The sequence below is a fragment of the Lepidochelys kempii genome, chromosome 7 (genome assembly GCF_965140285.1).
Source record: "Lepidochelys kempii isolate rLepKem1 chromosome 7, rLepKem1.hap1, whole genome shotgun sequence".
NCBI classification, from domain to species: Eukaryota; Metazoa; Chordata; order Testudines; family Cheloniidae; genus Lepidochelys; species Lepidochelys kempii.
Window position 1 is genome coordinate 63034957 of NC_136386.1, and position 288358 is coordinate 63323314.

Sequence of the window (288358 nt, forward strand, 5' to 3'; positions counted from 1 at the left end):
GGAAGTATGGGCTGGATGAATGCACTACAAGGTGGGTAGAAAGCTGGCTAGATTGTCGGGCTCAACGGGTAGTGATCAATGGCTCCATATCTAGTTGGCAGCTGGTATCAAGTGGAGTACCCCAGGGGTCGGTCCTGGGGCCGGTTTTGTTCAATATCTTCATAAATGATCTGGAGGATGGTGTGGATTGCACTCTCAGCAAATTTGCGGATGATACTAAACTGGGAGGAGTGGTAGATACGCTGGAGGGGAGGGATAGGATACAGAAAGACCTAGACAAATTGGAGGATTGGGCCAAAAGAAATCTGATGAGGTTCAATAAGGATAAGTGCAGGGTCCTGCACTTAGGACGGAAGAACCCAATGCACAGCTACAGACTAGGGACCGAATGGCTAGGCAGCAGTTCTGCGGAAAAGGATCTAGGGGTGACAGTGGACGAGAAGCTGGATATGAGTCAGCAGTGTGCCCTTGTTGCCAAGAAGGCCAATGGCATTTTGGGATGTATAAGTAGGGGCATAGCGAGCAGATCGAGGGACGTGATCGTCCCCCTCTATTCAACATTGGTGAGGCCTCATCTGGAGTACTGTGTCCAGTTTTGGGCCCCACACTTCAAGAAGGATGTGGATAAATTGGAGAGAGTCCAGCGAAGGGCAACAAAAATGATTAGGGGACTGGAACACATGAGTTATGAGGAGAGGCTGAGGGAGCTGGGATTGTTTAGCCTGCAGAAGAGAAGAATGAGGGGGGATTTGATAGCTGCTTTCAACTACCTGAAAGGGGGTTCCAAAGAGGATGGCTCTAGACTGTTCTCAATGGTAGCAGATGACAGAACGAGGAGTAATGGTCTCAAGTTGCAGTGGGGGAGGTTTAGATTGGATATTAGGAAAAACTTTTTCACTAGGAGGGTGGTGAAACACTGGAATGCGTTACCTAGGGAGGTGGTAGAATCTCCTTCCTTAGAGGTTTTTAAGGTCAGGCTTGACAAAGCCCTGGCTGGGATGATTTAACTGGGAATTGGTCCTGCTTTGAGCAGGGGGTTGGACTAGATGACCTTCTGGGGTCCCTTCCAACCCTGATATTCTATGATTCTATGATTCTAAGTACTGCCTATGCTGGCTTTGTGGAGCTGCTTTCCATCGGTGGCTCCTGATTTGGCAGTGTTTGGCAGCCACTTAGCACAGCTGTACATGATTACACAAAGGGCAAGGCAGTGGAGAAGCAGGCCAGAAGTGACTTGTTGATTAGTTATGTATGATTTTTTGTGTGTATTCTTGTTCTTAACATGTTAAATACAAATGCACTCGGAAAAATAAAAAAGAGAAATAAAAATTTGTAAATTGTCCTTAACCTATTTGTTCTGAGTTCCCTCCAGAATAGCCAGAGGAAAAGGAGAGAATGAGACTGTAGTGAAGAAATAATGCCACAGCTGTATCTACTATACTTCCTGATGTGGTTAAGAGACAGAGCAGCAAGTACATTATTAGTTTCCACTGTTTCACTGAATGAACAACAAAGACAGTTTTGCAGAGTGGCCCAAAGGGGCGCACACAATTTATATTCCCCTCTCAACCTGCCCATGGTTTCTGCAGAAGTGATCTGTATCACCGTTTCACAGCAACTGCACCTGCGCTTCCCTTCTGTGGTCACTTTCAGGCTTCTACCTCCCAGCCATCACCTCTCTTGAGCAGGGACCCCTGCCTCACTCCTTCCTGACTGGGGAATCTTTAAGGCTGCAGAGTTCTCTGCCTACATCTCCAGCAAGCCAGACTGTCTAAACAGCCCAAGACTGCTTTTTGCTTTCTCTCTGAAGCCTATGAACAGCGCAATTGCCAGCAGTTACAAATTACCACACTGCTCTTTCTAAGCAACTTCATTTATTCTTAAGGTGAAAGCAATACACAGTAAGCATATTACAAACAATAAGATAACCTACATGCATGCTAACAACTTTACTAGTGGCCACCCCAACTCCATCCTTGGGTAGGTGTCAGTCCTTCAAATCCACAGCTGGGTTTTCCCTCTGGTTAGAAGTTCATACCAGGACCTAGTCTGGGCACTTTAGCTGTTTCTTCATATAGCTTGGACTTTCGATCTTCAGGCACAGGAACAGGTAACCAGCAGACAGTCACTTTCTCCTCAGGGCATAGCTTCAACTGGCTAGGTTTTTGCATAACTAGAGGTGGGGACTTTGACTTAACCTCTCGCTAGAGATTCCCCAGGAAATTCATTTAAGATTTATTGTCCCCAAAGTCCATTCTTGCCTGGCACATTTTCAGTATAGTCCTGTTAACTCCCAGGCCTCACATCTGTCATATCTCCCTCTAGATAGGTTATATACAATCTTGGCTTACAATAATACATACATTTTTAATTTAATACAGCTGACTCCAAAGAAACAAACTTATTTCAATAAGGTTTTTCAAAGGATATGACAGGAACTTGCTATAGCTGTCACACTCGGAACTATAGATTGTCAATAGAGAGGCAGAAGGGAGCAGTTTTTAAAGGTATTTAGGCACCTAAAGATATAGATAGGTGCTGAGTGGTATTTCGAAAGTACTTATGTACCTATGGGCATTAGTTGCCTAGGCACTTTTAAAATTTCCAATAGGCACCTGTCTGCATCTTTAGGTACCTAATTGCCTTGAAAAATCAGGTTCTAGATCCTTACAGGAAGCCTTCAATATTACTATTCCATCCAATCCATTTTTAGCGATGCCACCCATCCCACAGGGGTAGCCCAGATTTTTGTGGGTCGGTTTCTGTAAGGACTAATTTGCCATGCCTTCATGAGAGAATTCCAAATGTATTTCTGGTAGGATCTTATTAAATGCAAACTAACGACAGTGTTCTCCAAGGACTAGCTCCAAACTCTATTGATGACTAACACCACTACAGTGGCATAGGCTTTTACTCTAAAATACAGTGGGATTTTTCATTATGACTTTCAAAACCATCTTGAAATTGCCCCAAATTACTGAATTGGCTGGGAGCTCCCACTTCTGCTGGTGAAGGAGGTAGGGGAGGGAATTTGAATCCCTGACAACTGTCCATCGTCTCTGCTACCACAGTGGGAGAACAAACCATTCCACCGTGGACTTGCAGTGCTTCTTTCTCAGAGCAGTCCTGGGGATGGTTTCTGTGTGCGTAAAGCAGTTCTCTAAAACATTTTTTGCTAACAAGTAGCTAGCCCGGGGATGCTGGGACCCCTGTTGTTGGCGGTGGTGGGGTGGCTAGTGGCTGATTTTTGGCAGTGGGAGAGAGTGGCTGTGTTTTGGGGTGGGGGGAGAGTAGCTGGGTTCTTCTGCATTTTGAAGGTGGCAACCCAAAGGGAGCCCGCATCTCCCTCAGCTCAGCCCAAACTCGGGGGGAGGGGCAGCGCTACCACCCCCGTCTCCACCTGCCGGTAAGGGTTTTGTCAGGGCGAGCCCGCCAGCAGGTCGCGGGCAGCCCCTGTGAACAGAGCCGGGCTTTGCATTGCAGCGCCGGTCCGCAAGTGCAGCAGGCAGCTGCATGAGCAGAGCGGAGCCATGCTTCCGCTCGGGATCAGCTGACGAGTGAGGAAGTAGCAGCTGCAGCTGCTGAGCCCTTAATAGAGGCAGAGAAAGAAGAGCTGAGTGCCTGACCCCCACTCCCCCAAAAGCACAGCCCCACTGACTGAACCCAAGCCCTGCAGCTAGCTACAGTTCCCCCTGTCCCAAGAGGGTTGTAGCTGAGGGGGCATAGCCCAGGCCGTGTGTAGTGTGCAGAGATGGCAGGGGTCGTGGGAAATGGAGCTCAAGTAAGTGTCTGTGTCCAGCTGTTTGCAAACCCAGCAGTAGCACTTTTGGCGGGTCTTTCCTTTCTCTTCTGCAGCGTGCGTGTGTCTGGGTCCGTCTCTTCAGGGCATGTTTTATTTATAGCTGGAGATAGCCCCGTGTCTGGGGATGTCTTTACTTGTCTCCCCCCGCGCAAAGAGCTCGATTTATTTATTCATTTCTGCTGCCTCTTATTGGGCAGAGAATTGCCCCTCTTCCACACCTTGTCTTTCCTTTAACGTGGAGAGTCTGTCTGTCTGGTGGGGGTACCAGGCCTGCCTGGCTATTTTTCAGTAACTTTAAAAAACAAAACAAAAAACACCCTATCCCTCCTTAGTTGCAATTAATGGTGCAAAGGGCATGTGGGGGCTGGGAGGCGCTATTCTAGAGAGGTTAAAGGTGAATCAAACCTTTGGAGTCTAGTTTTTACTTGTTCAGTGTCCAGGCAGGTTAAGTTACTGGAGGGGAGGAAAATTGCTTTAGCTACTTGCTTTTTCTGGGGTTAGACTCATGAAGTTTACCTTCACTTTATACTCTAATAAAACTTATCATTTACTTTAAATAAACTCTTATGAACCTAATTGCCTGCCCAGGTGTAAATACAAAATGGTTTTACTCCTGAGAGGTTGTTAGTATGCTTCTCTTACATGAAAGACCCATAATTTACAAATGCTACAAACTCCAAATTTTCCCCGTGCCCCTCCATTCGATAGTGCATTGTTTCTTTAATTGTTGTATTTACAACAGATAAGTTTTTAAATGTGTTTCCATGGGGAGCACTTAGCATGTGTTTCAGATCGGATGTTGTTCATGCAATGGCAGGTGAAAACTGTGTTTGTTAAAATAAATAAATCACATCACATGCAGCTGTTGTAAAATTAAGACACTGGATTATTGCTTCTAAAGATAGTTTACTGGCCACACCTATACAGTTCTTAAGTATAATTATTAACCACTTCAGTGCAGCTGTATGTTTTTCTGAGGCTTTCCCACAGTCTGTCAGTACATAGATATACAACATGTATCCATAGTGCATACAACATTTGAAAAGGAAATGGTACTAAGGTAACAAAAGGGAAATAACTTTTATTGTGTTTTGTGTCTCTGTAAAACCACTGTTACTTGTCATTTTACCTGAAAAGGAAGCTTCCCTTTCTGCAGCTTGTGTCAGGCTTGGGAATGGTATATTGTCCCGAGAGCTTGGGAATGAGTTTATGGAGTTTTTCAGATAATAGAAAAGCCTGTAAATAAATAGGTCATGGGTTCAGTTTCACCCAGGCTGGTAGTGTTTGAATGTCCTTAGCTTGTGAGGGCATCTTTTGACATCTTCAGTTGGTGTAAATTGTCATCTTCTCCATTAGCTTCAGTGACTATTTACATCTGTTGGGAGAAACCACTACCACTTTTGTCTTCAGTGGGACCCAGACTGTCAGCCAGGTTTGAATGGGTCACGGAGAGTGAATAGTCCTTTGACCTTTTGGAGGATGAGGTGTACAAAGAACATAAATCCTACCGCAGGGGCTGTGTGCATGGAGAGAGAAAGCTTATATTATTATTTATTGATATGTATAATTTTTTATGGATGATTAGAGGGCTCTCCTGTTCCAAAATCACTAATCTCTTTAAAGAATAAATGAAAATTGGGGGTGGGGGGAGGGAGGGAGGGGAATGACTAAAATGTGGTCACTATGCTTACTTTTAGCAGAGAAACACATGTTCTTCATATGTATAATGTCACTTGCTTATGGGGAGACTTTCAAAGGGGAGTAAGGAACCCAACTTCCATTGCTTTTCTGTGGGAGTTGGGCACCAAACTCACCCCTTTGGCTTTAAATCTCCCACTTAAGAATTAGTGTCTTTTTTTTTTTTTTTGTCTATGACCTTTTAAAAAAACAAAACCAAACACCTTTTATATGAAAGTACTGCATCATTGTACCAAGAGTGCTTCACGGCTAAACGTTTCTTTAATAGGATCATTCCTTTACAGATATTTTAGTTAAGCGAATTCCATGTATTGCTTCTAGAAATGGTGATTATGCAGGCAATTGGTTAACTTTGCAGCCGTTGTAAGAAACGGCTTCTGTGGTCATTGTGGTGTGCTGTGGCATGGAATGGATGATTCCTCCTGCCCTAGAGGCTGACAATATCCCTTCTAAACTAAATATTTTCTTACTTTGAATGTGTTCCGAGTGGTATGAAGTTTGTTTCAAAACATGACTCTCTTTCAGACATTGCATATTAACTACAATGTATTTTTAGTATCTGATTCTCTCTTCAGGATACTCAATTAACAGGAGAACATATGGGCTTCTAGCAGTATTCAGGATAATGCTCAACTGACTAGTATCACTCTCCAGATGTATATTTCTATGGCAGTGAGAATGCATCAGTCTTAGTATGTATCATCTTTAAATTTTATGAAAAATCCTATTTGGAAACATTCTTCCTGGAATGAATGACATTGTATTGAGTGTAACCACACTGCTCACAATGCAAAGTCATTGTAAAATGGTCACATTAAAGGTAACTTGCGTCATACTCTTCAGTACAGAAACTATGTGAGGAAAGAGGGGCAAGTGAAGCTAGTGACGGCGACAATGTCAATTTAAAATGTGTGTTTAAAAACCCCAAATTCTTCCTTAATTTATCAATAACTATAATGGTGTGAAACATTCACAATAAAACCTGAACTCACACACAACCCACCTTATTTGGGGTTTTGTTATAAACTTTCTAAACTTGGTCCAGGTTGGTTACCCCATATAGGGCACCAAACAGCTGTCAGATAGTAACAACTTTTGGTTATAACCAACCCTGGTTTTGGTTTGAACTAGAAAACTAGGTATGGAAGGCTCTGGACCCCATTACTGATCCTCGGCATCTTCCAGTCCCGTCAACCTTGTTGGTCTATAGGATATCTGGAGAGCAGTTTTTATCAATGGTAAAAAGCCGTCTTATATCCAAAAGAGCCAAGGAATGAGACTTGGTCACTATGGTGCTCCACTCTATCTAGGTATTGCAGTGGGCTGGACAGCCACTATATATTTCAGTATCTATGAGCAATGGGAATGTTGAGGGACCAGTACTTGAAGGCTGATCCTTACGATGAAGGAAGTGGGGACGGGAGATTTGGCAGGGACAATAGCTTGTATTGCTTCCTGGTAAATTGCTTTGAGCTGGAAGTAAAAACAATTCTGGAGAAATATTATTAATACATTACTGGCATTACCATAGCACTTGGTAGTTCTAGTGATGGATGAGGATCCTATTGTCTAGGTGTTGCCCTTCTCCATAAGCAGTTTAATCTATATGTTAATCTGGATTTTTATAGTGAATGAAAATACCGCCATTCGAGTGGTTTAAAGTCTTTTCGGGAAGCTTTCTTCCCCTGATGTTGAGTCCTGCTGCAATGTGGGGCACTCAGGTTGGGCAAACTCTGATAGGCAACTAAAATTAAGTTGAGGGAGGGGGAAGGGAAATTCCTCACTGAAAAAGTGAGTTGTAATTTAAAAAATAATTTTTTTTAATGCAAGAAGCTGCTTCCACTGTGAATATGGTGAATGGTCCAGAATTCACTTTTATGTCTCGGGTATGGAATTTAACCCTTGCCCTGAGAAGCTAGTGGAAGTGTAAGAAATTTCACCTGCAAGCAATCAGATTTGTGAATAACTTTTTAGAAAGCAACAATTGAAATTTTTTTGTACAGGTCTGTGAACCAAAGTTTCCTGGGGATAATACTTTATAAAGGTGCTTGGAGGCTTGAATTAATGTTCTTAAATTCTTGGTAAGACACTGTGTTAATAATATAATACTTTGCACTAGCATAATGTGAGCAGAATGTGTTGTCTTTACCCAAGATAGATTTGACTAGGATACCGAAGTTTAAGATCCCTTCTGTTTTAGAAAGAATGCCGGATGATCCTGAAGGTAGTACAAATACTCAGGAGTTCACCATTCTTGAGGTATCTTGCTCCCACCCTGCAAAAAATGACTGGGAGAGGAAGGACAGAGTCTAAATGACACTTATTCCCATTAATTTTAGGAACCCATCTGGTTACCAATACGTAGGCTCCACCAATACAGAGGCTAAAGAATCACACTTTGGGAGCATGCACTCGGCCTAGTCAGAGAGAGGTCAAGAGTCAAATCTTCAGATGGGTTGAGCAAATTAGACCTTCAGTGATTTGCCTGAGGTCACACAGTGAATTGATGCCAGAGCTGGGATTAAAATAGAGATTTTCTGACTCTGAGTCTTTTACCGTGTCCACTAGGCTTGACACCACCAAATTCCTCTTTTATTTCTACTACTGAAATTATCCTTCACTTGCTGTCCTGATCTCTTCTGTGACCTTGGTGGCAAAATTATAGTATACATTTCACCTCAGAGGTGGCTGCGTTTCAGTGGTGGATTGACTCGATCATCTATTTATTAAAATGTCTGTGCATACGCATGTATCTTGTAAAGAGCTTTATGGCCCTTTGGGATGAAAGGCATTATACAAGTAAGACATATGCATATAAGAGATTTTATTTATTTATCTGTTTGTTTGTTTGTTTTGATGAGGGCTTCCAATATTTCCAAGTCATTAGGATGTCAGCTATCCAAAGAAATCACTTTTCTTCCTCCTCCTTGTAGTTGTGAAAGGCAAGTCTTTGTCTTGGTACTAGACTTTATTGCAAAAGCCATGATGAAAGATGTCCTATGAAGAAGAGGGAAGAAATTGCTAGGCTGAACTTTGAGGTCTCTATTTTTCAGCTCATGTATTAAAGTAAAAATTACTTCACTGTAGTCAGCTATCTTCCTCAGCTGTAGTTACTGAATAAGAATGAATTAAAGGGGATGCAATATTGTATTATCAGATTGAAGTTGTTTTAAGGGATTTGTAAAGGCGAAGAATACATTGGCAAGTTGTCCTTTAGGGTCGATTATATTTCAGAGAACATATTATCAAAACAGAACATGAATTACTTTTGTTAATAATTTGTTCCTTATCTGGAATTTGAAAGGTTTGGCATTTTGTAGACCAACTGTAAAGGGGACTCTAACTTAGCATTTATATCACTTACAATTAAATATTGTGATGCCCAACTAAGCAGCAAGTTGTCATAAAAGGTAGGATTCCAGCAGTGCAAATCTTACAAATGTCAGCTTTTATTTTTTTTTTCATAATTCTATTGATTTTTTTAGTAGCTAGTCACGGTTACCATTTCCCTGGTGTAAGTGACTTACTGGAGAGATGATCCAGCATAGATCTAGAATTCATTACAGCTAATGTATGGCATTCCTGTTTTATTTTAGTGGGGATTCTTGGAAGAAATAAGACCTAAGACTTGAACCACAATTTTTGGAGTGTAGCAGGATATATAAACATTGCCATCCGACCGTGTGGGAGTATTGTGGCGGTATCGTCGGCCAGTTCATCCTGGCTCAGAGACAAATCCTAGTAGCCTACACGCTTTGCTACCAACAGTTTCTCTAAAAAATAAATGATAAACAAGGGCGTGGTGTTGTCCTAACACAGGACTGTGAACCAGGAACTTCTGAGGGTTTAGCTTCGTTTTGTAGCTGATTTGCTATGATGTTAGCTTCCTTACTGGTCATTGGCAACTTACTTGGCTTTTCTGATGTTTCCAAGTTATACAGATAGGGATAATATCTGCCTCATAGAGGAGATGTGAAGACTGACTGACTGTACGGTGCTTTGGAGATTCTGGCCTAAATTCTCAGAAGTAACTAATGATTTTAGGTCAGGCACCCAAAAGGTGATGAACTGAGATGTATCAAAGGACTTAGAAAGCGTTGAGCCTTCTGAAAATCAGCTCTCTCTTAGATGCCTCAAATTGGGCACCCAAAAATCCTTATTCACTTTTGACCAGGTAGGTCAAATAATTAATGGGAGTGCAAAATATGATAAATTACTAACATGTCAAGGTAGGAAATCCCAACCCAATTTACATTCGGCTATGAATTAATAACTGTTAAGCTGATCATAGCAGGAGAAAAGCAAGACTCTGGGTGGAATCCATAGCACTGAAACTGATGTAGCTTGTAAGGTGACAGTGACTGTTGTTTTATTTGCCATGTCATTAGATCTATGAGAAACTATAAATTGTTCATTTATTAAATATTTCCTCTTCTTAATTTGTAGGTGTCCTACATTAGTCAAGATTGCAAAGAAATTCCAGAATTTCTAGGAAGAAAATATGGAGGTATTGCAAAAAGGCTAGACCTCAGTTTCAATTTGTTAAGGTATGTGACAATGTTTTGGTTTCTCAAGTGCAGTATGAGCAGAATTAGGCTGTGCCTCCAAAAGTGAAATATTTTCCATTTTTTCATATTTTTAGTTGCTATGTGTATGTTCTTTCTATTTGGATAAGGATAAAAAAATACATCAAATTGTCTTAATTGTTATCAAAATACATATTGCTATTTTAAAATAGTGGTACTGTTTTTATAGACCTTAATCTTCTATTTAGCATGTTTAATGCATGTGGAGGAATAATGAACTGGTCAGTCTATCAAAAGCTCCTAGCATCAATCCAAATATTACATAATGCAAAGCGTGTATTGTTTTTATTTGCTCTTTTCTGGAGAACAAGCAAAACAACATTTTTTCTGTGGAAAAAATGGAGAAGGAGTCCAACAGTGCTTCACCAGTAGCCAAGTTACAAGTAAGTGTGCTCTCCTTTACCCCATCTTCCTTGCATATTTACAGTTGTGACCTTCAAGTTCTGGGATATTGTTTTCCCAGATAGTGTGCTAAAATGAATTCATACAATCTAGGCATATATCTATATCTATATATTTATTTTTTAACTCTTAAAACAAAACTATCCTCATGGAGAAGGCCTCTAAAATTTAATTCAACATAGAGAATTCCATAGGATTGTGCAAAAAACCTATTGAAAGGAGACATTTTTCTTTAACTTGCATTGAATTTTACAGCAGTTTTGAATAAAACCCTACGGACTCTATCCTTAAGTTTTACTGGCTGTTGTGTAAAGGTTACGCTTTCCAAATCTGGAATTCCACAGTTTACTTTGGCATAAGCAGGCTTTTTTCTCCAAGTGTGGTAATGGTCTTATTTCCATGGGCTTCAATTGGAGCAGACCCTAAGCCTACTTTTAAAAATTGTCAGTTGAAAGCAACACTGTAGTATCTTGTTCTTCTAATAGATAAATTAAAAACAGTAGATAACACTTATTATAGATACCCTGTTCCACTGTAAACTCTGAAGGACTGATAATGATTTCAGATACGCAAGAGATAGTGGAGCAAAATAGGCATTGAAGAACAGTCTGTGCATTGTAAATACTAATGACTCTTTTATAATCTAACATGCTACTTCCTTTCACTGACGGGGACGTCCTCTAAACCAAAACAAACTGTGAACATAAAACACAAATTGGCTAATAGGCTTGTACAGAAACTTCTGCTGCTTCTTCTCAAAACACTTCTAGCATTCCTCATGTACGTGTGTTTAATGCTTAAACAACAGGATTACTCTTCTGTTGTTGGATTTACCGAAGTAATGGACCTGGACAAAGAATTTGTTCTTTGTGTGTTGTGCAAGATTTTGAAGAATAATTCCTTTCAAACATTTAGTTTATGCCTGAAATATTTAAGCAGCACTCGTTTGTAATGTAATCTGAAAGAAGATTTTAACAGGAACAAAATGCACTGAAGTTGGCAAAGCATTTGAGGGAGGAAAACCCCCCTCACAATACTCTTGAATAGTATCCTCACTAGGAGGGAAATCCTTTTAGGGAAGAGGGAGAAAATAGATGGTAGACCTCAAATGGACTATGAGGTAAGTATGTTACCCTAAAATCTACCCATTTTATTTCCTCGCTCACCTTTGATCTAGGATAGTGACACTTTGTGATACCATTCAAAAGGCTTAATCTTGCAGTGGATGGAATGAAACAGTAATGGCTAAAACTGTGAGGACAGTTGGCTGCTTGCAATGGTGGAAATTATGGCTTACGTTGAGAAGGAAAATGGTTTCTCCTAGTCACTTCTGGCATTAATTTATTTCAGAATCGTAGAATACATTGGGGTTGGAAGAGCTCTCGGGAGGTCATCTAGTTCAGTCCCCTGCTCAAAGTAGGACCAACACCAATTAAATCATCCCAGCCAAGGTCAGGCCTTAAAAACCTTTAAGGATGGAGATTCCCTAGGTAACCCATTCCAGTGCTTCACTACCCTCCTAGTGAAATAGCGTTTCCTAATATCCAGCCTAGACCTCCCGCACTGAAACTTGAGACCATTGCTGCTTGTTCTGTCATCTGCCACCTCTGAGAACAGCCTAGCTCCATCCTCTTTGGAACCCCCCTTCAGGTAGTTGAAGGCTGCTATCAAATTCCCCCTCACTCTTCTCTCCTGCAGACTAAATAAGCCCAGTTCCCTCAGCCTCTCCTTATAAATCATGTGTCCCAGCCCCCTAATAATTTTCGTTGGCCTCCGCTGGACTCTTTCCAATTTGTCCACATTCCTTCTGTTGGGGGGGAGACCAAAACTGGACGCAGTACTCCAGGTGTGGCCTCACCAGTGCCGAATTTTAACAAGAGAAGAGAGAGAATAAGGTTCCCTTGTTTATTACTCTTTGAGCCAGGATAGAAATGCAAATTCACATACTTGACACATCATATCTCAAGTGCTGATTGTATCATTATAGCATATGTGACAGGGTCGGGACAGATGGCTATAGGAGAGTGATAGAAGGCAGATGTATTAGCCCCAGGTTGAGTAGGTCCCTCTTCCCTGGGTAAGGTAACAGGGAAGGTTCCAGAACACTCAGGAACCTTCTGGAAACAATTAAGACAGACAGGCTGATTAGAGAAGCTGCTAGAGTCAATTAAGGCAGACTAATCAGGGCACCTGGATTTAAAAAGCTCATTCCAGGTTGTGGTGTGCGTGTGAGGAGCAGGGAGCAAGAGGCACTAGGAGCTGAGAGTGAGAACGCGTACTGTTGGAGGACTGAGGAGTACAAGCATTATCAGACATCAGGAAGAAGGTCCTATGGTGAGGATAAAGAAGGTGTTGGGAGGAGGCCATGGGGAAGTAGCCCAGGGAGTTGTAGCTGTCGCACAGCTGTTCCAGGAGGCACTCTAGACAGCTGCATTCCACAGGGCCCTGGGCTGGAACCCGGAGTAAAGGGCGGGCCCGGGTTCCCCCCAAACCTCGCAACTCCGGGTCAGACACAGGAGAAGCTGACCTGGACTGTGGGTTCACGAAAACGGCCAAACTGAGGGCTGCCATGAATCTACGAGGTGAGCAAATCTGCCAATAAGCGCAAGACCCACCAAGGTAGAGGAGGAACTTTGTCACACGTAAGACAGAAAATGTGTTTGTGGAAGTTCATAGCCTTAAGTGATGTACATTTGGTGGGGATGTCATGGGCTTTGGCTGAAGTAGTTTTAAACAGTGAAATCTTTTCATCCTACTTACCAAGCTTCATTTGCTTGAAGAACTGACAATGCTGTAGTATAGTGAGGTATCTTCTGATTTAATAATAGTGATCTTATTAGAAAATGTAAAAAGCCTGATTTGGTCTCCTTAAAAGCCATTTTTTGGGAAATGGGGAAGAAATGATAAGATACAGAAAGTTTCTTTATTGATACAGAGGGATTTAGTTTGATTGGGCGGGGGGGAGAGAAACAGTTGGTCCACGGAAGACTGGAATGGTATTGCATCCAGTCAAGGGATCATAATAAAGATTGGGGGGGTTTGTGTTCTGCTGGCAGTTTAATTTTATTTCTGTCTTGTAATTTATGGCCGAGTGCTTTCACTTGGGATAGTCCTCCTTCTTTTTTCTTTTCTTTTCTTTTTTGTATACAAATCTAAATAACCGTTCTTGAACTTTGCATTTTGACCATTGAGAGGTTATTGTATCAGAAAAGGAAACATCCCATATCTCTTATAGAAATGGTTGATATAACTGGAATGGTGGTTACCATCTGCTAGACAGTTAACTACATGAATGCTTGCTAATTTATAGGATTTTTTTTTATAAAGCATTTGGTGGGCATTAAAAATTATAGGATGGGGAGAAAACAAGAAAGAGATCTGATAGGAGAAAACTGTTAATTCAGTTTATAGTGCGAATGAAACAAATGGTAGTATGTGTTCTTTTAGGGCCCAGTCCTATTTTTACTGATGTCAATGGAAGCAAGGCAAGGCATAGCTTGCTAAGGGATCATCCTCATACAGTAGACAAGATGCCTTAAGTATTACGTGGCCAAAAAGGGTGATAAAAGATGTCTCTCAATCTAGCAATAAAAGTAAGACAACTTCATTGATGCATTACAATAGGAAGCTTTGTTTTTAAAAACTAAATTACTTGCAATCACATCTTATTTAACATCACTATGATAAATCTAGTCAGTGAAAAATAGCATTAAGAGAAAAATATCTGTTAAATATAATGATGCTTGCAGCAATTTTCTGCTTTATCCTCTGAGTGGATTATGCACTGCTGTTTGACCAGGTGACATTAGATTGCCAGAAGCAATGGTAGAGGTTGCAGACTTGTGATTTCTGGCATTGGATTCTCCTCTAGCCTCTTACATTCATCCAGGAAATATAACTAACTTTGTAGGAGGCTAGGTTTCTAATTTACTGCGTAGATATTGCAAAATGGCTTTTAATATGGTGAATGGAATACATTAGACGACTTGTTTCTTAATAGAGAATATTGTGGCTTCTTGAACAGTTTTTTATCCGTGAATTGTGCAGGTACCGACTGGCAATATAAATAACTTCATAGCAGACATGAAGACAGCAGGTAGGTGAGTGCCTCAATTAATTGTTCTTGAGGCCTTTGATGAAGTAACTACAGAGTCTATGCTGTCAGTGAAAAGTTGCTGAAAACCAACTGGTGTTGGTGATTGACAAACATGATACATGTAAAGAAGTAGGGCAGGATCAGCCATGCATGCTGATTTGTGTTAAAGAATGGTAACTCAAAAAGTAGCTGTGAACAGAACTTTACTTGCCACTATCATGACATCTGTTGTGCACATCTCTTGGACATAATAGTTAATGAAATGCACAAAATGCAGTTACTTTCCATTCTTTCCTTTGGTTCTTCTCAGTTCTGATTGGGATGACAGACCTGTTTAGGTCATAATTAAAAAATTAATTCAGATCAGTTCAGCTGACTCTAGAACGTTTTTAAGAATGAGATAACACATTATAAAAGATCCTTCTGATGCTTGGCTGGAAATAAGCTTCTAACTCTAGGTGGTGGTTCTTTTTGTTCTGACATTGGGTTTTTAAATTTCCTATATATTCATCTGGACTTGAAATTCATACACTTAGAGTTGGGGATGACACCACTAGACTGGTATGGGCATCTTCTGTCATATAACCTGAGTGGGAGCCATTTTGAATCTGTGTCGAGGGGTGGTGGGAGTGGTAGAAAGGATTCTTCAGTTTCTAGCCTTAGAAATGAGCTATTTCCCCCCACACACTTATGTTTAAATACTCCATTTTGCAGCAAAACTGGTGTTAGTCATGGCTGCTGAATGAGAGCGCAATAAACCCTGTTTTTTGTAGGACACTTTAGAGTCCACAGTTCTCATAATATGTAGAAAGCGAGTGTACTAGTCTTTATTTGAGACTGAAACAATGTAGGGGGCAACAGCTGAAATGCAAAAGTAATGAGGCATTGTTTGTTGAAGAGATGACAGCTGGCAAGCTTCACTGAAATGGGTTTGAAGGAGGGTAGTTAATTGGGGGAGCTGGAAGCAAGAAGTTGCCCCTCGTGTAGGGGTTTTCCTGAAATAAGCAGAGAGGATATAATAACAAAGAAGATGAGATGTAGGTTGAAGTGCAGGGACCTGTAGATAGTAACCATCCATCGTGTGCATTTTATCAGCTTGAAGAGGGGGGAAAAAAAAAAGATTGGAAGTTTGATTTACTGTTTCAGCTGAGTCTGTCTGCTAGTTTTCTCTCTCCACACTAAAGATTAAATGCATTTTAGTGTTTGGGTGACACACATGATCTCTATGGGTGCCATGTTAAGCTAAATAATATTGCTGGCTGGCTAATTGAGAAGCCAGTCTAATTCTTTGCTCAGTGTTTGAAATTTGTGGATGAGCTGGGTGGGCATGTATGCAAAAAATATATCCCTGAACGCTTTGGGCCTGTGGAGGGTCCTATCCGTGGGCTATGGTGGGGAGCAGGCAATTCTTTGCCTCTGTGTTTCTCGTCTTGTCTGCATTTATGTGAAAGTTCAAGCTAGAATCTGGCCCGCATTTGAGGGCCCATTCTTCTTAGCTCCAAGGAGGATTTTATATTTCTGCCCTTTTTCTATCCTGCCATTGTTGCGGAAATAAGAGACACAGAACAGGGAGATGAACAACATAAGTTTAAAAAAAATAAATCAGGATAAAGCATGACACTTTTTTTTTTAAAGCCTGGAGACTGATCTTTATAGCATTTAGAAATGTTTAAGAAAATGCACTATTGTTAAAACTTTTTGATGGGTTTATTTCTAAGGTAGAGAAATATTTTCACTGTAATTAGGTAACTCTTAACAGTAGCAATTGCATATTTATCAGTGTGAGGGGCTGTTATTAATGTAGCTGTCATGCACAAACACATTTCTTCATTAAATCCATTTAGTATGTGCATTATTTGGTCTAGAATGTCACCAGGACATCAAAGCCCCCTTAGGCATAAGAGCACAGTGCCCTGCTGTGGCTGCAGAAAGGGCTTGATCAATAAATGTAACATGTTAATGCAGAGCAAATAGAATAAAAGATTTCTTTGACAAGACATGAAAAATCACCTTGTGGCAGCTGGCATGGTGATGCCATTTCAGCAGAGACACTAGCAAAGTTGATCTGACAAGTAAAGAGGAGAGATGATGGTTATAAGGTGCTTTTGTTTCAAACTTCTTTCTTGACCTGTCAGGATTTGAAGGAGCCTGAATGGCCCTTTTTTGTCATGTGAAAATTGTAGACTTAGGCAGTTATGAAGCAGTTATCTCTTCTCAGATTGTGAATGCTGCTATTTAATTGATTCACTTAGCATTTGAAACTGTCACGCATTAATAATTGCTAAATCCTGTAGATACTGCTCCAGTGTGTCATGCTTAAATGTGTAGTTATCAGAAAATTAATATCCTTAATGAACCAGTGCTTTCAAACTAGCATTGCATGAAATCTCTTATGCCCTTTCATTTGCTGAAGGTATATCAGCCAGTTTTCAGAAAAACTCCTCCTGACACTTTGCACTTTTTTTTTTGATGCCCAACAAATGCCAGCTTTGCTTTGGGTACATAGTGTGCTCAATGACAGTAAATATAGTAATTATACTGGAGTTAGTAATTAACATAATTATAGTCAATTACGACAAATACAGTGCAGAGCTAAATAAATGAGAGGGGAGAAATTAGTAAGCTAATTGATTTATCTTACATGCTGCTGCTCTTGCAACTGGCAGTTTCAGAGTTTTCTGAAGGAAAAAAGTATTGTTTACAAATACCGGATTCTGTTTTGAGGTTGTCTTGTGTCTCTTTCCCACTCCTTTCCCATGCTTAAGTGAAAAAGATTGAAATTGGAGAAGGGGAAATTGCTGTTTATCTGCATCAGACTGAACATTGAATCTAAAACAAAATGTGTGCCTTAATTTTTGCAGTTGATAATTTATACTTTTCCTTAGTATTAAAGAAAAAAACATGACCTCTCTATCTACACAGAAGAAAATGCAGCTGTACTCATTGGTATGGTACCAAATTGGTGGTGGATTATTTTAGTCCTTTAGGTGTGGCTTGAATTTAGATATACACTTTTGCTCTTGTTTTTGTTACTTTTTGGTTCTCTCTGATCAGTACTGCACAACACAGAGTAGCTAAAGAGAGAGCTTGAATCTTTATTCAAGCAGTCAAAATGTGCTGGTACAATATGCTCTCATTTATCCATTCGTCAAATAAAATGCTGTTCAGACAACCATTTGGACCACAACAGACACACAGTATTTTAATTTATTCACATTATAATTTCCTATTTATAGACTCTTTATACTGTGTTGGCTGAAATAAGAGTATTGGAGATAGGTGGTTAATGTGTTCCACTTTCCTGTTTTTTCTTTCAAGCAGTTTATTATAAGAGAATGAATGTATTTAAGTATGGAAGATTGTGTATCACTATTCTGATTTTTAAAATACTTAACAGTAACATGATATTTTTTTATAAAGCAAGGAGTGCCTTTCTGAGATGAATGGTTTTAAAATACCTTGTTTAGAAGTTTTAAGCTTAAAAGGGTACAGCTCTTTAAAAATTGACTCCTATACACTGACCCCACCAAAGAGATTGTTACACTAGAAAAGTAATATTAACTATGCAAATGACTAAGTAGCATCAGAAACCTATTGTGCAATCTGTCCAACTTAAATGTGTGAGTTTTCATTTAGAAGTGTGGGCAGTTACTTAAACTTTATTCCTGTGCAAATATTGCATGATCTTGTGAAGAATTGTGTTTTTAAAAAGCGTTAAAATGCTGTCAGTGTCTTGGAATCATTAAAATGTACACTAGGAATGTTTAGCATGGTCCTTCTTTACATTCAATTAATTGGGAAATCAATTTGCTAAATGAAATATTTAGTCATAAACTTTTATTTTGTTTACACAGAAGGAGTCATTTACATTTACAATTTACAGACTCAGTGGTCTTTTAGATGAAGTCTCACCTGTGTATTAAACAGTATAGATGCAGAAAGTCTCTCTATTAAGAATAATTATGAACTAGTTTTTATCCTATTCGATGGGACGAAAGACCAATCTGATAATGGTTCACACTTGTATGTTAAGGTGAAAAAAGAGCTGTTTAGGATAAACTTTATCAAGTTTGTGCACATTAAGTATGTGTATCTGTTGGAGTGGAGGGAAAAAACTTCCAGGTTTTCTAATAACTGGTATAATTTTGATCTGCAATATTTATTCCAATATTACTGGTTGATAGAACAGATCATGGGATATGTCCTTTTTATTTCTGTCTTTTTTTTCCCTTCCTCTTTCTGACAAGCCGCATTTCATGAGGGAGTAGATGTGATCTGGATGATGTATGAGGGAAGTCTCATCTTTTAAGTTGGGCTATATTTTTATTTAATTTATTTTTACTATAAAAGATTACTTTGTCTTAATATTCTGTAGCTTTAGAAATAGTAGAGTTAAATACCATGTATGCATTCTAGTATTTGGTAAACTTAAAACTTGACTTTGAAAGTTGTCTTTTTTGGAAATATTTTTTACTTGAATATAATAGACATGTAGCTTACACGCTTGTTTTTTTTTCTCTACTGTGGATTACTTCTAATAATTAGTGTACTGTTGATCCACAGAGCAACTAAACTAATTACACAATACAGTGCAAATTGTATTTTTATATCTAACTTTAATTTCAGCTGACCACTCCAGGCACGTAAATTCTTCCTCCCAGCTCTCAAAATACGCATAATAAATAGGTGAAGAAATAAAACTTACAGTATGAAATATTTAATTTCTATTTGATAAAATGTCACTATATCACATGTATCTTTTGAAATCCCAATAGAAGCTCTTGTCCATTGATCCTTGCTTGCCTTTTTATGGCCACACAGACACAAACTGGCAACAGACTGTGAAAATGCTGTGGTTTATATATCCCCGACCCCCAGTGCTGGCCATTATCCATTGATTTTTTTTTTTAGTGTATGTGTCAGATCAGAAGCAAAGAATTATATTCTGTCCTATATTCTCTCAAGAAGGTTTAACATTGTGGAAAGAGACATCTTGAAGCATATTGCATTCCAGAGTTGGGGTGAAAGCTGGTTTTAGAGGTGGTTTTTTTTTTTTTTTTTTTTTGGGGTCACTGTGGATTTTACAGGTTTTAGTAGAGAATTCTTGGGAGGATTATTAGGGCTTTAGGTTTGCCATAGCAAAAATGTTAACCTCTCTTTCCCCCCTGACATATACACACAGTTATGATGTTTTAAAAACTAAAATAATGAAAGGTCATGGACCTGAACCACTGTCTCCTTAAAGTCAATATTAACATTTCATATATGGAGGACTGGATTGTTTTGGGAATATAGAGCTTTCATCTTTAGGTTGTTGGTTCAAATCTGAAGTAGCAGTAAAATCATGGTCCTCATTGAAGTTGAAAGTAAAACTCACACATGACTTCATGGGGGGCCAGGACTTCACTCTAGAACTGTAATGACAAAAAGCTGTTGAGATGGCTGTTTGATGGAACTATGGGAAATGACTACAGTTCCTAGTGGACAACTGTTCACTCCAAAACTACCACTCCATTTGTCAGTAATCAGCAACTGTATTGGTCGGCATTCTCAGAGGTGGCAAGGATTAAATGGGCCAACAAGGAATGAATGACCTCTTCATCTCAATCTGGTCCCATGAGGTTGTGATCGAAGTATGTTGCCAGAGTGATGTTGGGAAGTTCACAGTGCTTGTACTGGACCTGTTCTTTGGCTAAAAGGAGACCTTCTCTCTCTAGAGCTCTCTCATGTTTGGCACCTGCCATGAGTGCTAAAACTAATAAACATAAAACAAAAAACATCAAAACCTTCAACTTTTTTTTTTAAAGGATAGGGTTTATGAAAGACTTTTTGACTAAGAGTGCTTGAAGAGGAACAGAATCCATGACTCCTTTTAGTGATGTTTACTGTGGAATACTGGTGAATGACTCTGAAGTAGCATCTTGACCACTCTTGCTTGGTTGGCTAGTGGTTGTGAGGCTAAAGAGGTTTTTCAAATATCTGGTACAGATCGCTAGTGTAGACAGGATACAAAATTTGGCCGGTCTAGAATTATATGACCTACGTTCCTAATTTCTTCCCCTTTTGTCCCCCCCCGCCCCCCCAAAAAAAACCAACAAAAAAACATCACTCTTCTGTCACTGCTGTCCTGTAACAGTGGTGAAGAATAGTTGAGGGAGTTGCAATCTAACACTGAACAAGAAACTTCACTAGAAGGAGGAAAACTGTTTATCCCTAAAGCCACCCCCCTCTTTCTCAGCTTCACTGCAGAGCTTCTGCCCATATCCTTCCCCCGCCATGTGCCTGTCTAGGTTCCTGCTGCAGATTTAAAGAAATAGTACACACGTTCTCACCACCAGTAGGAGGAGGAAGGAATTCCTGCCCCGCCCCTCCCAATTGCCCACTGAATGATTTCACTATGAAAACAAGTTGTTGGCATTTGGCATATAAACTCCAGTACGGCTTCTGTCAGTGCGTTGTTTGTGTGCTTTATCCATGTGGTTTTGTCTGGTTGATAATACTGTTTTTGCAATCTTGTATATTACATAAGTCATGTTGGAGAATATTCTTTTATAGGTTAAAAATCCTCACCTAATGGAAAAAGTACAGGAATACCTGTGTCATGGATGTGCGAAAGGCCAGTGCATTTTTCAGACTAAGAAGGAGTCAGCATGTCAGATGGGGTGTGTGTGTGTGTATACCAGTCTCTAGGGTCATAGGTAATATAGTGTTTATAGCTCGGTGCTGAGCTTTCACTGAACAGATGCTGCCAGTCATGTGAAGTTATGTGCTTTTAATTTAGTCCTCTTGTTTCATTCTTTGGTCAGTCGGAGGCTGAGCTGAGACTCTTAAACTCATTTTGTATCTGGGCGGCTCTATTTCAGAAAGGAATGTCTTTGGCAGAGTTGGAAAATGAGCTGTCTACTTATCTAGATATCTCCTTTCCTTATAATAGTTGTTTTTTCTCCATTTTAACTCTCATACCTGCTGGAGGAAGGGTAACTGACATGCTTTATACAACAGAGCCCAGAAAGATGCTGCATTTTCAGATTGACAGTTTGGTAGCTGGCATTTGATTTTTTTGATACCTTGAAAAGAGGTAAAAGCAACTTTAAAAGCATAAAAGTAAATCAAAAGTTAAATAATGCAAACTACTGGATATTTTCTATTGGATATTAGGAAAAACTATTTCACTAGGAGGGGGGTGAAGCACTGGAATGGGTTACTTAGGGAGGTGGTGGAATCTTCATCCTTTAGAGGTTTTTAAGGCCTGGCTTGACAAAAACGTGGCTGGGATGATTTAGTTGGGATTGGCCCTGCTTTGAGCAGGTGTTTGGAATAGATGACCTTCTGACGTCTTTTCCAACCCTAATATTCTATGATTCTATGAACTACACAATGGAGAGGGCCTCATCCAAAGCCCATTGAAATCAAATAGGCTCCTTGTGACTTCAGTGGGCTTTTGAACTGACCCTTAAAGTGCTTAAGTCTCCAACTGCACAAGAAAAGATAGGGTATGTCTACACTGCAGTATAAGCCCATACTTGAGTCCAGGCCCAAACATAACTTCCCTTGCATCTGCACTGCAGTTGTGCTGACCCAGGGTCCCAGGACCCTACAGGGCTTGAGGGTCCAAGCTTGATTAAGCCAGGATTCAGGTCTGAACCTTATTGCTTTGCAGTGCAGACACAGCGCCTCTTGACTCAGGTCCCTGAAGTCCACCAGAAGTATCCCATGCTTCCATGGGACAACTTCCTTAGTTCTCTCTTTCCCAGCAATCTGCAATCCACTGTCTTGAAAAAGGAAGCCAACGCCTCCTGTTTGAGAGCAGCAGCAGCTCAGGTCAGTGTTAACCCATTCTCTTCTATTCTGATCTGGCAAACACATTGTCAGAGAGCCTCGTGGATTTGCAAGAGAGCACTAACTGATCAAGCCTTTTGCTTAGCAATGTAAGAGTGGGCAATAAAGAGTGCAGAGTGGGCAATAAAATTTTCCCACAGTGCTAGGGCTATAGCAACCATATTTTGTGTGTTTGGCGGGGGCACTAGGGACTCTGGGATATGATTATTTGACTTGGGTCTGCATGCTGCAGTGTGGACACCAAAGCCCTAGATTCAAGAGTGGGTTAAAATAGTCTTAATGTTAAAACACAATGTAGATGCTCAGGCCCAGGGTTCCTTTGTATCGGTCAGCACATTCAAGTCCCACTAACCCTGGGCTTACACTGCTGTGTAGACATGCCCATAGTGACTTGGAAGTGTGACCCTCTTCAGTTAAGAGCCTGTACTTATAGAAAGTTTAAGGGACAGGGTGGAGCATTAAACTGGCAATTTGAATAATGGACAACTTTAATTATGCTTGTTCCAAGTAATCTAGCACTGGACCACAGCATGTTTTGACAGAGTACCTGAATGCAGTTTTGACTGCAGTAACCAGTTCATACCACTGTAAAAAGATGGAAAATGGTACCTAGGCCTGACCACCAAAAAGGAAGGCCCCATATGTGTGACAGACAATTAAGAGGTGATGGATTGGACTTGTGAGGATGGTACCAAAAATGTGAGCAAAGACCAAAAGAGGAAAACCGGTAACTCTTGGTTTGGTGTTTCTTTTTAATTAAACAGTTATTTGAAAACTCTCGTTTCCTGTGACTGAGGATGGATGGGTTTTTTAAAGCAAGCAAACAACCACTAAACATAACAATCCATGAGAGGGATTTTTAGAAGTGGTCAGCGTTGGCAGAACTCCCTGCTCCCATTGAAGTCAATCTGCCAACACTGCGTGCTTTTGAAAATCCTACCCATTTCTAAACTGTGACTAGCAGCATACCCCTCTTATGGTCAAATTCTGCCATGATGTAGTTACACTGTATAACTGGAATGGGTTTGTGTAGGATACAAGTGAGTCCTTGTTCTCATCTGTGGCTGTTTCATTGTAGATTAGAACTTTCATGAATGGCTTAGTTTGCATTGAATGGTGTATTGATTTGTAAAATCAAAGATGAGTTCCAACAGCATTTTCTGGTGTTAAGTGTATATACTTAACTCTTCTCACAATTTGTCCACATTACTGTATGCACCCCATTTTGAAAGTTTAATTTGTACCTATACAATAGTTAAATGCCTGTACTATGGGAACAGAGAGAGATGGGATTAATTTAAAGAAATTATGTCAGAAATCATGTTTCTTCAGATGTCTAAAGATTTTCTGCTCCCCCTTCCGCCATTGAGTCCAGTCCCTGCAGATATGTCTTTGCCTCCATTTAGCAGATGGAATAGTTCTGGAGGTGTATGTTGCATGTTAATGTAGACCATAGCAAGACATAATCATCTGTAAGGGTAGACATTAATTTCAGAAATGTGAACTGCCTTTCCCACAGAATGAGTTCCCTGTCGACAAGTCCAATCACAGACTAACAATGTATAAATTTAATAGAAAATCTGACTTATATTATTTGCTTTTAACGCATTTTTAATAATTAAGGTCTATTAATTCAAAGGCTGATTGTACACATTTTTTTCTGAGATCTGTGTGCTTGTGGTGATCATGAGTCAGTGTTTCACAATCGACCAAAGTGTTTATTATTTCACTGTGAGCATGGTTTTATGTGACTTCAAAAACAGATCTTTAAAAAAATCATAAGTGCTTGGGAGCATCCAACCACTCTTTTGGAGTAACAACAATTTTTTTTGCTGATCATACAGTATCTGATGTTGGAAACCTCTTTTATAAGCTTTGTGGTATTTTTTTTTTTTAAAGTAGGTGTGAAGAGTTGAAGGAGTCTCTGCTGTTGGGCCTAAAATTTTTTAAAGCATACAGACTACAAATGGCAGAGTTGTATTCAAACCATTTTAGACATTGTGGGTCCAAGATTGATTGCCCTGTTCCTCTCCAGGGCCAGATTTAACATTAGCATTATAATCTCATGCGTTAGGGCCCTGGATTTTGGAGTCAAGAGATCACATTGGAATATCAACTTTAACCTCCCCCCAAAAAAAAACCAACAACAAAAAACCAAACAACCCAACAGCAAAAAACAACTTTTTAGCCCTCTTGGTTGTGAGAAAAAGCTTGAAAATATGAGTGGAATGTAACGGATGCAGAGAGATCTACCTGCTTCTGTAGATAACTTGGAACAATAGTGCTGAGGTGTAAACTGCACCATGCATCTCAATTGGGTGTTGAATCCAAGACCTTTTGCTCTGAGGCAGAGGTGATGTGCATATGGGGGGGCACGTGGGGTCATGTCCTGTCCCCCTGAGATTTCTGCTAGGGTGGGAGTTGGGCTGAGTACGGCTGAGGTGGACGTGCCTGGGAAAAGCACTGGCACCTAGCACTCCTGCTGAGCCCTGGTTGGAGGTGTCTGGAGCAGGGAAGAGAGACCAGTCTGGCAGCACAGCAGCCCACCAGAAGGGGCACAAGGAAGCCCACTGAGCCCCATCCCTTCCTCACCTGCAACTGTGGTTACCAATGCTCGGCAGTAGGTGTCTGGAGCCCACTCCGGCCTGTGCCATACTTCCCACATCGCCTCTCCGCTGAGGGTAAGTGGGGGAAGGAACCGTGAGGGGCAAGATGACAACGTGGTGCCATCTTAGAGCAGGTGTTGGAGATGCAGTGGGAGTGGGAAAGGCCAGACAAGCAGCATGGGACAGTTGTGTCCCCCCCACTATCAAGAAGTTACGTATCACTTCTGCTCTGAGGGCCCTGGCAGCACCACCCCAGCAGAAGACTGTGCCTGGCTGTAGGAGACTAGTTTGACTCATCCATTCAATCACAAACACTGGCAGCTGCCAGTGTAAGTACTAGGAGCACAGATGCTGCCTCTCTGAAGAGGAGCCCCCTTCTGGAGAAGGTAGGCCGCACCATCTACATGGGACAGGGCAGGGCCATGCCCTGGGAATGGCGCTATGGGAAGGTGAAAGTACGGGAAAGGATATATTATGGTGTACCTGGGGTCCTGATTCAACTATGTTGCATTAAATGATAGGAGAAATGTTGCCTTGTGGCTAGAGTATGGTAGAGCACGGGAGCCAAGATTCCTGTGTTCTATTCCTATCTCTGTATCTGACTGCACAACCCAGGGCAGTGAACTTAACCTTTACCAACCTGCAAGATGGCAACAATGCTTGTCTGCCTCTCAGAATAATTATTTGTAAACATGACGAGGCTGAGTGAAAGGCATTATAGAAGAGCAAATATATGGTTTTAACACTCCTCCTCCCTCCTCTTCTCCCCCCCCGTGATGCAGTTGGAGGGTTAAATTAATTAGACAGTTCAGAATTCCAGAACCAGTTGTTAGTTTTCTGTTACCATAGGATTCCAACACTGTTTCTATACCTACATATTATTTTACATTGTAGACTGTATCTGTCTCAGATTGTATGGAGTTCTGGAATAAGAAAGAAACTACTATGTGTGCACAAGATTAAAGTGGAGTGGATTTCTTTTTTTTTTTTTTTAAATGGAAGGATTGTTAGATAGTTGGCTCCCGGAGAAATGAAAATTAGCTGGTTAGTTGAAAAGCAGCGTGTATATAGATTTGCCCCTTTTATGCTGAGCTCCTTGCAGCTGAGGAAGGCTGCTGCAGATACTGTGATACTTTCATGAGAGGTGTGTGTGTTTGGTAGGCTGCACGTGGCTGTTGCCCAGGAGGATTGGGCACAGCGATTCTCTTCCATCAACATGTTTCAGATTTTTTTGCCTTCTTAAGTACTATTTTGTCACATGTTCAGTGAGAGGGGCTTGAATGACAGCCCTAGAGAATGAAGTCTTCTGTTTACTCTCAGACTAAGTACAGCATGTACTACAATTGTACAAGGTTTCATATGCTGTTCTATTGAAGTGTGTCAACCCTGGTCTGGAAGGACCAACCTTGGAATAAGAGAGAGTAGTTCGTTTCCTGGCTTATTCACAGACTTCTGTTCTGCAATAAATTTATCAACATGGCTGTCTATTAGTGCCAATTTATAATGATAGCTTTTGTAATGTGGTCACATGTCAAATAGGAGCTTTGATGGTGATTATCAACACACTTTACATAGGCCACCGAATAGCCATCAGATCTTAAATTGTGATGATTGATTGCTAACCTTGGTTGGCTTGGAGGTAGAGGTTCACATGCATTTAGATGACTGAGCAAAAGCATATGAATCCCTAAATTGAAACAGCAAATGAATGCATTACCATCTGGATTTTTTTGCTCATGGCTTGGTTCACTTTACTTTTATAGCCTTGTTACTGTTTTGTTTTATGTTTGCATTCCATTGACATGTTTTTCCCCTGTGATATGTCGTTTTGTGTGTGGATCAAATGGAGAGAAAGGAAGTGCAAAAGCTGGAATGGGTGTGAACAGAGAAATATTTCCTTATATGCTCTACTCCAGGAAATGAAGGGCCTTATTGTGTAGACCAAGTCCTTTAAGTCAAATGATATAAACTGTGTTTTTAAAACTGAGCTTTCTTTGTTGTTGTTTGCCGTATTCTGCACTAATAGATCATAATTCTGGGGATGGGGAAATAACTAATGCTCCCTTCCATCCAGGGACAGAAGTACAGTGGGAGCAAATATGTGGGGGGGTGGGTGAGGTATATATGGTATATAGCTATTGATGTGAGAGAACTAAGTTAGGGTCACTGTCACTCTGTCTGGAATGACCATGTGATACTTCCCCTCCTTCCCACTGCTAATTGATGCATCTTATTAGTGGGCAAAGACAAACAGGGACTGATCATTTGTTCTTCCTATGTGGCCCAACAAGGTATACAAAAATTTCTGAACCTTCGAGTTAATAACAAATTTCCACCCTCCCAATTACACAAGTCCCAGTAACTTCAAAAGGAGTAGAGCCAGGGCTTCAGAGGACGAGTGGACCAACAAGTTGGGGCCACATCCTGATCTCTTTTGAAGTGAGGGCCCAGGATTTAGCTGCCTATGAAATGCACAAGGGTACTCCATTTGAACCACAGAAAAGAGGTTGGGGGTGGCGGGGGGGATGAGAACACGTCCATGGACTTTAAACACAAAATAGTAACATGTCCATGAAACGAATCTAGGCTGGGACATGGTTTGTACTTTCTCAAACCAAGGAGCCTCTGAATCTTTCATGCACTGTCAAACGTCATAGGAACAAGCCTTTGCTTTAGCAAATCTTATTTATTTAAAAAAACCCACCTCTTTTGGATGTTTTGAAAATAATTGTCCGTGTAAAGACGGAAGGGGAAAGACGTTACAGGTACTTGGTGTTTGTAGCCGGTGCGCCTCTCTTTTTTTTTCCCTCCTTCTTTCATGTGTGGTTACCCCTCCCCCCTAAATAAAGTTGAGATGTTAATGTTTGAACTCCGGCTATTGTGAATAGAAATAACTTCATAATGTGGTGTGCATTCACAACTGTGCTCATATGCAGAGACTAGGTGTTGGACATATATGTACATCTATGTTAGTAAGAGCTATTGTAATGTGCTCTGTCAAATATCTACTTATAGTCTCTTGCTACCAACGGCTTATTTTAGTGACTACTTGAGGGGCTTCATGTCTCTTAAAACTGCCATTAAATAGAAAATTAAATAGAAAATGAAAGTCCAATACAAAAGTCAATGAAGGTTCTGGCTTAAATCAACTGTAACCAAGCATAGGTGATGGAACTACGGGTGCGGAGAGTGCTGCATCATCCCCTGGCTTGAAGTGGTTTCCATCGTATACAGGGCTTACGGTCTGGTTCAATGTGTCTCAGCACCCCCACTACAAAAATTGTTCCAGCATCTCTGCAACCAAGGTGTGGGGTTTGTGTGTTTTTTTTGTTGTTGGGGGTGGTGTGTGTGTGTGTGTGTTAAATGTTCTTGCTTTGTCCTGCCGATTGGTGCCTAGTTGATTGTAGCGCATGTGGGTATAGAGCTTCAAACCACAGACTTTTTTTTTTTCTGATCTGAGTGCAATTCTGTACCAAGGCAAATAGATAAACTCGACTGAATTTTCTTGGTGTAGACATTGTAACTCAAAACCTTAATGTTATTACACTTTCGTACATTTAATTTAGTATAAAACTGCAGGCATTGCTACACTTCTATCAGAGCATAGTAATACTTTCCTTGAAAAGCTTTGTGGCTAGTGAAAGAGTTAAGCGAAGCAGCCGGAAACCATTTTCAGCTTTTACTTTGCAGATACAACCTTTTAAGCATACCTACATTTACCTGCAATGGCAATCGTTTTGCATTTTAATGACAAATCAAGTACGCTAACTTGCATTTGAAACGAAAGTGCCTTAAATGTATCTGGCTGTCAGAATGAGATGTTAGGAGCTTGATGAAAAGAGAACAAAGAAGACAAAGTATGAAGCCTAGATACAGTGCAAAATGAAATAAAACCTTGTATGGCCTGTCAGGGGTGTCAGTTGATATTCCTATCTAAAGCACATTATAGTATTACTTTGCAGCTCATAGCTTACTCATCTGTCTTTTTTAATTCATCACATTCTAGCCCACATCTTTTAAGTCCCATGTGTCAACAATGGAAGAAATCTGTTAATTGACAAATGAGTGTCACAAATGTGAATTGGTGCCTTTACATCAGAGGCAGGTAGTCTCTGTTGTTTTTTGTCGGCTCTATTATTGGCATAAGCCAGTGTAAGACATCTGTCTTTGCCAGAATGAGAGATGACAGCCAGAGAAGGGCTGTCATTGTTTTAGTGCGTGTTCATTCTGCTGAGATACTGGATAAAGATAAAGTGTCAGTTAAAAGAATATGAAAAACTATGTGGAGGACGTCCTTAAATTACTCGGGAAGGGGATTCGGGAATTGGTGCCAGAATTGAAATCTGAACTTTCCAGTTTGCATCTATCACATCTGAGTAAAAATAATATTTTCTGAGTAACTAGATCAGTTGATAAGGCATTTAGGAAAATGTTATGTTGTGTTGGCATAATTTGCTTTATAAAACAGAAGAAAAATATACTTTCTAAGGCTATAGTTTGCTTATTACATGTTTATTATTCAGACAAGTATAGAATTATCTCAGTAAAAATATGTTGTGTAGCATCCTTGGTATTGATTTGCATCTGTATTGAAATTGCTCCTCTCCAATTTTTTTTTCTGTTTGATGAGTAATGTGAAATAAAATATATAGCCAACTGTGGGTTATTCCATAAATGGAAAATGTATTAATAAATATGAGTACCTGGAGGATTGTATAATACACTAAAGTTACCCAAATCAGTAAACCTCTTTGTTGTAATAAATGGCTTTGAGAACGCCAAAGAGGATGTAATCTAATTTATAATTATGGGTTATCCTTGACTGTTTGTTTGATCTCCCAAAGTTAGATACAGATGACACTGATGTTTCCCTCTGTTATCTGGACCAGTGATCTGCTAGGTCACTCCAATCCTTGATGCTGGGAGCCAGCCTTACCCTGCTTTGCTGTGAGAACCCCCACTCCTGGGCTGTTCACGCACAGCCTCTGGCATGTAAGCTGCTTCCAGCTACTTGCAACTGAATGACACTAGCCAATATCTCCGGTCCCAGACACAACCCTAGGAACCTTGTTCTTGCAGTGTCCAGTTGTTTTGCCCACTGGACGCTGCAAGCTTATGAGTTCGTCAATTTAACAAAGCAATTGATATGTACCAGGCTTGTTATCCCAAAAGGAGTCTCTGACACACTTCAGACCAAATGCACTGATTCAGGTAGAATAAACACCTTTATTAACTATAAAGATAGATTTTTGTTTTAAGTGATTATGAGTCCAAGCACAACAAGTCAGATTTGGTCAAATGAAATAAAAGCAAAAAGTACTCTAAGCTGATCTTAACACTTTCAATGTCCTTACAAACTTTGGTGCGTCTCACCACAGGCTGGCTGGTTGCTCTTTAGTCAGGCTCTCCCCTTTGATCAGCGCTTCAGTCGCTTGGTGTGGTGTCTAAATGTAGGTGGGAGGGAGGGAGAGAGAGAGAGAGCATGGCAAATGTCTCTCCTTTTTATAATGTTTTCTTCCTTCTTGGCTTTGTCCCCACCCCTTCAGAGTCAGGTGAGCGTTACCTCATCAGAGTTCCAAACTGACCAAAGGATAGGGGGTGACTCGAGAGTCTAACATTCATTTGTTGCTGCCTGTACCAGTACCCTTTGTTCCTGTGAGGCTGGGCTGGGTTTGTCCCATCCATGCCCTGATAAGGTGTGAATTGCCTCTCTGCTTCTGGAGAGACTTTGTCTGGGCTTGCTTTAAGCCATGAGGATAACTTTTCAGCCTCATAACTATATACATGAAATTATAACCTAGAACATCACTATAGCAACAATGCTCAGTACATCATGAGCCTTCTGAAGACACCCAACATGACAAACTTTGGACTGGATACCACACAGGTATTTTACAAGGATGAACATGGGGGGTATAGGGTGTTCCTCTGAGGTGCAGAGGGTCACAATGACCATGTTATAACTGATAAGCATTCATCCTCCAGATCAGAATGATGACCCTGAGATGAACAACTGGGACAATACACTGCTTTCTGTAATTAATACCTTTATTAGACGGCCAAACAACACTACGCTGTCTGAAATCTAGCACAGAAGAGAGAAATAATATGAAATGGCCAGCACTTGCATTACTCATGCCATCTTAGTAAAGATACTTGAGAGTCAATGGGCAGTAATTATCCTGGCATCTCACATGGTACTTATGCCAGATAATGTATTTTATATTGTATTTTGCGAACAACCACTTTCTCATGCGTATTCATAATGGTTTCCTTATCTGAACGTTCACACTCCACTTCTGCAAGAGTTTCCACTTCTTATAAGTTAATTATCCATTTTCCTCACAATCATTTACATAAATTAGTTGCTATGATGTTACTGCAGTCAATGCTTGAGAGTTTTGATTACAATATTCCTTTCAATTATTCTAAAATATCTGTCACCTGTTTGTTTTATTGCTTCATACTGGTGAGCTGACTTGCTATATTTGTTTACTACTACACTTTCTCTTGCCTGTGATTTACTACTACACATTACAAGTGACCTTTTGTTAAACTCCAACCTAGACCTTGATTAGTTATGCTAAGCAAATTACCCTACAGGTCCTAGGCCTGTGGGGCCTCTATTTTCAGTAGAGTGTCAATCAATACTTTTATGTGTGTATCTATATGGCTACAAAGGAAAAGAAGAGGGAGAAAATGAGTTCCGAGCCATTGGGATGGGGCGGGGGGGAGTAAAGGAGCAACATGTGGAATAAGTGTGACACTGACAAGAGACCCTTTGTGCTTCGGTCCACATCCTTATTACTAACCATACAGGTATGGTGTTGACACACTAGGTTAATTAATTGAAATGCAGCGATTACTATTACTTGCATACTATGCGTGATGCTTCAGTGGGACTTTTCACGGGATCTGGTAGTGCTGTTGCCAATGCCTAAGGAAGGACTGGGAGGGGGGATAGCTCAGTGGTTTGAGCATTGGCCTGCTAACCCGAGGGTTGTGAGTTCAATCCATTGATTGGCCATTTAGGGATCTGGGGCAAAAATTGGGGATTGGTCTTGCTTTGAGCAGGGGGCTGGACTAGATGACCAGCCTTCCAACTGAGGTCCCTTCCAACCCTGATATTCTATGACTGGGGCTTTGACTGTAATCAGATTGGCAATGTTGCTGGCATTATGCTGAGCTGTAAGACTTGCACTGTATATGGTAATTCAGAAATATCTTGTATAGTTGAGCCCATGGAAACATATGTTTAGTCAACTTCCATTTAACTTTTAATCTTTTTATTGTCTTTAAATCTAAGTTTTGAAATAAAACTATTAATATGATCCTTGAATATAGGTCTTTTATTTGGTAGTATGAACTGAATTATGGTTCATTTCTTTTGGCTGCGTGGCTTTTTTACACTGGCTTCCTGCAAAATAACTAAGCAATAGAATAAAAATCTTATTGACACATTAAAATTTGTTTTTCCTTTTTCTTTTGTTAACTTTGAGCACAATAGTTATGTTTGTCTTTGATAAATATGTTTTGCTTCTGTGGTGTCAACCATAGATTGCAGTACATCAGCTAGTAAAAACTGATGGCAATATTGGTTTTAATTCTTGAGACTGGTGGCAAAGTTAACCAATGCGAGTGAGTACTAGCAAATACCCATAAAGTTAGTGTCCTAGGATCAAAAAAATCAAAGAATGAATAGCCTCTAGCTTAACTTTTTTTTTTTTTTTTTTACTTTTTAGCTAAAACTGTGGCAGCTTGTAAATACTTTTTCCCCCTTCTGCTAAATAGCATTTAGTAAAGTAGTAAACTAGACTAAGGAGGAAGCTTTGCTTTTTTCTTAAAAGCAAACACAACCTTTGTGAAGGAGCTACTGTCGTCTTGCCAGGCATCATTTTATAAGACCAGATTTAGTTATAAATAAGGGTGGAGCTAGAGAGGAAGCTACCATGAATTGTATGTGTCTAAATAGAGTAACCGTGTATTCATATTACTGCGCACACACACCCTCTTGATTTTACACTGCCAGCTGTCATATAGAATCCAAAACACCCAAAAATTTATTGGGTAGTATTTAGAAACATGTCGGTGGTAATGACTGGAGCTCTGATTTCAATTATCACCCACTAAATTTAAGGTAATGTAATGCATTTGTAGACCTGTTGAATGAGCTTGACATCATGTTTCAAAAATTTGAAACTGCACTGTTTTTTAATATTATATGCTGACCCCTGTTTTCCTTTTTTCGAAACTTCTGGCACATGGCAGAGAATCTCCCATGTGAACAGTAAAAACTTCAGCTTTCTCTAGGTTTTAGTTTCATTTTAAAAAATGAACATTCAATTCAGGAGAATGATACGGTTTAAAGTTGTAGTATAAACTTTTGCTTAATGAAGTCCTACTTTAAGAGCCATAATTCATTGTTCTCTTCAGCTCATTCTTTTGTAACTAGTGCAAAAGCAGTACTGGAAATCATGGTTAATTTTCAAAAGTTCCAAAGTGCTTTAGAAGCCCAAGTCTGATTGACTTTCATTGTGATTTAGGCTCCCAAGTACTTTGAAACTTCTGAAAATTTGACCCTAAAAGATTATCTATAGTCCATTACCCTTCTGTGGTGGTGGTGGGGGAAATGTCTCTTGTTTTGAATTTTTAGTGATTTTTTTTTTTTTTTACTGACTTGGGCTGAGGGCTTGGAAGGGTGTGTGTGTGTGTCATGATTTGTGGTGATGTTGCACTACTTAGGTTACAAGCCATTATTAAATGCTATTGTTTTTTTGGAATGTGTGGTGTGTTTATTAATAGTCAAAACTTCAATTTCTGGAACTAAGAGATTGAGAGGTAAAAGTTTGAAAATTGACTGCTTCATTTTAGTAGCACATAATAGCACCTGCCAGTCATAGAATTTCTCTCCAGTTTTATTTGCACTCATGTATCATCCAAATTCTGTCTTTTAATTACTGGGCTAATAATGTTGGGAGAAGATAGGATGTGTTCGTAACATTTTGAGTAGTAATGAACAATTTTGATCTGTTTATATCTTACAGGTATGCAAATCACCATTTCTTCTTTTAAACTTAAAACAAGTTACTCTATTTGTATTTTACTAAGTGTCCTAATATTTTTTTTATAAAAATACCTTCTTCGAGTGATGGTCCGTATGTGTATTCCACACGTGGGTGCGAATGAGTGCCATGTGCCTGAATCCAGAAGTGTTTCCAAGTGGTGTCCATTGACTCTCATGTGCATGGTGTATCCCCCTCATGCTCCCGGCTGAGGCTATAAGGGGCAGTGCAGGTCGATGCCACTCCTGTTCCCTCTTACTGCCGCATGGCCTGAGTCGGAACGCCTATTCCTTTTTGCTCTCAGCCTATTAAGAGTGGTGGTCCTTGCTTTGTACTTAGTTTCGTGTAGTTTATAGAGTTAGTTAGTTTTTGTAGACCATAGAATAGTGTATTGTACCAGATTACTTCCCCGGTCACGGGGATTGCAGCCTTCTCCATCCAGGGCTTCAAAAACTCCTTTCCTACCCTCAGTCCTCCTTATCTGTGAATGATGAGCACCAATGGCGTCTCTGCTCCCTGGGTGAGGCGCATATCTCAGCAAGGTGCATTATCTGTAAATCCTTCTCTAGCAGAACCAGAGAGGCCCATGAACTCTACCTCTGCATGTACCTCATGGAAGCAGCAATACAGTTGGGCACACTTGGATCCCAGCCCATGAGACCCTATTGTACAGCGGCCACCAGCCACCCTGAGTGCCCCTCTGAGCACCACTCATGGTGTGAAACTTCTTGCACCCAAGACAAGCCCCATCATGAGAGCAAGAAGCACTGTCATGGGCACAAGAGCAGGTCCCTGCAGAGGATGGCTCATAAGTGCAGAATTCCCTCCCGGAGCTGCTGCTGGTTGGCTGAGATGTCGCATGTGGGTCTCACAGTTCCAGCACTGAAGAATGCCCAGCTGGACGGTAAAGCCAAGCGAAAGCGGAATCCTCCGGTACCGAAGCATTCAGACCACCTGGCTGCAAAGAAGACTCTGACTGCTCCGATGGTACCATCTCACCTACTGGACAGACTAACTCTGCTGACTCCAGCAGGTCCCTCTGGAATTTCGACGGGTGCCCCACGGAGCCCTGACTGCACAGAGATATTCCTCACAGAAGAGGAGGTGATTCTCCCATACCCCCAGTCTCCACGTCTCTCGGGCCCTACCCTCATCTGGGACATCCCCACACCTGAAGATGAAACTCTGTTCCTCCTCCCATAGAAGCTTATCTCTCATGCACCGCTCGACAGCCCTCTGGCACTGATGGTCCCGCCACTAACGGATCCATCCTCGGACTCCAAGGAGTTCTCGGACATGGCACCGCCACTATTTCTGTTGCCATGCAGGAACCTGGACATATGACCCTTATCCTCCTGCTTACGACCAACCCATGGATACCTGGTGCCACTTCATGCCCAGACCGGTGGACCCCTTCTTCTGGCCCTACTGGGGTGTGGGGGGCATGAGAACCCCCCTACCAGAGTTTCCCAGAGCTGTATCAAGGGTCCCATTAGGCTTCCGCCATACACCCTCCTGCACTCTCTGGGGACAAAGAGGAGGAGGTAGAGTTGGTATCACTAGCACAGCAGGTCTGGACTGGAGCCGCCTCATTGCTGGATAAAGCAATCCTCCCTCTCCTGTGGATGATCTCGGGCAGTTTCAAGCTGTAGACTTGCAGATTCTGTTGGAGGAAGTCCAGGACCCACAACACTGTCTTCTGGACATTCTCCAACCCCCCCTAAGGTCTTCCAGAATGGCGCTTGCAATCAACGAGATGATCCTGGACCCAGCATGTGCAGTGTGACGCACACCCACACTACACTAAAGGGGGTGTTTTTTAAAATTTATGCACCTGGCTCCCAACTCCCTGGTCATCCAGATTGCAGTTGCTGCTGAGTCTGTTCAGCAGCTAAAGTCCACCCTGCTCAACAAGGCCTCCAAGAGACTGGACCTTCTGGGCAAGAAGGTCTTTTCTTCAGCAGGATTACAGTTCCATATTGTGAACAATCAGGCTCTACTAGCCAAGTACAACTTTAAGACCTATGACAGGCTAGCAGAGTGCAAGGACGAGAATCTGTTAGAACACCAGGTGCAGTTCCAGATGCTGGTGGATGAAGATGGCAACCGAGGTGGCCCTCCACGCTGCAGTGGACATGGCCAGTATTGCTTCCCATTCACTAGCTACCAGTCTCATGATGCACAGGGACTTGTGGCTACGATCTCCTGGCTTCTCTAGGGAGGTCCAAAATACTATCAAGGACCTCCCTTTCTATGAGACCAATCTCTTCAGTGAGCAGACAGAAGAGTCCCTGCACTCTCAAAGATTCCACGCTATGATCCCTGGGCATATGCACTTCAACCCTCAGACACAGACACTACCTTTTCTACTGTGGCCACACATGACCTATCAGGCACACTATATCAGCACCACAGGAGTCCCCGCAAAAGCACCAGCAGTCCTAGAGACCTTGATTCCCAGCTTCTGTTGCTGACACCTCACAACCTTCTCCCAACCACAGGCCCAGGATTAATTTTGTTATGCAGGTCGAGAACCATGAACCTCCTTGGATGCCAAGTGCTGTGCCACATGTCCTCTTTAGTGGCCATCTTGCCCTATTTGCCCATAATCAGGGCAGGATCACCACCCAATCGCCTCCAGGGGATCCTTCCCAAGAATAGATACTCCACTCCTCAAGGATGCACTAGAACGTGTTCCTTGGTCATCCTGAAAAAGGATGGGTGGCTGGTGCCCCATCCTCAATCATCTTCTACGACTATGTTTATCAAGAAGTCAGCGTTCCGGATGATAAAGCTGGCATCGATCATCCCCTCCCTCCACCAGGGAGCATTCTTCATGGCTCTCGACATGAAAGATACTTACTTGAATGTGGACACTCATCCGTCTCACAAAAAGTTTCTCTATTTCAGGGTGGGACGCTAACCATTTCAAGTTTTTCCCATTCAGCATCGCAGCAGCACAGAAAGTATTCACCACAGTCTTTTGCAGTGGTATTGGCCCAGATGTAATGCCTAGGTCACTCAGTATTCCCCTGTCTGGATGCCTGGCTCCTTGTAGCACAGTTGAAGCAGGAAGTCCTCTCTGTGATCTGCTGTCTTTGAAGCCTCTTGGTGACCCTGGTTATTTGTGTCAATGAAGACCAGTCTGTTTTTGACACCCACACAAACCATAAATTTCATGGGGCCAAGTCTGGCTTTGATTGCTGCACAAGCCTTCCCCCTTCTCCTCTCCTCCCCTCCCCATTGGACCATTTTTTGGAGATGAATGCTCTCATTTCTAGCCTTTGCTACAGGCCCTGCACCACGGTCTGTCAGTGCACCACGGTCTCTCTCCTAGGGCATGTGGCAGCCTGCACTTACATGATGCCTCATGCACATCTCCACCTGTGATGTCTACAGGCTTCTCTTCTCTTCACCTACAAACTGACCAGGGACCATATCAACTCCACAGTCACCATCCCAGCACTTATCTTGGCCTCTTTCACCTGGTGGTCCAATCCATCCAAGATCATGATCAGCATCTCTTTCAACCCTCCTTCGCCACAAGCCACCATCATGACAGATGCCTTCCTTGTGGGGTGAGTGTACACTTAGATTATCACACAGTGCAGGATATGTGGATGTCACGGGAAGCCGGGTTGCACATATATAACTTGGTGCAGTCCATCTTGCCTGCAAAGCAGCCTTTCCACTCCTACAGTCCCTTCACATTCAGCTTCTGTCTGACAACATCACTGCTGTGGTGAATATCAACAAGCCGTGGGATGCCAGGTCCACCTCCCTCTGCTCAGTCTGTTCGGATATGGAACTAGTGCATCAAGAACCAGGTGACAATTCAGACTGCGTACATACTGGGTGCCCTGAATTCCCTAGCTAATTCAGCCATACTTAAACCACAAAAGAGAACTGCACGATGCAGCCCTCAGTGACCTCTTTGCCCTTGGGCACCCTTCACTGGGACCATTTCACCTCTCAAGCAAATCAAAAACTTCTCCCTCTATTGCTCCAGAGGGACTCTAGGTGCAAGGGCTCTTGAAGCGATACTCTTCTCCTCTCTTGGATGGGCAACCTCTGCTATGCCTTTTTCCCCTCCATTCTTCTGTTGCCCCAGATTCTTGGGAAGGTTCGCCAGCACCCTACTCGTCCTAGTAGTTCTGGTTCACAGCTTTCCTGAAGCTCTCCACCTGACCAGCAGTCAGGTGTCAGTCATTCCCAGATCTCCTTATGCAGGATTGGGGCATCCCAACCCAGCTCCTCTTCACTTCCCAGCCTGGTATTTGGGTGGGTGTTTGAGTACAGACCATTCATGCTCTGTCCCAGTTTGGCGAATCCTCACCCAGAGCAGGAAAGAGTCCACCAGAATGTACTACCGTGCTAAGTGGTGGTGTTTCCTAGAGTGGGCCCGCCGCCACCACCACCACTCTGGACATGGTGACCATCCCACTCATCCTGGACTACCTCCTCACCCTCAAAACATTGGGCTTAGCTCTCAGCTCGATCTGGGTACACTTGGTGAAACCTTAGTGCTTTCCTCCCACCAGTGAAGGGCACCTCTGTCTTTACACACCCTACGACTGTGTGCCTTGTAACTGGCCTGCTCAACACCTTTCCACTAGTTGTGGTGCCCATACCTCCATGGGACATTAACCTTGTTCTCTCCCCCTTCACTAGACCACCCTTTGAACCCATGCTTCATGACCCACTTCTCTATGAAAGTGATGTTCCTGGTTGCCGTCACCTTGGCCAGATGGGTTGGTGAGTTCACTGACCCATCTGGCAGACCCTCACTACGTGATATTTCACAAGGACAAAGTCTCCTTTAGATTACCCCCAAATTCCTTCCTAAGGTGGTGTCTGAACTACACCTCAATCAATCCATCCACTTACCTGTGTTCCTTCCAGAGTCACATGCTTCCCCCACTGACAGAACCCTGCGCTCCCTTGGCGTTTGCCGCATCCTGGCATTCTACTTACACAGGAGGTCGGCAAGACTCTTTGGCTGACTCTTCGACTCAGCTCCATGGTGCGCATGTGCACTCGTGTGGAATACAGATAGGAACCCCACATCTTGAAGAACCTTCAGTTACAGATGAGTAACCTGCTCTTCTCAGAAACCTTACCTTCTTCTTACCAGATTTGTCGTCTGCATCTCACTAGGTTCATAGAGAGATACCGGTGGGATTCTCAAAAGTGCCCAAAGAATTTAAAAGCACGCATCCCATTTTGTTTTACTCCTTTGGCTTTTCTGATTTCTCCTTGGCCTGAGCCATCATTTTCATCAGTGCTTTCCTAGTTTGGCTTTTTCTTCCCCCTAAACCACTCTTTTTAAAAACACTTTGTCTCTTTTATCCAGAAAGAGCTCCAAAATGTCTTTACAATCTTTAAAATTATTAACTACATCAAGTGCTTTATCCACCACTGAAATGCTGTCACTTCTGGGCTGGAATAGCAGTAGTTCAACAGTGCCTTGAAAACTTACAACTGTTTAGCCCAGGAACTACATAATATTATTTAAAGTTGCAACTGCAGAGAAAATTAGGAAAGCAGGATACAGTTAGTTATGCAGAATTTGGCAAGAATGGGTAGTCAGCGTTTTTTGGCCTTTTCTTTTTCTTTTCTCTTTTCAGAAGTGAAAGTTAAAAATATATCTTACACAAGTGAAGCCCAGCAGTAATGTTCTCCATTCCTACTTTTGTTAGGGGTGGAGCTCTAGTATGAGTTTCCAAATTAATAACAATTCTCCAAAAAATTAATACTGATAGAATTTGGGTCCTATGTTGGAAAAGATGTGTACCATAGTAGCATATCGATACTATAGTGATGGGAACATTAGAAAATTCCGAATATAAACATTTTGCTTGTTGTCTTGAAAACGAAATCTTGACCTCCAGCTTTAGGTCTACCCACAATGAACTCAACCCATTGGGTCTGATTTTTTTTATAGGTCTAAATCTAGTTATCAATGAATGGCAGCAATGGGTTACTGGGGAAATAGCAATACCAGTGTACAGGTGCAATGGACATAGTGAAGTGCTCTGTTTTCATATAGAAGCTTAATTTTGAATGGAGGGATCCCTTAGGAGGCGTTGTGATTTGTTTGGATTTTTACAAAATTAAAGGAGCCTATCCATTTCTTTAGGAGTTCCTGCCATGAAATAAATTTTGTTTGCAGAACTCTCCTTCCTTTTGTCATGTTTGATTTGAAACAAATTGGGACTTCTTGATAAGTGGTTTCTATTGCATGCTACTAGCCCTACTGGGTTTTGTTGTCCCTACCAATGTTTTGAAATGGCTTTTACTGGGGGTGTCTTACCTGTCCCAGTTTGTGTTCTAATTGTAGCATATTGCCCTATTTGTGTAAACCTTTTTTGCCTCTGTGAAATTCTAATGATGTTCTGCTCCATACTCAGTCCCTCTCAAAGTATTCTTGTGCTGCCTAGCTTCCATCTTCAAGTGACCCGCTCTTGTTTGAGATCTGATGGCTTCCACTCTTTTCCAGCAAACCTATCCTGTTCTGTTCAGTCTCAAAGCAGTTTCTTCTGTTGCTGAAATTCCTCTCCAACTTGGGACTGCTCTTAAATTACATTGCCTGCCAGTCACATGTTTCCAAAACACTGAACTGTGGTTTTAGCTTTTTAAGCTAGTAGAAGTAACTTTTTCTTTTCAATAGGAGTGTGGCACTCCCCTTGACGAACATGGATTAGTTTTATTGCCAGTCTTAGGTAAACTATGTATCTGTTGTCCACTCCTCAAATAAAAGGAATCAAGCTGGAGGGAAAATGTGAATACTTGCAAACCAAAGAAAGTCTTTCAAGATGTAACATTTTTTAGGCCTGTCAACCTTGACAGGTGTCCTTTTAAATGAGAGATTGCATACATCAACTCTTTAAAAACTAGGCTGAAGATGAACACTATATCTACATTGCATAGATGTACAGATAAAGTATGCATAATTGTAGAGATGGCCTCATCTTTCAGTCTTATTGTAATGTCTCTTCATATCTCAGTTGTGACATTTACCATGATCTGCCTGCATCCTAGACAACAAATATTTTTCAGATAGTAAATTTATAATCCTTATAGCCTAACATTAAGGCTCTTGGGTATTTTCCCCACTTCTCCCCCAAACTTTTTCTTTTCGTGGTAGTCCTCTTAAATATTTTTCTTCTCATATATATCACAGCTCTGAAGAGATTTCTTTTCTTTGAGAACTTTATTCAAAATAATAGATGTCTTCAAGTTTTCGTTAAAATATAAAAAACAGTCTTTTTTTTTTCTTGGCTAAGAATTTTCATAAAAGCCAGAATAAAGCGCCAACAAAAACAGAAGAGTAAATCATCATCTGTGTTATTAGTACATGGCTTACTTTCAGTTTATGGGCTCCATCACACAATGCCATCCTTCTGATTAATGGCCCTCTGTGTGTGAGGCATGGATTAGAGTAGACTTTGTTTTCAAAGTGGTACAACTATACATTTACTCCCCCTGGAAGGAAACCAGAATGCAACCAAAAAGAATTCATATTTGGAAGCAGTAGAAAAGAAATTTCTATTCGTTCTGGCTTTGTGGCTTTATGTGCTGTGTGATGCTTTGTCTTCACATAGCTTCTACAGGAGGGCAAGAGGGGAAAAAGTGAAGACAGACATCTTGGGAATGGAAATGCATTTTTCTGCCAAAACTAGGAGATGGTTCTGGCTCTTTGTGCTTTTTTTTTTTTTATAAACTCCAAGAGAACATGATTTATGATAACATCACATGTTGCCCAAGCAAATCTGTTTTTAGGAGAATCATTTTTTATGGTGTGTGTTGCAATAAAGAAACTGAATTATTCTTGAAGTGTTGTCAGTTGAAATACTTCTGTGGTGTGTGTGTGTGTGTGTGTGTGTGTGTTTTTAAATCAGCACCATTGGAGGCCTTTGTGGTTAATGTTTGATGCACAAGAGTGTTGGTAAGAGCCTAATCTTTTAATCCCTAGCCCCAGTCACCTGACGTGGGTCAGCATTATGCAAGATTATATCCCCGTCATATAACAGCAGACAATATCCAGCAGCAACTGTTACAGCCTTTATAGTACTCTGACAGATGAGCCATGTTGATCTTGGCTCTACTTTGTTAAATTTCCCAGCAGTTTCAATTGGACATGGTATGCTTTGTTTCCATCTCTGAAATGCTATGTTATGCCTAAGCCATGTCTACACTAAGAAGTTGCTGCTTGTTGACAATGGATGTAGCTGACTGTGCTAACCACGTGTTTATAAAATGGTGCTGAACCTCAGGTGTCCTGAGCTACACTTAAAATTACACTGTTCATCAGCCCCCACTGTCAGCAACAAATAACTTTGCTAGAGGAAGAGGCTTAAGGACATTCCAACATAGGGTAATAGACAGGGATATTACATATAAGTAAGTGTTAAGGGTGAATGACTAGCACACAGCTTTGTTTCGTGGAATATATTTGGGGGAATTGAGGAATGGGATAAGAAGGAGTCAAGGAATGAAAGGTGGGGTGGTGTGGGAGGACGGAACAAGAGTCAGGCATGTGATTAGAGCAGAATTCCTAGTCCAAAAATCAGTATCAATTTTAGTATGCTTCCTTTTTGTTTAACTGAGGTGATGACTGGTAGAACTTTATGTTACAAGAATGTGATATCTTGCACTACTAGTTTTAACAAACCCCAAAATTCATTGTTGAAAATAACTGTATATACCACACCTTCAAAGAAGCAAAACCAAAAGATGTTCTTTCCTATCACTCAAAGCAACAACTCCTTCCCTTTAGCACTGCAAAATCAAGATTAAGGGCTTGTCTTCATGTACAGTGCTACTGCGGTGCAGGTGCACTGCTGCAGGGTTTTAGTGAAGACATTGCTATTCTGACAAGAGAGCTTCTCCCATCAGCGTAGTTAATCCACCTCCCTGAGAGGCAGCAGCTATGTCAACAGGAGAGCTTTTCCTGCTGACATAGTGCTGTCTACATAGTGGGTAGGTCAGTATAACTGTCACTTGAGGTGTGGATTTTTCACACCTCTGAGTGGCATAGTTATGCCGATATAGGCCTGAGGTGTAGACCTGGCCTCACTTGCAAGCTGTCTCTTCACTAAGGAATCTTATAACAGAATTGCCAATGGTAGCACTCCGTGGAAAATGGATGGCCCATGCTGAGCTAATCTTATTTGTTTGTTCAATCTGTTCCTTTGGTGTCGAACCCACAAGTTTGAAAAGTGTAATTTGTTCTGAAGATATAACAAAATTAGACTTCAATACAAAGGAGCAGAAATTTATTCTAATGCCACAAAAATGAATGTAGATACAGCCTTCTTTATGGTTGACCTTGTATATAAGCCATCTCCACAGTGAATATTGTGACTGTTTGTAATGAAATGACATTTTTGGCAAATGTTGTCTGAACTGGATTTATTAAATCAAATGTTAACCAAAACCAAAGTTTTCTTCACCAGTTTTAATTGTGAGGGTTTAGGTTTGTTTGTATTTTTTTAAATGTCTGACTACTTAGTTCTTCTAACCATTGGGAAAAAAATTACTTCATATAAAAGACATTTTTAAATGATTATTCAGAGGAGTTTGTTTTAAGCAATTGTGATCTAGTTTTAAAAGAAAATTCCATAATGTGTACAACTCATTGGAATAGTATAGGTTTGTTTTTCACTTATACATAGTTTTTATAGTTCAAGAATGGTACACCGGGTTGAAAGAGAGGAAACAATATTTTATAACAGGGTAGGTGGGATTTCTTAAAATCGACCCTCATGACAGGATGTCATGGAACTAGTGTCTGGCAAATTTTATGCAGAATAAAAAAAAGCATATACAATTCTTTCAACAGACGGAGGAAAATTGAAGTGTGGGTTGAAAGCAATTTTTGTTCTTTTCCAAAGTGATTGAAAACCATGCATTTTAAGATCCTTAGGTTCTTTGCCACGTTGCTGACACAGGCATGAACTTAAAATTTAAACATACTTTACCACATCCAGAAGAATATATGATGCCAAATATTGCCACATAGCAAGTGAAAAATCTAAGAATCTCCTCCCCTTTTCCCCCATTCCCCCACAAGCATCCATTTTAGTTGCAAACCGTTCTTGATATTTGACAATATTAGGTAAAACAAGATGAAGAAAGGGAATGAATCTCTCTACTTCTCAAAGACTTCACCAGTGATCGCATTTGAAAACAGTTCAGACTTTGGTCTGATAAAACTGTTGGACAGTGAAGAGTGGCATTTGGCGCAATGAATCCCAGTTCTCGTCTTGTCAGTGGTGGTTGGTAACTGTGTTCTTTTTACATAGGACTGTGGTAAGGCCAGTGCTCCGCTTATGTTTTGTGTAAGCCCTATTTTGTGGATGTAAGTAGTGTCCTCTGGGAAGGGTTGAATTTTGTCCACTTTATAATATTGTAAATGCTTTTTAAATTGGAAAAGTGACTTTTTAGCAGTCTGTGTTAAATCTCCTTTTATGCTAAGGCCATGTCAGCCATCTGGCATTGGCATACCTTGAGGTTGGAAGGGCAGCACTGTAGTTGAAAGTTGGCTATGGTGCTGCTATTCTTGTAAAATGTTCTGTGGAAGGATTAATGGTTTAAAAACAGGCTGAAACTGGGCATGTTGCTCAGCAGTAGGGATAGGACCAAGAATACTTTTTGATGGTTTTGGAGGAAAAGTGCTTCATTTGCTATTTATTCATTTAAAAAACAAACCAAGCCAAGTAATGTTAAAAAGCGTTGTGAAAATGTGCTGCATTAGCTCTTCTCTATCACTCTTTTCTGCATTACCGTATTCGTTTCAATTTAATATGTCTGTAGCATGGATATACTAAATCACATTGGTTTAAATAGGCCTTCATGTACAAAGTTTTACACTGCAACAATTCCTCTGATGTTCCAGTGAAGACCAAATTAATGTTCCCCAGGATGACCGTATTTCCCAAAGGGAAAATGGGACACAATGCGGGGCTGGCCTGAGTCCTCTCCCCTGCCTGTGGGGCTGGCCCAAGCTACCGCACAACCCTCCATCCCCGTGCAGGGGACAGGCAGGGCTCAGGCAAGCAGCGATGCACAGACTAGATAGGGTGACCATATTTCACAAAGGCTGGGACTGGAGTTGCTGCTCGCCAGAGCCCTGCCTCCCACCCCTTGCGGGGCTGGCATTGCTGCTCACCCACCTCTGTATGTTCCTCTGCACCCCACTTTTTTTGACAAAAGTGGGCATTTTTCCAATTTGCTCTTGCCAACCTATCAAGTCAATCAGTTGGCAAGAGCAAAGGGGACAAATGCCCACTTTTGCCAAAAAAAAAAAAAAAAAAAAAATTGGGATGGCTGGAACAGGGCTTAAAAAAGGGACTCTCCAGGCCAAAATGGGACATACGTCACCCTAATGTTACCAGATGTTTATGAAGTGTTTTATGAGCATTAGCCAACTGCACTTCACCTCTCCCCTGTGAGGGAAGTCTCACTTCCAATGTCCTAAAGTAGGAAATGAGCCCCTGATTAGTCTACTTGCTTAAGGCCTCAGGGCTGAGAAAATCCTGTCTGTAAACACTAAATGAGTATACAGATAGAGGAGAGGGGATAGCTCAGTGGTTTGAGCATTGGCCTGCTAAACCCAGGGTTGTGAGTTCAATCCTTGAGGGGGCCATTTAGGGATCTGGGGGAAAAAAAAATTGGGGATTGTGCCTGCTTTGAGCAGGGGGTTGGACTAGATGATCTCCTGAGGTCCCTTCCAACTCTGATATTCTATGATTCTATTCTATGATTTAGATTGTAATACCTGTCCTCACACTGAGTAACGACTTACTTCACAAGTTATTCTATTGATTTCTATGGAATTACTCATGGCGTAAGGTACTGTGGATTACGATCTGGTTCTTAGTTTTATTTTGTGAGTATTCTGCAGGCGTTGAATGGTTCCCAAAGAGATCTGTTAGTGTGAGAGCCATAATGGTTAAAAACCAACACACAGAATTATTGAGTCAGTGGACAGTGCTTTTTATGGTTCATAACTTCAGTTAGAAAGTTGTGACAATTTGACACAGCCACATTAAACCGATAACGGTAAAATGTTGATCCCAAAGAATCTGTCATAATGTCAGTGGAAAGTCCGTAAGAATCTTTTCACCATCAATAGAAAAATCTCTATACAAGTGTAGAGCAACGATAGTATATCTAATCTGTTGTTGCAATGGTTCAGTGTTTCTACTAAAAAGAAATTAGGACATGTAAACATTTTGTTGTTAAATGTGATAGGCAAAAAACACTTAAATATATGCATTGCTGAACTGGGATGGACTTAAACAATGCTTAAGTGCTTTGCTGGGTTAGGGCCTTAAAGGATTCCAGCTGTCCTGTCCTAGTTTTGTGGGTTTTTCACGTAGTTGTGACAAAGTAATTTCTATCCCTTCGCTATCCTTTTAATAGCCTTTGTAGTCCGTCAGGGTGCATTAAGCATTGGCAACTTCTGGAAGCAGGCTACTGGCCTATGTGAACTAATGGTGTGCTCTGATGTGCCAGTTAGTCTGCTGTGCCAAGTTCTCACTCACTGGAAGGGAAACTCATGATTAATTTTAAGGGAATTTTTACACATCATCCTACTGGGACAAAGGATTTCGCTGTGTGCTTCAAAGGGAGATTTTAAATCTCTCTGATTTTAAAAATAAGCATAAACCAAAACAATACAAACAAAAATACCCAACCTTGACTCAGAGCTGGCAGGCAGAGACCCTCTGAATGCTTATGTTTCGAAAGGGCTGACATCTGAAGCTGTTATGATGACTTTTGTTGACGTACCATAAAGATTTTTCATATCCAATCAGGAAAATGCATAGCATTCTTACCAGTGTGTCGTGTGTGTTTTTTTATTAACAATTTCACCTGAGTTAATACAATACTTGATACAGAGATGTGGTTATTTAGACGAACACAGCCCTGAAAACAACATGAAGGAATAACTGACACAACCCATCTCCCTGCCCCCCCCTTTCAATTAAAGATGTCACTTAAACCATTTAAAGTAATAACCTGCAGTTCTGCCCAAAATTTGGCTACACAATATGGATCTTTGAGGCTGGATAACTTTTGAGGCCAGTCAGCAAGAACTTAGGTGAAGAAATGCAGGACGGGGGAATGAAAATGGAAAGCAAGGGGAGAAACCACTCTCAGATCCTTTCAAGGTGAGTGAAATGTATTTTATTTGTATTTATCTTGTCTCTTGTGTTAGGGATGGTTGTCAGGCTGGCAATAGTTGTGGTGGGGTAGATGGTGCGTGCCAAAAACGCCTTGGCTTGGACACCCCTAAACTGAATAGTAGCTGTGTTAGAGGATAAATGATGTGCACCTTCTTCAGGAACTACCTTCCCCTTGGTTGAATTCTACTGGAGCCTTATTAATCATTTTTTCTTTGTAGGGGTGTATAGTACAATGTTCTAAATCCTGGACACACATGCGTGTGCACAGAACAATTAAGCATATAAAAACAAACTCAAATTGGCATTCCATACTGACCTGTTAATCTTAGGTTTGTGCATGTCAGTATGGTTTGCAATAGAAAATGGTCTTGTGTGTAAAGGCAACATGAATTCCTTTCAAATATTCAAACATGCCTTCAGTATTGTTACCACTTTGAAGAGGCAGAACTTTAACACAACATGAATCCTGTGTTCCTAGCAACTCTGATGAAAGCATAATCATACTGAGGACTGTGTACAACATCATTAATGAACAGTATAATTCATGAGGAATACATTGGAATTGCCTAGCTGCTAATTTCTAAGAATTATTGACTTTGACATACCTCTCTGATATTGCAGTCTGCGTTGTCATGTTTGAAGTAATTATTATTCCTTTTTTCTAATTGCTTATCCCACCTATGATGTGTGTGTTCATTATTTGAAACAAACTAGACCAGCCATTCAGTAGGAAGAGACTATCCTCTACCCAGTTGAAAATGGTGCTGTTCCTATTATTGTATCTTATTGCCTTCGTTTCTCTCCCAATCTCTCTGTTGCAATTGGCATTTAAATAGGAGTAGTTGTTAGTTTTGTGTGCATCATATTTTCTTTACAAATATTAAACTGACAATAACTCAAGAAAAATATTTTCCTCTGGATGGGTCAGTAATGTGTGAGACTCTTGATGTGTGCACATCCTGTCAAAAAGACAGGTCAAATTTTTTTTCACTCTGGGCATCCAGTTATCACAAGACTATAAACTGCTCTTGAAACTAGGTTAAAAAAGAGTGAAAGCAACATATTTAAGAGTCTATATGTGCTGATTGGAGTCTTTGAAAATCTAACCCCAGGCAAAAGATCTTCAGATTAGTCTTTGTGACTGACGTGATATGGTCCACGCTTAATAATTTATTTTTGAGACATAATCAAGAGATACTGATGCAGTGAGTATCCTATCTTTGTCTGTCTCCACTCGAAAGCTCCTATTTTGATGTTGGTATTTGTTCCCTCCGGTTTAACTGCTTCCTGTGTGCATGCACAATACCAGGGGTCAGCAACCTATGGCGGGGTCCTGGCAGGCAGCAGTGTGCCATTAAAAATCTGGCCCAGCCCGGCCTGCTCTTCTCTGCTCCCCGCCCCCTCCCGCGGGTGCAAGGGGCAGAAGCTTGGTCCTGCCGGTTCCCCTGCCTCTTCCCGCAATGTGCTGGGTTCCTGCCCCTCCTCCTCCTCCTCCTCCTCCTCCTCCATCCCTTCCTCCCTGCCGGCCCTTGCGAGGGAGGGGGTGCGGGAGGAGCGAAGTCAGCGTGCTTGCTGCTCCCGGCGGAGGCAGAGAAGAAGCAGGGGCAGGGCCTTGGGAAGCGGGGCATATCCCCTCCAGCCCCCTGCTGTGAGCACCCCATGACCCCAGCCCACACACCCAGTCCTCTACCCTGAGCCCTGCAGCCTTGCACACCCACAAAGCCCCTGCCCTGAACCCTGTACCCCCCCACGACCCCAGCCCTGACTCTGGCACCCCCACACATACCTAGGCCCCCCACATCACATGCACCCCCCCCATCCTGACTCTTGCACCCCCACCCTGAGCACCAAACGGGAGCTCCTGCACCTTCCCCCCCCCAATCCTACCTGGACCCCTCCCACCAAATGGGAGCTGCCCAGGTAAGCGCTCCACACCCAAACCTCCTGCCCCAACCCTGAGCTCCCTCCCTCATTCTAGCTCCTGGCCAGACCCTACACCCAACCCCCAGCCTGCTCCTTCACCCCCAGCCCTGTGCTCAGTGCCTCCCATCCTCAGCTCAGTGCAGAGAGAGAGGAAGAGAATGGCCAGAACCAGGGAGAAGGTAGATACCCACTGTATGTTGGTAGGGTCAGGACCCCAGACTGGCAGCAGGCTGAGCAGGTCTGGCAGCTGGGATCCTGGCTGGCAGGAGCTGGCGGATGGAACCCCTGAGCGGCAGCGGGCTGAGCTGCTCAGCCCACTGCTGGTCTGGGGTTCTGGCTGCCGGCCGCTTGCTAGCTAGGGTCCCAGCCGCAGGCCCCGCTCAGCCCGCTGCCGGCCTAGGGGAACAGAACTCCAGGCCAGCAGCAGGCTGAGCGGGCCGGTGGCGTAAGATCAACATTTTAATTTAATTTTAAATAAAGCTTCTTGTTTATTTTACAATACAACAATAGTTTAGTTATATAATATATAGACTTAGAGAGAAAGAGACCTTCTAAAAACATTAAAATGTATTACTGGCACGTGAAACCTTATATTAGAGTGAATAAATGAAAATTCAGCACACCACTTCTGAAAGGTTGCCGACCCTTGCACTATACCCTTATTTATTTTTTGGTGATCAATAGTTTAGTAGTTCCTTATGTTTTTTCAGTATGCTCTATTTGTGTCATAATTAAAAATGTCAAAGGTAGGGGATAAGACTTGATCATCAGCTGTCCTGTATGGACAGTTTCTGAACAGCACTGGATATAACCTGCCAAAATCAGTATGTCCGAAGTCTGCAAAGAGAAGAAATGAAGCACACAATAATAATGTAAAAGAGGAAGAATGGAATAATGTGTAAGCAGGGTCAGGATGAGCTCCAACCTGACATCTGGTGGTGAGGTGTGGCAAGTTGTGGAAAAGAACTTCAGAGGCTGATCTCATTTGCATAGGGACACCCACCCCACCTAGAATGAGGCCATAGCTGCCCAAATGGTCACTTTGGCTGCTGTGGGATCCCCAGTGTCTGTTGTTGGGGCAGGAAGAATAAATTGTTGTTATCCTGATTATGGGAATCAAGGACAGTGGAACTGTCCTTGGCCTTTTGTTATGATGGAGGGACTCGCCATCAACTAAGTAACACTCGCTAGGCAAGGGACATGGGTTCCAAAACTGTGAATTGAGAGAGGCTGGAGACCGGTGTTGGTGTGGGCCCCTTTGGGAGGGCCTGAAACATCAATTTCACCTCTGTCTCTCTGCACTGTGGAACATCAGAGCCAATTTTGGGTCTATTAGGAGTCTAGCTACAGGTGCTGAGCTGAATTCACTATGGTCTTATGGTGCACCAGCACTGAGGTTCCCACTACGACAAGCTAAAATTACTAAGAGCTGAAATAACTGAGCACTGTGTTAAGTAGTGGGGATCCTGAAGATCTATTGCAGAGTGGAGTGGAGCGGAGCAGTTTGTGAGATGGCTGGAGTGGCTCACGGACCTGCTGGCGGAGCAGTTTCTGGGATGGCTGGTGGAGCGGAGCGGAGTGAAGCCCTATGGAGCTGTGGGGCAGTCAGCTTCAGATCATGTAAGGTGCCCCTTACCTCTTCTACCCCCCCCCCCCACACACACACACATTTTCACCCAGACTGGGGAGTAACACTCTGTAGATGAACTTTTGAACTCTGGGGCTGGACTTTTGGGTTGTTGGACTCAAGAACCCAAGGGAAAGGACATGGCCCAATTTGCTGGGGTGGGTCTTTGCTCATGGTTTGGTTGATGAACCCTAGTTGTGGTGTTTTCCCAATTTAATGCTGATGTTTACCTCATGTTGTTAAAGATTCTCTGCTACACCGAGACTCTGTGTTTGCGAAAGGGGAAGTATCGCCTCTTTGAGGCGCCCAGGGGTGTGTGTAAGATTTTCCCAGGTCACTGGGTGGGGGCTTGAGCCAGTTTTGCATTTGCTTTGATGAGAGGGAACCCCTGTGTACTGAACCTGGCCCTTGGTGCTATCAACTCGGCCTGGCAGAAGGTTTACAAATGTGTAGATTAATTTACCTAAATAAACATTTTTGCTATTAGTTAGAGATTTGGTTTATGCCCTCAATGAGTTTAACAGCCTAAAGTGTGGGTGGGAGGGGGAGGTATTTCCTGTGGTAAGTGCTGAAATTGCCATTTTTCAACTTCATTGGGTGCTCCCACTTTTCACATTATGAGAAAAGATGAACAGATGTTCCTGATCTACCTTCTCTCTACCATTACTGATTTTGTATACCTTTTAACATGTCCCCTGAAGGCTTGTGATGGAGGAGACGCCGGGCTAAAATTCTGGCATACAGTGTGTAAAATGGAGGTATTGCTATGCATAGTTTTTGAGCAATTAAAATCCTTGGTAACTTAAAGCAGCAACTTCTGGGCTATATTCTCTGTGTCTCTGTATAACTCACACCAGAGTGTCTTTCTGCTAACTGTTCATTTGGTATGTAGACATGGTAGGACAGTGACGCATTTTTTTTATTGCTGTTTTTTTTTAAATTTTGTGTCCATATCAAAATAACTCGATATTTGTGTTTGAAACACACGGGGTACATACCTTATTACATAAATATAACTACAAAGACTTCTCAGTGTCTTCCAGGACACTTGCTTTAATTATTGCAGGCAGTCCAAATAAGTTTGGCTTCTGGTACAACAAGTAACTTGCTTTAATTTTTTAAAACATTTGTTAGATTATTTTTATTTAAGTCCATCTTCCCCTAGAGCTTGTCCAGGACAGTTCAGAGTTACTTGGCAGGGCTTTTGACATGGTTTACCGAAGCTTAATGAATATTATTAGAAATCTGACTCTTAAAATGTGACTTCCCTATGAGCTTTTTTGCAAAAGGTGAAAAGGATGAAATCTACTATGTCGCATTATGGCATACTTTGAAATGACTAAAAATGTCATGTTAAAATTCCAAATTTCTATTGCACTTTCAAGGAGTGTCTCCCCACAAAAGTACATACATAGAGCAAAGGTAAGTCAATCCTTTCTTCAAGATGCAGTAACGGCCAGAAAAGTGTTTTGTTTTGTTTCTCTCTCTCTTTTTAAAAGTCTTCTGGTGACAACCATGTCAAATTTGCAAGATTCACAAATCTAAGTCTGATCCCCTGTATTGTTTTTGCACTGGTCACCACCTAAAGATGACTTGACTAACTTTTGCAAACTCCATTTGTCATGTTTGTGCCTCTTTTTTTCCTTACCAGTAATAGAGATTCTTCTTTGGAACTTGACTAACAAATTTGTTAATGATACATGAAGCAGAATAGAAGCTAGTATGCTTCATCCACAGCTTTAGTGGCCCTACAGTGCTAACAGGGTCAAAATTTTTTTTCAGTAAAAAGTAAAGTATGTATGACTCAGACACACAAAGAAGTGGTATGTTGCATAAGCAGGTGCCATTTTAGCATTTCCATTTTCCCGGCTACTGTTGTACTTTGGGAAATGCTCTACTCTTTATAAAAGAAATAGTTTTTTAAAGATCAGCCCTCATTCTGCTGCAGTTGGGAGTAGGTGATTTTTTTTGTTTGTTTTTTGTTTAAAATACCCAGTCATTAACTTGCTGCAATATTATTGATTGATTGATTTTATAAATTCCAAGGCCAAAAGGGCCATTGTGATCATCTAGTCTGCCCTCTTGTACAGCACTGGCCATAGAATTTCCCTAAAATAATTCCTTTTCAACTAGAGTGTAGTTCAATGTGACTAAAGTGTAAAAGTCACACACCTATATAATGCAAAGAACAAATTATGGGAATGCCGAGGGGAGAGGAGGAAATAGTCTGCTTAAATGTTGATGGTTAGATTATTGTATTTTGATTTATCAGGCCTACATTTGCCGTTTCCCAGTCTTCTGGAATTTCTCCCATCTTCCATGACTTCTCAAAGATAATTGCTAATGGCTCAGATATCTCCTGAGTCAGCTCCTTGAGTATTCTAGGATGCATTTTATCAGGCCCTGGTGCCTTGAAGACATCTAATTTGTGCAAGTAATTTTTAGCTTTCCATATTTTAGCCTCTTCCGTTCCTAACTTATTTTCACTGGCATTCACTACGTTAGCCGTGGAAACACCTCGAATCTTCTTGGTGAAAACCGAAGCAAAGAAGTCATTAAGCACCTCTGCCACTTACATGTTTTCTGTTGTTGTTGTTTTTTCCCCCTCCCCCCTCGTTGAGTAATGGGCCTACCCAGTCCTTGGTCTTCCTCTTACTTCTAATGTATTTGTAGAATATTTTATTTTTACCCTTTGTCTCTCACTAATTTGTTCTCGTTTTGTACCTTGGCCTTTCTAATTTTGTCCCTATGTACTTGTGTTGTTTATATTCATTCTTTGTAATTTGACCTAGTTTACACTTTTTGTAGGTCTCTTTTTTGATTTTTAGATCATAGAATAGAATATCAGGGTTGGAAGGGACCTCAGGAGGTCATCTAGTCCAACCCCCTGCTCAAAGCAGGACCTATCCCCAACTAAATCATCCCAGCCACGGCTTTGTCAAGCCTGACCTTAAAAACCTCAAAGGAAGGAGATTCCACTACCTCCCTAGGTAACGCATTCCAGTGCTTCACCACCCTACCAGTGAAAAAGCTTTTCCTAGTATCCAACCTAAACCTCCCCCACTGCAACTTGAGACCATTACTCCTTGTTCTGTCATCTGATACCACTGCGAACAGTCTAGATCCATCCTCTTTGGAACCACCTTTCAGGTAGTTGAAAGCAGCTATCAAATCCCCCCTCATTCTTCTCTTCCGCAGACTAAACAATCCCAGTTCCTTCAGCCTCTCCTCCTAAGTCATGTGTTCCAGTCCCCGAATCATTTTTGTTGTCCTCCGCTGGACGCTTTCCAATTTTTCCACATCCTTCTTGTAGTGTGGGGCCCAAAACTGGACACGGTACTCCAGATGAGGCCTCACCAATGTTGAATAGAGGGGAACGATCACGTCCCTCGATCTGCTAGCAATGACCCTTCTTATACAGCTCAAAATGCCATTGAAGATCTCCTGGTTAAGCCAGGGTGGTCTCTTGCCATACTTCCTATCTTTCCTATGCAGTGGGATAGTTTGCTCTTGTGCCCTTAATAATATGTCTTTGAAAAACTGCCAACTGTATTCTATTGTTTGATTGGATGTGATTGACCCGGTCATTTTTTATTTATTTATTTTTTGTATTCGTTTGTACCTTGGATCCATGGTTTTTTTTGTTTTTGTTTTAAATGCTACTGGTGGGGTGGGGTGCTGGAACAATATGTATAATGGGCGTGCGGAGAGCCATTGAACCAAACTGTAAACCCTTTTTCAGAGGGAAATCCTCCCAAGTCATGGGGTGCAGCAACACCCCTAGTTCTTCTTCGAGTGGTTGCTCATGTACATTCCGATAGGGGTGTGCGTGCGTCACATGCAGGATCACCGGAAGCTTTTCCGGCGCGGTACCTGTCAGGTTGGCTGTGGAGGCCCCCTAGAATGGCACCTTCATGGTGGTGTATATATGTCCCTGCTGACCCGCTGCCTGCTCAGTTCCTTCTTCCCGCCCGTGACAGTCATTGGAACAGCTTTGTCTCTTGCTTTTGCAAGTGCCTTACCTAGTGGTTCCCTTGTTTCTGTGTAAATAGTTAGTTAGTTTAATAGTTGTAGATGAGTTAACTTACTTTGGGGGGGGTTTCCCCCTGTTCTACTCTCCCAGGTGCCGGGGTATGTCGCGGTCGTAGGGGTTTAAAGCATGCGAGAGGTGTGCAAAACCGATGCCAACAAGTGATCCGCATGCCTCCTGTCTCAAGTGCCTCAGGGAAGGCCATCAGACAGATAAGTGCCCTTTTTGCAGGAGCTTCAGACCCAGGACTAAGAGGGAGCGGGACTATCACCTGAAGCTCCTCTTGATGGAGCCGGCCCTTCAGCCACAGCCTGAGCCCACACCGGCATCCTGGGTGCGCAGCGCACCACCCTCAGTGCAGGATGTCCCGGCACCGAGGAAGGACTCTATCAGGGAGCACCGGCACTGCTCTCTGGCCCGCAAGGCCAGTGCCTCACGGTGGCACCGTTCAGTCCCCAGTGCCTCATAAGAAAAAGAAACTAGACAGGGGACGTCCCCCCGTCAGGAAGCTATGCCACCACCCTGCATTCCTGCCTAAGGTTGTCTCCCAGTTTCATGTGAACCAGGACATATTTTTAGCTGTGTTCTTTCCTAAACCCCATGCCGCTAACAGGGAGCTCATGTCCCATTCCTTGGACGTTAGACGGGCCGTAGCATTTTACATTGAATGCACAAAGCTGTTTCATAAGTCACCACAGCTCTTTATTGCTATTGCAGAAAGAATGTGAGGGCTCCCGATCTCATCACAGCCCATCTCATCATGGATCATGTCCTGCATCAGGACTTGCTATGACCTGGCTAAAGTTCCAGCCCCGCCAATCACGGCACGCTCTACCAGAGCATGGGCAGTGTCTGCAGCTTTCGTGGCGCAGGTCCCTATCCAACAAGGGGCCAACCTGGTCATCAGTCCACACCTTCACTTCCCACTATGCCATTACCCAGCAGGCGAGGGATGATGCTGGGTTTGGTAGGGCGGTCCTGCACTTGGCAATTAGGTGAACTCCGACCCCTCCCCCGGGGTAATTGCTTGGAAGTTACCTATTGGAGTGCACATGAGCAATCACTTGAAGAAAAAACAGTTACTTACCTCTTGTAACTGTTCTTTGAGATGTGTTGCTTATGTCCATTCCAAATCCCGCCTGCCTCCCCACTATCGGAGTATTCAGGCAAGAAGGAACTGAGCAGGCGGTGGGTCGGCAGGGACATGTATACACCACCATGAAGGCGCCACTCTAGGGGTCTCCACAGCCGACCCGACAAGTACTGCTAGGGAAAAGCTTCTGGCGATCGTGCATGTGGCGTGCGCACACACTTATTGGAATGGACATGAGAAACACATTTTATAGAACAACAGTTATAAGAGGTAACGGGCTTTTTCAGCACCTATGCTATTTGTTGTATAATAAATCATAAGACTTAAACTCACTACAGTGTTTAATAGACCTCTTGGAAATGGAATGAGGTTTTTGGTAACCACTGTAACCCCACATACAGTTTCCTACAGTAGTCACAAAAATATACAGATTTCAGTTTGAGTGGTTTTTTTTTTTTTTAAGTGGCTTTTGTAACAAATAGTTAATGAATATCTGCCATCTTGGTAGCTATGTACATCTATAGATCCTGCAGTTTCTATTAGGAGCATTTCTTGCACAAATAGGAGGAGGAAGGAGGTTTATTCATAACACAGTGTAAAATTCTAGTAAAATACATCAAGTATTTTGTATATTGTGGTGGTTTTTTAAGATGGTAAAAGCCAGGCCCTTTAGTATAAGGGTGAGTCCAGCAGTGTTTTCCTTTCTAATCATTTTGGAGACTGTATTACCTGTACATAGTGTACAGTGATCTCTTATTAAACGTGACAAAATTTGCTCTGTTTCAGAGTTATAAAAAAAGTACACTGGACACCTCCAGTTCTGATTCTTTGTTGTTGTTGTCTCCTGAAACCTGTTTCTCTGCAGCAGCCCTTAAATGCTGCGCTTTTGGGATTTTTTTTTAAAAATTCTATATGTTGTTCAACTTTGTATAAAATGGCAGGTTTAGCTACAAAATTTTAGTAGAGAAGAAAGAAAAGCGCCCAAAATCCTGGACAGCTACCCCAGTTCCCACTACCTCCCACCCCAAGTCTCCACTGCATTGTTGTTCTCTTTTTTGCTCATTTGCACTCCTGTCTTCCTTTCTGAAATGGACATTACTGCCATATGAAACTCTTCAGTTTTTGCTATAAAACTTATAAATGAGATTCTATCAGGAAAAATACTTCCCCACATCAACGTACCAGGCTTTTTAAAGCTGGGTAGCTGTGCTATTTGCTTAGCCCAATGGGCACTTCAGACTTTGATGTATGACATGGACCACTTGTTTGGCACTATGCGAGATGCAAAAGAAGACAATCCGTGCCCCAAGGAGTTTATAATCTAAACAGAAAACACTTGGAGGTGAACATAAGGCCCCAAATAGGCACAGCCATGATTGTTGTTTAAAAAAAACAAATCCCAAAATCTAATTTCGAAAGCTGGTGCCTGCCAATATCTTAACATTACATAGGTTTATATGTTTGGAAGTTGAGAGTATAGGTAAGTGTGTTTCCATTTAGTTAAATCACCTTTTGCTTCTTGGCAACACAGCCTTGAGGATGTATATCCAGATAGATTTTTGGAAGTAAATATCTATCCTTTCCCAGAATTTATTAATACTTCCTGCTTCCATTTGCTCTCGAGCAGCGTATTTCAGCTAGCAGTGACATAAGTATTACTTCATGATAATCTAGCTTGAACTTTTTCTTCCTTGGCTTCCAGTCATGATCATGCAAACCATACTCTTGCTGGAGTCTGCAAAGGTCTCTCTCAGTGCAAACCGTACTCCATTTAAGGAACCTCTCCACTTTCCACTTGAAACACTAATTTTATGTTTGAGCCAAAATGAGGGGCATGAGCCTTTTTAACCATAAGACTGCTCAGGATACTTGATGATTAGGAAAACTTGGACCTTGACTAAATTATCTAGCTTCTCATGCCTTGTAAAATGGATATTGAAATACCAAGCCAGACAGAGCTCTGAGGTTTAATTAGTGTATATTGGTTCAACTACTCAGAGTTGCCAGGGGTGCTATAGAAGTGCTGTATCATGCCACTGTTCGGTAAAGATACAGAATCAAATGAGTATCTTGCTCATGATGCTGAATTTATGGTTTAACATATTGTTTTGGTCTGTGATGCTACAGCAAGCTGCAGTTGGCAACAGTCTAAATTTTGATAGCATTAGTGCAGCATTTGATGATTAATCAAAGAGACATAAACCTTTTTTATTAACTACAAAAGGTGAATTTTAAGTGGTTAAAGAGATAGCAAATGGAACAAAAGAAGCATACTAAGCTTGTTTCATTAAAGAAATTGGTTTATAAATAGTAATTTCTCACCCTAGATATTGTTACAGGCAGATTGAAGAAAGTCTTGAGAGGCAGCTGCACTGGTCTGCAGTTTGAGACCTCCGGTATTATTACTCACAAGCTAGACCCCCTTCCCGCTTGCGCTCAACCCTTCTTCCCCCAGTTCAGTTCTTGTTTCCAGGTCTTTTTCAGTGTCTTTTTGGTTGAGGAGGCAGAGGAGAACCATGATGATGTCATTCCCCTGCCTTATATAGCTCTTGTATAAGGCAGGAACCCTTTGGCTTCCAGTGGCAAAACATTGGCATCCCAAAAGGGGAGGACGGGTGTCCAGTACTGGTTCACTTGGACCCGGGTCTCTGCAGGGCTGTGGCATCCATTATTTGTAGGCTGTCTCGAGCGTCCATAGGAAGACTAAGCTCTTTTACAGACCATTGTCTGTGCTAATGGGCCATTAGCAGTGTCTGGCTTTCTCATTGAGTCAACAGTGTGCCCTTGTTGCCAAGAAGGCTAACAGCATTTTGGGCTATATAAGTAGGAGTATTGTCAGCAGATTGGGGGACGTGATCATTCCCCTCTATTGGGCATCAGTGAGGCCTCATCTGGAGTACTGTGACCAGTTTTGGGCCCCACACTACAAGAAGGATGTGGAAAAATTGAAAAAGAGTCCAGCGAAGGGCAACTAAAATGATTAGGGGGCTGGAGCACATGACTTATGAGGAGAGGCTGAGGAAACTGGGATTGTCTAGTCTTCAGAAGAGAAGAATGAGGGGGGATTTAATAGCTGTTTTCAACTACCTGAAAGGGGTTCCAAAGAGGATGGATCTAGACTGTTCTCAGTGGTATCAGATGACAGAACGAGGAGTAAGGTCCCTTCCAACCCTGATATTCTATGATTTCTAGCAGAAGAATTACAAAGCATGATGTGTACTTGCTACATGGAGTTTTTTCTCCCTCTTTGCCTCCCAAGAAAATTACAAATTAACAACACTGATGATAAATCATATTGTAGGCAGTTGGTAGGAAGTGAAAGTATTTAAATAATTAAGTAGTTCTTTCCAGAGCCCTCTTTTATATTATTTTCTAGACTTAAAATCAGTATGTCTCATACAGGCTACCTATAATGTATAGTTGTTTTAAATCAGCTTTACTTACTGAGCTTTTTCTAGTTAATGGAGCTCTGTCAGCAAAAAAGCATATGCACTGGCAAATGATGAACGATGGACTTCTGTCAAATGGAAGCTTGAAAGGTGCATTCTGTTAGATGGATTAGTCTGAACCAGGAGTCCAAAACTCCTCAAGTGTAATCGTTTCAGAGAAAAGGTATGCCTGAGCTTGGGGGGATGGGGAATATTTTTATCACTACAATGTTTGCTACTAATCTAACAGCAAACACTGCAGAGGTTGTTGTGACGGCAGATTGCTTTAATTTTAACTAATATTTTTGTTTATATTTTTGAATATTTTTTTTCTAAATATTTAGTTTCATGTCTGAATCACATACATTTGGAACAATATGCGGAACTGGATCAGTAAGAAAGATTCACTTTTAGTTCTAACCCATTTCAAAATCAGTACTTTTTATTCACGTTAAACTATTTGGTAATTGCTCGTTTAGTCTGAACTAGTGTTCTAATTTAGCTTAAGCTGTAGTACATTTTGTCCATTTGCAGATTGGCTTTAAGAGTGGAATATTTCACTGGGAAGTTGTCATAGAAATTAAAGAATTTTTAATGAGTTGTGTAAGATTTTAATTTCAAACGGAAACAAAATGCATTTTCTAGGCATATACATTTAGCCATACCCTCAGTGTAACTGCTGTATAATTTTTATAGGGAGGGGGAAAAAAATTAAGGCGCTTGCATTGCAAAGTGTAAAAAATTAGGAAGTTTTTATTGTGTATGTTCTTCATATATTGTATAGTCTTAGCTTTGCTGTAAGTGAATGTGCAAAAGGCTATTGAACAAAAGAATAACTATCAACCAGGAGGCTTTCAATGTTTCTCAGTCCTTGCACTGTCATTTTTTTTTATTTCTCTTTTGCCTTTTTGCAGTTGTTAGCCTTCATGTGAACTGAAAGCTACTTCAAAACACTGGAGGAGAACAGTCTGAAAGCTTCGTGCGCATTTACTTCATAGTAAAGAAGCTGAAGACTTTTTCTGCTGACAGGTGTTTGTGTGTCAGAGCAATGAATGCTTTTGGTGACAAACCCTCCTATTTTTCTTCACTGTACCATTCTTTCTAAAACTAATAGTTGGAACAACAACAAGGCTGGATAACAGAAAGTTTGCATTTATTTTTCAGATATAAAAATGAAGCTTGTGGCTATTAACTTGCATGGCATCTGTGTGACACAAATCAGGGGTTGAGGCATCTCTGGAAAAGGTGATGGCACTCATAAATTTTGTTTGTCATTATGTGGTGATGGTTGGAACATCAAGATGTTTTTTGATGTAATATCACATCATGATGCACATTGCAAGTGCAGCATCTCAGAGGCTCTCTTCAGTAGATAGAAACCTGTCTTATTTAGTATGGTGGAGCTGCACAAAAAATGTTTCTTGATTTTTATTCCTCCCCCTCCCCCCCAAATATTTTCATTTTATTCAGACGCTTAATACTGTACATATATTTTAGTATGGCAAATGCTTGTTTCCTATTTCAGCATTCTCAATTATGGCTGTTGGCCAGAATGTAAGATAATTAGTGCAGTAGTAAAACTTGTGACCTATCCACCAAACTATCATATTGTACCTACTTTACATATCTCTGATAAGTACCATATATATGTGGTTGAAAGGTACATAAATAACATGTATATGGATGGATATATTAGTAGTATATTTGGACAGGGGTCATTGGTTGGAATTGTGGCAATTAAAGGAGACTATAAATTTTTAAGACGGGAAAAACACATGCAACACTGATAATAAGAAAATAAGACTATTTTGTTTACTACAGAAACCAAAGAGAGAATGCAAAAACATGTTGTATACTTGCTATAGTTCTAAAGTAATTTTATTTTGATTGTGTTTCAGCAACTTTTCCGTTTACTTTCTGTAAACAGTTTGAGCAATTTGAGTTTTACTGGTAAAACATTAGTGCAGTGTTTCTCAAACTGGAGTCTGTAAGCCCCGCTGATCAACTTCTCCCCTTACCCCAGTGCCTCCTGCATGCTGGGGAAACAGCTGTTCCACAATGTGCAGGAGGTGCTGAGAGGGAGGATGGGAGTGCTCGGGGAGAGGGTGGGAAGAGGAAGAGCAGTGGTGCAGCAGGGCTTTTGGGGGTCTGCGTTAAAATTTTAAAACAAAACGGGGGTCCTCTGGTTCCTAAAGTTTGAGAACCGCTGCATTAGTGGAAACTGAATTTTTAAATTTGAACGTGCAAGAATTCTTGTTGGAAGTGTTTTTGTGAGAGTATCCATGTAGAAAATGCAAAAGTATGGCCTTACCAACCAAAACTAAGCCAGCAACGCATCTTGATTTCAGAATATTCATAATCAAACCACAGAGGAAGAAATTGAAAATTCAAAGCAATTCAAATAACTACCCAATTTTAAGGAAATGGTAATGTGCTTGTGGATATTCTGAGAGGAGAAAACAAGGCCAAAGTTACTGAATAAATTGTTCATTCCAAACTACTTGCTCATTTCAGCCCCCAGACACTCTAGCCTCTGTTCCAAAATACTTGTATGTTCTATTTATTAAAATAGGCAATTTTTATGAATGAGCATTGGAAACAACCCATCACTTTTGAACTGGTTTTTGAACTGGGACTAGTGTCACTCCAATATCTCTGTAATTTATTTGGTTGCTCTTAAGCTGCTCTTTAGTAAAATATCTGAAAGGTTGTTTAGATTGACCCTCTGTCACAGACACAAGGTGGATGAGGTAATATCTTTTATTGGACCAACTTCTGTTGGTGAGAGAGATGAGCTTTCAAGCTTCACAGAGCTCTTCTTCAGGTCAGAGAAACATACTCAGTGTGTCACCACTAAATACTAGGTGGAACATGCATCCGACGAAGTGGGTATTCACCCTCGAAAGCTTATGCTCTAATATGTCTGTTAGTCTATAAGGTGCCACAGGACTCTTTGCCGCTTTTTAAGGTGGAACAGTTTGTTTAGCATAAGTGGTTAACGCATATTTCAAGGTGAAATGGCCCATTAACACCCCTGCAGTTATAGGGAGGAAAGAAAGGAGGAAGGGGATGGGGGAAAGGCAGTGTGGGGGGCCATTAGTGCGTATTAGATTGAATTAATGGCTTATTAGAACAATGTCTCTTTTCACTCCATGATTTTTTTAGTGTCCAGCACAGTTATGAATTTAAGCTCCCAGACCCAGTCTTTTGAAAGTGTTGTGCAGTTTCCTTTGAGGATGAGGACTGATAGGTCAGATACAGAGTGATGCCTTATAAAGACAAACCTACTCATCTGTATCTTTTTCCTGTGTGAGTTCATTTGAGAGCGTAGTGATTGTCTGGTTCACCTGCCTAGTTGCTATGGGGGCATTTAGTGCCCTGGGTGAAGTACACCCCATGTTGTGACAGGCCCATGTAGAACTCATGGGTCCTCTGTCACAGATCAGTTATAGAATCAAAGTAAAATATTTTCTAGAGACCAGATCTTTTCCACATAACTTTCTTTATTTGCCTCATTGATATGTTCACAGAACATATTTTTGAGCTGTGATTTATTGCAAGATTGTGATGGGGTCAGCATACTAGTAGTGAAATTCTGGAAATAAAAGATCAACCTGTGTAAAGCATATGTGCACGAGCCTGAGGAGTGGAAATGCCAACTGTAATTTGAACTAACCAACCAGAACTGCTCTACTAATCTGAGCAGCATAGAGCAATAAAGTTAGTGTGGATCATCGCTGACTTGCTACTGGCCTATCTTACCTTATTCCATGCTACCACAGAGCTATTGAGTCCAGTTTCTTCATAACCTGCTGTGGAAACATGGCATTTTGGTCCTCCCATGGCTGTAGTGAGAAGAGTCTAAAGGGCTTGCACCTCTAAATTACCTTGCAGTTGTCCTTGGAAAAGTTGTCTCAGACCGATTTTGAAGTTAGCGTGAAGCTGGCAGACCAGTTGCCAGCTCATGCCCAGGCCTTACTGAACATGTACAAATGAATACCTAAAATCAGTCTTGCTTACCTTTTGGATTAGCATTATCAACATAAATGTTATATATTCAGCTGATAAGAATGTGTTTGGTGTTTAGACTTTATAAAATGCTTGTTAGGATGCTACATGTATTAATTTCACTTATCTCTGTAGCCTCAGGTATAAAGTTACATTGAGTGTTTGTATTGTAAACCTCTATAATTGTGTGACTCACCACTCAGGACAAGGAGCATTAATTAAGATAAAATGCTTGCTCTGCATATAAGAATGGCCCACTGAAGGCAAATCATAGAATATCAGGGTTGGAAGGGACCTCAGGAGGTCATCTAGTCCAACCCCCTGCTCAAAGCAGGACCAATCCCCAATTTTTGCCCCAGATCGCTAAATGGCCCCCTTAAGGATTGAACTCACAACCCTGAGTTTAGCAGGCCAATGCTCAAACCACTGAGCTATAAATGAGGTACTGTGTAGCATCAAAGAACAGCGGCACTGTTGACTGCATTTCTAACTTTCTCTCCAGGAAGGAGAGACCTTCCCATGAACTCATCCCATCCATTTTTGACATGGAGTCGAGGGGATAAATATCCCTGATGAGGGGGGAAAAAAAATCTATTTTCTGCTATCTGGATTCCGAGGGGCAAAGATTCCTGGACTTAAGCATAGAGATCCCCATGCTGCTGGGCATGGTTTAGTCCTGAAAAGGCATCCAGTGCTGACAGATTACTCTGTCACCTTTTGAAACTATAGTCTGAACTCACTTGTGTGTATATGTGTCTACTTTAACCTATAAATAACTTTTTTCATTTCTTTTTTCCTAGTTAATAAACCTTTAGTTAGTTTATTACAAAATGGGCTACCAGCACTGTTTTTGGTGTGAGATCTATGGTACAAATTGATCTGGGTAAGTGACTGGTCGCTTGGGACTGGAAGCAATCTGAATATTTTGTGATATATTTTTTTTTGGTGCAAGCAACCATTTATCATGTAATCCAGCTTGCTTGGGTGGCAAGATAGACTGGAGTGTATATGGGGTCTGTCTGGGACTCCATGATACTACTATTAGTAGTACTTTGGGAGTTCACATTTGTTACTGGGTTGGTGAAATCTAATTATAGAGCATACCACCAGTTCGGGATGTCTGCCCTGCTTTTTGACCATCTGTCCTGGTTGGCGCACTTGGTTGGGAACCACTCTGACAATGTGACAAATAGTTCAGGTTGTCAAAATTTATCACTTTGACTCTGAAAGTTGTATTTCCCTGAATCCACTGTTATTTCTATGCCTTGGGCACAGTTGGAGAGAGAGAATCCTTCCTGATGTGATATAGAAAATCAGTTCTGGCCCTAGGCATTGGCAAGCTCTTTGAGTGGGGATACTTCTCCCATATCTTCTGGTGGTGGTTATAATTCCACGAGTGGTGCTCAGAAGGTAAGATAACAAAAGGAGGCTACTCAGAGTGATGGGGGGGAAAAAAGTGTACTGTCAAGCAATGAAAACTGCAGAAGTACCAAGAGGAGTAATAAAAGACCTTGGCAGTGGGGTGTTCCATAGCTAAGGTTCATCACAGGGTGTGGGTTTTTTGTTTTTTGTTTTTTTTTTTTTTTGGAGCACCATTTTTGGTGAATAACAATAAACCATGCTCCCTTCGTTTACAATGAAATTATGTCTTGAACTACGCTGGGTCATGTCTCCTTCTAGATTAGAGAGACTGGAATATATATTTTTTCTATTTTATTTTAAAGCTACAAAACAGTGATATGCCTGGCTAGAGCTAGCCATAGATGCTCTGCCAGCATGTGACTGCCATGCTTGAGTTTTATCATTCCTGCTAACTGACCCTTTTACTAAAAGTTTAATAGGGGATAAATTCACATGTGAATTCATAATCCCCTCAGTTGTACCAGAAGGATTTCTTAACAAGCAAGCAACAAAGAAAATCTTACACAGCTAGACTTTTTTTCTTCTTCTTCTCTCCCTTCGCTCCTCATTCTCGTTTTCCAAATTTATTGGGTAGACTACTTCAAGGATGGTGTCTTTAACTGTCGTCACAATTTTATTTGTGCCTTACCTAAACAAACAAAGGCAATATATTCAATGGTTTATAACAATGTGGCTTTCAGGAGCAGCAGCATGCATGGAGCTGAATACATTTTGAGCTTTTAACTACAGTAGATGGCAACATTATTTCTTCCAAATATTTATTATTAGTCTCTTTTCACTATAACTTAAAATTGTGCTTTCTTAGCATATATCTCATAAAATTTAAACTAAATATTTATTACTTTTGCCTGCTTCAGTGTTTGTTTTTTTAAAAAAAATTGTATAGGTTCTTGCTAGTTTTTACTTGGAGTTTATAAACCTAGATACTGCAAATGTTTTTGGTACAATGTGCATTTATTCAACTCCTTTGGTTACTGTTGTTTGGAGTTAGCATGGAGGAAAATTGGTTCTCAATGTTCTATTGAAGTGTCTTAATGATATAATCACTGTAATACATTTAAAAGCTTCAAGGCTTGAGCATTTATTGAGCAATGCTCATTGAAAGAATATTATGGCTGTCTTGAGGCTTTCTGTTATAAAAAGGACAACGTTCATGGCCTCTGCACAATCAAATTTAACTTCGTATTTGATGCTGTATTGTAATTTATATTTCAAAAGCTTTGCTACTAACAGAGCCAGCTTTTATTAATTGTAGATCTATACCTCAGTGCTTACTTAGGCAGACTTACTGTTAATGGACAGCTTAGAAACTTAACAAGCTCTAGGATGATAAAATCATATAGGCACAATTTCCCAATTCATTCAAGGGTGTCCTTAACCCTAGGCCCCAAAGTTACTAAAGAATAGTGAAGTTTTGGTAACAGTGAACTTTGTTCCTGATGCAGTGATCTTGCTGCTTCACTAAAGAGAAGTCTTGTGTGAAACTTATTCTCTTAGGATTTCATGAAATCAAGACAAGGGGCCCAGAACCAGGAAGCTGCCTAATGCTGTCCCCCTCCTTGTTCCAACACTTCAGCTAGAAGCAGAGCAGTTTATAGATGAAAGCTATAAGGCACCAGTGTGATAATTTAAGTCAAAGTGAAGAATTTTAAAGATGCCTCCCAGAGTTATTTATCTTTTTAAATTACACCTGTACAGAGTAGTAGTCTTCTGAAAAGCTCGTTGCTCAGAGAGAGAGAGAGAGAGAGAGAGAAGGTGGGTGCGGTAATATGTTGCTGAAAGAAATGCGCGTTCAAGCTTTCTCGGGTCTGGGAAAGGTACTCAGAATGTCACAGCTAAACATAAGGTCTAACAGATAGTTTAGTATAATTAGTTAGCACATCTTGAGCTATTTATCATGAACAATGCTTAGCAGTTACTTATACAACAAGTCACTTGGAAATTTTCACATTGCATAGGACGGTCAATAGTGTAGAGGCTCAGAAATGAGAAATTTTAGGTAACTATTTTACTGTTCTCCTTGTTTCAGAATATACCCTAATTACTGTGCCCATAATGCTACTGCAAGTAGCCTTTTAGCTGGAGTAGAATGTGCCCATGTCATATATATGTAATCGACAATACCAAATATCTGACAATTTTGCTTCATTTCATTAGTGGCAGATAAACCATATTAGTTGCCACAATAACTCAGTCTTATTAATGTGGTGACTACTCTGTTTTAGTCCACCGGCAAAACTATTCTTTGATGGCATTAGTTCATCAGGCATCAACCTCGTATCTTGGTTTTTATTTCAAAGAGACATTTTAGTTTTGTATAATACATGTTATGGTACATGTCACATATTGGATGTTTAACCGTGTTTGGAGTGAAAGCAATACTGCAATACAGTGTGTTTTTCATGAAGATATTATAAAGTCTACAATATTAATAAAGACTTACAATTAGTTTACCTATTTCAGTGGTTCTCAAACTTTTTTTTTTTCCACGGACTACTTGAAAATTGCTGAGGGTCTCGGCGGACCACTTAATGCTCTTTGCAAATGTTGTTTATACCGTTAGCTAACTATTGTAAAACGCTTTGGATAAAAGCGCTGTATGAAAAATCATAATTAACGTTTTTTGTTCTACAAATAAAAGCGCACAACTCATTTTAATATCAGTAGTCTTACCTTTTAAAAACTACTGATATTAGTCTCTCTCCCCCACTGTGGCACCCCCGAGCTGGGGGTGGGGGGTGTCTCTCCCCGGCAGCCGTAGCCCTGGAGCTGGGGAAAGTCACCTTTCTCTGGCTGCCACAGCCCTGCATATCCCAAATTCCCCCCACACCCTCTTCTCACCCCACTTCCCCCTCCCACCTGCCCCCTATTCCCCCCCCCCGAGGGCACCACCTCACCTTACATGTGCGTCTTCTCCAGAGTCCAGGCACCTAATTAGTGGAGCCACAGTGGCCCTTCATTGTCTCATATGTGGCCACCCAGGCGTGCACTTTAGAGGGAACTGTCCACAGAGGACCTGAATGGAGCCCAGTGGTCCGTGGACCACAGTTTGAGAACCTCTCACCTACTTGTTTTGCCTTTATATGACTCAGAACTCCTCTAAAATGTATTTGTTTTAAAGTGCTTTTATTAGAGAGTGAATAGTTTAGGGTTCTGGTACAGGGTACATGCACCACCTGTTCAGATCTGGTCAGTATCAGCTGAAAGCCGTTGCCATCTGATGTCTGTTAGGTGAATTGTCTGAAATGATCTGATAGTCTTAGCAGAGAAGTCAAGGTCGGAATTAGTGGTTCCTGCAGGTCAGGGCACATAGGTTGGATAGCACTTTTTATGCTGTACCTTTTTTTGTTGATAAGACTTGTTTTCAGCATAGTGGATCTGGCATCTCTCCGCACTAACTTCATCCACTCTACCTTAGAGTACTTTTTTTTTTTTCACAGCAACAGCTGCTGGTGTTAATAGCCAGAATAGTTTTAATGTTCCTGGAAGCATCCGTACTGGAGCTCTAATACGTTTAACGTCAGTGTATGTAACCATTATTGCAAAGACACATGGATCTTCTCTTCAGATCTTGTTCTCTTATTAGTTTGCAGCTGCTTTGGAGAGTAACTTCTTTGTCAAACGTCAAGAACCAGAATTCTACTGCTAACTATAGACCCTATCATAGTCCAAGTGAAATTAATGGAAATTTTGCCATTTATTTTAATGGAAGCAGGATAAGGTTCTTTAAACAGGACGTCTGGCTCCCCTCAGCTATCTTTGAAGGGAAGAAACCAAGGCTGATTTTGTTTAGAGTGTAGAAAAATTCCAGGTTTGTTAGTTAATAATATATTCAATTAATGTTGGCTAGATGGAATAGCAGATCAGGAGTGTTGACCCTAACTACACTAATTATAGGTGGAGCAGGTAGTGGCATATAATTAAGGTTGCCTAACACTTTACATTATAAACCCCTGTCTTCAGTTGCTTGTAACTTTGCCATTTGCCCATGCTCAGAACTTTTTAGAGGTGGCTGCTGCTAAAATCTCTGAATGCTCTGTATTCGCAGAGCATGATCTTCGTCTGCACTGAAGATCTCTGGCCCCACATTATATAGCTTGAGCTCCAGACAGGACACAGTAGCAGCCAACTCCCACTTGAGTATAGGGGAAGGAATACTGGATTGAAAACCATGAAGAGACCAGGAGTTCTAGTCTTAGGCCATCTGCTGACTGGTGGTGTTGATTCAGTACATTTCACTGAGCAAGGCCTACTAATTTAGGCTGCCGGTATAATTCCCCTTAATTTACAGATGAGGTGACTGAGAAATTTCACCAGGTCACTTTTGGCAGAGCTGGGAATAGAAAGCAGATTCTGTGCTGGATGTCTCGGAAAGAACACAGCACAGACATGTGTAACCTGGGGTGAGTGATACATGAAAGGTGGCTTTAAACTGTCTTTGGGAGTCCCAGAATCAGGAGCTGTTGCATCCCAAGCAAAAATTAAAGAAGCCCAGGAGGATGATTTCTCCGCAACCCTGAATTAGGGGAGCACAGAGCATGGCCCCTCTGCATTAGGCAATAATTCAAAATATACATTGTCATTAAAACACACTGAAGAATGGAAAGCAGAGCTTGCATTCTGAATTTTTCATTTTGATCTCTTTATATTCTGGGTTGATATCCCAAAGTACTTTACGAACAATATGCTTGATAAGTAGGTGTCTCAGTATTATTGTTTGGATTTATCTGCCATTAGATTCTTTGCTGAAAGAAGAATGCCCAATAAAATGCTTCGTTTGCACTATAACTTAGTTTCCCAATAAAATGTTAGTTATAAGAGTGAAAAAGTTACACAAAGATCGCGCATGTGTCTGTAAATATAATTATTTATAATAGCTTGCTTAGACGGCTTTAAAACTAAGAACTTCTATTCCCTTGGATTGTAAGAATTTGATGTAAATTGTGGTGTACTATTGTATTTTTCTTCAGTACTTGACCAGTTCTTCACTCTGAGATTGACCTCACATTCCCTCATCTAGAACCTTAAAAATTGTTTAAAGTAATTTTCATTGATTGTACAAAAATTATCTGTACCCTAAATATCCTGCAGACTTACAGTATTATAAGAAGATGAATTATTAACTTACACCATTGTTGCCGGCACCCAGTGCCAAGAGGCTGAACAGCAGCTTGAGTTGGTTCGTTACCCGGTGTGCTACACCCAATAATCACAACGGGGTGGAGAAGCAGAAAAGTTTATTTGAAGCTTCAAAAAGGTACAGGGAGATTTGAATCTCAAATCCTGTACACAGAGCAGGAAGTTACCCAGGCTTTTATACATCCTTTTTCCCAGCATACTTATCCAATACCAAGTATCCATATAGCTAGCCAATCCAGTTCCCAGCTAGTTCCCTGGTTCTCTGTATCATTTGTTAAACTATACATAAAGCTGCTTTATTCAGCATTGTTCTTCCATATCTCCCCTGTTTGGCCTTGCTTAGTTTCAGGCAGTCTGACTCTGCAACATATTGTTGCAGATTCTCAGCATAACTGCTTTTTGTGCCTCCAGGCGGGGGGGCCAAGGACACTTGGGCCTAGTACGCAGAGCTGCTGCGAGTGCCTCCAGGCGGGAGGGGGGCCAAGGACACCTGGGCCTAGTGCGAGGGGGCTTCATCGGCACTCGTGGTCTTCCATCCCCTCGAGTTACCTAGTGGCCATGCCCCAGTGTCCCCAACACCATGAATCAAAGAGGAATATTTTCTGGGAATGTGGGTTGCCTGATGATGATATTTTTCCTTTATACGTGTTTCTGATGTATCACAGTCCTTCACATTCTGTGAGGTAGGGTACAATGGACGATCTGATAATCCAGAAAGTGTCTCTCAGGGTTGCTTTTCCTCACCCTGCAAAGTGGAATGGACCCTATTAGACTGACTAAGAACCAAGCCCAGAGACAGGACTACGAACTGAGATGTTACAGAAGGCACAGAGAGGCCCTGTTGGACTCGTACCCTGGAAGACCTCTGTTTTGTTTGTACACCTACAGACTGTGTGACTCAGCCGGAGAGCCGAGTCACTGAAAACCTGCTTGAGAAGTTGATCAACAGGGGGCACTGCGAGCAGAGCAAAGTTAAGAGTGCACAGGTGCAGATGTATCCAGCTGATAGGAGGCGCTTATGTAAGATGAGGGGGCCCCATCACAGGCATGTTTTCCAATCCGTAAATCATTCTTGGGGTTCTTCTCTGAACCATTTCCAATTTATCAACATCATTCTTTAACAGTGGATGCTAGAACTGGACATCACTCTCCAGTAGCGATCATATCAATTCTAACTCACAGGTAATATAACTTCTCTGCTCCTACCAAGGATTGCATTAGCTCCTTTGGCCATGGCATTGTACTGGGAGCTCATGTTCAGTCAATTTTTGTTTCCCAGGATTGATTTGTTTCCCAGGATTTTCATCCTGTAAGTATGGCCTTTATTCTTTTTTCCTAGATGCGTGACTTCACATTTGACCATATTAAAAGCTAAATTGTTGCTTGGTCCCATTTTATCAAGCAATCCAGATTGCTCTGTTCTGGTGACCTGTTCTCATTATTTACTGCTCCCACAATGTTTGGGTCACCTGCAAACTTTATCAGTAATGTGTGGTGTGTTTTTTTTTTTTTCTTTTAGGTCAGTGATAAAAATGTTAAATAGTGTAAGACCAAGAACCATCTAGAAACAAACCTGTTTGATTATTCCCCATTTATAAATCCATTTTGAGACCTGTCAGCCATTTTTATCCATTTAATGTGTGCCACGTTAACTTTGTATCATTCAAGTTTTTTAATCAAAATGTCATACAGTACCAAGGCAAATCCCTTTCAGAAGTCTAAGTATATACATCAACACTATTACCTTTTGTCAATCAAACTAGTAATCTCACTTAAAAAAAGATTTAATTAATTTGACAGAATCTGTTTTCCATAAACCATGTTGATTGGCATTAATTATATTACCCTCTTTTTATTCTTTATTAATTGGATCCTATATGAACTGTTCCATTATTTTGCTTGGCATCATTGTCAGGCTGACAGACCTATAATTGCCTAGTTCATCCCATTTACACCTTTTAAATATTTTGATACTACATTAGTTTGCATCCAGTCTTCTGGAACTTCCCCAGTTGTTTCAAGACATTTTGAAAATCAACACTGATGGTCCAGCTCTTCTAAATCTCAGATCCAAATTATTTGGACCCAGTGATTTAAAAATATATAGCTTTAGTACCTGCTGTTAACATCCTGCTGGGTTACTGTTGGAATGGAGAGTTTCATCATTATGATATGACTACATCATCTGGGCTTTTTCCACTAATACAAAACAGAAATGTATTGAACACTTCTGCCTTTCTGTATTATTATTGACAATTCTGCCACTTCCATCTGGTAGACCAATACCATTGTTAGGATTCTTTTTGTTCCTAAAATACTTACAGCAAACAAAACCCCTTCTGTATTGTCTTTAACTATTCTGGCTATAGATTTTTCGTTGTTTCCCTCTGGAATTTTCTACAATTCCTGGTTTTTGAATTGTATTAATTAATATCTACTTCTACTTCCTTCCATTTGTTAAGTTTAAAAAAAATTTTTTATAGCTGCTTTTGCTTCTCCTCCAAGTCAGGCTGTTTTTTAACCTGTGTGTCCAGGGGAGGAGTTGCTTTTCACAGGATCCTGGAGGACATGATTTGGTTGGAGATGCCCAGGTAGGAACAGAAGGGGATCTCCTGCTTGGAAAAAAGCCTATTGACTGCATGTTGGAAAAAACAGTAAGGATAAAGATGACTAATTGCTTCATGGAACTGGACTACCTGTAAACTGTTTTTGTTGTTGGTCTGATAACCACCATGGCATTTAGAAATAGCTTTATTTTCTTACTTATCCCATCATTTCTGTAGTGGGAAGGGCAAGCCTGACTCTGTACTGAAGCAAGTAATGTATGTGCAGAATCTTTGGTTACTAGGCTCACTCTTCCTTTTTTTTAGGTGTCTACTAAACTTCACAAGACGTGGCAAAGTTGAGTTACAGCTTATAATTTTCTCTACCAGTAGCTGGTTATGAAGGGGAGAGAAGGGTGAGTGAATGGTCTTGTAGCTGGGGTATGGAACCTGAACTCAAGTGATGAAAGTTCTGTTCCTGCCTCTGCACAGTTTTCATATGGGACCCAGGGAAAGTCACTTAACTTATCTCTTCAGTTACATATCTGTAAAATGAGGAGCTTGTTATCATAACTGTACGTAGGATGCTTAGTGCTACAGCACTATCGACAAAGCATCTAAATAAATAATGAGTAGGAACGATTAATGATGTAGTGAAGAAGAGAGAACCTACCCGCAACTGTTGTCTTCTGAGTTTGGACAATGTGCTGTTTTTGCAAGAAAAGTAACCCCTTAATATTTTAAGTAGAGTATGGTTAATGTTAGTAGTGCCTTTCGTCCCGAAGGATCTCAGTGTTTTTATAACCAGTGGTGGTTCTACCCGTCTTTGAAAAGTAGCCAGCCTATTAAAAATTCCAAATACTAAAACTATAAAGGAAGCCAAATTAACTTGTCTTTATCTTCTCAGAGAGGAGTAAAATGGGCCCACAGATCGCTTTTTCCAAACGTGGTGTTGCAGCAGTCTGTGGTGGTGTTACGCTTTCACTTTAGAGCTGAGACAGGAGCTGTGTTCTGTATCCTATCACATGCACTGTATGATATGTATGCGTCATTGTGCTCCCCCTAATATTCTCCTGCCATAGGCATGCTTACCCATGCATATTGGTGATATATAATAGTTTTGATAAATAAGAACTGAAATGATTCAGCTATTTATGGAACAAACTTTCAGTTGATCCAGCGGGACCCTGGTCTTTCAGTACAAAGATAAGTATGCTTCAGGTAATAATATTCATTATCTCATTGTCTTCCTGTGTACTTTGTAGTAAGAAAATCAGCGGGGATTAGAATTCTTTACTTTTCTGATGTAACTTTAATTTTGTTCTATGTCGGATGTTCCACAAATGTACGTTTGTATTCGGCTGATGTGTTTTATGATTTCAACGTACAAATGTCTGTATTTTTAATAAAATGTTGTGTGTTTTGTTAAGCCCCTTATATTGGGGGATTTCTCTAAGATGGTAACAGTAGGGTGAAAGTAAAATTTCTCTTACTGGTGTGGGGTTGGGGGGGGCAGGGCCTCAGGCAGAAGGGGCAGGGATGACGGGGTCAGCGTCCCCCAGCCAGCCCGCCTGGGGCTACACTGGCGATTTAGAGGGCCACTGCAGCGGCCGGAGCCCCGGGCCCTTTTAAATCGCGGCCCTGGGGTAGCTGCTGCTTGTGCCACCCCACCCCACCCTGTCAGCGGCACGGGGGGGCAGGGGCAAAAGGGGCAGGGATGTTAAATTGCTGCTGCGGCAGCACTTTAAAGTCAGCGGTACAGGCTGGTACAGGCGGCCACTTTTTACTAGTACGCCATACTGGCCCGTACCGCCTTACTTTCACCCCTGAACTCAGTGTGCTTTTGCAGCATGTATTGCAAGGTCTTTATCTTTTTCACAGTGCTTTCCTACTGTAGCCAAATCAGCCAGGGACAGAGGGAGAGGAGAAAAATCCTACCACATGTGTATATTGCAAGCAGAGCTGCTTTCTGCTGGGGAAAGGAGAAGAGTAGGAGATTCATGAAGTCCTCTAGGAATCTTGCCTTGTAGACCTAATTCCTGAAGGACGATCCCTCACTCTCTCAGATCTTGATCTGTTTCAAGTAAACAAAACCATCCAACCGCCACCCTGAAGAGAACTTCCTACCTAAATCGCTCATCCCACAGTGCTGTAAACCTTCCACCCTCGGCAGAGAGCTGCCAAAGCAGAATGCCAAACCACCTCACTCAAACAACAAAATACAACCCCTCCCTGTCCCTATTCCAACCCTTTCCCCAAATCACTAGCCCCACCTCTTCCCTGCTGTTCCCCCCCCACACACACACCGAGCGTGCCACATTCCCGCTCCTCCCCTCCCACCACTCACTAATATTTTCCCCGTGGGTGCTCCAGCCTTGGAGCACCCACAGAGTCTGTGCCCATGGCAGGCCGCAGGAAATAACTCCACGGGTGGCATGACCCTGGAATAGAGGGTACAAGTTCCCTGTATCAAGACACAGGAATTTCTAATGGACTCCATTTCATATCATTAATGCAAAGCTAAATGGTGTATGGTTTAATTTTTTTCTTGTTTCTATTCATCTCTTTTCACAATTGCAATATGATATTCCAGGTGGCCTAATATTTAAGAGATGGTTGCACTTCTTGTTTGCTGGGTCCTCAGACCTGAGCTTTGCAGCATTGCCCAAAGTATGCAATAATCACTCAGAGTTGTGCTGTTTGTCTTGATATTTAATTTTGAGGCCTTTTAGATTCAGCTGTGTAAATGAATCTGAAGAGGGATCTGAATAAGTGAACAATAATGTATCGATGGTATTATGTTGTACCATACAAAGTGTTGTTTTTTTTTTATGGTCCATCTTTAGTACAAACCCAGTGAATTACATTCTCCAGGGAAAATAGGTTATTTGCAGCTAGTTAACAGTTAATTTGTTTTTTTTTCTGTCGCAGCTACCACTAATGTTCTTGCCTTCAGGAAAAAAAGTAAGCAAATGGGAGCTAGGAGGCTAGTTTTACTGGCTCAGCTGTGTAGTAATAGCCCAACAGAGCCTTTGTTAGGGTATGTCTACACTACGAAATTAGGTCGATTTTATAGCAGTCAATTTCTAAAAATCAATTTTATACAGTTGATTGCGTATGTCCCTACTAAGCGCATTAAGTCAGCGGAGTGTGTACTCACTACCGTGGCTAGCATCGACTTACAGAGCGGTGCACTGTGGGTAGCTATCCCACAGTTCCCTCAGTCTCTGCCGCCCATTGGAATTCTGGGTTAAGCTCCCAATGCCTGATGGGGCAAAAACTTTATTGTCGGTCACCCCTCCCTCCCTGAAAGCAGCGGCAGACAATCATTTTGCGCCTTTTTTCTGTACAGATGCCATACCACGGCAGGCATGGAGCCCGGTCAGCTCAGCTCACCATCACCGCTGCTGTTGTGTCCTGGGCGCTGCTGTCAGCGGACGGTTCAGTAGGACTGCTAACCATCGTCATTCACTGCTTCTGCTGGAACTCTGCTCTCCTGGTGCCATGAATCCACCTCCCAGGTCCTCGCGTCGTTCTGTATAAATATTCTCGTGGCATCCGTTGTCCACCATTTCCACTGCAACTCTGCTTTCATGCAGACGCCATGCCATGGCAAGCATGGAGCCCGCTCAGCTCACCGCTGCTGTTGTGAGCATTGTAAACACCTTGCGCATTATCCTGCAGTATGTGCAGAACCTGCAAGCAGGCGAGGAGGTGATGACAGCGCAATCACGATAGTGATGAGGACATGGACAGAAACTTCTCTCAAAGTACGGGCCCTGGCGATTTGGACATCGTGGTGGTAATGGGGCAGGTTCCTGCTGTGGAATGCCGATTCTGGGCCCGGGAAACAAGAACAGACTGGTGGGACTGCATAGTGTTGCAGGTATGGCATGATTCACAGTGGCTGGCTGCGAAACTTTCACATGCGTAAGGGCACTTTCATGGAACTTTGACTTGCTTTCCCCTGCACTGAAGCGCAAGAATACCAAGATGAGAGCAGCCCTCACAGTTGAGAAGCGAATGGCAATAGCCCTGTGGAAGCTTGCAACGCCAGACAGCTACCGGTCAGTCGGGAATCAATTTGGAGTGGGCAAATCTACTGTGGGGGCTGCTGTGATCCAAGTAGCCAACACAATCACTGAGCTGCTGCTATCAAGGGTAGTGACTCGGGGAAATGTGCAGGTCATAGTGGATGGCTTTGGTGCAATGGGATTCCCTAACTGTGGTGGGGTGATAGATGGAAGGCATATCCCTATCTTGGGACCAGATCCTTTTGCAGCCAGTACATAAACCGCAAGGGGTACTTTTTAATGGTGATGCAAGCACTGGTGGATCACAAGGGACGTTTCACCAATATCAACGTGGGATGTCTGGGAAAGGTGCATAACGCTTGCATCTTCAGGAACTGTGGTCTGTTTGAACAGCTGCAGGAAGGAACTTACTTCCTAGACTAGAAAATTACCATTGGGGATGTTGAAATGTCTATAGTTATCCTTGGGAACCCAGCCTACCCCTTAATGCCATGGCTCATGAAGCTGTACACAGGCAGCCTGGACAGTAGTAAGGAACAGTTCAACTGTAGTCTGAGCAAGGGCAAAATGGTGGTAGAATGTGCATTTGCTTGTTTAAAAGCTCGCTGGCAGAGTTTACTGACTAGGTTAGACCTCAGCGAAACTAATATTCCCATTGTTATTGCTGCTTGCTGTGTGCTCCACAATATCTGAGAGTAAGGGGGAGACGTTTATGGCAGGGTGGGAGGTTGAGGCAAATTGCCTGGTGGCCAATTATGGGCAGCCAGACACCAGGGTGATTAGAAGAGCACAGCAGGGCTCCCTGCATATCAGAGAAGCTTTGAAGAGCAGTTTCATGACTGGCCAGGCTACTGTGTGACCGTTTTGTTTTTCTCCTTGATGAAAACCTGCCCCCTTGGTTGACTCTACTTCCCTGTAAGCCAGCCGACCTCCCTCCTTCGATCACTGCTTTCAGAGGCAATAAAGCCATTATTGTTTCAAAATCATGCATTCTTTATTAATTCATCACACAAACAGGGGGAAAACTCACAAGGTAGCCCGGGAGGGGTGGGTGAGGAGGGAAGCACCAGGTGGGGTGGTGGAGGAGGGAAGGACAAGGCCACACTACAGTTCAAAACTAATTGAGTGCCAGCCTTCTGTTGCTTGGGCAATCCTCTGGGGTGGGGTGGCTGGGTGCCCGTAGGTTCCCCGTCCACGTTCTTGGGCATCTGGGTGAGGAGGCTATGGAACTTGGGGAGGAGGGCAGGTGGTTATACAGGGGCTGCAGCAGTGGTCTGTGCTCCTGCTGCCTTTCCTGCAGCTCCACCAGATGCCTAAGCATGCCAGTTGGCTCCTCCATTAGCCTCAGCATTGCACCCTGCCTCCTGTCAGCATGCTCCTCCCTCCTCTCATCGTGTTCTTTTAACGTTTTCCTGGACTCTGCAATGATTCCAGATTACTTGCTACTGGCTTGGCGTGGTAAAATGTCCTACCATGGAGGACGGAATAAGGCTGCCCTCCCCGGAAACCTTCTGCAAAGGCTTTTAGAGTACCTCCAGGAGAGCTTCATGGAGATGTCCCTGGAGGATTTCTGCTCCATCCCCAGACACGTTAACAGACTTTTCCAGTAGCTGTACTGGCTGCGAATGCATCCCAAGTCTTCAGGGCAAATTAATCATTAAAGACGCTTGCTTTTAAACCCTGTATTGTATTTACAAAGGTACACTCATCAGAGGTGCTTTCTCTGGCTTCATGGTCCGGGAGCCTGTCTTGGGAGGGTATTGGCTCCAGGGTGATGAATTGGCTGCTGGGGAGAAGGGATTCTCCGCTTGCCTGCTGTGCACTATCCTTAACCACCTCCTCTTCCTCCATCCACAAAATTCTCATCCCTGTTGCGTGAGACTCCCCTCTTGCAGGTGTCCATGGACAGTGGTGCGGTAGTGGCAGCGGCCCCCCCTAGAATTGCATGCAGCTCATCATGGAAGTGGCATGTATGGGACTCTGACCGGAGCGACCTTATGCCTCCTTTGTTTTTTGATAGGCTTGCCTGAGCTCCTTAATTTTCACGTGGCACTGCTGTGTGTCCCTGTTGTAGCCTCTGTCCATTGTGCCCTTGGAGATTTTGGCGTATATATTGGCATTTTGTCTTTTGGAACAGAGTTCTGCCTGCACGGATTCTTCTCCCCATACAGCGATCAGATCCAGTACTTCCTGTTCGGTCTATGCTGGAGCTCGTCTGTGATTCTGGGGGGACCGCATGGTCACCTGTGCTGATGAACTTGGCATGGTCACTTGTGCTAATCAGCTTGCCATGCTGGTCAAACAGAAAATGAAATTCAAAAGTTCCTGGGGCTTTTCCTGTCTGGCTAGTGCATGTGAATTGAGAGCGCTGTCCAGAGCGGTCACAATGGAGCACTCTGGGATAGCTCCTGGAGGCCAATACTGTCAAATTGTGCCCACACTACCCCAAATTCAACCCAGCAAGGTCGATTTTAGCACTATACCCCTCGTTGGGGAGGAGTACAGAAATACATTTTAAGAGCCCTTTAAATCGACAAAACAGGCTTGGTCGTGTGGACGGGTGCAGGATTAAATCAACCTAACGCTGCTAAATTCAACCTAAACTCGTAGTGTAGACCAATGCTACTTGTTCATTGTGACGTGTTAGTAATACTAGTGGCTATTAACTTGATTTGTGGGTTTTTCTTTTTTTTTCTTTTTTTTTTTTTTTGTTGAAACTAGGACCCATTTGTATTCAGTGTACCGACTGAGCGGCTAGGCCATTTCTGTCAATGCCATATAATTCTTTAACAACTTTTTAATTTCTGTTGTGGTGATCTGTAATGGTATGGATTATTTCTAAGGAAATGGTACTGTTACCAGTCATGTCTATTGGTGTATAGTAGCTGTAATCCTTTGACTTTGTTACCTTAATTTAGGATCAGTTTGTTAGAGCATTTGCCCCCTGCTGGTTTGCATCAAGATGGTTATCTAACGGGTCATTAACTACTGGTGATGCCTGGGACTTCTGCTAAAAACAATGCTGTGGTATTAGAAATTCAGCACACAGAGCAAATAGCATCCACTATATTTTAACTATCATGGTGAAAAGGAAAAAAGAAATACTTTTGTGATTTTAATATCTTAGTTTATCTAAAACATTCCAAGCACAATTGCATTGCCTGATTTTTAGATACCAGATGGGTGAAAAATGTTAATGAAGTAGACACTCCTAAAGCAGTTGTGATTGGCTGTTCATTCTCTACTTAGCATCTTAATGGTGAGTTTATTTTTTGTTAGATCTCTTCCAGTAGCAGATGCATCATCAATGTATTACTTACATCCTGGTGACGAGTTCAGACTCAAAGGACAACTTCGCAGGGGACATGTTAAACTCCAGAATGTAAATTTTTCAAATGGATGTGGGATTGAGTAGTATGTGGAACAGGTCATGAGAGTTCCACAGAACTGTTGCATCCGATGAAGTGGGCTGTAGCTCAGGAAAGCTTATGCTCAAATAAATTGGTTAGCCTCTAAGGTGCCACAAGTACTCCTTTTCTTTTTGCGAATACAGACTAACACGGCTGTTACTCTGAAACCTGACAGAAGTGTTTGCAAATCAACCTGTCAGAATCTGTGCCACGTATGTGCAGGCTCGTAATCCGTAGTTGCTTGTCTGTCTTTCTAATCTATTGCTATTAGCCTCCCACCTTCCATTTATGGGAAAGATTTCTACTGCTGGTTGAGAAAACCCTAAACATGCCTCTGAGTAACCTCTTAGGCTGTAAAGGGGACAGAGAGTCTCTTCAATGGGCTTCCACTTGAGAATATTCTTCATGGTCCCTTAGAATTCTCTCGGGCCATTCATAGATTTGAGAGGCTACGTTGTTTGGTGGCTGTAATCTTGTCCATATCTTTGAAGTTAGCTAAACACTTGAGGTCTTGTTCCTCTCCCGTCCTGTTTACAGGCTGTGATGAACCCCATAGCAGGGTGTTTTGTGTTTCCAGACTTCAGTTTTCCAGTCTTCTTGGGTTTAAAAGTTCAGGATTTGCTCAGCTGTGAGACTTGTTCTTTGGCACTAAATTTGCTAGAATTCTTATATCATCTGATGTACAGTGAATGACTCAGCGAAGGATAAAGTAGTGATTCAATTATTATTCACTGCCAAGACACAGATTTATCGGTTTATAAACTTGGGGCCAGCACATTGCTTGAACCAGGATTTCCATTAATTCTTTTTTAGTTTCAAATACGTTGACGTTATGTTTAAAAACACATTCCTTCAGTCCATCACAATGTGAAGTAGTAGTTATGGTGCTGAATCTCATTGTGATAGGGTCGAAAGAATATTGCTCTGCACGATTCTACAGCAAGTTGTGAAAGCACTTGCTAAACACTAAACCTCCCAACACCTTTCTGTGTGATAGGATCACCTTTTGGAGGTTGTGGGTGGGTGGGTGGGCATGGTTCTGAGAAGGTGGCTATTGTCACTGTTGAATCAATCACACAAAAATTGAGCTGTGTGGGTGTGTGTATAGATTTTGACTGACTTTTAGCATGAAAGCAATGGAATATATTACAAAATGTGATCGCTTGAATTATTTTATTAGTTCTGTGGGTATGAGACATTATTAGGAATTTTTTTGCTATTAGGGAGAACGCAACAAATATTACATATATGGAAAAAAAATCTAAAATGGTTTTAGATGTGTGAATAATTTTCCTTGGGCAGAGGAGGGGCTTTATAGTGAACTGTAACTGTCCTCCCCTTGTATTCTTGAGCATCTGTGAATACATTGCCTAACAAATGATGGGTGCACTGTTCTCAGTTGCACCCTATTGATATATAGTCTTAATTGTGTCAGGATTTAATTGCCAGATTGACACATGCAGTTATATTTTAAAAATTCTGTATTTGTAACTTTCACTGTCTGGTGCTATTGAATTATGAATATCTCTTCTCCCTGTTAGATTCTCTTGAATCTGGACAATTACTTTAACACAAAGGATCAAGTTAATATGTTTGTTCAATAATATGAAATGATTAGCATTCTTGCCTGACTTCAAGGAGTTGACTTGGTCCTTTTGATGCAAGTCCTTGGTTCTGAGAAGAGGCAAATTGTTTTTTTTCCACCCTCCATTAGCAATCATTCTGTTGCACACAGTACGTGATAAATCAACCACAGGAGCTTTACAGTTGCCATAACATGACATTACCTATCAGCTTGTCAAGTCTGTGTTGACTCTGTGCCTTTTAGGCTGTATATTTCTTCAAAGTCTAACGCCAGTTACTTAGTCAGCTCTAACTAATTTCAGAGTGGAAGGGAAACTTTACTGGAGCGCTGTTTGGGATCTGCTTTTTAATCCTGGTCTGTTTAATGTTTGCCTCCTGACATTCTAGGCCAGACATCATTTTAATGGTATGTGTGGTGATAAAGCCAATAAACTGTCAAGATGATTGATAATCTAAGCATTATAGCAATATGACTTTCCTGTTCTCCTCTGTGCTTCAGATGATGGTTTCCAAATTGAATTCTTAGTGTGCTGTATGTGTGAGCTTGTTGGATATTCTTTGAACACAGGATTTGAAGGCACTAACCTTGGCTAATGTAGGCTTTTAATTCTCAATTTTTTTTAAAAAGAAAAGTCTTTTAATTTGGGAAATGTTAACAGTGGCTTTCCTATCTTGTAATAATCTCTATGATTACCCAAAGTTCTCATCTTTTTATTATCTTGGTGTTTTCACCCTCCCCTTCCGCCATAACCTGGCATGAATCTCAGAATTTCATGTGGCTGATTCTGTTATCTATGGTTGAAAGACATTACAGATAACAAAGTGCAATATATTAAGCACATGCCTTCTGTTTTTCACTTAACAAAAAATTCAGCAGCCATTTTTCAACATCTTAATTGGAAGTGATTGATTAAACTTTCCCACCTTTTATTTTGGGGGATGGAGAAATGAGCGGAGCGGGATTATTTTCATACTACTTCCATATTGGTGGCTTTCCTTCGTAGTTTTGTGCTGTCCCTTTGGTGTGAAAATGATGAGGAGCAGGGCAAAACTGATGAGGGGCATGTGTGATTTTTGGAGGTGAGCAGCTTTTCTCTCACTTTAATAAAATAAAATAAGTAAATAATACTGAGTTGAGTGAAATCTGGCCAATACTTCAGTTTAAAATGTTTCCTTAACAAAAACCAGAAGCCGTAACTCTTTCTTTGATGACTGTTGGGGATTTATACAGATAATTCTAATTAATGTGCATTGATTGGAGAATGTAGTTTTGAAGGTTTTCAGTGATCCTGTACAGGGTGAAGACAAAGCAAGTTTGTATAGTACATAGTAACAATCAATTTGTTTAATCTATTAGTGTATATAAATTCTAAATTTTTTCGCTCAAGCTGATGTCTAGCCATAAGAACCTGAGACTTGGATCAAGAATTCTGCGGTTCTGTTCTATTCAGCCACAGACCAACTTTATGGCTTGGGCAAGTTTCTTAACTTTTCTAAGCCTTTCATTTAACCAATGTGTCAAATGGGTATTTTAGCAATACCTACCAGCCAGTGGGTTGTAAAGCTCTTAAATATTGTTGGATGGAAGATGCTATAGAAGGGTACATTATCATTGCTAACACAAATAAGTAAGTAATTACAACTACATGTTTATAATGGCTTTTTGGAGTTACTGGGGTGTTCGTATGTTTTGAATATAATTCAGTGTAAGGGCTGAACTTAAAACAAAAAACGCAGTGTTAACCTGCACAATCTTTAGGTTGAAATAGTCCTCCAGAAATGATTTTGAGATCCTAACGCATCTAGAGAAATGTGAGTGGAACTGTTGTCCATTAACATGGAGGTCTGAGGCGGGTATGAACAAATCCACTAAAAAATATATGTCTGAACGATAGCTGGCACACCTAGGTTGAAATGCCTTTCACTATTTTGTGTCTGTGATTAGTGAGATGTGGTGACCTCGGGTGTACCTTAGAGGAGTAAATTATCAAACAAATAGTCTTTTTTAATAACCCTGCACATTTGATTATGCATGTTAGAGAATACTTTTGTGAAGATAGGCATCTAACTCCATTGACTGGATTGTGGTGATTCAAGAGGTGCATATGTCACACCTGTTGCTATGTCAGGGTCTTTTTAAGCACTTTGATTTACATACAGAACAATCTTGCAATCATTTCTCACAGGGATCTCTTTTGGTTATGTTATCACTGCAGAGTTAGCCTGGGTTATTGGCCCCCAGCTATGAGTTGCCAAACTGTAAAGTCTTATTGGAGTCACTCGCTTGAGCATGTTGTTAAGACTTCTCGGGGGCACGATGCAAGGTTTTTTTTTGGGCTGCAGCAAACTGAGTCACTGTTACTTTTTTCCCAGTGAGCTATGTGAGAACTTGTCTGTCCTTCTGGGCACCAAGGGGAATTGTGAGAAGGCATTGGAGGGCTATCAGCACTTGAGTGATTTAGTCTTTGTCCTCACTATGAAGTGGATTGTGAGCCCAAGTGAAAGCAGAAACTGGGCTCTAATCTGTACTCCATGCAGCTGGGCGAGCTAGCCCAAATTGAATGCACCATCTAACTTGGGTGAGTTTTGTATATGGAGCCCAAATAAGGTAAGAACTCAAGCTGACTCTACAGTGAAGATGCAACCGTTTACACTGGCAATTGTAGGGAAATCTGCTGCTGCTGAGATGGCTCCACTGGTAGTAACAATGGCAAGAATGCTAGTGTAGGCCTGACTGAGGCAGTTTACTGCAGTGTCATCTAACCCTGCTCAGAACACATCTAGACTATATAGTTGTAATAATACCAGAGCCCTTTCTCCTTAGCACTTTCACTGTTGCTTCCACCAGTAGAAGTGCAGTGGTGGTTGATCTCTGATAACTGCTGGCTTAGACCTCACCAGTTGTGAATGGTCCGAAGCTCACCTCTCTGTTGGAGTCCGTTATATATTGCCTCCCTTACAGTTAGGAGAGGACTGACCTGTTGTGATTTTTTACTTATATTTGACATTTTGTTGTTCTCTAAGTTAAAGGGAACAAATATGTAGGCAGGCTGATTATGGTTTTGTGCGTGTGTGAGACAGCGAATAGTAGTGTGTGTATTTGGAGTAATAAGGTGCTGTGGAGCTCAGACAAAACCATTCTTAAACTATGGAGGTTTGTTAGGTACCACAGTAAAATTAGGCTTGGTTCTCACAAGTCTACAGAGCCTAGGTTGTGGGTTTTTTTTTCTTCTTCCCAATAGTCCTCAACTACCCAGCCCTGCAATGACTTAGGAGCTGATTAGCGAGGAGACATCTCTTCTCCTTCCCCATGAGTCATGAAGGGAAGTGTTGGTAGGGAAAGAAGAAATTTGAGACTGCAGTAGAATTGTCAAACCTTGGGTTGGGTCTCAAAATACCATATTTAAAGGTAAATACATTTTGACTTTGCCTCCTGTTCTGAGTCTTTAGGATACCCTTGCTTCACGTTTTCAAGCTTTTCTCCGCAGACATTAGGTCTAGAAACAATTTTTTAAATATTTTTGTGTAATTGTATGAATCCAGTAGCTGCAACTTTGAGAAAAACACCAACTATTGTAGGATCTGTAATTTAAAATTATGTGATGTTGGCAACACTGGAGAAGGAAAAAGAAGTGCCCTTTCCTCTGTGGCTTGTGGTTACCTTGCCTTCTGCTCCAGCATCCAGCTAGAATCTTTCTTGTGCCTGCTGTTGCTTGATTGGGAACTTATGCCCTCCCTCATTGGGAGATTGCTGTCTTGGTCAACAGTTTCATTCTAGAGGTGCTCAAGTCATTGCCACTTCATGCTGTCAGTTGTTTATCTTCTTTTTCTGGCGTTTTCCCTTCCCTGCCCCCAGCCTACCCATCTCTATCCCTGTCTTCCTTCCTTCAGCCCAGCTCTTCCAGCATGTCTTAAATTATAAGAAAAAGATGTCCTAATTTTTGTAAAACTACATAAATAATACAATTGTATCTATAAGAGGGCAACAAATGACATAGGTGGTGAGCCCAGAGCAAATGGACTGGTAGGTGGGCCTCCAACTCTGTTTGGACCAGCCATGAATGAAAAAAAGGAAAATGCAGAATTAAACAAAACATAGGGTACATCTACACAGCAAAAAAGGTATATACTTAAGTGAGACTAGCTAACCTGCATTAAAATAGCAGTGAAGACACAGCAACTTGAATTTTGACTTGGGTTTGAAACTTGAGTTCAACCCTAAGCTCCCACTTGGGCTTTCTAACCAAAGTTGCTGTGTCTTCACTGCTATTTTAACCCCAGTTAGGTAATGCGAGTTAGCTAACCCAGGTTAAGAACATACCTTGTTTTGCAGTGTAGGCATACCCTTAGAGAAACAAAACTGTCAGGCCAAATGCCTTTCATGTTGGTTTAGCTAGGCCCTCAGCAGGAGTTTATCCTGGTCTCTCTCTCTCTCTCTCTCTCTCTCTCGCTCGTTCCAGCCCCTTCATGTATTAAGAGGCTCTCTTCTCAGGAACAGTCTTTCCACTGTCCTTTGTGTCTGGTCAGGCTGATGGTGTTAACTCTCTAGTAGAGGCTTGTAGCCACTGCCACCCTCCTTCTCCACCCATTTTGCAGGCATCACAATTTGTTGGTTTTGAACAGGCTCATTCCTTTTCTCTTTGGGATGGCTGGGCATCTGTTTAGAAAGTGTCTCTTTCAAGAAATCTCACCACTTTCTTTGACGGAGTCATTGAAAACTGAACAAAGCACTTGAATGTAATGTCAGGGAACATGCTTGCGCAAGCAGGGGAGGATGGGCCTGGTGACCCAAAATGTCTTTCCTTCTCAAAAGATTGTTCTAACAGCTTCCTGGTCACTGTAATATGTTTGTTTTAAACCGATATTTACTTTTAGTACCTATAATGGGTTGATTTCAGAGTTAAGTGTCTTAATCATTTCATAAATTGTAGCTCTGACACGCCTATTACCATGACTGGGGTGTATCACACTTGTGGTTTCAGAATCTTAAAATTGTGTTAATTGGACTAAATTTACCTGTGGTGTAATCCATATAAGTGATGAATCTGACCCCATTTCTGATTTTGTGTATGTGGTTTAACAATAACCAAAAAGCAAAGAGGGCTTTTAAATCTCCAAAATGATTTTCTGTACAAGTTCAAGGTCTTTTTTACTTAAAAGGAAAAAAAAATAAGCAAGTGTATTTTCCCCAGCTGTACATCATATTTTCTTTGACTATCTCTATAAAAGAACTTAGTTGGCCACTTATTAAATGGTCACTCTTGGTAGGCGTTCAACTATGTAGGTAATGATGACTGTGCAGAACTGAGCATTGCCTGTGTATTCACAGCTAATCGCTCTCCCCGCCGCCCCCATTGAGTCAATTAGTTCTGAATTTTTTTCCTATAGCTGACAGGGCTATAGCTTGGTGTAGACTATTACTTCAACCATTTTGCCCTAGGAAAAGCATTAGTAATTTATAAATAAAATACACACAAATAGAAGTCAAATATAGGTTTATTGACAACAAGGCACTTTTAACATTAGAGCAGTGGTTTGAAGTTTAATTAGTTTTAGTTACTGATTTATGAACTGTTTATTTTAGAAGTAGGTGAGTCACTTGAATTCTCAATAACTGGTGTAGATGAGCTGTGCTTATTTGGGACTAGATCCCATGAGAAGGAGATGAAGGAGGTATTTGCATCTTTGTCTCTGAGCTTTCATGGTTGCACTTCCAAGCAATATTACACTGCCAATAAATTGAGCATGTGCTTCATGTCAAGCGTAGCTCATTTATAGTATACCTGTGTGGATATAAGAGTTTGCAGAAAACACTTTATTTATTTATTTATTTATTTATTTATGCAGAAAACAAACTTATTATTACCATAGTTGTTAAACCAAAATGGTCAGGTGTTTGCTGTAAGCATAATGAAACCATCACCAAGAAAATCTATTCTATCTGTTATGGTTTGGAAAGGATTTTTGTACAGTTTGGTTTTCCTGCCGTAAAATGAGACTCTTCCTTACAATAAGACTTGGGGATCAAAAATCTTAATTCTCCAATTTTTTTATCTTTAAAAGCTTGGATTCCCCATTTCTAATAGCTTGTTCTAATACTACTCTGATCTGTCAGTATTTCTGATTGCTCTAGTTCAAGTATTTAGTATCTTCTGAAAGTTTTGAAGATCTTGGTCCTGATTTTAGAAAGTAAATGCCTGTAATTTTTCTTAGAATTCTTTCAGGTTTTTGCTTTTATGTATATGTTGGCATGTTTATTTAATTCTTGGACGCATGTTGTGTCTGCAGTTCAAAAATATTGGGAAGCCAGATTCTGGTGTCATGCCTCTGGAATGTTCTCTTAACAGGGTTAAACATTAACACAGAAAGTGACTGTTGTCTTTCCTGTTCTTAAACAATTCACATAATAAAGCTGTCATAACTGGCACACTTGATGTCAATTTTGACAGAGGTGTCAAGGACTGAATGGACCATAGAGATAGAGGACAAAATGGGCATAGGGCGTTGGGACATGAGCGTGAGTGGCAAATCCTGAAGTTATTCTGCGAGAATGATCAGCCAGATACTAAAAAGTTAGAGTAGTGTGGGGAACATGTCTCCTCTTATCTCCCTCTCAATAAAAATTGTAATCAAAGCAGGATCCTACAGCATCTTTGCCTGCAGCGGGCACTTCTGGTGTCATACCTTGTGGCTATCTTGTTTTGGGAGCTCACTTTTGGCTTTTGTCTGCTTCATCTTTGGTGTCTCTGCCCACCTCCTCCCCTATTGTGTTTGTGCCAGCAAAAGAACATATTCAATGGCTCTGTTTGGTGTATGGCCTCAGTAGGCTGAACAGCTAATGAAATACTAGGACACTTGTTACGTGGGGACATGCTAGAAGGGATTTGGAAGATGGAGCAGAAGATGTGTACTTATTCCTCCCTCTTCCCTTTCTCAGTCACTCATGGTACATCTATAAAATCAACTGAATTTTGCAGTGTAGAAGTCTATTTTTAGAAATCGATTTTATACAGTTGATGGCATATGTCCAAACTAAGTGCATTAAGTCAGCAGAGTGCGTCCTCACTTCCGTGGCTAGCATCGACTTACAGAGCAGTGCACTGTGGGTAGCCATCTCACAAGTTCCCGCTATCTCCGGCACCCATTGGAATTCTGAGTTAAGCTCCCAATGCTTGATGGGGCAAAAACATTGTCGCGGGTGGTTTTGGGTACATGTCGTCAGTTGCCCCTCCCTCCATGAAAGCAATGGCAGTCAACATTTCGCGCCTTTTTTCCATGCAGATGCCATACCACGGCAAGCATGAAGCCCGCTCAGCTCACTGTCACCACTGCTGTTGTGTCCTGGGTGCTTCTGTCAGCAGATGGTGCAGTAGGACTGCTAACCGTCATCATACACCGCTTCTGCTGCAACTCTGCTTTTCTGCTCTAGTAAATGAGCTCAGGCTTAATAGCAAATTTCTCCATGATGTTGTCATCCACCGCTTCCGCTGCAGCTCTCCTCTACTGGTGCCATGAATCCACCTCACAGGTCCTCTCGTCGTTCTGTATACATATTCATTCTCGTGGCATCAGTTGTCATCCATCGCTTCTGCTGGAACTCTGCTCTACTGCAGATGCCATACCATGGCAAGCATGGAGCTCGCTCAGCTCACCGCTGCTGTTGTGAGCATTGTAAACACCTCGCGCATTATCCTAGAGTATGTGCAGAACTGGGCTAAGAGATGCCAGCACGAGGACGATTGTGATGAGGACGTGGACACAGATGTTTCTGAAAGCACGGGCTGTGGCAGTTGGGACATCATGGCGGCAGTGCGGCTGGTTGATGCAATGGAACGACAATTCTGGGCCTGGCAAACAAGCACAGGCTGGTGGGACCACATGGTGTTGCAGGTATGGGATGATTCACAGTGCCTGCGAAACTTTTGCATGCATAAGGCCACTTCCCTTGAACTTTGTGTGTTGCTTTCCGCCACCCTGAAGTGCAGGAATACCAAGATGAGAGCTACCCTGAGAGTTCAGAAGTGAGTAACGATAGCCCTGTGGAAGCTTGCAACGCCCGACTGCTACCGGTCAGTCGGGAATGAATTTGGAGTGGGCAAGGCTACTGTGGAGGCTGCTGTGATCCCAGTAGCCAATGCAATCATTGATGTTCTCTTATCAAGGGTAGTGACTCTGGGAAATGTGCAGGTCATAGTGGATGGCTTGGCTGCAGTAGGCTTCCGTAACTGTGTTGGGGAGATAAACTGAACGCATATCCCTATCTTGGCACCGGACCACCTTGCCAACCAGTATATAAACCGCAAGGGGTACTTTTTAATGGTGCTGCAAGCACTGGTGGATCACAAGGGACATTTCATCCGCATCAACATGGGATTTCTGGGAAAGGTGCATGACGCTCGCATCTTTAGGAACTCCGGTCTGTTCGGGTAGCTGCAAGAAGGGACTTACTTTCCAGACCAGAAAATTACCGTTGGGGATGTTGAAATGCCAATAGTTATCCTTGGGGACCCAGCCTACCCCTTGCTCCCATGGCTCATGAAGCCGTACGCAGGCAGCCTGGACAGTAGTAAGGAGCAGTTCAACTATAGGCTGAGCAAGTGCAGAATGGTGGTAGAATGTGCCTTTGGACGTTTAAAAGTTCGCTGATGCTGTTTGCTGACTAGTTCAGACCTCAGCGCAACCAACATTCCCATTGTTATTGCTGCTTGCTGTGTGCTCCATAATATCTGTGAGAGTAAGGGGGAGATGTTTATGGTGGTGTGGGAGGTTGAGGCAAATTGCCTGGTGTCCGATTTTGAGCAGCCAGACATCAGGGCGATTGGAAGAGCATAGCAAGGCACGCTGCACATCAGGGAGGCTTTGAAAAACAGTTTCATGACTGGCCAGGCTTCGGTGTGACAGTTTTGTGTGTGTTTCTTCTTGATGCAAACCCGCCCCCCTTTATTGATTTTGATTCCCTGTAAGCCAACCACCCTCCCCCCTTTAAAATAAAGTAACTATTGTTTTGAAATTGTTTTGCATTCATTCTTTTTCTTTTCTTCTTTTTTTTTTTTTTTTAATTAAGAACTGATAAGGTAGCCCGGGTGTGGTGTGGTGGGGGAGGAGGGAAGGACAAGGCCACATGGCTTATTGTAGCCACACTACAAATCAAAACTGTTTGAATGACAGCCTTCTGTTGCTTGGACCATCCTCTGGAGTGGAGTGGCTGGGTGCCCGGAGCCTCCCTCCACCCCCGCACCATGTTCTTGGACATCTGGGTGAGGAGGACATGGAACTTGGGGAGGAGGGCAGATGGTTGTACAATGGATCTAGTGGGGATCTGTGCTCTTGTTGGCTTTCCTGCAGCTGCACAAGATGCTTCATCATGTCCATTTGCTCCCCCATTAGCGTTAGCATCGCCTCCTGCCTCTGCTCTTCTCGCTCCTGCCTCTGCTCTTCTCGCTCACTTAATGCTTTCCTGCCCTCTGCCACTGAATGCCTCCATGCATTAAGCTGTGCCCTATCAGTGTGGGAGGACTGCATGAGCCTGGAAAACATGTGATCACAAGTGCGTTTTTTTTCGCCTTCCAATCTGCAATAACCTCAGGGACGGAGATGATAGGAAGAGCATAGAAACATTTGCACCTGGGGAGAGAGAAAAAGGAAGAGTAAAATTTAAGATGATCCATTTCTGAGAACAAAAGGGAGACTCTTGCAGTGAATCAAGCAATTCACAGTAGACAGTCCATGTGCTTTCCATACAAGGTCACATTTTGCCTTTTATATTGAGCGTCTGCCGGTTTTGTGACACATCACATGTGGCTGGGCAACAGAATTCTGTTTCCATGCAGCCATGGTAAGGCAAAAGGTACGCGGGGTTGTGAGAATGGTTTTGAACTGCAGTGCCATCCTTTCTCATAGGAAGCAATGGGTTGGGTTTCACATTTAAAAGGAGGGGCTGTGGTTTTCGGGTGGATGTGCAGCACACACCTACCCCCTCACCCCCCACCCCACCGAGTGGCTGTTCTCCGGGATGATCCCTTTTAACCAAGCACAAAGAGCCCTGCATGAATGGGGTCCTTTTTACTGTTCCCTTACAAAAATTCCCCTATTTCAACAAGGTGACCATGAATGATATCGCTCTCCTGAGGCTAACACAGAAGATATAGACTGAATGTTGCTTGAATGCGACCAATACCTGGGACCATTTGCTGCCATGCTTTGTGCTGCAATGATTCCAGAATACTTTCAGAGTACCTCCCAGGAGAGCTTAATGGAGATGTCCCAGGAGGACTCCCACTCCATCCCCAGACATGTTAACAGACTTTCCAGTAGCTGTACTGGCCGCGAATGCATCCCAATTCTTCAGGGCAAGTCAAACATTAAATACTATTGCTTTTAAACCCTGTACTGTAGTTACAAATGTGCACTCACCAGAGCTGCTTTCTCTGGCTTCAGGGTCGGGGGATCCCACCTTGGGAGGGTATTGGCTCCAGGGTGATGAAAAAGTCCTGGCTGCCAAGGAGAACGGACTCACCACTTTCCTGCTGCTCATTCCTCTCCTCTTCCTCATCCACAAAATCTGTCTCTCTGTTGCGTGAGACTCTCCCCTTGCAGATGTCCATGGACATTGGTGGGGTAGTGGTAGGGCGCCCCCCCCCCAGAATGCCATGCAGCTGATCATAGAAGCGGCACATATGGGGCTCTGACCCGGAGTGACCGTTTGCCTCCTTTGTCTTTTGGTAGGCTTGCCTGAGCTCCTTAATTTTCACGTGGCACTGCTGTGTGTCCCTGTTGTAGCCTCTCTCCACCATGCCCTGTGCGATTTTTGGCATATATATGAGCATTTCTTCTTTTTGATCGGAGTTCAGCCTGCACAGATTCTTCTCCCCATACAGCAATCAGATCCAGTGTCTCCCTTTTGGTCCATACTGGATTTTGTGATTCTGGGGGGACTGCATGGTCACCTGTGCTGGTGAGCTCGCCATGCTGACCAAACAGGAAATGAAATTCAAAATTTCCCAAAAAGAAAAGGAGTACTTGTGGCACCTTAGAGACTAACCAATTTATTTGAGCATGAGCTTTCGTGAGCTACAGCTCACTTCATCGGATGCATGCGATGAAGTGAGCTGTAGCTCACGAAAGCTCATGCTCAAATAAATTGGTTAGTCTCTAAGGTGCCACAAGTACTCCTTTTCTTTTTGCGAATACAGACTAACACGGCTGTTACTCTGAAACCTGTCAAAATTTCCCGGGGCTTTTCCTGTGTACCTGGTTAGTGTATCGGAGTTCAAAGTTCTGTCCAGAGTGGTCACAATGGAGCTCTCTGGGATAGTTCCCGGAGGCCAGTAGCATCAAATTGTGTTTGCACTACCCCAAATTTGACCCAACAAGGTTGATTTTAGCGCTTCTTCCCTCGCCAGGGAGGAGTACAGAAGTGGATTTTAAGAGCTCTTTAAGTCGACGGAGCGGGGTTGGTTGTGTAGATGCATTCATTTGAAAATCAACCTGATGTGGCTAAATTGGACCTAACCCCGTAGTGTAGACCAGGCTTCAGTTAATTCTGCTTGTGACTCAGTCTAGTGTTTTGGATTCAGGTCTCCAGAGGTGAAAGGCTAATATACTAGAAACACACTGCATGCAATGAGTAGCATTATCTCAATGTGTTCTTTAATAATATACTAATGCTATATAAAAGAAACGTTTTGAGGGTTTTTATCAAGTGTGCCTAATAACCTAGACACACATTGAATGTGGTATGTTAATGAGGTCTAATAATGGGGATCCTATCCCTGTAAGCACATGCATAATTTTACTCTTGTAAATAGTTCTGATTGATTTCAATGGAACAGCTCACATGAGTTAAGTGTCTGCTGGCTTCATGTGGCTTTAGTTGCTTTCTGATTTTCTGGAGAAGCACTTCAAAGACATTGTAAAAGTGAAATGGAATATAGTCAATGAATCATTCATTCTGCAAAATTGTTCACAAACTGAGACTACTCACTTGAGTAAGGCAAGCAGAATTTAGCCCTTACTGTGCAATAATAAAGAAAAAATGGTTTCCTTTTACTAAAGCCAACTTCGCTAAAGGACATGTCAATTTTAAAAAAAATGCTTTGCCACCATATATTTTAAGGGTTGTTTTTGTGCCAGTCCAAAATAATTTTTCAACAGAGCATGAAAATAGGAGACAGACTCTGAATGGTTCTGCTTTAGAACCATGCTGAATTTTTTTTTTTTGGTTTTTGTTTTATGTAAATAGAGATTGATGGAACATTTTACACAGAGTGCAGGTTTTTGACAAAAAGTGTTGATGATTGCTTTCAGAAAGTGTTACTTGAGATGACAGAACATTGCATTTTAAGATGAATTACACTAGAAACTCCCTCCTTGGGAATGTCATACATTTTATTTCATCTGTTGTTTTGCGAGAGAATGACTAAAGTCATGAATACCTCAAACTGATCTCTCTTTCCTCAACATCTTATAGGTCTTGGTTCAGTTCACTGTGTTTAAATATAAAGTTTATGTGAAAAACAATTATACTGGCAAATGGTCTTGCTAACCTGCTTAAGTTGTCTAAGATGTACACTACAGTTAAAGAATGTTGCTTATACAGTACATTCACTTTAAATGAAATTCTGAGGGGAAAATTCTCCTTTTATTGTTGTATCCAATTACATTTGGACCTACAAAACTACCAACTGCCCAATCGGATATACATTGAAAGAAAATTATACATTTTAGAAGGCCAGATTAACTTGCACTAGATCTTAGTGCAAAGGCAAGTCAGTCAGTTTTCAGGCAATCAAGTGCCATGGTTTTAATTAGCATTCCCACAAGCAGTTAAGTTTCTTATCTACAGCAGTGGTTTTCAAAATATTTTTGCACTGTCACTGTGAACAAAATGTTGCAAAAATCTGTATCTTTTGACAAGAACAGAGAAAATCTTGTGTGCTCATACTCACTGCACTTACTGTTGAAAACTCCAGAAATTAATATAAGTGAGGAGTAGACAGATCAGCGGCAGTGCATGTCTGCATGTGGACAGTAACATTTTTGATGTGTTTATCCTAATGGGTATTTATAAATAGTAATTATAATTGAGGCGATAACTGGGAGGACGTATCTAGTGGGGTCCCTCACATGTCTGTCCTGGCTCTGTACTAGTCAATATTTTCATTAAAGACTTGGCTAATGGAGTGAAGAGTGTGCTTATAAAATTTGTGCATGACATCAAACAGGGAGGGGTTGCAAGCATTTTGGAGGACAGGGTTAGAATTCAAAATTACCTTGATAAGCTGGAGAACTGGTCCGTAATCAACCAGATGAAATTCAGTAAAGATGAGGGCAATGTACTACACTTTGGAAAGAAAAATGAAATGCACAACTATAAAATGGGGAATAATTAGCTAGGCATCAGTAATTCAGAAAAGGCTCTGAGGATTATAGTGCACTGGATCAAAATTTGAATATAAACCAACAATGTGATGCAGTTGTGAAAAAGACTAATATCATTCTGGGCTCTATTAACAGGAGTCTTACTTAAGACCTGGGAGGTAATTGTTCTGCTCTACTCTGAACTGGTGAAATCTCAGCTGGCATATTCTGTCTGGTTTTGGGTGCCCCAGTTGAACAGATGTAGACAAATTGGAGAGAGTTCAGAGGACAGCTCCAAAAATAACTATTTAGAAAACCTGACCTATGAGGAAATGTTAAAAAAAAACAAACAAAAAACACAAACCCAACAACTCGGCATGTTTGGTGTGAGAAAAGAAGTCTGAGCAGGACTGGATAGCAGTCTTCAAATATGCTAAGGGCTGTTATAAAGAGGATGATGATTAATTGTTTTCCATGGTCACTGAAGATAAGACAAGAAGTAATGGGCTTAATTTACAGCAAGACAAAATTAGGTTAATAGGAAAAACTTTCTAAATATAAAGATAGGTTAACAAGAGACATTGTGGAGTCATTGTTCTTAAAATCCTCCATCATTGGAGGCTTTTAAGAACTGGTTTGTCAAACACTTATCAGGGATGCTCTAGGTATACTTGGCCCTACCTTAGTGGGGGATGTGTGGGGTGGGCTAGATGACCTCTTGAGGTCCCTTAACACGTACATTTCTATGATTAGTAAAACGAAGTTCTACTGAAAATACACCGAACTGTGCATGTATAATATAGAATGTCTGTCTAAACTAGAGTCAGCCAAAACCCAGGATTTCTGGTTCACGAGAAATTTCAAAGTTTTTGGTTTTGGGCTGATTCAGATGGAAACCATTCCTTTCCCCTCTCCCCCTCCCCCCCAATTTCTCATTTTCCCCAAAAATGTATTTTGGAAATACAGACCGGTGGTGTTTCTGAAACAAAATTGATTGGCAGCTGGTGTGTGAAATGGACATTCTTAGAGAGACAATGTGGAGGAGGTTATCTTCTTATTGGACCAACTTCTGTTGGTGAAACAGACAACCTTTTGAGCTTTCAGAGGGCTCTTCTTCAGACATGAAGAAATTATCTCCCCCACCTTGTCTTTCTAATATCATGGGACTGACAGGGATACAGCAATGTTGCAAACTGCATTGACGTTCTTGTCAGTTTCACTGCTTCTAATGGTAGTGGGTCTGCCTCGGCTCCCAGTATCTGTGGCTCCAGGGCAGTACCACCATATGGACTGCCCCAGGGCTTCCAGTACCCCAGGTCCACACCAGGAAACCTGAAGTCGTAAGAGCCCCAACACCCACACCATGGTGAGGGTGTCCAGGACCCATGGAAGTTCACATGGTTAAGGCTGCTCCAGAGCTGCACACGCTGTTAGCACAGGGTCCCTGGCAGCCTGCCAGATGAGCAGGCAGGGGACCTGGCAGATTTCCATTAAAACCCTGCCTGAGATTCAGTGAGTTCGTTGAACCCAACTTGCTTTCACAAGACACTTCAGGTCTGGTGACCTGGCATTTTCTGATGACATAGTTGCATCAAACAATTTGACCAGCTCTAATCTAAACCAGTTTATGGTTGGTCAACCCTGAAGTGTAAAAACATATGGTCAGTTCATGTGTATTTGAAGGGTTTTTATAATAATTTTGAAAATGCAGTAGAATCCATCTTAAACCACCACTCGTGGAGCCAAAGCTCTTTGACCCTTTTAAAGGTTCGGATGCATTTTGAATAATGTAAGATGCACATCATTTTAACAATGCATATATGTAAAAGGCAATGGATCCAAAAGAATAACCTATCACCTTACAATGAAAGCTCTGAAAAGAAGTGTGGCATTTTAAAAAGGAGGTGAGGGAAGCCATAACTATGCATTATTGTAGCTTGCGTCTGTTACTACAACAGGACTCTGATGCCAGATCTCAGCATTAGCCCACTGTCTTGCCCTGCATTGGTTGTAACTGAGTAATTTACTGGAAGAAGAAGAGTTAGAACTTGTGATAGATTCGCCTTGCAAACACAGCCAGTTTCAAGAGGTTGAAGTGTTGCTTGTTTTATTTTCAAAACCTGTATTCTAATAGCTAGAAATTAATGCCTGGATGAAAAATCGTGAACAGGTCACTTAGTTCAAATGGTCTTTTTAGTTGTTAAAAAAAAACAAAAAAAACAAACAAACCAAAACATAAAAAACCAACCAGCCAAACAAGAAGAACCCCAAACAACTGAAAAAACCTGTCTAGTAAAGTGTGTTTTACCTAAAATATATCAAAACCATAAATATATGCGCACGCATATACAAAGCAATTTCTTCATATATAGACTTTTCCCCCCTTCCACTGGCCATTCCAGTTCATTGTTCCATTTACTTGTAGCTGCCTGCAATTCGAGAAAATCACTTGAAGCATAGAGGGCTTGATGTAGCGATCTCGATCCATGCTATCAATTGGATGTGTGGTTTTTTGTTTTTTGTTTTTGGGTTTTTTGTGGGTGTCTGGCTGTACCATTCTCCCAAAAATTAAGCTCTGTCACCTGTGTAATGTCATATTATGCCCACTTCATATACAGTACCTCAGTGGTGAAGAATGGGCAGGCAGTGGTCAGATACCGCTGAGTAGACATAACCCTTGCTAATGGGAAATTGGGATTTAAATGCACACAGACATCATTGCTGGAGTTGTTAGTTTCTTTACTAGAATGCAAGGCGTTCGATCTACCAGTGGATGTCTCAGAGCCTGATCCACAGCGTGTACGCATGCATGCGTGCACAAGTTCTTTTGTTTGGCCTCTGGGTCCTGATGAACGACTTTCCTCAGCTGGTTGAGCTTGCATACATAAACCTGCCATAGGAGCTCGTTTTGATCAAGGACTGCAAAATAATGCCGGCTTCTTTAGTCACAGTCAGGGCTGTGTTAAGAATAGCTTCTTCTAGTGGATGGAATAACAGTTCTCTCCCTCCTTAAAGGCACCATCTCTTTGTAGAGGGGAAAGTATAGTGTCAGATTCCAGAAAGCAGACTAGATGATCTCTGAAGGACTGTGGGGATTATAAAAATATTCCGTCATTTAAAAAGCTATTTATGAATAGACTTTTATTTAAGAAGACTAACTTAATCAGAAATTGAATTAATGATCAATTAGCTATTGTACAGAGAAAACTATTCTGCTTGTTCCTTTGTTTCTTTTGTTCTTGTCATACTTAAGAAAAATGAAATTACTTTACACATGAAATTTAAGCTTTTTCTATTCTGGAAATGTCCTAAAAAATAAACTGTTTTGGGGCTGACTGTACAAGATTTAAACAGACACATCAAGGGGACCGTAACCCATGAAATCATTCTATCTTGAAGCCAAAACCCCACCCTCCAACTGCTGAATAAATAGATTCTCATGACAGAATAATTCATCTCCAGTCATGAAAACATCAACTTTAAACGACAGCTTGTAGAGACCCTATGCTTGTTAGGGCCAGATCAGCAGCCCAGATGCCTGGGATGTAAACTCATGAAGGGAAGATTAATTTATCTGTCATCCTGTGCTTTGACAGTTGTTGTAAATCTGGTTTAGCTCTGAGCAAAAAGGAGGGGTACCTTTTTGAATTTGTAAAGGGTGATACTAACAGAACCTGCTTTAGACTTCTTGAGCCTTAAAGGAACAAATTATTCTGGTCAATCAGGTCTTCAGTCATCTGTAGGAATTAAAAATAACAACAAAACAACCACCCAGCAAAAAGCATGGATACATTTGCGTGGTTATGGTCACTTTAACTCTTTCCATCTAATAGAAGCAGTGGAAGCTAAGCTATTTGCTTATTGATTGATGGTAGCAGGTAACTTCATGCAGCCAAATATGTGTGTTTATACATTGGCATTGGCATTGCTTTTAATGACAGGGGGTTTTTTCCTTCTTTTTTGACACTAAGTTTTACAGGGTTGATATTTTTTCTTGGAAATTAATAAAGTTGTCAGACTGATTTATTGTGAAGTGATGCCATAGCTTTTAAACATCTATGGCAAAATGTCAGTAATTCTCAATGAAAACTCTAATCATGGGAGTCAGTGGACATGGACCCTTGTGACAAGGGTATTTGCTTTCAGAATACTGAAACAGGTCATGTGACTGGAGGTGGAAAGCAGTTGGTTTCTTGCCAGCATTTCTGTGAGTCAGAATCCTATAACAGACACTGTCAAGGCTAATAGGCCCAAAAATTGAACCCAACCTAACAAAACACCTCAGATTGACTCTAGGGAGCTTGGATTTGAAAACAGGGTTGCAGTTCTTATTTTGAAGAATTGGACAGATTCTTTGGTATCAGAGTGTAAACCTTCTCAAAACAGCTTTTAGGGCAGGTTCAATTTTGAGGGTGGCTTCCATTACCGTTGCCCATGCTGTGTACACTTGGTGCAAAGAGAGGTTCAGTATCTGATGGTATGTCTACACAATGAAATTAGGTCGATTTTATAGAAGTTGATTGTGTATGTCCCCGCTAAGTGCATTAAGTCTGTGGAGCATGTCAATACCGTGGCTAGCATTGACTTAAGGAGCGGTGCGCTGTGGGTAGCTATCCCGCAGTCTCCGCTGCCCGTTGGAATGCTGGGTTAAGCTCCCAATGCCTTATGGGGAAAAAACATTGTTGTGGGTTGTTTTGGGTGCATGTTGTCAGTCGCCCCTCCCTCCCTCCCTCTGTGAAAGCAATGGCACACAATAGTTTTGCGCCTTTTTTCTTGGGTTACCCGTGCAGATGCCATACCATGGCAAGCATGGAGCTCGCTCAGCTCACCGCTGCTGTTGTGAGCATTGTAAACACCTCGCGCATTATCCTAGAGTATGTGCAGAACTGGGCTAAGAGATGCCAGCACGAGGACGATTGTGATGAGGACATGGACACAGATGTTGCTGAAAGCATGGGCTGTGGCAATTGGGACATCATGGCGGCAGTGCGGCTGGTTGATGCAGTGGAACGACAATTCTGGGCCCGGCAAACAAGCACAGGCTGGTGGGACCACATGGTGTTGCAGGTATGGGACGATTCACAGTGGCTGTGAAACTTTTTTGCATGCGTAAGGCCACTTTCCTTGAACTTTGTGAGTTGCTTTCCGCCACCCTGAAGTGCAGGAATACCAAGATGAGAGCTGTCCTGAGAGTTCAGAAGTGAGTAACGATAGCCCTGTGGAAGCTTGCAACGCCTGACTGCTACCGGTCAGTCGGGAATGAATTTGGAGTGGGCAAGTCTACTGTGGGGACTGCTGTGATCCCAGTAGCCAATGCAATCATTGATGTTCTCTTATCAAGGGTAGTGACTCTGGGAAATGTGCAGGTCATAGTGGATGGCTTGGCTGCAATGGGCTCCCCTAACTGTGGTAGGGCAGTAGACAGAACGCATATCCCTATCTTGGCACCGGACCACCTTGCCAACCAGTACATAAACCGCAAGGGGTACTTTTTAATGGTGCTGCAAGCACTGGTGGATCACAAGGGACATTTCATCAACATCAACATGGGATTTCCGGGAAAGGTGCATGACGCTCGCATCTTTAGGAACTCCGGTCTGTTCAAGCAGCTGCAAGAAGGGACTTACTTTCCAGACCAGAAAATTACCGTTGGGGATGTTAAAATGCCAATAGTTATCCTTGGGGACCCAGCCTATCCCTTGCTCCCATGGCTCATGAAGCCGTACGCAGGCAGCCTGGACAGTAGTAAGGAGCAGTTCAACTATAGCTGAGCAAGTGCAGAATGGTGGTAGAATGTGCCTTTGGACATTTAAAAGCTCGCTGGCACTGTTTGCTGACTAGATCCTTTTCTTTTTGCTGACTAGGTTAGACCTCAGGCAACCAACCTTCCCATTGTTATTGCTGCTTGCTGTGTGCTCCATAATATCTGTGATAGTAGGGGGGAGACGTTTATGGAGGGGTGGGAGGTTGAGGCAAATTGCCTGGCGTCCGATTTTGAGCAGCCAGACATCAGGGTGATTAGAAGAGCACAGCTAGGCGCGCTGCACATCAGCAAGGCTTTGAAAACCAGTTTCATGACTGGCCAGGCTACGGTGTGACAGTTTTGTGTGTGTTTCTCCTTGCTGCAAACCTGCCCCCTTTGTTGATTTTAATTCCCCATAAACCAACCACCCTCCTCCTTCGATCACAGCTGGGGTGTGTGTATATATATAGTTTTGAAACCATGCATTTTTTCTTTATTTATTTTAAAAAAAAAGTGAGTTAACTGACAAGGTAGCCCGGGTGTGGTGGGGTGTGGGAGGAGGGAAAGACAAGACCACATTGCTTATTGTAGCTGCACTACAAATCAAAACTGTTTGAATGACAGCCTTCTGTTGCTTGGGCCATCCTCTGAGTGGAGTGACTGGGTGCCCGGAGCCCCGCCCCCCGCATTATGTTCTTGGACATCTGGGTGAGGCGGATATGTAACTTGGAGGAGGGCAGGCAGTTTATACAATGGATGCAGCGGGGGGTTGTGCTCTTGCTGGCTTTCTTGCAGCTCCAACAGACGCTTCATCATGTCCATTTGCTCCCCCATTAGCCTCGGCATTGCCTCTTGCATCTACTCTTCTCGCTCACTTAATGCTTTCCTGCCGTCTGCCACTGAATGCCTCCATGCATTAAGCTGTGCCCTATCAGTGTGGGAGGACTGCATGAGTTCGGAAAACATGTGATCGCAAGTGCGGGTTTTTTTGTCTTCTAATCTGCAATAACCTCAGGGATGGAGATGATAGGAGGAGCATAGAAACATTTGCACCTGGTGGTAGATAAAAAGAGTAAAATTTAAGATCCATTTCTGAGAACAAAAGGGAGACTCTTTCACAGTGAATCAAGCAATTCACAGCAGACGGCACATGTGCTTTCGGTACAAGGTTGCATATTGAGCGCCTCCTGGTATGGTGACACTTCACAAACGGCTGGGCAACAGAATTTGGTTTCCAGGCAGCGATGGTAAGCCTTTCGGTACGCGGGGTTGGCTTCTTACGCCTTAACATGTAGAAATGATTTCAAACTGCAGCACCATCCTTTCCCATACAAGCAATGCCAGATGGGTTTCACATTTAAAAGGAGGGGCTGCCATTTTTGGGTGGATGTGCAACACACACCTCCCCCCACCCCACCACGTGGCTATTCTCTGGGATGATCCCTTTTAGCTAAGTGCAAACAGCCCAGCATGAATGGGGTCCTTTTTCTGTTCCCTTACAAAAATTCCCCTATTTCAACCAGGTGACCATGAATATCACACTCCTGAGGCTAACACAGAAAGATAAAGACCAAATGTTGCATGAATGTGACCAAAACCCAGGACCATTCGCTGCTATGCTTTGTGCTGCAATGATTCCAGACTACTTGCTACTGGCTTGGCATGGTAAAGTGTCCTTCCATGGAGGACGAAATAAGGCAGCCCTCCACAGAAACCTTCAACAAAGGCTTTCAGAGTACCTCTATGAGAGAGCTTCATGGAGATGTCCCTGAGGATTCCCACTCCATCCCCAGACACGTTAACAGACTTTTTTCCAGTAGCTGTACTAGCCGCGAATGCATCCCAATTCTTCAGGGCAAATCAAACATTAAATACTATTGCTTTTAAACCCTGTACTGTAGTTACAAATGTGCACTCACCAGAGCTGCCATCTCTGGCTTCAGGGTCAGGGATCCCGCCTTGGGAGGGTATTGGCTCCAGGGTGATGAAAAGATCCTGGCTGCTGGGGAGAACGGATTCACCGCTTGCCTGCTGCACATTCTCCTGCTCCTCCTCCTCTTCCTCATTCACAAAATCCTCCTCCCTGTTGCGTGAGACTCCCCCCTTGCAGGTGTCCACAGACAGTGGTGGGGTAGTGGCAGGGTTCCCCCTAGAATGCCATGTAGCTGATCATAGAAGCGGCACATATGGGGCTCTGACCCGGAGTGACCGTTTGCCTCCTTTGTCTTTTGGTAGGCTCTCCTGAGCTCCTTAATTTTCACACGGCACTGCTGTGTGTCCCTGTTGTAGCCTCTCTCCACCATGCCCTGTGCGATTTTTGGCATATATATGAGCATTTCTTCTTTTTGTTCGGAGTTCAGCCTGCACAGATTCTTTTCCCCATACAGCAATCAGATCCAGTGTCTCCCTTTTGGTCCATGCTGGAGCTTGTTTGTGATTCTGGGGGGACTGCATGGTCACCTGTGCTGGTGAGCTCGCCATGCTGACCAAACAGGAAATGAAATTCAAAATTTCCCGGGGCTTTTCCTGTGTACCTGGTTAGTGTATCGGAGTTCAAAGTTCTGTCCAGAGTGGTCACAATGGAGCTCTCTGGGATAGTTCCCGGAGGCCAGTAGCATCAAATTGTGTTTGCACTACCCCAAATTTGACCCAACAAGGTTGATTTTAGCGCTTCTTCCCTCGCCGGGGAGGAGTACAGAAGTGGATTTTAAGATCCCTTTAAGTCGACGGAGCGTGGATGGTTGTGTAAATGCATTCATTTTAAAATCGACTTAATGCGGCTAAATTCGAACTAACCCCGTAGTGTTCTCAGGGCTGAGAAAGTCAATTCGTTACTTTCATTAGTGCTAAATTCTCTCTCTCAACCTGAGGGAGATTTGGCTGTAGTATCTAGGCTTTCAAACCCTCCTTGTTTCGCTGAGTCTCTCCTGGAATCAGGCCCTATTTTTTAGAGGCTACTGTTACCAAACCGGGAGATTTTAGGTGCTAAAAGTCCGGTGGCACAGCGGGGCTAATGCAGGCTCTCTGCCTACCCTGGCCTCATGCTGCTCCTGGAAGTGGCCGGCACGTACCTGCAGCCAATGGGAGCTACAGGGGTGGAGCCTTCAGGCAGAGGCAGCGTGAGTAGACCCTTTGATCTCCCCCCCCACCCCTGGGCCATAGGGATGTGTGCTGACTCTACAGCTCTCATTGGCCAGGAAACTGAGGCCAATGGGAACAGCGGGGGTGGTGCCTGCAAATGGGTCAGCACACGGAGATTCCTGGCCCCACTGCCTAACAGCTGCTGCTAGGGACATGCCAGTTGCCTTTAGGAGGTGTCCAAGGTAAGCGTTGCCGCAGCCCAGAGTCCACACCTCCTTCGTACCCAAACTTGATCCCAGAGCCTGCACCCCAAACCCCTGCCCCAGGCTCAGGCTGGAGCCCCCTTCCACACTCCGAACCCCTCAGCCCCAAGCCTGTACCCCCTCCTGCACTCCAACCCCCTGCCCCAGCCTGGTGAAAGTGAGCGAGTGAGGGTGGGAGAGAGCAAGCAAGGGGGGCTAGAGTGGGGTGGGAGAGGAAGTGAGGCGGGGTGGGGCCTTGGAGAAGGAGCGGGTCGGGGTGTGGCCTTGGGGCAGGGCAATGGTGTTTGGGTTTGTGTGATTAGACAGTTGGCAACCCTAATAGTATCTGAGCACCATGCAAGCTAAAAGATTTGTTATATGCTTATTACCTAACTCTGGATGACTGGGTAGCGACAACTACAAGAAATGTCATCTTCAGTTAGATAGGAGATGATGCCCCTTCTTCCCCAGAGACCCATGCGTTGCTCAACTCCACATTAGATTACTGCAATTAATTGTGTCTGAGGCTGAAGGTGGAAGTAATGAACAATTAGTCTGCCTCTTTAGAAGGATAGAATGCCGTGAGCATATTACCCTTGGTGGTAGTTCTCACCACTGGTTCGCAGTCTGCTTCCCCTGCCAATTGAAGGCTTTGAACCTGATTTTCAAGCGATGAATGGGTCAGGGACCCAGCTTCATCAGCAACCTTCAAGTGAGCCAGCAAGTGTTGGTTGACTGCTCATCCCCGCAAACGAGCGCTGCAAAGCTTGTGTGGGTCATCTCTTCCCCAGCTGCCCCCATCCCTGTACTGTTGTCACAAACCTATTATCTACGTCAGTGGCTCTCAACCTTTCCAGACTACTGTACCACTTTCAAGAGTCTAATTTGTCTTTTGTGCCCCCAAGGTTCATCTCACTTAAAAGCTTACAAAATCAGATATAAAAATACAAAAGTGTCACAGCACAGTATTACTGAAAAAATGCTTACTTTCTCATTTTTACCATATAATTATAAAATAAATCAATTGAAATATAAATATTGTACGTACTTTTCAGTGTATAGTATAAAGAGCAATCTAAACAAATCATTATCTATGAAATTTTAGTTCCTACTGACTTCGCTAGTGGGTTTTTTTTTTTTTTAAAGCCTGTGGTAAAATTAGGCAAATATCTAGATGAGTTGATGTACACCACCAGGTACTCAGGTACATGTATCCTCATTGAGAATCACTGCTCTAAATCTTTGTGGACCCTCTTTCTGGGTAGTGTACAGTGTTCCTTTTTCATGAATAGAAAACTATCACATTGAGAGGGCTTGGCATAGCAAGTAGAATGGGGAGAAAGCTAATTTGGGAAAAATTTATAATAGTGTTCAAGGAGGCAGGTGTCCTGTCCTCCCCATCCCCCTTCTGAATGTGTGGCTGCATTGGCAAGAATAAAATAAAACAGCATTGTGTCAGTGTTCCTTTTAGTTCTTAATTAAATGGAGATTTCACAGTAAATCTAAAATAAAAAAACTGTGGTTTTTAGGTTGTTTTTGCAGGGTGAAACTTAGTTGATTGACAGATGCAACTTCTGTAGCAGACCTGCACTTGCTGTACCTGTGCCTTATAATGGAAAAAGCAGTGAATGCTTCTGCAGCTGGATGGTTGTGTTTTTATCAGAGGGGTAGCTGTGTTAGTTTGTATCCACAAAAACGACGAGGAGTCCGGTGGTACCTTAAAGACTAATGGATTTATTTGAATATAAGCTTTCGTGGGTGGTTAAGCCACTTCTTCAGATGCATGGAGTGAAAATTACAAATGCAGGCATAAATATACTGGCACATGAAGAGAAGGGAGTTACTTTACAAGTGGAGAACCAGTGTTGACAGGGCCAATTCAATCAGGGTGGATGTGGTCCACCTTGATGTGATTGCGGGGGAGGGATAGCTAAGTGGTTTGAGCGTTGGCCTGCTAAACCCAGGGTTGTGAGTTCAATCCTTGAGGGGGCCATTTAGGGATCTGGGACAAAAATGGGAGATTGGTCCTGCTTTGAGCAGGGGGTTGGACTAGATGACCTCCTGAGGTCCCTTCCAACCCTGATGTTCTATGATTCTATGGTCCACTCCCAATAATTGATGAAGAGGTGTCGATGCCAAGAGAGGGAAAATTGCTTTTGTAGTGAGCGAGCCACTCCCAGTACTTATTCAAGCCCAAATTTAATGATGTTAAATTTGCAAATGAATTGTAGCTCTGCAGTTTCTCTTTGAAGTCTGTGTTTGAAATTTTTGTTGTTGAAGAATGGCTACTTTTAAATCTGTTATAGATTGTCCAGAGAGATTGAAGTCTTCTCCTACTGGCTTTTGTATGTTACCATTCCTGACCTCTGATTTGTGTCCATTTATTCTTTACGTAGAGACTGTCCGGTTTGGCCAAATGTACATGGCAGTGGGGCATTGCTGGCACATGATGGCATACATCACATTAGTAGATGTGCAGGTGAATGAGCCCCTGATTGATTGTGTGGCTCATGTGGTTGGGTCCTCTAGCGACACCATCAGAAGACCCAATCATATGAGTTTAAAGGGAAGTGCCTTTTATTTTTCCATAATGCTCATAACCTTACTGTTAGACATGCCCTTTTGTGTGAGCTGTATTCTCATTCCCTTGCCTTAGTTATGATAGCTCAGACATAGGTGAGAGGTTTATTGCAGGAGAGCGTGGGTGAGATTTGGTGGCCTGCATTGTGCAGGAGGTCAGACTAGATGATCATAATGGTCCCTTCTGACCTTAATATCTATGATATTCGCTAGTTTTCTGTGAAAGATGCTGTCATAAATATAAAGGGAAGGGTAAACCCCTTTGAAATCCCTCCTGGCCAGGGGAAAGCTCCTCTCACCTGTAAAGGGTTAAGAAGCTAAAGGTAACCTCGCTGGCACCTGACCAAAATGACCAATGAGGAGACAAGATACTTTCAAAAGCTGGGAGGAGGGAGAGAAACAAAGGGTCTGTGTGTCTGTCTATATGCTGGTTTTCTGCCGGGGATAGACCAGGAATGGAGTCTTAGAACGTTTAGTAAGTAATCTAGCTAGGTATGTGTTAGATTATGATTTCTTTAAATGGCTGAGAAAAGAATTGTGCTGAATAGAATAACTATTTCTGTCTGTGTATCTTTTTTGTAACTTAAGGTTTTGCCTAGAGGGGTTCTCTATGTTTTTGAATCTAATTACCCTGTAAGATATCTACCATCCTGATTTTACAGGGGGGATTTCTTTATTTCTATTTACTTCTATTTTTATTAAAAGTCTTCTTGTAAGAAAACTGAATGCTTTTTCATTGTTCTCAGATCCAAGGGTTTGGGTCTGTGGTCACCTATGCAAATTGGTGAGGCTTTTTATCCAACATTTCCCAGGAAAGGGGGGGTGCAAGTGTTGGGAGGATTGTTCATTGTTCTTAAGATCCAAGGGTCTGGGTCTGTAGTCACCTAGGCAAATTGGTGAGGCTTTTTACCAAACCTTGTCCAGGAAGTGGGGTGCAAGGTTTTGGGAAGTATTTTGAGGGGAAGGACGCATCCAAACAGCTCTTCCCCAGTAACCAGTATTAGTTTGGTGGTGGTAGCGGCCAGTCCAAGGACAACGGGTGGAATATTTTGTACCTTGGGGAAGTTTTGACCTAAGCTGGTAAAGATAAGCTTAGGAGGTTTTTCATGCAGGTCCCCACATCTGTACCCTAGAGTTCAGAGTGGGGGAGGAACCTTGACAGATGAATTTATGCATGTATACCTAATAAACAACATTCCTTATAATAGCTTGCTTTAAGTGGATATGATTACTGACTGATGATACTCCAAGCTTCATTTTTACTGCAGTATAAGCAATTACTTTTAATTCAACTGTGTATACAACTGTGTGCCTGACTTGCATGTGCAGTTGCCAAGACAAAAGGTCAGTTGTATGCACAGTTAAGTGTGCACACTGCATAGGTAATATGAAAATCAGGTCCTGAATAATCCTATTGATTTGCATAAGGCGGCCATTGTGATGGAATACACCCCCTGTGCGCACACTCTATACACTAACCAGCAACGTATGTGTTTCCAATGACACCTTACAAGGCATAATTTGTACAAAAATTATTTCAGTAATGTTGTCCTGGTAAAACACGTGTGGCAACATTGTGTGTGAAGTCATAAGACTTCCCTGCATGGTGGTGGTAACACGTGTTCCAAACCCTGCAGTCTGCCAACTGCAGCCTGGGCAGATCAGGTCTGTCCTAAACAAAGGAATGGGTGCTTGCCTTAATTTGCATTTAAGCAGTAAACAGAGTCATGAAGCAGGAAGGAAAGACCAAGGAAGTTCAAACGGCTGAAAAAACCAGCAGGGAACATCCTTCTACATGGACTCCTTTGGCTCCTGGTTCTCAGCTGGAAATGTTTTTCAAGAAGGGGGCTGAAACTATAAAAAGGCAGGACAAACACCCCAAGGCACCCCCTTCTGCCCCCCGCTCATCACATTCATTGCACCTGAAAGGACAAAGGAAGCAGCTATGGGATTCTGGGGAAGGGGTCCTGACCTAAAGAGTTTGGTCAGTAGGACTGCTGAAAGCATGTGGTGAGAGAACTTTGCTTTGAATTGAATATAGTTTAAGTTAGGCATTTAAACCACTTACTAACTTTATTTTTCTTGTAACCATTTCTGACTTTCATGCCTCCTTCTTTGTACTCACTTAAAATATATTTTTTTGCAGTTAATAAACTTGTTTTGTTTTATCTAATCCAGTGTATAAGTTGAAGTGTCTGGGTAGGGTGACCAAATGTTGTGATTTTATAGGGACAGTCTCGATTTTTGGGGCTTTTTCTTATATAGGCACCTATTCCTCCCCACCCCCATTCCGATTTTTCACACTTGCTATCTGGTCACCCTATGTATGGGTAACTCCATTTGGGGTAACAAGTTGTGAACATATTACTGCCTTAAAAGAATAATGGACTTAACATTATATGTACTGTCCAGGAGAGGGCATGTATTTCTGGGGGAAAATCTGGGACTGAGTTTGTGCTGGGGTCGTTTTTAAGGCTGGTAAGAGCCAAGGTATGGCTGGCTGGCTGGCTGCAGCATACACAGAAACATAGCTGGGAGTGACTTACTTGCTGGAGACTGTTTGTGAGCAGTCCCAATCTGGAGGCTACAACAGCAAGTTATGATAAAGGACACCCCAGGTTACAGGGCAGGGGTGCCACAGCTACTTATTGGTGGGGATTATACCCTGGTATGTCACAACCATACTTTACCATTTGAGGTGAATAAGGCATTTGTATGTGATTATGGTGCAATGAGTCTAAATCTGTGCAGGGACTGGCAGGGATAACACCAGCTGTTACTAAGCGATCATGAATGATTATGCTTATGTGTCAGTATAAAAATGCATTTAATATTTATTTGCATTCTTATCTGAACTTTGCTTAAATTGAGCGTGTAGCTGAGATGAATGTAGAGATTTAATTTTGTTACGTAAATAAGGAAATACACAGGGAGGTAAATGTGCTAGCACATTCACCTTTCACTCCAACACCTAAGTTAACAAGTACGCGTTTCATCTTAGCAAATCACCTTTGAGAGACTTGCCAGAAAGTTGGTGTTCATATTGGAAAGGAAAGCTGGCAAAATAAAACATGTTCCCTCTCTCAGCAGCAGTAGCCTGCTCCTTTTGGTTCACACACAAATGATGATTTATCAGATACTTAGTGCACTAAAGTGATCCTTTATAGATGGTCAGCTGGTCTTTTCTCTGCCATACCTGCTACATGCCAATAAGACTGTGAGTACATCTCATTGTAAATATTTCTTTCCTGTTGTAACTAATAAGGCAAAGGTTAAAAAAGGTAAGTTTTAAAATACCTATTGTTGCAGCCTGTCCAGAGGCAAAATAAGTGGTGTGTTTTTTGGGATGGGTGGCTCAAAAGATATTGAGCACCACTTTTTCAAAAACCCACTGGGCAGGAGTCATGTGAACTGACTAAGTGAAGCAGGGAGTTAGGTTTAGGAATGAGACCCCATGATGTTTTTTTGGCTTTAATCTCCAAAATAACATCGAAGGCCCCTCGTAATTTTACAAGCTTAAGGAGCGATGTAAATGTTTTTTTCCAATTTTCACATAGTTTTGTGCTTCCTGAAATTTAAAGGTGCTTTGGGCAGATCAGACTGACTAGTAGTTCAATATCCTTTGTTTAGCTGTAGTTTTATTACAATAAACGCCCAGTTTTAGTGGTGCATGAAGATGAGAATTAGTCTCTCTCTAAAGCTATTGGCATGGGATGGTTTTTGTTGGGAAAGTGGCTGTGTGTGTGTGTGTGTGTGTGTGTGTGGTACAAAGGGGGATAAAAATATAAATCTTCCAGGTATTTATTTTTCCATGTAGGAAATTTTCCATGGGTCAGTTAAGTTATTTGGAGGAGGCAGAAATTATAATTTTAAGAATGTTGTTGTTTGAAATATTCTGCAAGTAATATTTTTTTTTTAAAAAGGCACAATAGGGAGCCATGGGAAATGTATTTTTTCTTCCCAGGATTGTAGGAGGAATACATTTTGTTTGTTTAAGGTATCAGGTATTGAGAAATGGCAGGGTGAAAAGTTTGACCTGAACTGCCAGATCTGATCTGCAAGGGGGTAATTGAGTTGCCATGTTTTTTCACTCTTCAGTTTAAATAGAGTTTTGCTATAGCCCATTTAAGTGTCAAATTTTCTACCAATTTGACAACTTCAGGGTGCAGGCTTGCTTTTGATCCGAATTTACATGCAAATCATTTTTGCCTTGAACTGACAACTCTTGTTTTTGACACTCTGAAGGGGAGTTGTCCCCTGTATTTCCCCCACGCTGTGGGGATGTTGGTTAATGTTATTAATTGGTATGTGGAAGGGGAAAAAAACCGGATAAATATAGTGGATAAACTGTATTTTCCCTTTTGTCTGTCAGCTGTTGCAGCTGGGCTTTTAATCTCCTTTTACCTAGAAGGAAATCAAACAATAATCCTGAGTCTGATGTCCAAAAGAAACTAGAGAATTGGGGTAGAGGGTCACAAATGTACAGGAGAATGGGTTTAAGCTGCAAAACGCACACAAAGGATGCTGACAGTCCACATTTTCTTGGGCTTTAAACTAAGTCTTTAAAGTTACCAAAGAATCTTCTCCTTGCATGACTAAACCCATTGAGGGTATAGAGAAAAAGCTGCCTTAGAAGGCTTAAGACTGAAACTTCTAATTTTTGTTCAAAATCCTGAAGTTTACCTTTGTAATGGTACCACTAGTGGAGTGAGGGTGTCAAGCACACTCTTTCATTGGGATGGCAGAGAATGTCATATTTGAGGATATACATATGAAGGCATGATTTCTGAAGTCAGAATTTTGAGATTGAATTCATTTTATCTGTTTTGGACTTTACTTTAGCAGGCACAAATAACTGAATATGCTAACGTGTGCTGTGAAATTTTAATTGAATTCTTAATGACACTTAGGAGTAACACAATACATGAACCACATCCAAGAACTTGATAACTCTTACAAAACAGAAGACACTGGGAACTTGACAAGTCCAAGTGTCTGAGGCCAGGGGTATAATTGATAGCAGGCTGCCTGTATCCAAGGTCCTTTAGCAATAATTACAAGCAGAATCTGACTCTCTGATCTCACCAGTGGTATTCACCATGCCAAAATGACCAGGCTTTGACAGATTGCTTTCCTGCAGTAATAACTTAGGCATGTTCCCTTTCTCACATGAGGCCGCACATCTCTTCCACTTGAAATAATGAGTTGAAAATGAGTTGCTTTGTTTTGTTTTTAGCAGGGCACTGTTAACATAACTCTGTAGTGCCAGGAGGCTAAATTGTTATAAACAAGAGATATTATTTTGAAATTCTGCAGTATTGCGTTTCACTTTTTCTATAGGGTTTCAAATAATGGATTTCACTTCTTTCTTCCCCTTCTTCCTGAAAAGAGAGAGACCCAAATTGTTCCCAACTTATTTGTCAACTAGTATTCACTGATTTTTGCCAGTCTGGTTTATACTTGTATTCAAGTTTGTTTTTTGGCTGGATAAGACTCTCCCTGGGGATAGCAGAAGTATTTATTTGCTCCATGTATGCTGAAGTAAGACCTATCCTAATTTTAATTTTTTTCTGCTCTCCCATAGCTTTTGGACTTTCATGTATTTTGGAACTTATATGTGGTATATATTTTTTTTCCTTTTTCTGGAATGTAATTTTGTCTGTAAAATATGATCATAAGCTGAAATGTCACTAATATTTGGTAGTTCTGGATTTATGCTCCTTTTTGTGACAGGATTTTACTAATTGTGATATAAGAACCCCTGTGTGCTACTCTATGGTGGTCTGTGTTCTCTGGCATACTTAAAAGCTAGGCAGCTCCACCCCATGGCTGTCCAAACAATGTTTCACATCAGGCACCAACATCAAAAGAACTACAGTAAGTAAGGCCACTGGAAACGATAATCACAAAATTTGCTTTACAAAACCTAAATATCTACCACTGTGACTGGCAATTCCATTAATGAATGCAAACTATAACAGGATTTTAAGATACGTTTCATGTTATAAGAGTGATAGGTCTATATCATTTGCTTGGAAATAGACAGTGGGGGTCCATCACCTGTGAAAAGAAGTTCTGTGCACGTCGTAAAGCACTGCAGGTGAGCATGCAACATCCCTATTCTTGTCAAAGTAAACTAGTTAATAAGGATTCTTCTGAAGGAGATCAAGATTTTACTAAAGATGTAAGAGTTCTTTGGTATTCAGTGGCATTCTTGTGGGTGTTTTGCTGGTAATGCCAAAATCCATCATGACACTCTAGCCTGGGTCATCTCTGTGTTCACTAAGGCCCTGATTCTGCAGGAGGCTTGGCTTGAAGGATCTACATGAGTGCTTCCTTGTGCATGCCTGAGGTATAAGTTAGTCTTTCTTATAAGAAAAGATGGGTTAAAACCCTTGAATTAGTGTAAAAAGTTTGTGTGGTCTTTTCCCCCCTCCTCCTTGTATCTCCATGTAATGAAATTCTGTGGAATTGCTAGCTTGCTGGTGTTTTCTTTGCAGGGGTAAAGAAAGAGTGATTAAGAAGCTTATTAATGAAAAGCTTTAAGTTGTGAACACTTTGTTAGAGAGACATTTTTTCCAAATATGCCATGCTACATAAATAAAATTCCAAAAGAGCTGAAGCCTCAAAATAAGAGGGGAGGCTTTCATGTATCACTATTCTATCTCCTAGCATATCCTAGAAGGTATAGCTTCTTCCATAAGCTATAGGGGTGGTGTGTAATGTTCCCTCTAATTTTTGACAGGCCGTGTGTGCAAAAAATTTCTTCTGTGCAAATTTTTGTGTGTGCGGTGTTTAGGATCTTTGTGCGTGTGCACAGCTTAGAGGGAACAGTGATCGCGTGAACATGTTAGAGAAAATACCGGCAGTTTGACCAGCTTTGTCATAAGAAGGGAAAAAGTAATGAGCAGAAAGTGAAGTTATGGTAAAAATTCTCTTTAATAAGCTACCTTTTTCAGAGCTGTTAGGTTGAGCCCAATCTCTTAAAATGGAAAAAAAGAGGTTGAGAAGCTTGGCACCGGTGTTGCGATAATAATTTCTTCACACCCTGAGCCCATCCTTTGGACAGAACTTTGTTTGAACTGCTGCTAGCATGGTTTATGTATGACCTGCTGGGAGCTGAAGTTGTAACGAAAAACCAGTTATTCTTTCAAGTTACTCATAAGGAGAAGTGCCTATTTTGTCAAGTTCTCTTCTTAATTTGGCATATAGTAAGACTTCTCATATTTATTTTTCTCCATTAATCATACTGTATCTTTTAAAAAGTATAAACACAGTGATGAAATGCTCTGTTTTCTTAAACATTTTGAGTACAAATGCTTCTCTAGAGGGTGGTTGTCAGGAGTCCTTAACATTAAATTAATGAAGTTATTTTTAGTTTTTGTGCTGCCATATTATGAACTTTCCAAAATACTTCACACAGCAGAATTAAGTTTAATATTTTTGCAAATTAACTATTAGCAATGAAAAGAGAGCAGTATAAACTTTTACTGGGCAGTGAAGAGAGAATTCAACAAATAAAATGAAGAGGTAATTACCAAAGAAAAGGATGGAAAAAATAATTGGAATTGTGAATCTGGCTGTCTTCATTATTTAAACTAGAATTTAAGATGACACTGTAGTTTACCCATGGTGGTTGTGTGGGATTATCCTGTTCTGGTGGTGGTGGTGGTGTTATAACTCTTGCTATTTATTGAATAGGGATTGAATGTTCAGTGCTGAATAACAAAAATAAAGGTGGTTTCTGTTCCAGAGACCGTACAGTGTGAACAATAGGCAAAGATCAAACAAAACCAAACTGGGAAACTCTGAAGATGGTGATAACTTAAACTATTATTTTAAAGCTGGGGATTTGAATAGGGCTGGTCATATATCTTCCACCATGACCAGTGATGAGCAGCCAAAAACTTAACAACGGGTTCCCTCCTCACCCCATGAGGGGGTCTGTCCCCACCCCCGCCTCCCCCGGGACTCCTGCCCCATCCACCCCTGTCCCCTGACTGCCCCCAGAACTGGACAGGAGGGTCTTGTGGGCCACCGTAGTGGGTGCCCACCCCACCCCTACGAGCCAGAGTCACCTGCCGGGGGTGCGAGGTTGGGAGTCCCGGCGGTGCTTACCTAGGGCAGCTCCCAGGAAGCATCCGGCAGCTCCCTCTGGCTCCTAGGGGTGGGGGAGCGGCCGCTCACCCCACTGATCACATCAAAAGTGGCGCCTTAGGTGCCGACTCCCTGGGTGCTCTGGGGCTGGAGCACCCACAGGGAAAATTGGCGGGTGCAGAGCCCCCACCGGCAGCTCCCCGCCCTGCGCCCGGCCCCAGCTCACCTCTGCTCCGCCTCCTCCCCTGAATGCACCGCCCTGCTCTGCTTCTCCGTGCCCCCCCCCCCGGGCTTCCTGCGAATCAGCTGTTCGGCGGGAAGCTGGGGAGGGCTGAGAAGCAGGCCGTGGCTTCCCATTTGGGCCAAGGGTGGCGGAGGTGAGCTGGGCGGGGGGAGTGGTTCCTCTGCGCACCCCCCCCCCCCGGGTTACCTGCTGCGGCACGGGCAGCCCCCCCCGGGTTACCTGCTGCGGCACGGGCAGCCCTCCTTGCGCGCCCCCCACCCCGCCCCAGCTCACCTCCTCTTCCCTGGGCCTGAGCGGGAAGCCGCCACTTGCTTCTCAGCCTGCCCCGGCTTCCCACATGAACAGCTGATTTGCGGGAAGCTGGGAGGGGGCGGAGAAGCAGAGCGGGGCGGTGTGTTCAGGGGCGGAGGTGGAGTGGAGGTGAGTGGGGGCTGGGGGTGGGGCGGGGAGCTGCCGGTGGGTGCTCTGCACCCACCAAATTTTCCCCTTGGGTGCTCCAGGACTGGAGCACCTATGGAGTCGGCGCCTAAGGCGCCACTTTTGGCCCTCGCAGAACAATCGGTTCTAAAAGGGCTTCTAAATTTAACAACCGGTTCTAGCAAACCGGTGCGAACCGGCTCCAGCTCACCACTGACCATAACTCTTTTAAATGGAAACATGGTTATTTTGATTAAAAGTGATTTTTCACAAAACATTTTCTGTGGAAAATTTCAATTTGTTTGTTCAAAAAGTGAATCCTTGAAAATATTTAGATTCTGAAACGCAGCTGATCGTTCATGGTTGATGCAGTTCAGGTGCCTCCTGTTCATTCTCATTTATGGGCTGGGTTCCCCAGTTGGATTTCATCTCCCATGATGCACTACAGCCATGCGACTGCCACAGTGTACTGATGTCAGTCACCAAGAGGGGCCATCACGATAATGCATCATGATAGATTTAATCTGACCAGGTAGCTTGGCCTATCGAGGAGAATGGGAGCCAAAGCCACTGTGGTTGAATTTCTAAAATCAAAATATTTTGGATTTTGGCTGAACTATTTGTCTTCAATTTTCTGTTGAAAACTCCAGATTTTCTGCTGGGAGGGACAATTTTCTAATCAGCTCTAATTCTGAGAGATAATCCACTTGTGAGCCTTGTGGAAAAAATGTATTGCGGTGGGAGGAGGAGAGGAATTGCTGGAGGGAGGCAATCTGGCAAATTAGGATATGGAATTCGTTGTCGGCCTGCTGGTTAGAGGGAGTGGTGTGGTACAGTGTTATATGGCCATTGTTAGGCTGAAAGGCCAGACATCTGGAATGTTACGTTTCCGTGGGAAATGTGTATAAAATGTAAATTATTAAATTGGTTCCTTTTTGTTTTAAGATCACTTAAACTCCTGTCAAAACGTATTAATAAATTATACTTTGCACTTAACTTGTGCATTTCATTTCTAGTTCTCAGAGGGATGCTGAGGGTATTGCTCTCTCCTACAGATACTAATAAGTTTCACTGCTCGCCCCTCGCCACTTGCAGATGAGACAAAAAGGCAGAGCAAGTGTAACCCACACACTTCCTGGGTGTGGTGTTCTGTCCCATCTAGTGGTGCTGAGACCACTTAAAGAGAGAAATAAAATGAGTTTGCTCTACAGCCTTAGCTAACAGCCACTTGGCTTTTAGCTCACGCAGTAGCGGCTCATGCACTAAGCTCCAGAGGCCTCAGGTTCAATCCTGTCCACTGGCAACTGGGATCTGTCGACGTTACGAGGTTAAGACCCATGTTGTCTAACATGCCTTCTAATTTTATTTGCCTCAATTTTCAGGTGACTGAGTTTATGTATGCAGGGGAATTGGTGGATGTACAGTAGGGAGCACAATCTATAAATACTTTTGTGGCACACTTTTTGAGATCCTTGGATGAAATTGCTTTATGTTGTATCTGCAAAGTGGTGGTGGTGGTGGTGTCATGGTAATGGCATCGGCATCAAAATCCTACTTTCCGCAATGGAATGAACAAGTGAGAACTCTGAATTTCCAGTTCCTTTGTAGGAGTCCTCTGCTTAGAGGATGATCTGGCTGTATCGTCCTATAAATTGGTAAACCTACTGTATAAAAATGTGTAATGAGGTTTTTGCAGGCACATGACATCAGTGGACTACGTGTGGGCATAGGGGTGTGTCGGTGTGGAGCTTGGTGCAAGTTTAGATATTCAGCTTTGTTTGCAAGGCAGTTTATAGGAAATAAGAGCTTCATACATGCACTACGTGTTGTAAGTGCCACGTTTCTTTTAGACCCTGATATTATTTCTGTCTTGCAACTTCTATTCTTGGATTTCATTAATGCTCGGTGTACTCCTTCTTTTTAGATCACTAATGAATACATTACATTATTATTATTATTATTAAGTGCTGGCAGCATACCCAGTGCTTCTCCAAGACACATGTGACCATTCTGAATAGTTGCTTATGGTCTAAACAGACAATACAAACCGGATAGGCAATACACTAGGTGATCGTAAGTGCTTAACCAAAGAGTAATGTTGCTATTGTTCATTAACTTCTGCTTTATTTTCAATGTATTGGAGGCACAAACCCTTCAGATTTAATATGGCCATTATTAAACAGAACATTGTCAGGATACACTGTCGTCATTTTATATTTTTGCTTTTTTTCTTTTAAAACCTGTAATGTTTCTTCCAGTTTATGTCATTCCCCCAGTTGTATTTTCTGGGTAAATCTGCATTGGTCTGGCCATTTTTAAACAAACTAGATTTCTGCATCACAAAGCTTTTTTTTATACACTTTTATTGTTATACATTAGCAATTTTTAAAAAACAATGTTATCTTCCCATTCATATCACAGCATATAAATTCCAGGGCCAATATTTGGATGCAATTTTTTGGACTGTGCGCGGGATAGCGTGTTTGACTTATGGAGTATTGTGTGAGTCCCCTGAGATACCCTTGCATTTACAAGGTACATCCACTGAAGTTAGCTATTGCAGTGGAAGATGCACAGAGCATGTTTTGCTGCTTCCAAGTCACCATGTTCCAGGAAGAAAACCATGCCAGAAAAGATCTCATTCTGGACAGACCAGAGGCAAGGTATCCAGAAGAGCAGGGTTGTGAAGCTGCAGTATGCAGACAAGGGCAAATCTGTTCAGGCATGTATCAGTCGTATTCACTTATTTTTATCTAGTTCTATATCCCCTCAGCCTTTTCTTGCTAGAAGCTATTAAAATTGCTTCCCTATCACCAGGAGAGTGAGTGTGTTTTTTCCATCAGAGTTGATTTCATTGCTGGATCACTGATTGGCTGGTAGGAAAGGTTGGAATGTGACATCCTGAATTTACTTCCAGAATATGCCAAGTCACTCTCCTGCTTTGTTTCTGTGACTAAGAATTTGGTGCTAAATCCTAGTCTGGGTTATGCTCCCATCAGCTTGTCTCTGATGCCCATCTATCTTGTTTTGGTTTAACATGTCACCGTTTATTAAGAGAGACATTAAAATATGCATACACCCAAACAGTTCTGTAAACGTTGATCCTTCTACCAACTAAATATTTGCTTATAACATTTAGATCTTGTGCCCTAAAAATATGAGGTATTAATTTATATCTGTCATGATGATTTCTTCATAGGACTGATACACAAAGCATTAAATCAAACATATTCTAGGCCATAATTATGAATTTCTTACTGGCAAAGGGAAGCTTCAGCTACTGTTGACATTATGAAGAGTCTATCCATTTTGGTTCTTTATATAATGCTCATCACTTGTTTCATGCTTTCCTATTGTAAGAATATTAAACCGGGGTAAGACTTTGGATTTTCCTTCAATGTCTTCTGTCTTCTTGGCACTTCTAGTGAGACAAAAGTGTTTTTTTTTAAAGAATAAACAGTTTAAAATACGAAGACAGTGTTCTGAGAGGTGAAAGCAGAATTCTGTATTCTTTCACTCAGACACAGTTTGATTGTTCATGTATTTTTGCATTAATTTATTGAGGGACATTTGCTGAAATTGCTTTCTGTCTCTTGTGGAAGTCTTTGATCTTGGTGACAGTTTGACTGCATTAGTGAGAGTATATTGGTTAATCCTTCGCTTAACTTGTTCTTTTTGGCACAGCCAGGGGCCTTTCCAGAGATAATCTGTCAGCATAGGCTAAATCCTAATCAAATGGGGGCAAGAGAAATGCTGAGAGCTGAGCTGTAGGATGAAGAACTGCATCATGAGACTAACTTTGGTTTGGAGGCAACTTAAAAGGATTATGGGGCACCAATAAAATACTTATCTGATTAGAGAAAAACGAGCCCAGTACATCCCACATTTCCTATACAGTTCGATCTTTGAACCTTAAAATCAAATGTCAGTTGGTGCTTTTTAGGAACAAATAGAAGAATCATTAACTTATTCAGTAGATTTCATATGCTGCACAATATCTTTTCTTGTGTTTTCAGAATGGACTTGTACGTTCTTCATATTAACTTTTTCAATGTACATAAATACAAGAAGAAAAAATCCCTGACCCACTCTGGGTGGGCATGAGGATGCGTGTTAGCTTTGAACTCAGTAGCTGAAGGTCGGCTCATATTAGATATACCATGGATACATTTGCTGGCTATATGAATGCTGTATATTTGTCTTGCACGCAAAGATGAATTTAAGTTTGATTCAGCTCCACTCAGTTGCTCTTTAGATTTTCTGTGCTGACCTATATGTATGTGTGCCTGTTTTTGGTTTAGAATCATAGGACTGGAAGGGACCTCAAGAGGTCATCTAGTCCAGTCCCCTCACTCATGGCAGGACTAAATATTATCTAGACCATTCCGGACAGGTGTTTGTCTAACCTGCTCTTAAAAATCTCCAATGATGGAGATTCCACAACCTGTCTAGGCAATTCATTCCATTTTTAAAAGTCTCATGAAGAAGAGAACGTTTCACATAATAATAACTTGGTCTCTGAAAATCCTACCACTTTTTGGCTTGGGTGACTGTTACCTTGTATTCTACAAATAGCTGAAATACCAAACTACAATCCCCAAAGCCAGAAAAGGTGTAGATGCTCATGTAAATTATTGAGCCTCTATCTCTAACTAATAAAATTTCAGCCTAGTTTTTATACTATGGCAAGTATCAGATTTGATTACTGACCATCTTGTTTTCATGTGTGTAGCTTGATTAAACCCATGTTTCTTCCTCTTTTTTTTTTTTTTTTTTTCCCCTTTAGCTGGTTAGGAAACTTTAGTGGTCTCTCAAAAAAATTGCAAAAACAACGTGAGCTAGAACCCACTTCATCAGATGTAAATACCTGCCTACTGTATTTTCCACTCCATGCATCTGATGAAGTGGGTTTTAGCCCACGAAAGCTTATGCCCAAATACATTTGTTAGTCTTTACAGTACCACAAGGACTCCTTGTTTTTGCTGATACAGACTAACACGGCTACCACTCAGAAACCTGTCACAAAAAATTGGTGTTTTTTTTTTTAAAGACAGAAAAGTAGGTGGTGATATTTTAAAGATAAACAGAATTTCATACGTGAACTTACTTGTGTGGTATCTAACTTTGTTCCCACTTCTGCAGTGAAGGGTCGAAAGTTCAACTCTACCTTGAAAATTATTGGTTTCTTCTTTAATTTAGGAGAGACACTGTGTGTGGGGAGGGAGAGGGGAACAGAGAGAAATGCTAATGAAATACAAAATGCGGCATATACGTCCTATATAAATCTCACAATCATAGAAGATTGTCAGCTTAGATGTTAGGAGCTATTTTATTTATATTGTATAGCACAGGCCTCCCTTCAAATAGAAAAATATGGGTGAAATAATTTTGAATGATCTCTGAAAAGACAAAAAGGAAAGGCGTACTTGTGGCACCTTAGAGACTAACAAATTTATTTGAGCATAAGCTTTCGTGAGCTACAGCTTATGCTCAAATAAATTTGTTAGTCTCTAAGGTGCCACAGGTACTCCTTTTCTTTTTGCAAATACAGACTAACATGGCTGCTACTCTGAAAACTTTGAAAAGACAGTGGTCAATACTTTCAAAAGCCACTACTGATTTTGGATACCAAACTAGAGACCTCTTAAAGGGGACTGATTTTTCAGAAAGTTCTATGCACATATCCTCTGAACATTAGTCCCATTAATATATCTCTGATTGGGCAGCCAATATTTGAAAATCCTGGCTGGTCAGTTTAAAGTACATGAGGAAAAAATTACCTTAAAGGCAAAAGTTTTTGCAACCCCCAAAACCTGGCCTATTGCTAATACAGATTGTCTGAGAACATAGCTTGTAAAATCAGCTGATGTGCATGCATGTACATAATCTGATTTTGCAGAATAAACTGGAATAATATGAGATCAGAAGAGGCCCTTCATTTTTCAAAATACAAGTAAAGCCTGACGTTGTTCATTGTCAGTAGAGATAAAGTCAGAGCTGTTCTTTCAAAATGTGATGTTTCCGTTTCAGTTCAGAGCAATAGTTAAAAAATACTTTTCGTTAATGTGCTAGTGGAGGGAAACCTGGAAATATTTTTTTTTTCCTCCCTGTCAGTTCAGCAATCAACTGTAATAAAAACGGATGTAAACTTTTCATACATTCAAATAGTATAGACATTAAAAAGAAACTTTTTAAAAACATTTTCCATTTTCATTTCACTTAAGTATACTGGATATTATTTACACAGATAAAACCATTTTAAAAGTGATAAAAGTTGTTAAAGGGCCTTCAAATAAATTACACATATTTTTCCCCCAGACATGTTCAGCCTGTGATTAATGTAGTATTTCACTGATACAGTTACTACTAAAGTAACTGACGATAATTCTGTAACTCATATCAACTATATTCTTGTCAACTCAACCAAAACAAGTTGACCTTCACTTTTGTTTTGTGCCACCCAACTGTTCTGCTGTTACAGCTCATGGTGACTAGTTCAAATATGGTTTCCAGTCTAATTGCCAACTCTGCCTCCTTGCGCCTATTGTTTTAGTTTATCATAACTTATAATGCTGAATGACGAACACAGGAGACTTTTATCTGCGTTTTCCACATTTTGGATTATTCAGCAAAATGAGCAAGTGTCTTTTTGCTAAATACTTGGAGAGCAATGGCAAAATAAAGTTCCAACTGTAATGATTACATTCAACAAGCTGACTCCAATGACGCTAATATAGATTCCAGTGCAGTTGATCAGGAAAAGAGAGCAAGGGAGGATGAAGTGTGTGCAGTGGCTCACTGGCAGGTCATTCTTTTAGAAGGTTCCTGGAATCTGGTGTTTACTTCACTTCCTCCCTGATCCAGCACAGCCGAAATATGTTGACATATAGACTTTACAAAATCTGTGTGTTTCACAAGCTGGTCTTTGTTTTTCTGGGTCAGAATGGATTAGATGAGTGTCAGTTTCAGATATTTTTTTTTTAACTTGAAAAATGTGTGTAATTTTGATCACACATGCACCTGGACCTAGTCAGTACATTTCTTGTGAATAAAAGGCACCACGTATCTAAGTTCCTGCACATTACTTAGTCACAGTTTGTAGCAGGAGACGATGTAGCGTTGTATGGACGTGCACAACTGATGTAATTTAAGCGGCATAAGATCGACATAACTTAAGTTGACTTAACTCTGTAGTGGAGACAAGGCCTAAGTGATCTAAACTTGGCTCCCCTTTTCAGATGTCTTAAACTCACCTCCCAAAGAAAAGTGGTCCTCCTCAGAGTCTAAGGATAGTGTATGCCTTGTTGCAGAGTTTGCTGAAGAACTTTGGAATATTCCATTTCATTCTCGATTGTACTAGCGAGATGATAGTGAGTGAAATTGATCTGTGGCTGCTGAAATGACTTACGAACATAGCTATAACCTGCCTTGATTTTAACACTGTTCGTGTTCATATCTGCAAGGAAAGATCATTTTCCAGTGCCAGTAGGTCTATGAAGCTGATGTTGTATCCCTTACGTGCTCCTGCTTGTAAGCCTAACTTTACGCACCCATTTTTGAAGATCATGGTCTTAAGCTTCAAAAATGGGATTTTCAGAACAGTGCAGTGATGGCCTAACTCTGCTTACATTGTTGCCCATAATTTAAAAAAATGAAGTAAATGATTTAAAAACTCCCATTGTCTTTCATGGGAGGTGAGTTAGCACTGAGCACTTCTGAAAATCCCATCCTTAATCCACATTTAGGCCTAAATAAATTGCCTGACTTTCAGAATCAGCAGCATACTCTGCTTTAATGGGAGCCCTTTGAGGGCCCAGCATCCTTGACAATCAGGCCACTTAATTTAGGTGCCTAAAAGTGGATTAGAATGGGATTTTCAGAAGACCTCAATGCAAGTTTAATTCATTTTCTAACTCACTTAAGAGCCTGATTTTAAGCACCCTGTTTTGAAGGTCTTAGACATTTTTTCTTCTACAAGTTAGTCTCTGCTGCATGAAGACTACTTAACAGTTGATTTCCTCCCTTTTATACATCTGATTGTCTATTTAACTTTTTATTCTTCCACAATATCTGTTTACTTTTTATTGCACTATTTTTGAAGTATTTCATACCACAAATAAAATCATATTAACTTGATTTCATGTTCTCATATAAAATTGCTCTGCTGTAATGTTCACTCATATTTGCTAAATATGTTAGCACTTGTGAGACTTTGCATATTCTCAGATATTCCTGTGTCTGAGTTTGAAGTCAGCAAGAGAAGGGAACATTGTCCCAGATATGCTCTGATTTTGGGTTGGAAATATGTATTGTTTAAATTACATCTACAGTTGGAGTAATGGGAATACATGTGCTTTAGCATTTGTTAAGTGGAACTCTAACAATTCTGGTGTTTTTCATCTGATAATTACTTTACAGCATTGGCAGGATCAAATAATAAATTAGGAATTTGAATTTACTTGAAACATTTTGGAATCACTTCATGACTAAACTATTTAAAATAATGCAATCATTTCTGGGAAACTATTAAAAAAAAACTGTTACATAAGTTGGAGCTACCCAATTAAGCATTCTATAGCATTTACTGGCTACCTGCTATTTTAGCAGGCAAAAAACTTCCAATAAACTAAACATTTTTGTTGATATTTTTGGGTACTTCATAGGGTTCTGATTGACTACCACAGCAAGTCATTAATGGCCAACAAGTTCTGACAAGAACTGCGGACAAGGCGATAATGAGATTAGCACCTTTTGGATTCTTTTGTTAACAAGTAGCCAAAGAATCATTAGGGCATTTCAGTAGATGATGATAGGAATTGGGAGAGACTTTGGAACTTTTGGGAAGCAGGTGAGATTTCCAATACTCTGTTTTTTTTATTATTTACATAGAATCATAGAATATCGGGGTTGGAAGGGACCTCAGGAGGTCATCTAGTCCAATCCGCTGCTCAAAGCAGGACCAATCCCCAACTAAATCATCCCAGCCAGGGCTTTGTCAAGCCTGACCGTAAAAACTTCTAGGGAAGGAGATTCCACCACCTCCCTAGGTAACGCATTCCAGTGTTTCACCACCTTCCTAGTGAAAAAGTTTTTCCTAATATCCTAATATTAAACCTCCCCCACTGCAACTTGAGACCATTGCTCCATGTTCTGTCATCTGCTACCACGGAGAACGGTCTAGATCCATCCTCTTTGGAACCCCCTTTCAGGTCGTTGAAAGCAGCTATCAAATCCCCCCTCATTCTTCTCTTTCGCAGACTAAACAATCCCAGTTCCCTCAGCCTCTCCTCATAAGTCATGTGTTCCAGTTCCCTAATCATTTTTGTTGCTCTCCGCTGGACTTTTTCCAATTTTTCCACATCCTTCTTGTAGTGTGGGGCCCAAAACTGGACAGAGTACTCCAGATGAGGCCTCACCAATGTCGAATAGAGGGGAACGATCATGTCCCTCGATCTGCTGGCAATGCCCCTACTTACACATCCCAAAATGGCATTGGCCTTCTTGGCAACAAGGGCACACTGTTGACTCATATCCAGCTTCTCATCCACTGTAACCCCTCAGTCCTTTTCTGCAGAACTGCTGCCGAGCCATTTGGTCCCTAGTCTGTAGCGGTGCATGGGATTCTTCCGTCCTAAGTGCGGGACTCTGCACTTGTCCTTGTTGAACCTCATCAGATTTCTTTTGCCCCAATCCTCTAATTTGTCTAGGTCCCTCTGTATCCTATCCCTACCCTCCAGCGTATCTACCTCTCCTCCCAATTTAGTGTCATCTGCAAACTTGCTGAGGGTGCAATCCACACCATCCTCCAGATCATTTATGAAGATTTTGAACAAAACCGGTCCCAGGACTGACCCTTGGAGCACTCCGCTTGATACTGGCTGCCAACTAGACATGAAGCCATTGATCACTACCCATTGAGCCTGACAATCTAGCCAACTTTCTATCCACCTTATAGTCCATTCATCCAGCCCATACTTCTTTAACTTGCTGGCAAGAATACTGTGGGAGACCGTGTCAAAAGCTTTGCTAAAATCAAGGAACAACACATCCACTGCTTTCCCTTCATCCACAGAGCCAGTTATCTTGTCATAGAAGGCAATTAGATTAGTCAGGCATGACTAGCCCTTGGTGAATCCATGCTGATTGTTCCTGATCACTCTCCTCTCCTCTAAGTGCTTCAGAATTGATTCCTTGAGGATCTGCTCCATGATTTTTCCAGGGACTGAGGTGAGGCTGACTGGCTTGCAGTTCCCAGGATCCTCCTTCTTCCCTTTTTTAAAGATGGGCACTACATTAGACTTCTTCCAGTCATCCAGGACTTCCCCCAATCGCCATGAGTTTTCAAAGATAATGGCCAATGGCTCTGCAATCACATCCGCCAACTCCTTTAGCACTCTTGGATGTAGCACATCCGGCCCCATGGACTTGTGCTTGTCCAGCTTTTCTAAATAGTCCTGAACCACTTCTTTCTCCACAGAGGGCTGGTCACCTCCTCCCCATGCTGTGCTGCCCAGTGCAGCAGTCTGGGAGCTGACCTTGTTCGTGAAGACAGAGGCAAAAAAAGCACTGAGTACATTAGCTTTTTCCACATCCTCTGTTACTAGGTTGCCTCCCTCATTCAGTAAGGGGCCCATACTTTCCTTGACTTTCTTCTTGTTGCTAACATACCTGAAGAAACCCTTCTTGTTGTTCTTAACATCTGTTGCTAGTTGCAACTCCAGGTGTGATTTGGCCCTCCTGATTTCACTCCTGCATTCCTGAGCAAGATTTTTATACTCTTCCCTGGTCATATGTCCAATCTTCCACTTCTTGTAAGCTTCTTTTTTGTGTTTAAGATCAGCAAGGATTTCACTGTTAAGCCAAGCTGGTCGCCTGGCATATTTACTATTTTTTTCTACTCATCGGGATGGTTTGTCCCTGTAACCTCAATAAGGATTCTTTAAAATACAGCCAGCTCTCCTGGACTCCTTTCCCCCTCATGTTATTCTCCCAGAGAATCCTGCCCATCAGTTCCCTGAGGGAGTCAAAGTCTACTTTTCTGAAGTCCAGGGTCCGTATTCTGCTGCTCTCCTTTCTTCCCTGTGTCAGGATCCTGAACTTGACCATCTCATGACCTCCCAGGTTCCTGTCCACTTTTGCTTCCCCTACTAATTTGTCCCGGTTTGTGAGCAAAAGGTCAAGAAGAGCTCTGCTCCTAATTGGTTCCTCCAGCACTTGCACCAGGAAATTGTCCCATACACTTTCCAAAAACTTCCTAGATTGTCTGTGCACCGCTGTATTGCTCTCCCAGGTGATATCAGGGTGATGGAAGTCTCCCATGAGAACCAGGGCCTGCGATCTAGTAACTTCCGTGAGTTGCCTGAAGAAAGCCTCGTCCACCTCATCCCCCTGGTCCGGTGGTCTATAGCAGACTCCCACCACGACATCACCCTTGTTGCTCACACTTCTGAACTTAATGCAGAGACTCTCAGGTTTTTCTGTAGTTTCATACTTGAGCTCTGAGCAGTCATACTGCTCCCTTATATACAATGCAACTCCCCCACCTTTTCTGCCCTGCCTGTCCTTCCTGAACAGTTTATATCCATCCATGACAGTACTCCAGTCATGTGAGTTATCCCACCAAGTCTCTGTTATTTAATCACTTTGATTATGATGTGTGTTAAAGGTAATAAGGATGAACGCATTATTGCATTTGTTTAGGAATGGAATATGTTGAGATGCTGACAGAGTTGTAACAGTTCAAAGTAGATATGGGACAATTATTCTCTTTGAAAATGGCTGTTCTGCAATATTCATTTCTGAGCCGATACTTACAGAAACAGACCTCTTCTTGTCTTGGGGCCCAGCACTAGTTTTCTTACTGAAAACTTGTGCTGAGGCTCCCGTCGCCATCTCCTCTAGGATTTTTAACTCTAAAGGCTTTCTCTTGCCTCTGATGCTTCTCTTGCTATCTGTTGGTGCACACAGTTGTCCCACTTGTTTCCCAGGTGAGGGAGTGGGAGATGAACATGATCTGGGATAGAAGTAGGTAGATGGAGGGAGGTGAAGAGCAAGGGATATGGACAAAAGCAGGAGTGGGAAGGAGGAGACAGGTGGAAAGACGGAATCAGGTGCTATACACTTGGCAGGAAGGATACCAAGACTTCAGGGATTGGGAAAAAAATATGAAAAGGTGGGGGCAAAATAGAATGAGTCTAGCAGGGGGAAGCAGATGGTAGAGCTAACATTTGGAGTGGGGAAAAAGCAAACAGGAAAGCAAAGGGAGCATGTAAGAGAATGGAGAACCCCAGGAGTGGGGGCAGAGACAGGAATAAGGGGGAAGAGAAAGTATTCTGGTGTATAGGTTTGCAGGGGAGGGAAGTGAAAAGGGGGGAAATAAGACAGAGGCATAAGAATGAAAATAATTAAAAGTGAAGAGCAAAGGGAATGTAAAGATGAAAGCAGAGAGGAAAGTTGGTCTTTACTTTGTAGGTTAGTGATTCTTTCCCCTTCCAACCCCCCACCCCCCTTCCCTCTGTAGACTGGTCCTGGCAGAAGTCCTGCAGTTGGGGTTAAATTTCCTCCCATGTTCATAGAGCATTATATAAGTATAAGGTGGTATTTTTCATTAATACATTTAATTGATTATTGCACTGACACACACGTATTTGATGTAGAAGTCTGAAATGCCAAAACATGGGGTATGTCCTTAATCCAAGTAAAATGCTTCAATGCCAGCAAACTCTAAAATGGCTCAAAGTCCTTGTCTGGAGTTTGCATCAATGCATCTACATTGGCTACTGGTTTCTGATTGCATAATTAGTGAAAAATTGGAGTGTAGACAAGGAAAGCTGAGATTTGCATTAGTTGAGCATACTCTGGTTTCAGGCAGGGGTACAATCAACTGTTGCAAACTGTTGTAGCTTTGTTTGTCTAATATTTTGGTTGACACCAGTGGAGCTATGCTAGTTGCTGTCCACCCATTAAATGTAAGTTTAGCAATTGGACTTTGAATAACGTTTTTGAAAACACCTACATGCTGGCGGGACTGGAGTCAAAAGTTTCAGGACCTCAAAGGTTTGAACTTGTGAAATGTTTCACCAGTTGGGTTCTTGAGCGTTGTTAATATTTGAAAATACGTTCAGTATCACAATGGGTTGGATTTCACTTATATATATGCTTGTTAAAATTGAGTGTCAAGTGCCAGAATTAACGCTGCCCTTTCAAATTCCCTTTTTTTGCTTGTTTGAACTGTGTTCAAAGTTCATAATAAAGTCTGCAGATCACTATTTTCTGGATGTTGAAAGTATATGCTTTCCTCTTGAACAGCTGATACCTCAGTGCCACAAGGAAATTGGCAATATCAAGATGCCAAGGAGAAGGCTGTCTACCCACCTTGATATTAATAGATCTCAAATCTATTATGAAAAGAAAATGAAAAGGGAAAAAGAGCATTGTAGAAGCCCTTTTAAAATCAAGAATAAAGGCTTGCCTTAGAGCACTGCTTTCTTGACATGGCAGAGCTTGCTCATTTGGGTTTCAGGCTTTCCTGTTATTCAGCCAAGTAAAATGGTTGTCAATCTGTTTTAAGCCAGGAAAATTGAACTGGGGGTTTAAAGGGTATTGGTTGACTTAGTTATGCCACGCTGTTTCTTTGGATAGTAATAATAGATGCATGCTACAGAAATATCTTGGATACAGTTGACTAGTTTTTAAGTTTTACTTCTTCCCCTCCCTATAAAGCAAGTTACCACCTGCAGTTGGAATGCAAAGATGCCATACAGTTGTTCATCTTTAAAAAAAATATGCATCTTTTAAAAAGAGCACTTCTAAATTCGATGCAGTGATTATATTTCACTGCTACTTTAACTTAGTTCACCAATTTCTCTTTTAAAGCCATAGTGGACTAGTTTGAAATACATTATCAAGGAACAATGTATAACTGGAAAAATGATCAACCTGGGGCATTTGTTCTTATAATTCCGTTTTAGACCATTTATTTTTTTTAACCAGTTTTTGCAAACCAAATGTTAATGCATGTGCTTGATTGCTAACCACCTCTGGGCATCAAACCTGTTTTTTCTTGAGTGCAATAAGTGATTATCCAACTCATGCTGCTCAGAAAAAGAGGTTTTGTTTTAATAAGCAGTTTGCAGTTTGGCACACAATGCTGAGGAAAGCAACATTATCTCCAGCAGTAAACTCTGCAGTCATTGCAAAGCTTGACAAGAAAATGATTGAGTCTGTTTGTTATACCTTTGTGGGGCTGCCACTGCTGCTGATGGAAATGTTGCTGTTTATTCAGCAATGCAATAACACTTTCTGTAATTTATGGATGCACATTCCCCAGATTACTAAAGGTAATATTGTTGACTAAAGGAAAGTATACGAATGGATAGTTTCAGTTGTTCCTGTCCTTATAAAAGTGATTGACTGTTCACTTTGCACGGGGAAGAATTTGCACAGGCTTCTTCCCTCTTAACAATTACAGATTTCTCTTCCTCTGACAGTTACAAATAACATTGACTGTTCTAAGTGGCAAAAATTTACTGACTTCTGCAAGCCCAAAGAGCAAGATCCTAGAACTTGCCTCCTCTATATTATTTTACGCTATCTGGCCAAACTCTTCCATCGGGAGCAGTAAGTTCTGCCTTCTGTATACAAATGAAATATTTTGAAGTGGGTTAGCGATCTGAAATACGCGGCATCTCTGTAAACGAGTAGAAAAACTGAGCCCCTTCAGCGCCCCCAGTAGTATAACAGTGCTCTCATGGGATCTTTGTGTGGTAATTGAAGAGTTCCCCTATTTTTCTATCTTTTTGTATGACCCATATACATATTATAGGATTGAAGTCTATAATCATGAAAACAATTGTGCAGCTACTCAAGGCTTTGGAAAAACGCAACTTGGATAAGAATAAAATTAAAAACCTTGCTGCTGTGATGTAAGGAAGTGGCCTTCCATCCTCCATAGAAAAGTTCATATTTTCCTTAATGCTCTCTGTAGGTGCTACAATTATGGGTGCTATAGAAAAACACTTAGGTAAAGATAGATTCCTTCACACAGTGCAGTTCTTTCCACATAACCAAGTCAAGGGTTCTGAGAGAAGTTGCTTAAAGCAGCTTGTTACTCATGGACCCTCACAGCAGTGTGTAAAAGAAAGTGCCCCCCATCCCTGTTTACAAGTAAACACCCTGTTAAGAGTAAGAGACACAAATTTGAAATACATCTCAGTGACTTGGGAAGTGGCGTGCATCTCTTTAATACAAGACATTTCACCAGCGTGGTTCAGATTCTGTTCTATTTCTAGCTGGACACTGCTGACATTAGTGAAAGTATATGTGGGCTGCTAGTGTGTCTAAAAGTAGGGAGATTAAGTCTAGAGGTCTCAGTCCTCAAGCATATAGTAGTGTTCAGCACAGGTGAAATGGGAGTACTAAGGTGCTTTATGCCACCCTTTTTCTCTTCCCAAGCCTGGGGATGGCTGGGACCAGTTTGGCTCCTCAATGCAAATTAGAGCAGCGTCAGAACTATTCTAATTTACAGTGCCACCTGGGGTCTGTTATACTGGTGGAGATTGCTAGAGGACAGTGTGCTCCAGCCATGTCCCTAAACTGGACGTTTTTACCTTGGGTTGTTGCAAGGACTACCTGGGGCATAAGAATGGCGCAGAGCCTACTGTGGTGGCTCTATGCTTGCTAAGTATTCTTCCCTTCCCCCTCATAGACTGCTTAAGGTAGCTTTCCAGTCCACTAGAACAGCACAAAGAGACAAGAGCGGGGACCACAATCTGTCTGGAAGTATTAAAATATAATATATTGTTGTCTTTGTCTAGAACAATTATTTCTAGCTCAATATTAATTTCATTATAATTCAAAATGTTTTCTGTGGTGATTAGAATTTCCCAAAGCTGCAGTTAAATAGTGTATATATTTTTGTTTCAAAAGTCCTGATTTTTTTTAAAGTTGATCCTAAAGAGAAAAAAAGAAAAGGCATCAGCAGAGGAAAGTCTACTGAATGTTCACAGAAATTTGAAGAAAAATTGCCTTGCATTTCCTTCCTGCCAAGTTCTCCCCTGCTTGGCTTGGAAATGTTCCCCTTGTGTGTGTGTTGGGGGGGGACTGTGTGTGTGTGTGGGGTTAAATTTAAATTAAATTAAATTAAATTTCTGTATGAAATTGGGGTGAATTTAAGAACTATTTAAAACACTTGAAAAATAAAAAATGAGAAATTTTAATACATTTTATTTACAGTGTCATTATTCATACTAGTCTTTCTAGTCCTCCCCCCCGCTGCCCCCGGCAGAGGGGCACAGAGAATAGGAACAGGACCAGCTGTACCCCCAAAAGACCAGGCCAACCCTTCAAATTGGACTTGACCCTGGACCCAACCTGCATCCCTCCCCAGACCTGGGGGGCTGAGGCTGGGGGAGGTCCAGTCTCCCCCAGGGGCTCTGTTGGGGGCATGGGGCGAAGGGACTGCAGTTGCTCCATGGGGCCTGGGAAGAGGGGGCTTACATGGAGCGAGGAGCACCCACTGGTTGGGGTATCCATCCACTGAGTGCTGCTGCCGGTTCCTGCCCTGCATAGTCTGGGACCCCCATGGTGTTTCCTGGCCTCTGCATTTGAATAATGGTGGGGCCGGGGTGGGCACATGAGGCGGGGGAGCCAGGAGCACAGCACCGTCCCATCAGTGTTGTCCCTGGCCTGGCAGGGGCCTGAGAGCCTAGGGAGGAGGCAGGGGTTGCGCTACAGGGGAGCCCAGCTGTCCACTGTGTGTGGCAGCCAGAAATCCCCTGGCCTGCTGCTGAATCTCCCCAATGCTCGCTTCACCAAGTGGTAGGAGCCATTGGGGGGAGGAGGTGGGGCCGGAACGGAGCTGCATCGCTGAGGGCTAGATCACTGGCAGGAGCTCTCAGCTGGCGAGTGGAGCAGCAAGTGGGTGTGGGAAAGGGGGCAGGGAGAAGGCAGCCCTGGGCCCACTGGCTGAGAGGAGCAGGGACTGGGCCGAGTGGAGAGGAACCAGCACCACAGGTGCTTGGCGGCAGTGTGCAAATGGAGCGCCGGGCCAGCGCACAGCACCCTCTTTCGCGGGTAGTCAAAGAGGGTGCTGTGTGCCGGCCCTGTGGCTTTGCAGTGGGGACTTGCATCTTGGTTAAGCTAAACCAGGTGCTCCAACCCAGGTGTCAATCATCCGATTAACTGTGTGGTGTACACATAGCCTCAGTTCTTGTTCTGTTTTCTAGTTAAATGGTTAGACTGAGACTTGGTTTACACTACATCCTTACTTTGGTATAACTACATTGCTGAGGGATGTGAAAAATCCATGCCCATGAGTGACGTAGTTATACCGATTTTACGCTCCGTATAGACCGTGCTACCACCTCTTGCAGAGATGGAGTTAGTAAGCTGACGGGAGAACTCTCTCTCCCATCTGCTTAGAGTGTCTTCACTAGACACAATAAAGCAGCGCTACTGCATTGGTGTGGCTTTGCCGATGTAAATTTGTAGTGTAAACCTGGCCTGAAGCAAAAGGAAGAGCAGCAACTTCTCTGAGGTCTCCTGCGGTTGAGTGAGTGATTCATCCAAGATTTGAACTCAGCCTATTGCTTTAATTAATCGCCTATCATAATACTTCTAGTGGATCTGGCAAAGTGGAAACCATAGTTTTTGGTCTTGTGCCTTATGACTGCAAAACTGCTAAAACATTTTCACTTATCCTTTCAAAAAAAAAGTGTTCTCAAAGATGTAAATCTCTCAACTGTTTGTTTTTGTCTGCCTGCGTGCGTGCCACAAGCATCCTTCTGCCCACCTGAGATTTACAAACTGGTGGTTAGCGTTTATCCTTACATTGCCAGCAAATCCACAGCTGAGATACAAAAATTGAGCTTTTGGGGTTTTAAAAACATTTTTGCTGCTTTATTATAAACTCTCTCTACTTTTTCTCATACTTGTTGGAGTCTCTCTTAGAGATTGTAAACTTCTTTTCCCTCCTCCTTTTTAAGACCATTTCTGAATTATTGTGCTCAATTGCTATTCCATAATAAGGGGTCAGTATTATCAAATGCTGTGCTATTCTGCCGTATATTATTACTTCTGAAAGCAATGTGATATTAGCATTTTAACTAGTGTGCATGTTCTCTTTCGTAAGAACTGGACACCAAAAGTTAAACTGTAAAGGCGCACTCTTTTTTTTTTTTTTAAACTGTTACAATTTTACTTTTAACAAAAATGGGAGGAATAAAAACTCCAAACCCACAAACTGAAACCCTTGAACTTTTAGCAGGGAGAGTGGCATTGCCTAACAGTTCGAGGGTCCTGGATGCATAGCACCATTACAGTCTGGGATATTGTTTAAATACCGTAAAAAGCCCTGCTCTTTTACTCTGTCTGAGCACTGCAGAGAAAAATGGTGTGGTAATCCTGCCATAGCAGGTGGTACTACTTTCATATCAGTATAAAATGAAATTGTGTGGATGGCTTTTTTTTCCCCACCGTTCACTCTTTTTAATCTTTAAATAAGACGATTGGTAGCCTGTTGGCAAGAAAATGGGCCCTGAATTTTTATTCAAAGTTATACAAGGATGATAGTTGGAATTTTGGCAGGAGGCAAGCCATTGCTTTTCAGAAAGTGCTGTCAGGGGAAGCTTTTTCTGAGTTACCTGCTGGGTCCAAGCTCTTTTATGTTGTTGTTTTGACAGGTAGATTTATAAGGCTTGAAATTTGTACAAATCAGTTGTCATTCAGTGCAAGCTGTCAATGTGTCAAGCTGTCATGCCTGTTGTGAGGGGATGCCTGAGGGGGTGTGCAAGGGGGCAACCATGGAGAAAGGAAATGAGTTCAAACAGACCTGAAATGGAGCTCACTTCTCTGGGTTTTCTGCCCCTGTAGAGCTGGCATTGATTTTTCTTGATGTTGAGCAACAGAAAACCCTAAATGACATGTTGTTAGCAATCTAAAGTTGCTGTTTATTGTCTTTTAAATGGCAGCAAATCATGCAGAAGAGAATACAGTGTATATTTCTGAATTGTGCATGTTTAGCAGCATCCTGTTCATGTCACTTTTCTGGCCTGGCTGGTTTCAACTGGGAGACCTGCTGTTGCACAGATGAACACAGCTTTCTGCAGCATTTTTCAGACACAGCAGGAAAGGAAGTTTTGTACTGTCCTTTCTCACGGCTGTAGATCGCTAATGAATACAGTATTAAAAGATCAGGGAAGCAGCAGCACTATGTTGAGCCTAAAATATGCACATTTGGCATTGCTTGCATGTATCAGGATTAAAAAACATTTGGTTAGTTTATGAATCATATACCCTAGTTTCGGGCTCAGTAAGAAGCATTTAATACTGCTTCCTAGGCAGAATCAATTGTTACATTGAAAATCACCCTACTAGAGAACTACTGAGCAATACTAATCTGTTGATATTGTCAACATCATCAAACATTTTGGGAATTAAAGCCTAGCAAATCTGACTGAATTTTTCTTAAACATTGCTATCTGCTCCTGCTGCTACATGAGAAACATTTTAGTACAAATCAATATTTCCCAATTGCCTTACCTATAAACTGTGAAGACCAATTCTTGCATAGCATACTTCACATCACCTATCTGTGTAACTTTATTATCCAGTGATACACAGAGAGTATATGGTAAATACTAAGAAAAGTGTATCATTTACCTTAAGTTAAGGGCTTTGTCTCTTGAATAATGTGGCTTGTAACATGACTAATTTGGCTGCTATCCAGACTGTGTTCTCTTCACATCTGGGCTGACTGTCCTGCCTTTATTAGTCATAGGATTTTTGGCCCACTCAGTTGATCCTTCATCCGTCAGATGATGATGGGAGAGGAAGAAAAATGCTGGCTGGGAATGGAAAGTGGGAAGGTGACACTTGAGCAACAGTCAGCACCAAGAGGTAAAAAAATTAATCAAAGATTTCCATATAGCTGTTACCAGCTGGCATTCATGGCCTCTGAGCCATTGAGCTAAAAAGTCTACAGAGAGGCACATGGCACAGCTGAGTTTGTCTTGTAAAAGCGCAGCTGTCCAAAACATGACAGCTACAGCATTAGCAGGGCCATTAAGAGGTGTAGAACATTTCCAGGGAAATGATTTGAAAAATGACAATGCTGGCTCCTGTGTGATATTAATTATACCCTGTGCTCATGGCAAATAAGCTAAAATAGTTGGCAAGAAAGACAAAATGAGGTGTCTTGTTTCCGATAGTCAATTTGATCAGTCATCCTATAAACTGGTATAGCTTTTTAAAGAAAAAATTGCACTAATGGACAAGAAGCATTTTTAGCTTAGCTGCGTGTGTACTTTTAAAATAAAATAGAAAACACAGAATAATTGGAAAAAGTCAGCACACACCCTAAATACCAATATAGCATTTTTCCCACTGACTCTTTGTTCTTGGAATTGTGCAGGAAGGACCGAACTAAAATATTGTCCATGTGTTGCTGAACATGGCGTAATGGTTGGAATGTGAAATAGTAGAAATAGGAATCTAAATACTGTGTAGAGCAAAAGTCTTGAGGTACCACGGTGTGAAGAACGAAGCAGACTACTTCTATGACCTTATTACCATGGTACCATTGTAAGAGTGCAGAATTAAAATGAAACCTATATTGCATGAATGTGGAATGAGAACTAGAATATAATTTTGATCAAATTTTGGTGGTCATACAAAGCACAATAATTTTAAATTAATATTAATAACACCTTCACTTCTTTAAGAATAAATACTGATTACTCTGGAAGCACTATCTAATAGGAGTTATGTGGTGTGCGGCCTACTGTACCCACAAGTGCAAAGGTAGATTACTCAGTTAAATACAGTTGTTTTTTTTTGTTTTCATGTAGTTCAAATACAGCACACTTTTTTTTGTGATAAAATTTACAAAATAGAGGGAATGCAGTGTTTGATTCCCTTAAATGATTTCCAGATTTATTCAAATTAAGAGCCCAGGCTTTTCTTTTCTGTGGTAGTACTATTCCTGCTCAGCTGTTGGATTGCACATATATACGCGCTCTAGAATGTATCCATAGTGGCAGCACATGGGTTCTTGAGAATCTACTTCCATTTCATGCTTGGAGACCCGAATTTTGACTCAATTGAGGTTTCCTTCTGAGAGCCTCATATACAGCATGCCTTTTAGGGTGCACATGAAATCTATCCTATGTACTCCCTTGCAAGAGTGTTAACTGTTGAGGATAAATTACTGTTTGCACGTGTATTGCCTTCCGTTCTAGGATATCATTCTGCTTTGCAAAATGTTAATAAATCCTATGCATGGATGGTAGGCCTAAAATTCCTCCAGTGCTAATGTGGGAATTTCCTTCCCGCGTCGTGAATTCCATTGAATAACTTTGAAGTAACGTACATAAGTACTCCCTTTTTGCAGCACAATGGGACTTGAAAACGTTAGGCTTGTAACAGGCCAAAGCTCTGACATCCTGGGGAGAGTGAGACGCAATGTCATTCCTCAGTGCTTCTCTTCTGTGCCTATATGTGAAAAGGTGACCCGGTTAGTTGGGTTGCCCCAGGAAAACTATTCAATAGGCTTGTCTTTAGCACTGGTGAGCAATGCTTCTTTCCCTGACCTGTGGATCAAATACATCACACTTCTCCCTGCACTGATCCTGTGGTTAAATTACCCTATATAAACAATGCTTTGTTGTTCCTGCCTGTGAAAAATGTTGTGTGCTCTTGGTAAAGAAGAAAATAGACCTGGAAATGAGAGGTCATGAACAGGTCAAAGTGTTTAGCTGAAAAGCTGGCAGAGTTTCAAGCAGTGAAGTTTTGAGATTGAAGATTGAGATTTAGTTGACATGAGCATTGTTTAATTTTTTTTTAAAAAGTGTTTAGTCACAAGTTGAGGGGAAAAAATAAGGTCAACCTAGACCTTTGAAGAGTTTAAATGTTTCATCTCTTGTTCTCTGTTAATTCTTCCCTAAATGAGAGAGAATACTTAGTGTTAAATCACCCAGTACAGAGAAAATGTCTTAAAATTACAGTGTTTGGCAAATGAGACATTGCTTGTTTTCCCCTCTCCAATACTGAGACAGACTGTTTTTCTCTTACCTTGTTTACCTTGAAAACACACTTTAATGCCTGTGGTGTTTCTGTTAACCCCACTGAACCTTTGTGATTTCATTCATGTGATTTGTTATTGAATGACCTTTTGAGGATTTTACAAAACATGACCTTTTCTTGTCAAACATTCAAAGGTTTGTCAAGTGAAGCTGTCACAAGGACTATGCTTGTTTTGCTAATTATAAGTAATACATTTTCAAACATCCCTGAAAATGCAAATCCATATTTTTACATTGAATGACTGCTCTTTTTCTCCTTTTGGTTTTGGAACAGCAATAGCTATGCAAAAGAATATCTATGTGCAATTCTTGAACAACACATTCAAGTATTTGTAGCGTTGCTGGTCCTTAAATAAATTTGACCACTTGTCGTCAGTTTGGCAGGATGGCAGGGAAATTACTAAGGTGAATTATGGTTCACCTTCTACACAGGGAAGCTTTTAGAACAAACCACTAACGTAGCATGTATTTCAAGTAATTTATGATGGAATATCATACATACCAGTGTGCTTCAGTTATTGTAGAAATGGGTCAAATATGAAAAACCACGTAGTGAAGTTCTTCACTGTTAGTTTTGATACTTGATACTCACTCGTCTCTGATTTGAAATGTGAAACACACATAATGTTTACAGATATCATTAGAAAGCTTGATTATATGCAGTTTTATGCACTCAAAAATCTGGTTTAATACATGTGACTGTAGAGTACTGAATTATATTGAGACACAATAAGATCATATATTTCCTAACAGGAATTATAAGGTAACTGGGACTCTCTTCTCAAATTAGATACAGTATGCTTGCATCTAAAAGAAATAAAGTTGAACAATGCACACAAGTCACTTTGTAAAAGGATAAAATGAAATCCTTATGGGGGAAAAAACTTGCTCTCCATATAAAGTTACCATTGTTAAAGTTTCTTTATTAAGACAGGAAGTGCTTTGATCTGAAGCGACTGAGCAATGGTTGTGCAAAAGATTTCATAAAAAGGATATGATGGCATAAAGGTTAAAAATGTATTTTTGATCATTAGGAGTTTCTTTGAATCCCATTAATTCTGTGATGATGCTGTGCCTTGATTTTAATACACACAGATGGTGTCTTTTGTGAAATGTTATGTTGCATTAATATTAATGCATAGATCTGATATTAGTGACCTAACATATCAGTATCCTAAAATATTGTTTGTAGCAAGATTTTTGAAAATTGTTCAGATGTACACAAAAAAGCTGCAACATAAGTTAATGAAAAAAGAAATAACCATTGTGCTAGTACAGAAAGTAATAGAAAAACTCAGCTTTTGACTGAACATGCTTTTTTTGAAATAACAAATAATTAGCCACAAGTGCCTGGGGTTCACTAGTTTAGATATGGCTTTTGGTGCAACTGAATTGTTATAAATCTAGTTTAAAGTATTTGCATTATAATGGGGAAAACATAATCTCTACACAGTCGCTGAAAATGAAATGCTTCTCATGACTTTTCATGGTCTGATAATTTAGTACCTAACTGCAACTCTTAAATTCTTCTCCTTAGAGGCTCACTAGAAACCACTCTTACATCAAAGAATTTGCTTTCAGGCTCCATGTTCTCTGCAGGTCTCCCTTTCCTCTGCCAGCTGCTGAGTTACTTCTCTTCAGCTGACACTGGGCACGACACTGTTCTGAGTGAACAGTGTGCAATGTGAGCTGTGCTGACCCTCAGCCAGTAAGTCTATTGTGAGTGAAGAGTGTCTGGGTGCTGTGCTGGGGCTTTCAGCCTGGCAAGCACAGGAAGTCATCAGCTTTGTTATTCTGCTGACAGGAAAACATGGGGAGCACCTGGGACCACTGGCATACTCTCACAATGACTTCTATTGAATCATTCTTCTCTTTAAATGGGGCTGCATTCTGCTCAGTTATCTTTGGTGAGACTGGGTCAACGTATATCCTCATACAATTCAGCTGACTTTATTGGAATTGCCATGGGGGTGTAAACCTGCCAATTTTACCTGAAAATCCCCCAAACACTTGAACACCTCCAGAATCTAATGGGATTTCATGCTGTGGAGCATTTGCTCTAGAGGTTCTCCATCCAGCATCTCTTTAGTAGTATATTCTTCCTGCAGCTCAGTTAGTATAATCTCTCAGATCTGACGACCAGCTTGCATTATAGAATATTATTTTTTTCAAAGGTTTATTCCTTTAAATTAGCAGTGTTTTGTCCGGTGAAGAGGTATGAAATATCAAGGGCTGGAAATCTGTTTGTTGCTTTTCTCCATGAAAATATTGTAAAGAACTCGATGACAACATAATTAAGCCAATGATTGTTCTTCAAGGTCTCTCTTGGCCAGATTTTTGAAAGGGTAGTTAGGCATTGCTGCGCTCCATGTTGCAAAGCCTAATCTACCTAGGAACTTGTTTTATTTTCAAAAGGGAGTTAGGCACTTAAGCCCAGACAATGACATTTAGGTTCCTATGTCACTACAGATTTTTTTTTTTTGTAGCTTTATTAGGAGAGAACCTTCAGAGAAGATACTCTGCCTGCTTAGGAGCTGTTGTACAGGGCTCTGGAGCACCATTTAAAGTGTAGGGGGGCCCTCAGTTCCCCCTTCCCTTCCTCAATGCTCCATTCCCTTGCCTCCCCACTGCCTTCCTCTTCCCTCTACTGCCCAGATCCTGTTCCTCATGCTGTTGCCCCAGCTCAGTGAAACAGTGTGTGTGGGGAAGCATTTCTGGGATGGACACACGCGCACACACACACTGGGGCCAGTGGCAGGCACTGTAGGGGTGACTTGAAATGTGGTGACCTACTTGGACCCTTCCCACGACTCACTGATGGGTGGGAACCACCATTTTGGAAACACTGATATAAGCCTTTATAGGACTCCATCCCTTACAGTTCTCTTTGCAGCCCCAACTCTCAGGTCTTAGCTATGTTCTCCTGTTTTCTCTTCCCTTCTGTACCTGCCTTTCTGCCTATCAGGAACATTGAAGAAGAAAGAGGAGCCCCCCCCCCAAAAAAAGGAAGAGCGAAAAGGATGGAAGCAATAAGAAAGCTCAGTTTCATGCTGTGGGGGTTTGTGGGTGGAAGGCTGGGAGGGAAAGTATCAGGGAGAACTAGTTCTCCTTGGTAATTTCACACCCATCTTCTGAAACTGAGGACAAGTGGTCAAATTTATCTCAGAAACATCAGATACATAATTTGAGAGCTGTGAGGGAAGGAGTCTCCGTGCAGGTCAATGTGGATGTTTGCAGCTCTCAGGGGTGCCCAGTCTTCACTTTTCTTCCAAGCCTGGATCTGGATGCTTGACTGGTTGGGAATCCATGAGCATTACAACCTACCCACCTACTTGATTAGTCTCTGCAGTCTGCCTCAGTTTGCAGCTCTGCTCCACAACTTTAATCTGCTCAGAAGCCGCTCCATAAGATCAAGGAGCCCTTAGGCCTAAGGGCCCAGGCCAGACCTTGTTTTGACAAGTTCTGCTGCTTTTGGTATTTCTTCTACCCCTCCATCTTTGGGCTCCTTGGCAGCCTTCTGTGTTGTGCCCCTCCACTCCTCCTCTTTCCATAGAGTCCCCTCTGCTTGCTGCACCTTTAGTGTCTGAGAATTTCAGCTGCTCCAGCCATAACTTCTTGATCCCCTGCAGTCTTGGCTCCCTCTGGTGTTAGTGTCATTCTGGCCCCACATGTAAATGATGGAGTTACAGCCTCTATGGGATTTCATATTGGGCTGCCTGGTTTTCACCTCACCTCTGCTCAGAGTGAGCAAGCTTTCTCTTGCTTGGTTTAAGGCCTACTGGCCTACCTGTTTACTTTCTTTGCTTGGTGTGTTCTTCTGCAGCCGGTCGAGCTCTTCGGCAGCTGCTCAGCATAATAGCTCTGCATAATAGACAAACATACCCATAATGGGTGGTTTGCTTGCTATTGGTCCTAGCAGCTCACTCAACTCTAAGTACTGGCTCCAAGAAGCTGCCTGTGCACCATAGCGCTGTGCTGTGAGACTTTGCCTCAGCTGGCATGCTAAAGCTAGTGAGGGTAGCTAGTGGTGGCAACCACTACTGAAAGGCACATCTGTCCCTTCAAATGTATGCCAAAGAGTTGTGGTCAAACTCTTGGTGAATATCAGACCACAAAAACCAAATGAAGAACGGAAAAAACTTCATTTGGCCCTCATAATGCTCATTTAGTGATTACTGCTATCAACACTACTGTTGTACACAGTGATCTATATCTCCAAAGTATTCTCCAAAAAAGTGACAGTAGAATAATGTAATAGGACAATATATTGCTTATATTACATACTTAAAAGCAACTAAACATAAATTGTACATTCTACTACTGTGCTGCCATGTGCACATATATTAGTTGATTTTTGTAAGATTACATGGTGTTGTATATAGCAGAACTCCAAAGTGGTATATAGGCCCTGTTGGTGTTTAGGCCATTCGGCTTACTGCAACTCAAGATTTAAATCAGAATAATACTGAACTGTATTAGCCAGAGTTCAGAGATACTGATGTATAGTATAGCTTTCTCTCCCCATTTATGCCATTCTCTGCAATCTAATTCAGCCTCAGTTTTGCATAATTGTTGTAGTTATTTTTCAATAACTGTACAGCAGGCAAATCACTAAGCTGCCTGACACCCATTAGCCAATCAGTGCACAAGGAGCTGCTTTACTCTCTGGAGTACTGGGAATATATATATAACCCACTTTCCCCAGTTGACTACTGTGGTTTGGAGTCTAAGATCACGCCAAGTCTTAGCATGAAATATATCGCTATAAAGTGCACAACCAAAATCCAGTTTAGAGTAAAACAAAAGTACTTCAGCCTTTAGGTTTTTAAAAAAAAGTTTAAAGGGGTGAAGAAAAACCAATAGTGACCACATCACGGTCATTAAAAAACATGAAAAAGTGTAGCACCGTTTCACAGCTAATGTAACTCCTCACTGCTTCTTATACTCACATTTTTATGCTGTGTTCCAAAAACAAAGACAGAAACTCTGCTTTATATTCCCTTCAGTAGCAAGAGAAAAACTCCAAAATACACACAGAAATAAACGGTCTGTGTAAACAAAGAGAGAGAGAGAAGAAAATGGAGCTGGGAAGCTACTGGGTAGGAAATGGGATTTTGTTTTTGGGGAGGGTGAGATGTTTTAAAAAAAAATAAGACCACCTCTCTCATTTATTTCCTTGCCTACATGTCAACAGGCCTCTGCTCACAGAATAATGGTCCTATACTGGTGTTTAATCAGGACTATCCCAGCCCCCTCCCAATTGTAATTATTTACACAGAGGCATGCTGTAGATGTGTATCTCTACAGGAAAAAATTAGACATGTCCCTATCCAAATGAGCTTATGTAAAATTCAGACAACAAAGAAGAGAGATGTTATAACAATATAAAAATCACAATATGTTTGTTACATACTTATTTTGTTCGCTCTTTTAGCTTGCTATAGAGGCAGGTGGGCTGAGGCTGACCCATCCAGTAGGCGCCTGGGACCACGCAATTCAAGGCCATGTCAATGCCAAGTTTAAATAATAAACTAACTAATAAATGGTCAGGATTTTTTGGAACCGTGCACTCTGCAGGCAGGAGCTTCATGTATTGGACGTTGCCCATCCATCCTAAGTTGGGGCCCACCCAAATTTCCACTTGAGGTTATTCCACTACATAGGAGTGGCTCCATTACATATATTTTTGGGTGAACAGCAATGTTCCCTCTAATTTTTGACAGGCTGTGTGCGCAAAAAATTTCTTCAAAATTTTGAAGCAGAGCTCAAATTTGTGCTCCATGAGGCAAATGCACCCAAGTGAGTAAAACGCTTATATATTTAAAAAGTTTTAATTTGCAATTTGTGCCAGTTTATATGGGTTTTCAGATAGACATCATAAGTAAAAAAAGAAAAACACAAGTTTGTGTTTTTTAAATGTAAAATTTTCCTAAAAAAAATCAATATATGATTATCAGCCAAGAATAAGATATGTAATTACAAATGCATTTTAATTTCCTTATTGGTCGAAATGTCAGACTGATAAACTAACTTTACTGTTCTGTCCTACGATCTTTTTCATTTGCCCCTTCAATATAAACTGTCCAGATCTATCAGTCCTCTATCCAGCTGGTAACTCTTAATACACATCAGCATGTCCAAATGATCTACTTGTAAACGATTCTGTAGTTTGTTTTTTAGAGTGTTCATTAAGCTAAAGCCACGCTCACAGTCTGCACTTGATGGTAGGAATGTTACCCAAATATCCATCAACTTTGCAAGATCCTGAAACAGTTCGTTCTGGTGAGCAACTGTCACCATATCCGGGAAACTTAAAACCAATTGGCTTTTGATTCTTTCAGCTACTGCAAACTTGAAGTCATTGTACTGACTGACTATAACTATCTCTTCAGCAAGAAAGTCTTTGTACTTTGAACATAGGGATTTGAGCTGATGAATTCCAAAATTGAAGTCTCACTTAACTATTGGTGCACAATCAAAGGCGGACCACTCCTGGACTTCATCCTCTGGAAACCTGTCTGCCAAATGTGCATACAAGATGTTTATGAAAGTTATTATGGAACGGGTATCAATTTCATTATTTTCTTGAGAGCTCATATCTAAGAGAGCCTTAACTTTGTCACTCCATAAGACTGAACCTCCAAGCTACTGTCTTCTGATCTTGTTCAGTTTACCTTGGGCAAGGGGAAATGCTTCAAGAGGTGTAAGGCCCTGTTTCTGGAGCAGCGTGGATAGTGAAGCCAGCTCTGACAAAACATCATTCAAAACTTCTAATGTTGTTTGGTATTCCATGGTATTCAGCTTTTTGTGGCAGTATTTAGAAACTGGATCAGTATCTTTGTCTTGCTCAAAATATTCCAGAAGAGGATTATAGTTGCGAATAATTGCTCAAAGTGCAAAGTGCCTAGATAACCAGTGCACTTCACTGAGTGGCCTGAAAGCCACTGACTTGCATTCAGAAGCGTCCGCTATTTCTTGAAATTTGCATTTTCTCCTGGATGACCAACAGAACACCGTGAAGACAGTTCTCATTAAGGTTTCGATGTCTCTTATCAGCTTGACCTCTTTCCATGCATCGGAAATCCGCAAGTCTTCCCGGTGTGCAGTGCAATGTTGCTGGACTAAGTGTGGAATATCATGTTTCAGCTGAGCTGCAACGCCATTGAGTTTGCCCCACATCATGGAGGCACCATCAGATGTGAACATCACCGTTTTCATTAGATCAAGTTGGTGTGTTTTGTAAAACTTTTTGATTGCAGACACTATTGAAACAGCATCACATTCTTGCAATAATCCACCAAACAAAATTTTATAGCCTGCAGAATTTATGGATCTATATTTAAAGTAGAGTATCAACTATCTGTTAAATGATATATCAGTGCTTTCATCAACAGCTAGAGTATGAAACATTGCCAATGCTATTTCATGCATGAGGTCATTTTGGATAATGCAGTTGATAATTTCAAGAAATTCAAAAGCATAATTTTTATTTCTCCAGCTCTCTGGTATGCACGCATACTTTTCCATATGGTCATTAATATCCTGAACAGAAAGCCCTGAGCTTTTCATTTTAATAGCCAACAACACATTGTCAATAAGTACCTTGATTTCTTCTGGGTTTGAGTGCTTGCGTTCAAGATTAATTTGCCTCCTCTGCTTTTCAGCTGGACTTTCAAGAATCACGCTCAGCAATCCGCTCTGTAAGGAAGGGTTTTTGTTTCTAAGTCTTGTTACACCATCTATATGAGACTTGTTTGACAGATGACGCTTTAAGAAATCCAACTTCTATACGTCATTCTACATTCTTCCTCTTGAAAATTCTCTCGGAGCTCTGGCATTTCGACAATGTACACAAACCACTCTGTTGTCCTCATCATATGTGACTATTTCATGAAGTTTAACAGGCATTACACTATGTGACTTTGGTGTAACCGTCTCTCTAGTCTCATCCAGCCATCCAGATTTAAATGAGGTCGCTGTTCTTTTACGCTTTAGACCTCTAGACAGTGACATTTTGGGATTGATTTTTTTACCAGATTGATTTATTTAAAATTAATACTTCTATTATATGGCTACTATTTCAATGCGTTTAACAGCATGACTCGACAAAAGGGCAAACGGGAGATCATTCAGATCAGGATACCGGAAGTTTGTGCATAGCTCCGATCAGGGTGACCAGATCGCAAGAGTGAAATATCAGGACACATGGGGTGAACGTGGGGGGTGAGTGGGGGGGAAGGAAGAGAAGAGAGCCGCACAGATCCCCTGGCCTGAACCCATTATGCCCAGAGGCGCGCCCCCCCCCCACATTTGACACAAATGCAGAGTACTGTGCACACCACCACCCCTGCCCACTCTCTTCACAGCCCCACCACAGCTGCCCAGAACCTACCACTTGCTAGCTTCCCCATGCACACAGATTTCTCCTCCCTCCCTCCCTCCCTCCCAGTGCCCTTCCCCACAGCCCCACCACCATAACTAAACAATGCCCCACACAGACCCCCAGTGCCACACACAAACCTCCCCCGCTGCCCAGCACCCTCCGCAGCCTCACAGCTCAGAATCCCCCACCCACCTCCCAAACACACACTCCACCATACCCTGTCCCCTTCCCTGGCTGCACTCACCAGCCCTGCTGGGCGGTCTCTAGCTCTTGGGCACAGCACATGGAGAATGGAGACCCCACCCCCTCGCCACTTTGACCCTATCACAAGTGGCTCCCATTGGCCGGGAAAAGTGACAATGGGAGCTGCCTGAGCTGCGGAGCAGGGCTTGCAGGCGCAGGCAACACGCAGAGACCCTAAGAACCAGCAGGTCCCTCTGGCTCTTGGGGTCGGTTCCGATTGGGTCAGGTTGGGGGGGGGTAACCTGCAAGCCCTGCCCCTGCAACTGTGGGCAGGAAGGAGCTGCGTGCACTGCAGGCTCCTGCTGGCAGGTGGGTGCACCACTGGGAGCGGCCCCAGGAAGCGCCGCCACGCTAGCCCCGGGACTTTGGCGGTGATGGTGAGCAGGCATCCCAACCGATGTGCAGTCAGGACCGAGAGAAATGTGCACGCGCAGGGTTTCCCCGTGTGCGCAGGGTTTAGAATCTCTGCGCGTGCACATGCACACAGCTTAGAGGGAACAGTGGTGAACAGGGGTGTCCAGAAAGTTGTTTGTTAATCAAGGCAGAAAATTGGACCTGGGGATAGGGGTGGCAGGTACTAAAGTAGAGACCCCATATCAAATGTCTAGCTATGTGATATTTTTAGAAGGAGATCCAAGGAGGAAAGTGAAGTTGCGTAGGGTATAAAGCCAGGGGTACCTATGCATTAAGAGCAGTATGAGACCAGCCACGGAATCACTGGCAGAAAGGAGTAGCAAGGTGCTTTGAGAAGGCAGGGTGGGGATGGATACGCCTAGGAAAAGGAGTAGACTACAGATGAGCTACAGGAAGAGAATAAATTATGTTGGGCATTGGAGCTCAGTAAGAGGAGTTTGAGTCTGATGTAGAAGGAGACCAAAAGCCAGTGCAGGGAAACAATGAGAGGAGTGATAGGGAAAGAACCGAAAGTGAGGAAGATGATGTGTAGGTTCAGTATTTCGGACAAGCAAGTTGAGTGGAATGTGAGAATCGGGATCCCTGGATCAGAGGTTTCAGGGTCATGGCAACATATGACAAGAGCAAGAAGCAAGATTTGGAAGAGAAGAGGAGCAGAATGGACAGCTTTTGAGATACTCTTCCTCTGTAATAAAGTATCTTCTGTTTAGTTTTGAAGAAAAGAAATGTGGAAAAAAGAGGTGAGGGAGTGAGGAGAAGAAATAGTCGTACAAAACCAAGGAGAGGGGTTTGATTTAATCTTTTAAAGTTTTCCACTTGCCAGATTTTAGTTTAAAAATTTTTTTCCTGTTAATTCAAAATGTAACTATTCAATTTTTTTCAGCACAGTAATAATTTGGGTGTACTCCCTATTAGCTTGGTAATAACTATAGCCTGAAATGAAAACACTACAGATCCAAAGTGTATCTGGTATAAACACTTGGGACTCTGCGTTATTCAGTCCAGGATAAAGTTATCGTCCATGCTTGAGTTATCATACGATAAATTTAAATCAATAGGAATGAGCACCCAATATATAGTATTTCATACTTAAATTATTGAAAAGCTAGTTTAGTTTCAGCTAAAACTTGGGAATTAAATTTTCATTAAATTCTTAACCCACATTCGTTTCACTTTTTTTAAAAATGACTTTTTGATGAACTTACACTCAGCTTGACTTTTATGTGGAGTTGTATGATCTTCAGATATATGAACTTTTGCTACTAAGCCCTATGATATAAGGTTCTATTTTGTATAGAGCTTGGCTGCTATATAACTGAAATCTAACTACTACTTATAAACGCCTTCAATATGTTTGAAATAGCCTTCTGGACAAAGCTGTTCACATGCTGCCATGTGGGTCATTTATGAAGCGGTCAAGGGCTATAGTTGGAGAAATGAAGTATTGAGAGGGATAGGGCTTTATGGAATGAATAACTTTCTCCATTCTCAATATTTTCATGTTCTTTTACAACAAATTGCTTAGCTCTCAAGAACAGCCTCATAAAAAGAGTGAAATACACTTTTCTATCCTGAATCTTCTTAGTCTTTTTTTTTAAAGTTGGAAACACTTTCGTAACAATAAATTTTAAACTCTTGTAGAATTTCAAGGGTAGTAATAGGCTAAATTATTTCAAGCATTTGCGTATTAAGTGGACATTGAAAGCAGAAAAAGAAACAGAAGGTGGTTATTTGAAAGACTGAGATCTTCCCCTCAGAATTATCCTTGTATTTTCAAGGTCCAAATATATAACTACAGGTTTCCAGGTGGACTTATGCTATGCAGGACCAAGAATTTACAGGTTTTTCAGAAGAACCTAAAAGCTCTCTGATGCCACTGGAAACCAACATATAGTTGCTTTGTCGTCATCAGTTCTCTCATAGAAGTTTGAATACATTGAGATAAAAAAAATAGCAGTTGGCCTTGTCCAAACCCCAGTCTCCAAAAATGTAGTGATGCGGTAGCTAAAGATTTATTAGCTAAGAAAAGGAAGTGAGAGGTATTGAGAGGTTAGATGTATGTAGAGGTGAGTCAGTCTATAATTTCAAATGGTCGTAGATGTAGTAATCTTCCAGTTGCTCAGAAAGTCTGAGGGCTACCCAGAATAACTAACTCTGGGGATCTCCATCTTCTCATTCAGCTATTCTGCCCTGTTAGAATCCAAACAGTCCAGAGATGCAGGATCTTTCCTTGAATCCATACTTATAGCCTCTTCTCAGAGAAAACAAGCTGACAGGGTCACTACCCACTTGGGCTTTTCCTTTAATGATGGAGATGAGGAATGCATTTGGAGTCTTTGATCTCTGATCATCACACACAATGACTACTTTCTTTGAAATTAGCACTTTTCTGTTAAAGTTCTTCGTTTGCATTCCACAAGATGACTACTTCGTTTGATGGGTTATTTAGTTGCAGGGGTATACACACTGTAAATGTTTACTACTCCATTATAACAGGATACAGATAAGTGAAAACAATGCATGTAACATCCCATTAATTTTCTTTAAGTTTAAACACCAAATACACTTTTATACCTTTAACAATTACTTTAATCTACACCAATACACAAGTGAATTGACCTGGGGCTTTGGCATGAACTGGCACCTGGTCTGCCAGCATCACAGTTGGCACCTAAGGATGTGGTTTTATTTTCCGAGAGGTTGAGCACCCACATCTAGAAGTATTGGGAGAAGATCGGATATGTTGCCATTATTTGTATTGTGCTAATAGGTCTGGGGCCTGTCGTGCTAGGTGCTACACAAATGCATAACAAGAAGACAGTCCCTGGTTTGAAATGCTTGCATCTTGAGTGTAGGATAAGAGACTTATTGGGTACACCAAGCAAACGGAGGAGCTCAAAGGGCAGATCCTTGGCATCAGCTAGGTAAAGAGTTCCCAAATTTCTCAGGTGATGCTACATAGTTGGTGTAATGTTCAATGTGCAATTGTTCATTGTGGAGGACCCAAGTTAGGTGTGCAGTGACAGCTACATTGTGAGAGTTGGTAATTCACCTGGGAGGAGGAGAATGGCTGCTGGAAACTGGCAAGTATTGCTTCCTGAGCCCTAGGAAGCTGTCTAATAGAGTCTACTCATACGTTAGCTCTAATCTCCTTTCAGTGGGGGAGAAGGCAGGTGTAAAAGCTGTTCAGGCTAAAGTTTTCTTTAAAACTTTATGTTGGTTAGGAATCAAATCTTTCAACTTTGAAGTAACAACCTTGGCTCAATAATAAAAAGAAATGGATTGGCTGTGTGGTTTGGTGTACGTTTAAGAAAACAATAGCAAAACAAAGTTTGTACTTGAAAGCGTGTGATGTTTCTAATGCACTATGCATGTCGTTTGTAACCCATGTATTACAGCCCTTGCATTTATTTGTCTAAATAGTTTGACATGCATTTTCCCCATCAAGGGGAAAATTTGGAGTATTGGCAGTGGAAAGGCAAATAAAAATGATTGTTGATTTAAATTGCTGCAGTCCATTCATTTCTTACCCCATAAAACTGACTTATTAAAAGGCTATGACAGAAGGTTATGTCATTCACAAATAAATCTGCTCCATAAATCAGTTTCTGTAATTCTCAGGAGACCTATGCTGGGTGGAGAAAAGGGGAAGCAGTCGCATTTAAGGAACTACATTTGCAGGACACACAAATGTGTGTATACACAAACTACTTATATCTTCTCAAATGGGCAGCATGTGAATGAGCAGGACTTAGTTGTTCACAGCATGTGTGAGATCTCTCACTGTACAGGTGTGGCTTGTAACTACCATCCAGTCATAATAAAAACAGTATATCCAATTGTGTGCTTTCCAGAACCACCTTAATGGTAGATCTCTGTTCACTATAAAGTTCCTCATTTATACTAATGTGAGGTTCGGGTCAGGCCTTTTTTTCTGTACAATGACAAAACAACCAAGCATAACATGTAATCAGTATTTTATTTTATACTGAGATAAAGGGAGGGCACCCTAATTTTAATATATATGATACTTTGCACTTATACCTTCCATCTGGGTTTTCAAAGTGCTTCACAAACATGCATGGATCTAGTCTCACTACATAGTTGTGGAATAAGAAAATCTGTATAGCAACTGAATATTTTTTGTTTTTGTTGGTTTTTAAAGCTGCTGCAGGCTCTTGCTAGCAAGAGAGAGGGTGTTTTGTAATGCAGAAAATATTGGTTACTTGTTACCTGACATTTTTTGTTTTCAACATTTGACTTGAAGCACACGGGTAATTTTAGGGTTCAGCCTATCCAAATGGGGATGACTCATATTATGCAGTAGGTGGTGCCTTTGACGTAAACAGATAGATGTGAAGGGCCAGCATGAGACCATGAGTCATTTCACTTATAAGGAAAGCCATTCTGAGGCTAAGCTAACAAAAGATTAAAAACTAGTGTAGAAGGCTTTTTAAACAATTTTTTTTTAAACAAAACCAAAACTCCCTACCCCTTTGAACACATTTCTAATGCGTGCCCCAAGAACTAGAATTCTGAGTTCATTTGGAGTTTTGCTAGGCAGCGTATGTCACTTGTAACTAGAACTATTCAGTGGTGCTGCCGTGCTCAGGTTTATGGTTATAATAAAATGGACACACATGTACCAATAACATGTTATGGATTTGAGTTAAAAGGTGGACATTCAGGGCCAGATTTTTCGGGAATTTGCCATCGAGCAATTCCCGTTTAGGCAGAATGAGGTAGCAAGGTTTTCACAAGTGCTCAGCAGCCAGCAGCTCCAATGACCTTTTGAACATTTGGCATTTTAGTCTTTGGTCTTACTGATCTTTCATTGATGGTGGTGGTAGAATTGAAATTAATGCAGACGATAATACTTCTGCAAAGCTTTCTGTTTAACTGGATACTTGATATTGGAAGACCCAAAACTTAAACACCTACATACACATGAATATTTGTACTCTCTTATACTAAAGACTTCGTTATTTAAATTTATTTCCTCCATTTATTTACTGTAGAAGGAAGGAAGGGATGGGTATGGGGGGAAGAAGAAGGAAAAAAATTCCAGCAGTCCTGCTACTCATGATCAGCCCAAAGTAGCAAACCAGTTCACATGCAGGAGGAATAATAAAGGACTTCAGTTTGCCTTCCAAATGGTGGTTATGACAATAGCAACTAAAAAAAGGGTTAAAAAAATTCTGTAAAGTTCCTTTGAATTATGAGCAAAATACATAAGTGAAGTTCAGCATATGAATGGGGAGATCAATTGATACACATTCCTTTTAAACTAAATGTGAAGGCCATAAAAAAATCCATGTACAGAAACCTACATATAAGATATTTTAAGAGTTTTATGGTTGTTGAATTAAGGCCAACGTGTCAGCCCATGAATCTTTCTGAAGCCTTTGATGGAACAGTAAACAGTGCTTTTGCATCAGACCTTTTTTACAAGCTGTCATTTGTTTATGGCTTTTTTTCCAGACTCTCTCTCAAGTGATTTTGACAATCCACTCATCTACTGCTAAATCTCAAACAACTAACATGATTGTCTTAGGGAATTTTTCCTTTAAATATTTGAAAATTAATAAAATTAGGTCTATGTAATGGAATAACTTAACCCTAATTTTCTTTTTTCCTAGGGAACTTTTCACCTTTGCAGAGGTATGAATTGCCACCACTATAACTTAATAAAGTTATTGAATTTTTTAAAAAAAATTGTTTAAATAAGAATTAGTCTTTAGAATTTGTTTGTTCAGAAATAAGCACCAGCCCATGCAGGAGAGATGTTAGTAAGTCACTGACATATGGATGTGATCTCAGTTTCTTTGACCAGATTTGGTTTCTGCAGAGTGCGTGAGAAGGGAAGATAAATTTTGTCCTAGTAATACTATAGCGACTCATAAATAAATGGTTACCCTTTGGTGCTTACAGTTTTCATTAAAGCGGCCTGAGCTTTGTTATTGACACCATAGGTTGCCTATTCAGGGAAATGCAGTAAAATTTATCAGTGTGCTTTCTACACCTAATAAATCATCCAAACAGGGAACCATATGGCAGATAAGACCTTGAAAATGTGGCTTCAGCATGTGAAGAGTCAAGTTGCTGAAATCTTGAATGATTTCAGCCTGCACATTTTCCCCTGGAATATCTTATAGTTATTTTACATGCCATTTTCTTGTTCACCCTATCGCCTCTTTGTCTCTCTCTCTCTCTCTCTCTCTCTCTCTCTTTTTCTCCCTCTCTCTCTCTCCTGGCAGGGCTGCTATTTCACAAAAAAGTCAAAAGCAGATAAGACATTTTTATAATGCCTTGCTGGTAGCAGGAAGAGGGGCAAGGAGGAGCAGAGACTGATGGGAAAGGATGATATATGTGGCGGCTGTGTCCCAACTCTCCTCTAGCCCATTGTCATTAATCATGGCTGTTATTTTTTTTTCCGAGCTGCCTTGTCTGCACGGTGCCTTAGAAAAGCCATTGTTTTTCTATACCACAGTCCAGGGCGGGGGGTGGGGAGGGGGAGAAAAAACCCTCTATAGTACTCTTTCCCCTGACTGCCAGAAGTATTTTTCTACTAAGTGAAGAAGAGCTCAGTTGGTTGTTTGTACCTTTGTGTAAGCACTTATCTGGTGACACAAACACAAGTAAGCTGATTGTAATACATATTCACTGAGTAATAGCTTTGTTTTTCACTGTACATTTTTGTGTTCAATTTTTGAATAATGCTATAGATGACTGGACTTGGACACTTTGTAATCATGGGGCATCAGCAAGATGTGAGGATTTGGTACATTTCCTGCCCCCCCCACCCCCTCGAGAGGCATTTGTAAAACTTGTGTCTCTGTGGTGGTTGGGGAAGAAAATCACTATTGTGGGAAATGGGTGCAGCAGCTACTAAAACATACTCTTTTAAAAAATGTTTTTAAACAAAACCAAAACTCCCTACCCCTTTGAACACATTTCTAATGCATGCCCCAAGAACTAGAATTCTGAGTTCATTTGGAGTTTTGCCAGGCAGTGTCTCTTGAATAGTCACAACTTAGACTAAAACCTTCCTTAAAGAAACAAAAAACCCCAAAATGAAAAACTCTCAGTCTGCCTAGAGAGAGAAAGGAACATGTACAATTTGAAAGCCACATTTCTAATAGATGTAAACATTCATCGCTTTGCAGCCTAATTTTTGAAAGGTTTACACTGTACAAATTCAGACTCTCACCTAAACATATTTTAACGAGAAAAGGATATCTGTAACCAGAGGTACAAGTTATGGTAATGTTTTGTTATAGAAAAAATATATCATGTAAGTATTTTTGCATATGTGGAAACTATCAGATATAACTGTATTCCTGGTAATTACGTTTTTATTTTATTTATTTATTTATTGGTGGAAAAAGGATTCCAATGCCAACCCAAACAAATGGACTTAACCATCCATCCTTCTCCTATTAGTTAATGAAGCAGTAATTGTGTTACGTTAATTTCAGATGTAAACTTAAGTAGTACTAGGTATAGTACTACTTGTGTAAAAGGCTCTGGATTGACAATACTGGGCACTCTGTTTTTCTCTCTAAAGAACAAATGCAATGTGGGCTTTGAGAATACGAGCTTCTGAAGGCCCTGCATATGTAATTCAGCTCTTACTCAGAGGCAGCCTATGGATGTATGTCAGTTAGTCATGCCCATGAAGTCTGAGTTTTCTTGAACTGCCTATTGTAGGAGTGTGTGTGTGTGTGTGTGTACTCCAATGTTGTTCTCTAAGAACTAGAATAAGATACTCTAGTTCTCACAGGAGAAAATCTAGCTAAGCCACCTAGTTCATTTCACATACAGTAGCCTGCCAAGCACAATTCATGTGGTAAGGACTTGAAGTCGCTATCAATTTTGGTCTGAATTTGAACTGGCGATGTACCATAGAGTTGAAGGATTTGATACGCCTTGTTACCAACCTCCTGAGCCATTAAGTCTCCAAGACCTAACAAGCTGAAAACAGTTAATTTAACAATTTACTCACAAGTTTGGATGTCTGCACTACTACAGGGGGACTCCAAACCAAAATAATGGGTAAGAAAAAGCTTTGCCCTGCATTTTCTTAGAGTAGCTCAGAACAGAGGGACTCGAAAATCGGTACTCATCACCAATATATATATAGGCAGGACTATCTAGGAATGGCAGTTTATGGTAGTTGTTTTGTGAAAGGTGGAATCGTCTCATGCAGCCACAATCAGTCTGTAATGCATAACATATATAGTGAGAATTACTAACTACCTACTCACCAGGATATTGCTTTTGTAGGGTAGCCTTTAATTTCAGCAGGAGATTCTTGTTCTTTGACCAAATGCACGTCTTCCAGACGCATTTCTTCAAACACTGGACTATGTTCCCTCCAAAGCTGGATATCCCCTTTTATATGTGCTACGCAAAAGTGATCTGGACTTTTCTTTTCTCAATTTCTCTTGAACTAAATTCGAAAGGCCCTTTTCAATCCAGAACTGTTTTGTTCACATCTGGGCACAGAGGAGGAAGGATAGCTTCTTGAGTAGAGGAAACAGCACTGATCTTCTGTATCTTGACAGGGACACAAGGTATAGTATGTACCTGCAGGTTGCATTGTGTAAGTCCCCTTCTATGATGCACCAACAATATAGTCACTGGGAAGATTGTTCTGAGAGTTGTCATTGTCTCTGTATCTCATCTCAAAATGAAGTGGGGAATTTAGGATAAGATTAAATTCCTTCACCATCTAAAACATCAATGAATGCTTTATAAGATAGTTGTAAGATAAAGATTATGCTCAGTGACATTGTCAGTTGAGCGGTCAAGTGTTTGTGTGAGAGAGAATGAGCAGGACTCTTGTCAAGCACCAGACCATGTGGCGGGGGTCCACTGTAAGTGGTAACTAAAAAGGAGGTACCAAACAAACACGTGCTGGATCAATAACCATCTCACTTTTCTCAAGTGTGGCCTACAGCCATTCTATAGAAATTGTTTGTAACGGTTTGGTTGTCATTTGTTCCTGTCAAAGTGGAAGAAGTTGTTGGCAAATTGTCTCATTTCTACTTGCTATCTTTGTGGTATTTTCCATGTTGGCTTAAAAACATAGCAATAGGGACTGTTGGTAGAGCTTAGAGGCTTTTGCATGCTTGCTTCATAGTTATTATTTGCAGTATTAAGATATATAGTGGTAGACCCGATGCTGTGCTAAATGCTTTCTAGACACAGAAGATGATGCAGTCTCTTTCCCAAAGGGCATACACAATCTAAGAAAATCATTCATTTGACCCTGTTGCCATTTCTATTCCATATTTATTGCATAGTTATTTATAATTATGGGATTCTCTCTCTGGATACTCGTCCACTCTCAACAAGAGATCCATCCAGACGGTGGATAATCTGCCAAGCAGCTCTGTTGATAGACGTTTTTGCTCAACCACATTGGTTTCTGCCCACAATGGGATCTTCAGTATGAAGATGAGGCTTGTCAAAACCATCTACTGGGGATGATTTTTAGGAAAGGCCTCTTTGATTCCAAGGCCAGAAGGGACCATTGTGGTCATCTAGTCTGACATTCTGTATAGCATAGTCCATAGAACTTTCCCGAAATAATTCCTAGGGTAGATCTTTCAGAAAAAAAATCCCATCTGGATTTAAAAACTGTTAGTGATGGACAATCCATCAAGATCCTTGGTAAATTGTTCCACTGGTCAGTTACTTTCACTAAAAAATTATGCTTTATTTCCTATTTGAATTTGTGTGGCTTCAACTTCCAGCCATTAGCTCATGTTCTGTCTTTCTCTGCTAAATTAAAGAGCCCATTATTAAATATTTGTTGCCCATGTCTATACTTATAGACTGTAATCAAGTCACCCTTTAACCCTTTCTTTGTTAAGCCAAATAGATTGAGATCTTAGAGTCTGTCACTATGAAGCGTGTTTTCTAATCTGTTAGTCATTCTTATGGCTCCTCTATGAACCCTCTCCAATTTATCAATATTCTTGAACTGTGGGCACCAGAACTGGACTCAATATTCTAGCAGCGGTGCACCAGTGCCAAGGACAGAGGTTAAATAACCTCTCCTCTCCTGCTCAAGATTCTCTGGTTTATTCACCTCACTCCAGGATCTCATTTAGCTCTTTTGGCCTCAGTGTCACACTGGGAGCTCATGTTCATTTGATTATCCACTGTGATCCCCAAATCTTTTTCAGAGTCACTGTTTTCCAGGATCTTGCCCCTATCCTGTAAATATGACCCACATTGGTTGTTCCCAGATATGTTTGCATTTAGCTATATTAGCACGCATATTATTTGTTGGCTCCCAGTTTACCAAGCGATCCAGATTGCTCTGAATCAGTGACCTGTCTTCATTATTTATCACTCACTTGGTTTTTGTGTCATCTGCAAACTTTACCAGTGACAATTTTATGTTTTCTTCCAGGTCATTGGTTAAAAATGTTAAATAGCATAGGATCATGAACTGATCACTGTGGGACACCACTGGAATCACACCCACCTTGAGTATGTTCTGATCCTTCAGGCAAGTCCTTTTGGTGTTGGAGGTGGAGACAGTTACAAAGCTCAGTCCTTAGCTTCCTTAGCATGCTTAAAAATTCATTTAGGACATGTCCATGGAAAGTAGCCCAGAGAAATTAACTGGGTTAATTTATGGCAGTTAATGTGGAGTTTCGTATTGTCATGTCACGTCACTTAAAGCTTGAGACATAGGCCCATTGACACCAGATCTGCCTTCATTGGAGAGAGCCCTGGAAGCTGGAGCATAGAGACATTCTCTTCTGGGAAGAGTGACTCTCTAGCTTTTGGTATAACTTCTTGTGCTTGGATGCTTATTTCACAGTTAGCTAGGCTGCTATTCCTGATTGAAGCAAAATGTATTATGGACGTACAAACATTCCTTCCCATCTCAGGTCTGCTGCCAGGACAACTGCTTCCTTGATAAAGGGGTTTAGGAGTTGTAGCTAGGCTGAATGCTAAGGCCCAGTACTAGAAATGTCCCTCATATTCCATTCAGCAAGACAGCTGGTGAGTGGCTTGAATACGTGCATACGATTATACTCTCCGGAAATGAAAATATGACTAATTTTTGGAAGTTGATATAGAACGAACCTGCAATTGTTTGTTCTTCAGCATGTTTTGGATGCCCAAAAAATGTTCGGTTCCTTACTTTTTTGCTGGACGCTCGGTAGATGCAGTGTCACAAATCTGGGTTTCCAATCTTTCTTTAAATAGGTACTACACAAATCCTGCAGATGGTAGATACCATTAGATACTGGTTCTGGGAGCTAGTCCTGACATGCCGTCTACCTATCACCCACATATTTATTTGTTTGCTTTGTTATACCCCCTGAACTACATGTCCTACCCTGCTGCCCAGTTTCACCTACTTGCTTAGCATTTGCTTCACCCTTCCCATCTCCTTTTCTGCCTCCATCCTCCTACTGCCTCATTCCTTCTTTTATAACCTCCGCATCTCCTATTTCTATGTCCATCTCCCTCCCCGGTTCTTTTCCCCTGCTTTCACCTCAAAACACTATCTCTTGTGCCACAAGTTCCTCTCCCCATATCTGTGGGCTGAAGGTGTAATTCCATTACGTTCTGAGTGAGAGAGTGCGCTAGAATAAGTGTAGCTGGGGCAGTGCAAGCAGCAGGGTGGGCTAGCTGCCAGAGCATGTGCCTAGTATCTCTGCTGGGTACGTACTCAGGGGGCTAGCTCCTTCCCCCCCCCTCGCTGCTTGTGCCTGAAGTATAGACATACCCTTAGTGTCATAGGTGTTCAGATTGCCCCAGACACCATAGTATCTGGGATCCACTACTTGCACACTCTCCCCACAACTTAACATTTTTTTAAAAAGGCATATATAATTACTACCAAATGTTGTTCTCCTCATTGGACCTGCAGCAAACACCAGCCAGCTGGCATTGCAGATTTCCACTCCTAAATATCTGGTTAGAGACAGATTTACTAGGGTTTTGGAGAGAGGAAGCTGCATTCATATGTCTCCAGCTCTCCATCTTCTTCTAGGCCCTGCTTCTTGTGAGCATTCAGGCACAAAAAGGAAATAGTCCTTCTATTCCTGGGAGACTTGCTTAGACTGTGGAGGATGATCCTGGAATTTACCAACAAGGGGGATGGGGGAGTGGAATTTCACCTTTGTTTCCTCTAGAGGAAGGTTGCCTTATGCCTGGTTGGGAGTCTGTGTGGTGGTGGTGAAGCTCATGCTTAGAGATACAAAGCAAAACAAAACAGATTGTAGACCTACACATTACAATCATTTAGTTTTTTAATATACTCGTAATTTGATGATGATCCCAAGTACTTGACTAAAGGAATGCGTTCCTCAAACTGCTGCCATATACTGAATGAAATGTTTTCTTTGAGAATAATGGAGAAACCCTACTGGAGTAGGAAGGAAAAAACTGACATTTGATTTTGTGTATCAGGACTGGTGGTGGTTTCTGTGTGGTGCCTTTTAACGATTATTTAGTTTGCATAATCTGGTTATTCCCATTTTTTTTAAATCCATGATGAAGAGCAATGGAGAAATGATGTTGTATGATACTAAATCAACAAGGAAAAAATACCAAGCTGTTAAAGGTTTATGGTTTGGCATTCCAGGAAAACTGGAAGCTGGAGACAGCACTGAAAAAAAAATCTTATTCTGATACAACACTGTGTATGTAGCCTTGTCTACAATTTTTATTTTCTGCAAAGTCATATGTTTTTAGCTGTGATTGCAGTCTGTGCCAAATGGTTCACCTTGTCTTGAGTAATGAGAATAAACAACTGGTCACTGCACTGACCAATGAAACTAATAAAGATATATGGCACTGTGCTTGCTTAGGGAGTCACATACACATTCTTAAACTATATGTGACATTTAGACCAAAGTAACATGATTCCAAACTCTCTCTCTCACTGCTTACAAATTCTGAAGAAGAACAAACTATTTGACTGATGACTTGCTAGATTTAATATGCTTAGCAAGTAAAATTATTGCCTACTCTAATGTTGTGTAATTATTAAGATACACTGCTTTTAAAAATACCAAGTGAATAATATTGATTTAGTGAACCGCTATTTAGAAAAATGCCAGCAAAGGAGGAATATTTTATTTTAGCTGCCTTAGAGCTGTAATGGGTCTGTGCTGAGATATGCACGTGGAAATAAATTATGCACAAGGTAAACTATTTTGTTATACAGTACCCATAATATTAATTAAGCTGTAATTTTACCAACAAAGGTTTAATTTAACAAATAAACAGGAATCATCTGTATCGTTCTTTCAAATATACAACTTTGGGACTGTAATAAAACACTTAAGCACCTGCAATTAATTTTAAAGCAAATAGTGTGACTAGCAACTTTAAAGGGTAACTGAATTTATAATTTATTTATTTGACTTGCACTGGATATAATTACAGTTATAATGCATTATTATTTTCATACTGTTATGTTATAAATGTTATAATGTTAGATCTATCTAGCTTACATTGAAAGAGGGCAGACTGGTGGAATAACAGCTTATGTAGTTGCCACCCATAATAACAGCATACAAAATAACATGTCTAGATGGACGATGGTCAAGCCATGGCTGTTCCAAAGACACTCTAGCGTACATTAAAATAGATGTTAGTGTTTTTCCATTTATTAAGACAGTTACAGTGTGTTCAGCAGTTCACTGGATGCCACATACAGTAAGTCTGTAAATTGTTGGCATGACTAGGTGTGATTTGTAACTGGGCATTGTGTGTTGTGGTTCTGTTGGGAACGTTAAAAAATAGGGGTGTGTGCCTTGCCCTGGCTGGCATTTTTTAAAGTGCTGCAGGATTTTCTCTAAAGTCTAGAGAAATAGTACTATGCGAGAAATACCATTGCAGAGAAAAGGAAGCAATTATATGGGGCTGTTTGTTTGTGGCTAACAGAATGCTGAAATGGCAGATTTGCAAATTTGTAAGCGAGAAAAGCTTAGTGTTCATCTTTATCAGCCAAAGTGGTTTCTTGTTAGCTGAGCAGCAAGCTAGAAAGCGACTGATTTTGACAACATAATTTACATCTTTGTATAAAACTATTGCTGGCAGCCGAACTAATTTGCGCTGGATTAGGTTGTTTGTCTCTGCTGCTGACTAACCATGCAATCTATCAGGGGCCATTTTCAAATATCACTTTTCAACTGTGCCCTTGAGAGGAAGAATTGATCGGGAATATACCGAGCAAAATTACTCCAATAACTTTATAGAAAAAACAATTACTGAATCATACAGACGTGAATAATTCTGAAAAGCAGAAATAAATGTAATGAGTTTAGCTCTGTTTCTATCATTTACATACATGCACAATTTATTAATAACATAAAAATACAGTTCCTCTCTTTTTCTCTCTCATTTTTACCTTGAACTTGCTGGAAGGTATTGTTTATAATAGCTTGAAATGTACTCCATGGAGGGTGTTTGCTTTACAAAATATAGCCTGATATGTGTTCATTATGATGTGCATGTTACATTATTAGACTGCCTCCTTTGTCACACACACATTGGAGTTCCCTACAATAAGAAGAATGGGTCATTTTCTCTGTTGCACAAATGCAATGTGACATCAGGTCACATTCCTAACTTTTAAAGTAAAATGTTCCATTTCTTCAAGAAGGATATGGTATATCAATAATAAAAAAAGAAGCACCACCAACCTAGCCAATAACTGTGTGCACATTTTATCATAGTTTTATCCATGTATTATGATGATTTTAATGTGGCAAGGACAGGCAAATTATACAGCCTTTTTCGTTTTTGTTGAATGTTGCAAATTTTTCTTCCTGTCCTCAAAGGAGATTATGGATGATAGAATAATATAAGGGGGGGAAAAACTGGTTTTGCAGCTGATAACCAATCCTGAGTCATTTATAAGATGCTCTAGATTAGCTAGCAAACAAAAAACCATTAAGCACCTATTATTTTAAAGCAGTGGGTACATTTTTCATCACTTTCCTCTGATGAATTTTCACTTGTGCATCCTGCTGGAGGTAATTAATTGCTTTCAGTTCAGAGGAGTAATAATGCAATAAATTATGCTGGTATTTCTTGTCAGAGAAGAATCATATTGCTGCTTTCTTACTAAAGCAGGGCTAATAAAAATCTAGTCAGAGTCATGGACTCCAAAAAAAGAGTGCATAGTGTTAGAAATTGGCTATATAATGAGTAAAAGGACTAAATGTATTCTAAAAACCATTCCTAAACTACACTTAAATCTAATTCTTGGGTGTTTGCACATATCTCCTCCCTAGGGCCCCCTCCTGCCCCCTGAATAAGTTTTCCTTTTCTGGGCTTGAGGAAAGATTGACTTGTGATGAAAGCACAAGAGTGGAAGTCGGTTGCTTTGTGTTCAGTTCCACACCCGCTTGTGACTAGGGTTGCCAACCCCCAGGATTGGCCTGGAGTCGCCAGGAATTAAAGATTAATTTTGTCATGTGGTTAAATCTCCAGGAATAAGTCCAACCAAAACTGGCAACCCTGCTTGTGACCTTGGGCAAATCACTAAATCTCTCGATGCTTGAATTCCCCATCTGCAAAATAGGGATGTGTGACATTATCCGGGGTACAATCTGGACTGATGAACAGCTGTCCCCTCGGTTCTCCAACCTGGGGTGCCTTTTACACTGCTTTGCTGTGAGACTTACCGCTCCTAGTTTCCACACACGCATAGCATCCAGCATGTAAGTCACTCTCAATTATACTGCAAGAGTGCTATGGCCAGCCACCCTTGAATTATGCTGCAGAGCAAAACCCAGCAAATTTCCAGTCCCAGACTTTCCCCCAGAAATAGAAAAGGAGTACTTATGGCACCTTAAAGACTAACCAATGTATTTGAGCATAAGCTTTTGTGAGCTACAGGTCACTTCATCTGATGAAGTGAGCTGTAGCTCATGAAAGCTTATGCTCAAATACATTGGTTAGTCTCTAAGGTGCCACAAGTACTCCTTTTCTTTTTGCGAATACAGGCTAACACGGCTGCTACTCTCCCCTGGAAATGTATGTCTTGTACTGCCCAGTTCTCTCTTGGACAATACAAGCACATATAAAGTCCATCATTTTATTAATAGAAAATGATATGCACAAATCCTGTTATCCGAAATGGAGTGTCCCAAACACTTCCATCAGAAGACACTGTCTAGATAACACAGTAAGACAAGTTTATTAACTACAGAAAGATAGATTTGAAGTGATTATAAGTAATGAAGCATAAAAGTTATAATTGGTTACAAGTAAATAAAAAGTAAAATGCAACTAATACCTAACTTAACAAGCTAGAGTGATTGAAAGCAAAGGTCTTTCACCAAATGTTTCAGTAGTCTTACTGGCTGAATCTTGCAATCAGGATCCCTCCCCCAGTCCAAAGCTGTTTCTTTTGTTCTTCAGGTGTTGTAGATGCCATGGGTAGAGAGAAAGGAGGAATAACTTGGGGTATCTCCTCTCTCCTTTTATAGTCCTTGCTCTTCTTTGAGAATCATCTCTACCTGAGGTTCATGAGACAGAAAGTCTGTGTGCATGGGAACCCTCATCTGGTTCTTTGTCAAGATGTAGATTTTTGCCTACATCCTCTTTCCTGTCACTTAAGCAGATGGACCATTTGATTTTTGTTGTCACCTGGCTGAGGCATCCGCTAACCTTTTTGTCTCTGGGGAACTGGTTTGTGACTCTTTCCAAGATTTAGGATGTCTCATCATCAGTAGAATCCTATAACTTTACATATAATGTTGCCACATGTATTTTACCAGGATAATTGAGTTTTCGAATGATACTTCACAAGGCATACTTTGTACAAAATTTATCATAGTCTTGAAAAAGCGGTGAACATAGGGGTGTACGCTGTCACAGGATGGCAATGCTGACATAAATTGCAGAGCTCTTGAGGCTTCATTCATTAATGTTTTAGGTGCTTTGATATTACAGTGAATAGCACCAGAGATATTCTTATCAATAATCAATAAAATATTCAAGTAGTAAGTGTTATGGTTTCGTGCTTTGAAAATAATGTAATATTTCTTTGGAGTTCAATGTGATGGGAATAGTTTTAGGTAACAGATAATGTCATTTTTCATAGCATCTTTCATAGAAACAATCATTTCAAAAAGCAACAGAGTTAAAATTTTATTAAGATGTTGAAATAAAAAGAAAACAGGACAGAGTTTAGGCATAGAAGTTTCTGGTTATCAGGGAATAAGGTACAGATTATCAAGGGGCACGAAATTCAGTTTTGGAGCTGGTGGCGTAAGGAATACATAATCTGCAATCTCCCCGATTGGGGGTAAAAGTTTAACGGGTCAAAGTGTAGACATTGAGCTATGGGGGTATGTTGTTCATATAATGGCTATGTTCAGGTGTGGAGTATAATGAGCGGATTTAATGTTCAGTGAGTTTATGGTTCCAGTTCATATGGACCAATGGAAAAAGTCTCTCAGTCCCTTTCCCATAGTTGATGCACGATGTCGTACCGGCTCACACCTCCTGGTACTGTCGGTGGCCGGTGATGTGTTCGATGTAGATGTCCCTGGACCATCGGATGGTGTCCCAGACTATGAGGTGCCGCATGAGCCGTGCATAGCGTCGACCGATCCCACAGGTCCGCAGCACACGCTCGTTGCAGGGGTCCCAAGCGCCCAGGGCTCTGACGATCAGGGCATCCATCTACACTTCATAGCCCTTTGCTCTCAGGGTGTCAGCCGGGGGGGCGTATTTTTCCAGCTTACAAGCTCGGGTTTCTCGGAAGGCCGGGGTCTTGTTCTCGAAGGAGATTTCTTTTTTTGCAAGAAAGATGAAGAAATTAAGAAGTCTGTGCCCGGAGACACAGGAAAGCTATTCCATATGGAAGGAGCTAGAGGGAGATACAGGCTCTTGTACTAACTGTGGGGTGACTAAGAAGGGACAGAAAAATAGTCTCTTGCTAGCTGAGCATTGTTCATGGGAAGGGGATGGACCAGAAAGATTGCTGGTGTGCTGGGACACATCTATGAACACTTTTAAGGACAGACGTTTTGAAATGGATTCCATGATGTCTGTGAAACCAAAGAATCTTGAGCCATGCAGCTTCTGTTATCAGTAGGAGGTGAGCAACCAACTTACTAAACACAGCTTAGAAAAGTTAGGGGCTTTTGTTCTAGTGATGGCAACCAAACTCTGTCTGATCAATGTTGTACATATCACACACACACACACACTGTTAGAAGAAAGATATTAAGGTTGGAAAGTCACGGTTCGGAAATGCCAGAACTAGGGATGCCTGTGTAATGTTAATTTGCCCTCCTTGTGCATATGCTTTATGATGGTGTCTAATCACAGGATTTTTTTTCCCACAGAGTCTCTGCCTCACAGACTACCTTAATTCTGGCATTGCCTAACCTTTGCTCACTTTGCAACCATAATATTTTTTTAATACAGTTTTTCTGGGTAATTTCCTAGGATAGTTCAGAAAAGCAAACTGAAAAGACAGATTCCATCACGTGGCATTACATTGATGATATACTCGTCAGCAGGTTTGGAACCTTTAGGTCCACTGCCCAGACCTCTGCCATTTGACCTACTGGAGCAACTGATAGTAATAGTAGGTTGTTAGCCTCTATGTGAACCAGCTCTAGAGCGGGATGCGATGCCTGCCAGGGGCTTATACAGGTATTGCTGACAGCAGGGGAATGGTGAGACTCAGGAATCTTGGGTTCTTTCCAAGCTCTAGATAGCAGTGTGCTCTATTGGGTACTGACTCTTCTACCCATTTACCCCGGGATTTGATTTCTTCAACCCTGTGGCCTCCAACTTGTTCCTGTTCCAGTCCTTGTCTCTTCTCCACCCCTTGCTCCTGTCCCAGACTTCATTCCTTAGGCTTCTCATCCCAGGCCCTGTCTCTTGTCCAACAAATTCCAGTACTCTCTTCTGGCTCCTTGTTTGATCTCTCTGTCCCCTTACTCTGCTACCTTGCAGTCCTCCTTTCTCCTTCCCCTCCCCCTCTCCCAGGATCCTCATGCAATCTGTCTCCCCCACCCTTTCCTGGCTCCTCATCCCAGTCTCTTTGCCTGGACAGTTCCAGTTCTTCCCCTGCACCTTTCTCTTCTCTCCCCTCACTAGTTCCTAGTCCAAGTCTCCTTGTCCAGCCAGTACAAGTCTTCTCCTATTTCCCTGTCTTGTCTGATGTTAGTGCTCCTGCTGTCCTGCACACAGTCTGTCTTCCACTGGCCCACCCCATTTCGTTCACTGAATCCAATCCCGGCATCCCCTTGCCCCACTGGTCCCAGTCTCACAAGACTCCAATCTACTCCTTTCCCTCCCCTGGGTCCAGCTTTTGTGCCCTCTGCATTTTAGTTAGATGGCTTCTTTCTCCATGCTTTCTGGGTACTTGTGGGGGTGGGTACTGAGAATATAGGAGAGAGACTCTCCCAGTTCTGGTGCTCAGTCCCACCTTGGCCCAGAGCAGCCTTACAGGGAAAGTCCTTTTAAGTGCTCATAGCCCTAGGATGAAACATGTGGGGTGGTCAGCATTAGGAGCTGAGAGGCTTGCGTATGCTCAGTAATTTCAGGAATTAATATTACAATGTATGGTTTCAATTTCAGAGGCTAGTTACTAAGAAAAATACTGAAGATTTAAGTAATCTTTCTCATGATAGCATCATATTTAGATTCAGTACTATTAAGCCCCAATCTAAATTTTCTATGATCATCCTTGCCACCACTTCCAATCCTACTTCAGTCATTTTGTTCTTATTTAGTGAATTTAGTGCTCATGAAAGAAAATCTGTCTCAGGACAGGCTGCTCAAATGAGTGCTATGAGAAGCAACTGGTACATCTTATACACAGCTCTGCCAATGCCTTTCAATTTTGGCCAAATACCATTTCTGGGCGTTTCTTGGTTCAGAGCTGTCAGTTATGCTGAATTTTTATCAAAGTGTGTGGTGATTTTTGTAGTTTGCACTGAATGATAGGAGGAGACTGGCTATTTCATTATCCCTTCTCACCCAAGGAGGATTTCCAGAAGGGAGAGGCTATGGCACTAAACCGTTGTACCTTGTGGCTGCATTGGATCTACTGCTCTGCAGAGAAATAATAGCTCATGAGTAATCCTGTTCAATCAGTAATAGAGGCAGAGCTCTATTTTGTCCCTCCTGTTTTGAAAATGAAGGATTGTCAATTCTTCAGGGCAGGGACTGTCTTTGCCTATATTTGTACAGGCCCTAGCTCAGTGAGGCCCTGATCACAATTGGGCTGCTACTGGAGTATTACAAATATTATAATTCTCTTTCTGAATGTGACACCCAGTACACAGGGTGTGGTATGTTTCTCCTTGATGCCCCATCCAGAGGATAAGACTCTTCCTACCCCCATCTGCAGTGCCTGGCTCTTCAGCTCAAGTTGAAGAAACTCAGGCTTTTAGCCCTGGAGGCTTCTGATGTTAGAAGAACATAGGATGGAGGCCATCAGGAATGTGAACCAGCTATGCCCTCCTTAGTGTCTCTGCTTCCGTGGAGGAGACTGAATTTTTTTTCTTCCCTGTGAGAGCGAGCTGGTTTTAAGGAAACTTCCCCTGAGAAAACACACTCTCTCCCACCCCCCCACCCCCTTCCTCCAGAAGTGGGAGAGGAAGGAATTGGCTATAGAAAGACCCCTAGATTGACTTAGGTAATTGGCTTCTCTTTTCACCCTAGCATTGCAGAGAGAGTGCCTCTCCTGAGTGCCTCACTTCTCCTGCTCGTGGACATTCAGTCCTGCCTGGAATATCATGCGAGCTGGAGGCTTCTGCCTCAGGCTGCTCTCCCAGCCAGCAGCACTGCGCAGTTGCACCTACCCCAGCCTACCCCTTGCTCCCATGGCTCATGAAGCCTGAACAGTAATAAGGAGCAGTTCAACTACAGGCTGAGCAAGTGCAGAATGGTGGTAGAATGTGCCTTTGGACATTTAAAAGCTCGCTGGCACTGTTTGACGAGGTCAGACCTCAGCTCAACCAACATTCCCTTTGTTGTTGCTGCTTGCTGTGTGCTCCATAATAACTGTGAGGGTAAGGGGGAGACATTTATGGTGGGGTGGGAGGTTGAGGCAAATTGCCTGGCGTCAGATTTTGAGCAGCCAGACAACAGGGCAATTAAGGAGCACAGCAAGGCACGCTGCACATCAGGAAGGCTTTGAAAACCATTTTCGTGACTGGCCAGGCTTCGGTGTGACAGTTGTGTGTGTTTCTCCTTGCTGCAAACCCGCCCCCTTGTTGATTTTAATTCCCTGTAAGCCAACCACCCTCCCGCCTTCAAAATAAAGTAACTATTGTTTTGAAACCATGCATTCTTTCTTTATTAATTTTTTAAAAAATGAGATAATGGACAAGGTAGCCCGGGTGTGGTGTGGTGGGGAGGACGGAAGGACAAGGCCATATTGCTTATTGTAGCCAAGCTACAAATCAAATTGTTTGACAGCCTTCTGTGGCTTGGGCCATCCTCTGGAGTGGAGTGGCTGGGTGCCCGGATCCTCTCCCCCGCTGCGTTCTTGGGTGTCTGTGTGAGGAGGCTATGGAACTTGGGGAGGAGGGTAGGCGGTTATACAGTGGATGCAGCAGGGGTCTGTTGGCTTTCCTACAGCTCCAACAGACACTTCATCATGTCCATTTGCTCCCCTATTAGCCTTAGCATTGGTCCTGCCTCTGCTCTTCGCACTCAGTTCATGCTCTCCTGGCCTCTGCCACCAAATGCCTCCATGCATTAAGCTGTGCCCTATCCGTGCGGGAGGACTGCATGAGCTCGGAAAACATGTCATCACGAGTGCGGTTTTTTTCACCTTCTAATCTGCGATAACCTCGTGGACGGAGATGATAGGGGGAGTGTAGAAACATTCTATGCTATACAATTCTGGGGGGAGTGCATGGTCACCTGTGCTGCTGAGTTCGCCACGCTGACCGAACAGGAAATTAAATTAAAAAGTTCCCGGGGCTTTTCCTGTGTACCTGGCTAGTGCATCGGAGTTCAAAGTGCTGTCCAGAGTGGTCACAATGGAGCACTCCTGGAATAGCTCCTGGAGGCCAATACTATAAATTTGCGTCCGCACTACCCCAAATTTGACCCAGCAAGGTCGATTTTAGTGCTACTCCCCTCGTCGGGGAGGAGTACAGAAGTCGATTTTAAGAGCCTTTTAGATCGACGGAACGGGGTTGGTTGTGTGGACGCAGTCATTTTTAAATCGACCTAACATGGCTAAATTCAACCTAACCCCATGGTGTAGACCAGGCCTTAGCTGCAGCTTCTCCTGCTTTAGAAGGAAAAATCCCTGTGTTCCCTGAGCTCAGTCCTGACATTGCAAATCAGAGCAACTTATTGTAGCAGAAGGCACTGAGCTACTCTGGTGGCCTATTGTATCCTCCTGTCTCTGGCATCTATTCATAATCCTATGGTGAGCAAAGCAGACTAGCAGCTCAGACCGTGATCATGACAACGACATTCTGTTCATCCTCCTTAAGCTGCTATCTCTCATTAAAGAACCATGAATAATGAAAATTCCACTTATGTGCTAGGACTGATGGAGTTTAAAGTAAGGCAAGGTCCTTAAACCCAAGTCTCTTACTCAGCGATTCTGCTTTCATACATGGCAAAATCTCCTATGTCTTCTAGACAGTCATGGTCCAGTTGAGCAGCCTTTAGCGATCTAACCTCCTAAGGCTTTCAGAAGCCTGAGATAATTATCCCTGTGCAAAACAGTCGTATCAGAAATGAATTTTGAGAACTGTTTCCACTGATCCCTATCCCAGTATTGAGGCAGATCTGGCTAATGTTGCCACCAGGCTTCTCCCAAGGGGTGTTAGTCTTTGGTAGTCTAAAGGCTTAAATCGAAGCGACTTCTCTTTCTTGTGTCTCTCAGTTCCATTCGGAACATAGGGCCTTCATCACTGCCTTCCATCTTTTCAAGTCTCCTGCTGCAGAATTAGTTTCTTCCCATGTCATTTTGGTAGCTTTAATTCTGCTTTTGTTGTGTATATCCATGTTATCCTTGGTTGACCTTGTCACCTCTTGCCCTGGGGTCTGTCAACTCCTGAGGAGTTCTGGTCTTTCCTCCATGTGTGTCCTACCCATCTGCATTTTTGTTCTGTAATTTCCTGACCAGTCAGTTTGTTTTGTCTTCCTCCTGAGTTCTTAGATTGACTTTTTTGTATTGTCCATCTGATATTGAGGATTTGTCTAAAGGTGCTTTTTATGAATACTTGGAGCTGAGATAGTAAGATCTAAGTCTCCAAATTTCTGCACCATATAAAACCAACATCACAATGGTGTGAAATATTCAAAGCTTATTTGGAGGGCAAGATTTCTGTTTCTAGCTTTAGAATTACAAAGGCATGTTTGATTTTTGCTATTCTGGCTTTAATGTCTTTGTCTGTTTCACTTATGTACTTACAATTCTGCCAAGATATGGGAAATATTGGACCTCTTTTATGTCTGTCTCAGAAGGTGGTTTTGGTATTTTTTGTTGTTTCTCATCGGTTTAGTTTTATCTTTGTTGAATTTCAATCTCGCTAATTGTGCATGGACCTGGAGATCATTTGTTTTGGCTTGCATGTCTTCATGGGTATGGGACAGCAAATTGATGTAATCTGCAAAATTAGGTCCTCTAACTTCTATGTGAAAGTCTATTGGTTGTTCTGTGGTCTTATTACCAATCTGCTACCAGTAAAAAGATCATGGGTGACAAAGATATCCTTGTCTGACACCTGTAGTAACCTTGAATGGCTTAGTTACTTTGTTATGATTATTGGCATGTTGTATTTTCATAGAAGCTCTGAATGATTGTCAAAATTTCAGAGAGATTCCATAGTGGTGAAGCAGCTTCCATAGAACTGTTCTATTCACTGTAGCAAAGGCTATTTGGAAATCTGTAAAATTCACAAAAATAACGCGTGTAAATACTTTACTTGGGATAGGCACAGTAGAACCCCCCTCGAGATTTTACACTGACTGAAGTCTCCTTTGTTGGCAGCTTTACTCTGACCATTTTTCCACTTGGGATTTTTAATTCTTTCCATATCTTTTGTAAGAGTCTTATCAAAATGTCTGTCTTCAAGTCTACCGTAAGAACCTCTGTTGGAATGTTCCTAGACCTGCTGCCTTTCCACTTTTTAACCTATTTACTGGTCTCTCTACTTCTCTGATGATAGATCATAGTTCAATGTCCAGATCTTCTTCCTTTTTCTCTATGGGGGATTGGCTGCTGGCTTGCCATTCAATAGTTGACTAAAGTACTGCTTCCATATATTTAATTGTTCTGATGTCTTCATTGTTAAGTTGCCCTTGTTGTCTTCAACTCGTTGGTGAATATTTGTTTTTCTTCCTGATCGCTGTCTACTAATGCTGTACAGTGTTTTCCTGTCACTTTTGTGCTGCAGTGGTCTGTGCATCATTAGCTATTTTGTCTATAAAGTCTTGTTAGTCTTTCCTAGCACTCATTTTGGCTTCTTCTTCATGGCTTATCCCTTCAGGAGTTGCTTTGTCTGTGTTTTTGTTCTTGCTTGATTTAGTTTGTTTAGTTTTCCATATTCTGTTTTCTGCCATGTATCATCAGATAACCCTTCGTTATTGAGATGTTGTGAAATACTGGGATTCAGAACAAAAGTTTTAGTGAAAGTTTCCTCTACCCACTTGCATTCTTTGTCCTCCATCAACTTTGTCTTCATGCACCTGGTATCTATTTGCCTCTTGATCTTCGGCCTGTTTGCCGGGTCAAATGGTGGGACAGGATTCCCAATATTGAAATCCTTAATCATTATCAGATGTCTTGCATTCAAAGCATACTTAAAAAAGCTCAGCTGCACTGGTCTGGCCATCTCATTCATATGGCCGACTCTGGAACATCCAAGGACATACATTATGGTCAGCCAAAGCAAAGGACCTAATCTCTTGGTAGCTAGTACAAATAGTGCAAAACACACTGAAGTCAAACTTGAAAGCATGTTGGGTTGGCCCCAGCAACTTGGGAAGCAACAGCCCATGAGAGAGCAAGAGTGGGGGCAGATTTGTCATGTCACTGTTCATGCACATGGCTTCAAAGTGGTTAACATCTCATGTGACGAGCATAAACCGTGCAAAGCAATGATGCAACTGCATGCAGTGGTTATGGACAACCTTGCGTGTCCCACACATAATGGTGTTGATTCTCAAATTGATCTGAGGTTGCATATACATGTTCACCAATAGTGTTTGCTGAATCCTCATACATGAACATTGATATGAGACTTCTTCGTCTCATTATCCGTTTGCTAGCGCAATTCTAAACTCCCATGTTATCATTTGTTTTAGCTTGGTGATGTTCTAACCTACATTGCTGCTCTCCAACTCAACTCAATTCAAACAGACCTAGAAGAGAGATGTTAACATGAATTGGCAAAACCAAAAGGAAGCAACTCTGCTAATGAATTTGCTCTTTCCTCAATTCCTTACCGAAATTGGTACATGGAATATGCAAACACTGTGTATGAGAATGGTAAAATGGTCTGAATAATAATAAGAAAAAGTGGACAAATATAAACTAGATATACTAGCCTAAATGAGATGGGTAACATCAAGACAAATAACTTTGTCACATGGACACATCCTACTGTATTCTGGGTTACCAAATCCCAGTGACATACACATATATAGAATGGGTCTGATACTATCAAGGAGGGCAGCCGAAAGTCTGATACAATGAGCATCAGTTTATAACAGGATTATAACACTATGATTTATATCAGAGTTCCAGAAAATGTCCATTATTCAGTTATATGCTCCAGAAAATTAAGCTAGTCAAGAGGAAAAAGAAAACTTCTACAAGTCACCACAAAACATAACAGACAAAGTTCCAGTAATTTTAGCTATGAATGCTAAAGTAAGGAGCAGGAACGCTGTCAGGGAAGTAATTATGGGGAAATAAGGTGTTGCTGAACCGAACTAAAGTGGTGAAAAGTTGGCTGATTTTTTTTGAGGAATGAATATCCTGGTCATTGGAGGAACTATCTTTTCACCTAGAAGGGGATTAGTTCACCTGTCTCACCTTTGGCTATCTACAGGCGTCAACTAGGATCTCTTTATCATTTTCCAGTGCCTGTGTATACTGGGGGTGCTTCTTCCCAGAGACTGTAAAAATGGCCAGGAAACTGTCCAAATGCCAAACTTCAGTCATACTACTAGCTTTTCATAGAACACAATTGAACTGTTGTTCCTAGTTGACCATACATGTCAGATGACAAATATAGTGAAGCTGGTATTTTCAATTCTCTAGATAAGGTGGTCTCCAGACCACCATGACATTCCATCCAAATTAGAAAACCAGTTTGTTAAAACAATCTATTTCTTTTCTCTTTTTTGAATCATAGCTTTTTTCACCTACGTTTTTATTCTTGGAAATAACTTGGACAATAGAATCTGTCTAAACCATGCTAGTCTGTTGAAGTCTGATGCCTTTCTAATGCAGCTTAATAGTCTCATGAAAAGGTTACATCAACGTCTAAATTGCCAGGATGAGCAAATGATCTCCTTTCGCAGACAGATAAGTCTGCTTTCTGGGCGCCTCCTTTTGAGATTTTTGGTGCACGTTGTCACAGAAGTATGCAACATATTGTCCCATTATGAAGGGACAAATTGCAAGCATTATAAAATTTGGTACTATTGTGAGGTGACAGATCTTCATCCCTCTTTCATGTTGGTGGAGCTAAGATGAGTGCTTTACAACCTTTATAGTATGCGTAATGTACTCCTCATATTTGGTCAACTTTGAGGGGTGGGGGTGTGGGAGGAAGCTGCCACCAGGCATATAACCAGCAATGCATCAAGGGGTGCAGCAGTTGTGATAGGGTAAATTTGGGGTAAAGCCACTACAACCCTCTTACTAAATATGCCATTGACATTGAATATTCATGTAGATCAGGCAGGATGTCAGCTTTTAAAGGCTTATCTGAAAAACCTCCATGTCTCTCCCTCCTCCCCACTTCCTTACACACATGGAACTCCGGAGCATCTGTATTGCTGGGATTCTACGTATTTGGAGCTTGTCTCCTAAATGAATCTATAGAGTGTCTCTCTCTGGCAATTTGATCATTTTACAAAATGTTCATAAATATGCTTATGCACTGCTAACCCCTGAGTTTATAATCTTCCTTTATCAGCCATTCTCAGCCCATCATAGTGAAGGCCTTTTAGAGATGCTCTTTTCCATAATGCTGAAGGGTTTGGTTGGAACCACACCACATTTGGTCAGTGTGGGTTGCCAACGGCTTGATGTGACTGGCCAAGTCAGTCTAAGCACTGACCTTACCGTAGGCCCTTTGTCTGATAGACTGTCACCTCCAGTGGCATCAGTCAGAAGCCCTTCACCAGGCCAGTTGTTGCTAATCCTCTGACTGTGGCAGTCTCAATCACTGTATATACTCAAAAATGTGATCCTGACAAACAGGGGTTCACTTGTTGTTATTTATGCAGACGAATAGTTAAAATTTCACATCTAAAAGTTTAAATATCAAAATTGTGTAATTAGAAAAAGTATTACGTGATTTACCTAGCATTTTTCTATTTATGCAGATGACAGCTAATGGTTTCTTTTTCTCCCTAGCTTTAACAAAGATTCCTCAACTTTGTAATTTTAAAACATTTTATCCTACATATGTCATTGTTCTTTTTTAATAGGATCTGCCAGAACAACTCTGAGCAAAAGCTCTGCATTTTCACATTATTATCTCATTGTCTATCCCTAGTGTTATAGCCTTACTGTGACTTACTAACTAATCAGCTATTTCAACTTTCATTCCATAAGCTTTATGTCTGAGTGTAATTAAATGAGCATTAAGTCCTTTTTTACTAGCAAAGCCTGAAAGTTCTGATATTACAGTAATAAGTGTGAAGTGAATTTTGAATGGCATTTATATCTGTTCATGGGCTCTAAATGTTTGATTTGCATAACTAGTTAAAATGATATCAGAGCAGCATATTGATTTAATTCCATCTCAGAAAACTGTTAATTAATAATGATAATAAATGTGTCAGTCCTTTATTATCTGCTTTGAATTGGTGATGATGTCTATATTAATACCATTTCAGTAATAGACCTCTGCTGGCTGTTGTTGGCAAAGCTTTGATGGCTTCAATAACCAGCAATCAGAATTTATAAAATTTATTACAGGTCAGATTTTAAAAGAATAGTCACTTTATCACATGTGTAATTTTATTAATGCCTACACATTAACATTTTATTGAAATAAATCACTAAGAACAGAAACTGAGGAGGTTTTTGAATGAAGAACGGATTTTCATTTTTTAAAAACTTTTTAAAATTTTCTTGTCATTGCAAGTAAAGCTTAAAATAGTAAATATTTCTTCTTGCAAAGGAAATGATCAAAAGTAATAGTAGGACTATATAAATATCACCTTTTCCTAAAAGTCCAAAGAAATGCCTTACACAGATTAAATAGTATGTTTAAGCCTTTGACTAAAAAATGCACCTAAAAGTTCGGCAATCGTATTACTATTTTTTCTACTATTGCTATTCCGCTGTCGTCTTCATTAAACTCTTTACTGTGATATAAACTAATTTCTCCTCGCTTACTTACTCACCTTTCCCAACCTTGCCTTCAGAATGAGGTCAGACTTGTTCCCATTTTCTTTTTTTATTAGATTAAGTTTTTTAATTTTAAAAGAAAGTTGGTTTGAGACTTCCTGCCCCCTTGCTTTTGTTGGCAGAAGAGTTCAACTCTTTTATTACGTAGGATCATCCATTCATTTCTAGGTTAGTGTTTATCCTTTCCCAGCAATGTATGTATCTCCAGCCAAAAGCTGAGATGATTACTTTCTTCTTTGATCTATAGCAATGCAATTCCATAAATTAGTGTCTTGTTGGGGCAGTTGACATAGTCGGCCTTCTTTTAAATCAGAACATGTTTTGGAACTGCTACTTTCTGAGCAGGTGGCATGACCAAGTGACCTGAAGAGGTGACAAATTTGGCCTATTTGTGTGCCAAGTAAGTGGGTGTCATGAGGTTGCTACCGATTTTTTTTTTCCTTTTTGTGGTGATGGTTTCCTTCTGTGGCTGACCTTCACTTTTTTCTGGTGCCACAATTTTGGTATGTGTTGGTCTGCTGCAAAAGCTGTCAAATCTGAAAGGTGTGCTTAAAAACTTGAACAAAAACACAGCTGCCAGTGATATTTCAGTGTCGGCAATACACAATTAATATTTTTGTAAAACAAGATTAGTGCTGTATAATCTTGCATATTAATTTAACATTTTTCTTAATCTACTCTTGTTTGTTTTAATAAAGGTAACACAAATGATTTAAAGTATCATTTCTAGACTCAGTGATCACGTACTATGTCTTCAGTATATTAGTGGCTAAGCACCTGATTCTGCAAACTTCTACCAGGACTAGTTCTTACTACCATGAGTAGTCTTACTGACAGGAAAGCTGGAAGTAAGTGGACTACTTGCAGCGTAATAGCACATTTGATTTTTGTAAACACACTACCTCGTAATAAGTGTGTTGTGGGAGTGGACAGTAATTTCTGTTAATCTTAAATCCCATTTAGGCCCTGATTCTATAAAATTTACATACATGCTTATCTTCACACACTTGGAATAGTTCCATTGAAATTAAACATATGGCTAAATCTTTGCCAGATCAAGGCTTTAATTTCTTCTTGAGATTTTGTCTTGAAATAATGGTTCCATGTTCATGTGAACTGGAGTATGAGGAACATGATAGTTGTACGGGAGTCAAAAGTAGGAGTTTTGGATTAAACCATAGCATCAAAATGCTGAGGCTCTTAGTTTAGTTTGCACAACTAATATTATTATTATTGGTAGGAAAACTTTTTGCCCTGCACTGCAGGGGTAACATACACAGGATTCACTTTAAAAAAATCTTTAAATTAGGACTTAAAGTTAAATAAGCAGTGAAAAGTAGGCAAGGAATTTTATGACATAGGAAAAGGTATGCTAATGGGAGCATCCTACCAGGTAAGCCTGAACTTGTGCCATTTCTGGATTGCGGTTGGGCTGCCTTAGAAAAGTGTTATCCTGAGTTTGTGCCATGGTAGGAAAAAGAACGGTTTAAGTAGGTGTGTTAACTGATGTATAAGACATACTGTCATGCAACAGTGGCTCAGATGAAACAAATAATACATAACCCCTTTTTACAAAGGAGAAAGGAAAACTAAGAAACAAATGAGCCCCTCTCACCCCCCCGAAAACAGGACAAACAAACACAAGAAATACTGGGGGAGATTGAGGAGTGGAGAAGAGGGGTGGCCATGTCCCTTTGGGTGGTGGTTTGGTACCTGTTACTCAGTAATGACTAGGGGGCTCCCACTAGTCAACCCTGGTTCCTAGAACAGCTGGAAAAATATTCCTGATCTATTTACTAGGATCATACAACAGATGCTGGGGGGGAAGTCTAATCACCTCTCTCTACGCCCCCTCCCCACCAAAAAGCCCCTGAGGTTGCAAAACCAAGTTACTCATGGTGAGCAGCACCCTCAAATAGAGGGGTTGAAATTACCCCTGACATCTCCTAAGGCTGCTTCCCCTAACCTATTGTTATCACAGCAGCCATGTTTGGATTGATCTTCATCCAGCTGGCTTTCATCCGTATCCCAATATTCACTGGACATTGGTTAAGGCCCCTGATGCATTATCTGAGTCGAACACAATAAAGACAGAGTTGGGTGTCATTTCTCTTCTGTGATACAGAAGTTTCAAGTTTAATCTCAGGCTTTCACCCAGCTCCAATGTCCCCAGAAAGATGGGAATTGAGCCCCCTTTTGGGTAAGTCCTCCCTGCTTTCTGACTGCTCACTGAATTACTACCCAGCATGGGCTTACTCTTTTTAAAGGAGACTTTCCCAGTATGCTTTTGTGGTAGGTGGTCCTTGAAAACTGGAAGATACAACCAGCAGACGCCTCATGATACTTATTTTTGCTGATGGCCGCAGGTGGTTGCAACTGCCTGCCTTTTTTTCCTTTCATTAATGATAATATTTTATATTAATTAAGCTGGATGCAAACTTGCTTTTTGCAGATTTTACTGATTGTACAAAGTTGTGTTTTCTCTGTGTGTTTGAGACAGCATTAAGCAGCTTAGAGGCTGGTGCTGGAGCCCCTAAGAACAAAATGTGGTGAACATTGTCTGCAATTGGAAGCTCATAGGATTATAGAGTAAATGCATAACTACCCAAGTTGGAGTTTGTCCAGGTCACCACTAGAGTTTAAAAAAAAAAAAATCCCTAATGTTACCAAAAAATACCTCTCCTAGACACTTGAACAGCTACAAGTGGCCAGGATTTTGATTTGATATCTCATCTAAAAGACAACACATCTAAACCCTGTACTAGGGCAATGATACAGCTCTGGCTAAGAGAGGCACCAACCAGATATTGTCATTTAGCATTGTGTGAGTTTAAACAAATTCGGTGTTAAGGCTGTAATTTACTTAATGTTTTAAGCATTTTAACTGTTAGTGATGTAGATAAAATTTTCAAAAAAGTACCTGTTATGCACTAATCAATTTGATCAGTGGTTACTGCAACAGTGGTGTTAACTCAAGCACAAACTTGTGTGGCAACCCTTTTCATTATGGAGCAACCCAACTCACATACCCTTTGGATATTCTCTGTAGTTTGTCTTCCCTCTATCCCCATTGCACCCCATGAACATACACAATTTTTTCCTTGAAACAGAATCCTTGGCCTATACACTACAAGATAGACTTTCATGAATGGCAGCTCCAGTCACCTGACCATTAAACTTCCAGCTAGAGCCCTCTTCATAGATGTTAGATATCTATTGACCATAATTGCAGGTGCGTAAACCTCATTTCCAGATGTTGAAACAGGATCTTTGGCTCCTTCCTGGATTGTGGTGGTCCTTACATCAGTCAAAAAGGGGTGTGCAGGCCTCTCTCACAGCACCTGAGGGCCCCGTATAAGTGAAATCAAGTCTAAACTTTTACAATTTGAGTTCTCTGTGAGGTACTGTTAGATACAGTGACCACAGTGATAAGTGCAATGTAGTAACTCCTAGGTTTTTTTCTAAAATAGCTTCACACACCAGTGGAGCTTCTGTGCTGAATAGTTGTGTGTTACAAAATTGTTTGCTGCGTCAGGTCAGTCTGTGCTATTTGCAGATATTAGTTGTTTTTTTTGTCATGTTACAATCCAGTCTTGCTCTGCACTTAAAAATTAGGGTGACCTAGCTAGCTCGGTGAGAGGTGTGAAAAATCTACACTTCTGACTGGCTATGCTGACCTAATCTGCAGTGTACATGCAACTATGTTGACGTAAGAATGCTTTCATCAATGTAGCTGCTGTCCTTTTGGGGAGGTGGTGTTTCTATACCAATTGGAAAAACTTTTCTGTCATTGTAGGCTGCATCCACGGTACCAAGTTATGCTGGCATAGCCATGGTGATTTTGCTATGCTGATATAGTCTCTGTAGTGTAGACAGCCTCCCCCCCGCCCCGAAGTCTTTTTTTGTGGTGGTCTCTGTGTATGTGTAAATGAGTGCTTGACTTGGGAAATTAAAATAGAAAAATGAATGAAGTTTATAAAGGAAGAATATCTTGGAAAACCTGATGTTCTGCTTCTACCAGTATATTACTTTGACAATGCAGCCTGACCCAAAAGAATATAGCAGTTATGAAGCTGGTTCTCAGTTTTGGTACATAGTAACTTTCCAAGAAGTTTTCAAGCTAATCTTAATTTTCTTTACTAAGTGAGACTGTCTGGTCCTATCTTGCTTTCATTTTGCTACCATTCTCTTCCTGGAAAAGCTTTTTTACTTTAGATCAGGCTTTCCCAAACTTTCTGAGCTGTAGAACTTCCTTCCATACTGAGAAGGTTACAGAGCATTTCCTCCCCACCAGACCTCTAACTCTGACTGGGAATAGAGTACCACTTGTAATCATAACCATACCAGAAATCATGATATCGCAGAAAGGACTTTCAGTTTAAAGTGGGGGATAGGCAAAAATACATTTGCAATGCAGTGGGTACACCTGTCTTTCTGAAGAGGGATGTTCTACACCCAGTTGAATTGGGAATTATGTAGTCTCTAATTTCTGATCGTGTGATTGCTATACATAAATATTATTGCTAGTATCAAAGAAGAACCTTTCCAATGGAGATAGGAAGAACAAAAGCATAAGCTTTCCAGCTTTCTGCAACTAAAACTTGGATCATAAGAGAATCAAAATCTGCCAAATTTCTGGCTAGGGTAAGTCTTACGAAAACACACTACAGCTGAGAAGTCTGTTAGTTTGTCTTACAAATAGCACAGTTGGTGGTGTTGAATCAACAGTATCTTTTATGAAGGGTTTGGTGATCACCTGTCTCCTCTGAGCTTTTCAGGAAAAAACAGATTTTGAAGCTTCCCAGATTTTAATGGAGTTTTCACTGGTTCTTTAACAAGCTCCTCGATTCCTTTGATAAATTCTGAATCAAGAGCTAACCACAGTTGCACTAGGGAAGATCAGTGTCCAGACTTATCTGATGAATACTTACTCTATGTTGTGAATGGAAAAAAATTCTTATTCCATCCTTGGAGAGAAGAGTCCATTTCATTTAGGTGCCAAAGGATATCAGAAAGGCAATAAATGGCACCCAAAATCACTTCAGGTGGTGCCAACACTTCACCTATGACAACCACCACATTGCAGTGTGAAGACAGTTGCTGGTGCAGGAGCCTATGTTGTTGTATGGCAGAGTCCAAAGTCGAGAATTTATTGGATGCCTTCAGTGAAGCAGACTTTTTTGTGAATGTGACAGGTTTTGGTCGGTCCTCCGAGCCCCTAGGGGCGATGGAGAGCTATGGTCTCACTGGCAGGCCTCAGCCACACCTTCCGGGCGTTGGGGAATTAGCGGGGAAGGTGTGCCGGCACAAGTGCGTGGCGTGCCCCTCAGGCAGGGGCGCGCTGGGGTAGGGGAACGCAGGCCCACCCAACTCCACTGCGTTCCAGCTCAGGGCCCTGACAGTGGCGGGAGGTGAAAGTCCTGCTGCTGGGTCAGCGGGGCCGTCCGCACACGCTGACCAAACACACCCACCCCACGGTGCAGTTTGGCCCCTGGGGTACTTCCTACCCGGTCTCTCAGGCGGGTCGCTCCGGTCCCTCCATCTCATCCAGGTATTCTGCTGCGGGCCACTCCTGCTCCCCCTCTGTATTGGACTCACGCTGGCCCGGGCTGCAGTCAGGCCCCTCCAGGTCCTTTGGGTATTCAGCGGCTGGCAGTCCCGGTTGCCACAGGCCTTCCTCCCGGTCAGGCTCCTCCTTGCCCGGGGCTTCGCCTGGGTCAGCAGCAGGATCGCAAGGGAGCAGCCTGTGTCTGTCTCCCTCCCTGGTGCTCTCTTTACTGGGCAGAGGGCCCCGCCCTTTGTACTTCCTGTCCCACCCTTCCCCTTCCGGGGATTGGCGGAAGCTTGGTCTGGCCCCGCCCATTCAGGCTGAGAGGGTGGCTCTTTACCCTCTGGTTCGGAGGGGAGCCACCCTGGCCCGCTACAGTGAAGAACTTAGCAGCAAGAGTGTGATGATTCACATAAGTGAAGCCATGAAGCAATAGTTCTTACATTTTGGATCCATGAGACGAGGCTACTAGGCTTTCTTATTAGTGCCCTGGTATCATCTATGCAGGTTATAGTACATCACTCGTAATGAATCTGGAAATCTGAGTGCTTTCTAAAACATCTTGCGTAAGCATTCTCCTTCTGTGCGATTGGGCATAGCTTTACAAAGGAGCAAGTTTTCTTTCTAAAAACTTGACTAGCTCTGGAAGTGGTGTAGCGTTCAGAGTGGTTGACTCATCAAGTTGAACTGCCAATTAGTTGCCTCTCCTGAATTTTTAAAAGCAGTTGCTGGTGGATGTTTTCATCCAAGTCACTAATACAATGTGAAATGGCATGCACTATCTGACATGCTCAGTTCAATTGGGTAGCTGCTTTAGGCCCTATAACTATTGAAACCATATCTCTTGCACAGAGTAGGATCCGATTTTCTGCAAAGATATGCACCTGGCCCAATGTGTGATTTGTAGAGATACTAAATACGATACCAGAAGTGTATTCATGTTGACATTGCTGGTTTGAGCAATAAAGCCATCTTGATTTTGCAAGAATTCCAGTTTTCTTTGAGAAGTTCTCATGCTTATCTTTCATTGATGGAATTTCATCTCTGTGTCCCCCAAAGCTTCAAAGGCATCATACTGCCAATGGCAAAGCACTTCAGAATACGCTACACATTTCACAGTGAACTTTTTGAATTATTTGACCTAAAACTGTCATATACTTGTATTTCCACATTTTGTTTCAGAGAAGTCAATGGAACAACTTGCCACTGTCATTTATGTGAAAAGATCCATCTCTCTAAATCACACTATCCCCAGAACTGAGCTACAATAGAATGAGCAACATGGTACAACAATGCTCTGTGGGCTCTGCAATTTAAAGCTGTCACTTGTGGTGTTCCAATTTAGTGGCATAATTTTCAAAAAGTGCTGAGCATCCATGGCTGCAGTGGGGACTGCAGGTGCACTCAGCACATCAGAAAATCAGGCCCAAGGGCTCTAGCGGCTTGCTGCACACAGTCACATTCTGCTGTAATCCACAATTAACTAGCTGGAGTTCTTGGGTTACAATAATATGGTGGTCTTAAAGGCACTTGCTATGACAGGACTTTTGAGTGACCATGTTTTATCCCTTTTTGAAATTAATTCTTTTTGTAAAATGTTACATTTTTTCGTAATCTCTTGCAATCTCCCCAAACCTACTCTGGGGTTGTAAAACACAGTTTGGGAAATGCCGCTTTGAGATTAACTCCAAAACAAATGCTGAAGGCTGTATGATCTCCCACTCCTGAAGTGTACACTGAGTCCAGTGAATGGCTTCTTTCCACCCTTTATTACCGCTCTTGGTGAAACGCGTATTGTTAGATGCGTATTAAATGCGTATTGTTTTTGCAGCCTTCTCCCTATTTTCACTTCTGCATTTCCCTGTCATCTCTTTTTATAAGCATATGTGCAATGGGGAGTCTTGCATTTGTTAACTAACGTACAGTGACTAGAGCGTCAGCTCAGCTGTGCAACATGCCAACACTAACTGTTCCTAAATAACGTGTATTTGCATAGTGCATTGAGAGCTGCGAACTCGCCTCTCATTAAGTGTGTGAGAACTCCAGCTTAACTAGAAGCATTAAAAATTGAGCTGAGCTCCAGTGGGGTATTTTAATACTGTGAGCCCCTGGCCACAGTGACAGTTTCTAACAGACATAGTATGATCTCATTGCAGGTAAAGAAGACTATAAAGGGATGTGATGTTTTGGCAAAGTTTCTGCTGCCATTTAAGTTATTTCCTATGTTTTAACTCTCACGCTACTTATTTCTTACACATTTTCCTGTGTGAAAATGCAAGAACTCTTTTGGGTGGAACTAACAATAATCAGCAAAGGGTGAGGTAGCCAGGAAATGACTAATCTAGTGAAAAGCCTTTATTGCGAAACTTGCTGCTCATGCACCTCAGTTTTGCGTTTTTTATATACAAAATAAGTGATGTCCAGCAATATTTTACTGCTAGCTGTGTTTTGTAATACTTGAGCAATATATAACTGTGATCAATGTTGTGACCTCAGGGAAATTGCTTATATAATTACAGAAAGTTTACAGTAGTAAGACCAGGAATGGGGAAAATATATCACTGTAAAATATAAATATGTTTAAATTACATTTAGGATTTGGAATAGTTCCTTGCTTGTGTTTTACAGAGTAATCTGTGATTTAAATCAGGTTTAGTTGTGTTTTTTTTTCTAAATTGAGTATTATAAATCAAGAATAGCTGCTGCATATAGCACACAAGAGGATTTCTTATACATTTTAATGTTGCATAAGTAAGAAATACCAGTAGTTCAGCAGTAAAATTGCAAATGTAAGCAAAAGTGAAGATTTTTCTAAATTTAACTAGGTTGCATTTGTTTAGTAAACTCTATCTATAATTTACTGTTTTATTGCATTTGCTTTTGAAAACTTTGCTAGCCTTTATATGTGTGTGTGTGTGTGTGTGTGTGTGTGTGTGTGTATATATATGTATATGTGTATATATGTATATGTATGTATATATATATATATATGTATGTGTGTATATATATATATAAAGAAAGTACTATATTATAATTGCTGTGCAGCCAGGAAAAAAAGAGAAGACTAAACAGTCTGCATATGGTAAGTTAAAGTAACAAAAATAAGTCTTGACAAGATAATATACTGTTGTGAAAGTATGTGATTTGAGACCAAGGAATTTTCAGCAATATAAAGATGTATTTACTATTTGTGGGCTAGTACACGTCCTAATAAAAATTTCACAGCCTATGATGCAGTAGTTATGTCCTCTTAAGCCTTTCCAGGCATGAGGTAGTCCATGATAAAAGATGGTGCAGCTTTCTTTGTTAAAGAAAGCAAATTACCTCAAATCAGGAATTCAGACAAATATCATTCACTTTTAAAATGTGATAGACCCAAAGCTTATCCAGTTGAACAGTGCTCCATAGATAATAATTTGAACGTGCACTATGGTTTTGCGTATGCATGCTTGCTATACAGATAGATTTTTATATGCCTCAGACTGTTAACATAACCCCTAGTTTAGTTTAACTGTGGTTTGAGAGAAGTGAACTCTGGGATTGGGTTGGATGATGTTGATTAATAGGTGTATGAGGGTGAAAGACTCCAGGGCCAAGCAGTAGGTCCATCTTGGTGGCATCTGATGTTGATTGGCTTTGTCCTGCGCGGCTGCGCTGGAAGAGCGGACATTAAGATTAAGTGATGCTGTCGTGTTGAGGAGCGCTGCACTGCATCATTCTGGGAAGAGACAGCTGTGGTGGTTAATCCTTCATCACCAAGGGAGTGCTGCCAGCAGAAAGATATACAGCCAAAGATAACCCTCCATAACTTGTGCTAAAGATCAGAAAACTTTGAATTCACATCCATCTGCTTAGTCTGGGGTGAAGATGAAAGATAGGCAGAATAGGAAATAAAAAACTCCTGAGGGATTAATCTTAGACACAGTATGCAGCACACAGTGAAAAGGCAGGAGTTACATTTTTTACATGTATTTTAAAGGAACTGGACTCATTCAGACTGATTTAATTTTTATTTAATTGCTTTAATGCTCTTAGTCATGAGACTCATTTAAGATGTATGTTGTATCTTTCCAAGCAGTTCAAGAATGCTGTTATATAAAGTTTAAAAGGACACTTACTGTTAATACTGCATTTGTGGCTGAAACACAGGAATGGATGACAGTGAAGGGTTTAGCATAATCTTTGGTAAAGAGCTTTGCTAATTGCTGTGTGATGTTTAGCAGGTTTATTTCAAATTATCACACGCATTAGACAAAAATATGTTCGGTCTTGGGTGGTTATGAACCAAGGCAGCTATATTATACAGATTATTATTATTCATAACAAAGTGAGAAACATTACAAAGACTAGATGGATAAATTAGTCTTTTTGAAAATTGTTATATGAAAGACCAAGACAAGAAGAAAATTCTATGAAACGTATCGCTTGATATTCGGGGTTACTTCTGTTAGCAGTAATCAAACAGCACTTTCAATTCAGAATCAACATTTATAAGAACCAACAAAGTCAATTGATCCAGTACACTAATATAGGATTACATTTTGAACTAACAATGGTTTTAAACTTCATTTTATTCCATGCAGATGTGTTGTTGTTTTTGTGTGGGAAAGGAGAGCTAATATCCTTTTTAGTTATTGCAGTAACCAACAACAACTGACCAAAATGAATAGCTTCATAAAAACAGTTTTTTGGGGGGACCTCTTGCAGACTAAACTTTACTGGAAGGGCACCCCCCCACACACACTTTTCCATTACAGCCTGCCTAATAGATAGTGACGGAACATTATCCATTGGTTAGAGCAGGATTCTGGGGCCCTCGGTTTGTTGCTTCTATTCCTGCTTCTGCTAATGATTCACTGTGACTTCATGTCTGCTCAGTGCCTCAGTTTCTCTACCTGAAAAATGGCTATAATCTACTTCACAATAGTGTTGAGGCTTAATTTTTGGTTATAAAGCACACTGAGTATCTGGATGAAATTTCTTCTATATGTGACAGTAGTACTGCTAATACCCACTATCTAGTGATTAAACTTTGTTTTTATCCAGGAATAGTGAAGTTGAGTGGAATTCTTGTGGCTGCACTCTATTTTAAATTTAGTCTTCACTGTGTTTACATTTAATATTCTACCAGTAGTACTAACACTGGTAATTACAACGTTTGTAATTACTGCTCTCACCCTATCTTGGGGCAGATTCCCTTGGCATCCTGTTGGCACTATAACAGAAGAAACTGGGTGCTATAAGAAGGCTTTATTAGAGTAGTAAATTTTAGAGTAAGATTTTAAGGTTAGGCATCTAACTTTCTATTATGTGGGAGCCTAATGTTAAAAAGTTAGGTGCCTAACTGACATTTGTGCCTTTGAAAAGATCTCACCCTTGATGAAGTATTTGAAGTGTTAAATCCTGGTGTCATGGACAAGGCCGTACTTCAAGGCCAGTAACTGCATTTTACGAACCCAAACCTGCTTTGCAGTTTGTTAGCGCTAAATATTTCTCTGTGTCCTAAACCATTAATAATGTCTTGCACTGTGAAATAGCTGCTTTGTTCCTTCCCAGAAGTAGCTGCATTTCATTGGTGGGTGAAGTGTTTTCAGTGAGTTGTATCTTTTGAAGTTATTTGGGATGGAAGGTGCCATATAAATAAATGTGATGCGTATAGGTGGTCCAAAATCTGAAATTCTCAGGTGGCATAGAAGTGCTCTCAGGTGTGCTGGTGAGAGATACTTCATTAATTTGTGTGCTTATTTGTATTCCTATTGTAATACATATTTTTAATTAAAACATAGAAGAACATTTCATTGTTAGAAGACAATAGTTTTGGTTACATTAAGCAAAATAAACTTGAAGCCTATCATGCTGTTGCATTCAGTTTTGTGAATTATGTGATGCTAATTGATCAGAGATAATAGTTGCATTACTATTGGTGACTGGTGTTGCTTGATTAATCTTACACAGTTAACACTTTAGTTATAATAGGACTTGACAGATGTTTTGTGCTTCAATTGCATTAAACTACAATTTAACCACAGTATAGCATATGTATGTATTATGGGACAGGTATGTTCATAAGGTCCCTAATGTGTGCTCGAGAGAGAAACCTAAATATGTCTAGACATTTGAGGTAGCAAACTCATTCAAAAATATCCATTGATAAATTAAGATTTATAGGTATACCATATGGTGCAGAGAAGTGCATTTTTTACTTTGAATCTGAAACAATTCCTCGAGTTCCATGGTAAAGTTGGGGACTGACTCTAAAAATGCATGGCCTATAAAAACTTTTGGGTTTTTTTGTGTGTGAGAGATCGTGATGGGAGATTTTTTTAAAAAAAACTGAGCATGTTATTGTAACTTCTAGTATTAATAAAAATCTAAATCTTTAACATGATGTTACAGGATGAAGTGAGCAAACTTGGTTAGGATGAATTTTAAAATGCCAGCAATTAGGAGTGGAATCGGTTAAGACCCTGACTAATGTTGTAGGTTTACAAGCACTGGCCCTTCTCTTTGTTCTTTTTTATCATATACCTCATGTTCAACCTGGCAACCCAACCAAATAGGTATTTTAGTTGTAAAAATGAATCCTAGCACAATTTCATGAACTGTATGATATAACCGAGCCTAATAACATTATTCAGCAGATCGTATGAGTTGTAGGATTCTTTTCCAACTTTAAAATAATAATTAAATAAAAATGAGCCATGAGTATTTGCCACTCTTTATATGGAAAAACTAGAGAGCAATCAGGTGTGTTCGATAAAGCTGTAATTTCCTGTCCAAACCAGTAAAGACTAATGTTGAGTGTTTACCTTCTGCTGGTGCATCAAGAACAGGGCATTATTTTAAAATAGCCGAGCCAGTGAGTAGTGGGAGGATTGGGGATACATGTGTGTGGTTGCTTAACATAAAAAGAGTTTCAAGTGGTAACAGTTGAGACAAAAACTTCGATGTTTGTTTAAAAAAATATCCACCACTATATTAAGAATGTTCCTCTACCCTGTCCATGGAGTATAGACAGAAAGAAACATGTTATATGTATTTCTGTTAGTTGTCAGCATATTTTAGACTGCTGGGCTTTGCATGTGTGCAGCTGGTTCTGACGCAGCTGTCAGGCTGTGATTGATGAGTATCATCATTTAAAGTGTAAAAGAAAATGTCTTGGCATAGAGGGATGTGTTGAACTGCTGTCTGCCAGACACCATAGATGTTACATGGTCACCATTTTCTCTCCCCCCCTACCCTCCCCCCCCGCCTTTCTGTGCTGTCCTTGCCAGAATCTACAAAAGTCATCAAGAGCAGCTCAGCCCAGCCTCTAGCTTTCTCATATCACTTTGGTAGTTGTCAGATCATATGAAAAGTCAAAATTCATGTGGCCTCCATGAAGAGATATATTTAGTACAGCTGCTGCATACCTACATAGTACCTCTGACATTGACATATTAGTTATGCTGTCTTTTGCAATCTGATATCTTTAAATTTGCCACCTTGTTAAGTTTTGATTAATGTGATTCCATTTCACTAAAGTAATTGGCTTGGCCTGTTGTAGAAAATAATCAGGCTTTCTATGGAACAAATGCTAGCACATGCTAATGAGGGAGTGAGTTCGTTAAATTGATGGCGTGGAGTGACAGTTATTAATGATTGTTATGATAAACAGACGAGTGCGAATTGGGATGAGTTGGGCAAAAGTGACAGTTTAAAAATAACGTATATTGGAAAGTACTAACGAAGTAATATACTGTTAGGAAAACAATCATGCAAGTTGTCAAGGGAAGAAGTGTAATTATACAGCTGCACGAGCTGTCTGGGAGGACAGGGACCTGGCTGATAATGGACACATTTTTTGTTGGCAAGAGGAAAATATGTTATGGCAGAGAGGAGTACAGATTGATAAATTAATTGGCCTTTCTGATTGTTCCGAGAGCAAATTTGGTCAGCAATAGCCAAGCAGATTAGGTAAATAAATGAAGTGACCAACTCTCCCCTCACCCGACCTACTCCCTACCCTTTCTGTAATCCACCTTCAGACAAACCACAAGCTAACTGCTTAAGGTGGCAGTGCTCATAAAATGGTAGTTTTTTTACTGCAGATGTTTACAGCCTTGTAAAACAAAATGCTTTGTATTGCCAAACCTATGACTAACGATAGTTGAATTAATCATGAAAAGCCATCACCTTTGTTATGTAAGCAAGTGTGAAAACAGCTTGGTGGCTAAGAGTGGCCCTACTGATGAAACGCCCACTAACTGCTTTTAGTTTAAGGCAGAAATGGCTGAAGAGTGAAAGCTCATAGGTTAGAATAGACCAGGGTGATGCTAAATGAGATGTATAGAGTCACGGGGGTCTTTGTGAGATGGGGAAAGGCGATGCTTTGCTTCTTGCTGGGTTGCCTTCATTTACTGTTGCATGAGCCTTCACATTTGACTAAAGTAAGTAATGGCAATCTGGGTTGAGTTTGGTGGGTATGGGAATTAATACTTCTGTCTATTAATTGAGATTGACGCCAATGCCATAGCATAGCTATCAAATCTATGCTTGCTGCTTCTGCAGATAAGACCAGAACAGAGGGTAAATGTGGAGTATTTCATGGTTTTTATTCCACTGTCTATGGTAAGGGATGTTGAGATGGTGCCAAATTATTATGAATTGCTGTGATTGAAATGGATAAATGTGGCAAGCCTGAGTTTGGCATGGCTTGGTATGCCTGAACTTGCTAGAGGATTCTGGGAGCAGGATTCTCTTAGCATTAGATAAATGGAGTGGAAAACTACTGGAGGTGCTGAAATTGCACTGGAATAGTTAACGGCTCGATGGATGTGTATGTTTCAACACTGAACATTAGAATATCAGCCCACAAGGTAAAAAAAACCACACAAAATCATGCAATCGGTGGGCTTGGAACAGGCTGACATGAGTCAGAGACCCCTCTGCATGGTATCATGCTAAGAGCTTAAGTGAATGATTGACGAGAGGGTAAACGTTGATTGAGCTTTGGTCTGGGTCTGTTCTGCAGTGCCTCCTTCCAAAATAGTAATTAGAATATACCAATAATGAACGCCTCTGAGGTATATTTCTGGAACCTGTGACTCCTTTGAGAACAAAAAGGTATATAAATGCTAAGCAAAGTAAATGTCAGAGTAGTTTCCCAATTAACATCCAAAGAGATTCGAGACTGAGAGACCGAGTTGAGTTGTTGGGGTAACTGAGACCCTACCTCGTGGGACTTTACCACCAGAAATAGTCTCCATCTAGAGCTGGTAGATATGCCTGCTTTGTTTGCTAATCAGGATACTGTGTAGACCTCGTTACTGAGGGTTTATGCTTGGGGAGCTAAGGTTTGTAGGAAAGGATGTATACCATGTAACTTTAACTGCTCGTGTGCTGCTTTCAAATAAATGACTGAATTAAGCATATTGGTTTCCAAATTTTCACTGGTACCGGTTGTGACAGATTCGGTCACAGAGACCCCCTTGGGATTGTCACCTGATGTGCTGAGACTACCTCTGAGTCTGTTTTCTCTACCAGTTTGGGCCTCCAGAACTCTGCCTTGTTGATCCAGATACGCTAATCTGCTGTAACACAGACCCAGGATCTGACCCACACCCCCAAAGCTGCAGACTTAACTGAAAACGGCTTAGCAAGTGCTCCTGTCTCCAGCTCCCAATGGGATCCAAACCCCAAATAAATCCATTTTACTCTGTTTAAAGCTTGTATAGGGTAAACACACAAATTGTCTGCCCTCTATAACACTGATAGAGAGATTGCACAGCTGTTTGCTCCCCCAGGTATTAATTGCTTACTCTGGGTTAATTAATAAGCAAAAGTGATTTTATTAAATATAAAAAGTAGGATTTAAGTGGTTCCAAGTAATAACAGACAGAACAAAGTAAGTTACCAAGCAAAATAAAACAAAACATGCAAGTCTAAGCCTAAAACATTTAAGAAACTGCATACAGATAAATCTCACCCTCAGAGATGTTCCAATAAGCTTCTTTCACAGACTAGACTCCTTTCTAGTCTGGGCCCAATCCTTTCCCCTGGTACAGACCTTGTTCCAGCTCAGGTGGTAGTTAGGGGATTTCTCATGACTGCAACCACCTTTGTTCTGTTCCACCCCCTTATATAGCTTTGGCACAAGGCGGGAATCTTTTGTCTCTCTGGGTCCGCATCCCTCCTTCTAAATGGAAAAACACCTTGTTTAAGATAGATTCCAGTGCCAGGTGACATGGTCACTTGTCTTGTGAGACCCCCAAGCCTTCATTCTTCCTGGCCTGACTCACAGGAAGGCTTGCAAGTAAACAGAGCCATTTACAACCAATTGTCCAATCAAGATTCCAATCCACCATTAATGGCCCACATGTTGCATAATTACAATAGGACCTCAGAGTTCTATTTCATATTTCTAGTTTCAGATACAAGAATGATATGTTTATACAAATAGGATGACCACACCCAGTAGATTATAAGCTTTGTAATGATACCTTACAAGAGACCTTATGCATGAAGCATATTCCAGTTACATTATATTCACACTCATTAACATATTTTCATAAAATCATATGGAGAGCAACGTCACACCAGCAACATCTGCCCAGCTGTGGGCCATTAAAAGATCCGTTCCAACAAGGGAGGTGTGAATAATTATTTTAAAGAGTTGAGAATGCCAAAGTGTGTGAGGGACCTGTATCTGCAAAGACTTCAGGTGTCCTGTTCTCGTTAGACACAGATCTCCCAGTTAAAATCCTAAATCTCATAAGAACGGCCATACTGGGTCAGATCGAAGGTCCATCTAGCCCAGTATCCTGTCTTCTGACAGTGGCCAATGCCTGGTGCACCATAGGGAATTAATAGAACAAGTAATCAAGTGATCCATCCCATCTCCCAATCCCAGCTTCCGGCAAACAGAGGGTAAGGACACCATCCCTGCCTATACTGGCTAATAGCCATTGTTGGACCTATCCTCCATAAACATATCTAGTTCTTTGTTGAACCCTGTTATAGTCTGGCCTTCACAACATCCTCTGGCCAAGAGTCCCACAGATTGACTGTGTGTTCTGTGAAGAAATACTTCCTTTTGTTTGTTTTAAATCTACTGCCTATTAATTTCATTGGATGACCCCTAGTTCTTGTGTTATGAGAAGGCATAAATAACACTTCCTTATTTACTTTGTCTATACCAGTCATGATTTTATAGACCTCTATCATATCCCACCTTAATTGTCTCTTTTCCAAGCCTCTATTTCTGGGAGCTGGCTGTTAGCTACAATGAAAGCTAGCTGCAAGTTGTGACAAACTACACATTCCTATAGTTTCTTTTAATGTTAGATTTCTAAATTGTAGTCTTCATTATCCCAATTGTGCCTACACAATACTGTGAGAAAAGAGAAAACCCACAATACTTCAGCCAGTTTGGCCCAACAGGAAAAATTCTTTCCTGATCCCCAAAAAACAGGTGCTCAGTCAGACCCACACCATCCTGGAAACACAGGTGAGTGTGTACAATTACTGGTAGGGATGGTGGAGCAGCTTGAAGAGGAAAGAAGCTCAAGCAGGATGGGGAAATGTTTAAATTGTTTGGTTCGGATGTCTTCCTCCCCCCGCAGTCAGCTACCACCCTCCTCCCTTGGCGGGCCAGTGAGCTGCAGTGAACCTGAGGGGGGCCCATGAATCCAGAATGCGCTCTTCTCCTGTCTCTCCTTGCTCCCTCTGGGAGCAGCGTATCCCCTTTCTTAGCCTAGCCAGCAACAGTCCACTGACCTGATGAGGCTGGGGCAGGCATTTCTGGTCAAGTGCTCTCCTCCCCTACCCACTTCCCTTCCAGGGACAGTACGTTCTCCTTGCAGCCTGACCAAATGTGTTGTCATGTCCCCTGTCTCCCACTATCACCCAAGGATGGGTTTGTGTACTTCCCTGACTTTCCAGTTGCTTGCTCTAATTACTGGCTTATATAGTCATCACACCTATTGGTGTGAACCCATAAATGGGTACGGACCTAGATAGAACCATACAGCTGAAATTAGTAATACTAGTCATCCACTTACTGGGTGGTAGTTATGACCAAGATTTTCAACTTGATGTTAGTTACACATTGTGGATAAAATCTCATCATAGATCTGTGGCCTTTAATATTATGAGTAAGAAGCACGTACATCTTTTTACCATAAAACTTCCAGTTTTCATGCAGTAAGGTTCAGAGGTCAAAACCACTGTGGGTAACTTCTTGGGCCACTGTTCATTAATGCGAATATTTCCAACTGACAGTCCACCAGCTTTTTCAAAGGACACCTTTATTTTGAATGTAGTGAAAGTGTAGGCAGGGGGATAGTCCCGCTATTATGGGGAACTTTCCTGGCTTCTGTACTACCCCGGTGAAGTGGGCTAGCGAAAGGATCTGAGTCCTTGCTCCCACTTCCTTTACCCAGTGGCCTCCCTGCCCTTGAGGACTCCCCTTCCACACTCCTGTCTGGCAGAGTTCTCGTAACCCCAACAAGGCTGGGCCCACGATTCCTGGGGGCTCGATCCCCAACCCTGCTGTGGTCATCTAGGACAGGGGCTAGGGTGTCCCCACTCCGGGGTACTCTCTCTGCACTGGGCACTTCTCTGACCCACTGACCATTACATACAATTTAAAGCAAATACAAGTTATTTAATCAACAATTAATTTTAAAAAGAATAAGGAAAAATGGGAAGGGTTAAAGGAAACCCAGGAACCCGCTCTGTGGCAGGGAACATCACAAACAGTGTCTTTGGAATGTCCGGGCAGTTCACAGTCTGTTTCTTGTAAGTCCCAGGCCTTCTTCTCAGGCCCTGGCTGTGCTGCAGGGATGCTGTGGGTTGGACACTTGCTCTGGTAGTGGCCACAAGCTCTCAGGCTCTAAGTGGTAGGACCTTCTTCCCAGTGTCGCCCCTGCCCTGTCGGGGTTACGATCCAAGCCTGGCCTGCAGAGCTTCTTGGCTGAGGCATCTCCCTGTGCTGGGCCCGCTGCCCAGGGTTCCCCTCATTCCCCACAGCTGCTCACCGCACCCAGCTCCGGACTGCTCCAGCCCCAGCTGCACCACTCTGTCTCTGCACTGCTGCTGCTGCTCTGCCTCCTGCTCCCTGGGCTGCTTCTTTGGCCCCTCTGCCTCTGGTTGCTACAGCTCTGCTCCCAGGACAGGTCTGCTCTGCAGGCTGCTTCTGTGACTCTGCTCCCAGCACCGACCTGCTTCGTGTGCTGCTTTTCTAGCCCCTCTGGCTCTGGTTGCTGCAGCTCTGCTCCCAGGGCAAGTCTGCTCTCTCTGGGCTGTACCTCTGGCTTTGGGGCTGCAGCTCTGCTCCCAGGACAGGATCTGCTCTCTCTAGATCTGGCACATCTCTGCTCCCCAGCTCATCTTGGGCCTCTGCTTTCTCCTTAGCTCAGCCCCACTCTGTCTGACCCAGGCAAATCCAGCTCACACGGAGGACGGGAGCTCCCTGGCCTCCCGACTCCCTGATTAGTCTGCCCGCCCTGTCATTCAGGTTGACCTGGAGCATTGGACTCTCCCCATTGTTCCTGGGGACTGTCAGTCTCAGGGTCCTGATTCCCCATCGACCCTTCCCCCTTTTTTAGTAGTGGGAGCTAGCAACTAAAACACCCCCACTGAATGTTAGTAAAGGGGCAACAGTTCCCTTACAAAAGCATGTTTTTGACTGGAATGTATATCTTTAAAACACAACATACAGGATGCAGACTTTCAAAATTCCCTTGTGATGGAGTGCACAATCCTTGGCCAAATAGACAAGGAAAACTAACTTGAAGCTAGGATGTACATATACTCAACTTGAAATCTGGTTTCATTATCTTTCCTTTACCTTATAGATCTAGCTGAAGGTTTTTGTTGCACCACAAGTTGAGTCCCATATTTCCAGTTAGATTGCTTGCAAGTAGCAAGAGTTGCCTTGAGAACATCTCTTGATTCTATAAGCAGAATTCTATATACAGGCTCTTTCAGCAAATTCCTTCACAATTTCTCTGCTGCCAAAACTCCAATTCATACTCTGTCTTGACTGGACTGTCGAAACAACCTTTTCCTCTGACCTCGACTCTTGCGATCTCTTCAGTGTTTCTAACATTCAGAAATACATCTTCAATTCCCTTCACCAATCCCTGTATCTTTCTGCATAAAGGTCAAATCTCTCTTCACTTCCAAGGTTTTGTACAACACTCTGCCTGCTTACATCTTTCATTGCCCATCCTCTTGTTCCCTATTCTTCTTGGTTTGTTGCTCTGTTTGGTAGCTACTATGACTCTTGCCTTCATACCATTTTTCACGCTTGCGTTTTCATACTGCCTGGAGCAATTTCCTTCTATACACTGAACATCCTTGATCTCATTTACCAATTCTTCCTCAAAATGCCTTGCTTTTCATCATTGATTTGAAACATCATGTTGTTTCCTTTGTTATTTCTCCAGCCTATATTAGTCTCCCGCTGAATGTTAGAATTTACAATAGAACCTCAGAGTTACAAACATCAATGTTATGAACACCAGTCAACCACATACCTCATTTGGAACCAGAAGTACGGAATCAGGCAGCAGCAGAGATCTCCCCTCCCCCCCCCGAACCACCCCTCCCCCCCCAAAAAACCCCAAATACAGTTCAATACTGTGTTCAATATAAACTACTGAAAAAAATTAAGGGAAAGCTAATTTTTTTTAACCAAGTAAGGAAACTATTTCTGTGCTTGTTTAATTTAAATTAAAATGGTTAAAAGCAGCCTTTTTCTTCTGCACAGTAAAATTTCAAAGCTGTATTAAGTCAATGTTCAGTTGTAAACTTTTGAAAGAACCGTAACGTTTTTGTTCAGAGCTACAAACGTTTCAGAGTTACAAACAACCTCCATTCCCAAGGTGTTTGTAACTCTGAGGTTCTATTGTATAATTCATCCCTCATTTTATTCTTGTTTTTAACCCTTGCCTTTCCTTTCCCTATGTCCTTCCTTTGTCTGCAAGTGCTGTGTTTGTCTAATAAAGATTGTAAGGTTTTTAGAGCAGGGACCACTATTATTTTTTCCATGTAAAGAGCTAATGAAAATTATTGTTCTATACAAACATTTGATGCCTTCAGAATAGGAATGTACTGTAGAACTTAATAGACGAAGATCTCTATTACATGTGGAGGCTTCCATTTCTAAATCATCAGTTTGTGTTTGGCCTATATCTGTAGTGACTGAAAGTGTTGCTATGTAGCTTTTGGCTACCCTATGTGTTAATTTGGAGGACCCAATTCACCTTTTTTTTTTTTTTTGGTGGGTCAGGTGTCCACATCCAAAACCAATACCCAAAGTGGCCCTAATTGATACTTTCCTTTGCCATTTCAGTAGAGGCACATTTGAACAGGCAAGATGTAGACTAGCCTCCAGTTCCTAGCAGTGGTGGTTGTATTTCAGGATTGAAGCATATTGGCAGAAGTGTGTGTGTGTGTGGAAGCTTGCGATGCCATTGTTTGTGGTATCCTGGTTATCCAGCTATTTAAATGCATCGTCGTCTAGAGGACAAGTCACTTAACTAGAAGTTAGGCATATTTTATTCCAAGCTGTGCCGTTGACATTCTGTGTGATCTTGAGCAAGGCAGTTTACAATTGATGGGTCAGTTTTCTCATCTGTAAAATGGGAATGTGTGCTTACCTTCCTTTGTAAAACATTTTGACATCTCTGAATTAAAGCAATATGATCAAGCTAAGTAGTGTAGAGATCTCATTTTCCTAGGTTGTCAATTGGGCATTTTTCATAAACTCTAAGTTCATGAAGAGTTGCTCTGCAAGATCAGACAAGACTTGACCAAACTGACATTGTTAGCACTAGCATGATTGAGACAGTTTCAGTTCCGAGACATACTGAACGTTCCCATCTCCCAGCCAAAGACCTTGCCTCTGCTACTGGATCTACTGTCACAAAGTGAAGGGAAACTCCTGCATCCAGAACTGAAGCCCTTTCATCTCATGGCTTGGTTACTGGATGAACGTTGAATGTAGAGCAGTCATCCTCCTCAACTGTTCAGACTCTCTTAGTGAACAGTAGGAAGGATTCTAGGAGGCAGATTTACTTAGTGAAATGGAAAACCGTTTCTTCCTGTTGTACCCAGAGTTCTCTGAATCTGCAAGAAGATCCAGAAATCTTGGAATACCTGCTTGACTTGAAACAGTTGAACCTGCCACTTAGCTCAGTCCGGATTCATCTGGCTGCAAGTTCTGCACAACAGCCTCTAGCACATGAACACACATTTGTTTTTTTCTTACCCAGCTGTAATTGGGTTTTAGAAAAGGTGGTCTTAGTGTTTCCACCTGTTGAAGAACCAGTTTCACCAGAGGAGCATAATTTAGTTCTCTTGGCTCTGGTGAGCTCATCCTTTTTGCCAGTGGTGGTCTGTTCATTGTTATACTTATCAGTGAAAACATGTGATTTTATTGCAAGGAGAGTAGGAGAAATCTAAGCATTAATTGCTGACTCTCCTTTATACTGTTTTTTTATCCAGACAAGGTGTCTCAGTTTGCGTCTCTTTAGTTTGCAAAAGGTCATTAAAGAGTTAAATCTAAACCAGCAAATTCACCCACATATATTTTTTTTATTCTAAGCCTCACCTTTTAAAAACAGAGGCTACGCTGCTTACCACAGATGTCAGATATGCCCTGACATTTTATTTGCAAATAACCAAGCTTTTCAGATCTTCACTCAGATTCATTTTCCTCATGAAGAAGATAAGTCAGACCCATGTAATCTCAGAGACTATTGATGAATACTGGACTGTGAGAATCTGTGAAGAAGTGGCCAAAGCTGATTCTCCTACTACTCTGAGCTCACTACACCAGAACTCATGAACCCTCAGCAACACTGAAGAACCTGTGTATTTTGGACATATGTAAAGCAGCTGCCTAGGTTTCTATTCATACAATTGAGACATAATGCTGTTACTGAAGTGTCGATATCAGATGCTGCATTTAGGAAGGCTATTTGCAATCTTTATTTTCTTAAAAATCAGAACTTCCACCTCTAGTGATCAGTCCGCCGCTTGGGAGTCACCATTAGTGGAATGTACCCATGGACAATCACTCGAAGGAGAAAGAAAAGTTACTTACCTGTACAATAGCTGGAGTTCTTTGAAATGTGTTCTCTATATGCACATTCCACAACCCACCATCCATTTTCTCTGCCTTCTAGTCTTTTGCTTATTAAGATTCTGTGGTGGGGAGGAAACTGAGTCACAGTTGGCACACTCCACATTTTTATTCTCTCAGCCTAGGCCCTGAGCACACTTAGGATGTATCCATACCCATAAAGAACACTGCTGACCAAAAGACTCTCAGTATTGCCTGGGTGCATGCGCATCATTAGTGGGATATGAATACGGACTTGAACTCTCATTACTGCACAGATAAGTAACTTTACTTTTCTTTTTCTTCTCCCAGGACAAATTTTCTGTTCTATCTCAGACGCTAATCCCTATCTTCACAGTTTAAATGTGAGATGTATTTAACTAGACTGAACCCAAGTTCTGTCTAGATCTTAGATGCCAATCCCATTTACTTACCCAGAAACAGACAAAAGAAGTTGAACTATCAAAAATGTTCAGTTAAAAAGTCTTCTAGATGTTCAGACTCACGCATACAAAACCACCGTCCATAATTTAAATGTAGTTATCACATTCCCTTTTTTCTAGGCCAGCAAGATTTTTAATATTACATCTTTTTGATTACGTTTGAGAATTCCTATTTTCTACATGGTGGTCTTTTGATAACATAGAGTTTGACTTGATTTTTTTTGAGTCAATAATGATTTTGCTACTTCCTTGAGATATAATGGTAAGGAGAAAAAAAAATACATCTGACCTAGAGGTCTGCAAGTTCCTGTTGTGAAAGAGGGTCTACTTTTTATGACCTGATGCTAAACTTTTACAAGAATTGCAGAGCCTTGTCTGTGCCTTTAAGCAATGTTTGACAGTGGGGACAGGATTCAGATAAAGAATGGGTGATTGTCTGATGAGATGTGCAGGGCCACATTTGAGGTGCTATGCAGTTCACAGGATGAACCCATGCTGTGTCTGAACAGTAGGTGTAGATAATTTACATTGGCATTACAAATGGTTGACCATCATCAAAGAACAATAGCTGTGCTCAGAGTGCTGCTTTTGGCAGTAGCTTTGCTTTGTGAACGTAGATGTTTACTGTATTAATTTTTTTGAAGTAATTGTATATTGTCTCGCTTTTTGTGGCTATTTTTTCTTCCTGAGGAAATAAACTGCATATTTTTTATGGGGAAGTAAAACTATTCTGATTTGGTGCAATGTCAATTTATTATGCTAATTTCTCATTACTCTTAAATATTTTATGCTATATATTTTATATATGCAAAATTGGGAATAAGAATAAAATATTACATAATATACCATCTAACATACAAGCTTTCATCAGACATAAAATCAAAACATGTTGGATTTATAACTGTACCATAGCCTGACATATCAAATAGTTTATAATATACTGTATATTGTATCAAAATCATATAAATATAAAATCATTCCAATATTTAATAAAATTCAAGATGCCAGCAGATGCCATCTCTTGTAATGTAACATTTTGGCAAAGTAATTTATTCATATTCACATTCCCAGAAATCTGGCATATTTGCAGAAATACTGGGAGCCTTAGTCCTAAATTTTCGGAAGTGATTTGTCAGAAAGTGCTAAGCAGCTAAGGTCTGAAAATCAGGCCTCTGTAGTTTGCCCCAAATTGGGTATCAACACTTGAGACACTTCTAATCACTAGTCACTTCTGAAAAGTTAGGCCTCAATATATAAGCTTCAATGAAGATGTACATTATTTCCTATTGAAATAACTACATGTAAAGATCACACAACAAAAGGACACAATTTTTTACAAGAACTTTCACCTATAGTAGAGACACTTGGTGCCATAGAAAGGAGACAGAACTTGAGTGGTTTCCATCACAGAAGACTTCAGGTCTGGTATGCCCATTATAGATGACTTCCCTAAACCCCACCAAATTTGCTAGCTGTGACCTCAGAACAGTGAGATTTGACCCTGCCAAAAAACAATTCCAACCAATCTTGTCTGTCATAAAAAAATCCCTTTAGTCAAAGAGCACTCATTCTTTTTCCTCCCCTCAACTATAGTTCTTGTCAACTTGCATTATGCATGGATAGCACAGAAACTTAAAGACATACCCTCTAGCTTCCCACTGTAATAGGATTAATCAGATGATAATTACAATAAAAAGTAATAATACTTAAAACATCATATTAAACAATGCTGAACATTCAGTGGCATTAAATTTTAAGGAAGAGACTAAATAAATAAAACTTGACTTGAAATGGGAAAACTCTGAAAATGTCCTCTCTATCCAATTACCCCTGCACTGTCTAGGCATGGTCTGGTTGTTAATTATCTAGAAACACTGAAGTATTCATGAGATAAGGCCGCCTTAGTCTACCCCTAATCTGACACAAGATAGGCACGTTTCAAGGAGGACTATTTGACTTTGTCACAGTTGCCTTTCTGTTTTTTGGACTGCTGACCTGGAGATCTGTTATCTAGCTTTTTAAATTAAATTATTGAATCTTGAATTTTGTTCTGGTTTGACATGCCAAATCTTCAATTTTGAGAGCGTTCATGTGTGATATATTTGGAAAGTTTTATTGAGAGTTAGCACAATTGGCCATTTCAATGTTGCGGTGCATCTCAAAATATGATAGAGAAACTGACATCATAATGACCAGTTGCAAAACATTAATATCACCTTAGGTTTGCAAGTCTCCATGCATTTGGAAAAATGTACTGATAATTTTTAAGAGAAGCTAATTTTGTTTGGGTCGTCAATATGATTTCTCGGCATTTTGCTGTGTATTCTTTATTTCTCGGAGTGTGTTTGGAAGTTGACTTTATGGTCAAGATCATCTGTTGCTTTATGCCTTGTGTACTAATTTACACTGGGGCAAAGTATGAAACGCTACCCAGTCAGAATGGTACCAATGTCGCACTTGCTTTGGGCAATGGAGGGTTTTCATTTTTTTTCTCCTTGAAATCTTAAATGAGGTCCTTTTTCATTTACTGTAACAATTACTATCTCAATCAAACCTTTTACCAATATCCTCCAAATTCTGACTAAGCAAGTCCGACATCCTTTGCTAAGTTAAATCTGTACGCTATGGTGTGAAACTGCAAGCAGACAGGCATATCTGTGGATTGGTGGAAAAGCAGAAGCAAAATACTGAATCTTTAGCAGTACTGGGGGGTTTTTATTGCAGAAATTGTAGAATTTGCAGAAAGATATCTTTATCTTCCCAGTATTGCATATCTTTCTGTATTAAAAAGAGAAATCTGAACAGAAATAAAACAATAGCTTTTCACAACAGGAATGTCTCTGGGTGTGCGCATGAGTGAAGTACCCAGGTAATTAACAAAGAAAAACAAAAGGATTGTTGTAAAAATGACTTGCATTAAGTACAAGCCCCTGTATTTATTTAAAAAACAAAACGAGTGGAATCTATTTACACTACATTGGATTATAATGCAATCTATTTATAGTAAAGTACAGTACAATGAAAGGCCCAAATTGTTTAAGCACTGTGCAATGTGCCAGTTGTAATTTAGAGTCTGTGAACTGCTGCCTATAGTCAAAGCATTACATTACATTAATACCCCAAGTGCTTTCATAGTGTAAAAACACATTTGATGAGAGTTTGTTAAATAGACCAGACCAAGGACATGGGGAAGGGAATAGGCATAATAGTTAAATATTTGAAGGGACAGGCATAGTGGTTGATTGTTAGATGATTAATATATCCATAATCTCTTGCTTTCAATGTATTTTCATGCTCCAACCTGCTTCTTTACTGCCATTTATTCCCGAGGTCAATACAGTTTGAGCGCGCTCTCTCTCTCTGTCTGTCTGTCTCTCTCTCAATTTACAGCTGAGTGTGAGAAGCAAAAAAGGGAAAAATTACCATTTTTAGTTTTGTTTACAAAGGTTGGGACAAACCTCCTGGATGCAATAGGTGCTGGAACATGGGGTGTTGGGGTGCGGCAGCACCCCCTGGTTTGAAGTGGTTTTACTCATATGCAGGGTTTACAGTTGTGTTTAAATGGCTTTCTGCACCTCCACTATAAAAATTGTTCCAGCACCTATGCCTGGGTGTGCAAAGGGGCACTAATGGCTGCTTCCATACATAGAGACTTTAACAGCTCCTGTCACATAAATCAGTGCAGTTTATTTCTGGATTATTTTTTTAAATTAGCTTCACTGCTATACATCTTTACTTGTACATATCTAGTGTGTTTAATGTGGGTAACGTATTCCATGTTTTTAACTCATGAAGAGAGATGCCTATGTTTCCATTGCTGAAGGCACTTAGCCTTTGGCCTCCATGTCTGATGAAAAACCCATGGCATGTACATTTATGGCTACACAGTGAATCGTGTTGTTTACCTACACAGCATGGCAGAGTCCAAGAGTATTGCTATTGCTTCTGACATCCATAGGCAAAACATTTCCCCCTGTAACTTAGCTAATTTTTTTTTTTAAATAGAAGTCATGCTGATATCAGATGATACAAGAGTTGTACAAGGATGGAGCAGCAATAAATGTTGTCATCTCTGACTTTCTACTCTACTCCTTCCAAATTTGGGTAAATTATGTAGCTATGCAATTCAGATCAACAGTTTATGAAACCTGCTTACACTGGTTGTGAGGAGAGTTTCTGCATAGGATAGTCTTAGATCATGGGGCGGAAATAAAGTGAGGAGGGGGGTGCAAGGGATACCCTCAGTTCCAAGAGTAATTCTGAAGGATATTCTCCCGCCATTCAAGACAAATAATTGACTACTGCTTTTGCTCAGCTTATGCAATTCCAGATATTGTAAGATTCCACTCTTCTTTCTAACAGCGGTATAGACTCCTATATGTTTATGATGAGTAGTAGTAAGCAACAGATTGGGACACCAGTGTTGATGTATTTATCCTGTCAACAAAATCAGTTCTTAAGCCCTGTTTTACATGGTAGATTTTAGTTGTTTTGTATTTCTCTTCTCCCATCCTGTTGAATAGGACCTCAAAACCATTGCTTAATCCTTAAGAAGAAAGGAGGCTTTAAAGAGGGGCTTTGCAGCTGTATACCACTGCTAGAGCTGAAACAGTTAGCTTTCTCACTTTGCATGTTAGCATGTTTTGGTCAGCTGTGGCATAGCTGCACTGTACCCCCAAAACATTTATTTGACATAAATCATAGTTGTAGCTATGATGATGTAGTTAGAGAAGTGTAAAAAAACAACCACCCCTAAACAAAGATTAGTCTTTTGTATTGTCCTTTACAATGTTTTAAGGGAATAGAATGATTTCTAGCAACATGTATTTTTTTTTAAATTGTATATTTTGTGTTTATGAAAGGAACCGGTTTGAATGCCCTGAAGACTGAAGTTGTCCACAGAATGAGACAATAGCTTTGGAAGTTTTTCTACCTCACTAATGGGCCTCAGCTATGTTCTGGAGGGGTCATCTCAGGTTCAGTCTCCAGGCCTATTCAATCTTTGCCTTCTCTGCTGAGACTGTCAACAAAGGTGCCTGTTAGGGCAAGTTGTGAAGGAGGTTTTTGTGATTGTGATGGGTGTCTGCATACTGAATTCATTTTGTGCATGGCATCAAGGTACCGTCGGATAGTAACAATTTTTAGTGAGTGGGTTAGGTAGCTTACATAAGAGAAAAGTCTCCTCTGTAATTGTTGCTGATTCTCCAAGCTATGTAATAACATATTTTGGAGACTGAATCTTTGAGACTTCACAAAATCTGGGGGTTTTTAGTAGTCAATCAATGTTAATCTGTCGGATAATTGAAACACTGACTGTAGATTTTGGAGGAAGTGTCAGCTAATTTTTTTGTAAAGGTTGTGTTACTGGTCGCGCTTCCAAACTTTCCCGGAATTAATAGGTCTCTCTCTCTCTAAGCCTAAAACAAGACATGTAAGAATCTATTTTTGGATACTGGGAAACGCAGTTCAATTTTTTTTTACTATTCCAGGTGAAGATAAAAGACTGAGCTCTCTATTGAGCTGACATGAGTTCAGAATTCATTAGATTACAGACTTTCTTTCAAGCTTTAGATGGGATAGTGAAGGGAAAAACCTGCACTGGATTCCTACACCTTATTAGCTATCCTCGCTGTATAATGTATTGCAGAAAGTGCTAATTGTCACTCAAGATGATTTGTGACAGAGAGAAACCTTGAAGAAAATCTGGGGAATAAAATAAACAAAAATTAGTGGGCTAAAAAAGTATGGTGGTACTCCTAAAAGATAAGTCTGTGGTGGTACTCCTAAAAGATAAGTCATTCCATACAGGGTAGAGATAAAAATATTTCCTATTTATGGTCAAGAAACTCCAGTCATTATACTTATACATGTAATTCCTGTGTATAATACACCATATAATTGTCTCAAAATATCCTGTTACAAGCTTTTTAAATAGCTTAAATTGAAGTTGTAGGGTATCTCTGTAGTTTTAGCATGTAACTCAGATTTGAATTAACTGTCACAAATATTGAGCTGATGAACTATTATATTTTTATATTTATTCATAAAAATGTCTCAACTTAATTTAGAATTTAGACACTCAATTTGCAGGTTTCATGTTATGCTTTTGGTTTAAAATGAGCATTATGGAATGTGGGTTTTAAAGTATAAATTTTATTTGTTTACTGTTGTTTGCCTTTACTCTTTCTATTATTATGGCTGCTGAAAGCACTATTTTAGAAATCTATTTCCTGTTGAATTTCATATAAGCAAATTTAACACAGTTAGCAGTTACTTAAAACTTTTTCAGGCATATCCTGGTAAACTGGCTAGAAAAGAGTACAATTGGCTCCAAATTACAATTAAAAAAAGGTTGTAGGGCGACACATAATGGTATATCTAGACTGACAAACTATTTTAAAAGTAAATTGTTAATTGAAATGGCTTTCATGTTTTTTAGTTACCATTTCACCAGTGTGATGATTTACCATATTGGAATATTTCCCCTTTTCTCTTGCAGAGAATTTAGAATGGATGGAGATTTAGTAAGAGAAAATAATAGTATAAAGTTGAACTATAATCTCTTCAATGATTTAAGTTGGTTGTGTGTTTATTATGGTTAGAGTTAACTTAATTGGTGAATTACATAATGTAGACTCTGTGTATAGGCACACAGTGTTCATGTGTATACATACATTATTTGTGATATGATTAGTATTTAATTTTACCATGCATGTTTTTAAAAGTTTGATTTTCCATTTTTTATACTCTTAAAATTCTATGCATGACAGAAGTAAAACGCATAGAAAATTAGTAGCATTTATAGTAAAAATTCTAAATTAAGTAAAAATGACAAAGCTGGAGCTATTGAGAATGCAATGCTTATTAAAGTATGACTTTTCATATGCTTTTCTGAAATACACCTATGAAGGTGAAAGTGTTACATCATAATCCCGTGAAAACATGAGTATTAAGAACTTTTCATGAACAAATTTCGCTTTGAAAATCTAGGTACTTCACAGGTACATGTAACTGATAAAATCTTTTTGTGGTTGTCAAAACAAGCATAGCTAACTTTGTACATTTTCTATTATAACTAAAAGCACTTTGACAGTCTGAAACCCGGTATATCAATAGGGAAAGCAAACAGACTATTCATTTTACCACCACGATTCACGAAGAGTTTTGACAATTTTGAAATCTATCACTTCAAAACAGTGAGACACAGATGATTAAAAGTTGTTACTGCAAAATCTGTGGTGATTAGATTTTTACTGATATTGTATAGTGACTCCTTTGCTTGATGGTATTGTCTTGTTTGAAGATTGAGGTAGTTGACCATATGGAACCTATCTGCATGTCTCATTGTAGTCCATTAAGTAGTTTCTATGCCTCTAAGGTCTCTGGGGAAAAGAAAGAAAAAAAAAAAAAGAGATAATGCTAACCTAGTTGCTGCTTGGTGACTGTCATAGTTTGTAGTCTACCTGTCAGTTCTCAGTTTGGTTGATGTGTGGAACTGCATTGTCCTGATGTCTACAGTCACTCTCAATTAACTTGAACTAGAGAGGCTGCCAGTGCAGGACTAGTTTGGAAAGATAAAGTAGACTGCAATGACCTGATATTTGCTTTCTCAGTCTGGGACAATTACCATGTGTTTGTCAATGGAATGCACTATGCTCAGGCATTCTAGAAAAACATTGCATCAGGCCATTTTGTCCAACCCTGCATACTGGTTTTTGGTTAGTAATTATTTCTCTGTTTAACAAGTCTTTTTAAGCTGCTCAGAAACCACAGATGTGTAAATGTATTGCAAGCCAGCTAACATCAGTACAAATATACACTTTTTTCCTTTTAATAAAGGTTTTACAGATAGCCTCAGAGGATCCTTCAATACCTGCTTACAGTAGCTGAGGCTTGGAAAAATTTGACATGGAATTGTGATCAGCTTTTCAACAGTACCGTTTACTACTAATGCAGTCCCCTAAGGTTGTCTGCACTGCAACCGGGGTGTAATTACTAAAAATAGTAGTGAGGATGTGGCAGTGTGGGCTTCAGCATGGATTGCACAGGTGAGTACGTATCCAGGAAGGTTAGGTGGGCGTGTGCAGCCTGTGCTCACACCCAAGGCACTACATCCTCACTGCTATTTTTAGTGAGCTAGCTAGATTAAGGTTAGTGTGGGTATGTCTATATAAGCCACAAATTATGCCCCTCTGTTGCAGTGCAGACATAGCCAAAGGTCTGTTGAGCATTCTGGTCCTGATCCAGAAAAAACAAGTGACTTGTCCCATTGAAGTCAATAGCACCACTCTCATGACTTAAAGTTAACTTTGTGTCTGAGATGTGTATTACCTGATCAGGGACGTGACCCTGCAAAATGCTGAGCACCAATTCCATAGTTCATCCATATAAAAGTAATTTTGTCTTGCTCTTTTGTCTGTATGCTTGACTTAGAACCCCCCCCACACACACTTTGCTTGCTGTGTGTATTTTCTGTGGATAAGAGTAGTTGCATATTTATTTTTTGGCCTTTCTCCTGAGACTGCCAACAAGGTGGCTATTTGTGGGATGGATATTCTAGGAGCTAGAGACGGACTCACTCCGCGTAAGCTTGTGACACGAATATTAACTGAAGTGTATTTTGGATGAGCCTGAATTTCAAAGATACTGTTTGGGGCTCCTGAGCCTAATCCTAAATACAGCTCCAGATATATCCAAGGATAAGCGTGGGTTATCAGTGTATATACAAGTGTGTAAGTAAACTGAGTAGGATGAACATTTTGAGCCCTTTAACTGTCACACTATGGATAGTGCAGTTCAGGTGGCTCCAGGATAAGAAAGTTTCCAATTGATGGGTGTCCAGGTTCATAGACATGCTCAAAACTATGCCATTCTACCCACTTTTTTTCCCTTAACTTATTAAACTGATATACTAACTGCCTAAAAGTGAGTGTGAAAGCCATGTCTATGGTGGAAAATTGTTGTTTTTGTTTTGTTTTTACAACAAAGCCAACAAACACCTTCTCTTGCACATTGCTTACAACTTTTTTTCTCAGTAGTACAAAACAGAAAATTTTTTCATGAAATTACAAGACATCTGTTAGCCATGGATTTAATGTGCCATGGTGAAAATCAGGGTTAAAATGGATTTGTCGTAATGACAGTTATAATAATGTCCCAATGAAAAATTCTTGACCAATGCCATTTAGACATCAGATTTTGTTTTTGGGTATCAAAAATCGCTCTTACGTTATTTTGGTGACATACAATACCCCTCCTCCACCTCTAAGTTTTGACACAAAATTCTAAATGCTCTCAGAATCTCTTGATATGAGTACCCTCTTGCAAGCATCACAATTTGTGTAGTTGGAGGACTTCTAGATTATTGATACCTGAATGCCATTCTGAAACATCTAACACAGGCACGTCTGTTAGGGAAAAGTATTCTTACATTTAAATAAGAACATTAAGCAGTATTCCTGAATAATGGAATGGTGTTATAATGAACTCGGACATACCACTCTTTTTCCATTTCACTTAGAGTATTTCTTCCTACAATGGGAAGTTTATAGAAAGGAAGTTTATTATAGAGAGAGAGAGAGAGGATTATTTGTGTAACAGGTGTTTTGTTCTCATACCCACTAGTGAGAGAGTGAAAATGAAGTATCCTAAGCAAAATCCACATTTTATCTGAAAATACGTCTACGTTTAAGAAGCTGCCTAATATTATATAACACAAAAGCAAATTTCCCAATATCGGCATCAGTAACACTACAACCAATGAAGATTAGGTGAGGCTTTACCAGATTATATACTCAAACTTTAAGAGGATTTGTCAATATGGAATGTAGAGTTTTAAAAAATAGATGTAGATGAGGCAAAATTTACTTTAAGGGAATATCTGATATTGACTATAGAGAGATTAAAATGTGTAGAATATTTTTCCTGTATTTCTTGGTGAGGTGCTTCTGGGATACGAGCTGTACCAGTATGTTTACAGATATCTCAGACGCCGTAATCATTCTGTAGTTCACACCAACAGCTTTGTATCCATATCTTTTTGTTTGTTGTCACAATGAGAGTTTTTGTTTTTTTCCTCAGTCAAGTCATTTTTTTGTACTAGAGTTTCAGCTGGAGAGACAAACAGCTAATATTTTTATGGTGCATAAAAGATGTAACTTCATCTTTAAATTTTTTGTAAAACATTGCATACATCTGTAATTATATTACTTTAAAATAAAGCCTTCATCCATTCTAAGATCTTTTGATGTCCCTTCCCTGCTGACTCTATTTTTTTCTTGTTCCCACTTACGTTAATGTGAAGAGACAGTTGAGTAAATGCACAATGAACTTCAAAACCTAGTAATTGTTTTTCAGAAAGAATGAAACTTGTGAATTAGATATGGATTGTAAAAGAACACCAGAGCTGATTAGTGTTCGTTAGGTTTGCCTGCTGGACCGTTCTGACACCTGTCTTCCAGCTTTCTCCATAAATGCCATTCCTGATCCCTCTGTACTGCCAGTCACATGACAGCGAGGGAGAAACTTGTGGGTGGGAGTTAAGACTCCTAGTCAACCTTGTCAGGCTTAGCAATTCATGAAACTCAACATAAAAGGCAACATTAAACAAAGATGAGTTGAATCCATTTACACGCAAACTCTAGTTCTGTGTGTCTCTCTCTCTCTCTCTCTAAATGAGGAGTCCGGCAGCTAACAGCTTTTTTTGGGCATAAGCTTTCATGGGTCAAAACAAAACACTTCTTCAGAATCATGGAGACTGTGTGTCTATATATATATATATATATATATATATATATATATATATATATATATATATATATATATATATATATATATATATATATATATATATATATATATATATATATATATATATATATATATATATATATATATATATATATATATATATATAAAATAAAGCCTGCAATGGGTGAACGTTGAAAGGGTTTCTCTCTCTCTCATAGGATGTATAAATAAGTTTTGTAAGATTGGGGGATGGGGGGGAATAAGCCAACTTTCAAGGCATTGAAAAATCGCTTTTTAGGAAAAATCTGTTTCATCCTAACCATCTGCTTGCATCTTGTTTACAGCACAGTGTGCCAGTTTGTGCTTATTAATCATGCTTACACAAGTATCTTAATTACTCCCTGTGTAGCTGCTCTATCTTGAACTCAGAAGTTGACCTTTCTCTTTTTATTCCTTTAAATCATTAATCATACATAATCAGAGCCAACGGGGCAGAGCCATGGAGAAGGCTACCCAGATTCTGAAAGCACACACACCAGTCCTGGGAAGCCATGCAGATGAGAGTGACTCCATTGCTAGCAGTCAGGCATATCTTAATTAATGACTTCTTTGTCTGTACGTATGCACACATGTATTCTGATTCTATTTTTCCCCTTTGCTTGTATCTATCTAGAATTCATTGATTCAGTTTATTATACTGACTGTCATAAAGAAGTATGCCTCTGCATTTAAAAACATTCAAATCTATAAGAGCTGATAAGGAAATAGATCCTTTTGGTTGTCATATATATGAATTCCTTCTCAATGTGCTAGTTAAATTTTGTAGAGTGAGCTGTGTGGGTTTAAAAAGAATAACTTCAGGATCTCCTTTCTGAACAACAGCTTTGAAAGTTGCAAATGTTTCCAAGATGAATAAACGTGTGTGTGTGTATGCGTCTTTAAAAAGAGGATTTCTGATAAGCAAACCTTATTACTTTCACCAGGAGCACCATGCACAAAGCAATTTTTTCCTCCGGATTTTTCTTCAGAGGGGGAAAAAAAATCCAAACATTGCAGTATTGGAAAAACAGATTGGAAAAAAGTGGGGAGAAAAAGATTGAAAGAGCATGGCTAGAATTTCAGAAAAGTCTTCTGGTTTCTAATATACTAGACAAATTACAGTATGCAAAAGTAATTTTGCCTGTCCCTAAACTATTCAGTATGATGAAAATCCTATTGATACTATAAAAAAGGAGAAATCTGAACTGCACTGTCTACTCATTTTGTCAGCTTAGATTTTTGTACATGTGGAAAAAAGAGACTTAAGATTCCATGGCAATGTGACCTGCATTTTCTGTCTATCCCTATTATATTATTTTTGTTTTTGTTACAACACTATTTTATGTTTTAATATGAATTTGAATCTATCTATCCATGAAGCCATTGTGTAGTTCTGGTGTGTAGGTAGGCACACGCTTTTGGCAGATCTGAAAAGATGATCTCTGTAATGCAACATAACATGTAACCAACTTCATTGGGGAAAGTAATAATTTGAGAGCTTGGACTGAAACACTTGGAGCATGGATTGTGCAACCCTCACTTGCCTTAGAAACTATGAGCAAATGGAAGCTTGCTTTTGGAAATATCCATGACTTCTGGAACAGTGACTTAATCATTTTAATGCCCCACTTGGCAGAAATTACGTGTTCACTTCTGCCCCACAGAAAGCAATGAATTTTGTCTTTCTGTTTAAGCACAGCTATTTAGGAAGGCCTCCAAAATGCTTTTGCTAACATCCAAAAGCCTATTTTATAGAAAAATGCTGGGTGGATATTTCCAGAGTATTCATCTTTGAAATGTTTGTTCTAACTTTTTCTTTCATAATCTCTCTCTCTCGCTATTTTGTAAGATGTGTAAAGTGTATTGGTTTAGAAAAATACCATTATGGTTTTGATCTGTATTAATCATAGTTGTCAGAGGTAAGTTTTGTGGCTTTTCCTCTTTAAACTTGATACCCTAACTGGTTTTCTGACGTTCTCTCACCATAGCCTGTCTGTCATAATGGCATTTTACCATAATTGCCCATCACATTGTATGTTACTTTAAACTGTGCATATATCTGCCAAACACAAATGAGTTCGGAAAAACTATAGAAAGGATCACTTTTAAAAAAAAAATCACTTTGGTGAGAAGGAATTAACCCAGCTAAGATTGCATTTTTGGAATTTTGAAAGGCCAGGGATGGGAAAATTAAAGTAATATGCAAGGGTTAATTTTTATAGGAAAAATATAAATTCAAATTTAGGAAAGGGTTAAGCAATGAGTAGGGATTGGATTTAAATGGATTCACAATTTTAGAAAGTAATTCTTAAATTACTGGGAGGAGGGGAATAGTTTGGAATGAGGATGGGGGAAGGGTTATATCCTTTTTTTAAGACTCCTTTGTGCCCATGCTGCATAAACAGGACTTGATCTAGCTTACTTTAAAGTGAAATTGATGGATTTTAATGGAAATATGCTTCAATGGGAATTGGTTGAGCCTTTGGATTGGAGGCTGTTTTGACTGGGACCTGTTTAACTATATGTCTGTAAAGCATAAACAATGGCACGCTTTGGGCACTATATAAATAACAGATTCTTGTTACTATAATCATACTTTTCCAAAATGATGAATGAGTATTCATGGTAGACTACACCAGCTGAGGTGGGGAACAGATTCCCTTTGTCAATCCATCCAACCCATTCCCTCCCTTCAGCAAGGTAAAGTTGATTTAATGTTCTCAGAGCAAGGAGAAGCTTGAATGCTTCTTGGAAACTTGTGTTTATAATTGAGCACCTCATTGTGTAAGATGTATGGAAGGTTAAGAAGACACTTATTGTGTCAAAGCCTTTCTCATGACATGTATCAAAAGACTCTCAGCTGGTTGAGAATATCCTGTGCGAGGCCTGGAAGTGCCTGTTCCAAATGCCCTGATTCTATGCTTGTAAAGGCTTTCAACCCATCATGGTTTTGAATCGTCCCTTTTGTATACGTCCATCGCTGTTTACTCAGTATGTCCTAAATTCAGATCTTACCAGGTCATTATATTGGATCCACTTTCTATAAATAATCATGGTGGCATTCATCATGTACTGCAGTCCCTGTGCTAAACCCTAAGTGAAAAGCAATGGATTTATAGTATAAGTAAAGGATGTGGTTCTGAGTGTTCTGGAATGCAAGGTCTTTGGTTTATCTACAGAACAGCTATCGTATGGGCAGACAACAGTGGCAGTTTCTTCACACTGCTCTGTGCTTTAATCCTCTTCTAGTAGTGAGAAAGTGGTTGATTTTTGAGGTGCATCTAATCTAGGGGTGGCCCACTTGTGGCTCCAGAGCCTCATGTGGTTCTTCAGAAGTTAGTATGTGGCTCCTTGCCCAGGTGCTGACTCCGGGGGCTTGAGCTACAGGTGCTAACTTTCCAATGTGCCAGTGGTACAAACTGCTCAACCCTGGCTCTGCCCCAGGTCCGGACCCCACTCCACCCCTTCCCCCAGGGCTCCTGCCCATTCCCCGGAGCCTGCTGTGCCCTTGTTCTTCCCACCCCACCCGAGACTCCTGCATATTGTGAAACAGCTGATTGTGGTGGGTGGGAGGCATGGGGAGGGAGAGAGAGGTGCTGATCGGCGGGGCATGGGGTGGGAGGGGGAGGTTGCTGACATATTACTGTGGCTCTTTGGCAATGAACATTGATAAATTCTGGCTCCTTCTCAGGCTCAGGTTGGCCACCTCTGATCTAATCCATGGCTCCGTCATTGAGATTTTAAGTACAGGTGCTCGTTGAGGTGTAGGATTTCGTGATGTGGCTCTGTAGTCCTTTAGTTATTGGACAGATACCAACAATCATTAGATAGTAACTATTTTTGGTCACTGCTGATCTGGCCTGGATTTGAACAGGCAACCTAGATGTGTAAGGTTTCATAGCAGTGTTGTAAAACAGTGGACTTGGAATTAGGAGACTATGATTTTCTTCCTTGTTCTACCACTGACTTGCTGTGTGTCTTCGGTCAAGTAATTTCACTTTCTTGTGATTCTTTCCCCTACTGCCCTTTGTCTTGTTTACTTAGATTGTAAACTCTTCGGGTAGGAACTGTCTCAGGTTGTCTGTGTGGGTACAGAAACGAACCCAGTTAGTTGGGGCTGTTAGGCACTAATTCTCTTGGCTGGAGCCACTGGAGTAGGCTCCCTCTTCCTTTTTTTTCCCAGTGCAAACTTGGACCTAGATAAAATCTAGCTTCAGTTTTCACTTGTTTACCTGACAGAAACTTCTGCAGGGAAACCTGTAAAAACAGATGGCTCTTGTATTCAGTAGTCTTCTGTCTTAAAAGGAATATCTTCAGGGATGAATAACTTAAGTCTTACTGGTATGGGGGTCTGGCTCTGGGCCCCCGGAAGGGTCAGGGCCTCGGGTGAAAGAGGCGGGGCCTCTGGCGGAAGGGGGGAGTTGGGGGTCAGCCTCCCCCAGCCAGCCCTTCAGCGCTGGCTGGCCTGCACCGCCCAGGGCTCCGGCGATGATTGAAAGGCCCTGGGGCTCCAGCTGCTGCAGCGGTGGCGACTGGAACCCCGTGCCCTTTCAAATCACCAGGCCCTGGGCCAGTTGCCCTTTTGCCCCCCTCCCCCCTCGGGAGCCCTGGGTGGGTGGGGGGCAAAAAGGGCAGTGACGTTAAAGCGCTGCTGTGGCAGTGTTTTAAGGACCCTACTGGCAGGGCTGCCGACAGGGGAGAGGGTAAAAGGGGCAGCAATGTTAAGGCGCTGCCGCGGCAGTGCTTTAATGTCGGCTGTGTATGGGCCAGTACTGGCGGCCACTTCTCACCGGTACTCTGAACCAACCCACTTTCACCTCTGAATATCCTCCAGCGTAATAGAGTTGTGCTCTATTTATTACCTCTATTAAGCAGCCGCTGTTTGTTTTTTTTCAGTGACCCCTTAAGATGCGCTTCACTGTATTGAATCATTGGATATAATAAGGATAAAGGCCTTACTGACCCCAGTGTTTGAAAAGGTGCTTCAAAATCCACTATGGTCTCTTAACTACAGCAAGCTGAACATATTCACTCGTCAAGGTTATCTCTTCCACTTAAGGCTTCATGTAACGTAAGCAACTTATTGTCTTTACAATCATTTTTGGAAGATGTAAAAGTTTAGATTTTAATTGTTTTTAAGTCATTCCTTTTAGTCCTGGCAGCTTTATTTCCTTTTCTTTACCTGCCCAAATGTTGTCTTTAGGGTTTTAGCTCTGTAAGGCCTGAAGGCAGTTGGCACTCTTTACTGTGGAGAAGGAAGTCAAACACGTATATTTCCCCCATGCAACGAGCTGCTTCTGCACAAGACTACAAAGGCCATATATACTTCCACTTCACAGGACATGGGGGCAGAGTGAACAGGACAAAGTAATATGGAAGATGCTAAGAACCTCCAAAGAGGAGGCTGCTGTGTGCGTTCTGCCTGCGTAATTGGTCACAATTTATCCTTGGACAAAGTTATCTGCTGGGCAGCCTCCTTTACCTTTAACCACTTCTGACAGGTCTGGCTTCCCTCCCAGGGGCAGCACACACCCAACAGCTGCTAGTGCCAATGTCCCACTCTCCCAGTTACAGTCCCTCCCTTCACACTCATCACTTATTCCCCAATTCCTTGATCCCCTTTATTTTTCCACCTTTTAGATTCATACTCATCTCTGGTTTCCCTTGGCCCAGGTCAGATTCCTGGTCTTCACCCTCCCCCACCTCTCCCTGTCCAATTCTCCCCTGCTTCCATCTCCCACCACTCCCTGTTCCCCAGATTCTCCCCTTCTGGTGTCGTGCATTTCCTTTATAAACCAAATGCAGGTTGAGACTTGTCCTTTCTGAGAGTCTTCTCTTCATGCTGCCTTTCCAGTTTCCCTCACCTGTCTGCTTGAGATGGGAGGAAGAGATAGTCATCTGCTTATCCACTCAGAAAACTTACAGATGACTGTTGCCTTTTTCCATGGCTGGCTACCAGCAGACACAATGAGACATGAGTACGAATGGGGCTGCTAATCGGAGTGTGTTATGGTTTGGGGCCTGGGTCACCTACCACCTATGCACTGGGGTATGTGCCCTTAAATTGTACTTGTGGCTCCATGCAGATACTATTATGACCCTGACTGGGATGAAATGCTCTGGTGTGGGTCATGAGGTGTGGTGGTACCTGCCGATTTCCCAATGGGGAGCGGTTGTTCAAGGGGGAGCAGGGAGTAAATTTGCCTTAATAAGGCAACTTTTCCCTTTCAATGTCTGGCTAGGAACTCTCTTCCAGCAGAAGCTACATTTCCAAAAATTTTCAATCCAATTGGCAGCTCTTCATTTTCAGGCAGCTGAAAAGATGATGATGTTACAAAGGAAGTTCTCTTAATTTAGAGTAAATAGAAAGCAAAAGCAAAAAGTTTCAACTGGTTGGCTCACATCTATGCCTTTTTAAAATATGGCAATCTTCTGCACCTTTCTTTTGATTTCTTCTTTCTGTCATCTCGGCTAAGATTCATTCTTCTGTCCTACAGCTCGTAATTTCATTATTAGGCTGCAACACTATTTTACTATTTCCCCTTCACCAGTACATTTGATAGTGTGTTATTATGAATTTATCTCCGCCATCAGGAATAAAATTTTCTTGAATTCTTACACCTTGACAGTTTTTGTCTCACGTTTCTAATTGAAGCATTTTGTTTCCAGTAGCCCCACCATTACAGACAATGGTGCTTTATTGCTTCCTTTACCCTTCAGCTTGTTTTAGTCATTGCTTTTACTTAGTTTGCATGGTTCTACATTTGAGTTTTCATTCATGTAATTTCCTCTCCTCAGTTCTAGTGTTAAATTCTCATAGGGAATCTTCCTATTTTGCCCCATCTTGAAGTTTAACTGCACGACTATCTCTAATATGTCTTTAGTGTCTTGATTCTGTGAAGTGTTTTATTGGTGTCACATCTTATCTTAGGTGTTCATAGATCATAAAGAAAAGAGAACCTGTGTGTATAATCAATTAAATGTTTATTGAACAGAAGTGTGCAAGATTTTGGCAAATCAGCCAACTCAAAGCTGCACAGCAGTATTGCAGCTCAGGTTGCAAAAAGTTTGCTTTGCTACTTTACAGAAAACTTTATAAAAATAAGTACAAATTATGTTTGTACGAGCCATGGAGTAACGGATCAACAGATAAAAGAGTTGTTGGCAACTCCAGAAGGAGGACACAAATAGATAAACCGTCGGAAAAGTTTTTTTCTTGCCAAATTACTAGGTATTGTTATTGAATTAAAAGAACGCCAGGCCTCCCAGCTCGATGAAAAAGGCAGTGTCTTTACCCTTGTAAAATGAAAAAAAATGGTCAAAAACGTGAAAACTGAAGGTTTGTTGGCTATTCTGGCACTGGGGAGGAAAGATGAGATGAATTGTTTGATTTTTCTCACTTTACATTTTCTTAAGATTTGGTGTTAGCAGTTAATGTTAAATGTGCTTATATTAATCGCTCATATTTTTGCTCAGTTTGAATTTTTGTAAATATGATTTAAATAGGCTCTCAAGTTCGACATTTCCGTAAGTGCAGTGAGATCCTCTGATGAATGGTAGCGTGTAAGTACAAAATACTATTTAATAAGCCAAACCTAATATTTCCCCTTGGAGATGGGGAAGGGTACCAATAATGAGTGTCTTAAATATAAAAACTAGAGATGTGCTTTAGACCAATATCCTGGATCTAAATGGCCTTGAGCTTTGCCTCTGAATATGAATTTTACAGATCTAGCTCATCTCTGCTAAAATACAAAATAAAACTGTTCTTACCATTCATGTTGTATTGACTGAAACTCCACCTGCATGCAGATCCTGTGCTCCACCCAAGAGAAGCTTAAGGCTCAAACCTGTAAGGCTCCCCAGAGTTCTGGGGAGTTCTTAAAGTTCATAGAAGCAGGGGAAGGAGCTACACTCCTGCTTATCTTAGCTTTAGCTGTTCAATGCCCAGGAGTTTTCTGGAGCTGAAATGTCCAGTTATTTGAGCCCTGGGTTATTTCTAAGGTTTTAGATGTCCCTCAAGACCTTTGGAAAATCAGTTTGAAAAGTTAAAAGTTGAGCTTCAAGGTAACATGGATATTGTGTTGGTCACTTCTTGCCAGTTAAAGGAGACAGTAGCCAATAGGAGAGATGGCTTTCATTCTTACTATTTCACTGAATTTATATTACTATACATAGCTGATAATATAGCTGCCTCAGTCTTCCCCAGATTGAAGAGCTGCTTCTAGCAGTAGTAGGAAATATACTTCTCTATTTTCCTTGCCTGTGTGCAGTTTTTCTCTTAGAGCCAAATCATAGACCCCGAACATGGAGCTCAAGTGGCCGGGGATTTACTACCATCCCTCTGCCTCTGCAGTGCTGCTTCTCCAGCCTCACTATTGATTGTGAATGGCCTATGGCAGATTTTCATAGAGTTCAGGGAACCCCTTGCTCTTGGCCTCGTTCCTAATACCTCTCTTTTGCAGGGGAACCAGAGTGGTTAAACAGAGTCACGGCCCTATTTAGCAATAGGGGTTGGAAGTAGGATTCATCCTTACATGCTTTGTCAGACCAGAACGTATCTTTTAAAATAAAGGTCTTGATTTATTTTAATTATAAAATGTCAGGTTTGCCAACATCAGACACATCTCTGTATTTGCACCTAGTACTGGAGTAGGCTTCTATAAACTGGAGTGGTTTTTTCAGTGGTACTTGGACTTAGAACTTAAAAGAAAAAAGGTTCTCACTGTGTATACAAAACAAAATAATGGTGTATGTGCAGAGAGGGCTGAGTGAATGCATATAAAGAAAAGGAAATGTAATACTGCAAATTAAGCTTAATGTTTTTATTGTAGGATTAGATGTATGTTGTAGACAGATATCAAAAGAGGTGTCTAGTGAAGTGAGTATTGGAGTGGAAGAATTTCAGTGGTATGTGAGACCTTGTCCCTTGGTGGATGGATTGTTGGATGCTGCTCTGTCTGTGAGCATAAATGTAAAACTATTTGGGAGAGAGACTCCTCACTTCACTTACTGACAGGCATTCTGTCCTACCCTGGCTGGCAGACCCTCTGGCGTTGCTCTGGAGAACCTGCTGATGGCCAGCAGTGCCTCTGCTTCTTTCTGTCTGCAGTGAGCTGGGGATCTATCAAATAACACAATCTCTTAAAAAAACCAAACCATCTCGGATGTGGTGATCGCGAAAGAGAGAAATGAGGGGAGGGGAGGAATAAAAGCTGTCACTACTACCTTCTCTGCTTCCAGACTCTGAATAACATGACACACTCAAGTAGAACAATGACCAGAGGAGCTAGAAGGAAGGAAGGATGAGTATAGAGAGGGAGGCATGTACTGAGAAGGGAACAGTAGAATAATTCCAGCAGAAATTTTGGGATATAGACACAACATACAAAGAAGCAGGGGGAGAAACTCAGGGTTGCATTGTATTCAGCTTCTCTTTCTCTACCATCTACATCTCCTTCGCTCCTGGATAATTTCAAGCCTCTTAACTGTGCTGCCCCCTCATAATTCAGTAATAGCGAGTGACGTAGAACATAAGAAGCTACTTATTTTCTTAAGTCCATAGGATCCATCCTCATCCTGTTGCCAAAGGGTATTTGAAAGGCCATCGTATGTTGGAATTTGAAAGGATCAGTGGAGAAAGACCATGCCAGCTTCAGGAGCAGGAAACCTCCTACACAGAGCAGTTTATACCTAGGCTAATGAAAGAACACAGCTGTCATGCAATTTTAGTTGGCTCAGGCATAGAGCAATTATAAGAGCAATAGCTCCAGTAATGATCAGCCAGCCTGTTAAGATGATATCTTAGCATACTTCAGCAGTGACTTTTATGAAAAACCATTAAAGACCAAGCTTAGATTACTAGTAATCATCTTTACACGTGCATGCCTATATCCTATAGGATGAGTGAAAAGGTAGAGCTTTCATTGCTACTTCAAGAAATTATACATAAAAATTACGTGAAGCTTTTAAAAAATTTATGGGCTAAATTCTCTTCTTACTGTGGTTCTCTGGCTGTTTATAAAAGTGTAAGTGAGATTAGAATTTGTCCCTTTCTAATCATATTGTTTGTTCTCAGAGTCTCTTTTTTGAAAGCTTGAATGCTGGTAAATCTTAAATTTTTGATAATCCAAACAAAAGTGGTTTTGAAAACTTCACTTTAACCAACATAAAGATAACAGCTCAGTTGCTTATATTTCATATTACATATTGAAATATGGATTCTGAGTGTTAAAATGGATTCCTAATTTCCTATGACTAAAATCCTTTGATAATAAAAAGCCTTATTTCAGTTAAACGTTACTTTTCACAACTGAGCTCAATACAATATAAATACAATGGGGTAGGGGGAGAAGCCCATTACAGCCTGACTATGTACTTTGTGAGTTTCTCGGAGTGATTGTGATTATAAGGAAAATAGAAATGACAAAATAAAAATAATGGTACTACCGGTTACATTTCTTGCCCATCTCACAGTTCATATAGTTGTCATGTTCACAATGCATGTAAATATTACATTTTGCTGAACAGCTTTGCATAGCTGGTTGGAGATGGAATAACTTTTTTCTAATTAAATTTTAAATTGGTGTAAAATAGTCCGACTATATGTATAGAACAAAACGATATAAGCAAATGCTAAAGAAAAAAGTAAGGGTATAGTAATGTTTTATCTACGTGATATAGACCTATGATACATCTTGTGGTGTGAATTTAATTAAGCTGTGTTCTTATTGCCTGAATTTCAGTGGTACAGGGGTGATCATAAGGATCAATACAGTGCTTTCACTGAGGAGTGATATGGTTCTGTGCGGCATTTTCAGTAGGTCTCCGAATGAGTGCTCCCTATTTTCATATCCTAGGACTGATAGAAGGTTAATTCAAGAAAGTGGGTCAGATTAAAGTTCCCTTGTTTATACAAAGTTGGATTGAATTTTAAACCATCCACTTATAGCTGTTATAACCAGCTGAATTATTTTGTGGATTATCACAAACATTGATCGTCCTTGACATTACTTTTGATGCCCGAGCTAAACCCAAGCAGATGATCGCATTAGTGTGGTGTCAGTTTTGTCACTTGAAAGCCTCCCTCAGTCAACTGCAGTTTGAAAAGAGTCCAATGTAACAGAGCATAGATATCTGTTAAACTTGGCTTTAACCTGCAAAGAATAATAATTTATTATTCTGTGTTATGCTTCAATAGTTTTTTTGGTAACAGTAGATCATGTTAGTAGCTTGATTTTTTTGTAATATAAAGACACATAAATAGGAGAAAAGAAAAATGATAGCTAAGTAGTTGGATGTTGGCGGTCTGAATACTATTCTTGAAGCAATTCATCAAACATTTGTCTGCATAAATTATGGCAGTTAAATGAAGAAGAGCAGAAGAGATGTACACTTAGAGCCCTTTTTATAGCAGCATAAAGCAGAGTAAAAATTACATTCATTACTTTTTAAAATATATCAACTTTTATTATATTTATTCATTCATTGGGCTTAGAATCTGTCTCTCACCTAATGAAACATTGTTTGACATTAAGAATACCTCGCACTGCAGTTGGGAAAATATTTGCATATTGAAAAAAATACCATTACAAAATACTCTCGCTTCTTGTAATGACAACAGTTGGCCAGTAATTTTACATAGAGTATATGACCTTTCACTAGGATAAAAAAATTATCTTGTTAGCGCTAATGAGTAACTTTAGTTGGATGTCTACTTTGTAAGGTTTAAAGTGACTGAAATGAAAGTTGCATCTAGCATTTTGCTGGTCTTTGTGCGAAAAGGTCAAATTTCCATACTAGACCTAGTTTAGGTTGGGTACATCTTGAAATTATTTTTATCCACATCATCCTTTTGCACCCTGAGTTATTAATTTATTTTTCATTTTTTAACAATAAATTTACTCACTTGTGAATTCTTACAAGTGATACAAAACCTATACTATCTGAGCCTCTTAAATGAGTTGAATGAGTCTGGTGTGATATTCTTAACAGAGCCAGTGCATTACAATGAAGAAATCAGTCGTCTTTGCCAGACTTTTGAAGCAGATTAATTCTTTAAGAGGCTCTTTGGTGGGTAATAGAAAGGAAAAGTTATAGTTTAAGGCCCCAATCCTACAGGGTCAATGGGTCTACTCATTTTTTTAAGATTAAATATGTGCATAAGTGTTTAGAGGATTGTCACATGAAACTGAAAGGGAAATAAAACATCCTAAAAGATTTTACAAAATAGAAATTGTCTCATGCGGTAGACAGATATAGGCCTTAGTGTTGCGAAATATGGATTTCAGTTTGTCTACATTCAGATTAAGGAAATGAAGTGAGAGATTTGTGGTGCTCTTGAGGAGTATAGCCTGTTGACTCCTGTTTCAAAATGGTTTTATAACACTTATAAATAACAATTAAAATATCATTGTTGCATGGTATAATATACATAGGCTCAGTCTACACACATAGTTGTAGATTTGGACTTACAAAAGGCGTTTTTTAAAAAAAAAACTAAAAACCACATTTAATTGAATCTGTACAACTTGATGTGTGGGCACTCTAAAACCTGGCATATAAACCTACCTGTACCTCAAGCTAAATAGATGCAATCAGTTTTAAACTGATAAGTAAGACTCAGATTTTATCAAGGGCATTTTAAGTTTAAAAAAAAAAAAAAAACACAGACAATATGCGGGCAATAAACAATAAATCACTGGAGCCCGAGCCCCGCTACCTGGGACTCAGAGCCTGAGTCCCCTTGCGGAGGGACGGGATGGGGCTGGAGTCCCAGAGGTTACGTAAAATCACAGAATCCATGACCGACTTGTAGCCTTACTGGTAAGTATGTTTACAAAGGGGTTTGCATCAGTTTAACTAAACCAGTGTGAATTCATCTTTATATAAGCCAATAAACTGACCAATAATAATCTATAGTGGTTTTTAAAAACTTGACCATCTCATTCATTATTTTATGACTTTATGGAATTTATTATTTTTTAAATCTCATTTTAATAAAGATGAACTGAAAACTTGGCCAAGAGATGGAAAAAAATTTGTAAAAATGGTTCAAAATAGTTTTTTTTTTTTAAAAAGGACAGATAGAATACTGTAATCCCACTAGCAAAATGTAACTATTTCACAGGGAGAAAATCCTTAACATATTTATGTTGGAATTCAAATGCCAGTGGGGATTTGTAAATCAGATTCTTTCTTCTAAAAATGAAGCATGGCACACAGTTACTATCAAACATATGGACACTGAGCCGTTAACAGATTAGGTCACATAAGCATGTTGGTTCCACTAGTTTGCTGTAATCCTACCACGTATACTTTCACTGCCCATCATTACTTTTGAATTATGTTTTGAAAATTTGGGCCCAAATTTGAATGCTAATGTAATAAATGTGGATTGTGTTGGGTTGTGGTCATGGTGGTTCAGATATTTATTTATGTGAGGTGTTGGAAAGAATTTTGACATTCCCCCAAAGCTTTGGTCACCCTGATGTTCCTTGTAGATGCGGTGATTATATGAGTTAAAAGCTCTTAAATTGAGAGATGATGTCACATCGTCTAGCGTGTCTCATTGGAAAAATATGCATGACTGGCACAAAATGGACTCTTGAATTACTCTGTTGCCAGCTGTGTTATGCAATAATTGCATGGTGAATGATGGCCTAAGTGCTACAATAAAACTTTGCTTGTAGAAATGAAGGGAAACTATTGTAGTTTCAGATCTTCTTTCAAGTCTTTGGTAAAACAAATAGAATTGCTGCATGCATGCCCAGTCTCCCCCTTCACTCCATGTGTACTTCTGAATGATTTTGTAACTTTATTTTTGGAGTTTTCTTTGGGAAATCAAGATTCCACAGTGAGTCCATCTGTATTATCCTGAGGAAAAATCCTGTAGAAGAGAGTCCTTTTGTCCCCTTTTTTAAATTGACTCTTAACTCTTGAGGTATTTGAGTGCATGCTGTTCTACTAGTTCACAGTTGTAGGCCATGCTGAGATATCCCAGAGAAGAATGCCTTCAACAGGATACAGATGTGACTATGTGGCTGGCTCTTGGTACTACCCATATGCAATAGCATGCTAATTCTTCAAAGTAAACTGCATGTAAAATTTAACACACCGTGATTAAGGCTTTATCAAAGTTGTACTTTTTTTTTATATGATCCAACAGCACAGCTGTAAAAGCTAACATATATTAATTTGATTCAATATCCCATTTCGCTGTACATGCATGCTGTCTGTTGCACTTGACCAAGCAAATTATATGAGCTGTTGTGGCATAGGAGTGAGGTAGGTATCTTTAGTTGTTCCTTGAAACGATGGATCAGTTTGGTTTGTTGATCGTAGACAATAATGCAAATGCAATAATGCAAAACTCAGACACTTGAAAGATGGTTGTGAATGTGGATTTGCCACTTTCCTTAATGTGACCTCCCTGGAAATTCTTTACTTGAGATTTCCTTGCTTAGTGTCAGCTTCTTAATTGCATCTAAGTAGATGTTACAGTCAACACCACGTTGTGATGAATGAGGGGAGAAAAGTGACCACCTTTGCCCCTATTTTGTTTGAGTTTCCACTTTTGTTTCTTTTGAGAACTCTTTCTCTCACATTATTTACCTACTAAACAAAACAGGGACAAGTGGAGGCTGTGCAATCAAAGATTAATGCTGTGATACAAGAGGAAGGAAAGCAAACACCTAGAGAACTATAGTGGCACCCAACAAAACTGTAGTACCAATATTAGCCAGTTTTTCAATAGAGCTCTCTAAAAGTATCATTATGTAAGTACTCCTGTAAATTTTTTGTTGTGCTTAATGTTGAATTTTAGCAGCACATACTTTTTTGGGATGTTTGTGATGAATGAGGATCAAAATATTACTTAATGAATTATACTTGTAAAGATCAGATCCTTGAGGGGTTTTTGTTTTGCACATGAAAGGGTTCTAATTGACATGGAAATTTTTAAGGCAGTCTAAAATATAGACCAAGGGTGGGATTTCCAGTTATATTCATGGATTGGCCTAACTCTGTTATTGAAGTGAATGATGGCCTTTGACCTCAATGGAACAAAAATGGGACACAGAGCTTTTCACTTCCAGATCTACTTAGTTAGATAATTATTGAAAGCTCTTATTGTCTCATGGCTTCTCAGTAATTTACATTAAATGAGTCTTAGTCTAGAGGTAAGAGGACAAGTGTAAGGTCCAAAATTCTGTCTCAAACCACTGTTACAGGTAGGTCACTTGCCAGCAGTCTTAGTAGAAAGATCAGTGATTGACTGGAGATTGAGCTATCCTTTCACCTCTACAAATGCACACTTCATTACTAGGTTGCACTGTATTGGTAGGACAGATGCATGGAGTTTACACTGTCATTGATGGTGCTGTATCAGTTTTGTGAACAAAACAGAAGGTGTGAATTTTTAGGGTATAAATGTGCTTCATTTGTTCCTCCTCCTCCTCCCTCCACCCCTAGCCACAATGGACCTTCTCCCATAAAGCTACCTGGAACAGCCTTTATGCATTTTATTTACACTATTCGTTCAAATCTTGCTTGAAAGAGCCATCTCTTATCTCTGGTTTAGGGCTAAAGTAGCAAAGACAGAGAGGGAAAAATATTTAGTGGAACTTAATGAAAAAAATATTGTCAGTTCCATCCCAAGTCACTTCGTGGCTCCAAACTTTTGCTTTTCATAAATCATGTGCAAAGTGCCATATTTGTGTGTTTAACGTGCACAATTTTGAAATACCACCAATTTTTATTTTAAAAAAAAACTGTACCAGATTGTAATTTTGCACATCCAAAGTTGTCCTAACAGAAGGCAAAAATGGTCCTATTTTTGAGTTAAAGCATGAAATTTCAAGGCTTCCCGCAAAAATGGATCAAATTTGTGAAACTGAAGTGAGATTTGAAAACAACTCTAATTTTATAATGAATATGTTGCCTAACCCTGCTTATGAATCCTGCTTCTCTCACACATACAATACTCTTATCAGGCCATACTTAATTGGGAAATGTTCGTAATTGAGATGACTGCAGGGAATCTCTCTAAACACTAACTGCTGTTTAATGGGTGTGGTAATTCTGCTTAATTGGGATGCTTTTGGTGATTTACTTTTGCTTGTCTTCCATGTGTCTGTCTCATGCTGGTTCTTTGTTTGCTCCTCTGGAAGCAGCTTTTAGCCCTTCCTTACAGAATGGGTATAAAGAGCTTTTTAGGTATGTTGCTATTTCAGCTAACTCTGCCACTGTGCTTAGACATCTCATAGTTGCTTCCGCTGTCAATATGGGGGCAAATAGGGAGCTCAGACCTTATCCCAGACTAGATGGTGCTCCCTCCCAGGTCTGTAGGCTTGTCCAGTAGTGGGATAGTTTTTTCTGCTCTGGTCTGAGGGCAGCAGCATCAGTATAAAAATTACTTCTTCACTACATTCAGAACTTTACTTAGGTCAGAAAGGCCGTTGACCAGGGAAATAGTCACAAAGAGGATTTTCCTCCTCCTGAGCATTCTCATCTCCTGCACTTCACCAGTGTTGCTAGAATACATGGCTATTGTTCCTGTCTTCAACCCTGGTATGGCATTTTTAAGGAGGGTACATGTGGGAAGACGATTGATGTTCCCGATAACGTGTAAAAGCTGATGTATTGATGGCATTGAAAGCCTGTGATGTTGAATGAACTCTTCCATGGGTTCACATATATGTTGGAAAGGAAAAGAGAAAGGACTGATTCCTGTGAAAGCTTTTAAGGATGAGAACTGGCCCCTATTATCATTGTTCATCCCTTTAAAAGGAAAGACTGAAGCTGATCTACACCATGATCATACACTATGCAACCATGCACTTCTGGTAAATCTTCCATATGGATTGGCAGCAGCTCATGAAGGATTTTGTTGAAAGATACAGAGAACTTGAGCATTGGGGCTTGACATCTTTCCATAGCCCTAGAGAGCTGCCCATGCATCAGTGCTACTAGAGCAGTTTGAGTGGCATTTCTAAACCCTGGTTGTAAACCCTGGTTGCCTTGATGTTGGCAGACATAGGTGCTGTTGGAGTCTAGTTCTTACCACCTTTCTAATGAGGTTTCCTGGGAAAAAGAGTTTTGGAATCAAACGATATGTGTAGTCTTTTGAAAGTGCATTCTTGGTCTGGGTAGTTCACCTGTCTCAATTTATGTTAAAGGTACTCAGATATGTGGGCGTCACCACTTCAATAAGTACCTAGACAATCAGTTTTTTGTGAACCTGTCAGATCTTTTTCATGCTTCAGTGCAATGGGAAGGCTAGGAAGGGATTGATTATTTTGGTCATGAATGGGCCAAACTATTCTTTGTTGGATTTCACTGTTGATGATGGGTCTGAGTTGTGTATAATGGCCAGAATGTCATTCAGAGCTTCCTAAATCTCTACATACGTGATCAGACCAAACCATGTCAGAGATTGGTTCTTGCTTTCTGCACTTGATTGTTATCCTGCTTCCTTGAGAGACTGACGAATTTTTAGTTCCACTTTCAGCAAAGTGGTCTAAGAGCACTTCACAGTGGGTGGCACTTCAGGTATGAGATTTCTTTTTAAACTGTCCAGATTCTAAATCAATCTGTCTATCTGGGATAGTTCAGGTATGGCCATAGTTGAACAGATTATGCTACAGTACTTGTAACAGTCCCTACTTGTCATCTGTAGCTCAACTGGAGCTTTAAAAAGATGGGTATCCTTGTTTACATGTAAGGTATGTGGATGCTGGTTCTTAGCAATCAGAACTAGGGATAGAAACCAGATTTTATCAATCCCAGTCTGTTACCTTATACACTAGACTATGCTTCCCTCAAAAATGTACATAGTGCTAAAGTATGTTCTCATGTGCAACTGTAAATAGCTCTGAAGAGTTCTCTGGTGGTACTTTACAGTCTGTCCCCCCTCCCCCTCCCCCGCCACACACACACACACACACCTCCACTCCATTATCATTATGCTTATTTGTCTGGCTGGGGTTTATAATGAAGAATAAGGAAAAACTATCCGGACACCTTACAGTGCTTGTACTTCATTTAACAATTGGGGGCACGCTGCTAATGTGCTATTTGTTTTTCTGAAGTTCAATTGTTCGGAATAACTTTTACCTGCTAGAACTCCCATAGATGCATCTCTCAAACTAAAAGCCAAGTGCAGGAGTACAAAAAACAAACCAACCGCATCTCCCTCTTTTTAAATAGTATTAATAAATGCTTGCTCAGACTTGGTCCTAATCAGATTGTATGAGTGCTTGAATACTTCGGCACAATCAGAGCTATACTAACTTTCTGTTAGATATGAAAAACCTGCATGCTCTGATGTTTGTTACTACTATATGTTTTGAAGAAGATATTGTGCCATGTCATTTATTTCATTCGATTAAGTCATTAGGGAAGATTAATGATTAGTGGCTCATTTCTTAGATATATGTTTAAGAAGAAAAGAATTTTACAAACATCTGTGCAAAAACATACAACAGCTTCCTGTTTTCTTATCGGTAAATGCAGCTGTTCCTGTTTTTAAAAAACAGATAAGTGTGATAATGTGGAACAGCTATATTTGAAAGCTGCATTTTCTGATATCTTAGACATATTTCTCTTTCCTGGGGTTGTACAGACATAAATATGAAAAAATAAGCTTAAAATTGTATGCTGGTTGTGATGGGTTCAATCACGGAAACCCCCTTGTGACTGTCACCTGATGTGCTGAGAGTATATCTGAGCCTATTTTCTCTGCCAGTTTGGGCCTCCAGAACCCTCCCTTATTGAGCCAGAAACGCCAGTCTGCTCCAACACAGACCCAGGGTCTGAATCTTGTGCCCCAAAGCTGCAGACTTAACTGAAAACAGCTTAAGACGTGCTCCTGTCTCCAGCGCCCAGACTCCCAGCTTCCAATGGGATCCAAACCCGAAATGAATCCGTTTTACTCTGTATAAAGCTTATACAGGGTAAACTCATAAATTGTTAACCCTCTATAAGTCTGATAGAGAGATATGCACAGCTGTTTGCTCCCGCAGGTTTTACTTACTTACTTACTTTGGGTTAATTAATAAACAAAAGTGATTTTATTAAGTATAAAAAGTAGGATTTAAGTGGTTCCAAGTAATAACAGACAGAACAAAGTAAGTTACCAAGCAAAATAAAGCAAAACATGCAAGTCTAAACCTAATATACTAAGAAACTGATTACAGATAAAATCTCACTCTCAGAGATGTTCCAATGAGCTTCTTTCACAGACTGGACTCCTTCCTAGTCTGGGCCAAATCCTTTCCCCTGGTAAAGTTCTTGTTCACTCCAGCTCAGGTGGGAACTAGGGGATTGCTCATGACTGGAACCTCCTTTGTTCTGTTCCACCCCCTTATATAGCTTTGGCACAAGGCGGGAATCTTTTGTCTCTTGGTCCCCACCCCACTCCGTCTAAATGGAAAGGTTTAAGATTGATTTCAGTACCAGGTGACATGATCACATGTCCTGTAAGACCCCAAGCCTTCATTCTTCCTGGCCTGACTCACAGGAAGGCTTGCAAGTAAACAAAGCCATTTACAACTGTCATATATACAAAGGGAAGGGTAAACCCCTTTAAAATCCCTCCTGGCCAGAGGAAAAATCCTCTCACTGGTAAAGGGTTAAGAACCTAAAGGTAACCTCGTTGGCACCTGACCAAAATGACCAATTAGGAGACAAGATACTTTCAAAAGCTGGGAGGAGGGAGAAAAACAAAGGGTCTGTGTCTGTCTGTATGCTGCTTTTGTCAGGGACAGAACAGGAATGGAGTCTTAGAACTTTTAGTAAGTCATCTAGCTAGGTATGTGTTAGATTATGATTTCTTTAAATGGCTGAGAAAAGAGTTGTGCTGAATAGAATGACTATTCCTGTCTGTGTGTCTTTTTTGTAACTTAAGGTTTTGCCTAGAGGGATTCTCTATGTTTTGAATCTAATTACTTTGTAAGGTATTCACCATCCTGATTTTACAGAGGTGATTCTTTTCTTTTTACTTCTATTAAGTCTTCTTGTAAGAAAACTGAATGCTTTTTCATTGTTCTAAGATCCAAGGGTTTGGGTCTGTGGTCACCTGTGCAAATTGGTGAGGATTTTTACCAAAACTTCCCCAGGAAGTGGGGTGCAAGGGTTGGGAGGATTTTGGGGGGAAAGACATGTCCAAACTACGTTTTCCCAGTAAACCCAGATAAAGTTTGGTGGTGGCAGTGGAAATCCAAGGGCAAAGGGTAAAATTAATTTGTACCTTGGGGAAGTTTTAACCTAAGCTGGTAAAAGTAAGCTTAGGAGGTTTTCGTGCAGGTCCCCACATCTGTACCCTAGAGTTCAGAGTGGGGAAGGAACTTTGACAACAACCAATTGTCCTAGTTGATGGGAGCCATCAAGATTCCAAACCAGCGTTAATGGCCCACATGTTGCATAATTACAATAGGACCTCAGAGTTCTATTTCATATTTCTAGTTTCAGATGCAAGAATGATACATTTATACAAATAGGATGACCACACTCAGTAGATTATAAGCTTTGTAATGATACCTTACAAGAGACCTTTTGCATGAAGAATATTCCAGTTACATTATATTCACACTCATTAGCATATTTTCATAAAATCATATGGAGTGCAATGTCACACTGGTATTTTTTTTATTGGTCATTATCATAGTAAAAACCTATGACCAGAGGTGTCATCCACTACCTGAATTGCACTTTTCATCATAAGGAGTACTTGTGGCACCTTAGAGACTAACCAATTTATTTGAGCATAAGCTTTCGTGAGCTACAGCTCACTTCATCGGATGCATACTGTGGAAAATACAGAAGATGGTTTTTATACACACAGACCATGAAAAAATGTGTGTTTATCACTACAAAAGGTTTTCTCTCCCCTCACCCCACTCTCCTGCTGGTAATAGCTTATCTAAAGTGATCACTCTCCTTACAATGTGTATGATGATCAAGGTGGGCCATTTCCAGCACAAATCCAGGTTTTCTCCCCACCTTGATTGTCATACACATTGTAAGGAGAGTGGTCACTTTAGATAAACTATTACCAGCAGGAGAGTGGGGTGGGGGAGAGAAAACCTTTTGTAGTGATAAACACCCATTTTTTCATGGTCTATGTGTATAAAAACATCTTCTGTATTTTCCACAGTATGCATCCGATGAAGTGAGCTGTAGCTCACGAAAGCTTATGCTCAAATAAATTGGTTAGTCTCTAAGGTGCCACAAGTACTCCTTTTCTTTTTGCGAATACAGACTAACACGGCTGTTTCTCTGAAACTTTTCATCATGTATGTGTGCTTTATTAGAAAGGGGCTGAAACTTAAAATTGGCATCCAAAGTATCATCGTTAAAGGGATATAGTTAAAAAAAAAAGTCAGAGGTATGATTTTTAAAGTTAACTTAAAATAGTAAAAAGTAATGTCTAATATTGTCATAACTGAAAGATCAATAAATATATTTTTTCCAGTTCATTTATTTTCTGAATTTGAACACATGGTCTCTACTCACTGTCTGCACTGTATAGTTAGATTTTTTTTTTTATATGGAAGCAACACAACAGGTGAAAGGGAACTATATGAAAATCTGAGTGTAAATCTTGAAATGTTCTAGCAACACTGATCCTGCTTAACTTCAGACTTCATGGGATCACAACCTGAGGTGGCATGACTCCAGACAACCCACAGACTTTCATAGAATATCAGGGTTGGAAGGGACCTCAGGAGGTCATCTAGTCCAACCCCCTGCTCAAAGCAGGACCAATCCCTGACTAAATCATCCCAGCCAGGGCTTTGTCAAGCCTGACCTTAAAAACTTCTAGGGAAGGAGATTCCACCACCTCCCTAGGTAACGCATTTCAGTGTTTCACCACCCTCGTCGTGAAAAAGTTTTTCCTAATGTCCAACCTAAATCTCCCCCACTGCAACTTGAGACCATTACTCCTTGTTCTGTCATCTGCTACCACTGAGAACAGTCTAGAGCCATCCTCTTTGGAACCCCCTTTCAGGTAGTTGAAAGCAGCTATCAAATCCCCCCTCATTCTTCTCTTCTGAAGACTAAACATCCCCAGTTCCCTCAGCCTCTCCTCATAAGTCATGTGTTCCAGTCCCCTAATCATTGTTGTTGCCCTCCGCTGGACTCTTTCCAATTTTTCCACATCCTTCTTGTAGTGTGGGGCCCAAAACTGGACAGAGTACTCCAGATGAGGCCTCACCAATGTCGAATAGAGGGGAACGATCACGTCCCTCGATCTGCTGGCAATGCCCCTACTTATACATCCCAAAATGCCATTGGCCTTCTTGGCAACAAGGGCACACTGTTGACTCATATCCAACTTCTCGTACACTGTAACCCCTAGGTCCTTTTCTGCAGAACTGCTGCCGAGCCATTTGGTCCCTAGTCTGTAGTGGTGCATGGGATTCTTCCATCCTAAGTGCAGGACTCTGCACTTGTCCTTGTTGAACCTCATCAGATTTCTTTTGGCCCAATCCTCCAATTTGTCTAGGTCCCTCTGTATCCTATCCCTACCCTCCAGCGTATCTACCACTCCTCCCAGTTTAGTGTCATCAGCAAACTTGCTGAGGGTGCAATCCACACCATCCTCCAGATCATTTATGAAGATATTCAACAAAACCAGCCCCAGGACCGACCCCTGGGGCACTCCGCTTGATACCGGCTGCCAACTAGACATGGAGCCATTGATCTCTACCCATTGAGCCCGACAATCTAGCCAGCTTTCTATTCACCTTATGGTCCATTCATCCAGCCCATACTACTTTAACTTGCTGGCAAGAATACTGTGGGAGACCATGTCAAAAGCTTTGCTAAAGTCAATGAACAACACGTCCACTGCTTTCCTTTCATCCACAGAGCCAGTTATCTCATCATAGAAGGCAATTAGATTAGTCAGGCATGACTTGCCCTTGGTGAATCCATGCTGACTGTTCCTGATCACTTTCCTCTCCTCTAAGTGCTTCAGAATTGATTCCTTGAGGACCTGCTCCATGATTTTTCCAGGGACTGAGGTGAGGCTGACTGGCCTGTAGTTCCCAGGATCATCCTCCTTCCCTTTTTAAAAGATAGGCACTACATTAATCTTTTTCCAGTCATCTGGGACCTCCCCCGATCACCATGAGTTTTGAAAGATAATGGCCAATGGCTCTGCAATCACATCCACCAACCCCTTTAGCACTCTCGGATGCAATGCATCCGGCCCCATGGACTTGTGCTCATCCAGCTTTTCTAAATAGTCCTGAACCACTTCTTTCTCCACAGAGGGCTGGTCACCTCCTCCCCATGCTGTGCTGCCCAGTGCAGCAGTCTGGGAGCTGACCTTGTTCGTGAAGACAGATGCAAAAAAAGCATTGAGTGCAGAGTTCCCTGTCGTAATGTTTTAGTAGAACAATAGTGGAAATATAAAATGTTAAAAGTCAAAATAGGGCACAAATCTAAAGTGAAATAGATACATATTTTCATATTGGCTTGCAGTTTCTTTACAATGTTTCTATTTTAGTCATAACTGAAATTCTTTAAACAATATTAAGTAAAACAATGTATATATCTGAAAACTATACCTATACATAAGAATGCTAAGTGTTTTTAAACTACATCTTTGTCCTTTAGAATAAAAGAGAAACTAAACCTTAGGTCTTACGTATCTGATGAAATTTCACTTGTTTAACTTAAGTTAGGTTTAAAAACTATTCTAGGTAAACTGGTGCAAAAACATAGATAGATACACATATTTTGGTTTGAGTGGCTTATTTCAATTTAGTGTAAGTCAGGAAGCAATCAACTTAAGCGAAATAAACTTGAGCCATGCTCACACTGAAATAAGATTGTCTACACAGCGTTTTGTACCAGTTTAACTACATCAGCATGCAAGCATGGTTTTAGCTGAACTGACATGGTTTGCATGTAGACCAGGCCTCCTCCTTCAGCTGCTGAAGTTAATACAAACAAAAAAAATCTAAAAAGATGGGGCTTTAAAATAATTATTTTAATCTTTTTTTCAGAATTCTCAGGTTGCGTTATATGGTCCTCTTCTTATCATCTTTTTGGTAGAAGACTATTTCCTGATTTTACATTTTAGGAAACGTGTCTTATTCTGGTGGTGCACTTGAAGCAGCAGGATGGTTGCTTCCGTTTCTTCATCCATAAATTCTTGTGCTTTGAGTAATAGGGCTCAAATCTGGGAGAGAGCAGGAAGGAAAGATCTTCTTGTCTTTCTTTTATTCTTGCAGCTTGAAGAACTCTTCCTTTATCTCTTAAGACGTGGACACTATTAAAGGATTGATAAAATCTCCATTCTTAGAGGTTTTTAAGGCCCGGCTTGACAAAGCCCTGGCTGGGATGATTTAGTTGGGGTTGGTCCTGCTTTGAGCAGGGGGTTGGACTAGACGACCTCCTGAGGTCTCTTCCAACCCTAATTTTCTATGACTCTGACTGTAGAATTCTGTAGCTTTTTTCTAAACTGTTCTCTTCCATGCTCAAATCCCACTAACAGAGGGTCACATTATCAGGACTCTGAAGAGTCTTTCCCTCCTAGTATTCCTAATAATTCCGAAGTTTAAGATTTGATTTGCTTATCTAAAATTTCTGTTTTCCTTTCAATGCAAACTTTCGGTCAAGATTTTTATTATACCGGTGTTCCCATAGGCTATGGTAGGACAATCTTTTACCTCCTCTGCCTCTTGTAACAGTGCTTCCTCCTGACCACCCTCTTTGCCAGTGGAGAGGAGTGTTACACACAGTTAATGACTTCACATGCCAACTCATTAATGGCAACCACTGTACAGCATATGTGTAAAGTAACTACCTACAGTAACATTAAACTAAAGTTCCCCTTAATGGAAATCTATATGGTGTATACATTCATTATCAATTTCTGGCTGGTACTTTGTCTTTCAGATGATGATGATTCCAAAGTACCTTGCATAGTAGTCCTGTGAAATGCCGAGCTCCATTAGCTCTCCTATGGTAAGCCATAGGAATTTGAAGTGTACAGTGCACCTTGCTGGATGCCCGATGGGGCACAATTTGTAGGCAGAGCTACTCTAGGGATACATCAACAGCATGCCATTATATGGCATTTGCTAAGACTGGGAGCAGTAGTTAATACAGTCAGGTTTTCTCTCTAAATAGAAAGAAGCTGAAAGAGATGAGTGTGGCAAATGGTGTGAGGTAGGAGTTTTCAGGGAGGGGAGGAAGTAGAAAAAAGTTGGTGTCCCTTCTCTGGTTGATTCTTACATGTCCTTTAAAAATGTGTAAGTGCCTGCAAGTTATCATAACTCACAGCTTGCATTGACTTCCAATGGAGTCCCCCCACATGTAGTGAGAATATTGGGCCCTACATGCGGTATAGCAACCACTCCTACCGCCATGATATTCAGCTTCCTATGAGATGGGACATAGCAGTATAGAATTGCAAATTTAATCAAATATTATATACTAGACAGCATTTGAGTAATCATAATTTGACAGTGATAACTGGAGTTTTTAAAACTTGTCATGATTTGCTTTTGCTTTTTCCCCTTATACTTCAAATCTACCAAACAGCAGAATGCTTTTGTGCAAGAATCCTTGATAACAGAGGTGTAAAATGGAAGGAGTGATGATTAAAAAAAAATCTCAATGAGTGAACTACTGCTCCCAAAAGAGAGCTTTTATCAATGTCCATAAACTGATGGTTCAATAAAAATGAACTGACAGTGGATTTGCAAGAAAGGAGATAGAAGACTGCTTTACTCTCAGATATCTGTGCAAACAATTCTTTAAGATGCTTCTTAGTGAAAATTATGGAATGTTGGAAGTAGGATGCATTCTTTCTTCAGGAGCTGAAAAGGTCTTAGTTAAAGTTGGATTTCCTAAAATATGTGAAGAGTAAATCTTGTTTAGAAGTAGGAAGCCCAAGTATGCTTGTCCTCCAAGTCATAGTTTTACTTTGTTCTATAAGATTCCTTATATTCTCATGCCTAAATAGTGATTCTAAATTATGTACTTTGATTTGCTTTATTATAAATACTCAGGTGCTGAAGAGAGACCTAGATTCAATTTGTAGCAGTGCATGCTACAGTTCTATCTCCTCAGTCCTAGCAGATTTACCTGTGTCAGTATACTCCAGAAGCCTTTGTTGTTTCTTATTTTTATGAAGTAATTTGATTTTTTTATTAATATAAGTAATAGAAGAGGTTGGCAACTGGATACATAATATATGCTGTCTGTTTTCTGCTGTTCTTCATTTATTTTTCTTCTTGTTAAAGTCATCAAAATGTTGACAGCTGCATAACTCTTTTTAAAGCAGTCCTATCCTGACAGATATTACAGATATTTGTCATTTTACTTACAGAAAGTGACAGCTAAATTAGCTTTATACTGTATGGGAGGATATCTCAGATGTAGTGAGTCCAGTCAAATTTGTATTGCATTTCTTTAATGTGCTGCTCATTTTGAGTGGTTATTAAGGAATGAACAGTTCAGGGACTCATGAAGAATGTAGAAATCTTGAGTTAGCAAATATTGAAAGTTAACAAGGATTATCATATTGGTTTGTTCTAATTCTTGATTTCTTTTCACTTCTTTTTTTCAACTAGATTTGAGTTTAAGGATCTCAGCTTAGTCCTTCCGTAATTGTTATCCTTGTCACAGTGACATCCCACAACTGAGCAGGGCTAAAAGTCTCTTTTGAGAGGAGGTCTGGGACTGGAGTACTGTGGATGTATGTGGGTCACCACTGAAGTGCTTTGGTAGAGCTAGGCTGAGAACCTGACTGAACACCTGCCTATGCTGGGTCTTGCCAAGTTCAGCTCTGTCATTTGCATGGGTATTTCATATACCGTCCAAAAAATTCTAAAAGATACATTTGGTATTTTAAGGGTTAAGGTAATATTAAATGTTTAGGAATAGGCCAAATTGTAAATGAGTGAAAAATATCTTTTTTTACTGTTAACTTTTATTCAATAACTCTCTACTGTACTTTTCTGTGCCAGGCATAAATACAAAGCACAATTAAAAAAATTGCAGTGAATTTTTTCAAAGTGCTATACTAAAATGTGTCTACAAAAAGGTATTTTTAAATGCACTTGTTGCCTTTTATCCAGGTAGCTTAATTACACAATTCAGTTTTCTATAAAATTGTCTGTTTAAATTGCTGCTAAAAACTGAAAATTCTATAGCATGATATTTCTACCTTTGAATATGTTCAATGTATTATAAATGATACTGAAACTTTGAAAGTACTATAGATTTATCACAGAAAATATTATACACAGACAATGCATTAACAACTTTTGGTTGATGTGTTATAGTCTTACCTTATGCCCAGGACTTGGTCACTTAGTTATTTGAACAAACCTCATCAAGAGCAACTTACTTTGTGTTACTATCCTCAACGGAGAGGAGATGAAACAAAACACTATAGAGTTTAGACAGGATGATTGATTTGACTGTGAAAGACACTTTTATGCTATAATGTAATTTAAACATTGTCGGCTCTTAGCGTCTCCAAATCTTTTTAATAAGAAAATTAGCATTTGTCACTTATGATTTTATTATTTTTAATCCATATAACTCATATGTACACTGTCTTCAGAAGCCATATATTTTTCCCTCTGCCTTTGCTTGAGCAAATGACCTAGGTGGAAGCTAAGTAATGTAGCTTTTATTGTATGACTTCCAGGAGAGTGACTGTGTCTTCCTATCTGTGTGTGTATTGCACCTTGCACAATGGGGCCTCTACGCTGATTTGGAGTCTTTTGAACACTCCTGCAATACAAATAAATATCGTATTATGTCGCAGTTAGATGTGGTTTGTTTGTTTTTCTCTCAGTAGCACTCAGCATTGGCCCAGCCTTGCTCCCATTGAAGTCAATGGAGAAACTCTTACTGACTTTGAAGGGAACAGAGGAAGCTAACAGTGAATGCTTTTGAAAATCCCACCTCAAGATATTGTTTTATTCTCCATTTAAAGGCCTTTTGTGGCTTCCCCCTTCCTTCTGCTTTTTTTCAAAGAGTCTTCTCTTTCCCCAAGAGTTGTTCCACGAAGTTTACGACTGATTTACAGCACTCCTTGCAAGACCATATTGCGTAAAGTGGCCATTCAGAGCTTAGAGAAGATGTGGAAAATAACTGAAGTTAGAGTACTGCTTTCACTTTCCATTTGAAATTATGTTCTCTCTATAACAACATATAAAGAATATAAATCCCCAGGGACTGGCCTGACATTTTAAAGCACTCCTCTACTTTTAATTCACGGCATTCACGGTGGGAGTTTACATAGTCCTGAGGTTCAGGGGGATACTCAGATGGGAGGTGCTTAGGGTGCACATTTTCTGCTTGCTGTGCAATGCTGAACTTTTTGTATGCCAGAAGTAGAATATATAGCTTATGTAGCTTTCTCTAAAAACAAGAATGGGCTGCTTCAGTTTTTCTCTAATTTTACTTTTGTGTTGAGTGGTATTAATAATCCTATAATAAATAATCTTCTAGGCTTTAGTGATGGGATAAATATTCCCCAAGAACACAAAAGCAGAACATGGAGATTGTTTTAGTATGAGATAGACACATCTGTCTGCAGCATTACCATCATATCTTGCAGACTTGGCAGGAGCTTTAAGAGTACAATATTTCAAGTTTTATAGAAACTTGCTGAGCAACTGGACAGGATTAATCATGGATGAGATATATCATACTTAGTATGGCATTAAATTCTAGCAATAGAATGATGCAAACCAGTTCTTAACCTTATAGGAACATTTTGTGCTACAGTAATCACAGGGAAATACTGTAATCCAAATGAATGATGACTATATTATGTGTTCTAGTGGAAGGTTGGGATGAGTCCTATCATTAACTGTTGCTTAATTTTTTGGCCTTAACATCATGGAAGAAAAACATGACACCAAGAATGTGGTTAAATAGACAGCAACTTTATTAACACGTCTGGGAACTGTTAAGCAAGAACTCATCCAGTGTGTGTCATCCTTCCTTTGTATCCCAGACCACCAGGTTGAAGGCTGCCATCAGCCCCCTGCTGCTCCATTCCACCTGGTCCCAAGCAATGTTGATGGGTACCCATTGTCTTCCCCTTGTAAGAGGGTTAAGGGGGTTGTCTCTTCTCTGTACCAGACATTAGGACCCTCAGCCTCATTCCCCATCATCTTTAGCAGATGTCTTCTCCTAACGAGCTTCCGATCCCTATATGTCAGGGGAACTGGACCTCCTAATGAATGAATACCTGTGCTGGGTACCTGCCAACTTGCAACAAAATGGGTGTTGCACCCTAACCTAACTGGGTCCCTAGGCTGCTGTGGAAGATGAAAAAATAACACTCTGGTTAGGTCAATTTGGCAGTGAGGGAGGAAATTCCTTTCCAGTCCCAAAAGGCAACTAGCAAGATGCCCACAGTCTAGTCATACTGTAGTCCCAAGCGGAATGATGTTGCTTTTTCTTCCCAGCACAGAATGGTATTCCTAGGCAGTGGGAAGAGCCTACAGGACCCTCTGCAGGGGAGTGAGGGAACCAGGGGTTTTTGACTGGAGAGAAGGGTACTGCATATCAGCCACAGAGCTCCCCTTCTCAAGCCCACATGGAGGGTGTGTGTACAGTGGTTAAAGGAGCCAGGGTTGTCTTGTCCCTGCTGGCCCAGACAAAGCCTCCCAATCTCTTTTTTCAGGGGATGGATTTGACTCTTGAGCTTTGGTCCAAAGGGCTGAGCCCTGAGTTAGGTTGGCTGTGCAAACTCACTGGGCACCTTTGAAAACTTAGACCCAAAAAGATTGACATATGTCACGTCTTGCACAGCTAATGGTTAAGTGAACACTGAAAGATATATCAGATCAGTTAATTGATCAAAAAGATGTTCAGTATAGTTTTTAGAAAGTATGGCATAGAAGAAAAGTATTTATACTGTGTGATTAGGTCCTTCTAATCAGACAAGGTCCTTGTCTCAAAGGGTTTAAGCCTAGAAATTAAACAGGGTAAGAAGAAATAAGGTAGATGGGTGGAGTTGGACAGAGACTGATTGTAATCAGGTATTCTAGACTTCATGGTGATGAGTACGCTAAATAAGTTGTCAAACTTTTTTAGACTGCACAGCATAGTACTATCGTGCACAGCATAGTACTATAGCTATCACATGGAAGCTGAAGATCACCCAAGGCAAACTCTTCTGCCAATATTCTTTTAACACTTTTTCCCACCCACTCTTCAATAAGCTGGGGGTCACGTGTCTATGTAAAGGGCAAAGCTTTATGCCCCTTACTTTTCTGCTTGGCCAATGAGGGAGGAGGAAAGGATGAACACTTAATCTTCCTGCCCAAATAAGAATAGCTCTCTGCTAAAGCTCTCAAGATCTCCACCAAGGTGTGTAACTGCTGCTCTGCGGCACCCACAGGTCAAGGAGTCTGGGGATAGTGGCTTGGATTGTGGTAGATGGAGCAGGCAGTGTAGATTCCTGTCATTCCCAGGATAAAGATAGAGAATGCACTCTCTTTTTAGTGGGATGCTCAGCTGCTGCTCCTAGTAAGACAAAGCAAGTTTGTGAAGGACTGGAGAACATTCAGGGGATTGATATGGCTGAGGGCTGTATATCTGTGATAGCTGTCATGAGGGTCATGGATTTTTGTGTGCTAGTGAGTGACTGGTCAAGTGAATGTGTGGATGAAGAGTAGCACAAACTTCATTGAGAGTCTTAAAAAAATCTTAACTAGAACATTGTATAGGAGGCTTATAGAGGGCAGGGGATCAGTGGCAATAGCACTAAGATTAAAAAAAAGCAGATCAGCAGATTTATGCTGTAGGTCCCCAGTCACGGAGACTAACATGACAGGATCAACTAGATGAAATAAAATATCCCTCTAAAATTAAGACTTACTTTAAAAAGTGAAAAGCTGAGGCCTGCAAGGGGGAATGTGTGAAGAGATTTGTTTTAAATGCCCCATGTCAAGAGAGACCTCCAAAAATATAAGAAAAATAGAAAAGTAATGGGACATGGAACCTTTCACCCTCTAGGCCACTGTTGGAAAATGTAGACCAGGCTTGTTGAAAGATACCTTAACATTTTGTGGCTCATGATGTCCTCTGTGAATTTTTTTTATTTTGTATTTGTTAAATATTTAATATTACAACTCTGTGTGGTGTTTAAGATTAAAAAGAGATGTAGGCCTTGCCCTGAAGAATATACAGTTTATAATGGACAAACGTTAGGAAACTATGATAAGAGAGAGCTTAAAAATAAACGAAGAATGAGGTAGCTTTTCACTACTAGAAATGTTTCCATCCAAGTCAGGGTTCTGAAGGACTTTGGTGGGGCAGTGTGACAGAAAGTTGCTTTTTCTGCTTGGCATCTTGGTGAATAGAGAACTTTTACCTCAAAAGCAGCTGGTCTTGAGGTGGTTGTGATATTGCTATCACTATTTATACTATGGTAGCATGTAGAAGCCACAAACAAGATTAAGACTTGTTGTAGCGAGCACTATATAGATATAGTAAGACAGTACCTGTCTCAAGGAGCTTACAATCCAACTAGACAAGTCAAAAGTTGGGAGTAAGTAGGAAGTAGTTTTATTCCTATTGTCCAGATGAGGAATTGAGACAGGCTAAATGACTTCTCCAAGGTCAGAGATGGGATTATAGAGTATTATAATTCACAGTTTTAAAACTGGTGATAGCTCCCACCTAGTTACATTGCAATAATGAAAATATTTTATTTAAAAGAAACCATTTTTTAAAAATAAATCAGCAATAGACTAGTTCTTAGACTTTCTATTAGATCTTTTTTCCTATCTGTTAGTGAAGCCTGTCACTTAAATTTAATTTTTGTAGGCTTCTGGAGTTGAAAATAACACACACTATGTTAGCCAGACCTAAGACCAGTTCAGTCCTGTCTTTCTGGGCTCATTATTGTACACAGAAGGATACCAATAAATATAAAGGCATTCTTAAGCATTTTTGCTAAAGACTAAAATGGTATCTACATGAAAGCATTTCCAAAGTCTATATATTTTTCTTGCAAGTAAATGTATCTTGAACAAAAAGATAGCTATGATCTCTCTAGACCTCCCACACAAATGTCTGGTGGAGACTCTTTCACCAAGATGCATTTGTGTGTCTGCACACTTACAGTGTGGAAAAGCAGTTAGAACAAAGAATCTGAGTTCCAAGTTAGTTCAAGCCACTTACTCTTTCTTGCACTTTGCCAAAGCCACCTTCAGCATTCAGGATGGATGTATAATTCAATGAAGGCACAAAGTCATATGTTTGAGTTGGACAGCTCTGGAAGATAAACATTTCTAATACACATCTAAATAAAAATGAAGGATTCAACAGCAGTAAAATGAGAAAAGTTGGGCAGATGACAAACTGGAGTTTGTCGTATTGCACTCCACGCTGGTGGAGTGCAATATGATTTTTCCAGTCCAAGTCAAGAGGAGGGAAGGCAGTGTGACAAGACCTGACCTCTCTGTTGGGAAAGTAGTATACTGCTTGCATTCCCTAGATGAAAGGCATGTTTTTCCCCAGAGATGCTGAGCCCACACTGTTGCAATTGGTTTTAGCTAAAGTTCTGGGTGCTTACAGCACTTCTGAAAACTAGGATCTGAGTTATTTGCAGTGGTTCTTGACAATTTTGTAGATACCTCATGTTCTTACTGTTTCCTCTTTTTTCCTTTCCTCCAGTTTTCTCTTTGCTACAGATCTGATGCCATATTGTCTCAGGCTGTATCTATGGACACATAACCCTGTAGTGTAGATGCAGCCTACACAGATGGAAGGTGGGTTTTTTTTGTTTTTGTCAGTATAAGAACACCACCTCTCCAGTTTAAGTTAGCTATGTCGAAAGAATGCTTCTTTGGACAACACAGCAGAGTCTATGCTAGGCTGGGTGTTAAGTCGTCATGGTTATGTTGGTCAGGGGTGTGTTAGTTCACAGCCCTGACTCATGTAGCTGAATTGACCTAACTTTCAAGCATAGACTAGGCCTCAGCCTTGAGATTGTAAACTTTTGACTGCAGGGATTGTGTCTTTAAGTTTATATGCTTTGTGTCATGATTACAGGGCTAGCTGTATATTTGTCCCCTTTCTGATGTCTTTGAGGCTTGGTCTACACTTCTAGTTATGCCAATATAAACTTTGTTGGTCAGGTGTGTGTGTGTGTTGGGAAAGGCCCCCCGCTCCCTCTCCCCCCACCATTGGTAGATAGCTTGCTCTCCTTAAAAATGACATCTGTTACCTTACCTGTAACAAATGCTGCTTCTAAAACCTTCTTATGAATGTGACTATAGCGTCCTTGTGAAATAATTTTGGGTAGGTGTAATTAGGATAAATGAAATATAGATATACTGTAGCCTCCTTTTTTGCCTGTAGTTGTAAGTAAAAATGATCTAGATAGGACTTTTTTGTTAACATCATAAAATCATCATGTAAATCTGTAGAATATACAGTCAGATAACTAATACATCTTCAAGAGTTGTAGTCAATAGGAAAACATTCTATCTTGTACTGCAGGCCTGTAAAGAATCAAAACAAAGGAAAAATTTGAGTTCACACAAAACAAAAGTAAGCAACTAAAAAAAAAAATAATAAAATAAACCCAAAGGGTGATATGGTAGAACAGTTCACTTGTTGAAAATGGCCTCACTAAAATGATTGTATAACGTGTATAATTGTATAATAATCTTGAGCAAGTGGGTGGTTGATTTGTTTTGTATCCCAAATGGCTTTTTCTTTTCACCTGTAACCTGAAGTTTGGCATGAAATAAGGCAATATACATTTTATCTATCACAAAATCTTATTTAACTACATTAGCTCCCTCTGTTTTGCTTGAGTTGCTGGGCCATCATTTGGGGACAATTTTGTTGCTAATATTGGAAGGTACCAATACCTTGATTACCTCAGAGTTCTCCCTCTCTGTCTGAGATCCAGAAGGTTTTTCTGTAGGTTCCCTACAGACACTGTGAAGCCTTCTACATGTTAAATGTGAGAACAAATGAGAGAGCAGCTTCAGAAAATAGCATGGAATGTAAGACTACCATTATGGAAGCAAATATGATTTTTCCAATTCCCTCCTAAATTCTAAGAGAGAGTTTTGCCCCAATTAGAATTGTGGTGCAGGTAGCAATAATGGTGAGGTTATTCTTAATCCTGAACCATGCAGGAGAACATTTTCATATTTCAGTTCCTTGTATCCATCGCATATATTGTTGATTCTTGTTGACACTGGTTCCAGACTTCCATTACACAGATAGGACTCTGTAGCTGTTACGTTAATTTGTAAATGCTCCTCTTTGTGGGATCAAAAAATTGTCCTGGGGTTTGTACAGGTAAGGCACACAGAAGCAGTCTGACTTCCCCATTTTGCCTTTTTCAACATCCTTTTGAAACGGAACTTCCAGTACAATGGGAATGGACTGGGTTACAAGAATTAGCATTGCATGGGGTTGTTTAGATAAAACTAGCTGAATAGGTATTCATTTTGCACCATGCACTCAAATTGTAGCTGCCACTTAGCTTTGTTACTTCCACCTTTTCCTGGTTCCTATGCCTGTGTGACTCTTCCTAATGTTAGTAGGGCTCTTCATCTTAATCCCTGAATAAGACAGTGAATGTTTACCTCATGTCTTCCAGTGTTCAGTTTGTGCCTCTTCACATTGTATATGGTACCCAACTAATATATGACTTTTGTACGTAGCTATGTAAATACATAAAAGCATCTGTCATTGGAAGATAACTTGCCCTCCTTAAAAATGACATCTGTTTCCTTACCCGTAACAAATGCTTCTTCTGAAACCTCTTATGGATATGACTATATAACTTTCTTGTGAAACAATTTGAAAATACCTTTATTTTAAAAGAGAGATACATTGTATCCCTATAATGCATGATTGCAAGGGTGATTGTACAATCATAACCTATTTATTTCTTCAAGTTTCAGTTACAGCAATCACGAGAGATCCTTTGCTTTAGAGTTCTGAATTATCTGTCATTCTGTCTAGCTATTTCCATATGAATACTTAAACTCATTAGAAATATGCGCAAACCTAGGTATACTGCCTTATTGTGCTGCTTAATAAGCACTACTGCTGCATCTCACAGAAACGCTATAGGCTGGTTTTTGCAGATCACTACTATTGTTTGCTGAGTGCCCATATGGGAGCACTTTCTGTGATCTAGTGCTTTTGCTGGTACAATACTGATTTAGAAAAACAGCCCGCTTGGAGGGATACATTAATTAGATGCAAAGAACAAGTTATATCATGCCTCGGGGGGTGGGCAGGAAGAGGAAAAGCACAGCAAATAAATTATCTCCTATTTGTGCAATGTTTTATGGTTGTCAGCTGTCTGTTGCCAAAGAACCACAATAGAGCTAAATGCTTGTGACACCTTGCCCAATCAAGGTATAGTAAAACTCTGTTATGGAACGCGCTTTGTGACAACCTGTGCTAGTTTACATTAGCTTAACCAATCACTTTTTTCTGTGCTTGGCGAAATTTGTTAAATTAATTCAGTTGCAATTAGCAGATTTATGGGAAAGTACCCTGTTATCCTTTAATTGGAGAGCATAAAACTACAAACTGAATCTGCTGGTTCTATTTGTGTAATAGGCAATCTATCTACGACAAGGTTTGATCGATGGAGTCGTATGATGCCCTTGCCTTGTTTTATATTGGCTGTCAGCTCTTAACTGGGACTGAAGTATCTGGGTAACAAAAATTGATATAATGACTTAATGTGCCTTATTCTCTTTGAGCTACATCAGTTTAGAGCACTTCTGAGAGAAAAATGTCTGGAAAATATCAAGGAGTCATTTATCAACCTGTTTTCATTAGCATACTGCCTAGCACTGGCAAGGATTTGAATAAAAAAAAAAAAGAGGATAGTACAATTTATTTCAGGTCTCATATTTCTTGGATGAAAGGAGATTTCTAATAAAAGGAAAATATGGAAGGATGCTTTTCTTGCTGATTTTTCTAAATAAAAACATGCAAAAAAGTTAATGATATTGCAGAAAGCACATATGTATAAGGTTAATTAGAATATCCTTTATTTGCTATTGGATCCTTTTAATAGGTTAGAGGGACACTTATTTAAAAAAAAATTTGTAAAAGTGTATGTGAAAATGTTTTTTTTACACTTACAAAGGGCTTTAAAAAAGTTAAATCTCATCACTTTAAAGATAAAGCTGTTCAGCTATTCAGAGCTTGCTGAAAGTGAAGTGAAATAGAAAACTGATGAAAATATTCGTATAGTGGGCAAAATGTGTGCAGTCTCGAGTCATTTGTCCTCCCTACTGTAAGATGCTAACCACAAGAGGTAATAGTAACTGAAAAGCTGTTGTATGTAAGTAAGTCCTTCTTTGCATGAAAGTTTTATGTATCAGTCAGACTGCATACAGTGTGGCTAATGTATAAAATAAATTGGTGCATAAATCAGATTAAGATCAGCATGTAGACAAGCCTGACTTTGCATACAGGAATCAAATCCAGGCATGGGAAAATTCCCATTTTTAACCTCGGACATGAGGACTTCTCATTGGCAGTTGCATCCTTAATTTACAAATAAAAATAGCTGGAATGTTATGCAATACAACAAGGATACAGAGAACAGCATGGCATGTGAACATGTATTTAAGATTATATTGTAACCCTGTTGATAGCTCCTAATTAGTCAAGGAATTGGAATGCTATGCCAATCAATAAGTGATTTATGATTGGTATAAGCAATTGCACATAGCTTCACATTGATCAGCATGTAGATTCCCTGACATAAGAAGTTATTTCCTGTGACAGACACTGTCTAACCGCTAATTCAATTGCACATCCTTCTGTTATCAAACTACCACAGCATCCAAAATATGGAACATAAACTTTGCACATGAAAATAAAACTCTGATAATTGTCAAACACAGACTATCTCACTGTAAGCATTGTTTAGCAATGCAACATGTGCATGCAGTAGAGTTGACAATGTGGCCCACAGTCGTCATGACAATCAAGATGAGTGCCAGGTCCACAATATTTTTCTGCTTTCAGTAGAAAATCTATTGTATGTAATTTATTTATTGCTTCTGACCCACTTAACCTACCTACATTGCAGTAGTGATGCTATCTTTAAAGGGGGTACTTGAAAGAGGAAATGTATGGGTATTTTACAGGTATTTGTTTAATGGCACTTACTACTGGATGTAAAAGCTCTAGTAGTTTTAAGGACTAGGATTTCATCTTTCTTGATCCCTTGATCCAAAATCAAATTGGATTGGTGTCCGTCTAATCCCTGGTGGGAGAATTTTTGGTGTACTGTGCTCAAAAACCCAATGATGGTGGCAGAGACCTCAGTGGCAGTATATATGACGCAAAGAGCGGACATCTCTGAGTGTATGATACCTGAATCACTCTACTGTTACCTTGTGCTCCCCTCAGTTCTTTGTCTCATTCACCTGTTAGGCCTTCAGGGCAAGGGCTGCTGTCTTTCTATTTTTGGCATAATGGGGCCCTGACCCTTGACTGGTGCCCTTAGGCATGATTGCTGTGTAAGTACTGATGATAACAATGAGTTGCAGCTCAGAATGGAGGTGCATGACAGAGCTATGCTATGAGGAAGCATGCACAGTGCATGTCTGCTCTAGTCAATACTTGTTTTCTAGCCTTTTGTGTCCTTCTGCCCTCTCTACTATCCTTCTATCCATCTATATTTCACTGAGCATTCTGTAAATTCTCATTAAACCTATCATGGTGGTAGATAACAGGCTGTATCTCAGTTGGGCGCAACAAGACTAAACCTGTGCTGGAACAATTTTTCTTGAAAAATTACACGCCATCCACTATAAGGAGCTCTCCAAGCACTGACCATCTACAGTTTCTAAGTTCCAGGTGCTTGTGATCCATGTTTATTGCTGACTGTACAAACAATGCATAGCCTAACACAGCTGTGTAAGAAAGAATAAGATTTGCACCTGTAACAGAAATACATCATAGAACAAGATAGCTAATAAACAGGTTGCATATTGTTCTCTGTAAACCGTAGGGTCTTAATTCTCTAGCCAAACACTTGTAGGAAGTAGAATAATTCCTAGAGAAGGTAAAAAGAGCCCCCAAATCCAACGAGAGATGGACCAAAATGGAGCCCTATTTTACTCATGTTGTAATGCACTCATTCCTCTCAGTTGCCATTATGTATTGTTTGCACCGTTGTCTGTATGCACATTTAACAGTACCGCAATATTCTCCTTGTTGGAGTTGTAAAATGCTAGCCTGTGCATTTCCTTTGCAGAGGGGATTTATTTACTGCATGTATTAAGCCTAATACAGTCAAGAAAAACACCTATTTCCCTCTATATTTGGCCTTGGCTAGCACCACAAAGGGTACTAAAAAAAAAAAAATAAAAGCAAACAAACCCCAAACACACACATTTTGGGAGAATCAAACTTTTTAAACTTCATTGTTTTCTCAAAACCTAATAGCCCCAATTTTTAGATTTGAGGATTTTTCAAATGAGCTTTCTGGGGCTATTTGTTGATTTATAATGTGGTATAATAACGTATACTTGATGGTGATTATTCTCTTATTTTCAAAGATTTTACAAACTTAAATAAATCTCTCCCATTTAGAAAACTCAAAAAATTTCTATTTTAACCAAGATTTTAGTCACTTCCAACACACCAGTGGCAAATTAAATGTATGTGTCGAATGTAAGAACTAAAGATGTCTCCTGTCCACTGTTGAATTTACATATAATGCTGCCTGGTTGTCTCCAGTATAATGTATTGTTTTTTATTGTTTATTTTAAATGTTAAAATATACACATACAGTGCTAAGGAATTCTAATTTTTAAAATTTTTTACCACTACGTGTTTGTGGGTTTTTTTTAGACATTTTTATGATAGGATAAGGTAATGATACAAAGTTGAGGAGAATTAAATGTTTGATCATAGTAACAGCATCAAATAATTGACATAATTGTCCCCAAATGACTGGAGAAATTGGAAGAGTTTGATCTCTTCTTGCTGTATTTCTTGGAGACCGTTGCAATTAGAAGGACTGTGTAAAATACTGTCCACAATATTTGGAAACTGCAATGTTGAGGTTTTTGTATTTAGTTGAGAATTTGTGAAAATGGATTGATTTCATGAAAAGTCTAAAGTGTTGTGAGTTTTGCTTGAAAGTGCAACAGCTGTCACTCATGATGCTGCTGCTTTCAAGTAAAAGATCTGAAGTGTGATTTAAGTTAAATGTTTTTTACTTTAAAAAAAAAACCCTCAAAATTTGAATATTTGAAAGTTTGTGAAATCACCTCTTGCCTAAAAAGCAAAATCTCTGGGCCTGGAAATTATATTGAATAAAATTCTACATAAAATTATATTGAATAAAATTTTACATAGAATAATGCATGTCATTTTCATGCACCATTAATAATTAGCTAAGCAAGGGAGCCTAGCCTGCTCCCTTAATATAAAGTAAATGTACCCCTTCTGCACTTTCCAACTCAGTGCCTCATAATGCTGTATTATATTTACCCTCCACCTGGAGGGCTGAGAATAGATTTGTTTAACCTTGTTTTGGTCCAAATTTTCTTGTGTGTGTGAAAGGTGTCCATGGTGTAATTCTAAATTAAACTGTTATGGTATTGTGGAATTTTTTGGGGGGGTGCTCAGTTCGCAATTTTAGTTTCTCTTGAGTGGAAAAAGTTCTAATGATAGACACGGTGCTGTGGGTTAGGCAATGAACTAAAATTTGAGGAGAACTGAATTAATATTAGGACGTGTGTGGTGGTAGGAGGGGACATTTAAGAGAAACGCCTACAGAAGAATTGAACTTGAGTTTTATTAAAGCACTTAGTGGATATTCTCAAAGCTTTTACTAACAGAGATTAATCTTCACAATACCCCTCTGAGGAAGGGATAAGTGTTGTTGCACCTGTTTTGCTAATGAGTAAGTTCAAGTACAGAGGAGTGAGGACATTTGTCCAGGGCCAGGAACAGAACACACAGGTGTGGTTTCTAGTGTCTTTCTAGTGACTTTTGTTTTTTTTAAATTGTAATAGGCACTTCTGTTCCCATTATTGTCTAGAGTGATGGTGCTGAATTACTCATCAGAATGGGCGAAACCCATGCTTATTTAAAAAAAAAAATCCCAAGCTTTTCATTGTTACTTGTTTCAGCCAGCCTTCCTCACTGTGTGTGTATAATGGATAGGAATTGGAAATATATTGTATGGGGAATTTTTCTGTTTACAAAACTGTTGGATATTATGTCTATTTAAACTTTCTAATGTCCTGAGTCTAGAAGGATGGAATAGCTCCAGCTACAGACTCTGTGCTTGGAGGTATCAGGACTTGATGAGTAGTGTGTTTGGCTCGTCTATGGGTGGGTGTGTTGTTTGTTCTCTTTGTATGGGCTGCGTAAGTAGGCCATGGATCCCTGAATAAACTTTGAAGCTTTGATCAGTGCCTTGCTGAAGCCTTGAGGCTCTAGCCCCTGGACCATTGGTCAGCCCAGCTGTTTGAAGTCTGAGTGGTGAGGGATGGTGCTGAGATGAGCTAAGCAAGGAAGACTTGCTATAAAAAGTCACCTGTGAAGTGAACTTGAGAGCCATGAACAGAGGAGTTTCAGAGGGAGTTTGGAGGGGGAGCATGAGAGGCTTTCCTTCCAGGTTCAGCACTACATGTGATATCAAGATGGCCAGCGATGAAACAGTGGTAGTAATCTGCAATGGATGTGCCATTTTCTTTTACCTGCCTGAAGACCGAAGGGATTTCATGTGCATGAAGTGCAAGTTGGGTGGCTATGCTGGAGGAAAAAGATTCTTGGATGAGAGGGGCAAGGTGAAATGCTATTAAGAATCAGAGAGGTTGAGGATTTTCTACACAACCAGATTTGGGAAACACCAGTATCACAAGTACAAGGAAGAACGGAACTGCCACAAAGAAACTGGTGAGAGAAGAGGCCTGCCAGCTAGTAGCCACCAGAGGTAAGAGGTCACAGCAGCATTCTACATGGTGTGAGTTAGATGAGGATAGGCAGACTGTCACTAGCAAAGAAGAGAGAAGCAGGAGGAATTTCACACAGCTAGAAGTTACAGATCAGTATCAGATCCTCAGTCTGGAAATGATGGAAGATAACTCTCCTGATCCAGCAGTCCAAGGGAGCAGAGAGATGTATGGGATACACATCTCTTGGATGGCAGCTCAGCCCAACCCCTATGAAAATCAGGCTTATTCACACAGACTTCTCCAACCATCCAAAAACGACAGATGATCCTTGTTGGAGAGTCAATACTCAGAAGACTCTAAAGAACATTGTGCCCAGGGAAAATGGACAACAGGAGAGTGTGCTGTCTTCCTGGAAAGAAGACCTGAGACATCACTCTAAGTTTGGATAAGCTTCTGAAGCTACAGGCAAGGATCCATTGGTGATGGTTCATGTTGGCACTAATAACATTGCTTTGAAGGATTTCTTGCAGATAGTAGATGACTTCAGGAAACTTGGAACCATGCTGAAGAAGACTGTCCAAGCAATCTTTCCTCAGATAGTTCCTGTTCCAAAAGCAAATGAATGCAGAGGGGTTTGGAAGTGAATTGCAGGCTAGGTAAGTGGCTGGAGGGCTTTGGTTTTATGGAACATTCGTCCACCTTCTACAAGAAGAGGAGGCTGTATAGTTTGGATGCTCTCCAACTTCGTAGAAGCCTTCAGTTGCGTGGCAGGATCATCAAAGAGCTTTTTAGTAGTGATGGGCAGTTATCTTGAGAGAGATAATACTCTTTAATCCCATTAAAGATCAACAAAATCTTGTATATTGTTGATCCCAATGAGAGGATTCATGTGCTGCCATGCTCTAGTAATTTAATATTCTGGATTTCAAGAAATTGACAGAAGTCTTTCAGCTCTTCAGCACACAGTGTAGTTATGAAAGTATTCCTAAAACTTTACAGCGAATCTGTCCACATCTAAAGGAAGACCGTTGCCTGCAGTTTGGAGGCAATTCTGCACAATATGTGCACCTCACTCAATACCAAAGATCTCTTTTCCTAACTTGGGCTGGAGCTTTTGCAACAATTGTTTTTCCCACAAAGTCTGACACCACCAAAGTTATAATTGGTATCGTCTGCACGAATTCCAACAATCTTGTAACTAAGAGAGTACTTCTCAATCATTTGCTGGATGAATGCACACTGCAAATCAGATGTTTCTATGGGTAGAGATGAAAACTCGGTAATTTTTGTGCAAACTCCACCCACTGGGTGGAAAATAGCATACAAGAATGTGAAATAGTTTTTACTCCTTTTTATTCAATGCGTCCATACTAAGTGTAATAAGTGAACACTTGTCCAACACAAGTCACACCTCTTCAATGGATAAAAGGGATAAGACGTTGCAAATGATTGCCTCAAATTTTCTGCAAGCAAATGAAAACTTAGGTTGGTACAGTTTCTTATTTAATTGTGGTGTACAGTCAATAGACCGGAAACTGTCCATGCCACACTGAGTGGTAAGCAAACGCTTCCTTACTGGCAAAAACTTTGTCAGCATCTGTCTTGCCTCAAAAAAAAAAAAAAAGAATCCTGTCACACTTGGTGTTGAACATTTACTGTTATCAGTGTCTATGTTTCTTGCTTTCAAGGTGTGGGGTCTTGTCATTTCAGCCACCATGGACAATTGAGATATGTAGTCCCCACATCTCGCATACAATTTTGTTGTCCAAAGTTGAAGTGTCTTTTTTTTAAATGCTTGAACTATTTTTGGAGGTTTTCATTAAAATTACACAGGCATTTACAAGACATTTTATTGCAATAAATGACCACACACAAACTACTAATTCTAACAACACAGATACACACAAGGGCCCCACCAAACAGGACAAAAGCTTCACGTGAGCAACATGTTGTGATTTGTGTATCTTTTGTCACTACCCTGCATGTTTGTGCTATGAGTTAATGAACTGAGTTAATGTTGGTATGAAGGATAAAGCTTATGGTGTTGAGGTAAGGCCCCTCTTAATTGATCCAAATATTTTGTTTTTTTAACTGTGTCCTAGATGGTCTGAATAATAAAAAATGGTTTTATTACAAGTAGAGTAGTCTATTTAGAATAGTCTGTTCTAAATAGTGGACAGGTCTTCATATGGCAAGAGCAAATGGGATAAATGCCCAGTTTTGGGGGAAAAAAAAAAGTCGTGAACTCCAAGCCAGAGCTTAAAAAGGTGACTGTCCCAGCCAAAACCTGGTCACCCTATGCAGTTCCCCTTTTTGAAGTTAAATGCTACTGTGTTGGGTTTATTTGGTATTCCCCGCCCCCCCATACGAGGATGTTAAATTGAATTATATTAAGGTTGCTATTACCGAGTGGTTCAGCTATATTGACTACTTGGACCAGATCTTTGTGTGCCACATAGGACTAAATAAAAAAAATGCCTCTCCCTTTTTGGGTTCCGGAACTAGCTGCTCCAAGAAGCAGTCGTTAACGGTATCTAGAAAATTTATGTCTGCATTCTGTCCTGAGAGGACATGTACCCAGTCAATATGGGATAGTTGAAATCCCGCATTATTTTTGGGTGTTCTATTTTTGTAGTCTCCCTAATCTTCCTGGGCATTTCACAATCACTGACACTATCCTGGTCAGGTTGTTGGTAGTATATTCCTACTGCTATACTCTTCTTATATAGGCATGCAATGTCTATCCTAGAAATGTTATGGTACAGTTTCAATCACTTAAGATTTCACCTTATTTGACTCGATATTTTTTTAACATATAGTACCACTCCTCTTCAAACCTTGTGGAATGAGCTGTACTGTTGGAATGTTAAAGTCAATGGTTTTAACCTATTTAGGAAGGATGAAGTAGAGAAAAGGGGAGGGGAATTGGCACTTTACGTAAAAAAAAGGCATTATCTGTTTCCGAATCCCTGATAACTCATAGGAAAATCATCTTGAATGTTTATCGATCAATGTGCTAATCGATAAAGCAGAAGGTAGGGTATTAATTGGCGTCTGCTACAGACCACCAAATCACAGTAGGGAACAGGATGATCACGTCCTTATGCATCTATCTGTAATATGTAGGAGGAAAAAGCCTGTGTGATAATGGGGGGCTTCAATTTGAGTGGCATATGCTGGAGGTCCTGTGCTGCTAGTGCTAAAAGATCCTTGGAATTTCTAAACATTTTAGATGATGGTTTTCTAACTCAAAAAGTCTTGCAGCCAACTTGGGGGTTGTATTAGACCTTGTCTTAACAGATAAAGAGGAATTGATCACAGAACTAAAAGTTAATGGGAGCAGTCGTCATAAATTGATCACATTTATAGTGTGCAAACAGAATAAACTCCAGAACAGTAATACATATACTTTTGTGCTTTAATAGGGCAGTTTCACAAAGCTGAAAACAATTATGAGCCAGATCAGCTGTGAAGAAGAATTTAATCAGAAAAATGTGAATAATAATTGTGAATCATTTTAAGAACATCATACTAGATACTCAAAAACCACAGTCCCACAACTGAGGAAGAAGACTGTGCTGGTTAAAAAACAACCTACTTTAGAGGGGAAGTGAAGGTAAAACTGTGGAAAAAAAATAAACAAATGGAAGAAAGAGGAAGTTGATGGTAATGAATATAAATCAGAAGTTAGAACTTGTAGAAAATTGGTAAGGGAATTAAGGGGACACAGGGAGAAATTTTTATCCAATAGAGTTAAGGAAACTGAGGAGTTTTTTTAAATATAGTAGGAGAGAGAAGAATCCAGACATTGGTATTGGTCCATTACTAGTTAAAATGATAGAATTATCAATAATAATGCAGAAAAGGCTGAAGTGTTTAAGTTTTTCTCTTCTGTATTAGGGGAAAAACAGGTGATATGGCCTCATCATATGGTGATAAACCCTCATTCCTTTCCACTGGTATCTCTGGAGGGTGTTAAACAGAAGCTACTAAAGTTAAACATTTTTAAATCAGCAGGGCCAGATAACCTTAATCCAAGAGTTTAAAAAGAGCATGTTGAGAAACTCGTTGGACCATTAATATTGATTTTAATAAATCTTGGAGCACTGTGGGAATTCCAGAATACTACAAGAGAGCTAATGTGCCCATTTTTTAAAAAAAGGGCAAATGGGATTACTTGGGAAGTTAAGGGCTTGTCAGCCTGACATCAATTCGGGATACGGTCCAGAACAGTGGTTCTCAAACTAGGGCTGCAGATTGTTCAGGGAAAGCCCCTGGCGGACCAGGCTGGTTTGTTTACCTGCCGCGTCTGCAGGTTCAGCCAATCGCGGCTCCCACTGGCCGTGGTTCGCCTCTCCAGGCCAGTGGAGTCTGTGGGAAGCGGCATGGGCTGAGGGATGTGCTGGCTGCCCTTCCTGCAGTCCCCATTGGCCCGGCCAGTGGGAGCCGCGGTCGGCCTAACCTGCGGACACAGCAGGTAAACAAACTGGCCCGGCCCGCCAAGGGCTTTCCCTGAACAAGTGGTGGCCCTAGTTTCAGAACCATTGGTCTGGAATTATTTTGAGTAAGTTCGATGGGCTATGCTATATAAGAGGTCAGACTAGAGGATCACAACTGTTCTTTCTGGCCTTTAGAGTCTATGAATGTTTACTGAAGAGAGAAAGTTTAAAGCAGTCCGTGCACATTAAAAGTTAGATGTTTGTGTCCCCAAAGCAGGTTTAATTTGTATTGGCAGATGTGAAAAATGTTCAGTTTTATGCAGAGATGTTCTTTAGCCTTTTGAAAGGAAACATCTTCAGACTTAACTTTTTTTTTTAAATTTTATTTTATAGTGGGAAACATGCAGTTCTTGTTAGCAGAAAACTGCATTTACTTACCCTTGATGCAGTCAGAACTCCATATTGTTTTTCCAAATTGTTTAATCTCTCTGCTCCCTCTCTTTTCTGTAATACTCAAAAGGGATAATTGAGATATAACTGAATAAAGGTTTCCATGTTCCGACTCTTGTTGCTTATGAAGGAAACTCTTTTTCTGTTTGATCTGTGAGTGGGGAAGGTTTTCAGTCTACTAAAATCTTTCTACTTTCTCTCTCCTTTCATATTCTTGCTAAACAAAAGTATGGAGTTGGCACCTACCAGAGCCTTTTACCACCATTTCTGATTGAGAACCAAGAAAATGTGTAGTCTAAGGTTTTCAAAAGTGACTAGTGATTGGGAATGCCTCCATTTCTGGGCATACAACTTACGACGCTAAAAGGAGTCTTTATTTGCATAGGGCAGGTGCTCAGACCTCTCTAAAAATCTGGCCTCCCCAATATGGGCACCCAAAAGTTGAGCCACCCCAGATCACTAGTTTTGAAAATCTTGGACATAGTGTTTCCCTTAGAATTTGATGAATCATGATGCACTTGTGTGTTCTGCAGAGGAATTGTGAAAAGACTGTGGCCTTTCTTTGCGGCATGCTTCTTTGTCACTAAACCATCTGGCTGACCCAAAAAACTTACAAAGCTACTGCATGATTTTCTTTCTTTCTGGTGTTCAAGTTAGTGCTAGGAAAAGATTCTGGGTTAAGAACACTAGATTACATTCCCCATTGCAGGTGCAGTATTGGCAGTTCTAATACAAATTTCCCCATCCTGTCACATCAATGTGCCTCATCCCTTTCTTAGAGGGGATTTTCTCTAGATGCTCTCCATTTTCATACGCTCTTTGGATTCACTTGTAGGATGTCAATAAATTTGCCGATTAGTTGCTCTGCTTGTCCTTTGGTTGTCCACATCGCAACACATCTATTGAAACAGATCTGCAATGAACAAACTCATTTCACAGAGCAGGCCACCAAACATCCATCAGATGGCAGTGACTTTCAGTCTCTATTGGTAGCATAGTGCCCCCAAAAGTATCTTTTTAGTTCCATTATTCTTATGAATCATAAATGTCTACAGATCTTTTGCCAAGTTGACAGTGAAAAGGGCTGAAGAAGGAATCTGAATCAACTAGGCTTCTGTGTTGATGCCATGCTTTCATGGAAGAGCTGTAATGGATGAGGTGATGCTGGAACACTTGTTAGTGCAGTCCAGTTGGATTTTGAATGAGGTAGAGCTTTATTTAGAGCTGTCCTAGTGCTCAATCCACTAGATATCACAGCCTTCACAGTGAGGCATAGAAAGCCATAGATCTTTGTTCTGCAAGCGCTCATTTCAGAATGCAGGCGGTTTGGGTACAAATACTGGCAAAATGTATGTATAATGAATGGGACCTACTAATATAGAACTTCCAACTCTTAAATGGGCACATGCAATAATATTTCTTGTGATATTCATAGAATCATAGGACTGGAAGGGATCTCGAGAAACTGAATAGTCCAATCCCCTGCACTCAAGGAAGGATTAAGTATTATCTAGACCATCTTTGACAGGTGTTTGTCTAACCTGCTCTTAAAAACCTCCAATGACAGAGATTCCACAATCTCCCTAGGCAATTTATTCCAATGCTTAATCACCCTGACAGTTAGGAAGTCCAACCTAAATGTCCTTGCTGCAATTTAAGCTCATTGCTGCTTGTCCTATTCTCAGAGGTCAAAGAAAACAATTTTTTCCTCTCCTCCTTGTAACAACCTTTTATGTACTTGAAAACTGTCATCATGCCCCCCCCCCACAGTCTTCTCTTCTCCAGACTAAACAAACACATTTTTTCAATCTTCCCTCATTGATCATGTTTTCTAGGCTTTTAATCATTTTTGCTGCTCTTCTCTCGACATTCTCCAATTTGTCCACATCTTTCCTGAAATGTGGTGCCCAGAACTGGTCACAATACTACAGTTGAAGTTGGAGTACAGCGGAAGAATTACTACTTGTCTTGCTTACAACACTCCTGCTAATACAGGATTAATACAGAAATATTTATATTTATATAACGTGTGTATCAGTTTTAAGTGTTTATGGTGTGTGTGGCAAAATGGCTTCCATTTATTTTTATCTTACATCTGAAAATCATAAGTGCTATTACTAGAAGGTTGAAAATGTGCATATTTATCAGTAAGGGATTAATTGTTAATGAAGGCAAAAGCATCCTTTTGTGGATCAAGGCTGCCCTTTTCGAAGTAATAAAGCCAAATACGGTTGCAGCATTTACAAAGTGGACCTGCAAAGCCAGGTGAGCGTGGGGCTGTGTTAGTGGCTTTCAGTGATATTTTTAGTCAGGCATTCAACAACTTTTTAGATGATAGAAAAAATCTTTTTATCCAATATACACACAGAGATTAATAAACCAAATGAATAGTCTCTTACACTAAATGAATTAATGCACAAATTTTGTACTAATCTTTCCATCCTGACAGAATTCATGCCATTAGCTCTGTTCTGTCATGGACTATTCAATTCTACACTTGCATGCCTTGTGTATTCAATTCTATATTTGCATGCCTTTTTAGTTCTCTATGCAGAAATGCACCAGATTAACTCACCTCAGGAACTCAACAGTGTTTCCAAATAGCTATAATCTAATTGATTTTACCTGCATGTGTGAAATTTTAGTAGATTCATGGTATCAGAAAACAAACCTCAGAGCTATGTTAAACATTTATAGTGAATGTAATCTAATCATCTGCCAGAAATGTACATAGGCATAATATCTCCTTCATAATTATTGAATAATTGAGTCATGCAAAGGGATGTCCTGTTGTTTACTTGCATAATAGCAAGTCCCTGTTAAAGCCTTGTATATTTAATTCTACACTTGCATGCCTTTTTAGTGATGATCCACAAAGTGGTATCCTCCATGCAACACAATCTCACTTATTCTGTGCATGCAGTATATACTGTGCATATTTTATTTTACAAAATGGTATTCTTCATGCACATTCGGGGGCTGCCAGTTGGACCATATTGGACCAGCTGGGCATGTGTTGTATACACAGACTGCACGCACCCCAGTGTCAACATTCATAACATTTTTCTTATGGATGTAAGTGGCTATTTACTAATACCAGATAAGATGGAAGAATGGGTTGATTCCAGCATGCATGATAAAACATCACATTTGCATCTGCTAATAGTTTGGAAGAAAGAAAAAGATATATTCAGGCCCAGGCATTAATTTTCAAATCTACTTGAACCACGTTTGGAAGACGGATCCTGCATCATCTTTAAGGATATGAAAGAGGGGTCCATTCTTGCTTCTTACAGACAGGGATGAAAATGGCACCCAAGTTGGGGCTGGTGGGAAACAGATATCTTGGGAAAAGTTGTTTTTAAGGAGATAATACATCTTCCTTGTTGCTACAAGAACAGGCTAATTTTGAATAGAAAGTTTGGCTAGACCACTTCTGTTTGAACCTCAGGATAAAGGAAAAGCAAAATATAAGAACAAGAAAGGTTCAAAATAATATCCACAAAAAAGATGTGGACTTCTTGAGCCTATCACATTCTTAGAGAGCCATTTGGCTCTTACAGAGTCTCATAATTAAGAAATCAGTTCTTAATTGTATTAAAACAGATAGCATATGTTGACATAGACATGCTGTGTGGCCTATTTTGAAATACTTACGATGTCTGTCAGTTTGCTTTAAAACATTCTTGATCTGTAGAGGTGTATAATAAAAAGCTGGTGTGTGCCACATCCATTATTCAAATGTTTGAACTATTTATACGTGTGTTTAAAGATACATAATCTGCATAATGGACTCCTTCCAGTTTCATTTTTTTTAAAAGCTGGTTTTGAGAGAGTTAAAAAAGCACCTAAAAATGGAATATGTTTTTCAATTTATCACTTTAAAATTGTTCAGTAATGTTTTTTGGGGGGTGAGGGAATGGGAACAGTTTTCTAAATAAGCAGTGTTTTGTTAAATTCTGAAAAGGGTGTCTGTGCTTCAGATATCTTTATAACTACCTCAAATGTAAATATTTTTTAAAATTCTCCTTTAGAAGCCCATTTCACCTGAACATAGACTCTTATATTTTCCTGAAAAATAAATACACACCAATGAGAGTATAAACACATCATTACACTTTCATGACAGATAAGCTTGCTCTGTATGAGTGTAAACTCCATTTCTTTTTGGGTGACCTTTAAATAGTACTCTCCTATTGTAGGGGATTTAAATCAATAATTTTGTCAAAACAAAATATACTGCAGGTTTTTTCCTTATCATTTAAATAGTTCTGTAAACTATGAAGGAGTAATGGATTTCAACATGTTGTCCTCCAGGAAAAAAATAAAATCCACTAAAATTCACTTAACAAGAATGAAGAAAGTCATCCTTTTCTAGTTTCCTTAGTACTGAGTTTTATTTTGCAGAATGCTAAACCAGCAGGCTAACATACAGTGCTACTATAATTAGTGGCTGAATGCCTTCTCTGCATTCCCATTGAAAAACAACCAAGTGTCCCAGGTGTGAGAAGGTTAAAATGAGAAGTACCCAGTAGTTATGAAGCAGCAATAATGAGTTTCCTTCTACTTACCATGGATTTGTGTGATATACAACTTGCAATTAAGCATGGCTTGGTGATTCAGTGATTAATGTATATACGACTCCTAAAGGAGCAGCACAGGCCTCCCGTCACATCCTTCATGATGTTTACAGCTGGGTACCTATTAACAGGAAGATGGAAAGGGCCATTTACAATTCAGTAACCTTTATGACAGTGAACTCTTTAATCAGCATTTTATTTCCTTTGTAACACTTTAGTCATCTACAAATGTCAGAATAAAATAGGGCTATGAAATATTTAGGATCGGCATGTGGAAATTGACTTCCTTGATTTAAGCTGCTGTGTCTTTTCATTTTGTTGTTTTGGGAGCTTTTACTTTTATTGAAAGACAATTTATAACTAAATGCTCCCAATAGTGGTTGGCATTAGGGTAGGAGAAATTACAGAAATCCAAGTTTTAGTTCTATAGAACGTTGATGCTTGCTGTATTGGGTAATAAGTTATTTGAATAAAAACATTAGTAAAGGGCTTGCATTTCAAAGTAGTATTTCGTACATGTACAGCAGACTCCACAGAGTTTGACAAAATATCCCAACATATATTACAAAGCAAATTAAGTATAAAGTACATCTATAATTTGTCATTTTTACTGTGTACCTGAAATGTGCATTTCTGTCTCGCGTTATTTTCTTAGAGGGATTCTAAGACTCTCTTCAACGGAACAACTTCTTATAGATTTCAGGTTTTTATTTGCTTCTGGACGTGCACACAACACTGGAAGAAAGCATGTTCTCTGCCCCAATAGGTTTACAGTGTAGATATATTGGCCAAATAATGGCATGCTGAAAATAATCTTCTGTAGTCAAGCTGATACTTTTCAAGCTTTTTTAACCAGCTAACATTTTCATATATACATATGTTGTTGTGCCTATATTCTGCCTATGGAGATTTATAAAGTTCTTGTTGCTGTAGTATCTAAGGTGCAGTATATTTGGTACTTGGTCAATCATCCTTAGATTTATTTAAGATTTTAGGCATATTTTTGACAAACAGCAAAATTTTAGAATTGATCTTTCCCAGAAATCTTTGAAAAATCTGACCCGGTCATGACCTACGTTCAAAACGTTATGCCAAGGATGCTTGAGGGCACTATAACAAACCTGGCATGTCTTTGGTTCATTTAGTTGCTGCAACATTATAAGAGTCCAACTTAGGTGGCGATAAGCTTTCTTATGGGTTTATTTGTGATACTGATTTCCAAACTGCGATGTAGAAAGGATGGGAGCGTCTTCTCGTGTCACTGTCAGCATGCAACTCTCATGGGTGTTTAATGGGTGCTGCATGTGCTTGGCAATGCCCCTCAAGTTGTGCTGCTGGTGGAACTAGCCTTTGCCTGGACAGTTATTTATATTATTGTTATAGGAATGGCCATTTTGTTGCATTCTGGACCTTTTTTAAGTTATGAAAAAAATCCTTTAAAATGTAAAAATAAATAAAAATTAAGGGCCTAACAAAGGAGCCATCCGCATGATTTTTAATCCAAAGCAGTGTTTGACTGACGAACATTGCTTGGATAAGTCAACTGAGTCGAAAAAGAGATTGAATGCTAAATATGATATCAATACATGCAAACAGAAGAGGTGGAGAAATCACTAATTTCTAGAGTCTTGTTTAATCTTTAGAATAGCACAAGTAGGCAGTTATTTTCAATCAAATAAGGAGGCAAAGGAAGTGGTAATTGGTATGTATTTGGACCTATATCTTCAGAAATTACTAAAGTCCATAAGACCACAGTTGTAACTGTCTGAAATATGGTTTCAAAAGGCACAGCCTGACCTTCATCACTTTACAACTTCATTATTATTATTTTTATTTATTATATAACAAGTTCATATTTATATTGCAGTAACACCTAGAGACCAACCAAGTAATGCCCCATTGTGCTTGGCACTGTACAAACATACAAAATGTGTGTCTGCCCCCAAAGGCTGATCATCTAAAAGGCAAGACATAGGAGGTGGATGGGACAAGACGAGTGGTGGGATATGCAGATAGGGGGTAGGGAAAATAATAGCATATGCACAATGCTTAGTTACTCTGGGGCAGTGAGAGACAGGTGGTGAACTGCAATCTGTTATTAGGTTGCCATTCACTGTATGCGTTTTGGAAGAGGTGAGTTTTGAGGGGTGCATTGAGTGGGATGAAAAGGTGGTGGCTTTACTAGTTTAGACTGGGAACTCTTCCCACTTATACATGAAAGAAGAAGGTGCTTGTTGGAGAAGCAGACACTCAGGCAATCAAGGCTGGCATAGTGAAGATGTGAGTCGACCTCAAGATAAAATGAAAAGAAGGCAAGGAAGCTTATCCCTATTGTTGTGTGGAGTCCATGAACGCAAAGGTTACGTCACAAGAAGCAGCATTGTCTCATTTTTAGGAATGCTGCTGCATGAAATTCTGATATTAAAGATGAGGAGAGGAGTTTTAACAAGTCTACCTTAATGCACCTATTTGCCTACTGGGATGAGACATTACAGAGCCTTTTTAAAATGAAAAATAGTTAAACGGCATCAGGGTCTCTGATTGCTAGCTCCCTAATTTAAAGGATCAGATCCTGCTCTCTTGAACCTGGCACATGATGCACTAACCCAGAATCTATCTTTGCAACGAAGCCCGATGCCAACTCTGTCCACATATTTATTCAAGTGACACCATCATAGGACTTAATCACATTAGCCATGCCATCAGGGGCTCGTTCACCTGCACATCTACCAATGTGATATATGCCATCATGTTCCACAGTGCCCCTCTGCCATGTACATTGGCCAAACCGGACAGTCTCTCTGCAAAAGAATAAATGGACACAAATCTGACATCAGGAATCATAACATTCAAAAACCGGTAGGAGAACACTTCAACCTCTCTGGCCACTCAGTAAAAGATTTTAGGGTGGCAATTTTGCAACAGAAAAGCTTCAAAAACAGACTCCAGTGAGAAACTGCTGAGCTTGAATTAATATGCAAACTAGATACCATTAACTTGGGTTTGAATAGAGACTGGGAGTGGTTGGGTCATTACACATATAGAATCTATTTGCCTCTGTTAAGTATCCTCACACCTTCTTGTCAACTGACTAAATGGGCCATCTTGATTATCACTACAAAAGTTTTTTTTCTCCTGCTGATAATAGCTCATCTTAATTAATTAGCCTCTTACAGTTTGTATGGCAACTTCCACCTTCTCTGTCTGTCTGTCTATGCATCCGATGAAGTGGGCTGTAGCTCACGAAAGCTTATGCTGTAATAAATTTGTTAGTCTCTAAGGTGCCACAAGTACTCCTGTTCTTTTTTTCTTGAACCTGTGTAATCCTGTGAATTGCCACAAGTTGTATGGATAGAATCAGGATGGATTTGGCTGAACTTTTTGATTCCCCCCCACCCCGCTTTAATAGTACAGCTACCTGGGACTCAGATCTACACCTGTAATGTGTGAAATAAGTGTAAACTTAGAGTAGCAGGTAAAGGTACTGGGCTTGTGGCATTCTCAAGGTGAAAGCAGCAGAAAAAATAGCACAACATGCAGCGAATGTTCTGAGATGCAAGTGAGTGAGTGAGTGATGGGAGGCATAACATACGCACTGTTCCGAGCATAGCGTGACCTACTGTTCAATGTGTGTTGCAATAGTAGTGGATACGTTTGTAACAAACAAATTTACATATTAGCCTACATTGCAGGTTGTGAGGATAGGTGTACTGTTTTTTTAAAACTGTAGCAGGAAGCCAGGCAGGAGGGGAGCTGGTAAAAGTTCTGAGCAAAAGCTGAGCTGCGAACTAAAATATTCACTCTCATTAAAGTCAGTAACTGTACGAAAGGGCAGGGGAAGCAGCAAATGTTACACTTGCCTTTTAAAAAGAGGCTAAGATGGTGAATTTGGGAATTTACAGGTCAGTCTTAATTCAATGTCCGCTAAATTTAAACACACATAATTAAAACTCAAATTATGAAACTCTTAGATGAGTCTGCTACTGGGTAAGGTACAAGTGAGCTCTGTGTTCACTGTTTTTACAGTTAGGTATATGTTAGCTGAATCTTTTAATCTGAATTTTTAACATTAAATTGTTCCTCTAAAGAGAAACGTGCATGGTGCATGAAAGGTGAGTGCCACCTGATGAGAATGTCAACATCAAGAAATTTAAGCTTAGGTTTGTCATAGTTGCTCCTCCAAATGGATAATTAAATACGGAATCCTCTTTGGGATAGCAGAAGGTGATCCTTTCCACTTTTGTAACATCTGTTGTCCGAAGAGCTCAAAGAACTTTATAAGAACTCAGCTGCTGGTTCCCTGCCTTAAACACCTAATGAGCCTTCTTTGCTAGATGAATATTGAATCTTTTTTTGAGGACAGCACAGCTCTTCCCAGAGTAACTGATTATGGTGGCACACAGGGTTGTGACCATAGAATCTGAACTATAGGTACCTTTTGTTACATAGAATCAAGAATAGAATCATAGAATATCAGGGTTGGAAGGGACCTCAGGAGGTCATCTAGTCCAACCCCCTGCTCAAAAGCAGGACCCATCCCCAATTAAATCATCCCAGCCAGGGCTTTGTCAAGCCTGACCTTAAAAACTTCTAAGGAAGGAGATTCCACCACCTCCCTTGGCAACGCATTCCAGTGTTTCACCACCCTCCTAGTGAAAAAGTTTTTCCTAATATCCAACCTAAACCTCCCCCACTGCAATTTGAGACCATTACTCCTTGTCCTGTCCTCTTCCACCACTGAGAATAGTCTAGAACCATCCTCTCTGGAACTACCTCTCGGGTAGTTGAAAGCAGCTATCAAATCCCCCCTCATTCTTCTCTTCTGCAGACTAAACAATCCCAGTTCCCTCAACCTCTTCTCATAAGTCATGTGTTCCAGACCCCTAATAATTTTTGTTGCCCTTCGCTGGACTCTCTCCAATTTATCCACATCCTTCTTGTAGTGTGGGGCCCAAAACTGGACACAGTACTCCAGATGAGGCCTCACCAATGTCGAATAGAGGGGGACGATCACGTCCCTCGATCGGCTCGCTATGCCCCTACTTATACATCCCAAAATGCCATTGGCCTTCTTGGCAACAAGGGCACACTGCTGGCTCATATCCAGCTTCTCATCCACTGTCACCCCTAGGTCCTTTTCCGCAGAACTTCTGCCTAGCCATTCGGTCCCTAGTCTGTAGCTGTGCATTGGGTTCTTTCGTCCTAAGTGCAGGACCCTGCACTTATCCTTATTGAACCTCATCAGATTTCTTTTGGCCCAATCCTCCAATTTGTCTAGGTTCCTCTGTATCCTATCCCTGCCCTCCAGCATATCTACCACTCCTCCCAGTTTAGTATCATCTGCAAATTTGCTGAGAGTGCAACCCACACCATCCTCCAGATCATTTATGAAGATATTGAACAAACAAGAAGGTAATGTGTGTTACAAGTTTACACTCAGAGTAAATAAAAAGAAATTCTCCAAGCATTTAGTCAGAATTCACTGTTGCAGCAGGTTAGTCAAGTACTGTGGCTGGAATTCAAAAATGTCTGGATGAACAATACCGACACTTACAGCTTTACAAAGGGCAAAGAAATCTCATACACCAGGGCATTGGCTGATTGCTGCAGTGCAAGAATTTTCCCCCAGTGTGCAGCATATCTTGCGTGAGTAAGGGCTTTTACCCTACCTTCCTCGTAAGAAGCATCTGGTGTTAGTGAAGCAGATTCTGAGCTTGGGAGACCCAGCATTCTTTTCAGGACTAGGAAATCATATGTTCCTAAGGGACACATTTTCTGTGCATAAAAGTTTGTATTTTGTTAGCTTTTGCAGGCAGACACTGTTGTTTCCTCTGTGTGTTGTCCAAACCCAAGCTCCCTGATGATGCTAATGAATGATGGTCATAATAGAGAAGGCAAAGGAACAAAAATGCAGTAGGGATTTTATTGTATGCATCCAAGATACCAGTGGCCTAAACCTGGTGCCATTAATATCTAGCTGCTGCTTTGCTGATAATCAGCCAAATCTGTTGCCTTCTCGTGAGACTGCAGAAGCTTGGATTTTTTTTCATAGGCCCTTTGTACCTCTATTGATGCTAAACGTTGCCACATTTTTGTTAGGATTATTTACATGTTTATCCTTTCTCGTTGCTTGACCTTTCTTGCTCAGCTTTAGTTCCTGTGCCCAGCTTGCTTTGTGTTTCATGAGCTCAGTAAACCGTGGCCTTCAATTCCCTGTTCTAGTGTTTTCACTTAAGACCAGGAGTGATGAGCAAAAGGTTTCAGGCTCAATCCTTGAGCAAAGGGCCGCTGTGACAGGGATTATTATTTATTTGTCATCTTGGATGTAATAAGCTGTAGGTACAGCATCGAGAGCCCTTGATTTATTGCGCTGTCGACTGCCACTAGCAGGACGTCTGCTGTACCATGCAGGATGAATACCACACTGTCAGCTCTGTCGATCTGTCTCTGCCATTGCGCTCTCTCTCATAACACATTCCCATTTCATGCCAGAATACATAAACAATCTTTCATTATTTTGATGCCTTTTTCATATTTGTTCTTTACAGAACATAAAGTTTGAATTTATGGGGTTCCTTTACATTATTTCAACACACTCCACCATTTTCCGGGTTTGTGGTTTAACTCTCAGAAATCGGCTGCCAGGTGATTTAGTTATTTTGGCTTTCTAGTTTTATAGTTATTTAATATCACAGTGCCAGATACTGAGAAAATGTAGTGTATAGAATGTGTGAGATTTGCAGTTAAGGGCTGTCATCAACAAAATGTGACTATGGGGACACAACGTGGAAATTAAAAACTAGACAGAGAGGGAAATGCAGAGAAGGAAATATTGCCTCCCCCACTCCGTTTATTATTCAAATACTTTTTCCAGAGCTGCTTTCCTTGGATGCTATTATGATCTTAATGGAGATCTGTTGAATTGGAAAAGAACATAAATAAGCAACCAAGTCATTTTCCTTGAATAATTGCAATTAAGGGGATTTCTAAGTTGTTGATAAAAAAAAAAGCTCCATTTCATCTGCTTTTCTTCACAGTAGCTGAGGTAAATATGTTATCCAACAAATTGACTGCTTTTAATACAGGACTTATTTCCTACTATGAACAGCTATACACTGTGCTAGTGTCTTGCTTTATTTTCGTTTGCCTAAGTTTTAAAATAATTTGCAACATATTGTTTATGAAACATTGACCCCTCAAATCAACAGATGTGTATGGCAATTGTCCAAAACAAGTGCAACACAACTCGATATTGACACAAATTTTAGTCATGTTTTGTGGGTTTTTTTATAGCCCAACTATAATCTGTGGAATAACTGGGAAACAAAGGACCCAGTCTTGCAAACCCACTCATGTAACTTTACTCATATGAGCTGTACTTTTGAGTTTACTAACACAAAAATTAGATGGTAAGGTCTTCAGGAAGAGACAGTGACTTCCTATGTATTTGTACAGCCCTTGACATAATGGGGTCCTCTTCCTGTTTGGGGCTTTGGGGCACTACTGCCATACCAACAACTTACTTATTTCCATAGTATTACTTTTAATTTACCCATGTCCATACATGTTGGCATGACTGGAATCCCTGAGTAGTTCATGATGGTTCCCTCTTCTTACATGCCATTCATGAATATTAAAGGTCTGCTTTGGTCAATTAATTGTGCAAAGATTGTAAAGCTTGTATTTATTCTTGTATTCAAGAACAGCTTTAATAATTCCTCATAGAACTTTTTTTCTTTGTTAAATAAACCTCTGCTGTTTTGTGGCTTTGAATGAAAATATTTTGATACTGGAAATCTGTGACAAAAGCTATTATAGATTTTTTTTTTCAAGGATTAAGAGGAGGATTGGGAGGAGCCATCAGTGCTATATTTAGGTAAGTGGACAGTTGTTTTGATTGCCTGTGAAAACACATTTCTCTAAAATGTGTGAATTAGAATGTATAAATGCAAGATAATATTTGTCGGTCGGTACTTCCTTCTCAATACAGCCTTTATTAGGACAGCTGGGAATATGCTTAACTCATAATACGTGGTAGAGACTTGTTTTGGTTGCAATGAAACATGAGTTAATTAATATGAGAAATTTGTTTTGTGTCCCTGGTTTAAAAAAAAATAAAAAAAACTGTACAGGTTGGTGTTGTCAGCAAAAGCTGCTTGTCACTTTGACCTGCTCTGTTAAGTGTTTGATGTGTTTTCTCAGAGTAATCTGTGAATAACATTACATCCAGCCAGCAGAGAAACAGAGGGAGCGATAGCAAAATTAATATCTGGAAGCGTTGATAATTATATATCAGAATCTAATTTTTATCACAGAAAATGTGTTAATGACAGAGCAGAAAACAAAAACCACTAGCTTCTCCCAGCAGGATCCAAAGTGTCATTTATTATTTCTCAGCTGGATATCTATCAAGTTTATGGGTTAATTTTTCTGTACACTGTTATTTATGGGTTTTTGTTTGTTTTCAGCCATCATTACTAACAATACGGTTAATAGCAATCATTTGTTATCCGGCACCAGCGGTGATGCTTCAGATGCGAGCAGTGAACTGAGAATACTCATTTGGTAGCTGAATAAGGCTTTGACAGGGCCCATTTATAACAAGCTCATTCCATAATGTCCAGCCTATTAATAAAATTTTGTTGCTGTCTAATTAGAGATGTCTGATGTGTATAGTAGCACGGCAGAAAAGACTTTCTTCTGCTGCTTTTTAGGTCTATTCTGTCATATCTAAAACATATTTGAGACAACTGATTTTGGGAAACAAAAGGGAGATGTTACTATGTACTTCTGTCTTGTACAAAGAGGCATAATGGAAGACTAACTTGCATAACGAGCAACAGAAAGGGGGTTATAAGTGTATTGGGAGAAGGTCATGTTGCTTTCATTGGCTAAGATTTGTTTTCCCTCTGTGTATTCTCTTGTCTTGGTTTAAAATTCAGGCTTTGACTTGAAAGCAACAGCTGCTATAAATGGATATTTTTGTGAAATATATGGCCAGAATGGCATTCTGATATGTATTCTTCTTTTTAAGAAAAAGAATGATCTGATGTAAACACAGGATGTATGGGAGAAAAAAGTCTGGGGCCTAATTTTGTTGTGGTTCTATGATGATCAAAACTTAAGGAACTGTGTTCTCGGAACGGTACAGTCATAGGGGGAGACAGAGAACCTGACAGCAAGGATTTTCTAATGTAAATAACCTGCTGATGACCGCAGTGCAATTAGTATAAATATGTAGCATGCAAACATCTCAAAATATTTTACAAGTAGGGATAAATAAAGCATTTCAACATCCTTAAGTTAGATCACACAGGAAGTCTGTGAGAAAGCTAGGAACAGGAACTCAGATCTGCTAGTTCCCAGTCTAGTGCTTAGCCATAAAATTATATTTCTTTCCTTAAAATAAACCCCAAAGAATTGTTTTGTTTCCGTATTATTGCCCTTACAGGTAAAGTCTGGTGCAAAGTGTGTGATGATTTAAGCTTATTAAACTATTTTACATAAAATGCTTTGCTGTTGAGCAATTGTGTATATCAAAGTAGTATGCTCCCCTCTTTGTCCAGTACCTTAGAATGCACAAATGTATCATTTGAAGTATTTTGTAATAACCTGTGGCCATAGTTAAGATGATTTCAAGAATTAATAACATTTCTTATCAGATGTATAAATATTAACTTGTGTTTTCCTTCTTTTAAATTATATGCTTGGAGTCACACAGCTGTGAATTAAGGACATATAAATAGGCAAAACACTGAAAAGTATTTTAAAATTGTTTGATAGGTAACAATATTCTGTCTTTAGTAATAAATTTTTCCCCCATTGTCATTTAAGTCTTTGTAAATTACCCTTTGAATAAGAACATGTATGTTTTTAACAAGTTGGTTTCCTAGAATGTTTCTTTAAGGTAACATATTTTATTAAAGAGAGAACTTGAAGTTACCATGAAAGTGGTGTATGGATTTCAATTGGTAGAGAATCTGTATAAGCTGGTGATCTTCCCCCCATCCCCTCCTAAACTGCACTTGACATAGAGCTTATCAACCCTTAATTAGTGATACATTTTCTCCCTGTGATTTCTATTGATGTTTTGTAGAAGGAAGACGAATTGAGCCTCAACCTGACTAGAGTACGAATTGTTTTAGAAAATTCAGCAAACATCTCTCTCTCACTCTGTGTGTGTGTGTGTGTGTGTGTGTGTGTGTGTCTGTCTCTCTCTCTCTCTCTGTCTTTTTCTCTATTCCTCCCGATAGAAAAGGTGAAAAGCTGCACGATAGAAATCAGGTTCAGTATTAGTGTTTTTGCTTGCCTGTGCAATAGAAAACGACAAGCGTCAGGGCCTCAGTCAGCAGATCAGGGAGACGCAGATGGGAGGCGAAAAGCTCCCTAGTGGCATCAGTATTGCTTGGATGTGATTGTGAGAGCCAGGATGAAGTCAGCACTGACAAAGTGTGTGGATTGATGGATGGACAAAGCCGGGAACTGGATGTGAGAATGGATGAGGGCAGAGGGGGAATTTAACACAGACAAACAGAATGAAAGACAGAGAGGAATTGCCTGCTAAAGTATTCCAGCACTTAGAGCCCACAGCCATTTGCTTATTGCTAACTGAACACAGGAGAATTCTTTGCATCTTTGCAGATTTTCCTAAAATATATGAAGAGACCATGCAGTAAACGCAGCTAGAAAATTCCCGTTTAGTGTTTTATAGTCAGGGTTTTGGGGTTTTTTTAGATTCACTCACACTCGGTTAATTCAAACTGAACACTTGATTATTTCCAATAAGTTCACACAGTATGTTTCAAATTTTCTTTCCACAGCCATTATTTTAATGTTTCCACTAAATTTACCTTGATCAGTTATTGTTGCTTTTACTGTAGTAAATAACCATATTTATCTTTCTTTTCCAAACTATATTCCTGCTAGAAGACATATATTGATAGTTCCTTCATTCAGATGCATAACAATAATAAGCCCATTATATTTTTTTGTCTTGAAGAAAAAAATTAGTTGCCCTCTGTGTATGGAAACTCAATATATTGCCAAATAGCAAAAATATTGGTGATTTTTTTTTAAAAGAGAAGCAGGCCCATAGCAGTTGGCTGCCATCACAAAATTTACTATTAAAAGATGATTTTTTGCTTGTTGCATTACAATACTGATGGACGTTGAAACTAAAGCATATGACTCATTTTGTCAGGACATTAATTTGATGCTAATATGTGTCAGATTTACTTCAGTTTTTCAATTTAAAATGAGACACAAAGTTGAAAAATTGGTATAGAAACTAATATGTAGCTGTAATATCTGGCCCTAACAGTGGACAAGATTCTGCTCTTACATACTCTCTTGTAAATCTGGAGTAATTTCATTTAGTTTAGTGGAATTATTTTGGATTTATACTGGTGTAATTGAGAGCAGGATTTGGTCCAAAGTCTTAAAAACTACAGAGTAGCTAAAATGGATGATGGCAGGTCAGCATTTCCTTGCAGTCCCTGTGATGCTCTTAAATGTTTGTAAAGGAAGAACATAATTCTAAACTTTGATCCTGGTAGGTGGACAGGAAACTGATTTTTAAATACTAGTCTTAATACTAATTTAGAAATGACTGTCTACATACTGATACAAGATCTTTAATTTTAACAAAGGTTTTGCAGTTCTCCTAAAAGGCACGTGTATGCATGTCATTTTGCAAGTTGCTATTACTCAAAATAATAATGTATTGTTTTTACGGATGAATTTTCCAGAGTGTTCATGAAACAGATAAGGGTCCTTAAACTAGAAAATTTCTCTTATTAATAGATTCTCCAAACATCACCTGGGAATTATTTGGGCTTGAGAAGAAACATGTAATTTATGTGGGAAAGATTGCTCCTGTTCACAGTGCATGCTGTATGTGCTAATCCATCTTTTAAACCTGTGATCACCAGCAGTGGCTTCAGAAAGTGAAGTTTGAGGGTGTCTGATACATCTGCAGGTGTCTGGAAAACATGGGATTTACTTATGTCAGCTATTTCAGTTATCTTTTAGTTTTCCCTTTTCCCTTTCTTTGTGGGATCTTTATATCAGCTAGACTTGTGAATGAAGTATTGGGAATCTCTATCCGCATTCAGTGTATACTAGCACATTTTTATTATAATAAACGGGGATAATCTCTGCCTTTTATGGGGTTTCAGGGTTTTGTTTGGGCCCTGTCGTGTTTAAAAAATATTTTATAATGAGCAAAGTTGTGTTGGCACAATATAGATCATAAATGTGGGTGCTGCTGTTAGTGAAAGTAGTAGATCATTTCCCTGGGTATCGCAGATGGAGTTTTGGATTATGCATAATATGATCTATGTCATGTCTACTTTGAGAAATAGTTTAGTTTCTGGTGTTAGCGCAATCTGTCTTAAATGACACGTTGGCTACATTATAGGTGTATGTAATCACTTCGGGATTTTGCAAATTAAAAAGAAGTCAGGTCAGAATGTAATTATGTGCACCATACTGGGTCCTAAATGAAGATGTAAGAAGAAAAAATTTGATCTGTTTTTCAGTTTTTCCCTTGGAGGTGCCTGATCTTCCTTTTAGGTCAGCTGCCGGAGATCCATCATATCTTCTTGTAGGTCACTGTATTGTAATTTTGTGAATTGGTGACTGTAACAACATTCAAGGTGTTCTACCCCCATTGCCTCATGTCCTGCCTTTTGCAAATGGGATCCATCAGGATAAAATAGAGCTGTGCAGACAGTCAGTAGGCCTCTTGCTGTATGTGGAAATTCCATTGTGAATTTGAGAGATCAGCTGTTGCTCGTTGGTGAAAGATAGCCTCTTCAAGTAAGGGAAGATAAATTGTTCATTTATCAGGTACCATTTTCATGAAGGTGTGATTTAAAAAAAAATGGCAATCCTACATCCACAAAAACCATTTGTGTAAGTTACAGCCTGGCTTCAGGCTTTGTCTTATCACTGAGGTTGCACTTGTGAATACTTATAATGATTATCTTCTTTGGATTAATTCTGATATGGTGTCTGTTTTTAGTATTACTTAATTAGTCAGTAGCTTTTGAATTTATTGAACAGAGATCTACTTTACATATTTTAAGTGTGCAGTAAATCTCTGGCATCATGTCAACTTGCTTTCCATTCATCTCCATGATATTGGCATCCATTTAGATGCTCCCCGGGTTACGCAAGACCCGACGTACACAAATCTGCACTTATGGAAAAAGTTCCATAAGCTAGAAATAGGAGGGTTTTTTTTATTGTTTTTGTGTAATGGTCGGGTATATGTTTCCGACTTATGCAAAATTCAAGTTATGGAACAGTTGCCTAACTTGGGGAGTGTCTGTAATGCGAACAAAGTCAAATTGTTATGGGAGGTACTGACTGTTGAGTGTCAACCTCATATCCTTCAGTATCACCCTTTCCTTTGGTATCCTTTTTAGGCCTCAACTTTATTAACATTGTGCTGATGACATGACATGCTGTTGGCTTTTGACTCTTTTAGCTAAGGCTGCACCTTGAAGTCCGAGTTTTGTCATCCACCTAGGCCTAAGTGCAAATGTGGATGTCAGGGTATTGTAGAAATAAGTGTGGAAATGCTTTAGCTTTGGTTATTAATATGTAGTACAGATTTTTAAAGGTAGCTTATTGATATCCAATCAGCAGGAACACCCGTGTATTAATGTGCTCTGTTCGTTATTCATGGCTGGTATGAAATAAATGCTTATTCTTCTCTTTACTATGATGTGAAATTCTTATTTACACCACCTGGCATGGAAATAGGACAAGCTATGGGTAGCAGCGAGGATGGAGAGCTTTGTTGATGAACACTGTGTTTGCTGACTTGTTTGACAAAACCTCATAGCATTCTGCAGGTGATTCATGGGCTAGCACAGGGGTGGGCAAACTATGGCCCGCGGGCTGCATCCGGCCCTTCAGACGTTTTCATCCAGCCCTCTAGCTTCCGCTGGGGACCAGGGTCCAGGGCCTTCCCCACTCCGTTGCTTCAGCCGGGAAGCGGGGTCAGGGGCTTGCCCTGCTCCACGCGGCTCCTGGAAGCAGTGGAATGTCCCCACTCTGGTTTCTACACATAGGGGCAGCCAGGGGGCTCCACATGCTGCCCTCACCACAAGCACTGCCTCCGCAGTTCCCATTGGCTGGGAACTGTGGTCAATGGGAGCTGCAGGGGCAGCGCCCTGCAGACAGGGCAGCACGCAGAGCTGCCTGGCCATGCCTCTGCGTAGGAGCTGGAGGGGTACATGCTGCTGCTTCTTGGAGCTGCTTGAGGTAAACTCCACCCAGAGCCTGCACCGCTGACCCCCACCCTGACCCACCCCTGATCCCCATCCCACGCTCCAAATCCCTCAGTCCCAACCAAGAGCACCCTCCTGCACCCCCAACCCCTCATCCCCAGCCCCATCCAAAGCTCACACCCCCAGCCAGAGCTGCACCTCCCCTGCATCTCCTCCTGTCCCAGCCTTGAGCCTTCTCCTGCACCCTGAACTCCTCATTTCTGGCCCCATTCCAGAGCCCACACCTCCCAACCGGAGCCCTCACCCCCCCCCCACAGACCCCAACCCCAATTTCATGAGCATTCATGACCCACCATATAATTTCCATACTCAGATGTGGCCCTCGGGTCAAAAAGTTTGCCCACCCGTGAGCTAGCACCATGTTACTTGTGGATGCAAAATTGTGAAACACCATTCCCACTTTGCACTCAGTTCATTTGCTTTCTAACGAGCAACTTATTAATGGCCAAATCACTTAGCTTTGTTAGTCAATGTACAGCCATGCACCTTTCTAGTTAATAGATTTTCTTCTGGTGTGCACTATTGGATTGGTGTGCTAGATGTACAGTCGCTAGTAACAATTAAATTCATAAATATCTTGAGACTTTGTTTTATGCTAGCTGTAGTGGTCTAGGAAAAACACATATATTCCAACATTTAAATGAAAATTTAAAGCGATTATTTTAAAAGGGTATATCATATGCTCTTGTTTCTGTGCTTATTTTAACATCTCATTGGTTTGTTAGCAGTTGGAATATTTTCATTTAAAAATGAAATTGTCTTTAGAGACAAAGGTTGTTATAGGCAAGCAAAACACAATTACAGCTAAGCAACCCCCCTCTGCCAAGAAATTATATATACAATTATATATGTGTATAATTATATATAAAATAAATAACATAGATACACTGTGACTTATCTTAATTTTTGTAAATGGAAATTTCAGATATACATGTACTGCACATAAAAAGAAAGCAAATCTGTTTATAATAAATCTTGCTGTGGTATGTGTGCTATCATTTCCTTCATTTGACCTTGGTGGAACAGGCTGATGGGATAGTGAAAAGTATGATATGAAAAATGAGTGAACAGAGCGAGGTGAGCAGTGAATCAGTCTTGTGTGTGATTAGCTGTGAAAATCCCACAAACATAACTCTGAGTCACTTTTCTTCTTTTTTTCCCCCTCTCCAAAAGGTAGTTCTTTTCCATGTGTATTAGTCATTTTAGGCATTGCCTAACAGAACAGATAAAATATTTTAATACCAGTTGCGGTTTAATAGTTTTAGGTGGATAGAATAATATTATGAAGTGCAGTGAGTTCGAGGGTTCACTACACAAAACTGCAGTCCATTTAAGTTTGTGTGGATCTATAGCTAAGCTTTAGTGACTTTAATAGAAGTCACTGTGTCACATTTAGAGACATGAATATGATATAGTGATTTCAACGTGGTATTGTAAATCTGTAATTATAACTTACTATTCAGTGACTCATTGTTGAGGTCTTAGATTCTTTTGCCATGTCAAACAATGTAAAAACACAAGGCCACTAAAACAATTTTACTATGAAGTACTGAGATTGCCTGTGCAAACCTCCAAGTTTGCTTTTTTACAGATCATAGACTCATATGATCATAGACCTTGAGAGGTCATTTAATCCAGTCTCCTGTGCTCATGGAAGGACTAAGTGTTATCTAGACCATCCCTGATAGGTGTTAGTCTAACCTGCTCTTAAAAATCTCCAATGACAGAGCTTCCACAACCTCGCTAGGCAATTTATTTCAGTGCTTAACTACCCTGACAGTTAAGAAGTTTTTCCTAATGTCCAACCTAAACTGCCCTTGCTATAATTTAAGCCCATTGCTTCTTGTCCTATTCTCAGAGGTTAACAAGAACAATTTACCTCCCTCCTCCTCCTTGTAACAACATTTTATGTACTTCAAAGCTGTTGTTGTGTCCCCTCTGTCTTCTCTTTTCCACATTAAACCCAGTTTTTTCAATCTTCCCTCATAGGTCATGTTTTCTAGACCTTTAAGCATTTTTGTTGCTCTTCTCTGGACTTCCTCCAATTTGTCCACATCTTTCCTGAAATGTGGCACCCAGAACTGGAAACAGTACTCCAGTTGAGGCCTAAGCAGCACAGAGTAGAGTGGAAGAATTACTTCTCATGTCTTCCTTACAGTGCTCCTGCTAATACATTCCAGAATGATGTTTTTTTGTTTTGTTTTGTTTTTTTGCAACAGTGTTACATTATTGACTCATTTAGCTTGTGATCCACTATGTCCCCCAAATCCTTCTTCACAGTACTCCTTCCTAGGCAGTCATTTCCCATTTTGTATGTGTGTAACTGATTGTTCCTTCCTAAGTGGAGTACTATGCGTTTATTTTTTTTGAATTTCATCCTATTTACTTCAGAGCATTTCTCCAGTTGGTTTTGAATTTTAATCCTATCCTCCAAACACTCCCAGCTTGGTGTTGTCTACAAACTTTATAAGTGTACTCTCTATGCCATTACCTAAATCACTGATGAAGATACTGAACAGAACCAGACGCAGAACTGATCCATGTTTTAAGATAGCTTTTTAACGTGTGACTTAACCAACCTAGCGTTCAGTTACAACACAATTCATAGGCAATTTAATTTGTATTCAGACCTTTTCCCACTTTTCTTCCTTCCACTCCCTCAATTCTCTTTGTACAGGCTACAGTGAGTTTGAAATGTGACCAGGTATGGTTGACAGTGATTATCTTCCCAAGTGCTAGAATGAAGATTGCAAATGTAGCATCCCTTTATGTCCATAAAGGAAATGTACACATCTTAAAGCTGATTGTCAACTTTACCAGTGCTAATCGATGTGTGCAATCTCTCTCAATGCATTGTGTATTAATGCAGTTTCATAGACCCTTCTTGATACCATGTCCATTTAGCAATGCTTCCCCCAATTTTTCGGTTGAATATGAGCGTGAGCTGTTTTAATGAAGACAGTGGCATGCTTTCTGGGTGAGCCTATTGTGAGGTTATTAGAGCCCATTACAATCATTTGAACCAGTCATCCATTGTGACTTATTTTGCCTGCTGCCCTTAAATTTTTACTATTCAAAAATCCAAATGAAATGGCATATTTCATTACCAATAAGCATAAAAGAAAGAAAGCAAAATAAATATTTGTGTAACAAGGAACTGGTGAGATTAAAATCATATGTATATGGAGATCTAATATGATAGTCTTCTTATGCTGTTATCATTTATGATAGCTGAAAAATTACTGGTATTGAGACTGGGTTTGAGCTCGGTTGGGTTGTCTTGTGACAAGATCAAAAAATAAAATCCAATGTTTAAGGGATGGAACTACTGTTTCAGAAAGTGTTTACTATCAATTGCTCCATGAGTCTGGAGTCTCTAAGTTCTGGTAGCGCACTACTGCTATGGAAAATGTCCAGAGAGAGGAGAAAAAATTGGTGAGTTAGATTTTTTTCTTAATTAATAAAAACATGATAAATGGGTCCCCTCTAAAACAAAGGTTGAATTAGATAAACATGCCAAGTATTTAAGGAACAAGCCTGTTTGTGTTTTAGTCTCTGGAAAAAAATTGTGTAAAAATTCAAAGTCCCCAACTCCCTTAGGCTCCTTTGAAAATCTCAGTCTTATTGTTAAGAGTACTCTGTTGATAAGTGAGGTGGAAAAGGCATGGTCTTCAAGTGTTTTCATTTAAATTAAGTAGTATAGAGGACCATTTAAAACACAGCATGAAACATTTGATATCTTGCATGTTTGAGAATGTGAACAAGAATCTCTGCAACTATTTAATCAGTGCAGCCTTTTAATAGAAATTGGGGCAAGATTTCAAAATCGCTCAGTGTGGGCCTTTCTCTGCTTCCGTTGAAGTCAATTGTGAAACTTGTGTTTGGCCTCGATAGACATAAAGTTAGACTAATGCTGAGCACTTTTGAAAATCCTACCCCTGATTTCTTTTTTTATATGGTTGACTATTATATCTGGACACAAATAGTTACTTGTATGATTAACCAGTGAAGTTCTAGATGGCTGGAAGAAAGCTATTATTGTGCCAAACTTTAAAAAGGGTAAATGGGATGACTCAGATAATTATAGGCCTGTCAGTCTGACACTGAAACCCTAGAGTGGCTGATACTGGACTTGATCAATAAAGAATTAAAGAAGGGTAATAAAATTAATGCCAATCATAATGGATTTATGGAAAATAGATCATGTCAAAACAACTGGAGATATATACATATATAAAATTATTTTTTTGATGCAATGACAAGTTGGGTTAATAAGGGTAGTAGTGTTGATGTAATATATGTTGTTTGTGAGGTTGGTTTAGCCATGTTAGTCCCAGGATAGAGAGACAAGATGGGTAAGGTAATATTTTTAATTGGGCCAACTTCTGTGGGTAAAAGTGAGAAGCTTTTGAGCTTACATAGAGTTCTTCTCCAGAATAAAATTAAACATGACACTCACTTAATGGATTAAAATCTGGATAAGTGAAAGGATTCAAAATGTAACTGCAAATGGAAAATCATCCAATGGATGTGTTTGTAGTGGGGTCTGCAGGAATTGGTTCTTGGCCCTGTGCTATTAAAAATTTTGCTTAGTGACCTGGAAGAAACCATAAGTTCATCACTGATAAATTTTGCAGATGACACAAAAATTGGGGAGGTGGTAAATAATGAAGAGAATGGGTCACTGATAAAGAGGGATATAGATCACTTGGGGAGCTGGGCACAAACAATATGTATTTTAATATGGCTAAATGTAAATTTATACATCTAGGAACAAAGACTATATCTAGCCCAAACTTTGAAGATGTGGGTTTCTATCCTGGGAAGCAGTGATTTTTAAAAAGATATGAGGATCATGGTGCATAATCAGATGAAAGTGAACTCCCAGTGCAATGCTGTGGCCAAAAGTGCTAATACAATTCTTTAATGATGGACTCCAGGAGGTAAATCTATTTAGCTTGACAAAGTGAAAGTTAAGGGGTGACTTGATTACAACCTGTAAGTACCTTCATGGGGAAGAAATATTTAATAATGGGCTCTTCAGTCTAGCAGAAAAAGGTATAACACAATCCAATGGCTAGAAGTTGAAGCTATACAAATTCACACTGGAAATAAGGCGTAATTTTTAACAGAGTAATTAACCACTGAAACAACTTACCAAGGGTTATGGTGGATTCACAATCACTTACCATTCTTAAATCAATATTGGATGTTTTTCCAAAGCATATGTTCTATGAATTATTTTTGGGGATTCTATGGCAAGTGCTGTATAGGAGGTCAGACTAGATGATCACAGTAGTACCTTCTGGCCTTAGAATCCATGAATCTGGTTGCTAAAACTCTGTAACCAGCATTTCAGTTCTTCCAAACCCCCAACTGAGCAGTCATGTTCCCCTGAAGTCCACCTAGCTATCAGAGCTCTTATTTTCCAGTACGCTCTTCAGAGACAGCATGGCAGTACAGCAAGGCACACACAAGCTTAGCAAAGAAATTTCTCATTCACAAACACTTTACGCTTAAAGTCCAAGAAGGTTACTGATCTATGGAAAACCACAGTCTCTTGAACTCAGTCCCCCTGTCTGACCTTTCCACTTCTGAGAGTCCTATGTTTGGCTTTATTTCTTAAGCCAGGCAGCTCTTCCTGTTTGGCCTGATTTTTTGCATTTGGTAAAGGAATGGCCTCCTGCTTAGAAAAGCTGGCCCCTTTTACAACAGTCTCACCTTTCTTGCCCATGCACTAGTTCGGGAAAATTTCCAGGCTCTGCCCTAGATACAATCATTCAAAGTCAATGGCCCCTACCAGCAGCAAACACTTTGTTCCACCAGGGTAGAGCCATTCAATGTTGGTGGTTCTTGATTGCTCTGTCACAGTTTCTCAGATACAGTCTGTCCACTAGGTGTCAAATCCCTACTTCAAAGTGGGTGCTGTTGTCCACAATAAAGGCTACAATCACAAATGGCTTTCATAAAAGAAAAGGGAATTTATTACTTACCTTCAAACTGTCACAGTAAACAGTTACTGTTGTACCTGACTTGCAGATTTGGGGTCATTGAGGCCCAGAGAGTTTAACATACCTTGGTCAGATATTTAAAAAAATATATATTTAAGAGGGAATATTGTAAACTCATTAGATTTATTACTCTGTTATAAATGACTGTTTCAGCAAGGGTTAATATATTGTCTTATAACAAAACACGTGGGATCAATTTCCACTATAACTGTGAAAATACTAAAAAAAAAAAAAAAAAAAATAGTGAAAATTGCTTGCCTGGAGACTTTTTTTGTGTATAACTATTTCCTCATTCAGAAGTTAATTTATTAATGTATGTGCTCTGCTATGCAAAAGTCAGCTTCTTGCATTGTGTTTATATGCCTATGCTGAGCAGCATAAGTACATAAGCACACTTGCAGTCTTGTGCTACTCTGCTTTCAGAACTCCTGTTTCAGAAAATATTGGAAGACTTGTCTTGGGGAAACCATATATTTTTCAGCCATTTATCTGCATTAACAACTCTTTCTTTCAAAGAGGTCCAGATCTGAAGATACTAGTAAATTACAGCTTGACCAAAAACTAGCATTTTCTATATTTTTAGCACAATCCAATTTTTTTTTAAAGGTCTTTTGTTTCTTTTTGCTAACTCAATCTAATATTTGACTTTTAAAGAAGAGAGGATAACATATATTTTGATTTATTTCAGTACTTGAACTTAAAAAAAAGTGTTGTGGTATACAATAATTGAAGATGAAAATTATAAAGGGGTTTTGTCATATGAACTAATGGACTGACACTGTCAAATGCATCTTTTTAAAGAGATTCAAACTCTGTTCTCCAGAGGTGAATTATCAGAGCTTTCAGGCTGTATTCTTCTTGTAGAATGTAACCCAGATCCTTTATGATGAAATAGGTACTTTTAGAGGCAGCTGGGCTTATCTTTCAGTTTTTCTGCTCAGCTCTGTTATGCACAAAGGTCTTTTTCTAGGTGACATATCATGTTGTATTCCAAAGTACACTTTCTTTTAATTTACAACTTAATTTTCAACCTAATTCAGAAGATTGATACTATAATGCTATTTGCAGAAGTATTGAAATGTCAGTAAGTTTTATTGTAGTAATAAAGAGAATTCCATATATCATGCACTCTATAGGGATCCTTGCTTTTTGCATAGATCTTCATAGCAACAACCAGTGGCTAAATGCTGGCAATCATTAATTTTTAAAGACAGACATGGTTATGACGAGTTGAGAAATTAAAGCCATGGTAAAGAATGAACTTTAATTTTTGTCACTTTTTGTTAGAGACTTAGAAGATGCAGAGGGATATTGTTTTAAAGAAATGGCCCAGGCCCCAGGTTCCTAATACTTAAAATGCTGTCTGCTCGTAAAAGATTTCAGTCAGAGAGAGGCCATCTTCGAGCTCCTCTTAACAAATGGGTATCAGTGGTCCATGAAATAATCAATGTCAATAATCCATCCTGGGGTCTGCCAATATGTTAATGGCTCTGCCGCATCGTTATTGCTACAAGCCCATAAATCATTTCCGTACCAGAATGCTTAGCAGTCGAGGACTCAACCCCCTAGCCTGGAATAAAATGCTGTCTCTTAACAATTAATGTCTAAACATTTTGCAGCTTTGTGCCTTGATTGTTTTCAGATGCTAAAGAAGTAAGTAGGGCAGATTGTAAATCAATAAAACAATAAGACAAAGTGTTTTAATAATAGAAAGGCTCAAAATAAATCATAGTTCTGTGTTTATTATTGCTTTTGAGGTTATAAATAAACTGGTTATAAATAAACAGTACCAAAGAGCAAGGCTTTAGTTAATCTTTGGAAATAAGTTCAATATTGACAATACGTTGGTTCCATATTATTCCACTTCATTTTTTAAAAAAAGTTTTGTTTTATTATTTGTACCCTCCCCCCAATAATAATAATAATAATAATACTAGAGGGAGAATTGGAGTTCCTGCATTTTGAATTGCCACCAGAAGGACAAATATTTTCTACTCTGTCCAACAGTATTTCAGTGGTCAGACATTACATCAGATCATAATCGCTAGTGGTATAAACACTTGCACACTGTTTCAGAGAACGAGAAGGGGTTCTTATTTAGAAAATAGAGTTGGATCAAATTGATCTGACTCCTGTCGGTTTAGTGCCAATTTAGTTCACTAGTAAAGGTGGTGTAAAATGTGATAGTAAGTTATGAACTATATGTCTTATAGTCACAGTTTATTTGTGCCGATTACTGTGTTTCTTGCTCAACTGTACATTGTTTCATTTTTGAAATAGTAGGATGTGAGTAAACAAGAATTAAGATATAAACGTCTATAAATAGAAAGGGGGTATATGCATCTCTCTCTCTCTCTCTTTATAATTTCATATTCATGTTAGAAAAAGAACTGCTAAGGAAAAGTGTTTTTGTTGTACTTAACTGGCACGATGGAAACCAAAGCTCTCAAATATATGGAAGTCCGTTATTTTGATTTTTCTTTGGGGCTTTATAACAGATAATGGATGATGCTTAATCTGGGCTAAATCCATTAAATATGCCAAGTTTAGTACTTTAAAACAATGGAATTGATGCAAACAATTCTGTGTATTGAATATGAACAAAATATAGCTTAGGACATGGAAGACCTAGATGGGTCTGAGAAGGGTCAACCCAGCTTGCTTCTTCAATACTTGTAAAAAAATGTTTAATACTTAAAACAAAGAAACAAACAAAAAAAAGAACCATGGAAAAAGGCTAAGAATAATACAAATTAAAAGCAGATACTTTTTTTTTTTTTAACAGAGACTTGCCTATCTAGCATTAAGCAATTTTATATGGTCACAGTTTATTTTGGTGCTCAGGATGTAAGGGCAGGAAGGAGCCAGAAAAACAGTGGCTCAGTATAGACAGAAAGACAATTAAAACTGATATGACTCTTAACAGAAGTGGCAACAGCAGCCAGGATGGAAGTAATTTATTCAAAAAATTGTCCAAATAAATAAACTGCACTGATATATGGTATGGTGGTGGGGCAGTGGAAAATTTGATAGTTGTTTCCGTTGTGTGAATTACTCAGGCAGGATGCCTTTGTGAAGTATGAGGGTTTGTTTAATGTTCTGACAACAATTTAGATCCTGTTATGGTTATTGCAGTGTAATGCAGTAGTAAAAATTGAACATGACATACCAGCAATTTATTATTTGTGTGTTTTTTAACCTTGAGTATCGGATTGTTTGTCCAAGCATATCCTTTGATTTGCTATGAAATTTATTGTTGATAAAAACAATCAGATTTCCATTAGAAGCAAAAAATTCATTTTTTTTTGGCCATGTACCATAGATTTAGAAAAAATTCAAGCTAGGCTGCAGGACTTATGACAGGTAGGCTTATGACATTATATGGTAATTCAGCATGAAAGAATAATTGTGACACTCTAGTTGGTGCTGGAGTATAATCGTGCTGTGAGGTTCAATTCACTGAAAGGCCAAATTATCTTCAACTACATTAGTCTGACAACCTATAATGCTTAGCAGAAGCAATTTGTAGATGTTTCACAGAATGCCAGCAAACATGGCTCACCATTATGCTACCCATTAACAAATTTGTGTAGAGGAAAAAAGTAACTTTTCCATTTTCCTAACTGTTTTCAAGCTTTGGAATGCAATAAATATGTACAGGGTAATAGTAGTGTATACTTTGCTGTTTAGTGTTAGTTTTTAAACCTACCAGGGATATTGGAAGACATTAATTTTGTGAAGGGTAGTTTCTCAGAAATATTTATATTTTCTTACATTTGAACAGCAACATCTAGCAAATGTGGAGAGAATTAACATAAAGGAATCCAAACTGAGAAAAAAGTATGGCACACTAGTGTTTGGATATTTTGAGGCTCTCGATACATTTTAGTCTGGAAATACTGCAAAGTTATTTCCCCCTTTCCCCCGCTATAGTTATATTTGGACATTCTGTCACTCTCACACATGCCAGTCTGTCTGTCATATGGGGGCGATTTCAGCGCAGTGAATTGCATAGCCTTTGATTGCCTCACTTGCACTCGAACCACTTCCCCATTTTTCCAGAGCAGCATCAAGTATGTGGATTTTTTTTTAAACCAGTCATATTTCCTAATTTTCCATTGATGCTGATTTTGGCCTAGGTGCTATTGCAATACAGAGAAATAATTCTCATCTTGGGGCATTGACCGTATAATAAATATTTGAGCCTGGACCAAAGACAGGTTTTAGGTCCAATATCTTGTAATCTATGGGGGCTATCAGTATGCATTTTATGCCATTGGAAAAAGTAGGCTATCAGCTTTGCAGTGGAATGAACAGCACACATAGGCCTGCTAGCTACTGAGATATAAGAGCTTGAACTCATGAAGTGTGTATGAAAAACTTTTTAGGTAGCTTTGTAGAACTGTCTAATGTTTAATTACAACATTTTGCTCTTTGAAGCCATGTAGTTGGACAGCTAGTACCAAAGCACCTATCTTTGGAGAAGGAGGGCTACCAAAAATGTAAATTTTTAGAAAATAAGTTTGTAACACATTGGAAATATATAGCTTACATGATGACTGCGAAATACACTTGGATAGCACTTGTTTTGGAAGAACTGTATAACTCTCTTTTGGCTGCTTCGCTGGTATGTAAAGTGGTTGTTCATAATGCATGCTGATTAAAACTTTTATACGTCACAATCATGCATTTCCTGTCTATTTTTATAAAACGTCTAACCATGGGGTATCCTAAAACTATGTTAAAATGAAGTTTTTACAAAACTGTTGAATCTGTGTAAAACTCTTCACCCAGAGCAGTTGTCTCCTCATCTTCTTGTCAGTTCCTTAATCCTAGCCATTGTAATGACTTTAAAGCATCTTGAACTTCTTTTAACCAATCTTATGGTCAAAGAATCACTATTTTTAATAGCATACATAAAAATAAAAGTGATATTTTATTGTAAAAGTCAAGATAGTTACATGGTAATGGTCACTATGCTTCAGCAGCAGTAGAAGTGTTTGCTATACTACCTTCATTTCAAGATACTATACAAGTACTTGGAGTTTGTCCATCAGCCTTTCTGGAGTAATATATTATACAATAAAGACACTGTTTTTTCTGTCTAAAATATGACTGACTTGACATATAGATATGATCACATTCACCAGTTGAAAACAATGTTGGAAACTTATCTAGCTGCATTTTGAAGATTATATTAATTTTTGGCCTTCTCCCGGTTAAGATGGTGAGAGAGTTTAGCTATTGATTTCAACGAGGGCAGGATCATACCCTTTATATTTCTGATTAAATGCAGGCATAATATGATATGCACAGTCTCCTTCAACATTTTGTATGCGCTTATCACTTCTGGAAAAAAAATACTATAAAAATCAAACACTTTGAGAAGTGGTCTCTTGAATGACTTTAGAACAGTGTGAGAAGACCGTTCATACACTCTGCTTTGAAATGAACTTTGGGGATCTCCAAGTGGAAGGTCAGGCATTTTCTTCTGTAAAAGTGCTAGTGAAGTGTGTTGAATAGTGCAATACCTGAAGCAAGGAATTTGAGACCGTGAGCAAGAAATATGCATTATTATAATGAAATCACTCAGAGGGACCTGAGTTGCAGCTAGCAAGGGTAACAAGAAGGGGTTCTATGTTAGCAACAAGAAGAAGGTCAGGGAAAGTGTGGGACCCTTACTGAATGGGGGAGGCAACCTAGTGACAGATGATGTGGAAAAAGTTGAGGTACTCATGCTTTTTTTTGCCTCCATCTTCACAGACAAGGTCAGCTCCCAGACTGCTGCACTGGGCAGCACAGTATGGGGAGGAGGTGAGCAGCCCTCAGTGGTGAAAGAACAGGTTAATGACTATTTAGAAAAGCTGGACATGCACAAGTCCATGTGTCCGGATCTAATACATCCAAGGGTGCAGAGGGAATTGGCTGATGTGTTTACAGAGCCATTGGCCATTATCTTCGAAAACTCATGGTGATCGGGGAGGTCCTGGACAATTGGAAAAAGGCAAATATAGTGCCTCACCTCAGTCCCTGGAAAAATCCTGGAGCAGGTCCTCAAGGAATCCATTTTGAAGCACTTGGAGGAGAGGAAGGTGATCAGGAACAGTCAACATGGATTCACCAAGAGTAAGTCATGCCTGACCAACCTGATTGCCTTCAGCTGGCTCTGTGGATATGGGGAAATTGATGGACGTGATATATCTTGACTTTAGCAAAGCTTTTGATATGGTCTCCCACAGTATTCTTGCCAGCAAGTTAAAAAAAAATATGGTTAGATGAATGGACAATAAGGTGGATAGAAAGCTGGCTAGATCATTGGCTGAATGGGTAGTGATCATGGCTCGATCTCTAGTTGTCAGCCGGTATTAAGCGGAGTGCCCCAGGGGTCAGTCCTGGGGCTGGTTTTGTTCAACATCATTAATGATCTGGATGATGGGATGGATTGCACCCTCAGCAAGTTCGCGGATGACACTAAGATGGGGGGAGAAGTAGATATACTGGAGGGTATGGATAGGGTCCAGAGTGACCTAAACAAATTGGAAGATTGGGCCAAAAGAGATCTGAGGTTCAACAAGGACAAGTGCAGAGTCCTGCATTTAGGATGGAAGAATCTCATGCACTGCTACAGGCTGGGGACCAACTGGCTAAGCGGCAGTTCAGCAGAAAAGGACCTGGGAATTACAGTAGACAAGCAGCTTGATATGAGTCAACAGTGTGCCCTTGTTGCCAAGAAGGCTAACAGCATATTGGGCTGCATTACTAGGAGCATTGCCAGCAGATGGAGGGAAGTGATTATTCCCCTCTATTCAGCACTGGTGAGGCCATATCTGGAATATTGCGTCCAGTTTTGGGCATCCCACTACAGAAAGGATGTGAACAAATTGGAGAGAGACCTGTGGAGGGCAATGGAAATAATCAGGGGGCTGGGGCACATGATTTACGAGGAGAGGGTAAGGAAATTGGAGTTATTTAGTCAGCAGAAGAGAAGAGTGAGGGGGGATTTAATAGCAGCCTTCAACTACCTGAAGCGGGGTTCCAAAGAGGATGGAGCTAGGCTGTTCTTAGTGGTGGCAGATGACAGAACAAGAAGCAATGGTCTCAAGGTACAGTGGGGGAAGTCTAGGTTGGATATTAAGAAAATCTGTTTCCCTAGGAGGATTGTGAAGCACTGAATGGGTTACCTAGGGAGGTGGTGGAATCTCCATCCTTAGAGATTTGTAAGGCCTGGCTTGACAAAGCCCGGGCTGGAATGATGTAGTTTGGGTTGGTCCTGCTTTGAGCAGGAGATTGGACTAGCTGACCTCCTGAGGTCTTTTCCAACCCTAATCTTCTATGATTCTGTGAGTTTTTTTTGTTTTGTTTTTTAATCCATATTCAGGAGCTTAAATATTAGGGTCTCCGTACTTTTGAAATTCAGCCCAAAGAGTTCACATTTGGAGTCAATGTGAAGTTGTGGGAGATCAGAACTTTTGAAAGTCTGGTAATTTGTTTAGGCTTACAAATATGGATTTAGGAACTTAAAGTTAAGCTTCCCTTTTTTGCCAAATCTTAAGCCTTTAATATAGCTTGTGAATGGGAGGACACAAGTAATACTTACTCAACTCAATATGAAAGCATGTGTAAGCCCCATTTCACTGAAAATACCCCGTTTGGGGGGTCTTTTGCCTACTGGTCAAATTGAATTATGCTGTCCCACTTATGCGAGGCCACTACTATTTCAAATACATAAATATTCCTTCCACATAGGTCACTGCTGAGTTTCTTCAGGTACCCAGTGGAAATGCTTAGATACTCTAGATATGGTTGTGCTAGGAAACTCTATCACAGACAGAACTAAGTAGAACTGAAAGAAAATTTTCTTTGCCACTTGCTCAAGGCAAAAATCTCTTGGTTACAGATGATTGCTGTGACACACATACAGAAACTGGGCAAAAATGTATCAGGAAACAAAACTAAAGGAAACAACAATTTTTACAAATGCGTGGTGTTCTTTCATGTGGCCTTCTGGTAAATTTGCTTTAAAGTTCTTAGTTAAGCAAGTTTCAAGGAGTTTACTAGGAGGCAAATGCCAGCATTTGAAAGCTGTTCATCTATTTTGTGGTTTTATTTTAGGGTTGTGGGGTATTCATATCCAGAGGCCGTAGAGTCAATATGGTTGAACACTAGGTTGGGGGAAGAAGCAATTTGACACCTTATGCCCCGAGACCCCTCAATTAATTAGAGGAAATTGCTGTTTACATTGTAAGGGTGATGGCAGAGAAAGAGTAGTAAACCTGATGTGAGAGACACTGGATTATTTTACAATGGGAAAATGCAGATGAAAAGAATTGTACAGAAAAAATTGTATCATATCAGGTAACAGATTATTTTGCAGACTACAGAGTCCCAGTTGCATAGTTAAGAACATAGTGCAGCATTAATGTTTACGCATAATGTTTTCCAAAGTAATTTAGGCTGAACTGCCACTGACTTACTTAACATTTATAGGTCAACCACCTGCAGAAAGGGCATGTAGGTAGATTATTGTTGACTTTATGGTATGGAAGCCAGCTAATCAGTGAGCATGCTGGGATATAACTTGTTATGCTTGAGTAGCTTTAACACCAGGCCTTAAGATTTCTTATGGGCACAAGGTAACACACTCATTTTTCATGACTAAAGCCCCCACTGAGAGGGGAACTTACATGTGGTAGGGAAAAGAGAGGATAAAAGAGACTTCTGAAAAACTTTGTATGTGCCAAATCAAACAACTTAATC

General features: G+C 40.5%; 1 long non-coding RNA gene across 1 annotated transcript; it reads left to right on the forward strand.

Moving 5' to 3' along the window:
• The first annotated feature begins 3589 nt into the window (after positions 1–3589).
• On the forward strand, positions 3590–213885 carry LOC144930741 (uncharacterized). The gene is made up of 3 exons (XR_013636067.1): positions 3590–3781; positions 9947–10047; positions 213793–213885. It is a non-coding gene; the product is annotated as an uncharacterized LOC144930741 (long non-coding RNA).
• The last annotated feature ends 74473 nt before the right edge of the window (positions 213886–288358 follow it).